The sequence below is a fragment of the Lithobates pipiens genome, unplaced genomic scaffold (genome assembly GCF_037356315.1).
Source record: "Lithobates pipiens isolate NorthernLeopardFrog02 unplaced genomic scaffold, aLitPip1_a1.2 Scaffold_3, whole genome shotgun sequence".
NCBI lineage: Eukaryota > Metazoa > Chordata > Amphibia > Anura > Ranidae > Lithobates > Lithobates pipiens.
Window position 1 is genome coordinate 177,807,282 of NW_027507790.1, and position 243,793 is coordinate 178,051,074.

Below are 243,793 nucleotides of genomic sequence, written 5' to 3' on the forward strand. Positions count from 1 at the left end.
TCCCTGCCCATTATGGTGTCACAGTCCCTGAGGATGGGACATCATCCGGCGGCACCCGGATTCCGATAAGCCCCCCACCCGCAGACCCCGACAACCAATGGCCAGGGTTGTCAGGAAGAGGCCCTTGTCCTCATCAACATGGGGACAAGGTGCTTTGGGGTGGGGGGGCCGCCCGGCCCCCCCTTCCCCAAGGCACCCACCATGTTGAGGGCACACGGCCTGGTACGGCTCAGGGGGGGGGGCGCTCGCTCGTCCCCCCCCTTTCCTGGCCGGCCGGGTAGCGTGCTCGGACAATGGTCTGATGTGGACCTGGGGGGGACCCCCACGCCAATTTTTTCGGTGTTGGGGTTCCCCTTTAAGTCCATACCAGGTGGCGGGGCCAGCGACGTCTCCTTCGCGGGACCCGCCTACCTGGAGATGCGCTCAAAATGAGCGGACTTTCCTCTGCGTGTGTGAGCGAGTCCGTTCATTTCAAAAGTACGGCAGATAGTCCGGCAGACTTAGTACGCCGTATTAGTCCGCTGAAAAAGTGCCATGTGTGGGCAAGTAGCCCGTTCGGAAAGTCCGGCGGACAGTCCGGCGGGAAGACCGCCGGACTAAGTCCGCCGGATAGTCGGCTACGTGTGTACGCGGCATAAGAGTACCTAAACTTTCCTTTCCAACTCTCTGATCCCAAGTTGAAAGACTGTTCAATTGTCTGAGTTTTGCAAATAAAATCCATTCAAGTGGATCTATTGTCAGTCTCAAGTTACTGAACCATCTACCACGGGACATCCCCTAGACGTGCTACAAGGAGAACGGAAGGTAACGGTAAGCCCAAAAATAACCAGCAGCTCCTTCGTGGGTTAGTGCTACAAAAGTATCCTTATTCTGATATGCTAGCTTCCTGAATTCGGCTTTTCTTAGCTATCTTGACCTCTTGCTCCCTTGCAAGGTAAATGTGCAGTGGCAAAGAGGGTGGACTTTAACACCCTCATGACACACATACAGTTATGCTCAAAAGTCTGCATACCTTGGCAGAAAACGTGAAATTTTGGTATTGATATTGAAATAATATGACCAATCGAGCTACAAATGTCTTTTAATTAAGGATAGTAATCATAAGAAGCCCTTTATTATCACATAGTTGTTTGGATTCTTTTTAAATCATAATTATAACAAAAATCACCCAAAATGGCCCTGATCAAAAGTTTCCATCCTCTAGGATGTTTGGCATTGGCACAGACAGACAAGGTGACACACACAGGTTAAAACGGCAATTAAAGGTTCATTTCCCACATCTGTGGCTTTCTAAATTGCAATTAGTGTCTGTGTATAAATAGTCAATGTGTTTGCTCTCACATTGATGTATACTGAGCAGGCTAGATACTGAGCCATGAAGAGCAGAAAAGAACTGTCAAAAGACCTGAGTAACAAGGTAATGGAACTTTAATAAGATGAAAAAGGAAATAAAAAGATATCCAAAGCCTTGAATATGCCAGTCAGTACGGTTCAATCACATATTAAGAAATGGAAAATTCAGGGATCCCTTGATACCAAGCCAAGGTCAGGTATGCCATGAAAGTTTGCAGCCACAACTGGCAGAAGAATTTTTCGGGATACAAAGAAAAACCTACAGGAGAAATGCATGCTGCTCTGGAAAAAGATGGTGTGGTTGTTTCAAGAAGCACAATGTGATGATATTTTAACAAAAATGAGCTTCATGGTTAAGTTGCTAGAAAGAAGCCTTTACTGTGCCAATGCCACAAAAAAGTCAGATTACAATATGGCCGACAACACCTTGACATGCCTGACAGCTTCTGGCACACTGTAATCTGGAGTAACGAGACCAAAATAGAGCTTTATGGTCACAAATATAGGTGTTATTTTTGGAGAGGGGTCAATAAAGCCTATAGCAACAAGAATACCATCCCCACTGTGAAGCATGGTGGTGACTCACTAAGGTTTTGGGGTGTGTGACCTCTAAAGGCACGGGAATCTTGTGAAAATTGATGGAAAGATGAATGCAGCATGTTATCAGAAAATACTGGCAGACCATTTGCATTCTTCTGCACAAAAGCTGCGCATGGGACGCTCTTGGACTTTCCAGCTTGACAATGAACATAAGCACAAGTTGACCCTCCAGTGGTTACAGTAAGGAAAGGTAAAGGTTCTGGAGTGGTCATCACAGTCTCCTGACTTTAATATCATCAAGCCACTCTGGGGAGATGTCTGTGGTTCATGCAAGACAACCACTCTGGGGAGATGTCTGTGGTTAATGCAAGACAACCAGACTATGCATGACCTGGGGGCATTTTGCCAAGACAAATGGGCAGCTATACCAGCTGCAAGAATTTGGAGCCTCATAGACAATTATTGCAAAAGACTCCATGCTGTCATTAATGCTAAAGGTGGCGACACACACTATTAAGAACTAAGGGTATGAAGACTTTTAAACAGGGGTCATTTCATTTGTTTACTTGCTACAATGTTTCTTTTTATGTATAGAATATAAATTGCAGCACTTCTACAATTAATAATGATCAAGTCCAATAGCCCAATAAGGGTGATTAAAAAATCATATAAAAATTTATGGTAAGATAAAAAACACATATGAAAAAATCCTTCAACTGTGGGTGAAAGTGCTGACTTTAACGGATTGTGGTATAATAAATTCACACATATAGAAGAGTCTTTCCAATAATAAAAAAAAACTGGTAGCTCTGATAGAGGGCACAAATCCAAACTGGAGATCGCTACCTTAAACACTACCATTCACAACCTCTTACCAGATAATGCCAACCCCCTATTACAGAGGGTCAAACACGCTTCAAAGATATCCTCAAGCAAGCTCCAAACATGGCTCCTCTCGTCAGGTGTCCCTTCAGTAAGGATTCAATCCCTAGCACCACATCAATAAAGGATCTCCCGTGTACAACTTGGATCCGCAATTAGATTCTCAGTCCTTAGATGTGGTGACTGCATTAGGTTTTCTTTTTTAGGCCTTTGTTCTTTTTATTCTCGCCTGGTGATCGAGCCAGAAACACACCTTCTATCTTGGGGTGGCTACACTCCACTATATTTATAGTATGAGGGAGCAGTGCAGCCACCTTTGGACAGCGTTATTGTCAACCTGTGGAGGAGATACTGGATCAGATCATGAGGAGAGAATATAAAATATAAACAAGAGCCTAAAAAAGAAAACCTAATGCAGTCACCACTAGGGTTGACACATCATCCCTTTAATCCATGACACATATAAATTACACAGGTTCTGAGGCTGATTTAATGCAGATAAGGAACCAAATCAGTTTAATTACCACTTTACTCAGCCACAGAACCTGTGTAATGAATGTGTGTCCTGGATTAAATGGATGATGTGGCAACCCTATTCACCACATGGGGGTGAGGTGGATCCTTTATTGACGTGGTGCTAAGAATTACTGAGAGGACACCAGACGAGGGGAGCCAGGTTTGGAACTCGCTTGAGGAGATCTTTTAAGTGTGTTTGACCCTCCGTAATAGGGGGTCAACATTATCTAGTAAGAGGCTGTGAGTGGTGGTGTTTAAGGTGGTGGTGTTTAAGGTGGCGGCCTCCAGTTTGGATTTGTGCCTTCTATCTGAGCTACCAGTGTTTTTTTATTGGAAAGACTCACCGACAGTTGAAGGACTTTTTCATATGTGTTTTTATCTTACCATAAATATATTATGATTTTTTAATCACCCTTATTGGGCTATTGGATCATTATTAATTGTAGAAGCACTGCAATTTATATTCTATACCAGTAATGGCGAACATTGGCACCCCAGATGTTTTGGAACTACATTTCCCATGATGCTCATGCACTCTTGCAGTGTAGTTGAGCATCATGGGAAATGTAGTTCCAAAACATCTGGGGTGCCAAGGTTCGCCATCACTGTTCTATACTGTTTATGACCAACAAATGTGCTAGCCACTTCCTATTATCTGTTTGTGGTTTAAGCGTGGATATACTCTTAGTTTACATGTTTCTTTTTATGATTGTGCCATTCTGTTATGACTAAGGCCCCTTTCACACTGTCGGACTGTTCGGGTCTGCCTGTCAGTTTTTTCGGCAGACCTGAATGGGTGCTCCACGTTAGCCTATGGAGCGACGGATGTCATCAGTGACATGTCCGCTGACATCCGACCCGGTCCGATCCGCTAAAATCAGACAGATGGCCCTACGCTCGCATCTGTCCCTGGCGGATCGGGTGAGATCGGATGAAAACGGACATGCTGTTCATTTTCGTCCAATCTTTCCATAGCAACCAGCGGCGCTCGACAAGCCCCTTCCCGTTCAGTGAGCAGAGAGGGACCTGTCATCCGCCGGCTCAGCCAAGATCAACAGAGAGATCTCTTGCTGAGCTGGCGGACAGAGGTGGACTCCGTGGCAGCAGATCCACCTCGTGGGAATGAAGCCTTACAGTTATAGTTACAGTTACAGAATATGAATCCCATAAGAAATAAAAGAAATGTGCTTTGCCTGCTCACTCATGTTTTCTTTAAAAATTTTAAATTTTTTACCTATTCTCCAAGGGTATGCAAACTTTTGAAAACTTTATGCATCCATGAATTGCCAAGGTTTTTGTGTTGGGAATTTAATCAGTGCACTCTCCCAGTACAGTGACCAAGCTTTCATGGACAGCTATTGGTCTCCAGCCATGATTGGGGGCCAGGGGGACGGGCTCCTGATCATGAGAAGGAAGTGTCACCAGCACACCAGGATCTCCAAAATTGGGTCCAAAATTTTTATCACATAGTATCAAAAAAAGAAATAGAAGCAAATTTTCGGAGCCACACAGGACATCAGATACAGCCGTGCAGGAACGTGTGCATTGGGAGTATTGCATTGGGGGCTCCTGATCATATGACCACTGTGACAGCCAATCACAGTGGTGACATGATCGGATGTCCATCCCATCCCCCAGATGTAAAGAACAACTAAAAGGGACACCAGGACTGTGCAGAAATGGATTAAGGATGATTCCTCCTAGTTCTTATCTAGGTACTACAGAATGATCAGTCTCTATGTTGTGGAGAATAGGATTGGGGGGAATGTTGACTAGTTTAGCAAAAGAAAACTGTTAGGGCTGACACCACTCCACAAAAATGCCAAATGTTTTTAGCCCACAACAGAAATTGGGAGCTGGGTGCATTTCTGGCAGATCAATACGTATTTTCTTTTTTTCTTTCTTTTTTTTGCACAGTCTTTTAAGTGAAAAAAAAAATTAAAATGCAGTCTCTTCTTAACTTAAATACACTTACCTGCCTGTTCACAATCCCCTGTCTCCTGCAGAATGTACACTGAGCTGCACATAGGCATCATCCTGCAGCAGCACAATCAACACATTCAGATGAACCTGGGGAGAAGATGCTGGCGCTGGCAAAGGACCCAATGGGCATTGGGCCGTTGGAGCATAGGTGAGTATTTGTGCATTTAATTCCATGTTATGGCCTCATTCAAACAAATGAATGAGGGCAGATAGTCTGCTATACTCATATGCAGCTAAATGCCGTATCAGCACTCTGTGCATTGGCTGCATAGAAAGTGAACGATTAGTTGAAGTCGATTTACTGTGAATGCAGTCACAAGCATCATCCCTGGATGTAAACTGTCTGCATTCAGGGCCACTTAAAGTCCCTAATTGCATATAACCACTCAGACAAGCAATTACATGTGAACAGCGGATATTTGTTCCTGAGTTCGTTGGCGAGAAAGGCCTGTTGTGGGTTGGTGTTTCCCCTAGCAACCAGCGCAATTATCCCTTTGCTCAATTACAGAATGACCACTTACCCATGGAATTACCACTGTTTGCTCCTCAGAAAACAGAATGGGATGGGCTGTGTGGTACCTTTTAATCGGTGGCATGTGGTGCAAATGTATAAAAAAAAAGAAGTTTACATATGAAGAATACAAAAAAATTGCTAAAGGAAAACAGGGAAGACTGTTATTAAAGGGTTACATAGCAACTTAAAGGCCCCTTTCACACGGGGCGGACTAGTGATGATCCGCCCCGTGGATATCCGATTGCTCAGTGGGGATCGCCGGAGCGATCTCCACTGAGCAGGCAGAGGACAGGTCCGTCTCTGCACACTGCGCAGGGACAGACCTGTCACAGCTCTCCCCTATGGAAGATCGGGTGACGACGGACCGCAGTGTCTGTCATCACCCGATCCGATGACGGATGGAAAAATAGCTTTTTCCTCCGTCACACTTTTTCGGATCGGAGCAGCTCGGATGTCAGCGGACATGTCACCGCTGACATCCGACGCTCCATAGAGCTCTATGGAGCATCCGTTCGGGTCCGCCTGAAAAACTGACAGGCGGACCTGAACGGATCGTCAGTGTGAAAGGGGCCAAACACTTCTTCAGACTAGCAAATTTACTGGACTTGACATTATGGGCAGATTTATTACAGGTAATTAAGCCTGTAAACAATGCAGGCTTCATTCTCACTTATTATTATTATTAGACCCTCCATAGAGAAAATAAAATGTGGTAACATTTTGTATGTTTATGCTTGTTTTCAGTCTCTCTTTTTGTGTCTGCAGCTAAATTAGCTTTCACAGGTTTAGTGTAACTCTTTTCAGTCAATAAGGGTGACCACATTGTCTTGAAAGTCTCCCTGGAGCCACCCTGACGTGTGCTTTCCCATCTGGGTCTTTATCATTATGTACCCACTCAGGTGCTATGCTTGGGCCTGCAAACACATTGTGCCCGGGGTCATTATTATTTGCCCACACGGTGGCATGTTTAGGGCCCACAAATGCATTGTGGCCAGGTTGATTGTGATTGTGCCTACTTGGGTGCCATATTTAGGGTGTCCATGGGCAGCGTGGTTGCTATTTAATGAATCATGGGACATGTAGTCCCAACACATTGTATCCTTCTACTTGGAGAGTGTCCACTCCCAAACTGGAAGTGTGGATGAAGTGTAGTGGAGAGGGACATGGTGTGGACATCTTTAAATAGAGAAATGTGTTCTGGTATGAAATGAGGGGAAAGACATTTGTGATACAGGTAGTTACATGGGGCTAGAGGCAAGACAGGACAGAGCGTGTAATACTGCTTGAAGCAGCAGCTCCCTATTCATATCCCCTGCTATAATGTGTCAGTGGTCTTTCCCTGGGTCCCAACTGTGCTCCTGTATTACTGCCTGTCGCACGGGCTTCTGCTGGAGAGTACAAATAGCTATTTTATTATGAATAATGCTGGGTGGTCCACGTTGCTGAAGTGTGTGCAGAAGTGACTGTAAAAAGACTGTGCCAGATCAGCTGCACTGGGATGCAACAATAGATAAGAAGGTCAAATCTTTTAAAATATTTAAAAACTATTTAAAAAAAAAAATGCAATTGCTTTTTATAAACTGTTCTTTAACAAACTGAATGATAGTTAATAAAAGTTCATATCTACTGTAAAGCCCTCTTCTTTTAACATTTAAATGTGCCTCTGTTTCAACTCATCTATGCTGGATTTTTTTGTCATAGTAATCCTGATCCATAATATTCACCTCCCTTCATCATTCAAGTAATACTAGGTTGATTTTTTTTATTATTAAAATAAAAAAAAGATGTTATACTTACCTGCTATGTGCAAGGTGAGAGTGGTCCCGAACCTCCTCTTTAGCAGTTCCCCCTTAGCAAGCTGAATACTGTGCAGGCACCCCTGAGTGTGCAGTCCTGAGCCAGGCTGTGTGCGTCCTAAGTGGCTCAGGCATGGCTAACTGGTACGCACAGTGCCAGTTAGCCATGCCCCTGCTACCTCCACACAGGAGTTTTACTAACAGCATATGGCTCCCATTGCCCTCAGTATCTCCTGTGAAACCAGGAAGAGAGAGGCACAATGTTGCAGCTGGGACAGCGCTGCAGCAGTGACAGAAGCGGGTATGTGTTTAGGGATGGGAGTGAGTAAAGACAAGTTTTTTTTACCTTAAGTCAGAGAATGCATTAAAGTGTTACTCAACCCAGAGCCCTGAATTCACTTTATCTGGTCCCCCACAGTACACAGAACATGGAAATTCAATCATTTTAGTAAATATAAACTGCTAAATACCTTTTCTCGTAAGCAATATATAGCAGTCTTGAGACTTCTATCAGTGTCTAGCTAAAGCTTGTAGGAGGAGTTTCCATTCTCCTCTGACCAAGGCTGGTGCTACCACTAGGCAAACTAGGCAGCCACCTAGGGTGCACTGCTGCCTAGAGGCACCCGGCCACTGGTGTTCCTACTCTCTTCTCTCTGCAACAAGCAATTAAGTCTCAGCATCAGCAGGCAGTCGCAGATCCGTTCGCACATAGTGTCAGAGGCGCAGTGGCGGTAGAGGACTGTGTCTGTGTCCCGACTCCCAAATGAATGGAATCAAGCAAACATTCATTAATGGCCACTAGTAGGATACATTTGATGGACAGTGGTGGGCTGCATTTGATGGGTGCTTCATTAAAAAGGTGGGGTATACATGGGCAGGACAAAGGGGTGGAGTCATGGGTGGAGCCAATGGGGGGAATGTGCAAAATGAGGTTTCGCCCTAGGGTGTCAAAAATCCTTGCACCAGCCCTGCCTCTGACTGTCATATGAGGCTACATGACCCTTGACCATCTGTCTGGACAGTTCTGATTGGCCCTTTGCTGACCAGCTGCTGCCATAACCTTGACATCATTTTTTCTGTAGGAGATTCGACAGCTGCTAAAAGTGATGCCGGAGGCGGATTCGCCATGGGATCATTTTTAGGGGTGGCGCGTTTACTGGAGTCATCAGTAAACCCGGAAATGATCCAACCCATCGGATGGATAGGCAGGAAGCCGAGTGAGGGCAAGATGGCCCCTGTAGTGTCACATTTTGCTGCCTATCACAGGATGCTGCGGAAGTGACGTTCCCGCCAGAAATTGCGTACTGCGCATGCGCGATGCGTTCCAAACACTCGCGCCGTGCGTTCCAACATAGTTTCGGCAATACAGTTAAGCGAAACCATCACATAATGTTACGGAAGTGATGTTACACACAACACAAACACTGGGCCATGCGTTACAACACTAATACTCCCCTTGTTACCTAGTAGGTTTTGCATTGCTGGTACTTGTAGTGCCTATCCTGAGACACTGAAAATTGAAGCTCGGGGATAAGGATGAGGACACTGAACATTGAAGCATGTAGCTCAGGATAGGCACTACAAGTACCAGCAATGCAAAACCTACTAGGTAACAAGGGGAGTATTAGTGTTGTAACGCACGGCCCAGTGTTTGTGTTGTGTGTAACATCACTTCCGTAACATTATGTGATGGTTTCGCTTAACTGTATTGCCGAAACTATGTTGGAACGCACGGCGCGAGTGTTTGGAACGCAACGCGCATGCGCAGTACGCAATTTCTGGCGGGAACGTCACTTCCGCAGCATCCTGTGATAGGCAGCAAAATGTGACACTACACCCCCACTCGGCTCTATGCCCTTGGAGGACCGGAGCGACCTCCAATGTCATTTTCAGTCCTCCGACAGATAGATGGGATTTTTTTTATTTTTTTATTATTAAAGTCAAAATGTCTTTTTTTTTTTTCCTTTAACCACTTCAATACAAGGCACTTTCCCCCCTTCCTGCCCAGTCCAATTTTCAGCATTCATCGCTGTCACATTTTAAACGACAATTGCGTGGTCTTGCGACGCTGTACCCAAACAGAATTTTTATCATTTTTTCCCCCCCCACAAATAGAGCTTTCTTTTAGTGGTATTTGATCACCTCTGGAATTTTTATTTTTTGCGCTACAAATAAAAAAGTCCAAAATGTTGAAAAAAATACGTTTTTCTTTGTTTCTGTTAAAAAACGTTGTAAATAAGTATGCTTTCTCCTTCACTGATGGGCACTGATAAGGCAGTACTGATTGGCACTAGTGCTAGAAAATGAATGATGACTAATGATGAGGCCCTTATATGCAGCACTAATGGGCACTGATAGACGATACTGATAAGCAGCACTAATGGGCACTGATAGGCGACACTGATGGGCACTCATACGTGGCACTGGTGGGCACTAATAGGCAGCACTGATCAGGAGGCACTGGCAGGCATAATTGATGGGCACAGAGTGCCATCCTAATGGGCACTGATTGGCACCCCTGGTGGGCTCACCTGGTGGTCCGAAGTGGGCATCCTCCATGGGTCTTCACTGATAATCAATGTGCTGATTATCAGCGCAGACCCCCCTTTCAGGATAGCAGCCAATGGGCTCTCCTCTACTCGTACCTGTCAGTGTGAGAGGAGGAAAAGCTGATAAATGGCTCTCCCTGTTTACACTGTGATCAGCTTATCACATGGTAAAAAGCCTACGTCATAGGCCCTTTACCTAGATCAAAGATACGGTGTGTCAGACTGACACACCTTACCAGCGATCTCCGCGCTGCACGCCCCCGCAGCAGAACGCTAGCGGCTTATCCTGACTGGACGTCATTTGACATCCAGTCAGGATAATACAACCACTTTCCAGGCATCATTTTGTTATATGGCGGGTGGGAAGTGGTTAAAATTAAACGAGAGATCGGGGTCTTTTTGACCCCAGATCTTTGAATAAAGAGTACTTGTCATGTTTATTTATATTACAAGGGATGTTTACATTCCTTGTAATAGGAATAAAAGTGACAAAAAAGTAAAATGAAGGGACAGTGTAAAAATAAAAAATAAAATAAATAAGAATTTTAATAAAAGTGCCCTATGCCTTCATGCTCGCGTCCAGAAGCGAACGCTTAAGTAAGTGGCGCCTGCATGCATAAACGTTGTTCAAACCACACATGTGAGGTATCACCATGATCATTAGAGTGAGAGCAATAATTCTAGCACACTAGACCATCTCTGTAACTCTAAACAGATAACCTGTAAACATTTTTAAAGTATCGCCTATGGAGATTTTTGAGTACTGTAGTGTGTCACCATTCCATGAGCATGCACAATTTTAAAGCATGACATGTTAGCTATCACTTTACTTGGTGTACATCATCTTTCACATTATAAAACATAGGGATAACTTTAGTGTTTTTTTTTTCTTTTATTAAAAAAAAAGTGTATTTTTTCTAAAAAAAAAATTGCAGTGTGACATAAAATATTGCAATCGCATACAATCGCTGTTGTATGCTCTAAGGTCTCTGCTAATATATATATATATATATATATATATATATATATATATATATATATATATATATATATATATAATGTTTGGGGGTTCTAAGTAATTTTCTAGCAAAATGCAAAATATAGTAATTTAAACGTGTAAGATACAGACAAGAACAAGGCTTACACTGCGCTAAAGCTGAGACAACGAGGTCTGGATTGCAGATGCTATCAGAACGAGGCTTGAAACACGCAACGAAAACGAGGCTTGAAACACCCAACGAAAACGAGGCTTGGAAAACTGAAACAGCCAGCGAGAACGAGGCTTGGATTATAAATACAACAAGGCTTGGAACGCGAAAGCAGGCAAAGAAATACACACGTATTGTGATAAAAAAAATAACCAGATAAATAATTTATAAAAATCGGTGGAGAGGAAAGTCAAAGCTAAGGAAAGAAAACAGTAAGTAGTTATTGTCGCGCCTACACGCTGGGCTCCGCCCCCGGGTCACATGGTATGCTGCCTGACCAGGGGGCGTGCCAGGAAGTGGACTAGTAGTAAGTCACATTGAAGAATTACATTGTTGTGTGTCCCCATGTCTGTCATTCTCCTCTATACCCTCTCCTTTCGTCCTTTACTACTGTATATGTGGGTAACCTGTCAGAACACACATTGTATCCAACTGTACACTGTATCTGACCCCATGCTATGTATTGTGTCCCTTCCCTGCTGTGGCGTCCTCCTGTACATTGCTGGCAGTCTGTGCAGCCTCATGGCGTACAGGGTCAGTGTAGTTCTGATGGAATATTACGCCGCACACCAGGCATGAGGCATCTTACCACCCAGTGCATAAAGTAGTACGAAAAGCCAAAAGTTTACCTTTTTTATTTTCGATAGAGTAAAGGGAGAGCTATAACCCGTCAGCTTTTCCCATCTGCGTCCCATTGGAGAGATTTGCCTTCACTTCCCGTCCTATAGCCAAAACAGGAAGTGAGAGGAACTCACCAGAACTAGTATCCCCCATTGGAACATTTCCCTTTATTCCTTTTCTGATGACAACTCGAAATTTGTAATTTTCTTTCACTGTAAATGATAATGGTAAACGGGGTATATCTCTCTAATAGGGGCACAGACAGCAATAAGAACCTGACAGGTGTTCTAATCCCTCTCCACTCTATCCAACAGTAACCACTTTATCCCCGGAAGGATTTACCCCCTAATGACCAGGCCATTGTTTGCAATACAACACTGTGTTGATCTAACTGACAATTGCATGGTCGTGCGATGCTGTACCCAAACAAAATTTAAATTTTTTCCCCCTTTCTTTGTCTTTTTCCCGAGCTTTCTTTTGGTGGTATTTGATCACCTCTGCGGTTTTTATTTTTTTGCGCTATATCCAAAAATGAGTGACAATTTTGAGAAAAGAACTACATTTTTTTACTTTTCGCTATAAAACATTTCCCTCAAAAAATATATATATAAAAAAAAAATTCTTCATCAGTTTAGACCGATATGTATTCTGCTACATATTTTTGGTAAAGAAAAATTCCAATAAGTGTATATTGATTGGTTTGCACAAAAGTTATAGTGTCTAGAAAATAGGGGATAGATTTATGACATTTTTATTTTTTTACTAGTAATGGTGGCGATCAGTGAATTTTAGGGGGATTGCGGTGGACAGATCGGACACCTAACTGCCAGTTTTGACACTTTTTTCAGGAACCAGTGACATTTTTACAGTAATCGGAGCTAAAAATATGCACTGTTATTGTATTAATGACACTGCCAGGTAAGGGGTTAACATCAGGGGCGATCAAGGGATTAAATGTGTTCTTGCAGGTGTTTTCTAACTGTATGGGGGGACTGTGTGACTGGGGAAATACAGATCCATCTTTCCGCATAGCAGAAAGACAGGATCTGTGTGATCTCCCGTCAGAACATAATTTGCCTTGTTTACACAGGCAGATTCCCGTTCTGTCATTGCGGGGAACGATCACGGGGGGGCGCCGGGCATCGAGTCCGCGGGACCCGCTGATTGGCTCCCTCACTGGCCAATGGGAGCGTGCCCACAAAAGTGAGTTCCCGAGCTGACATACACCTACGCCGATTTGTGAGACCGTGCCACATTGCACAGTATAATGATGGCCGCTGGTTGGCAAGACGGTAAAAAAAAAAAAAAAGTGCTGCCTCTTATTTATACTTTAACCAATCGCCATCCGGGGCAATTTTGACATGGTAAAATCTGCATTTTTTTTTTTTTTGCTAGAAAATTATAACACCCGGACATTATATATTTTCATAAAGCAGAGGCTCTAGAAAATAAAATAGCTGCTGTTACAATTTTTTATGTCACACAATATTTGCCCAGCTGTTTATCAAACGCAAATTTTCAGGAAAAAAATACACTTATGCAGAATATTAGTGCACAACAACACAATATAATAGATATCAGACATGTCAAGATTTAAAACTGTGCACACCTGTGAAATAGGGACAAACTACTGTACCTAAAAATCTTCATAGAAGACAATTTAAAAGTCTCTATAGGTTATCAATGTAGGGCTAAACATGAGCTCCAATGCTAGAATTATTGGTGTCTCTCTGACGTTCGAGACAGTACTTAACATGTGTGATGTGATCACGGTTTACATATAAATGTGGGACCTACACACCTCTACACAGGAAAGTATTCTATATATCGTATCTCTATTACATAATACACTGCTTTGTTGTAAGTCTGACCTTGGCTGCTACCCCACATGTGCCTTTTCCTGTCACTGATAACCTTATGGTACTGTAATATGTCATGTAGATTAATGGACTGTTTTTCTATTTTTATACACTTTTATATATTTTTGTAATTAATATCTTTCTTAATAAAATCAGATTGAACATAAACAATAGTCTAGACACCTCTCCTCCAGACCCCAGTGCATGAAAATGGAAAATAGCATACTCACTTTTCCGTAATTTTCCTTTCCTGTCGCATCTTCGTGGCAGCATACGCCTATGGGTTGTGGCTCCGCAACCTGATAGGACCGCGTAGCTATTAAACCCTGAGAGGGTTCCCGCCCCATTATTCTCAGTATATATATATATATACCTCACCTCACCTCAGACGGGTGGGCATCTGTATGCTGCCATGAAGATGCAACAGCAAAGGAAAAGTACAGAAAGGTGAGTATATAATTTTCAGTTTTCCTGTCGCATCATGGCAGCATACATCTATGGGGAATAACTCGCAAATTGGGTGGGTATGAGCAGAAGATACCTTTATTTACAAGGAACAGAGGTATTGGACTGTATAATTGCTCTTCCAAATTCTACCGTGGACAACCTAGCGGAGTCCACTTTATAATGTGAAATACAGTGCCTTGCGAAAGTATTCGGCCCCCTTGAACTTTTCAACCTTTTGCCACATTTCAGGCTTCAAACATAAAGATATAAAATTTTAATTTTTTGTGAAGAATCACCAACAAGTGGGACACAATTGTGAAGTGGAACGAAATCTATTGGATAATTTAAACTTTTTTAGCATATAAAAAACTGAAAAGTGGTGCGTGCAAAATTATTCGGCCCCTTTACTTTCAGTGCAGCAAACTCACTCCACAAGTTCAGCGAGGATCTCTGAATGATCCAATGTTGTCCTAAATGACTGATGGTGATAAATAGAATCCACCTGTGTGTAATCAAGTCTCTGTATAAATGCACCTGCTCTGTGATAGTCTCAGGGTTCTGTTGAAAGCGCAGAGAGCATCATGAAGACCAAGAAACACATCAGGCAGGTCCGTAATACTGTTGTGGAGAAGTTTAAAGCCGGGTTTGAATACAAAAAGATTTCCCAAGCTTTAAACATCCCAAGGAGCACTGTGCAAGCGATCATTTTGAAATGGAAGGAGTATCAGACCACTGTAAATCTACCAAGACCTGGCTGTCCCTCTAAACTTTCAGCTCAGACAAGGAAAAGACTGATCAAAGATGCAGCCAAGAGGCCCATGATCACTCTGGATGAACTGTAGAGAACTACAGCTGAGGTGGGAGAGTCTGTCCATAGGACAACAATCAGTCGTACACTGCACAAATCTGGCCTTTATGGAAGAGTGGCAAGAAAAAAGCCATTTCTCAAAGATATCCATAAAAAGTCTTGTCTAAAGTTTGCCACAAGCCACCTGGGAGACACACCAAACATGTTGAAGAAGGTCCTCTGGTCAGATGAAACCAAAATCGAACTTTTTGCCCACAATGCAAAACGATATGTTTGGCGTAAAAGCAACACAGCTCATCACCCTCAACACACCATCCCCACTGTCAAACATGGTGGTGGCAGCATCATGGTTTGGGCCTGCTTTTCTTCAGCAGGGACAGGAAAGATGGTTAAAATTGAGGGGAAGATGGATGCAGCCAAATACAGGACCATTCTGGATGAAAACCTGTTGGATTCTGCAAAAGACCTGAAACTGGGACGGAGATTTATCTTCCAACAAGACAATGATCCCAAACATACAGCAAAATCTACAAAGGAATGGTTTACAAATAAACGTATCCAGGTGTTAGAATGGCCAAGTCAAAGTCCAGACCTGAATCCAATCGAGAATCTGTGGAAAGAGCTGAAAACTGCTGTTCACAAGCGCTCTCCATCCAACCTCACTGAGCTCAAGCTGTTTTGCAAGGAAGAATGGGCAAGAATTTCAGTCTCTCAATGTGCAAAACTGATAGAGATATACACCAAGCGACTTGCAGCTGTAATCGCAGCAAAATGTGGCTCTACAAAGTATTAACGCAAGGGGGCCGAATAATTTTGCACGCCCCACTTTTAATTTTTTTATTAGTTAAAAAAGTTTCAAAAATCCAATAGATTTCGTTCCACTTCACAATTGTGTCCCACTTGTTGGTGATTCTTCACAAAAAATTAAAATTTTATATCTTTATGTTTGAAGCCTGAAATGTGTCAAAAGGTTGAAAAGTTCAAGGGGGTCGAATACTTTCGCAAGGCACTGTAAAGGTGTTTTTTGAAGACCAGGTGGCTGCTTTGCAATTGGTTTCTGAAGACACCCTGCAGTAGGCTGCCCAGGAGGTCGCCATTGCCCTTGTGGAATGTGCCCTTAAGCCCTCAGGTATTTGAGGGTGGTTAGATGAGTACGTTTTTTTAATGGTCTTCACCAACCATGCTGTGATGGTGCGAGAGGTCGCTGCTTGTCCTCTCCTAAAGCCATGTGGGATGACTAGGAGATTCTCTGTCTTTCTCAGACTACTGGTTGCCGAAAGGTAGGTCAAAATGTTGGTCTTTATATCGAGTGGGTGTGGGTCACCCTGTTCTGTAGAAAGAGTGGGAAGGCATAACTCCTCGTTAAAGTGGAAGGAAGACAACACCCTAGGGATGAAGTGATCCGATGGCTTTAAGACTACCTTGTCTGGGTAGATGGTTAGGTATGGGTCCTTTGCCAGTAGGGCCTGCATCTCTGAGACACTTTTAGCTGATGTAATTGCTATAAGGAAAGTGACTTTGAAAGTTAGATCCCACAGAGAGATGCCCTCCATTGAAAAGAATGGTTCATGGGATAAGGCATCTAGCACTACCGAGAGGTCCCATGTCGGGAAGGAAGGTTTTCTAGATGGCCTTAACTTTAGGCAGGCCTTTTGGAATTGAATGACAGGAGGCTCCTGTGCCCACTTCACTCCTATCATGGCGGACAGTGCTGACACGTGAACCTTCAAGGTACTAGACCCAAGGCCTTTATCTAAGCCCAGCTGGAGAAACTCAAGGATCTGAGCGACTGTTGGAGATGATGGATCCCAGGATTGCTGTTGTGCGACTGAGAGAAACTTTTCCCAGATCCTTTTATAGGTATTGTTGGTGGTGCATTTTCTTGCTTGAAGAAGAGTGTCTACCGCTTTCTGGGAACAACCTTGGACTAAGAACCTAGCCCTTTCAATCTCCAGGCTGTTAGGTGCAGCCTCTCTGGGAATGGGTGAAGGAGTTGTCCCTGCAAGAGTAGATCCACTGTCATCTGGAGCAGCAATGGCTTTGCTGTGTTCAGTTGGAGGAGCGTCATGAACCATGGCCGTCTTGGCCAAAAGGGGAGGACTGCTATCACTGTAGACTCTGACCTCTTGAGTCTGAGTAGAAATCTTGGAATAAGGGGCGTCGGTGGAAAGATGTAGCCCAGACAGAAGTTCCACTCTTGCTGCAAACAGTCTGTGCCCTCCGCCTATGGGAAGGGAACTCTCGCCAGATACCTCTGGCACTTTGTGTTGGTTGGTGTCGCTGCCAGGTCTATATCCCGTATCCTTCAAGTTTTGGTTATGAGGGAAAAGGCTTGGTGGCTTAAGGCCTATTTGTTGTTGGATACAAAATTTCGGCTTAGAGAGTCGGCCAGTTGGTTTTGTACATACAATGCCGTTAGTTCCTACAGGTTTAGCTGTGCCCACTCGAGAACTTGGCAGACTTCCTGCATCATGGAGCGACTCCTGGTGCCTCCTTAATTCTTTATTTATAAGATTTTCCAGAATTTACAAAAAACCACAATTCATATATAAACCATTTCACATAATAAGTACAACATCATTTCTTATACAGATTATCTTCCTATTCCCTCCCCTCCCCCCTTCCCACCCCTCCCTCACTCGATCCTACTCCATGGGACTCCTTTTAACTAGCATTCAATCCTCTTCAGATAGCTTTCAGTTTTACCAAACAATACCCAAAGACGCCATTTATTTTGGTACCTTTCCTCCAAGTTATCCAGTTTGTACATTGACTCTTCTATGATTCGAATCTTTTCTAACCTATCTGCCCACTCCCTCATTGAGGGAGGGTCAGATCTTTTCCATCTAAGCGGTATCAATGATTTAGCAGCATTTAATAAAGAGGGTATCAAGGAATACCCATACTCCTTCTCTCCTTTTTCTATATCATGAAACAAACATGCCCATGGATCCCTCCTAATCCTTTCCCCTGTTATTTCAAAAATAGTTTCTAATACTTTATCCCAAAATATCTGTATCTTAGGGCACAACCACCATATGTGGGCAAAAGACCCCTCCCCCATGCAGCCTCTCCAGCATAGCCGGGGGGTCGCACTACATATTTTATTTCCTTGTTGTGGGGTTATGTACCATCTTGTTAAAAGTTTATATGACATCTCTCGTGTTTGCGAATCTACGGTAACCGAGTAGGTTCGTCTAATTATCCTATTTCTATGGCCATCGTTACCTAAGGACCCGATTTCGTTTTCCCATTTTTCTAGATAGGGGGGGTAATTTTGCTCTATTCTTTCTATTAGAATTTTATAAAATTTTGAGATTCTTTTTTGAAGGCACTGACGGTTCACTAATAGCTTCTCCAACGGTCTAAGTTGTTCCATACCCCGTAGTGGCTGTGGTAAAGACTGAATGAAATAATATAGTTGAAAATATCTCCATTTGTCTAATGGTTTATGTCCCCATTTCCCTATAATTTCTTCATATGTGCACATCCTATTACCTTCCATCACCTCCTGTACTTTAATGTTATCTTTCTTAACCCAACTACTATAATATAAATATTCCTCTTGACCTGGGATAAAGAATTTAGTGTCCAGTAGTGGCATTAGTGGTGAATTGTGTTCCCAGTTATGTCGTTTGTTTATTGTGTCCCATATCTGAAATAAATTTTTTGTGAGTGTGCTTGTGTTAGGGCCTAATTCTCTGTGTTTTGCAGGTATCCATACTATTTCCCCTAAATCCCTTCTACTTAACTTAATTTCTAATTCAGCCCAGTCCTTACCCTTTTTATTATAAATCCAGTCCGGTATTCGAGAGATTGCTATGGCCTCATAATACTTTTGGAGATCCGGCATTGCCAGCCCTCCCCTTTCTTTACTTCTGATCAGGGTATTCCGAGCCACCCTTGCCGCTTTTTTTTTCCATATAAATCTATTAATCAAGATTTTTAATTTATTTAAATAGACCTGTGGTAACACTATTGGGATCATTTGGCATGTATAGGTAAAAATTGGTAAAATAAACATTTTAACTACGTTTATTCTACCTGTCCATGATAGAGCTTTATATTGACACCTTTCCAAATTCTGTTTAATTTTATTTAATAAGGGTATATAATTGGCCTCGAACAGATCACTCACCTCTGCTGTCAGCCTTATTCCCAAATAGACCAATTCCCTCCCACACCATCTGAAGGGGAATTTAGACTGAAGACGGCTCTGCTCTGTTATAGAAATATTCAAATTCAGAATTTCGGATTTAGATGTGTTAACCTTGAAGTTAGAGACCTTCCCATAACTTGATAGTTCTTCCATTATTGCTGGTATGGAAGACCCGGGGTTGGAAATGTAGAGCAAAAGGTCGTCGGCAAACGCCGCGACCTTGAACTCCCTCTCAGCAGCCCTTATCCCAGAAATGTTTGAGTTCATCCTGATGGCCCTCAACAGGGGTTCTAGTGACAGTATAAATAATAATGGGGATAGCGGGCAGCCCTGTCTTGTCCCATTGAATAACTCAAGGGGGCAGGACAGGGCCCCATTTATTCTTATTCTAGCTTTAGGGTGGGTGTAAAGGGCATCTACCCAACCCCTCATACGGTCCCCCACTCCATACCTTTCCAGAACTTCAAACAAGAACCTCCACCCCACTCGGTCAAATGCCTTTTCCGCGTCTATTGACATGAGTACCGCAGGGGTGCCCCGTCTTACCGCTTCTTGGCATAGCATAATGGTCTTTAGTGTGTTATCCCGACCCTCTCTCCCCTCGATAAATCCAACCTGGTCCTGCAATATCCATTCTGGCACATGTGGTCCCAATCTCTCTGCAATAATTTTTGCAAACAATTTAATGTCTGAATTTAATAAAGAAATTGGCCTATAGCTTTCTACTGCCGCCGGGTCCTTTCCCTCTTTTAAGATCAGGACCACATGTGTCAGAAGTGTCTCTTCGCGAAATGCTTGACCCTGCCCCACTGCATTAAAATAGTCGCATAATCTTGGGACTAGCTGTTTTTGGAATTGTTTGTAATAGGAGATCGGGAAACCATCGGGCCCCGGGCACCCTCCTTTAGCTGTATTTTTGATCGCCCTCTCAACCTCCGCCCTTGTTATTGGGGCTTCTAATGCTTCCATTTCTAATTGCCTGGCCCTGGGGATATCTAACTGATTTAAATATTTCTTTATTCCCTCCTCTACTTGATTCTCAACCTTATCCTGTTGCCCGATATTATACAGGCCCTGATAATATGTGAAGAATGTGTTAACAATATCATCTGGCATATTTTGTAAGTCCCCCGCAGCATTTCTTACGTTTGGAATGAAAGTTCTATTTTTCTTTTCCTTCACCCTCCTAGCCAGCCATTTACCTGATTTATTCCCCCATTGGTACCTTTCTCTTCCCAGGATATGATAGATCGATCTCCTATTCTGCTCTAAGCAATCATCTAACTCACGTTTTTTTGTTATTAAATCTTGGGTGTCCCGAAGCCCCCATGGTCTCCCCAACTGTTCCAATCTCTGAATTTCCTCGTATAATAAGGATTTCTTCTTCTCCCTCTCTCTCTTTTTCCCTGCGCCAATCCCTATTAATACGCCTCTTATAACTGCCTTGTGCGCTTCCCATAATACAGGGCTAGATGTTTCCGGTATGTCATTCAGACTAAAGAATTGTATAATCTCCTGCTCAATCCTTTCTGCTGTATCTTTGTCCTGTAATAGAGATTCATTCAGTCTCCAATTCATCCTCGGTCCATGGTCCCCCCCGATCTCCAACTGAATCAGCACAGGAGCATGATCTGAAACAGTTCTTATCTTTATTTCAGCCTTCTTAAGTGCCCTTAAAAATGAATGCTCCAGGAAAATATAATCTATACGGGAAAAGGAACCATGGACCGAGGAGAAACATGTATAATCCCTATCTTTAGGGTGCAGTGTTCTCCAAGTATCATATAATTGGTATGCAGTTAATGCCCTTGAAAACAACCTCAGTTTATGTTCGGATATCCTAGGCCCCACCCCTGTAGTATCTATTTTAGGGTTCAGGCTCCAATTGAAATCACCTGCCAGAATTAATTTCCCTTCTTTAAAATCTTCTATTTTATTCAAAACTTTCTTCACAAATCGACCCGTATTCTTGTTTGGGGCATAGATATTAACAATTGTGCATTTAAAATTATACAGCACACCTTTTAGGCACAGGTAACGACCCTCCGGATCCACCAGTCGCTCTTCTAGGTTAAATCTTATTGTTCTACTGAACCCTATTGCAACCCCTCTCGAAAAGGGGGATGGGGAATCCCCGTAGAACCACACCGGGTAATTGGCCGAATTCAGTCTAACCCCAGAAGTGCATGTTATATGCGTCTCCTGCAAACACACTATATTTGCATCCATATATTGCAGTTCGTCATTTACCCGGAATCTTTTCCTTTTTGAGTTTAAACCCCTTACATTATACGTAACAACATTAAGGACTACCATACCTCTCTACTGGGATAATTCCCCTCCCTATTTTTTTTCCTTTTTTTTTTTTCTTCCTTTCCCTTTCTTCTTTCTTTTTTCTTTTCCTCCTAAGCGTCTAGTGGATCCAGTGGTGCCTGTACCCGCTAGTCCCATGGGAGGACCGAGTGAGAGCCCCAAAAAACAACCAAAAACCCCCCCCCTCCCTTTCCCTCCCTCCCTCCATCTCCCCTCCCAAATCCCCCTTTGTCCTATAACGGAACGTCTCATGAGACTGGGTAGGACACCCCCCTTCCCGTTAAGCCTATGGCATTGGTGGGCCGCTGTTTGTGTTCGCCTCACCCCCATAGTATCCCTGGAGCTTGAACCTTAATCCGCCCAAGACTCCCCTCGCCTACCCTCCCTCCCTCCCCCCAACTCCCCCCCCTCACCCCTCAACTCTCAGTGCAGATTCATCAGTTCAGCTCAATTCCAGTAATCTACTTTCGACTCCCCCTGTTCGGTCGGCCCTGCCCTTTCCTCCCCCGGGTACTATTCCCTTCAGCCCCTAATACATCTTCACTACTCCATTCTATCTGAGGGGCGGGGGTTATACCTAACTGTTCACAAAATTCTGGGAGGTCTTCAGGGTAACGCAGGACTGCAGATCGTCCCTCTTTCTTTCCTATGAGGCATGCAGGAAATCCCCATTGATATGGGATGTCCGCCGCTCTCAATAGTTCAGTAAGTGGTTTTAAACATCTCCTCCTTCCCAATGTCTCACCCGCTAAATCAGGGTAGATCTGCAGTTCCGTGCCCTCATAGACCACCCCAGACTGTGTTCTCCCTCTTCTCATTACCTGCATTTTTTCTACTACATTATGAAATCTCACTATAACGTCTCGAGGTGCTTCTGTTCTAATCCCCCGGGGTGGGGTCATTCTATGTATTCTATCAATTTTCAAAGGGTCTGTGACTTCCTTATCTAATAAAGGGTTAAAAATCTGTTGAGCTATCTCACCCAGAGCGGACCCACCATATGACTCGGGGAGACCTTTTATCCGTATATTCTTTCTCCTACTTCTATTTTCTTGGTCCTCCAGCTTATATCTAATTGTTCTATTTGATTTCCGGAGGGCTGTTATCTGCTCTAGGATTCCCTCCATCTTACTCTCTTGAGTCTCCACTCTGTTTTCTAACTCCTCAACTCTCCCCAATACCAAACCTATATCGCTTCTTATTGTTGCGATATCTGCCCTTAGGGAGATCTCCATTCTTGAGAACATCTCAGAGAGCATCTCCCTGATTTGCGGGGGTTGGAGGGTTTCTCTATGGCTATCCAGAACCATTTCTTCTGTCTCCCTATTAACCACCTCCCCCTCCCCCCGGGGATTATTCTGGTCTATTTCTACATTCTGTAAATTTACCCCGCTTTTTTTTTTAAGCTCGCTTGACTTTATCGTGGGATTTTTTACCCCCCTTCCTTCTTCCCCCTTCTGTCTACTTGGGCCCGGGCGAATAGATTTTTCTGTTCTAGGGCTGTCGGTCCCTTCATCCTCTCTTATACTAGAGTTTGCAGCTAAATATTTTTGGATCCCGACCGGACTTGTAGCCGGGGTGGCTGTCTTGTTAACTTTACTTGTCTTTCCCCTCATTTTGACAGGACTGAAAACCCTCCTCCCTTTATCTAACGCTCACCAGGTATTCCTTTTTACTATCAGCCCCCCTTCCTGCTCTTCCCTCTTACCTCCAACCTAATCTAGTATACCTGCGTCCGTACCACTGAAAATCCCCCAGAGGCCCAAAATCGCCCGCAATGTGATACAATTAAATCGAGAATAACAATATCAACGGCTGCCCAAAAAAAAAAAAAAAAAAAAAAAAAAAAAAAAGAGGGAGGGGGGGATGGGACCTAATTCAGCTGCTTTCCACGCCGTGGATAGATCCTCTATCAAAGTCCATACCGTCTAACGGTATACCGAAAATGTAATAGGCTATACGGTGGGAAGTTGTTGATAGTAATATTATTGCAGCTGTTAAACTGAATTCATCTTACTTTGATAGCAACTTTTCCCACCCAGAAAACAAAAATAATACAAAAAAACAAAAATATGTCCGGTCCTTCAGCTATTAAATGGAGACAATCAAAACAGTCAAAACAGTCACACAGCCAGAAAGGTTTTAAGTGGGTCTTTCTTTGATGAGAAGTTCTCCCACCCCAAAATCGGAAAAAAACGAAAAACATGTATCCAGTCCTTTAACTGTTAAATGGAGGCAAGCTACACGGTCACACAGCCAGAAGAGGTTTTAGATAAGTTTTTCCTGCAAAAGAAACTCTTACGTCAGATAACCAAGCATCGGAATATATCCAACCTCCTTTGTACACCGCAGCACACACTTCATCCTTAGATTATATGCATACAAGTTCAGTTGTAATTTTGTATTCAACTAGAAAAAGGAAGGGGTCTGGCAGCTAAAGCGAGTTTCCATCGGCAAGCTAATTATTTTTCTTCCTTTTATTATGGCTTCCCCTTCTCCTCTCCACTCACATTTCAGTCATTTAACTGTTAAATGGAGGCAAACTACACGGTCACACAGCCAGAAGAGGTTTTAGATAAGTTTTTCCTGCAAAAGAAACTCTTGCGTCAGATAACCAAGCATCGGAGTATATCCCACCTCCTTTGTTCACAGCAGCGCACACTTCATCCTTAGATTATATGCATACAAGTTCAGTTGTAATTTTGTATTCAACTAGAAAAAGGAAGGGGTCTGGCAGCTAAAGCGAGTTTCCATCAGCAAGCAAATTATTTTTCTTCCTTTTATTATGGCTTCCCCTTCTCCTCTCCACTCACATTTATAACAGCGGCATATTTAGAGTATGCAAAGCGACACTGTCCTTCAAAGATAGACCTTAGGTAGCAGTCTTCTTATACCATTAAAGGGAAGGGAGGGGAGATACTCACAGGTAAGCCCGAGCTATAACCAGGGGAACAGGACTCTTCCTATCGGGTATAGTATCTTTGAACCACCTCCAGCTTTGGGCTGCCCCCCTCCCCTTCAGGCCGCTTGTCTTACCGCTGTCCTGTCATCATAGACCGACCGCCAAGCACCGACAAGCGCAGACACAGATCCTTGGATACACGGCTCCTCTCCTGACACCCAATTTCAGATGCAGCTGTCTGCCGATCAGAGGGCCTTCCTCACCGAAGGGTAAGCATCCGTCCGATCCTCCGCCGATTCGCCGAGAGAGAGGTAGCTATCAGCCTGTGCCTAGATCGCGGAGGCCGCCGCGGCGAGGTTCGAATCCGCGCGGCGTTGCTGGAGCTCTCCGAGGGCCAGGGAAGTCACGCCCAGCCCAGCATCAACGAGAGCGTAGCGAGGGGGAGAGAGAGTGGGGATCTCGGGAGATCAGCGTATAGCGGCTCCTACGTCATGACGCCGCCCAGCCAAAGCTTCCGCCAACAGTTCAAGTCTTTGAGTGCTTATTGATCCAGATTCAAAACTCCTGGTGCCTCCTTGCCTGTTGATATAGGCAACTGCCACCCTGTTGTCCAATTTTAACAGGACTTCCTTTCCCCTGAGGAGGGGGCTGAAGGCTAGCAGAGCTTGGAATGCTGCTTTCATCTCCAAAATGTTTGAAACCAAGTTTTGTGTCTTGAACAGCCAACGGCCTTGAACTGCAAAGTGACGGTAGTGGGCCCCCCCAGCCTTCCATGCTGGCGTCCGAAGTTATTACTTCTTGGGGAAGGGGAACTATATGCTTGCATCTATTCAGATTGCTCAATCTGGTCCACCACCAGAGTGATTATTTTACTTCTTTCTGGGTCATGATTGGTTGAGACAGCAAAGTGATGTCTGAAGAGGTCTTGTGTTCCATTGGGCCCATCGGGATGGTTGCTGAGAATGATCTCAATATACTGAGGCACTCTCGCGCCGGAAGTGTGGTGGATGCAAGTAGCTTTTTTGCTTTTTGGATAAAACTGGGAATTTTGTCTTGAGGGAATTCTATTGTATTGAGGTAGGTATCTAATTCCGCCCCCAGGAAGATCATTCTCTGAGTGGACTGTAAGTTGCTTTTCCCCCAGATTATAAGAAAACCTTTGCAGGGTGGTGGCCAGAATAGATCGATGCAGTAGGAGAGAATCTCCGTTGTCCGCAAGCAGGAGGATATCATCCAGGTAATGATGGACTCTTAAGCCTTGCTCCCTCAGTAAGGCTACCATTGGCAACAGGACTTTGGTGAACGTTCTTAGAGCGGTGGAAATCCCGAACGGGAGACTTTGAAATTGGAAATGGTGATGACCTACCGCAAGTGTGAATGGGAATGTGCAGATAGGTGTCCTGTAAATCGATGGAAAGCATCCAATCCCCGATGTTCATGGCCTGAAGAATTGACTGTAGGCTTTCCATCTTGAATGTCTCCACTAGGATTGACTGATTGAGATTTTTTAAATCCAGAACGGGACGCAGATCCCCTGTCTTTTTCTTTACCAAGAATTACGGGGAGTAAAACCCCTTTCTCCTTTGAGATAGTGGAACTTTCACTATGGCATCCTTCTGGATCAGACTTTGAATGTATTCTTTTAGTAGCATCCTACTCTCGAGAGATGCCGGTAGTCTGGTTGTAGAGAATTGGTCTCTTGGTGACCATCTCTTGAATCTCCATTTGTTCCCGAACTGGACAGTAGCTACCGTCCACTGGTCCTTTATTGTTTCCGCCCAGACCTGCTTGTATTTCATGAGCCTGGACCCTACTATAGATGGTTGGGCGGATGCAATTTCAAAAAGACTTTTGGTCCCCTGTGGTGGGGGGTCTTGGATTTTTGGAGCTTGAGGAAAGATGACTGGGGTTTCTTCCAGTTCCTCCTATACTCTTTACCGGGCCTGTAAGATTTAGCCTCCCTGTATTTATCCGGGAGATTTCTCCTAGAGGCAGGTGGCCTTTGTTGTCTGGGCCTTCTGTCTGAAGGGATAAGTCCCGACTTCCCGCCGGTGACTTTGGAAATGGCCGAGTCCAGTTTTTCTCCAAAAAGGTTTGAGGAGGGATCTGCTGACCAGGGTTTCATCCAAAGCATCCTTCTGGCCATCACTAAACTTAGCATTGCTCTTGAGGCAGATTTTATTATATCCATGGAGGCTTCAGCGACAGAGTCACCTGCCAGGCTAAGCTCCTGGAGGGCTGAAATTACCGTATTTATCAGCGTATAACACGCACTTTTCCCCCCTTAAAATCGGGGGAAAGTCGTGGGTGCGTGTTATACGCCGATCCCCACTGTCTGTGAGTCTAAAATACAGAGCATCACCGAAAAATACAGAGCGCCGCCGAAAAATACAGAGCGCCGCCGAAAAATACTGAGCGCCACCGAACAAGACAGAGGCGACTGCTCGGCTCCACTCGTAGTCCCGCCTCCCTGCTGTTTCTGGAGCGAGCGCTGCCGAAAAAGACCGAGCCGACTGTACTGTGTACTCGGCTCGGCTTGCAGTCCACTGTGAGCGGAGCCCAGCCGAATACACAGTACAAACGGCTCAGTCTTTTTTCAGCAGCACTCGCTAGAGAAACAGCAGGGAGGCGGGACTACAAGCGGAGCCGAGCAGTCAGCTCTGTCTTGTTCGGCGGCGCTCGGTCTTTTTCAGCGGCGCTCGCTCGGTCTGTCTCGGCGGCGGGAAATTTAAACATGGGCAAGGCTGCAAACGCTGCTGGGCAAGCTGCAAATGATGCTGGGCAAGCTGCAAATGACACTGGGAAAGCTGCAAATGACACTGATCATTCTGCAATGATGGACAAGGCTGCAGATGCACACTGATAAGGCTGCATTGACGGGCATTTAAATGTAAGGTTTTTTTTCCTTAAACTTCCCTCCTAAAACTTTTTTCCTTAAAATGCCCTTCTAAACTTGGGGTGCGTGTTATACCCCGATAAATACGGTACCTTTTCCTGTTCCACCCCCTCTGTCACCAGCTTTTCAGCATTAGAGGACCAGCTAGAGATAGCCCTTCCCACAGCTGCCAGTGCCACTGCTGGTCTACAAGCACCACCTGCAGACAGGTAGGTTCTTTTGCGATCCAGGTCGATCTTTCTATCTAACACATCTTTAAATGTGACTGCGTCTTCTATTTGGGAGTGTTACGTGCCTAGCGAGGCGCATCAGAGAGGAGTCGATGGCGATGATATTAGTGGGTTGACGTTAGGTTAGCAAAGCTATGTCCACTTAAAGAACCTATTACTGAGACTAGTCTTTTTCTCTGGCTTTTGCCACTCGTCCTTGATCAGATTCTTCAAGTTCGTCAATGAATTAGAAGGTCTCCAGGTCTTTTTTAAGGTTTGGAAAGTATTTCCTCAATTTTTGAGGAGTCTCTTTTTCTTCCACCCAATCAATTTCTTCCATCACTGATCTCACGCATGGTTCAATTAGTGAGAAGTCAAAGCCAGTGGATGTCTCTAAGTCATCATTATCAGATAGGGGATCCGATATTTTTGATGAGGAGAGAGTAGCAGAAGAGGTGCCTTGTACAGGTCTGTTGATTTTGGACCCTGCGATTTGGAGGGATGATTCTCTAGCCGACTCCCTTGTGTCTAGCTCTTTGTCTCTGGTTGCTACATTGAAGCACGTGCCACAGGCTAGCTTGTCTGGAAGCACTGTGGTGCCGCAAATCCAGAATTTGCCAGCCGTGAATAGGATTTTGAACGGTTTCTCCTGCAACTTGAGCAGCTTCTGCCACGATTTGAGTGGCTTTGCCTGTGGCTTGAGCGGCTCCTTCTTGAGGGCTCCCTTCATCTTGAATGTGACAATCTGGAAGATCTGGTAGGTCTGGGCTAGGACAGGCTTTCCTTTTTCCTTTTCTCCATACTTACCAAACATCCCCTCTTAACTATTAGGCTGGTGATGGTCTACTGGGGAAGCGGCCTCCATGGAAGGTGACTGAACCTGACCTAGAACATATAGGTGAATCAGTATGCATATATAGGAAAGGCAGAATGAATCTGAGAAAAAAAGGCTATGAGCTGACCTTGTGGGTGAAGAGAGAGAGGGTGCAGAGTAGCAGACCAGATGATTCAGCAAGTTGCAGACCATTTATCCCTTTGCAGAGCTCAAGGAAGAAACAGAGAAAAAGACAGCATTTTTAAACTTGCTGCCATCGCAATTGACGTCACAGTGGGCAAGATTCCACTGTCCGCGCATGCGCAGAAGCTGTGCACAGAGCGGTGTGGGATTACAGGGCTTAGAGGCACCATAAGAGAAAGAGATTTTTTTTTTCTCCCAAGTGCTCAGAAAGGGAAGGCTGGAGGCCGCTGCAAGCAATAAACCTATTTAAGGTTTGTAAAGCATTTTAACAACATACCCCTGAGACCATCAGAGTGGGGTTCCTTCCGCTTAGCTCGTTTAGAGGCTGTACAGGTAAGGACTTCCACCCAGGAGAGGCTTGAACCTGGCTGGGGCGAGAGCAGTAAGGCATGCATGTTTGGTCCTTGACAGGTGAGGGAAAAAAAGGAGAATACTGGGGCGGGAACCCTCTCGGGGTTTAATAGCTACACAGTCCTATCAGGTTGCGGAGGCGGAACCACAATCCATAGGTGTATGCTGCCATGATACAACAGGAAAAATGGTTTAAGCCCCTCTCATGCAGCCCCCAGTGTTTTAAATATGGTGTAAACACCTCTCCTTCTGCCCCCATTGTCTGAAATATTGTGTGAACACCTCTCCTCCAGCCCCCAGTGCCTAAAAAATGGTGTGGGCACCTCTAATACAGACCCCAGGATCTGAAATACGGTGTAAAGACCTCTCCCCAGCGCCCAGTGCATGAAATATGGTGTAAACATCTCTCCCCAGCCCACAGTTCCTGAAATATGGGGTAAACACCTCACTTCCAGGCCCCAGTGCCTGAAATATGGTGTAAACACCTCAAGCCCCCAGTGCCTGAAACAAAGTCGGCAGCAGGGAATAATGCAATGGCTCATAAGGCCAATAAGTCTACCCTTAATTGTAGTGTTCAGGGGACTACTGGAAGATAATATATAAAATAAATACAATAAATGTATTGATTTCTGAATGACAGGAGTTCCCCTATATGCAGACATCTACAGATTCCAGTCATGCCCGTTTTCCTCTGTGCTCAGCAATAATGCCTGATCTTCTCTTCTAGTGATGCCTGGCCAGTCGCTGTTGCGGGTCCTGTATGCCAGCCTGGCAGTGAGATGTGCTGGGACTGTCCGTTCCTCTCTGACGCTGGCCAATAATCAGAAATATCAGCAGCAGGTGAGATCATTCATAATAAATGTCCACACTGTGAACTCGCCAAGCCAGCAAATATGATGAAATGTCCATCTGCTTTATAGATTTCTCATCTTCATTATGTAACATTTCAGTCCTTCATACTACATTCCCATCATCCCCTACACACCAGCTAAAATATCCATCCCACACTGGCTGCTAAAATGAGAAAGAAGGTGGAGAGCTTGATACAAACTACAGCTATAGTCTGAGAAGTCATATCACCTCCTGGACCCTCCACACCCAGAGTGACTGAGGCACCTCTACTGCATTATGAGTAGAGGAGCGTGGCTAAACCGTGACTAAACCGTGACTTAGAACAAAGATTTTTGTATATTATATTTTAGAAAATACTGTTCATTGTTTGTATTTGCACATATAACAGCTGAAGTGTAGACTGAACAAAAACTGTACAATCTGGTTGCACAATCTCCTTTAGATCTACCATTGACCATGTAGTGTAAAAGGCCTGCTTGATTTAATATGAGTTAAAAGGATCATTGAAGTTTGTCCTCATATTATAAAAGCACTGTAGAATCAGATTGTATGGTGTATGCCCAACTTTATATACTTTTTTTTTTTTAAGGTAAATACAGTATCTTACAAAAGTGAGTACACCCCTTACATTTTTGTAAATATTTTATTATAGCTTTTCATGTGACAACACTGAAGAAATTACACTTTGCTACAATGTAAAGTAGTTAGTGTAAAGCTTGTATAACAGTGTACATTTGCTGTCCTCTCAAACTAACTCAACACACAGCCATTAATGTCTAAATCGCTGGCAACAATAGTGAGGACACCCCTAAGTGAAAATGTCCAAATTGGGCCCAAAGTGTCAATATTTTGTGTGGCCACCATTATTTTTCTTGGGCATGAAGTTCACCAGAGCGTCACAGGTTGCCACTGCAGTCCTCATGCACTCCTCTATGACAACATCATGGAGTTGGTGGATGTTAGAGACCTTGCGCTCCTCCACCTTCTGTTTTTTGGATGCCCCACAGATGCTCAATAGGGTTTAGGTCTGAAGAAATGTTTGGCCGGTCCATCACCTTTACCCTCAGTTTCTTTAACAAGTCTTGGAGGTGTGTTTGGGGTTGTTATCATGTTGGAATACATGGGATCATGCTCTGCTTCGATATGTCACAGTACATGTTAGCTTTAATGGTTCCCTCAATGAACTGTAACTGCCCAGTGCCAGCAGCACTCATGCAGCCCCGGACCATGACACTCCCACCACCATGCTTGAATGTAGGCTAGACACACTTGTCTTTGTACTCCTCACCTGGCTTCCACAAGACACACACTTGATCCCATCTGAACCAAATAAGTTTATCATCAAACCACAGGACATGGTTCCAGTAATCCATGTCCTTAGTCTGCTTGTCTTCAGCAAACTGTTTGCTGGCTTTCTTGTACATTATCTGTAGAAGAGGGTTCCTTCTTGGGCGACAGCCATGCAGACCGATTTGATGCAGTGTGCAGCGTATGGTCTGAGCGCTGACAGGCTGACCTCTCACCCCTGCAACCTCTGCAGCAATGCTAGAAGCACTCGTATGTCTATTTCCCAAAGACAACCTCTGGATATGACAATGAGCGTGTACACTCAACTCAACTACACTCAGCACTAACAAGTCACATGACACCAGGGAGAGATAATGGCTAATTGGGCCCAATTTATACATTTTCACTTAGGGGTGTGTCAAGTTATTTTGAGGGGACAGCAAATTTACACTGTTATATAAGCTGTACACTCACTACATTACATTGTAGCAAAGTGTAATTTCTTCAGTGTTGTCACATGAAAAGATATAATAAAATATTTACAAAAATGTGAGGGGTGTACTCTCTTTTGTGAGATACTGTATGTATTTAAAGTAGGAGACTGCAAAATTAAGGTATATATTTTTTTGGTAAATGTTTGCATAGTGCACACGCTCTGAGTTTTGGAGCCCACAGAGGAGGAATCTTTCCCCTCTCCAATAACCATTTTGCAGTTTCTGCTGTACTCACAGGCAGGGCCATCTTAATAACATCATGGGGAAAGTAATGCTATGGGGCCCCTACAAGTCTGCCCAATTTACGCACCTCACATCTGTACACTTTCAGCCCCCCTCACATGTGTATATATGACACATACACACACATACAAACACAGGCATACACATGTACACACACACACACACACACACACACACACACACACACACACACACACACACACTTTTAGAACAGTCCTTACTTGTTAGGTGGTGTTCCTTGTCCCACTGTTTCTTCTATTTGTCTGGCAGTGCCCAGGGTTGCCCACTCAGTAAGACGGCCCTGCTCACAGGTTCACTTTAAAGTGTCCCTGTCTTCCCTGAGGAGTCATTAAAGAGGAACTGTAGACTGCTCACATGCCTAGTAGTCTGCTCACATTTAGTGCCTCTGCGTTTTTGGAAAGGGTCGGGGACTTTTTTCCCGCAAAATCCAGCATTTTGCAAGTATTAGAATTCAATGGACCCGCATCCAAAATGCAAGTACCGCGTTTTTATCGTGATTTTGACGCGATTTGCGTTTTTAAAATTTTTTTTTTTTACACCGTATATAGCTGGTTGCTAAGGAGAGGGTCGGGAAGCCGAGTCCCCACCCCCTCCTCCTGAACCATACCAGGCCACATGCCCTCAACATGGGCGGATGGGTTCTTTGGGTCAGGGGGGGCTCTGTGCCCCCCACCCCAAAGCACCTTGTCCCCATGTTGATGAGGACAAGGGTCTCTTCCCGACAACCCTTGCCCTGTGGTTGTCGGGGTCTGCGGGCGGGGGGCTTATCGGAATCCCCCAAATCCCGGCCCCCTCCCTATGTGAATGAGTATGGGGTACATCGTACCCCTACCCATTCACCTGGAAAAAAAAGTAGTGTAGTGTAGTGTTAAAAAATACAGTAGACAGTTTTTGACAAGTCTTTTATTAAAAATCTTCTGGGGAGTCTGGGATCTGGGGCCCCCTTGTTAAAGGGGGCTTCCAGATTCCAATAAGTCCCCCGCCCGCAGACCCCGACAACCACCAGGCAAAGGCTGTCAGGAAGAGGCCCGGGTCCCCATCAACATGGAAACAAGGTGCTTTGGGGTGGGGGGCGCAGAGCCCCCCCCTGCCCCAATGCACCCATCCCCCCATGTTGAGGGCATGCGGCCTGGTATGGTTCGGGGGGGGGGGGGGCTCGCTCGTCCCCTCCCTTTCCTGACCTGCCGGGCTGCATGCCTGGATAAGGATTTGGTATGGATGTTGGGGGGACTCCCACGCCATTTTTTTTTAAATGTCGACGTGGGGGTCCCCTCCGAATGCAATTTTTTTTCTCCTTTTTTTTTTTAGCTGGCATTTTTTTTTTACATTCAGCGGGAAGTCAGCTGACTGCTGATGACTCATCGGTTGCTAAGGATGCGGCGGCCGACTTCCCGGCCCTCTCCTTAGGAACCAGCTAGATACAGTTTAAAAAAAGAAAAACGCAAAAAAGAAAAATCGCGATAAAATCATGGTAAAAACACGGCAAGCACCGCAAAAAGCACTGCAGAAACGCTTAGAAGCAACGTGCGTAGATGTGAATCGAGCCTTAATGAATGTTACTATCCCTTAAGCTGGCCATAGACAGTTCAGCAAGTAAGCTTAATGAAAAAAATAAACTTAACAGACCGCATTTGTGTGGATGGAGGAATCCTTCTTCCCAGGAACGGACGCTGTCCGAATATATTAATTGGTGCCTACACCTATCAGTCAAGAAAAGCTTCCAACATTCTTTGATAAAAATAGATAAAACTATTGATATCGAGCAGGGATGGCCACACACGGAACAAAATTTGTCCTATCCATACTGAACTGGGCAAATTTTGATCTGTTTTAGTGGGGTTCAGAAAATGCAGCATCGGCTCAGAGGGCAATGACAAAGGGGAGGATTGACCACACAACTCCCAGCAGGTAGTACTCACGCCTTCCGTTTGTGTAGACATTGTACTGATAGCGAATTCAGGTAACTCATTGTCACACTTTGATGTTTCCTGATTGTTTTCTCTATCTCTCTGGTTAGCGTCCATATTGCGCCAGTGACAGAGTTGGCAGTGATGAGGTGCAGAGAGCACAGAAAGCACAGAGTAATTCGGGCACTATTTTTTCCCGGATCATTGACCATTCCATCCCAGCAGATATCATCTATGAAGATGAACAGGTAACGGAGCGCAGACCATCATGGGAGCCTTGGTAGTATTGCTCCATCCACTGACAGCCTGCTTTTTCTTTTGCAGTGTTTGGCCTTCCGGGATGTGTCCCCCCAGGGTCCTGTGCATTTCCTTGTCATCCCCAGGAAACCAATTGCAAGAATAAGTGAAGTGACAGCGGGTGACACACAGGTAATGCAGAGCCACTGAAGGGGGCCCAGTACTGCCATACCGCCGTCAGATCTGATGGCAGAAATGTCGGCTGGTACACACTGTACACCACACTGCTTTAGGGCATGCCATAGATAATTGCTTATTTATCAAAACTACAGTAACATAAACTACCATGGAACTGTTGCCCTGTTTCCCAGGGAATAAAAGGTGAAGGCTAACTGGTTGAAGTGGGTAATGGTCTAGTTATGCCCCCTGGTTACATTCACCAGCCACGCTGTGTAGTGCTGCAGGAGTAGTGGTCACAGAAATGTGAGCCTAGCAGGAGGCAATTACTGTTCTGTCTTTTCTCCATAGCTCCTGGGTCACTTGCTGGTCACAGCCAGCCACCTGGCACAGAAGGAGGGGCTGACTCAGGGCTACAGGATTGGTGAGTGCTGAATATGACATAAAAACTTCAAATTGGTTCTGAATGCTGGATATGACATGTTATGGGGGGGGGATAATATAATGGAAATTTACCAATATATTGCTATCAAGGCCTTAGTAAGAAGGAGGACCACCTCCAACAGCTCTCAATAAGATTGATGCAGTCATATTAGTGCCAGCTCCTTTAGAGGATTCAGAGACTTTGGTGTTGATTTACTAAAACTGGAGCACACAGAATCTGGTGCAGCTGTGCATGGTAACCATTCAGCTTCTAACTTCAGCTTGTTCAGTTAGGCCTCTATCACATGAAGGATCTGATCAGCTGTACCTGTCAGTTTTTCTGGTGGACCAGACTGTACCCTCCATACCCCTATGGCCTGGCTGGTATAAACAGACTTGTGTCTATTAATGCTCGCCTACCTCCAATCCAATCTGTCACCTTCCGTCCAGGCGGATTGGAGGGCAGTCAGATGTAAACAGACAGCGGAGTTTGTTTACACCCGCCAGTCCATAGAATAGAGTGGGCTTGGTCTGCGTTTGCTCTGCATAAACTGAGCAGACATGGACCTGTCATACACCTGCTCTGACGAGCGTACACATCCCCTGCTGATCATAACAGTCTGCCCCATGGATAAGGGGCCTTAAGCTTTGACATTAAAACAGGGTGGATTTAATTTAAATCATAATTTTTAAAGAGCAACTGTCATCTCTGTCCCGCAGTGGCTCCACCTCTGATCCTCTGTTGACTCACCGACAGTCCCATTCACTTAATGGTGATGTGGCAGTGACACAACAAGGTGAGTGGATGCACGCTAACAGCGCCACCATGACGGATCTAAAATGAAAGGTGTTCTTTAGAACAAAGACTTATTCTTGCTGTTAGTTAGAATCTTTAATATTTGCAAACAAAATAAAGGTTTCCTATTTAGAATAACAAGCTGTCAGGTTAGTAAAACAGCAATATCAGAACCAATTCAATCATACAGTTTGTAATGTACATAGATTTGCACAACAATGGGATAAAGGAATATTCCTGAACTTTGTTTTATCTCATGGTTATTGTGAAATTGTGTAAATGCATCAATGCAGTGCATGCTATCTCAGCTTGCATTCTTTGAATAAGTTTACCAAAAATGTAAATATTTCAGAATATAGTCTCATGCTACATAACTAAGCTCCATTTCATGCCGAATAAACCAAATTATTAATCTATCTTAAATAGAAAACTATCTTTAGATACATTTTTACTATAAAAGCATTTTATTAAGATACATTTCATTAAAAAAATTTAAAAAAAATCTGAGCTAAATAAAAAAAACATCTTGATTAAAAAAAAAAAATCATTGATTTTTAGCCACCCTGCATTAAAACCTAGAAGCTGTTTGGTTACTATGCACAGCTGCACCGGATTTAATGTGCAACAGTTTTAGAAAATCCAAACCCCACGTGCCAGTAAGAGAACAGAGGGGAGCAAAGAGCAGGAGGTGCGGGATGAGCTCTCTGCCTCTTCTGTACACAGGACTTTACATTGCTCTCTGCCCATTGTAGCACAGGAGGATCACTTAGATCGGGCTATGTTGCTGCGTAACGCCTGAGGACTCTGCACGCCACCCAGACTGGAAAAACACTGGTGTAGAGGGGTGAGATTCTCTGAGCTTTGCGTCTTCTTGAACAAAAAAAATGGCTAAGAGGGAAATTCTTTCAAACAGAGACACAGACCGTAATAAAAATGTTACCCTTTTATCAATGCTGGTACGCTTCGTGTTTGGTAAGTAGTGCGATCATTGTATCCCACAATCTTAGCCTCAGCATAGGGAAGGAAAAGCTAACCTGGTAACACACCATGGTCATGTAATGCCATGTATGTATGAGTGTGCACCTAAATCAACCAGCAAACATAGTGCAAAGCCCTCTCCAGCTCCCCAGGTAACTTACTTCACGTGCCCCTTCTTCCCAAGCACGGATGGAACTTGGTGTTAACCACAAAAGTGAACTTTTCATCTTGTTTGTTATTTTTTGTCAGGAAAGAAGTGGCAGCCAATAAAATGTAAATATAAAATTGTCAGTGGTAAGGCACTCATGGCTGGGCAATTCATAGATGCTCCCCAGCACTCTATCCTGATATCTAACACAGTATCCAGACAATAATCTCATTCTAACACTACAATAAAAATGTGGAAATTAAATCCAGGTGGAGGGGCTACCTCTAAGGTGAACTGTCCTTTGTATGTTATTTGCTGTACAAGTACTTTGGCTGAACATTGTTTCAAAAGGACAACAAAAATCTTAACTTTTATATAAAAAGTAGACAGGCTCACTGTCTGGCATCACACTGTGCTGGCAATGTGGGCAGAGTGCAGGGGAACTTTTTTTTTGTATTACTCCTTTTCATTTGTTTTGTCCATACCCTTAATCCCTTTCTCCTTGGCACTATCATAGCTGGAATATGTCTCTTGTTTGTAGACCTTCCACCTGTGTTGTCCTAAGTCTCTGTCCTGCCATTGTGCCTGTCCCACCCTGAATCATGGTCTCACAATCCCTCACTGTCGTTTTCTCTTGCAGTGATCAATGATGGGAAGCAGGGGGCGCAGTCTGTCTATCACCTTCACGTGCATGTAATTGGTGGACGACATATGGGCTGGCCTCCAGGATAATCTCTGCCCAGAGCTGAAGTAGAAGACCAAAAAAAAAAAAAGGGGGCTAATTTCTATACAGATCAACTAAGGTGTATGCAATCAATAAACTACATGCAGCAATTATTATCTGCTTGTTTGTGTTGTGTGCCAGGTGATGTGGACAGGGAACTGTAGATACTGGCTCTGGTTAGAAGATATCAAAATGTTCCATATACTGAAACAATATGAACGTGAGCAGAGTATTTCCTAAAACCTGTACACGTACACAGTGCTTTCAGTCATTGATTTAAGGATGGGGAAGACCACCCCCAAATCCTGCATGAAATCTGTCCTGACTGATTTTCTTATGAAGTCTATACAGCTTTATTCTTTTCAATTTTGGATAGAGAAGCATTAGAACTGTGTCACCATTGAGAAGATTCACCTTTCTATATGTCCTGGTTTACTATTGTCACCAAGACAAAGGGGTCAATTCACTAAGAGATAAATACTGCGTAAATTTTAGAGTTAAAATAACGTTGTATTTATCTCAAAAGTAGTCAATTCACAAAAAAAGGTTATTTCCCAAATGCATTATTCATTTGTTTTGCAATATCTGTCACTTAACCACTTGCTCACTGGGCACTTATACCCCGTTTTTATTTTTTTTACACAAATAGAGCTTTCTTCTGGTGATATTTAATCAACTCTGGGTTTTTTTATTTTTGCTCTATGAACAAAAAACAGAAAATTTTGTAAAAAAAAAAACATTTTCTTCTTTTCTGTGATAACATTTAGAAAATTAGTAATTTTTTTTCAAAAATTTTGGCTAAAATTTATACCGCTACATATCTTTGTTAAAGTAACCAAAATCAGTGTATATTATTTGGTCTGTGTAAGGCTGGGTTCACACTGGTACAACAAATGCCCTGACATTGGTAGCTCATATCACGTCCCTGTGGGAGCCTTCTTAACTGGTCCGACACAAGGCGGTCCGACTTTGAAAATGCTCCTTGCACTACTTTGGTCCGACTTTGATCCTACTTCAGGCCATTCAATATCAAAGTCGGATCGCCGTCTTGACTGATCCGACTTTGGCATGTGACTTGTGCGCTGATAATCTTGAAGGGGAACTCTGCTCCAAAAAAAAAAAAAGCTCCATCGTCTCTTTCAAACTCTTCTCCCCTCGCCGGCTCTTCTGCCTCTTCCGCTGACATCTTCTGCCAGCTCTTCTCCCCCCTCCGGGTCTTCTCCGCTGCCATCTTCTAGCCCTCTCCGGTTCGTTTTCCTCTGTCTTCTGCCTCTGCTGGGTCTTCTCCGCTACCTTATCGCTCTTTTGCTGGGTCCTCTCCGCTGTCTTCCCCCTCTGTTCCTCTTCCAATGTTGACTCAACGCTCTCTCCCACTTTAATGCCGTGTGCGCTGTGTTACTACTTAAATTGGCATGGGGCGGGAATTACATCACCGTGTGACGTCATTCTGATGGGTGGTGACATCATGTGACCCGCCCCTTGCCAATATAAGTAGTGGCACACCGCGCACCCAGCATTAGAGCGGGAGAGAGCGTTGAGTCAACATCGAAAGAAGAACAGAGGGAGAAGACCTGGCAAAAGAGTGAGAAGATAGCGGAGAAGACCCAGCAGAGGCAGAAGACAGTAGACAGAGGGAGAAGAACCAGAGAGGGCTAGAGGACAAGAGCTGCCAGAAGACGTCAGCGAAGGAGGCAGAAGAGCCAGGAAGGGAAGAAGCGATCGGAAGAGACCACGGAGCTGCATTAATAAATTACTTTAAAAATATGTGTAATGTGTTTTATTTTTGACACTTTTTTTTTAGGTGAATGGGTAGGGGCACAATGTACATCATAATCATTCACATAGGGCAGGGGGCCAGGATCTGGGGGCTTCCAGATTCCGATAACCCCCCCCCCCCCCGGCCGCAGACCTTGACAACCAACGGCCAGGGTTCAGAAGGGGGGAGGCGCTTGCTCGTCCCCACCCCCTTTTCTGACCTGCTGGGCTGTGTGCTCGGATAAGGGTCTGGTATGGATTTTGGGGGGTCCCCAATGCCTTTTTTCTCTGCGTGGGGTTTCCCCTGAAAATCCATAACAGACCGAAGGGTCTGGTATACTCTTGGAGGGGAACCCATGCTGTTTTTTTCCATGGAGTTCCCCCTAAAGATTCATACCAAACACAGTGCCTGGTATTGTCGGGGATCAAAGTTGGATCCCTGTTCTTTGAATTTGGTTGACAAGTTGCAGGGCAAAGTCGGATCCAAAGGGGTACGACTGTCGTGTTGTACCAGTGTGAACCCAGGCTGAAGGTTATAGAGTCTACAAGCTATGTTGCCAATCATTGAAAACTGATCACATCTGATGTACTGATGGCCTATCTCATTTCTTGAGACACTAACAAGCCAGGAAAGTACAAATACCCCACAAATGACACATTTTTTTCACGTTGTCATTTTTTCCCACAATTCTTTGCAAAATTAAGATTTTAAAATTTTATTTTTTTCCACAAAATTGTCATATGAACAGGTTATTTCATGCACATGGCATATGCATACCGCAAAATTATATTCTGCTACTCCTCCTGATTATGGCGATACCACATGTGAGACTTTTACACAGCCTGGCACTGTAATGGCACTTTAGAGCGCTCCTGTGGCACTCTGTGGCACTGATGGGGCACTCATTTGCACTGCTGGGCTCTGATGGGGCATTCCTTGGCACTGCACTCCACACTCAAGCAGCCTCACCCTCCTCTTCTCATATGATTAGTGTGAGGAGGAAGAGAACCGGACATGACACCAGTTTGTTGACAGTAATTGGATGGAGCAATCACGTGGTAAAGGGCTGCTGGGATTGGCCGTTTACCCTGATCCTTGCCATACCAGGTCCTGAGAAATCGGTGGTCACGGACATTCCAGGGGGTGAGCGGGAGCGCGATTCTGGGAGAGTGTCATTGTACGGCCACCCAGAGTTATCCAAACGTGCTGTAGCCATTATTCGGCTATGGCCCGGTCGGCAAGTGGTAAATTTTGTATTATTTTGGAAGAGGAAGATAGTTCTGTAAATAAATGCACACAGACATATGAAACAGTGAAAACATTCTAGGGTGCCTCCATTCCCAGAACCAGCTACATCTGGTGAAATGTTACAATTTATTGTCATTCCTGAGCTCAGGGCAGAACATTTCCACACTTAATACATTGTATACTTTTAACTTATTGGCGAGTGCAGAGTTCCCCTCATTCTTATTTTGTACATATCCATAAAATGAACTGCCTACTGTCAGGTGATAAATAATGAACGTGTGTTGTTTTTAGTGAATTGACTTTAATGATTTATCTTTTTTTTTTTTTTTTTTTTGCAGTATTTACCTTACATTCGATATTTAACTTTATTTACAAAAAAATTTTGTCACGCGACCTTCATATTGCATGTAGAATCCTTTAGTGAACTGAAACCAAAGTGAGTAGAAATCCAAAAACTTTGAGCTGTCACCAGAGCAAGAGGTGTTTAAAAATCTTCCAATGTGGACATTATCCGGGAACAACTAAGATGGGAATTCTGTTCAGTTTGAAGATTTTACATTTTTTCTATTGTGTCCCAGGAAGTAAAGGGAAATCTCCCCAGCAGAGCACAAGCATTAAAAAAATAAATTGATTGGGGGTTTTAACCCTTCCTACAATATCTAGAATTAGACAAAAAGTTTGGGATATATAAACACTTTATGAGGACACTTGTGCTGAAATAATAAGGATGCTGGCATTACAGACCAGAAAATACTAGTTGCCTGGCTGTGGTACTGATCCTCTGGCTTCAGTACTTGAGTCACTGAACTGAAAAAAATTTGCAGCTAAGAACCTCTGACCTCACTCTTTCTGATCGTCATGCTTGTTCTGAGTCAGTAAGGCAGCTAGCATCTCCAAATAATCAAGGTTTTGTCCTCCGTTTTATTTCCCTCAAGGTTGTACCCTTAGAAAAGTTCTGGTTGGAGTTGGGCTTTATTGCGTAGATGAAAGCTATATCTTCTAAAGCGGAATGACTCAAATCTTTAATTACATCCATCTTCTTATAATTACTTTTTAATTTTTACTCCACCATGGGGTTGATTTACTAAGACTGGAGGGTGCAAAAGCTGGCGTGGCTGTGCATGGTAACCAATCAACCCCCATGGCAACTTAATAGCTAACTCCATCTTTAAGACCATGTTTAGAAAGTAACATGGTGCCAAAGCCCAACCCCCTTTATAAAAATGGCTTCCCCTCTGACAGCATGCAAGACTTCTTCACTTGCAGTTGCTGGGGCTCCACCCACTAAGCCACATCCTTCATTTAAAGACATCTGTGAATGAATAAACTACAAGTTCTCTCTTCCGCTGCAGCTGATGAACTTTTAGTTCTCAATTGAATACAAGTGCAGTGATTACTGCTGATCCATGGACACTTTCTGTAGCCGCCCAACTCCATATAAAGTGTGGAGGAAGAGTCTGCAATACCAACGAGCCACTGAGTATGGTTATAATTTTTTGCAGGTTCATCCATCAAAAAAAAAATCAATGCTTCTTTTTTTTCCTGCAAATCGTGGACTTAATCTTTTAAGCGAAAGCCTATTGATGACATTTAAACCTTTTCACCGGAGGAATGACCTAGGTTTATCCAAACATCGAAGGTTTTTTGTCAGTTTTCTTTATTTTCTCAAGGTTGTACATATTAAATTCCTCCAGTCTCTTCTCATATACTGTGGGTATAACCCCCCCCGCCTTTAAAATAATCACATTTTGTTGCTTTACAGCCTGAAATGAAGGAAACGGACACAGTTTTTATACTTGGATATACCATATTTGTCTGCATATAACACGCACCTTTACTTTAAGAGAAAATTTTTAGGAAAAAACTATAATTTCGAAATAAAGAACTGTAAAGCAAAATAAGGGTCACAAGGGTCTTGGTAGCCTCACTGGTTCTTTCATTCAGTTTGGAGTGACATTCTGATCCAGGGAGGGTCTGTGTTATACCAAATACCTTCCACTTCTTAATAATAGACTTCACTGTACTTCTAGGCATTAATAAAGCCTTAGATTTTTTATTTTTTTTTGTATCCATCTCTTGGCTTGTGCTAGCCCACAACTTTATTCTGGAGATCTTTTGACAGTGCCTTGTCACCCATAGTTGATTACTTGCTTCAGCTGCACTTCCAGGGACTGAAATGCTCCAGGAAAACTCTTTCCATGCTAAACTAATCAAAATGACCACAGCAGATCACAGTTTGAAGTTAAATGGCTACACTTAATACAGACCTAAGAAGCTGAGCACTTATGTTGAATGCAAAAGCAGCACCTATGCCCTTTCTAGCTTGCATTGTTACCAGAAAAGAAAGACTATGTATGAGTACCACATCATCCTTGGTCAGTTGGGAGCAGCCGGAATTACTGGAATACCTTCTACCCCCCATTCGGCTCAGAAAAAGCAGAAGTAATCTGATAGAAGGAAAGTAAGGATGAGCTCAGGTGTGTTTGCACAGCCAACGTGAAGAGCCCGCCAGGAAGTCAGCACTGCGCTAATCACAGGCAGTGAGACATTGTCCCAATGCATGGCTGCAGAGATTGTGTTCTATACGAACACACCGGAGCTCATCCTTTTAACTTGTAAACACCAAATGTCAGAAATAGGCTTAGTCTTGAAAGGGATAGAAATTCATAACACAGAAAACACTATAAATGTACTTTAAAAATTCACATAAAAAGCAGCAAGAACATGAGTGAATCGTCGCCATCTACTGGTAAAAATGACAACACCTCAATGTGTGCATGAAACTCATACAAATCATCTCCATCTAGTCTAGTGGACTTGCTAAAAAATATCAGATAACCCCAGTCAGCACAATATTAAAGGTTATAAATTATAGCAAATGATAAAAAAAAAAAATGAATTAAAATTATTATTCAGAATCCCCATACTATGGACCTAGAAATCTTCAATGAAACAATTCCAGATTTAAACCCAAAGGGCCTAAAGCTTTTAACATACAGTGCCTTGCGAAAGTATTCGCCCCCCTTGAACTTTTCAACCTTTTGCCACATTTCAGGCTTCAAACATAAAGATATAAAATTTTTATTTTTGTGAAGAATCACCAACAAGTGGGACACAATTGTGAAGTGGAACGAAATCTATTGGATTTTTGAAACTTTTTTTAACTAATAAAAAAATGAAAAGTGGGGCGTGCAAAATTATTTGGCCCCCTTGCGTTAATACTTTGTAGAGCCACCTTTTGCTGCGATTACAGCTGCAAGTCGCTTGGGGTATGTCTCTATCAGTTTTGCACATCGAGAGACTGAAATTCTGAACAGCAGTTTTCAGCTCTTTCCACAGATTCTCGATTGGATTCAGGTCTGGACTTTGACTTGGCCATTCTAACACCTGGATTTGTTTATTTGTGAACCATTCCTTTGTAGATTTTGCTGTATGTTTGGGATCATTGTCTTGTTGGAAGATAAATCTCCGTCCCAGTTTCAGGTCTTTTGCAGACTCCAACAGGTTTTCATCCAGAATGGTCCTGTATTTGGCTGCATCCATCTTCCCCTCAATTTTAACCATCTTTCCTGTCCCTGCTGAAGAAAAGCAGGCCCAAACCATGATGCTGCCACCACCATGTTTGACAGTGGGGATGGTGTGTTGAGGGTGATGAGCTGTGTTGCTTTTACGCCAAACATATCGTTTTGCATTGTGGGCAAAAAGTTCGATTTTGGTTTCATCTGACCAGAGCACCTTCTTCCACATGTTTGGTGTGTCTCCCAGGTGGCTTGTGGCAAACTTTAGACGAGACTTTTTATGGATATCTTTGAGAAATGGCTTTCTTCTTGCCACTCTTCCATAAAGGCCAGATTTGTGCAATGTACGACTGATTGTTGTCCTATGGACAGACTCTCCCACCCCAGCTGTAGTTCTCTGCAGTTCATCCAGAGTGATCATGGGCCTCTTGGTTGCATCTCTGATCAGTCTTCTCCTTGTCTGAGCTGAAAGTTTAGAGGGACGGCAAGGTCTTGGTAGATTTGCAGCGGTCCGATACTCCTTCCATTTCAAAATTATCGCTTGCACAGTGCTCCTTGGGATGTTTAAAGCTTGGGAAATCTTTTTGTATCCAAATCCGGCTTTAAACTTCTCCACAAAAGTATTATGGACCTGCCTGGTGTGTTCCTTGGTCTTCATGATGCTCTCTGCGCTTTCAACAGAACCCTGAGACTATCACAGAGCAGGTGCATTTATACAGAGACTTGATTACACACAGGTGGATTCTATTTATCACCATCAGTCATTTAGGATAACATTGGATCATTCAGAGATCCTCGCTGAACTTCTGGGTTTTTTTTCAGTTTTTTATTTGCTAAAAAAGTTTTAAATATCCAATAGATTTTGTTCCACTTCATAATTGTGTCCCACTTGTTGGTGATTCTTTACAAAAAATTTAAATTTTATATCTTTATGTTTGAAGCCTGAAATGTGGCAAAAGGTTGAAAAGTTCAAGAGGGCCGAATACTTTCGCAAGGCACTGTATAAATCCATTTTGCTGCTTTTTGATTAAGCTCTCTGATTTAATTTGAACCCCTCCACTGACTCCGGTATCTTTTAATACTGCAAGATTGTAAACCTGTAGGATCCCTATTATGTACTTTAAAACAAAACAATACTCGTGGTATGTGACAAATCATGAATGTGAAAAAACATATATATATGGAAAGGACCTGCAGCTGCTGCCCACTGGGTGCTAGAACCTCAAATGTCAATCAAAAATAAATACAGTGCTTGCAGTTGTGATAATATTATGCCATTCCTGTGATAAAAAAAAACTAAAAAACAGTCTCTTGTAAAGCGCTCGGGTGTTCCAGATGGGTTTAAAAGTGCTTCATATAAACATGCTATGCCATGTGCCACACTCCCCTCTTGTATTGTACCCCCACTCACCAGAAACAATGGACCCTCACCTTTGCAGGCTGGGGATCAAACACGCTTAGATCTGGTGTTGGTGGAATAGGACTTTGGGACTCCTCAGCAAGTACTCCAAACATAAAAGGTCTTGGGGGTAACTGGATTATTATATACAGGATTTATATAGCGCCAACAGTTTACACAGAGCTTTACCATATAAAAGGAGACAATACAGTTACAATACAATAAAATACAAGAGGATTAAGAGGGCTCTGCTCAGAAGAGCTTACAATCTAAAAGGTGGGGCAGGTGGTACAAAATGTTGTAACTGGGGAATGAGCTGATGGAAGTGGTAGGAGATTAGTTGGAGACATGATAGGCTTCCCTGAAAAGATGAGTTTTCAGGAATAGCCTGAAGGTAGCGAGTAGGGGATAGCTGGACCAGTGGAGGTAGTGAGTTCCAGAGGATGGGAGAGGCTCTGGAGAAATCCTGGAGATGAGCATGGGAGGAGGAGACGAGAGAGCTTGAGAATAGGAGGTCTTGAGAAGAGCAGAGGTGATTTGGGTGATATTTGGAGACAAGATTGGTGATGTAGCTCGGGGCAGAGTTGTGAATGGCTTTGTATGTTGTGGTTAGTATTTTGAATTTAATTTGCTGGGTGATTGGGAGCCAGTGTAGGGATTGGAGGAGAGGGTGACAGACACTGAGCGGTTGATAAGGTGGATAAGTCTGGCAGCAGCATTCATGATAGACTGAAGAGGGAATAGCCTATGGAGAGGTAAGCCAATGAGAAGGGAGTTGCAATAGTCAAGGCGAGAGATAACAAGGGAGTGAATGAGGAGCTTGGCGGTTTCAATTGTTAAAAAGGGGCGAATTTTAGAGATGTTATGGAGGTGAATTCTACAAACTTTTGACAATGATTGGACTTGGGGCTGAAATGACAAGTCAGAGTCTAGGAATACACAGAGTACCCTGGCGTGAGGGGAGGGCCTGATGGTTGCATGCATTGTTGATTTTGATGGAAAAGTCATGGAGGGGGATATTTATAGCTCAGTTTTAGAGAGATTTAGTTTAAGGAAGTGGTGCGACATCCATGCTGATATGTCAGTAAGTTATTAATGCGAGAGGAGACTGAAGGAGTGAGGCGAGGAGTAGACCGATAGATTTGGGTGTCATCAGCGTATAAGTGGTATTGGAAGCCATGGGAGGTTATCAAGTGACCAAGGGAGGAGCTGTAGCTAGAGAAGAACAGAGCCTTAGGAGAACCCCACAGAAAGGGAAAATGGAGAGGAGGAGACAGAGTTGTAGGTGACACTGAAGGAGCACTGTGATAGATAGGCAGTGAATCAGGCTAGAGCAGAATCTCGGAAGTCAATGGAATGTAGTTTATTGAGAAGGAGCGGGTGGTCAACGGTATCAGAGGCCGCAGAGAGATCAAGTAGTAGGAGTATGGTGTATTGGCTGTTGGTTTTAGCAGTTTAACGTGAGTTTTAGTAAGGCAGTTTCTGTGGAGTGTTGAGAGCGAAAGCCAGACTGTAATGGGTCAAGAAGGTTATTTTCACTGAGGTAAGAGCTAAGACGGTTGTAGACTAAGTGTTCTAGAAGTTTAGAGGTGAATATCCACCAGGCTTGATAAAAACAAATAAAGGGTCATAGTGAAGCACTGCATACAATTACATTTTTTGCACAATCAAAAGTTCCACTTAGAAGATTGCTGGTAAAACAGGCATAGGACAGAGAAAGAACTCTTCCAGGTTCACCACGGCTCGGTGTGTGTTTTACGGAGGGCAGGAATGGCGTCAATGGTTAGGAAACCAGAAATACATCAACGCGTTTCACCCCTCCTTCAGGGACATTTTTGTCTTATGTACTTTGTCTAAAGTGTTTTGACAGAAAATGTTTGGTAAACCTGATCATAATAATATAAATATGCTCCAGTGTGCACTTTGACCATTTCTGTTTGGTGTGTCCATATCACATGGACACCTAATGCAATTTACTTCACCTTATGTATCAAATGTAATACAGTCTATCTCATATTCTTTTTTTTTGTAACTTCTGATATAAATGTCTTTCTTTTTCTCACATCCCCAATGGTTTTACAACACCCTTGGCACATCGCACAGGCAAAGAAACCATTCTAAACAAAGAAGGTTCTCTTGCTCACTATGGGTCCAATACTGATCTTACCACTCTGTCCCTTGGGGTGTAAAAGTGACTACAATAAGGTTTTAAGAAAATTAGGAGATAGGAATACTTACAAGGTTCTAAGAAATAATCCCACTAAATAGTGTAAGAAAGAATTATGCACCCTGGTGAAAAAAGGAGCGAATAAAAGAAGTAGTTTGTGCCCACTACATGTAGGGTTCCCACCTTGTGTGTTTTACCCAAGATTCACAAGGATAGAGAACGCCCCCCTGGATGTCCTATTGTGAATAGAATTGACTCAGTTTGCTCTAGAATGGGTGAATAGATGAGTTTTTACAGCCCATGGAGTTTAACCACTTCAATACCGGCACTTTCCCCCCTTCCTGCCCAGGCCACTTTTCAGCTTTTAGCGTTGTTGCACTTTGAATAGCAATTGTGTGGTCATGTAACACTGTACCCAAACTACATTTTTATCATATTCTTCCCACAAATAGAGCTTTCTTTTGGTAGTATTTGATCCTCTGGGGTTTTTCGCTAAACTAAAAAAAAAAAAAAAAAAAAAAAAAAAAAAAAAAAAAAAAACATTTTCCTTGTTTCTGTTATAAAATTTTGTTTTCTCTTTCATTGATGGGCACTGATGAGTTGGCACCAATAAAGTGGCACTGATATGTAAAATTGATGGGCACCAGACACTAATAGATGGCACTTATAGGCAGCACAAAGGATGAGGTACTGACAGGTTTTATTGATGGGCAATGATTGGCACTGTGATAGGCACTAACAGGCTTTTCTGATGGGGCACTGACTGGCAGATGATGGGCACTGATTGGCATGGTTTGTGGCACATCTGATGGGGCTGTGCTGATAATCAGTGTTCTGATTATCAGCACAGACCCCACCTCTGACAGAAGAAAGCTGTTTACTGGCACTTCCTGGTTCACACTGTAATTTGTCACAGCTGATCACGTGGTAAGGAGCCTCTGTCAGAGGCTCCTTACTACAATGGGGGGTGCAGTGTCTCAGAGGGACACACAGCACCACTGATCCCCACGCCAGCATGTTATCCTGCTGGACGTCAAATGACGCCCAGTCAGGATAACTGAACCACCACCCGCCTTCATTGTGCTATAGGCCGGGCGGGACATGGCCAAGCATCTCCTTACGTTGTTAGGACAAATAAAGATGAGTGATGTGATAATGGCTACTGCCAATGTAGGCTCACCCTATATGATTATCAACCACACACACGCCCTTGAGGCAGTTAGACATTAAAGAAGGCGAGTTATACAGTAGAAAGAAAAGGTATCTTACGACACAACTTGCTTTCTGTTTAAACCAGAATTATTTTGGAAAGAGGATGAATACTATCAGATTTGGGGCATTGCCATGGAAGCATAATTGTCTCCGGTTGTGGTGAATTTATTTAGGGCTAAGTGTTAAGAAGAAATTATATTTACTAATAAACATGCACAGCTTTCACTGCTTAATCAAAAATAAGCAAAATGGATTTATATGATAAAAGACTTTAGCCCTTTTGGGTTTAAATCTGGACTTTGACCTCAATTGTTTCATTTAAGATTTTTCAGCCCATAGTATGAGGATCCTGAATAATAATATTCTTTATTCGTTTTTTTTGATCATTTGTTATAATTTATAACCTTTATTATTTCCCTGGCTGTGGTTATTAGCTGATATTTTTTTCAAAGCCCACTAGCCAGCAATGATTTTTATGAGTTTCATGCACCGACAGGGGTGTTAGTATTAATTTTGACCACTAGACGGCGATGAATCTCTCATGTTCTTGCAGTTTATGTGAATTTTTAAGTTCATTTATAGGGTTTTTTAATTTATGGCGTTTCTAATATATGTGAAACTTGCATTATTTTGGGTATGTTTTCATTTTATATTCAGAGTTATGTAAAGTGATGGACATCAAGGACACTTGCTTTTATTGTTATATATTATTATATATTTTTGTAGGCCACCTCTTTATCATTGGTGTGAAGTGCTTTCTTTGTGATCTCACCATGTAGTCCTATAAGTGTTTATCCTTAATGATTATTGGTGTTTGTTTTGTTTTGTTTTTCCCATTGCTTTCGGCTGTTTCAAATGTTAGTTTGCCTTCTAGTATTACCTTTTAGTATGCCACAAAATAATCACGTATCTATTTTCATGTATTGGACTCTAGTGGTTGGCTTTGGTCTCTGACAAAATGGTCACCCCTGACGAGCATTACCTAATTAATGACCGTGTATATAAAAGGATGCAGAACATCATGCCTGCTTTTCCTACAAGGAAGTCACTGTATCACATTATGAAACACATCAGTGGTGGAGCTACATGACATCATCACGTCCGGAAATCCAAGGTTGGCGATTATGCAGGTGTCTCTCCCACTGATGTCTATCCTTAACGGGGCTATTTGTGGATGTTTTTAAGAGGGAGATTCATCTTGTGCACTGGGTTTCAATGTATATTACTTGTGAGTAGTAAAAAGGGGGAGGATGGAGCGCTGGTAGGAGCTGCTAGTGAACAGTCATAAGGTAGTTAAAAATTAAAATGAGAACAAATATTCAACCTTAAAAATGAAAATGAGAAAAGGGTTTCTTGGTGGCAATTCAGGACAGTTTTAACCGTTCAGACCTATATTAATAAGTACTGGTGTATGTTGGGAGTGGCAGCCGACTCCAGAGAGCAGAAGAGACTCTGTAACATGGGAGAAAGGAGAGGTAGAGCAGCACCGCTCTGAGAGTAGTATGTGAATTAAAACATGGCTTTATTTGTAATTTAACCACTTGCTTACTGGACACTTAAACCCCCCTCCTGCCCAGACCAATTTTCAGCTTTCAGCGCTGATGCACTTTGAATGACAATTGCGCGGCCATACAACACTGTACCCAAATGAAATTTTTATCATTTTTTTTCCCACAAATAGAGATTTCTTTTGGTGGTATTTAATTACAGCTGGGAGTTTTATTTTTTGCTAAACAAACAAAAAAAGATGCAAAAAAAAAAAAATTGCAAACAGGTAATTTTTCTCCTTCATTGAAATTCGCTGATGAGGCGGCACTGGTGGGCACTGATAGGCACAGATAAGGCAGCACTGATATGTGGCACTGGGGTGCAGCACTGTTGTTGAGGCAGATTTTGGGCACTGAGGGGTGGCACTTTTTTATTAGTTAGGTGGCACTGGCAGGTGGGCACTGATAAGCTGGCTGTGATCGGGACTGATGTGCCGATCACGGCCGCTGGTGATCGGCTTTTTTTCTTTTCTCCTCGCGCTGGCAGCGCGAGGAGGAAAAATAGCCAATTACCGGCTCTGTGGTGTCACATGATCAGCTGTCATTGGCAGACAGCTGATCACGTGGTAAGTGGTCAGGATCGACCCCTTGCTCCGATCCGTGATCAGGCGAGTCTCAGACAGGCCGCTCAATAGACGTAGTCCCGGCAAAGCAGGTCCGCGCTGTAGCAGTCATTCGGCTATAGCGCGGATCCCTAGTGGTTAAAAGATGTGCACTCACATTGAGTAGATAAAAACAGGCATATTGGATCTCTGTGGCCATCCTCAGCTAGCCTCTGGTTTTCTTGCTGGGCTGTGGTAAGGAAACAGACCCCGGGTGACTTCCGGTGGAGTCCGTCGCTCCGGGGTGCGCATGTCCCACAGTGAACACGTCAGCAGGTACGCCAGTGGAGAACATGAGCGGCTTGGGAGTGATGGCAGAGCAGCGCTGCTCTACCTTTTTTTCTCTCATTATTTGTAAGTGGATATTTTGAGGCAGAACTTTCAGAAACTCTGTGCCCGAGTTAAGGTCACAGAGACCAGGCTGAGCACAGTGGAGGACGCCATTCCACCCCTGCAGCCATCCTCAGACTGCAAGCAGCAGCAGCTACAACTCCTCACCAAACAAGATGATATGGAGAACAGACTGAGGAGATGTAATTATTCACTTTATAGCACTACAGGAGGGGGCTGAAGGCAAGGAATCAACCATGTTTTTGGAACAACTGCTTATCTCCACCTATGGAAGGGAAGCCTTCTCCTCCATGTTAGCAGTGGAGCAGACACATCAAATGGCAGCCAGACCACCCCCAGACCACCCCCAGCCCCCCCATGGAGCTCCCCCTGCAAATTCATAGTCAAGTTCCTCAATTACAAAGACGAGACACAGCCCTGATAATGTCACGAGAAAAAGGCAATATTCCAGTGGAAAATAAGATGTAATCTTCCCAGATTTCTCAGCAGAGGTATAGCGCTGCCGCCAGAGTTTTATGGAGGTCAAACACAGGCTGCAGAGCCATCATTTCAAGTACTCCATGCTTTTTCCCACCCGCCTTAGAATAGATAGGCCGTGCCGTCTTCTTTGACGAGCCTGAAGAGGTAAACGCCTGGCTGGTATGCCAAGCTGCTCTCGAGAGCTGAATGATAACATTCCAGGTATAATCTACTGATTTTATTTTTTTTTTTATTTTTTTTATTTTTTTTTTATGCTCACAAACTAGCATAGCACTATTCCACATCAGCGTCGCATAGCCACCTTGATTTTTGACGTCCCACGGAACTTACCCTGGTCTAACACCTCTCAGGACGAGGAATACATTATGCCAAACACCACAAGATAACCTAATTGCTATGACCCTGGCTACACACATAGCAGAACACTGGATACCTTATTCATAACAGTCAAGTTAACCCTGTTTACTACCCTTCTGGGGCCTTGTATACTCTCTCAATTCATACTGAATACAGAGGTCCTACAGGTTGCATGCAGTGTAACTTTGCCCCACTCACCACTGGGAGTCACTACCATGTCTGGTGGTGCCGTTTCTGGACCTTAATCATCATTCCCAGCAAAACACAAGAAGCTCATATAACTGGCTACCCAGAGTGGCAGATTTCCTTGAGCCTAAGTAGGCCACAGAGACTTCACCAGCTCTCTATCCCCTTTTCACACTTTGGCTGTTAGTGTGTTTCCTAGTTGGCGCACACACAATAAGATAAGGGATTATGTCTGCACCAGTTGGAAAGTGTACAGGGCAGGGTTGAGGTTAATTCATTTACTATTTTATTGAACTTAAATGTGCATAACAAGTTCCAGATGCCTGTAACACAGCAAGGTCTGTACCTATATGGGTCTTTACTTAAGATAAAACTGTTGACGACATGTTTGAGCCTTAGAAATCTAAGCGATCAGATTACAGGAAAACGATTGGCTGATATGTATGGGTGATGTTCTACTTATGGCATCTCTAAAATTTCTCACTTGGAATGTGAGGCACTTTGCCACCCATGGGTTGGGGGGGCATTTCATTCTGCCCATATGACCTATGCCAGGGGAATTTAACCTCGCTATAATGAAGGGCTAATGTGCATGGCACATCCCCCCTACAATACAGGCAGTATGGCTGGGAGATTTTAACACCACGCTAAATACAGCCCTGGAAAGGCTTCAATTGGCACCATCCAGCACAGGAACAGCTGCAAAAAGTAAAGTTGTCCAAGCTCGTTTCCACCTTTCACTCGACAGACACATGCAGGCATAAATTCCCACGAACACAATCATACTCCTGCTTTTCATCTACTCATAACTCCATGTCCCGATTAGATTTTATACTCTGATGCCACGACTTCTAGAAGCAGCATTTGCCCCAGACTGCTGTAAGACCATAGCCCCTATTGGATTACTTTAAGCATCCCCATCAACAAGCCACCATGTTCTTGGCATTTAAACCCACTCCTCTCACTCCTACCAGAGGATGATGAGCTGGCGAACAAATGGAAACTATATTTTTGCAGCACGGGACTCCTTTAAACTATTTGGCCGCTCAACGCTAATTTCACACATTAATAAAATTAAGGCAGACTCAGCCAGTGCCTTTAATAAGGCAGTGGCAGACCAATCCTCCTCTGAAAGAGATTATGCTACTAACCCAACCCAAGCAAAGGCAGACCTACTTACACTGCAAACTAGAGTAGTAACCCAGCTTCAACTTTAGAAAGCAAGACAAACTATTCGGTAACCCAGCTTCAACTTCAGAAAGCAAGACAAAAACTATTCTTCTCTAAACAAAAAATATTTGACCATGGTGAAAAAGAGGGCAAGCTGCTGGCATACCTAGTACACAGCAAAGATAGGCCCCTCTGATTGTCATCATGCTACGTGGTCCTGACAGTCAACAAATTACAGACCAACATAAAGTGATGTCTATGTTTAGGGACTTCTTCGCTGACTTTTACACAACAGCCCCCATTGAAACAGAACCAATGTCCTTTCTTGAGGGGGTCATCTTTCCTCAATTGACAAGCAACCAGGTAGACCTCTTGGAGGGGCCTCTCACCACAGATGAAATTACGACTGCCATTGCCAGTTTTGTCAGGTCCAAATCCCCAGGTTCTGACAGTCTTCCTTTTGCGTTTTATTCTCAATTCAGTGAGATACTCACCCCCCAAACTACTTGCCTTATACAATCACCTCTGAGTCCTTCGCATTGCCCCCTTTTATGACAGAGGCATCAATAGTCCTTATTCCCAAACCAGGAAAAGACCCGGGCTACCCTGAATTTTACCACCCAGTCTCCTTATTACAAGTTGATATCACTAGCCAAAGTACTCCATTAGACTCAATCAAGGTCATACTATCCCTCATACATGCAGATCAAGCAGGTTTCATGCCCAGCCATAATACCCAATTTAACTTTAGGAAATAATACATGAATTTACAAGACACATGACAATGTAGGGTCACGAGTTGTAGTGACTAGACTCAGCAAATCTTCAGTGAAGTGGAAATATCTCTGTAGATATTTTGGAGGAATATGGATTTGGTCCCAGGTTCAGCTACTTTACCAGGCACCTTCAGCTAAAGTGGTGGTTAATGGGTGGCAGTGTCGAGCGTTTGATCACAGTAGAGGCACGAGACAGGGCTGCCCCCTATCACCATTACATTACGGCCTGGCGGCACAGCCCCTTGCAATATCAATCTGAGCAAACCCATAATTTAAGGGGTTGGGAGTGGAATACCTATTCAAAAAAAAAAAAAAATCAGCATCTATGTGGATGATAGACTGTTGTATTTGGCTGATTGGGGCCCATCTCTTCACACAGCACTCCAGACAATATAACAAGTCCGAATATTCTCTGGATTAAAAATTAAGTGGGACAAGTCCCAAATCCTACCAATAGATAGCTTCCCACCCTTGGAGTCCTAGGCTAGACTACCACTACAACAGGTCAGCATAAAATACCTAGGGCTACATATATCCATATCCCCTGCGGATTACATTTCCCTCAACATTGAACCCCTTTTCTCCCTTATTAAAACTAAAATCCAGATTTGAACCAACCTCCCTCTTAGAATATGGGGATGCATAAATCTAATTAAAATGGTCCTACTGCCAAAAATCCTATACGTTCCATGGCACACCCCGATATACTAACCTCTCCAATACTTTAAATCCCTAGAGGCCCTACTCAAACCTTTTGTCTAGGGAACCAGCAGAAACAAACTAGTATGGGAACTGCTAAAAAAAAAAAAAAAAAAAAGACCCCAACTGATTTTGGAGGCATAGCTCTTCCCCATTTCAATCTATTTTACCTTGCATCACAGTTGTCACAACTATTTCACCTAGATAAGACAGATGGCAAACTATTCATTACTCTACTTTGTCCAAAGTGGGCCCAGCACACCGAGGATTCGATCTACACGATAGCAGAAGGCTCAACCGGGGCAGTTCCAGGGAGAGATAGGCAGAACATATTGTACTACTGTATACCGATTATACACCGAAATCTCCTGGAACGCCTTAAAACACAGGGGCCTGGACCACTCAGGGTATATTTTATTTAAACCACATCCAAGCAGACGGAAAGTTCGTGACCTTTAAACACACTTGGGGAGTGGGAGGGAATGTGGAAACAGATTGTGTCACGTGACGAATCTGTAAAAAATAAATAAATAAAAATTTAAAAAAAAAGTGTTTTTGGAGTGTGAATTCCTCCCCAACTCTAATATTATGGCAATAATTAAGAGCGCAGACTCCCACAAACTCATCTCTGCTTTCTATAGTATGTGCTCCAAACTAGCATATTACCTGAAGCCACGATGGGAGAGAGAGGTACGATTAATGGATGACGAAGAATGGGGCGGAGGCACTGGAGACTTGTAAAGAAGTGTCCCCCAAGCTGTCAGAGTGTCACAGATCTACATTATCCACAGGGCATCTCTCACACCCCTTCTAGTAGCTAGATACAAAACACAGTTAGTCCACAGTATGTTTGATGCACAGACAAGAGACAGGCACAATCTTCCACTTAATTTGGGCATGCCCCAAAATACAAGTCGTGACCTTCCTGCATGACACTATGGGTTCACCCTTAGCACTAGATCTGAAGCAATGCCTTCTGGGAATATTTCTCAACAATAGAAACATTTATGAGACTATTCTTCCGGCTAGTAAAGTCAGAGCAAAAAAAAAAAAATGAACGAGGCTTTCACCCCCTGGAATGGAAGACAGAAGTAAATACCTTACCATTACCAAGAAACACCGTTGGCTGCAGGAATCTGAAACCTGCACATGAAAACTGCAAGATCACTTAAAATAAACATAAAGAGTGTATTATTAAGTATCCTTTATTAAAATGTCTATACCCTTAGAAATGTATCCACATAGCAAGCAACTTGTAATCTAAAATGTACCCACAAGAATATTTACGTATGTAATAGTTACCAAATGCATATGGATGTAAACATGACGTGTATGCACTAATTGATTAATAAAAACTTTTGTTCAACATTAGAAAAAAACATTCCTTAGCCCGTTTTTCTTTAGACACTAAACATTTTTCCACCCAAAGATTTGTCAAAAAAAAATAAATAAAAAAAATAAAAAAAAAGTGTCTAGGGCTGTGTCAAACAACCTACACCACAAAAGGCATCTGTTTTTTTGCAGAGAAGCTCTGCTAACCAGCACTTTACCCACAACATGTGCCTCATTTGAACAGACATTAGAGAAATGCAGAATCGCCTAGCAAATTGAATTCCCCCTAAAGCATCTACATAAGAAACTTCAAGCTTGGGAGGAAATTTCCACATGTTAACTTGGGTTGTACAGCATGTGTTCTGCATATCTGAAGTGATTGACATATTGAAGTGCTTCCACTCACCCAAATTCAACTTAAATTACTAACTTACAAAGCCGTCCACAACTTGACCCCCTCAGCTACATCACTAACCTAGTCTCAAAAAAAACCAACCTACCCATACTCATCCCAAGACCTCCTGCTCTCTAGCTCCCTTGTCACCTCATCCCATGCTCACCTCCAGGACTTCTCCTGAGCCTCTCCTATGGATCTCCCTATTCCAATCTACAACTATCTCCTACTCCGTCAGAGAAGCCTATTCCATTTCTAATTATACTTTTATATTTTCTCCATCAGATCATCCCCCAGAGTTATTACCTTTTGTATCACTTGACACTTCCTTGTAGATTGTAAGCTCTAGCAGGGCCCTCTGTTTTCTCCTGTATTGAATTGTATTTATGGCCGCTCTTATGTTGTAAAGCGCTGCACAAACTGTTGGTGCTATATAAATCCGGTATAATTGCCTTACCTCCATTGCCATAATGGAAGGCTGTGAAGCCAATACAAATAAGTAAAGAGAAGCACTTTAAACTATATGTGGGTTTTAAAATACTGGCACGCACAAACAACTACTTTAAAAACATTTAGAACCCCTGGATTAGATACCTCCAATCTCCTAATGGGTGGGGTGGCACTAGTTCTGGCAGTCTGGGACACAGTGATCAGCTCTTCTCTTTTCTGCCTTCATTTTAATGCTTTTTTGTTTAGTCTTCATACTGATTCACCATGACCACTTTGGCATAGGCTTCTTGGCCTCTTCTAGTCTATGTATGGAAGCAAGGTGTTCTGTCTGGTACTGGAAACTTTTTGGGTTTACAGGTCTTAATTCACCAAGGAAGCGCTCATAAAATAATTTAATCACGTGACACGTTTCTCCAATTATCTCATGAGATGCTGAACATGTCAATACACTATCACCTCAGGAGTTATTTACCTCGCAAACCAAAAACATGGAGGTAAATAACTCAGAAAATAACGTTAAAATCAATTCAAGGGGTCGTGTCCGGAACTCGTCCTGTATGGATGCTTGATACCCGAGCTCTCTCTCTGCCCGTAGCACACCGGCTAAATTGGAGCCTTCTCACGCTACCTACATGGGCAGAAACAGGACGACCCGCTCTAAACCAGCGCGGGGATCGTCCCAACCTCATTGGTGGACCTCCGGGTGTACTTTAAACCGTCCGAAATGCTGCCGGACGGACCTGACAAAATGGCGCCGGATGCTCGTGCATCAGATCCGGGGCCCTTGGCGCAGCTCTCCTCACCTCTGCGGACCCATCATCTACCTCCTGCAATGCAGCGGGACCCGCAGGACCATACGGAGATGCACAGCGTCCCATCCGGAGCGGTGAGTCCCTCCAGCCAGCCACCCCCACATCGCGAGGCCAACACCTCTGCTTTTCCCCGTGGTCCCACCAACAGACCCCCCCCCCCCCCCGACACTGCCTGAGCCACAGGACCACACCGGGATCCCCAGCGTCCCACCCGAAGCGATGAGTCCTCATAGCCAGACTCCTCCACATCATGAGGCTGCCTTACTAGGCCCGACCGCTGCCATCTTGGGACTCCCACAGCACACCCAGGGCTCAGTTATCTCCCACACAGAGCTCCCATCAACAGACCCCCACATCCCAGCATATGCAGCGGGAACAAGCCGGGACAGTGTACGTCTCCACGGGGCCGTCTTGCTGGGCCCCGATGGCTGCCATTTTGGAACACCCACACTCACAGTACACTCAGTGTACAGAGACATTCCTAAGACTGCTGTGGACACTGTCGGACCCCTGCATCCCTGGGGCTGGTCTAGGCTCCCTTGGGTCCTCAGAAGCATCAGAGGACTTTCCAGCCCTCCCAGAACCAGCTTAACCACACCCCCAACCCACCCCCCAACTTTGCCACGGGCGGACCATGGGCCGCAAGGAGAGCCTCCCCCACAGCACCACCCTCGCCTATGCAGCAGAGGACCTCCCAATCCAGGGACCCCCACCACCCCTATCCGCAGGCAGCCTCACCTCCCTCTTACGCACAGATGGCGGGTCCCCCCCCATCACCCCACGGGGTCACGCACAGCAGAATCCCCACTCGAACAGACTCCACTTTGGTCAGAAGCCGGGGACAAGCTACCCCCACACTTGGAAGGGGGAACCCCTCAACCAATGTCTCCACATATCACCTCACCCATATCTTTTTGAGCAACAGAGAACTGCACCACCCCAATCTATTCCGCCTCAATGGCACTCCATCCTGCAGGCGATGCCTACCAAAGATGACTTTATACAGCTTATGGAAGACATGAAATCCACTTGCCGCTCGGAAATTCAGGCCCTCCAGTCAGGCGTCATACACCTAGCTGATAGGGTTGAGATGGCAGAAGAGGAGATTCAAGTAACCAAGCTGGCGGTCCACAGAACCCAACTTCAGATCACCGTTCCCTACTAAGGGACATGCAAAGGCATGTCGAAGACCTGGACAATAGGGGGCGCAGGAACAACATCAGGGTGCGGGGGGTCCTGGAAGCAGAGGGCCCCAAGGATGTAGCAACTAGTCTGCAGACCCTGTTCAACAACCTGCTTGCCAACCCCCCTGCTAAGCCCATTGAAATGGACAGAGCACACCTCGCCCTTCGCCCTAAGGGAGCCGCAGCCAGGCCTAGAGATCTCATCTGCAGACTGAACAAGGATATTATGAAACAGGCCCGCTTAGCCTGCCAAGTGAGTCTGAATGGGGCTCAAATTCAGCTATACCCTGATCTCTCCTGGATCACCCTGCAAAAACGCAGGCTCCTTCAGACACTCCTGCATATACTGCAAGGGGAGAACATCTACCGTTGGGGTTTCCCAGAACAAGGGCTTCAGCAGATAAGTATACCGCTCCTTGCCTATTTACCTCCTCCTGGCCAAGATCCTGTCTCTAAATGTCCACGGCCTGAACTCTAATAGAAAACGACATCTAGCACTGAGGGAGTTTAGACAGTCGGGAGCAGATGTTATTATGGCTCAAGAAACACGTTTTGATAAGGGGGGCTCCTTTGTGTTTGCATCCCAAATATTACCCCCAGATTTACCTTGCATCGGGGACTCAGAAAAAAGCGGGAGTAGCTATACTTGTAAAACAGGGATCCCCTTTACATACTCAGACCACTATAGTGACCCCCACGGCCACTTTGTGATCCTCAGCAGCACGTTCGGATGGAGGTCTGGCATATCCTAACCTTATTAAATATCAGGCGGCTCAACAAAGCAATAGCCTCCTGGTTTACTCAATATTCCTATAACAAGTGGACAGAAATAGAAAAAATTTGGCTTGCCCCAGTAAATCCGAACAACTTCTATGGAACGCAAACACAGAGGTTAAGCCTGAACTAATGCTGTGCCCTGTGACCCTACTTAGGCGACTGTGGTGCAAGCTCTCCCAAAAGCATAAATTGACCTCAGATAAATCACTCCTTACCTCATTTATACGTAACTCCAAGGTGCCAGATAGTCTCACCCTCTGAATGTCCTTGCCGTGGTCTACGCAAAACCTTTTCCACTTTGGGAACCTAGTAGACCCTAGGTCCAGCAACTGCTGTAATTTGCCAAACTACAGACCAAATATGATCTACTACGCCAGGAGTTCTACGGGTATCTCCAGATTCGCCATTATGCCTCATCTATTGCACCTATCCTGCAATTCTCCCCTCTGACCTCCTTTGAGAGCTTGGTTTTAGCGGCTTCACTCAGAAGGGATCTATAGCCGATATATATAAAATATTAAACACACCCCTCAGAGTCCGACTGCAAGCACGCATACATGGTTAAATGGGAGAAGATCCTTGTGGAACAATGGCAAACAATCTGGTTGCAGGCAGCGAAGAGCTCGATTTGTACCCTATACAAATATAACATGTACAAAATCCTGTACTTTTGTTATAAGACCCCAGATGTGCTGCATGCCATCTATCCAACTAGCTCAGATCGCTGCTCGCGGTTTCAGGGGTAGGTGCACCCTCCTACACATATACTGGAACTGTCCGTTGATAGTCCCCTATTGGACTTCGGTCCAACAATTACTGTCTCATCTTGACGGGAGATCAATCCCTTTCTCCCCAAAGTTTTTTATACTGGGCTGGACTGCACTTAAAATACCCATACCCCATAAGAAGCTGGTACGTCATGTCCTCACAGCGGCCCACTGTCTGGTGGCATTAAATTGGAAAAGGCGCTCACCTCCCCTACCAGAGGCCCTCCAGGCCAGAATTAAGGATGTGAAGTTGATGGAAGAAATGACTACCAGAATACAGGATAGATTGGAAGCTCATAATAGGGTCTGGGAGTTGTGGCATCTTCGTGAGGACCCTCCATGAACAGGTGGGATGAACCAGTATGACAATCCCTCTCATTTCTCTTCCTCCTTTTAACGCTAAGAGTTCTCTAGGGACCCCTTTGATCACTAGAGTAAGTTAACCTGCACTGTCAATAACTAATGTGATTTAAAACTAATGTACAACAGATAGCTCTGACACTTTACATTTCTGTATTGCTATGCAATCTTTGTCAGAGTGTGCAAAAAAAGAAAATAAAAAAAAAATTGTCATTTGAAAAAAATAAATAAAAATCTATTCAAAAAATAGAAGCAGGAATTAAATAAGTTAAAATAATTTTTTGCTATAAAGCTCCAAAACATTTTCTTTTTCAGACACCCTAGAGAATAAAATGGTGGTTATTGCATTACTTTGTCACACCATAATTGCAAAGGTCTTACAAATGTAATTTTTTGGGAAAAAAATATGCTTTTTAATTAAAAAAGAAAACTGTAAAGTGAGCCCCAATTTTTTTTTTTTTATATTGTGAAAGAAATGTTAAGCCGAGTAAATTGATACCCAACATGATCAACATGCTTCAAACTTCGTGGAATGGCAACATACTTTGAAACCCATAAATCTCTATAGGCAACATTTAAAAAGTTCTACAGGTTACCACTTTTGAGTTAGAGGAGGACTTTTGCTAGAATTATTGCTCTCACTCCGATACCTCACATGTGTCATTTGAGCACTGTTTACATAAGCGTTCGCAGGGCGCTTGACCTTTTGATTTTATTTTTACATTATTTTTTTTTTAATTGGGATCACATTTATTACTTTTACAAGGAATGTACATCCCATGTAATAGAAGAAAAAAAAAATACATGACAGGACCTCTAATGTGAGATCTGGGGTCAAAGAGACCTTAGACCTCACATTTACACACAAAAAAAATAAAATTAATTGTCCCTTTAAGGCCGTTGGGCAGAAGTGACATTTGACGTAGCTCCGGTCCTCCAAGGGCATAGAGTTGAGTGGGGACCATCATGCCCTCAACCAACTTCCTGCCCATCAGGCCACAGAACCAGATAGTCTCAGCCGCTTCCAACGGCCAGCTGGGATGGGGGCGGGAGGCACCTCTCGTCTCACAAAAGTCGTCCCAGTGGCAGATCACTTTTATGGGCATGAGGACCACTCGCTGTAGAGAAAAATACCTATGGCAGCTATCTGCTGCCATAACAAGGGTTTTTAATGTCAAAGTAGCGATGTATATCCATGGTGGGCGGTCTGGAAGTGGTAAAAAATAGGATTTTTTGTATTCACCGTAAAATCCTTTTCTCTGTAGTTCGACGACAGCTCCTTTCTTAGACTATTGGGTTGTTACGCTACCTTCAGGAGAGGTCTAGACAGAACATGTTAAAACATTATAATAAAACTAGAACTTTCTAGTTCTGCCCAAGGGACGGTCCCTTAAGTAACAACCCCTCAGCCTGCTACTGCAGCCTCAGTACATCAACAAGCAGTAGAACGTAAAAAAAAATAAAAAATAGGAGGGGAGGGTGGTGCGTCAGTCAGTGAACTACAGAAAAAAGGATTTTACGTCAAGTACAAAAAAAAAAAAAAAATCCTATTTTCTCTTACGTTCACCGACTGACAGCTTCTTTCTTAGACCATCGGGACGTCCCCAAGCAGTGCCAAAAAAGCATATAAAAACTTTATCCACAAAAACAACAGTGTGTGGGCATAACCAAGAACTTTTTTTTTTTGTGTGGGTTAAAAAGTGCTCCTCAATCTGGGAGTCACTACCTCCAAACCACCTCAGAACTTGCGATAACAAACGCAAAAGTGCATTTACTTAAAAAGGTACTGTGTTTTTACCAAAAGCCAGGAAAAAAAAAAAAAAAAAAAAAAAAGAAGTACAAACAGGCATCAGGCAATGCACAGAAAATGGGCATACGGTACTGCCTCGGACGCCACCATGAGTCCCAGGACTTGCATGCAGAAGCATAGCGACAACCACCTGCGGTTTATTAGCAGTTTTACCACGGCTCTGCAGTTTGTCTGAAGGGAGAAACTTGCTTCCATGGAGTCCAGCAGTAAGCCTGGGTACTCCAAACGGTGAGTCAACAGCCACCCAAATTCCTGAAAAGTCAGCATGGTGATCGCCACATCCTCCTCGAACTCTGAGGCGGAAGATGCTCTCAGGAGGAGATAGTCTAGGTAACCCACGATCGCAATCCCGCGTTGTCGCAGCAATGCCAAAACATGCCTTGGTAAACTCGGGGGGCTGATGCCAAACCAAAGGGGAGAGCCACAAACTGGTAGTGGGCTTCCCCCAACTGCAAAGCACAGAAATCTGATGCCAAAGTTATATGGGTATGTGCAGGCATGCACCCTGGATGTCCAAAAACGCCAGGGAGTCTCGATGGAGTGCAGAGACTACCAAGTGAACTGATTCCATTCTGAACCTCTCGATTTTTACAAAGTAATTGAGGGCTTTTAGGTTCAAAATTGGACGTACCCCTTCCTTTTTGGGGACAACAGATTTGAGTAGAACCCCTGCAAACGTTCCAACTCCGGAACATGTACTATCACCCTGCGCTTCAGCAGGTCCCTTACCGCCCCCAATAGGGCCTCCTGGCGAGCCGGGAGTATGGGTATGCTGGAGGGGAAGAATCTGTTTTGCGGCCAAGAGAGGAACTCTATCTTGTAGCCTGAGGATATCAGATTGCAGACCCATTGGTCAGACAGCAGAGAGGCCCTTGTCTATGGCGTGGCTCCTTAGCCTTTCTGGCCTGTGGGAGTAGGGTACTCTTACCATCTGTGGCTTTTTTTTAATAATGTCAACTAATGAGGCTCCAAAGAGCCATTCGCCAAGGAAGGGTAGATCCGTCAGGGTTTTTTTTTTTTTTTTTTTCAAAAAGACGTCTGGTCAGACAACCAGCATTTTAGCCAAATCAGGCGCCTCAGCACCACTGCCGACACTGAAGCCCTGGATAAAAGAGGAAGGGTATCCAGGGCTGCATCACAAGACCCCCCGAAGACGGAAGAAGACCCCCAGACGGCGGCGGCAATGACAAGGAAGAAAGCTGGGCTCCTCCTCTAGTAAAAGCTAGCAGAAGATGGAGTCCGGCGAGAATACCCCCTCCAAGACAGAAGACGACCCCAGAAGCTGTCTAATAAAGTATTTTAAAAACTTGTGTTTATTTACAGTTTTACCAGGTGAATGGGTAGGGGTACATGGTGCATGATACTCATTCACATAGGGTGGGGGGCTGGTATCTGGGGGCCCCCTTATTAAAGGGGACTCCCGGATTCCAATAAGCCCCCCACCAGCAGACCCTCCACAACCAACAGCCAGGGTTGTCAGGAAGAGGCCCTCGTCAACATGGGGACAAGGTGCTTTGGGGTGGGGGAGCAGAAGATTGCCCCCCCTTCCCCCAAAGCACCCACCCCCCATGTTGAGGGCACGCGCAGCCTGGTACGGCTCAGGAGGCCGGGGCGGCGGCGCTTGCTCTTCACCACCCCCTTTCCTGACTGGCCGGCGTGCTCGGATAGGGGTCTGGTATGGAATATGGTGGGAACCCCCCCCCCCCCACAGTTTTTCGGCGTAGGGGCTTCCCATTAAAATCCCCACCAGACCTAAGGGCCTGTCATGCCCCTGAAGGCATGCAGGTCTTAGTGAGGCGTCATTGTCGCTCATCTCTCTCTCTCTCTCTCTATACTATAGGAAAATAACATTTTCCTATTGCAGCCAGCGCACGACGGGATCGCGCTGGTTAGAGAAGCCTGTCGCTGTGAACCAGTGCGACAGGATCGTGCTGGAAACACAATATCGGCGGCACCTACTGCATCACGCATAGCTGTGATAAGTGCTCCAACATGCGCTTTATCGTGCATGGACCCGGACGGGGAATCATCCTCACTGTCCAAAACGGTCCTGGTCAGCGCCGCCTGAAACGACAGAACAGGGGTCCCCAGCCTCAGCGGGGCCCGAGTCAGCACCAGAGCTCTCCCTGGAGGACGACCACGCACCGCCTCCATCTTGACACCAAATTAATTAAGGACCGCCAACAAAGTGTTCAGAGGCACTGCACTGTCTGCAGGCGAACCGGTTGGCATTGCCTGGATTTCAGGGGAAGAACCACCAGCTTCTGAAGCCATGCCGACCCTACCCTGTCTGCCACCTGTTGGGGACTTAGGAGGGTGGGACCATCACTGTCCTAACTACTGCTGGCTGAGGGGCTCCTCCCGCAGGACTCACCACCCTGACTGAGTTCTGTGCCATCCAGCTAGGTGTGCCTGTGTCAGCTCCCAGATGCATAAGAGACCAAACCGTGCTGTGCTCTCTGAATAGCGCTGAAGCTGAAAACCGTGTTGAGGCTTCAATAAAATGGCCTCCGAGCATCCAGTATAAAGGATCTAATCACAGGGAAAATGGCCGCAGAACTACAGGAAGATGGAGACAGATGCTGCTCCCTGGTCACACCAAAAATGGCCACCGAGCACTGTATGCAATAAAGAACAGTGAAAAAACAGGCAGAGAAATGGCGGTAAAACAGTTACAGCGATCAGTAGAGACAGCCTCCAGACACCTCAGGGGAGAGACCTACACATTCAGGGCACAGCTATACAGTGCAGTCCCCCCCAGAGAGGCCCCGCCCCCGGGAAGCCCTTTCTATGGCACACACACCGCTCAGCAGCCCATGCACCATCGCCCACAGGGAAGGGGGAGGGAAGATAGGGAGAGAAGAGAGGGAGGTGAAGGACCCCCAACTTGACCTCCCAGGGAATGGCCAGCTGCTTAGCCCAACAGAGACAGGGAGCGCTGTACTTACCAGTCCTGAAGAGCTGGGAGACATTTCATCACAGACCCACTCTCCGATGAGTACACGGTAGGGTTGCCACCTTTTCTTCAAATCAAACCCGAACACTTTAGTGGCGCAAATTTTTTTTTATATTATAAGCGATACATATATTTTGCTATTGAATCATAATCATATGACGTTAATAACAAGAACCCCCCTTTACATCAGGGTCCACAGAGTTCCCTTTTTACATTTGAACTTGCAGAGTTCCCTTTCACTGTAAGAGGAGACTCTGCAGACTCTGATGTAAGGGAGAACTCTGGGGCCTCTAACATAAGGGATGCTCTGGGAAAAATTATCTAAGGGGGAACACAGAACTCTGATGTACGGAGAGGACTCTGATGTGGGGGAACACTGTGGCCTCTGGTGTAAAGGGGAACTCTGATGTAGGGGGTGCTGTGAGAACTCTGATTTAACTTAGTGTACTCATTTAGGGGCAGGAGAGAGAAGGGGGGAGACTTCACTTACAGACAGGGATGGCTGGTGAGCTCACTCACCCCTTGGCAGTCAGCACCTCTCATCCAGATGTATCAGATTGCTGGACTTCAAATTTCCGGCCCCAACTTTACTTTTCTGAGGCACAGCGCCGGGGATTGGAGTGTGGGCAGACACAGAGGGGTGGGGGAAAGAGGTGCAGATCTAGCCCTCTCTCCTCTCCCTTCTGGGAGTGTGTGTGTGTTTGGGGGGGGGGGGGGGGTTGTTAGTGCTGGCTTTGGGCATAGAGAAAATGTGCAAGACACTCAGCTTAGACAACTGCAGCCAGAAACCCTGCTGCAAAATACAGTGACAAAATAGGATTTTTTTAGTCACCGTAAAATCCTTCTCTGTAATTCACCGACCGACAAAGCTCCTCTCTAACAAAAATGGGTTGTCAGCCGTATCACTGGAGATTACTAGGCAAAGCTGTAATACATTTCAGAACTTTTAGTTCTGCCCAGGGGGGCGGTCCCTAGGCTACAACCCCAACAGCACATGGAAAAACCACCACAAAAATCAGGGTATCCTCAACATGAGTGATCACCCAAAATAAAAAAAAAAAAAAAAAAAAAACAGTACTGCGTTTTTCGAAAAACCAGGAAAAATAATATTTAGCATTTTTAATTGCAACTACACGGCCGCCTGCAAAACTTTGCGGCCAAAACAGGCAGCCGCCAATGCACTGACATCTACCCTGTAAAATTTGGTAAACGTGGACAGACGACCAAGTCACCACCTTACACACCTGAACGACAGACGCCTGGTGTTGTAAAGCCCAAGATGTTCCGATTGCCCTCGTGGAGTGGGCTGCGACCGGAAAGGGGGGCACCTGCCCCTTCAAGGTGTAGGCTTGTACTACAATCTGTCTGATCCACCTGGAAATGGTGGCCGACGAGACCGCAATGCCTTTCTTTGGACCAGCCACCGAAACATACAGTGAGTGACTTCTGAAAGGGAGCCGTGGCAGACAAATACACCCTAAGAGCCCGAACCACATCCAGAGTGTGAAGGGCCACCTCCTTAGGATGTTTCGGCTTAGGACACAGATGGCAACACAATGTCCTCATTGATAAGAAAAGCCGAGACTACCTCTGGTAGAAAGGACGGTTGCGAACGCAACACCACCTTATCCTCGTGGATAACCAGATAGGGTGAGTTGCAAGACAAGGCCGCCAGTTCCGAAACCCTCCTGGCCGATGCGATGGCCACAAGAAAGACCACTTTCTGGGAAAGAGTCAACAAGGGAATCTCCCTGATATTTTCAAACGGCTGTTTTTGAAGCGCCGATAACACCAGGTTCAAATCCCAGGGGGTAGCGGTGGACGCACCGGAGGGACTATATGACGAACCCCCTGAACAAAACGTACGAGTGAGATGCCAGGGGTCGCTGAAAAAAAAAAAAAAAAAAAAAAAAACACACAGACAGCCAAAGCTGAAATTTGTCCTTTAATGGTGCTCAATGCCAATTTCTGGTCTACTCCTTGCTGAAGAAACAGCAGGATCCTGGATATGGAAAAGGAGTGCGGATGCCATCCCTTTCTCCTCACATGGAGATATAGGCCTTCCAGGTACGGATGGTATATCTTCAGAGAGGAAGATTTTCATGCTCTCAACATGGTGGGGAGCCCCGATTCCGACAAACCCAGATTCCTCAACACCTGGCTCTCAATAGCCATGCTGTTAAAACCAGCAATGGTAAAGCAGAATGGAGAATCGGACCTTAAACCAGAAGGTCCTCCTGCAACAGCAGTCGCCAGGGAGCGTCTGCCACCAGACGCACCAGATCTGCGTACCAAGGACACTGAGGCCAATCTGGGGCAACCAGTATTACTGGGATCCCCTCGGCTTCCACACTGCGAAGCAGGAGTGGCAACAGTTTTAGTGCAGGAAAGGCGTAGATCAGCTGGTACTGATCCCACGGAGCCACCAGCACGTCTGACGCGTCTGCCCACGGATCTCTTGTCCTGGGCATGAATCTTGGCACCTTCCGATTGAGACGGGAGGCCAGAAGATCCACGTCTGGTGTGTCCCACCTCAGGCACAGTGACCTGAAAACTTCAGATGCAATGCCCATTCTCCTGGGTCCTGCATCTGGTGACTCAAATAGTCCGCCTGGCAGTTTTCCACTCCGGGAGCGTAAATGGCCGACAGGGCCAGTACATGTCGCTCTGCCCACTGAAGTATGTGAGTGACCTCCCAAGCAGTGGCTAAGCTTCTCGTTACCCCTTGATGATTGACGTATGCCACCGCGGTGGCATAGTCTGATTGGATCCTGATCAGATGGCCTTTCAGTTTCATTGATCATGTGGATAGGCACAGCCTGATCGCTCTCAATTCGAGCAGATTAGCAACCTGGATTCTTGCGTCGACCAGAGGCCCTGAGCCGACTGAACCCCAATCACTCTGTTGTGATCACTGTCCACTTCAGAGGTAGGAAAGATTTTCCTGACTAAATCACCGGGGACCTCAACCACCAGATCAGCGAGTCCGACTGACTGGCTCACCTGGATCTGGCGATCCAGGGACAACTGAGATTTGTCCCATTTTGACAAAATCTCCTACTGCAGGACTCTGGTATGGAACCGGGGAAACGGTACCGCCTCGAAGGAGGCCTCCATGAGCCCCAGGACTCGCATGCAAAAGCGACGCGATGACCACTGGCTGTTCATCAGCAATGTACCTGCGGATCTGAGAGTCTGTAGTTTGTCTGAAGGAAGAACACTTGCTTCCAAGGAGTCCAGCAGCAGGCCTAGGTACGCCAGATGCTGGGTCGGCACCAACACAGACTTCTTTATCTCAAGAGAGGAGATAGTCTAGGTATCCCATGATCTCGATTGCACGTTGCCGCAACACCAAAACTGGAGCCAACCTTGGTAAAGACTCGGGAGGCTGATGCCAGGCCAAAAGGGAGAGCCACAAACTGATAGTGGACTTCCCGACTGCAAATCGCAGAAACTTCAGATGCCTCAGGCATATGGGTATGTGCAGGTATGCATCCTGGATGTCTAAAGACGCCAGGAAGTCCCCTTGATGGAGTGCAGTGACTACCGAGTGAACTGATTCCATTTTGAACCTCTGCACTTTTACAAAGTGATTGAGGGCTTTTAGGTCCAAGATTGGACGTACCCCTTCTTTTGGGAACTACAAACATATTTGAGTAGAATCCCTGGAAACGTTCCGAGTCCGGAACCGGTACAACCACCCCGCAACTCAGCAGGTTCCTTACTGCCCCCAAGAGGGCTTCCCGGCGAACCGGGTATGCTGGAGGGGAAGAATCTTTTCTGTGGCCAAGAGAGGAACTCTATCTTGTAGTCGGAGGAAATCAGATCACAAGCCCATCGGTCAGACAGTCGAGAGGACCACCATGGCTGCAAACTCCCGAAGATGGCCCCCCAACCAAAACAAGGGTGGGGGTGACCCTTCATGCGGTAGCACTTTGTCGCAGACTTCCAGTGCCAGGGACGCTTTTGTCCGTCCGTGGCTGTCGTGTCTGGCTGGGGACGCTTTGTTCAAGCTCCGAGCGGACGATAAAGCCGCTTGTGAGCGGAAAAAAAGGGCCCTTGCCTACGGCGTGGCTCCTGAGACTTCCTGGCCTGTGGGAGTAGTGTACTCTTACCACCAGTGGCATTTTTAATAATTTCATCCAAAGCAGCTCCAAAGAGCCAGTCGCCAAGGAAGGGAAGATCCGTCAGGGCTTTTTGGGATGCCTGATCGGCAGACCAGCATTCTAACCAGATTGGGCACCTCAGCACCACAGCCGACACTGAAGCCCTGGATAACGGGAGAGTATCCAGGGACGTGTCACAGACGTACTAAAGGCCTTGCACTAGTTGGTCTGCTAGTTCCACGCAGACGGGAGAAGCCTGTTGCTCTGCCAATTCGTGATGCAAGAGTTTTGCCCACTCAGTGTCTGCGACACTAGTGCAGATACCCGTACTGTTCGCATGGCAGACCCCACAACCGTAAACAAGGAACGAGCCACTGCCTTGGCCTTCCTGTCCGTGGGATCCTAAAATGCAGGAGTCCCTTCTACCAGGATTTAACCTGGATACTAGGGGTCCACGACCAGAGGGGCCAACCACTTTGAGAAGGCTTTCCTCGAAGGAGTAACGCACCGCCATGTTTTTGGGGACCGAAAATGTCCGTTGCGGTCAACCCCATTCCCTGTAAATGAACATGTCAAAATAAGTCAGATACGGGAACACCTTAGGTGAATGTGCTGGCTTCCAGGACCCAAAAGGGACCGGTACATCAGCAGAGGGATCTGCTGGCTCCTGAAACTTCAGGGTATCACACACAGCTGTGATAAGTGCTCCAACAAGCGCTTTGTCGCGCACGGACCCGGACGGGGACTCATCCTCACAGTCCTGGTCAGCGTCATCTGATAGGACAGAGCAGGGGTCACCCAGCTGCAGCAGGGCCCGAGTCTGCATCAGAGCTCTCCCCAGAGGACGGGGGCAGGGGCCTTTTTAATGCACCTTCTCCCACGCACCGCATCCTAGCAACAACGAATTGAGGACAGCCGTCAGGGTGTCCATGGGCACTGCGCAGTCCACAGGTGACCTGGTTGCAATTGCCTGTATTTCGGGGGAAGAAACACCAGTTTCTGAAGCCATGCTGACCCTAGGGCTGAAACAACTAATCGATTAATCGACAACTAATCAATTCTGAAATTAGATTACCATTTTCATAATCGCTTAATCGGCCAGTCACATAATGGGGTTAAAAAAAATTAGCCCATTATAGTACAAAAAGAGCAAATCACTACTGTATATATTAACTTTCACTGTTCTACAGTAAAAAAATGAACCCCTTACAGTAGTATCTGCTTTTTTTCTACTATAAAGGGCTAATTTTAGTTTTTTTAACCCCATTATGTTACTAAACATCTTAGATCTGGTTCATATCTATGCGTTTGTAGTGCATTTCTGCAAAAAGCACTATAAGTTCATTTACATGGTTTCCTATGGGACACGTGCACAACTGAAAGGGTCAGGGACTTTTAACGCAAAATGGTGCTTTATTAGTTCAATATACTTCAATGGAGAAGCTGCAGAAAAGCATGTAATGCGTTTTTGCAGCAATTTGTGTTTGTTTTTTAATCTGCCCAAAAAAATGCAAATTGCAGTAAAATCATGTGCGCAAAAAGCACTGCAGAAACAGATCAAAAGCAAACTGCATATGTGTGTACCGAGCCTTATGCCGACCACATGGATCAATTTTCAGATGAGAATATTCAGACAAAAAATCTTTGTACATTGGCTGAATGATAGAAAACCACATACACTGTCTAAAAATTCCTTTTGACTAAGGCCGCGTACACACGGGCGGATTGTCTGCCCAACTAAGTTCGTCAGACAATCCGACAGACAGTCCGTTCAACTTTTGAATGAACGGACTTGACCACACACGATGAACAGACAGTCCGCTGAATGCTTGCGCGATGACGTATACAGCACGTACGACGGGACTAGAAATACGACGTCCAATACACTGCAATGCAACCTTCGGCCGTGTAAATCCTTTCTGAGCATGCGCCATACTTAGTCCGTCCAACTTGCCTACACACGAGCGGACTGTCCGCTGAAACCAAGTTTGGACGGACAAAACCAAGTTTGGACGGACAAAATTACGGAAATTCCGAAGACTTAGTCCGTCAGACTGTCCGCTGAAGCCCACACACGAGCGGATTGTCCGCTGAAACACGGTTCAGCGGACTAAGTTGGGCAGACAATCCGCCCGTGTGTACGCGGCCTAAGAAGTTTTCCATTTCCAAATTTTACTGTGACTGTGGTTGGAAATGAATGTCAATTTGACCCACTTTTTTTTTTTTTAAAGGTTATTAACCGAAACAATAATCGGCCAACTAATCGTTTATGAAAATAATAGTTGCAGCCCTAGCTGACCCTACCCTGTCTGCCACCTGAAGGGGACTTAGGACAGTGAAAAGTCCCACCCCTCCTGCTACTGCTGACTGGGAGGCTCCTACCTGCCGGACTCACCACCCCGAGGAGTTCTGTGCTGAATGCAAAGCGATGCCTGCAGCCCCCAGTGGCTCCCAAGCACAGAGGTCGGCAGCAGCCGTGGAAATGAGCGCTGAAAACGATCTGTACAGCGTGCTCAGGCTTTAGGAAAATGGCTGCCCGGCGTCCTGTACACAGACAGGAACCACAGGAAGCAAGGCTGTGAAAGCACATGTCATGCTGCTGTTAGAGAACACTGAACAAACGTGCTCAGGCCTCCGGAAAATGTCCGCCAGTGTCCTGAATAGGAAAACTCACAGAAAATGGCCGCTGAAGCCCACATACACAACCTGCTCTGCCCATACCTAAAATGGCCGCCAGACATGGCCATGAGGTGAAAATAAAACACCCCCTGCAGAGTCACAGCTCTGGCCCAACACAGTAAAACCTCACAGGCATCTTTCAGGGACCCCCACACAGGACCCAAGACCATCGCTATCCATTCAGCCCCCCCATGACAGGTGAGAGTCCACAGAGAGCCCCTGCATAGGTTACACACCGCTCAGTAGACATGCAGTGACCCCCCTGGAGGGGGGACAGAGGGAAGATAGGGACAGGGGAGGAGAGTGGGGTGAGGTGGCCCCCGAATCGATCTCCCAGGGAATGCCCAGCTGCTCAGCCCCACCGAAGCAGAGAGCTGTACTTACCAGTCCTGAAGAGCGGGGAGACATTCCATTACAGACCCACTCACTGATTAGTACAGGGTGGCTGTTGGCCTCGGCATACCGTGAGCCAGACATCAGTAGCCCGGTCATATGTATGCCCCGTAGCATAAAAGCTCACGATCACCTCTCGAACTGAGGTATGTCGTAGCCTGCCGAGCCATAGCTGCGACCTGCACATGCTTGATGGCCTGACTGGGGAGACTACAAGGATAAGCGAACCAGCCTGTCACCCAGCCGGCTGTTAATTGAAGATCACATGATCATTCATCTTGCGCAAAAAGCTAAGCTTCTGCATAAAAAAAAATATGGACCTGTGGGCCCGCAGGGTTCCTAGGTGCATCTCCTTCACTAGGCAAAATAAAACAGTCTGCTAGGAAAGGCTGTGGGGGTTGTAGCCTAGGGACTGACCCCTGGGCGGAACTAAAAGTTCTGAAGTGTTGTATTAAAACAATGCCTAGTAATCTCCAGCAATAGGGCTGACAACCCATTTTGTTACAGAGAGGAGCTGTGTCGGTCAGTGAATATAAGAGAAAATATTGCAATGCCCATCATTTTCTAGGGTCTCTGCTATAGATTAAGATGGGGGGGGGGGGTTTGAATTGAGATTTCTTTTAACAAACGTGCAGCTCTAATACATATGCCCCACACACAGACTTTGTGAATTAGTACATTTCTACAGTTTAAACCATTTTACCTCTTAATTAGCACTAGAAAATGCCAGGTGGTTCTAATCCTTCTCCACTGTATATCAGGTCATGAGATAAAATAGTTGATTTCATTAGTAAAATTCCTCACATTCAGATGAAAATTCATGCTTTATTTTAGTAGTATACACACACATAATTAGATATATCTATATCTATCTATATATATCGCTCTATACACATATATACACACACACACACACACACACACAGACACATACACAGTATAGGGAGACATTTGTGCCAAATCCTCAACAGAAATATCCTGCAAATGACAATGCATAGGAGACTTAAAATGTTTAGGGGGCTTTATGACCCCAGCCCAGTGAGACCCTTGTGACTGTGCTTTCTGGAAGAGGCAATTTAAAAATCTCCCCTGTGGCATCAGTGTGGCAACCGGTGCCTTCTAGGGTGTCTACATAAGTATTGTACAAAAGGTTTCTTTTATGATCCCACATGTCCTTTAACCAATTTAGTAATTTCCTCTTTCTGCATTTTAAACTTCTCTACAAGCTACACCTTTTCCTTCTAACTCCCCCTGTGTAATTTATGTTTTTTCTGTCTTCATGCCAGTCATGTGATGCACAGGGTTCTCTTATTCTCCATCTTGTCCCAGTGGTTGGCAGTCCTCAGTGATGGAGAAAGTGGCACAGATGTGACTACATCTGCTCTGTGCCCCATTAAACTACAAGTGCAGGACCCAAGGGTGAACTGTAAAGAAGTACACAAATAGCAATTTAGGAGACATACACAGGTCTTTAGTGTAATACATTTATTTACAGAATAGCAAAAGTACATCACATTTAGTGCAAATGCAACTAATATTAGGATTTATATAATTTGTAAACTTCCCATAAGCCTCTGTAATATAAAGCTTTCAGTTTTAGCACTTCAAAAGGTTTATGACCCAGATACATTGTGGGTAAAATGCACCGTAGAATTCTCCATCTCTGAGAGTTCATATTACAAACTTGCATTCATGGCGATGACCAAAAATGAATGATGTTCAACACTCATCTGCATCTGATTTTTCTGTTCGCAGCGAGTGGCTTTTACATTGCAGAAAAAAATCCAGACATTGTGATCTACTTATGAACACAAAAAAATGGGATGGATGTCCAAACCATCCAATCAAGCTATGGAGGATCAATCCACCCAAAACTGAGGTTACAGCTGTGTTGTACTGACGCAGGTGGGGCAAGCCAAGTCTCTCACACTCTGCTTTGTTAGATCTCTCAGGGGCTCAGGAATGTTGAAGTAAACCAACTAATGGCAAGTAAAAAGGGTTTTCTTACCGCTAGTTTTCATTTCACATTGTGGAGAATGCAGCTTAAATTTGATTGGAAGGAAATGGTGGCAGGGATGCAGCCTGAGAAATTCAAAGAGGCCAGATGGGAATTTTGCCTACCCTTCAGCTTGTGTAAGAGTACTCTGAACATCTACCTTTAAAAAGGGACAGTTTCCCTGAACAATATGGATAAACACCCCCCTGCAATAAAAGGCTGTGAACCCTTCTCCAGGGGGATGTTAAGTCAAACCTCCCATCTTTTCCAGCCTCCGGGAATGGCAAATGCCTTTGTTCCAGTGTCTATTTCAGGGAGCAGTGCAATCAATTTCAGAGGAAGCAAGGGTCACCAACAATGCTTTCAAGAATCTTCAAGTTGATGCAAAAAACCAAAAAAAAAAAAAAAAAAAAAAAAAAAAAACACACACACTTCGAGAGTGCCTATAGCATTACTTTGTTTCAGAAATGAGATGAGGGGTTAGCAATTTCTGAAGCTTTACAAAATAAAAAATATTTTTGGTAGGGATTGGGGCATGGGAACTTGTCAGAGCTCCCCAGACACCTGCAAACGTCCTTACCTAGGGGCACTTGGAACACGTTTATCTAGTTTAGCATGTTAGCGGTCATTTTGATCATTTGCTATTGATGTGGAGAACATGAGTTAACTTTGCAAAGCTCTGGAAAGGCAAGGTGAACACTTGTTCTGTACACCTATATTAATGAGGGCTTGGAAGCCTCCTTCAGCCCCAAGCTTGTTAAAAATATTTTAATGGGAGGGCTGCCCATCACTTGACACAATTAGTGGATTCAGTAGGCTTTGATAAACCTTATTGAAAGCCTGCTAGCAGCTTAATGTGACAACCAGTGCCGCTGCCCCCCCCCCCCCAAAAAAAAAAAAATCAACCTGGGCTACCCCCCCCCCCCCAAAACCAGTGCTGGATGGTTGTGTTATAGGCATCAATAAAGCCAACTGAAGGCTTTCAGAGAGGCAAATAAAAGCTTGCTGTACACATTGCATTTATACGAGCGGAGGCCGTTCAGTACAAAGCCTAAAAAAGTTTTGGGGGGACTGACCCTAAAGCTTTCATCAATAAGGAATCTGGCTGGACTTATAAGCTGGTCCCCTTTTCATTGCTCTAGAAGTCATAAAACAGAACCACCATGTTTAATACAGTTACAGAGAAGAAAAACACTGACGGACCCCATTGGTGGCTTCTGCTTATCTGCTCATTACCATGTAGGCACTTCTCCTGGTCCTGAACAGAGCTCTGTAGTGGTAAGGCAATGCAAGATGTTTATGCGCGTTATTAGGAACGGACAGGTAAAAACAGGTAATAACTATGAAGAATCCATGGATCCCCACAGGAGATAGCTGTAGGTAGTTATTGTCCATTTTGTACACAAAATCTCCAATATATATATATACACAGCAGTATTTTTATATTTGTCCTAGCCTAGCTTATAAAAGTTAACATAACCATTAGGTATGCGACACCAATATATATATATATATACTGTAAATCCTTGTCAACAAAAGCACAAGACAAACAGAACAGAGAAGCCATCCAGGAATCGCACATCCATCCACACTCATTAACAGGTGGGAAATGCAAGGACGACGGCAACAGTAATTACAGTAGTTTTTCTTCTTGGATTAGGTACAGATCTGTATCAAACCAAGTATTCCACAATAACCTGGTCAGAGGAAATTGCCGATTCATTGCCAAAAATTATTTTATTCAACTAAATTGTATAGATTCACAGAGCTGTAAAGTAATTTTAAATATTATCTAAACAGTTTAAAGAGGCTTTCCAAGAACCCGTTAAAATTTTCCACGTAAAGCGCAACTGCAGGCTAACAGCTAAACACATGGATGAAACGCATACATTAAATGGTTTTCCTTGTCTAGGTTTTCTGTTCAGCCAGTTGAACCATTTACTCGTTGCTCAGCCAGACAGGCAACGATACAACTTCCCCTGGACCTGCTTCCAGTGTCCCCTCCGTGCATACGGTGTTGTAAATGGGCAGAAAGGAAGAGCGGTGACCTGGAAAGTTGAATGGAATATTGCAGTGTAACTTGACTGGCCCTACAGTGTGACAAATGTGTATGCCCGAATCACACAACTAGCTGAACCAAATCAAACATTCTCTGGAAGGAAACTATGTTGACATTGTCAACTATATATTTAGCAAGTTACCTGGAGTTTTTTTTTTTTTTTTAACCATAGTGGAAGGCGGTTCAATAACTACAGTCCTCACCTCAAACTTCCAGAGGAAAACTGATGGCTATGTGAAGTCTGAGCTGCTATTTGCATGTCTGATTGCCAAGGAAAGCCCTAGCACTGAACACATATGGAAGAACCCCCCCCCCCCCCCCCCAACAACCAGGACAGCCAATTTCACAGTTCGACTTCACACAACCATTGTCCACCATAGAACTTGCCGGAACAGCATTTGAGTGAAAGAACAATTAACTTTGGAGATAGAAAATAGATAAAGAAGAGGGCAGAACCAAGGAGTAAAACCATGTTCTAGCATCCATTTGCATTCAGCGGCCATGTGATTTCATAACCATCTGCAATGACACTCAGGAGAAAGCTAGTGTTGGGACACATAAGACGAGGAACACTGCAACAGAACAACTTCATCATCCACTTTGCATTACAGCAAGATTGTCATTAAAACAGGATTTCACAATCAAACTCACCTACGAGATGCTTTTTTAGCTCTCCCCTTTAAACAGCCACATCACCCAAAATAGTCATCTCAAATATAGATTTATGCATGTTGGGATTCATATAATATATATTTACATAGACACTTTATATGATAAACATCTTTTTTTGCTAAAAATTTCCAGAAACATTTACATATATGTATTTCCGTTTGATATGAGGAACCTTTTTACTCTAGATCTACTAAATAATAGTTAGACCAGTGATGGCGACCCCTTGGCACCCCAGATGTTTTGGAATTACATTTCCCATGATGCTCATGTACTCTGCAGTGTAGTTGATCATCATGGGAAATGTAGTTCCAAAACATCTGGGGTACCAAGGTTTGCCATCACTGGTGTAGAGGAACACACCAGGGTTTAAAATGGCTGATGAAAATAAATATTGCGATCAACCAGCTAATAAACATAAAATGTCACAATACTAAATGTCAGGTACTTGCATATCAATAGATGTTGGAATGTACTGTTAGGTTCCGTGGCCTTTTCTTACTTTTGATCTATATCTTCATACTAGCAAAGTAACTATACAAAGATTCTGACAACGGATACAATTGCGTTAAAGGAGATATCAAGTAAAATCAGCTTTTTGCAGGGCATGCATTTTAGATCTGCGTACCTCTGATCTCATTCTGGCTTTTGGTTTGTGAGACTCCAGTTCTAGAAAACGCACAAGTTTGTCCATATAGGTGTCAGAAGTGTCATTTTGATGTGGACAAGTATGGTGCATTCTCTGACATACGTCTATAATCAGGAATGTGCTAGCTTTACTGCATTCCGTGTAGCAGACTGGTTTCACTTGAGCTCTCCTTTAACTGTGGACTAAAGTCCATCTTAAAACCCAAATTGAAGTCATACAACTTTTTAGCTCTTTATTCCTGTACCCCTGCTTGTTATATTGTGACCAATTCATACATACCCCAACGTACCCTTTACACTCAGAAAATACAGATTTCTACCTTTCCCTGCAGTGGTTTGTGCTGGCAGAGCAGAGTACCAACCACTCCCCTTCCCTCCACCCCTTTGCAAAAGTGTTCTTATACAGACAGTACTGCAAAGAAGGGGGTCTGTCTAACCAGGTCTGTGTCAATAAATGAGAGCAGTGGGTCACTTCTGGTGCCTATTGGACCACACAATCATGTTTATAATACCCTCTGTAGCTGCTGTAACAAAAGCAAAAAAACAAAAAAAAAAAAAAAAAAAAAAAAAAAGAAGAAGCATGCAAGACTAGAAATTGTCAGTACAATGCCCATCTGTCTGCATATCTATGCCCATGACTTCAATTGGGTTTTAATTCAGTTATTTTTTAGTCACCCTATGCACATTTTAGGTAGCAATACCGACCTTCAGCCAGCCCACTCATTCAGAAAAAGTGCCCGTCCTTTGTGCTATATACCTCAGACAGGGTCACAGGTCCTGAATGAACTGCCTCACATGCACAACATGACCAGCCCCACTGTGTAGAGCAAAAATATACCGTAGAGTCAAACTAAGGGAAGAAAAAAAAATAAAAAAATAAAAAAACAGCTCAAATCACACCACAGCAAAACGCATATCTGATCAACCCATTCACACATTAGAGTGTATGATGTGTGCATACTGAGTGGAAGGAGACATTTTGTTGGACAGGCCAATGTTTTGGACAAAGCAGGAAATCATTTCACCCGCCATCAGTGAATACAGGGAACATTGATGTAATCCACAAAATGGCTTTCTACTCTATTTATGGCTGACAGGTACATTAAGATTGCACATTCTAAAAACTCCACAAGACTGGCATAGCCAGGACGTGGTCCATGTCAAGCAGATTACCATGAGCTCAAGAAATCATCTTGAAATTTCTGGATTAAGTTACAGAACACAATTTTTGCTTTAAAGATATTAACACAACTAAAAATACAAATAGAAATATATAGATTTCTTAGAGAAAAAAAAATAAAGCTTTCTTGGATATTAGAGAACTCCTTCAGACTTTGCAGTCTTCATTGGAGATTCACAAAGAAAGGCAAAGCCATAGATAAGAGCCCTCAGTTATTACAGTGAATTACAGAACCATCACCACAGCTAGCAACAAACTAGCTGAGAGAGAAAAATAAAAATAAAGAAAGCAAAACTCAAAATCCCTCTTCACCTTTCCAAGCACTGTTTTCTAACAACCTTAAAAACGCCCCATGTGTTTAGTTGCACAGCTATTCGCATAAACACAAGACATTATGGCTTTGTTAGGTTTACAGGCCTATGGTATGTAAGCAGTTTCTGGTTGTAGAAATTTAAAGCCTCAGTCCTTAGGAAAATCATTTTCCATGACCCTTCAGAGCAAGCAAGCAAAACAGAAAAGGATAAGAACAGAGGAGACAAACATGTACTTCAGTACGTGGTTATAATTTACATAGAAATTCTGCAAGAAGGCCTAGCAGGAGATGGTTAGTGTTCAGTCTTGTGATACACCCGGCTGTCCTCAGGACAAGGCTTTCATCATGGGGAAAAGGCAAAAGATCCCGGGTTCCATCTTGAGGTCTATTTTACCATCTTGTCCAATGTGGAATGTTCTTACTGCCTCTACTCTTCTCTCTGGAAATAAAAATAAACATGATCGGTGAAAGTTCCAAAAGGATTCTCTCTCCAGTCAACAGAACTTCAAATTAAGGAAGGGGATTGTTATGCTCACAAAACCTAGACAGTGCCTGGTCCTAGTATTTTTCTTCCCTCCCACCAATATGACATCACAAGAGGGGAGTGAAAAGAATGCAAATATGTTCAGCAGAAGAGAAGGAGTCGCTTAAAGTCAAGCTGCACCCAAAAGGTTCCACTTTAAGTCGCCTCCCCCTACCTAATTTGACATGTCTTTTTGGGGGGTGGGTAACCTAGTTTTGACAGGTACCCGCTTCCCACTTCTGTTTAGATCACCTAGGCACCCCAGATGTTTTAGAACTACATTTTGCACTATGCTCATGCACTCTGCAGTGTAGTTGAGCATGAAAATTGTAGTTACAAAACATCTGGGGTGCCAAGGTTCGCCATCACTGGCCAAGCGATCTGAGGGGAAGTTATCTACCCCTCCCTCCTCGAGATCTTCTGGGACACGTCACAGATCCCAGAAGACTGTGGGACCATTCACAAAGCACAGCGTTGCTCGTGCAAGCTGTCACAGCCGGGTGCCTGCATTTAAGCTGCGAGGAAAGTGGCAACATGTGCATTTGTATTAAAAAGGATCCCTCACACGTGGTCAACCACACCAACATACCACTTCACCACTGGGGACAGTCAGGTGGTTTACTTGATATGGTCTGGGAAACCACTCACTGCACAGAGTCATAAGCAGGGGACCACATGCAGTATATTAAAAAAGGTATAGATGTCAAATAAAAAAAAAGATAAGACAAATGAAACAGTGCACTGGAAGTGATGGGGAGACATCAGTGTGTAGCTCCTGACCCACGTTGCTCACGTGTGAAGATTTCCGTTACTTGGTGGAAGACACTTTCTCTGCGCTGATATTCATCACATATTTGGACTTTATTTACATTGATATTTTGGAACATTAGGTTTTAAGCTTGTAATATTCTGTTTTGGAGGCACTGCACTAGTTTTTTAGGCGTCCTGTACATTTACCTACTGCAAGCTGCCTATGCTTTCTGCACTGAAGTCTTATGTTTTCATATACTTACTATTGCTTTGCCCTGCATGGGAAAAAAAAAAAAAAATCACAGGTTTGCTTCCAAGCATTAATCAGTACTGCTCAGTTTCTTTTTGTAATATACACATAAAAGCATTAAGCTTTATGTGAATAAGCCGTTAAGTGTCCATTAACATTTTTAAATCTTAGCTTCTATGTAAAAGGTTGTCATTACACATGTATAGAGGGGGCAGTCATATTAGCTTGTTACACAAAAACATTCCCCACTTCCTGCTTTTCCATGCTATACATTTGTGTTTTTCTTCTCCTTTTCATGTTTCAAGTCCATTAGTATGCCGATTTATTGAAAGCAAAGCATTCCCCTGCATCTGTAATCTCACTTCAACAGCAACGATATTGCAGCATCTAATCCACTTTCCATCTACTGGCCAACCTGCAGTTGTACATTCAACTCCCAAAAATATGAGGTTTTGAGTTTTCTGCCAAACCTTACAGTGCACTCAGTAAGGAAGAAGCACTTTATGCCCCTCTTCCTTCTGGCTGATCAAAATCATCTTTATTAGCTGGATAAAACCAGATTATATTCTCACCTGGCAAATATTAGAAAATAATTGGTTTGCCTGAGGTTTTCTCCTGCACGTACGTTGTAAACCTTTTAAGAAATTTGGGGTATTCGCGCTTGGCCACTGCTCTTAGAACTGATGCAGGGGCCCATCCTCCAGGATTCACTGAAAGAGAAAGGTCAGTAGATTAAACAACCCGGTACTCATATCCTATACAGACATGCCAAGCTTAAGTTTTATTTAGGATCTCAAATATTTACACAATTTATGTGTACTGAGCATTATGCCATTATTCCGCTATTGTTCCTAACAAGGACCTTCATGGCAGGATCACCAGAAAGCTGCAGATTTAGGCATACTGAAAGTGAATTTTGGAAGTACATTGATGGTAAATTCAAGCCGGGCAATTCCGTGTAATGTAAAATCTGAATCTTTATTGGCTACATACAAACACACACTGGTAACAAGTGTACACGTTTCAGCTGTAACAGCCTCCCTCATAGCACATGTTGAAAACATGTTAACTTGCTAAAAATTTAAGGAGATTTAGTTTACATAAATAGCAGGATGGTGATCTTATGAGCAGCTCTAAAGGGAGAATAAGTTCCTTGGGACCAGTTTTATAAATGTGGAAATGCAGCCTTTGGCTCGTGGTTATGCATACCAACCAGTGCCATTGTACTGTGACAGGTTGGCTCTCCTGCACAAAATCGCTGTAGCTGTAAGTCGCAATAGAGGGGGCTTTTGGGACTTTAAATGAGATGCACAGTAATATGCATCTCCATCCCTGTTCAAGTACATAGAAAAAAAGGGGTCGGGATAAAAATCATAATATAGCAATTATAATTCACGGCATTGCCTGAATCCAAACACCATGTACTTACATGGTATTTGGATTCAGGCAATGCCATGGATTATAACTGTTATAATAATGATTTTTATGATTGAGGACAATACTATTGTATATTCTATTCATGTTTTTAACATGTAAATGTTTTTGGATACATGATTGGTTACACTATGTGTCATTATTGCATGTATTGTCTGCCATGTACCTACTCAATCATGGCAAACAAATAAATATTTGTTTATGCTTTACTTTGACTCCTTCGACTAGCTACAATATAGACACCTCATTTAAAGTCCCGACCCCTTTTTTCTATGTACTATAGCTGTAAGTCGGCCCTTTAAACAGCTGTAGCGGGCGCGCTTGAGGCACGATGGTGGACCCGACGCGTGTGGCCGGCGGGCACGAGAGCAAGAATGGGGATGGATGTGTATGCGTGTAAACCTACAAATCCCTATTCGGTCAGGAGAGGTGAGCCAGATCATATGTTCCTACCAGCAGCGATCTGGCTCCTCTAGTCAGTCACATCCCTATACCATTAGAAACACTCATGAGGGAACACATTTAACCCCTTGATTGCACCCTGTTATCCCTTCCCTGTCAGTGACATTTACACAGTAATCAGTGCATTTTTATAGCACTGATCGCTGTATAAAGGTCAAAGGTCTCAAAAGTGTTCAATCTGTCCATCGCAGTCCCGCCGAAAATTGCAGATCGCAGCTATTACTAGTAAAAAAAAAAAAAAAAACGTCAAAATATATTCCCTCTTTTGTAGATGCTATAACTTCTGCGCAAACCAATATACGCTTATTTCAATCTTTTTACGGAAAATATGTAGAATATATTTTGGCCTAAACTGAGGAAGCTTAATTTTTTTATAAATATTTTTGACGGATATTATAGCAAAATGTTAATATTTCTCCCCCCCCCCCCCCCCCCAAAAAAAATTGGCACTCTTTATAGTACAAAAAATAAACCGCAGAGGTGATCAAATACCACCAAAAGAAAGCTCTATTTGCGAGGAAAAAAAAAGACGCAGTGCCGTATCACAAAAAATGGCCTGTCCTTTGAGAAAGTCACGTGACCTGTGACAAAGTGTTGGGAGGAGCCAGTGACATCAGCCTCAGAGTTTCACTACGCCGGGTGTGTAATGAGGAGGAAGCCTGCGAGCATCTCTGATCGCTTTATAAGCGTGCTTTCAGCCCCGCTAAATGTGAGTATCAGTCTATTGCTTTGGGGTATATTGAAATATACAACATTGTGTAATGTGTATTTATGTTTGTGAGCAATTCCCTTAGAAATTACCAGCTGGAACATACCTTTTAAACCAAGGGAGTCTACAATCCCATCGGAGCGGGGATATGTGATTTGGAGATTATCACTGACTGAGTTTTTTTTGATTACTTGAAGGTGGTTTGGGACCATTACTCTTGGGTTGTGAGTGCATATATAATTGGATTTTTTTATTTAATTTTTTTTTTTTTACACGTGTTGTGTAATCAATACACTGTTGGATGAAATTGTTATTTTTAGCTTTTTTTCCCCACATAGTAAGCACAATTGTTGATATACAGTTATATTTCTGGATGCAAAGTATTGGTGTTGTGCGATATTAAGTAGGTTTAAGCGCACCTTCATATAAATTAATCTTTGTACTTTTGTATTACCAGAGCACGCTAAATAGAGGCAGCTGAACTAGATTGTTTCACTACTCATTAGGGTCCATACCAGCGCTTTAGTATCTTTTTCATTAAGGGGGTGTGACGGGAGGGCCCATGGAACGCAGTCTCTCTCTCCATATACACACATACATGCATATACACACATACATATACATGCATATACATATACACACACACACACACACACACATACATACACACACACACATAAACCACTTCCGGTACCCTTTGAAAATATCCCAGTTGAAGTCTTGACGACGTAACGCGTAGGAACCCGGAAGTGACGTTCATATCCGGTCTGCTGCTGTTTGTCAATGTGTATATTCCTACCTCTCTTGTGAGTAGTTTTAAATTTTGTGTTCATCCCTTGCTACCTGGGCGTCCAGAATTATTTTCGCTGTTTTACCTTACAGCGGTGAGGTAATTGCATAGCATTAGCATCATTTGCATGGATCATCACTGAAGGATTGTTGGCCCAGCACGTTGCACTTTTAACCCAGTGTGTTTACCGAATTGCACTATCTGATCTGATTATGTATGGGACACTTTAATGCGATTCACTGCTGTCACTTGGATTGAGATTTTGTTTTATTGTTCACATTATCATCTGTCACTATCTGTTTCATTTTTTACACATTTAATTATTTTTACACTGTTTTGTGTATGAATTCTGGTGTTTGTGGCAAACCTTATGATTTTTTGTGCACATAGTCACCTTGCGATTTATTGCAGCATATCCTATATATATGATGCACATAGTCACCTTCTGATTTATTAATGCATGGTTGCACTTTAAATAATTTTTTTCATTTTTGAATATATTTGCACATTGTTTTTGTCATTATTGTGGCTATTTATTTATTTGGAAATTAGCGCATCACACCCTTATTTTGTTGTTTATATCAGTGAGAGCCAACTCATTTAGTGATTGCTGCTTTCGTCTTCTTCTATTGTCCATAGAGATAGAGATATAGAGATATATAGAGATATATATATATATATATATATATATATATATATATATATATATATATATATATATATATATATACATACATACATATATACACACACACACACACACACACACACACACACACACACATTAAAGAGCTGATCACAGGCCTCCAGAGCTGGGTAGGAGCCGGGCAGTCTACGGTTTGCATTGTTAATTGTAATTAGCTTCTGCTATTGAGAAAGTTTGTGTTTTTATTTATGATAATATTGATTATGTCTCCCGAGCTAAAAGACGGCAAGTCTGCCCTAAGGGGTCATGCCTCTGAGTCACCTAGGTTGTCTAAATGATTGGTAATTGGCTCATGTTAATTAGGTTTCTGGTTACAGTTTGTATTGTCATCCTTGTGTATATATTTGTGTGAGATCTCAAAGAAGGCTATTCCTGATGTACTCCATGACTGGTTTTGTCTGGTTCTTGGGGGTTACTATAGCCAGATCCATTGGACTCGTATTCCAGGACTTAGGAAGCGATAGATTGACAGAAGCACTCAAGTAGAGTGTGGGACATTGTCACAGGGGGCAAAGCCTTCCGGGGCTGAAGTGGTTAAGCATCATATAGTATCCTCAAACTTTAACCACTTACTGACCAGGCCTTTTCTGGAACTTTGCTTACAAGTTTAACCCTTTCATGACTAAAAGTATTTTTGGCATTTGGTGTTTACAAGATAAAATACATATTTTTTGCTAGAAAATTACTTGTAACCCCCAAACATTATATATATTTTTTTTAGCAGAGACTCTAGAGAATAAAACAGCGATTTTTGCAATATTTTATGTCACGCGGTATTTTAAAACGCAATTTTTTGGGAAAAGGGACACTTAAATGAATAAAAAAAAAAAAAAAAAAAAAAAAACGAAACAGTAAATTTAGCCCAATTTTTTTGCATACGGTGAAAGATAATGCTACGCCGAGTAAATAGATACCAAACATGTCACACTTTATAATTGCACGCACTCGTGGATTGACGACAAAGTACGGTACCTAAAAATCTCAATAGGCGACACTTTAAAAAAAATTTTTACGGTTACCAGGTTAGCGTTACAGAGGAGGTCTAGTGCTAGAATTATTGCTCTCGCTCCGACGATCGCAGCGATACCTCACATGTGTGATTTGAACACCGTTTACATATGCGGGCGCGACTTCCGTATGAGTTTTCTTTGCTTCGCGAGCTCGCGGGGACAGCGGGCGCTTTAAAAAAATTTTTTTATTTTATTTTAAAATGACAAAATTGTTTAAAAAAAAAAAATGTATCACTTTTATTGCTGTCACAAGGAATGTAAACATCCCTTGTGACAGTAATAGGTGGTGACAGGTACTCTTTATGGAGGGATCGGGGATCTAAAAAGACCCCCCATCCCTCCTTAACACTTCAATTTATTCAGATTGCCGAAAACTGCGATTCTGAATACCGTATATTTTTTTTAAAACCGACACCATTGGCAGCCGAGTAAACGGGAAGTGACGTCATGACATCGCTTCCGTGTTTACTATTAAGATACTGGAACGAAGCAAATTACGGCTTCATTCCAGTTCCTCCCCAGCAGCTGGAGGCATCGGATGTTGAATCGGTGCGATCGATCGGGAGCACTGGTAACAGCGGCAGGAGGGGGGACGTCCCCTCCCGCTCCTTCGGCATAACAGCCGAGCGGCTTTTAGCCGATTTGGTTGTTATGGCTGGATAGCCAATTGCCCGCTGGAAAAAAACGGTACCAGGATGATGCCTGCAGTTGTGTGGGCATCATCCCGGTATACCCCCCGGAAGCAGAGTACGCAGATCTGCGTACGCTTGGTGGGAAGGGGTTAAAATTAGTATTTTTTGCTAAAGAATTACAACCCCCAAACTTTTTTTTAGCAGAGACCCTAGAGCATAAAATGGCAATATTTTAAGTCACATTGTATTTGCACAGCAGTCTTTCAAACACAATTTTGTTGGAAAAAAATTGAAGTTTTTTTCCAAAAAAGTAAAGTTTGCACAATTGTTTTTTTATAATGTAAAAATAGGATGTTATGTCAAGTAAATAGAAAATCAACATGTAAGGCTTCAAAATTATTCTCACTCCAGCGATACCTCACGTGTGGTTTAAACACCTATTACATATGCAGGCGCGACTAGTGTATGCGTTCGCCTCTGCGCACGAGCACGGAGGGATGAGGCACATTCATGTTTTTTTTTTTTTTTTGATTACTTTTATTCCTATTACAAGGAAAGTAAACATCGCTTGTAATAGAAATAAGCATAAAAAGGTCTTCATTGAGAGATCTGGGGTCAAAAACTCCTGATCTTTTACCTTTAAAAAAACAAACAAAAAAACCCATCATAAAAATCCTGTCGATCTGCCTGAAGATCAGAAGCGTTGTTGGAGGTCACTCTTGTCCTCTAAGGGCATAGAACCAAGTGTCACCTCTCGCCCCCCCCGTAGTGAATCCGCTTGCTAGGATCACTTAGATACCAAATCGCCCACAGAAAAAAAAAAAAAATACCAGGGTTATGACTGCTAGCTGCTGCCATAATCCCAATACTAAAACATCAAAGTAATGACATAGTGAGAGAAAAGTATTTGATCCCCTGCTGATTTTGTACATTTGCCCACTGACAAAAATGATCAGTCTATAATTTTAATGGTAGGTTTATTTTAACAGTGAGAGACAAAATCCAAACAAATGCATTTCAAAAAAGTTAAAATAGATTGGCATTTTAAAATTAAAGTATTTGATCTATCAGCAAGATTTCTGGCACACAGGTGTCTATACAGGCAACTAGCTGAGATTAGGAGCACAGTTAAAAAGGGAGTGCTCCTAATCTCACCTTGTTACCCGTATAAAAGACACCTGTCCACAGGAGCAATCAGATTCCAATCTCTCCACCATGGCTAAGACCAAAGAGCTGTCCTCGGATGTCAGTGACATGATAGTAACTCAGGCCAGCCTTGTGTAGGTCTACAAAGTCCATATCCAAGAAGCTCGTGAGAGGGCGACAAAAGTTGGTATGATTTTTCGCGAATGGAACAAAATAGCTGTCAATCTCCCTCAGTCTGGGGCTCCATGCAAGATCTCGCCTCGCAGAGTTTCAATGATCATGAGACAAGTGAGGAACAAGCCCAGTACTACACAGGAGATGCTGGTCAATGATTCTAAGGCAGCTGGGACCATAGTCACCAAGAAAACAATTGTTAACATACTACGTCATGAAGGACTGAAACCCTGCAGCGCCTGCAAGGTCCTTCTGCTCAAAAAAGTACATGTACGGGACCGTCTGAAGTTTGCTAATGAACACCTGAATGATTCAGAGGAGAACTGAGTGACAGTGTTGTGGTCAGATGAGATCAACATTGAGCTCTTTGGCATCAACTCAACTCGCCATGTTTGGAGGAAAAATGCTGCTTATGACCCCAAGAATACCATCCCCACCGTCAAACATGGAGGTGGAAACATTATGCTTTGGGATGTTTTTCTTCTAATGGGACAGGACAACTTCACTGCAAAGACAATGGACAGGGCCATGGATCATGGACCATAAAATCTTGGTCGAGAACCTCCTTCTCAGCCAGGGTAATGAAAATGGGTGGTGGATAGGTACTCCAGCATGACAATCCAAAACACACGTCAAAGGCAATGAAGGAGTGGCTCAAAAAGAATCACGTTAAGGTCCTGGACAGGCCTAGCAAATCTCTAGACCTTAATCCCATAGAAAATGTGGAGGGAGCTGAAGGTTCGAGCTACCAAACGCCAGCCTAGAAACCTTAATGATTGAGAGGCTCTGCAAAGAGGAGTGGGACAAAATCCCTCCCGAGAAGTGTGCAAACCTGGTGGCCAATTACAAGAAATATCTGACCCGATTACCAACAAAGGTTTTGCTACCACGTAGTAAGTCATATTTTGCGAAGGGGGTCACATACTTATTTCACGCAATAGAATGTCAAACTTTTTGAAATGCGCATTTCTGGATATTTTTGTTATTCTCTCTCTTAAAATAAACCTACCATTAAAATTCTAGACTGATCATTTTTTGTCAGTGGGCAAATGTACAAAATCAGCAGGGGATCAAATACTTTTTCCCCTTAAAGTGTGTGAAAAAATACATACATATTCAGACCCCCTTAAATTTTTCACTCTGTTATATTGCAGTTATTTGCTAAAATCATTTAAGTTATTTTCCCTCAATGCACACAGCACCCCATATTGACAGAAAAAGACAGAATTGTTGGTTGACATGTTTGCAGATTAAAAAAGAAAAACTGAAATATCACATGGTGTTAAGTATTCAGACCCTTTGCTCAGTCATGATCTAATACAGTCATGAGTCTTTGGAAAAGCAGCAACAAGTTTTTCACACCTAGATTTGGGGATCCTCTACCAGCCAATCTGACAGAACTGGAGAGGATCTGCAAGGAGGAACGTAAATCATTGGTGGACAGCCATTTTCAGGTCTCTCCAGAGATGCTCAATTTGGTTTAAGTCAGGGCTCTGGCTGGGCCAATCAAGAACAGTCACAGAATTGTTGTGAAGCCACTCAGTTATTTCAGCTGTGTGCTTGGGGTCATTGTCTTGTTGAAAGGTAAACCTTCAGCCCAGTCTGAGGTCCTGAGCACTCTGGAGGTGGTTTTCATCCACGATATCCCTGTGCTTGCCCACATTCATCTTTCCCTCGATTGCAATTAGTTGTCCTGTTCCTGTAGCTGAAAAACACCCCCACAGCATGATGCTGCCACCACCATGCTTCACTGTTGGGATTGTATTTGACAGGTGATGAGCAGTGCCTGGTTTTCTCCACACAACACTTAGAACTTTTTGGCCTTAATTTTATCTTGGTCTCAGACCAAAGAATCTTATTTCTCACTATCTTGAAGTCCTTCAGGTGTTTTTTTTTTTTTTTTTTTAGAAAACTCCATGTGGGCTCTCATGTGTCTTGCACTGAGGAGAGGCTTCCGTCGGACCACTCTGCCATAAAGCCCCGACTGGTGGAGGGCTGCAGTGATGGTTGACTTTCTACAACTTTCTCCCATCTCCCGACTGCATCTCTGGAGCTCAGCCACAGTGATTTGTTTTTTTCTTTACCTCTCACCAATGCTCAACTTCCCCAATAGCTCAGTTTAGCCAGACAGCCAGCTCTAGGAAGGGTTCTGGTTATTCCAAACATCTTCCATTTAAGAACACGTGATGGCGCTCCCTGCATGTTGGGCCTCTCTAATTGGCTAGGCTGTGGAAAAGTCCCACACATGTGGCATCATAATACTCAGGAGTAGCAGAATTTATTTTGGGGTGTCATCTGTGGTATACACTTGCCATGTGAGAGAAATAACCTATTACAATGACAATTTTTTTTTTTTTTTTTTTTCACAAAATTCTTTGTAAAATACATTTTTTTTTTTTTTCCACACAAAAATGTATTTTACAAAGAATTTTGTGAAAAAAAAAAATGACATCAAAAAGCTCACCATACAGAGGACCTTTCTCCCAAACGCCTGGTCTTGCGCTGAGATAAGGTCCAATCTGTAATGCTTCATAAACGTCGAGTAGCTTGACCAAGTTGCTGCTCGACAAATTTGTTCTGGTGTTGCTCCAGCTCGCTCTGCCCATGAGGTCGATAGTGCCCGTGTGGAGTGAGCCATGGGGGAAAAAGGAAATTCTATTTTCATTCCTTTGTAGGCTTCTACAATAGCTTGTTTGATCCACCTTGCAATTGTATTTTTTGAAGCTTGTGACCCCAATTTTTTACCCGCATGTAAAACAAATAATGCATCTGATTTTTTAATGTTTTTGACATCTCCAGATATTGTAAGACACAGGCTCTCACATCCAGTTGGTTAAACTCTACCTCCTTAGGATTAGTGGGAGACCCACAGAACGAAGGCAAAACAATTTCCTGTGTTCTATGGAACTTTGTCACTACTTTGGGTAAAAACCCAGGGTCCATGCGCAACACCAGCCTATCTTCAAAAATTTGTAAAAACGGCTCTTTCACCGAAAGTGCCTGAAGCTCGCTAATGCGTCTGGCTGTGGAAATAGCCACTAGGAACACAGTTTTAAGCGTGATCCATTTCAAGGAAGGTTCTTCTTCCAGAGACTTTTTTACCCATCCCTGTAACACAATTGACAGGTCCCATTTGGGTAAAATTTTGAAAGGAACAGGTTTAATCCTGGTCAATCCCTTAAAGAACCTGCTAACTAGCAGGTCTACCACCAGAGGTTGATCCAAAAAAACAGACAGGGCCGCAATTTGTACCTTTAAGGTACTAATGGCCAGTCCCTTATCCACACCGTCTTGTAAAAACTCCAAGACTGTCGGGATACTTAGACACCTTTTTAGTGTCCAACCATGAACAAAAAACTTTCCAGTATTTAACATAAATTGCTTGAGTTACCTTCTTTCTACTAGAAAGAAGTGTTTTAATTACCCTATCCGAGAGTCCCTTAGACCTCAAGAGACTCTTCAGACGCCAGGCCGATAACTTTAGGGTCTGCAGTTCTGGTAACAGAACTGGACCCTGGGACAGCAGATCCTCTCTCTCGGGCAGTATGAGGGGAGGCTCGTCTGTCAGGCCCAGCAGCATCGAGAACCATGGTCTCGTCGGCCAATACAGAACCACTAGTATCAATGTGGTCCGTTCCTGCAAAAATTTCCTCAGGACTAGAGGAATTAGCTTGAATGGGGGGGGGGAAGGCGTAGCAAATGTGAAATGCCCAGCTTTGTGCCAAAGCGTCTATCCCTTTTGCCCCTGCCTCCCTCTCTAGGGAGAAGTATACTGGGACCTGGGTGTTCGCTTTTCTGGCGAACAAGTCCACTTCCGGAAGACCCCATTTGCGCACTAACAGCTGGAAAATCTCCCTGTTTAGTGACCATTCTGATTCGTACACCCGGTGTCGACTCAGAAAGTCTGCCAGGTGATTGTCCACCCCCTTTAGATGGACCGCTGAAACCGATTTTAGGTTTTCTTCTGCCCAATGCATGATCGTACTTGTTAGCTCGATCAAGGACGGGCATCTTGTTCCTCCCTGCTTGTTTAGGTAGGAAACCGCCACTATACTGTCCGAGAGGACCTGTACATGGTGGTCCTTCAGATCCCTGGCAAACGCCCTTAAGGCTTCCCAGATTGCCTGCAACTCCCTCCAATTGGCCGACCTCTGGGACTGTGTCTTCCCCAGCATCCTTGGGCTACTTTCGACCCCAAGTGGGCCCCCCAGCCCCAAGCACTGGCATCCGTGGTGATGCGAACAGACACTGGAGGAGACCACCATAGACCCCGTACTAGGTTCTCCTCTCTCTTCCACCACCAAAGAGACCTTTTGGTCTTTGAGGATAGACGGATAGTCCTGTCCAGGGACTCGTGTCCCGTCCCAACTGCTCAGAATATTGGCCTGGAGACACCTGAAATGAGCTCTTGCCCAAGGAACTGCAGGGATTGTTGCCACTAATAGGCCCAACCCTGCCATATCTGACCGGATGGAAATTGTCCGATTGGACTTCAAGAGGGTTACCATCTCTTTCACCTTTTCCACTTTTTCCCCTGTGAGGAAGACTTTCTGTGACACTGAATCCACCAGAAAACCTAGATACTGTATGGCCTGTGTTGGTATAAGGTGCGACTTTTCTTCGTTTATCAACCACCCCAGCCTTTTTAGGCAAGAGATAGCTACCCTCAGATCTCCCTGCAGTTGGAGCTTTGAGGGGGCGAAGAATAAAAGGTTGTCCAAGTACGGTATGACAGCGATCCCTTTCAGCCTTAGGGGAGCCAATGCTTCTGCCAGGACCTTGGTGAATATCCTGGGGGAAGAAGACAGACCGAATGGCAGAGCCCTGAATTGGAGGTATCGAATCTGACTTCCCCAAAGAATCGCTATCCTCAAATACTTTTGAGAGTCTTCTCGAATCGGGATGTGTAGATACGCGTCCCTTAGATCGAGAGAGGCCATGAAACAATTTGGAGGGAGTACTGATCTCACTGTAAAAATTGTTTCCATCCGGAATTTCTTGTAAGTTACCCACTTGTTCAGTAACTTCAGATTCAAAATCAACCGGAATTTGCCTGACGGTTTCCTTACTACAAACACGTGCGAATAGAAACCGTGATTTATTTCCTGTGGCGGGACTGGCACTAGAACCCTCTGATCTATTAAATCGCCAATTTGCGACAGCAAGGCTGTCGCTTTCTGGGGGTCTTTGGGAGGCTTGGTCAGACACATCCTTGCAGGTGGGATGTGTTTGAACTGTATTTTGTAACCCTCCCTGATGATCCTCAGAATAAAAGAATTTGGGGTAGCGTTTTCCCACTGTGGGAGGAACTGGCCCAGTCTCCCCCCCCACAGGAACCGAGTCACTGGGATTTCGTGTTTTTTTTAGAAGAGGAAAAGAGATTGCTTTTCTGTTTTCCTCCCATCCACTGTTTCTTAGGGGTTGACTCCTTAGAGGTCTGTCCTTGTGACTGTCCCTGCCTTTGAGGACGAAAGAAGCGTTTACCTGTAGTCTTTTTAGATTTGACAGGAAATGCCTTCTTGTCCGCAGTACGGTCCAGGACTTTCTCAAGGTCCTGCCCGAACAAAAGGTCTCCCTCAAAGGGGATGCCACATAACCTCACTTTTGAGGCTGAGTCTCCTGACCAAGACTTCAGCCAAAGTGCCCTGCGAGATGAATTTACGAGGGCAGCGGTCCTGGCTGACAATTTAACAGACTCCGCAGAGGCATCTGCTATATAACCCGCTGCTTTATGTAGCATAGGAAGGGAATCCAGAATTTCCTTTCTGGAGGTACCCCCTTCCAAATGGCCTTGTAATTGTTCCAGCCATACCTCCAAGTTGCGAGCCACTATTGTCGTGGCCATTGCAGGTTTTAAGTTATTCATGGTTACTTCCCATGACCTCTTCAATAGTACCTCCATCCTTTTATCCATGGGTTCCTTAAGAACACCCATGTCCTCAAAGGCGAGGTCTGTTGACTTTGCACACTGGGAAAAAGCTGCGTCTACCTTGGGCACTTTATTCCAAACACAAGAGGGGTCCTCGCTGAAGGGGAATCTCTGCTTCATGCTTTTAGGGAAAAATAACTTTTTCTCTGGTTCCTCCCACTCTTTTTTGATTGAATCTATCAGTGTGCTATGAACCGGAAAGACCCTAACTGAATCTGTTTTTAGGGTCAGATACATTCGGTCATGCAAGGACAGGGAGACTGGCTCCTCTCTAATTTTGAGCATCTCATAAATTTCCCCCAGTAAGGCATCAACCTCCTCGAGTGAGCCTGTATCTGGGAGAGCTTGACCCTTGAACAGGAACATCTCTGGATGATGCCGCCTCACTTAGGCCATCCAGAGAATCAAGTTCCTCCTCCTGATTCGTCACCTTCCACTGGGGTGGAAGCAGAGGGAACTGCGGCTGGTTTTGGGGTTTCAAGGTTCGCTAACATTGCTTTGATGGACTCCATTTCTTTCTGTACTCCAGAAATCAAATCCTTACAAGCTCCCGTAGCTTCCTTATAGACCAATTTGTCTATGCATGGTTTACAAAGAGGCTTAGACCATCCTTTTAATTTACTCATACATGAAGGACATCTCTTCTTCCCCCCTGACCTCTGGTTCTTTGGGCAGAGCCTAAGGCAGGAGAAGGAGAGAAGAAGGAAGGGGAAAAACAAACAAGCTAACGTCAGCGAAACCTTAGCAAAATAAGATGCCTTCACCAAACACCTATGTGCACCCCACCAACCGCTAACAGGATTAGCAAGACTCTTTAGTCTGGATCCTGTTCGAGAGAGGGAGGGAGGAAAAATACACCTGGACCATTTCAGAATGCCTTTGCATTGATTAGTCCATTACTGCCCCCCCCTCTCTCCCAGCCCTGTAGGTACAAGACACCTCTGTGTTTGCCTACCTGAGCTGGTTCGGCTCCACTGCCACTCTCCAATGCATCCATATTTGATCGGAATCACGCCTAACCGCCTGGAGGCATTTCCCTTCGTAAGCGATGCAGCACGAACGCTTTGTGGCCGCGGCTTTTTAAAATAGCCGCCAAGGTCCCGAACGTCCACGCTCGCCGCGCGACCCGGAACCGGTAGTGGATTGCCGGAAGTCCTCTATCCTCCTCCTGCGTTCCACAGGCCGGAACTCGATGCCTGTGCCCGCCCCCCACCTGACTTCGCGCCCAATTTTGAACCTATTGTCAGGTGGGGAAACGACAGCCTTCCCCGGGCTTCAGAAGGAGAACGCCGGTTCGTAGCTGCTGTCAACCCGACCGGAGGACTTCAGATGTCTGTTACCAACAGGTACCCAGAACTCCTTCCCCGTCTCTTATGGGCTATCCCACCGTCAGGGGAAGGAGAGCTCCTGATCCAGCCTCCTCCTCCGGTGGAGGAAACACAAAGACTGAAGGGGAAGGGACGGAGACCGCCCTTTAAAGATCTGGTTGGTGTTTCCTGCCTCTGGAGGTGGAGCCTATCTCTCTAGTGCTGTCCTGGACAGACGACTAGAGAAAAATGCGTTTTTCTAAATTTTCTGTCCTTTTTAATTCATAGCGCAAAAAATAAAAACCGCAGAGGTGATCAAATACCCCCAAAAGAAAGCTCTATTTGTGGGGAAAAAAAAAAAAGACAAAATTATTTGGGTACAGTGTTGCATGACTGAGTAATTGTCATTCAAAGTGTGAGAGCACTGAAAGCTGAAAATTGGTCTGAGCAGGAGGGGTGTTTAAGTGCCCAGTAGGCAAGTGTTAATAAATCTGCAAAAAAAGTCAACAATTCTGTGCATTTCTGTCAACGTGGGGTGCTGTGTGTACATTGAGGAAAAAAAATGAACTTAAATGATTTTAGCAAATGGCTGCAATATAAAAAAGTGAAAAATTACACATACATACTATACATAATATATACATACACACTGGTTAAGATGTTAAAACACAATGACAAGGAAAGCCACCCATCAAGCTTTATACAATTTTGGAGTGCCAGGGGTTGTAAATGTCACAGCATTTAGAACTGACTGTCCTCATCAGCAAGCTTTGATTACATTGTGAAGTGCTTTAACACAAGAAAAGTGTCTTACCATTGGCAACATATGTAATTTTGCATTGAATGTTGTCTCTACCGATTTCTTTGTTGCCTTCTGGTGGACTGACTAGTGTTTGACAGATCATGGCAATGTTGATTTTGGCACGGACACACCTGTTGAGCTAAAACAGAAAACGCATATGTAACCAATTGGTGAATAAGCGACCCATTCACTAAAAAATATTCTGAGAGGTGATAGAAGGGGGGTTCTCAAGTCTATAACTTAAGATATGCAAAAGGGCAACTTCATATTTTTGCTTCAGATGGACACAATACACAGCAACATACACTGGAGTACTCAGTAATGCATATGTTGCAGTGGTGAGGGCAGAGCTGGACCCCACATGGAGCTGGACCCCAAACTGCAGTGCTATAGGTTAGAGCAGGGGAAGGCAACCTTTGAGGGGTGGAGATCTACTTTAACATGAGAGATCAAATATCACCAGGGTTCAGTGCCTATTTTTTAAAAGAATTTAACTAGCAAGGCCTAACTAAATAGTAGAGCAGGGAATGGCATCCAATGGGCAGCAGACCATGTCAGTTTTTACAACTCGTTTAAATATTTCAAAATTTGGGGGGCTTTGGTGAAATATTAGGGGTCTAAACAGACCCCCGATGCCTCATTGACAGATTCCCCAGTCCCTTTACTCTGCAGCCTCAGCTGCACTGGACAGTGAATGAATGCTGTGCATGTTCCCAGTTACTGTGAGGTGTGTCCCTTTCCCCTAATCAGGGCCTAGAGCTCTCCTCCCCAAGAGCTGCCATATCAGACGTCAGATCCCCGCCTCTTGCTTTGCAGAGCGATGCTGTGTAAAATGCGTTTTAGGATACAGTGCTGCAGATACACAGGTACAACTTATGTCGGGTTTTTTGTTTCAAATCCATCACCTGAGACTTCACTGGAATACATGTAAGGATTTTCAGACACTTCAAGCTTTGAGTTGGAGGGGAAGGTAAAGAATATCTCAGTTTTTTACTGTTATCTAGGTCACTGATGAGATTAAAGTGATTGTAAAATCAATCACCTTATAAAACAGCCCATTGAGTTTAAAAGTGAAACAAAGAAGGTAAAAAACATACATAGAATAAATAAATATATACACACACACACACACACACACACACTTTCTCTCTCCCCCCCCTTTTTTTGTAAGTTATCACATTCCCTTCTGCTCTTTATTCTCAGCTGCATAAGAGCTGGGGGGAGGAGAAGCAACAGTACACAGTTTCTCAGTGAATGGTTGTGCAGGGGAAGCATGTCAGGAACAGTCTGATCATTGAAGAGCAGGCACACCTAGAGATATGACCACGATGTGCTCTTCTGCTTAGTGTGGTCAGCTTTTAATAGGAAAGTAGAGCAACTGGCAGGATTTCACATAAATTAAGCAATACAAAGAGAACAGGATACTTTCTCATACAAATACATGGTACAGCAGGAACATATCAGAAATATGAAGCGCTGGGGGGTAACAAACGCTTTAACTCACTCTATAGGCCGTTGACCACTTTTACAAGAAAATAGGGGAAAATCTAAATGTCAGAGTCCTCACCAGATTAGGAAAAGAAAAAAATCTTCTGATGGGGTTGTAACGATATCACGTCCGGGACAAGAAATGTAACTAGTTGTCATGTTGTGTGGAACGCAGCCATGACAGCATGGCTACCTTGTAACATTACAGAAGAATCTGAACTCCCTCCTCCCTGTCTTAGGAATCCAAAGCTTTTACATTTTCAAAAGGAAAGAAAGGTTATCCCAGCAGAGGAAGCAGAACCAGGCTAGGTCAATAAACAAGGCTCAAGTTGCCTGGCAAGATAATCAGGCCTGTCATAAAACTGTCACCCTCTCCATTCAGAGAACCAACAGATACCTGTCGTAAATACCTCAAACCACAGAGTGCAGACAGATTAGTATACTTTTGAAACTTCAACATCTTTTATAACTTCCAAAGTAAACATAGCACGGCCATAATATGGACATATTTAGTTTTCTCAGATAATTTCTAACATTTCAAGTCCAGACACCCCTACGTCAGGTCATATGGGAAGCCACTGGGACCCTTACTCCTCCTAGGAAACCCTGAAATGGGAAACCTGCCATGTGTGTACTTGTTTTGAACCAAATCATGCTGATCACTAAAATGGATATCTTCTGTCTATAAACAGAGAGGCAGAGATATGAATATGTATCACAAAGTTTACCTGGGACATGGTCATGAGTGTATACACCTCCCAGCAACCAACCCCTAAACAAGATGACCAGACGATTGGTCACTGGTCACTGTCAACACCCCCTTTGATTTGACAGAAAAGAGGAGAGGCCAAGACAATGGTCAGTTCTCCTTTTACCATCCAAGCAGGAACATCTGCCAAGTTTGAGAACAGATCACCTTTGCTCATCGATCAAACTCTGATCAACCCTCGGACATTAATTGCAAGTATTCTTCCTTCCCAATTCTACCTTATTTCTTTGTGGCTGTATATTGTCTTTATTTTTTGAAACATCCTTTTTCTGTAAATGTTTTATTCGCACCAACCTGGACCTTTTCATAATAAATCCTTATGTTGAAAAGTGTTAACCTTGTCTTTAAAACTCTTGATGCAAATTATAAACAAACCTGTCTCTAAAAAAGGTGCTACTGTGGTAGAGTAAGGCACTGAGCAGACCTGTCTGTGGTAGCAGTGTGTGTTGCAGGCGCTTATTCTAAAATGATAATAATTGGTATTGCTAAAGTTACGAGTCCCCCCCCCCCCCCCCCCCCCCTCCCCGGCTCTGTCTTTTAAAACGGGGGTGGTGGCAGTTAAAGGGTTAATTGTGTAATTAGCCCAGTGACAATCACTCTCAGGCTGCCCGCACCTAGATTGTGGTCCCGCAAGTTGGAAAATCTTTGTGCTGGGTGCAGCTGAGTGTGGAATTCTTACGTGACAGCGTGGTGTGAGGTTGGCCGGTCCTTCAGTTAGCGAGGAGGGCAGTGATCCGACACCCGCGTTCGTCACAGGGGTCACTTGTTCTGATAAGGAGACTCTTATTTTGTAGCGATTCTCTTCCTTCCGGTTAAGTCTATGGAACAGAAGTGGCAGCAATTCTCCCTTGCCCCCTAAGGGGTGGGGAGGGCACTTCATTTTCTTTTGCTGTAGTTTATCAAATTACAGGTCTCCTCCCCATCCTGTAACTGGACTGTAAAAGGGAGACGCTGTTGACTTGCATGCACTTCCTGCTGCTTCTCCATTCCCCTCATTGTGCTCAGCTATACAAGCGGCTCATACCAAGCCAAACCAGTTTACATTTACTATCCTTGTGCAAGAGGAAAGGATCCCAGCTACTCACGACCAGCCCAGGTGATCAATAAGGAGCTGCTTCAGCCTACATGTCTTCAGCACACCACACACCTTTAGGCATTTGGCCCTTCCCACTGGGGCTTAGGCAGGCCATAGGCAATTCGAAAACCAAAAAGTTCTGTTGATGGAAAAACGAAAGCGGTACAAACGATTGTACCATCATTGGTTTCATTTTTCAAAACAAAATCCAGTATGTTGGATCAGGTACGTTTGATTACAACACAAAAATAGTGCGTCACAGCTGCCACACTAGTGATACGAACGACCAAAAATTTCCGTTTTTTACGCGTCTATGGCCTGCTTTAGCCAAGGAGATTTTTGTTTACATTTACTAGCCCTCTGGATTGGAATTGGGATAAGCCAGGACCCCATGCTCTTGGACACAGGGATATAATGTCAACTCTAATTTTGCGGCACCTAATTGAGTGGCAATGAAAGCTACAGATAGGTTAAAAGATTTTCCAACAAAAAGGCACAATTTTTGACTTTTCAGATATTTACCAAAACACATTCAACTTATAGTTATATAATGGATATGGGCAGAAAGTGCACACTTAGGTTTAATCTAAGGGCAAGGACATCCAAATCAGGAGGAAGGGTTTAGGAATTACAGCTTTTTTTTTCTTTTTTTCACGGGACTAAAAGTAATTAGATTATTGAAGCAAAAAGCTGTTTCATGGCCAGGTATGGGCTACTCATTATTTCTTCATCAATTAAGCAGGTAAAAGGTCTGGAGTGGATTCTAAGTGTGGTATTTCCATTTGGAATCTATTGCTGTGAACCTACATCATGCGTTCAAAGGAGCTGTCCATGCAAGTGAAACAGGCCATTGTAAGGCTTCAAAAATTAAAACAAATCCATCAGAGATAGCAGCAACATTAGGAGTGGACAAATCAACAGTTTGGTACATTCTTAGGAAATAAGAACACACTGGTGAGCTTAGCCATATAAAAAGGCCTGGATGTCCACAGAACACAACAGTGGTGGATGATCTCAGGTTGCTCCAAAGAAAAACCCATTCACTACATCCAGACAAGTAAAGGACACCCTCCAGGTGGTGAGTATATTGTCAAAATCTAGAATCAAGAGAAGACTCCATGAGAGCAAATACAGAGGGTTCATCATAAGGTGCAAACCATTCATAAGCCTTTAGAATAGAAAAGCCAGATTAGACTGTCAAAAAAATAAATAAAAAAAAATGAAAAGACTAGTTCATTCTTTGGACTGATGAAACTAAGATTAATCTGTACCAGAACGACAGGGGAAAGTGAAAAAAATTCTGCAGTGTTTAGAGATATACTGTCAGCACAGATTCAGCCAAATGCAGCAAAGTTGATTGGACGGCACTTCACAGTACAGATGGACAATGATCCAAAACACACTTCAAAAGCAATCAAGGAGCTTTAGAAGGAAAAGTGGAATATTCTGCAATGGCCAAGTCAATCACCTGATCTCAACCCAATGGAGCATGCATTTCACTTGCTGAAGGCAAAACTTAAGGCAGAAAGACCCACAGAGAACTGAAGACAGCTGCAATTAGAGCTTGGCAAAGCATCAGATAGGAGGAAACCCAGTTGTTGGTAATGTCCATGGCTTCCTGAGTTCAGGCAGTCATCGCCAATAAAGGACTCAATAAAATATTAAAAATGAACATTTTGATTATATTCGAGTCCCAGAAAATAGGGGGGCTGTATAAAAATAGTTGCAGTTCCAAAACATTTGTACTTCATATTTATGTTCAACCCCTTGAATTAAAGTTAAAAAAGTCTTCACTTCAAATTCATTGGGATGGTTTCGTTTTAAATTTTATTCTGGTGCCATACAGAGCCAATAGTATGAAAAGTGTGTTTGTCCAAATATATATGACCTAACTGTATGCAACAGGTCACAGTAATGTACTTGCACAGATAAATGCAGCTCTGTAACCACTTAATGTATTTTCTAAATGCAAGTAACATCTTTTATATCTTTCTGGAGTTCAGCCTGAACTATTCCCCTACTATTCACTACTCAATATAAAACTATTATAAAAAATGTTTTGGTTTTAGAGGCATTTTAATGATACTTGTCATTGTCTGAATATGTAAGAGATCCTTTGCGCTTATGTGCTTTTGTGTGTTTTCCATAGTGGATCTAGGATCCAACTTTATTAAGAGAAAAAAAAAAATTGAGGACGACGAAGACCTCCCATAGACGTCTTCTTAGCCACCAGTATACTCACCGGAGCATTGTCATGGTCTACAGAGAAATTGCACACAATCCAAGTATCCGTTTCATTCTCACTAGCAGCTGGAATCATTCTGATAGCAGATAAATACAAGACGTCCCGCTGGGAAGCCGGCCACACCCTCTGCAATCACAAGCAGTGATTAATTGGGAGAAGGTAAGTAGGCATTAGAGAGCAAAGTGTACAGTGCAATCATACCTTGTGCGTCTGATAGACGATGATTGAGTTGGGAGATAATTTTTCAACCACATGGAAGTTTTCAATAGTAGCTGTTGAAAAATATAAACAATGTGAATATTTGCATAAAAACTAAGGGGGGGGAACTCTCACCGAAAATGGCTACTTACTTTCCCAGTCATTGCGCACTTCAACATTCCAGAAGTGTTGGCAGACTTCGTGCCCGGTAACACCTTTCACAGAATGGGTGGCCTTTAATGGGTCAAGGACTATACCATTCTCTTCCACTTCTCTTCTATAAACCTATGGCCAAGTTGATATAGATCATAAAATGTAAGACAAAGGGCTTCAGATCAGGCTATTTTTATGGTTACAGATTTCTATACTAGAGAATGTCCATGACAAGCAGGTCATCAGTGACAATGCACCAAGCTAAGGAAATGAAAACCACCTAATAAAAGTATCCTTCTATAGTTGCCTATATGCATTTACAGATAATCTTATTTTAATCCAATGTAATACAATGCTTTTTCTCCCCTGAAACAATCTCTCTTCAGAGTTGAGATAAAACAACTTTTTTTTAAACTGGATTAATAAGTATATTTTCTCCTAATCCTTGAGCATAAAGCATGAATATTTATAAAACCGTGTAAAATGCATATATTACCTTCATTTCTCCTTCTTCTACAACAAGCTGCCAGTTGGCATCTCCACCCACATCTTGTAGTGAATACGTTAGGTGGTTTTGAACCATCTCTTCCACCTGCAAAATACAGTCAAGAGGAATTAAGATACAAACCAAGACAATTTTTTATTTAAATTGAGGGCGGTAAGTACTGAACTACGTTCAGGTCATTTGACTCGAAGTCCTCTCCCCTAACATTTTATCCCTGGGGAGAACAGGATAAGATTAGGAGAAAATAAGGGTACCCGGGACAGAAAGGCGAACAAAAATAAACACATTACAGTGGTTCTAACACCGACACCAAACCTAGGGGTCAGCTCCTCAGTCGTTATCGTGTTGCCCACCTACTTAACCTGCAGTAGCACCGACATCTTTAAACATTCCTACCGGGAACCAATGCCACTCATTCCCGTTTCTGCAATTGTATGCTTGGGTCATTACTAACCCCCCAGCTCTTCCTGTTCACTAACTACTAAAGCTCCAAGATCTGGGGCAAGTGGTCTGCAGTGTAGGCTCATCTCGTGCTCCGGCTAGAACTTATGAGCAATGGCTTCTACCATCTGTGGCTGTTGCTTTCACAAGCCTGACATTTCACATCCAGCCAGAGAAATTCTCCTCCAACGCTGTCAATGGCCTTTCCCTTAGGGCCCTTTCACACAGGCTGTCCAATCAGGTCCACCGGTCAATTTTTCAGGCGGACCTGATTGGACCCTTCAGTCTCCCCTGTAGAGTGGCGGATGTCAACGGCAGCATGTCTGCTGACCTTAGATTATACATTATCCCAAAGAAGCGATTTCTCTTCCCTTTTATGGCTAAATGCTACCCTATCCCATTCTTATAAATTACCAGAGCCTATCGCATGGACTAAGTAAAATGTCAAACTACCTTCTCAGGTGATTATTGATCAGAAAAAGTCCCTTTTCTATACACTTGCTCAACTTTTAGCTTGCCTGGATCTCACTTCAATATCTTCAGCTTTCTCATGCCCAGTTTCTACAAGATAATTTAATGGTAGCACAATCCACATTAGAATCAGTGCTTAGGTCTGAATGCATGGAGACATCCACCTCAAGGTTGTATGCTCATGTTAATCTAGTTTGCCCATTGCCATTGGAGGGTCTTAGAGATAAGTGGGTGCGAAACATACCAGATCTGGACATGGAAGATTGGAGAAGGAGTGTGGGATTTTCCCTTGCAATCTTTGCTGTCAGAGACCATATGATCCAATTTAAATTGGCACAGAGCTCATCTTACACCATCCAGACTCTGGAAGATAAATCCTGAGTGCTCTTCTGAGCGTTGGTGTGGAACGGTTCAGGGGGATTTCTCACATAACTATACATGGACATGTCCAAAAGACATCTTTTGGGAAGAAGTGGTAGATTTGGTAAATTCTATTACCTCTGCTCCCTTGCTGGTTTTAATGTCTGCTAGGTCTGGTGGAGGCCATTCTTCCTACCATGTCAGAGCGAGTGTTTGCTAATGTTACATTTTATGCGAGAAAAGCTATTGCTTTGCATTGGCAGAAACCTTCACATATATACACACACACACACACACACATATATATAAAAATATATAAAAAAAACGGACAGGCGTTGTGTGTCTCTGCTCTGCAGAGTGAGCAGAGATGGACCTGTCATCCGCCTGCTTAGCAGGGATCAGAGGAACAAACCCCCTCTGAGCAAGCAGATTCCATCCCGTGGAGGTGCGTGTGTGAAAGGGGCCTAAGGATACTCTTTACACTCCACTGGGGGGGGGGGGGGGTTGTTTGGGACATGGAGTTATTGGTGGTGTGAGCAAGTATGCTTTGTGGTCTGACACCCATGCACTACTAATCTGCCCCATCATGTGTTGCTGTCATGAACAAGAATTTTCAGCTTGGCTGAATGTCCCTATTCCTGTAAACTATATAGTGGAACTGCTTATCTTCAGAAATGGTAGTTGGGATTATTAGTCTGAAAACTCCAATAGTCACCTTCTAAAAAAATAAATAAAACACACACTTTAGAACTTCCCCTGCATGGCCTGGTAAACCCTCTGTTGAATAAATTGCAAAATGTTCACATCCTTAGATTCTACTGTAATGGAAAACATTGCAAACATACGTAAATATTATATGATCTGTTGGTAATGCATTTCTTAGCAGGTTATGTTATTTTCAATTACAGCGACATGCAAATGTGTTTATGTCATTAAATATGTTGAATTTAATATGTGGTCCTTTGGAAACAGCCTCATTTGAGATCCTCTATAGCTATCAAGTCATATACCACTTTTAACCCTTTATTTTTTAACCCTATAAAAAGGTTTTTTGGACAGTTAGAGGTTCCCCATCAATTCCTGTCCCTCTCCAGGACAGCAGTAAAAACCTGGACTATAAACCTTCCTCTCCCAATCAAAATAAAATAGTATTGGTTGGAGTTAGACTTTAAGGCCTCATGCACACTGGACGTTAAAACGTTATAAAAATGCCAGTAGCTTTGCAGTGTTTTATTTCAAGTTAGTGCTATAGCATTTTTTTCAGCGTTAGCGTTTTTAGCTTTCTTAAAAACAAAAAAGATTTTTCTTGAATGGATCAAAACACTGGTGACCTGCGTTTGAGTGTTTATCTGCGTTTTTACAGCTGAAAAACTCCTCAGAACCCAATAGTTTTGGGGGGTTTTTCCAGCCAAAAAACATTTGACGACAGCCTATGTGTGCATGGACGCATAGGATAACATGCTGGAGAGTCAGTGTAGGGAAAAAAAAAGTCTGAAGCCAAAAACATCCCATGTGCATGAGGCCTAAACAAAAAACAAACAGCGAAACAAACACATATGGTTAAGATGTGACTAGAGAACATTTGTTTTTAGGTCTAACAGGAGCCAGGATTAGTGGTTCATGTCAAACCTAATTTCTATTGGCCTATTCACATTAGAAGCTCTGTGGTAAAGCCTTTAATCTAAAGAAAAAAAAAAAAAAAAAAAAAAAAAAAAGTTTGTCTTGCTTCTCTGCATTCTCTTACATTAAAGACAAATGCTAGGCAGCAATAAAAGAATTGTAATGGAAGAACATATTTCTTGTATTTCTAGGTGATACTCAACGCACATACCCGTGTCTACACCTACCAGTTCTGCTTGTGATGACCATTGCTGACACTGACCCCTCCCCACCCACGCTTTTTTTTTTTTTTTTTTTATATCATGTAGTACAGTAAACTTATAGTAAATGCAGTAAGGAGCCGGCCACATTCCAGCACTGAGAGCAGAGGAAGTATGACACTTTCTAACATAACTTTCAATGATATTACTACACGCAGTTATACTAATGCTGGCCATACACTATGGGGGGGCTAGGCCAAAATTCCATCATATTTGCCAGTTGGTTTGTTTTTTGGCCAGTTAATGGGCACAAATCGAAAATCATTGGGACGTTTGAGACGAAAAAACGGATAGGTTTGGAAATTTTTCTGCTGAACAATAAATTGAAAGTTTAATGTGTTTTAGTATTCGCTCTTGTGGCCAAACGTTCATTTTTCAAAAATGGGTTTGGCAGATTTTTTCGTAGTGTATGGCCAGCATAAGTCTCTACAATTGCTACAAAGTATCCATCGAGTTTATAACACAAACCACGGCATACCCAGTGTGAACAAAGCAAATAATTTTAGTAACAATTATCCTCGCATGAGCAATTAACACTTATTACTGTTAGAACAGGACACAACAGTCTTTCAGTTAGTCTGTAATTTTAGTTTTAGATGCAATTTAATTTTACAGCATTCAGAAAAACAAAACAAAAAATAAAAACATACACAAAAGGTCTGTCTGGTTATAACAAGAATGGACTAAAAAGAACAAAGTCAGAAAGCACACAGTCTCATTTATGCAATATCACAGTACCTGGCACTCAAATCTGTGTTCACTGGAAATACTGATTAAATCAGTTGGAGAGGAATAACAGTGGGACTGTCAGACGGCAAAAAACAAAAACAACAAAACAAGTGAAAATAAGCAAAAATGCAGAAGAGAGAAGGGTAAGTCACTGCACAACAAAGATGAGAATTCCCATTTGTATTTGCCAAAAGGAAATCTCTCTAGCAGGTTATGCGAGCTCTTCATAAGGTCATGTCACAAACTGCCTAGAAAGCTCAGCTGGACACGTACACCGATTAGCCTTAACATTATGGCCACCCACCTAATACCAAGTCCCACTTTTTGCCATCAAAACAGCCCTGACCCATTGTGGCATGGATACCACTAGACCTCTAAAGGTATGCTGTAATATTTGGCACCAAGCCATCAGTAGCAGATCCTTAAAGTCCTGTAGCTACAGTAGCGCTTCTATTTGATTGGACTACAAGAGCCAGCCTTGGCTCCCCACATGCATCAATGAGCCTTAGTCGCCCATTGCCCTGTTGGTTTTTCTTTATCTACTTGAAAGGTCTCAATTACGATCCAAACTGGGCACCCCAAAAGTGTTGCGAGAAGACAGGGCAGCCATGTGTTCAAAATTCCTAAGTCAGCCGTGCCATTTTGTAACAAGAAGACACAAGAGCAGTTTACACAATCCTAGGAACGAATCTTATACAATTAAACTTTTAGCTTTATTCCAAACACCCTTATCAGTTCAATAGGATTAGCAGACTAACAATACACATCTCAGTCTCATAACCATCATAAAACTTTCCAGCTGTCTGGTTTGAGTAACTAGAATTTTAACAGACATTCTTCTGTGCCAAGACCCCTTTCACATTGTACAGCCCTGGGCGTCAGCAGTAAAGCCGCGCTATTTTTAGCTGCACTATTCGGCCGCTAGCGGTTTTAACCCCCAAAGCGGCCAAAAAGGGTTTAAATCCACCCGCAAAATGCCACCACATTGGCGGTATGACAACTTTATTTCAATGGGCAGGAGCAGTGAGTTGACTGCGCCAAAGAAGCTGCTGGCAGGACTTTGACACCCTGCCAGCGCAACACTCCAGTGTGAAAGCCCTGGGGCTTTCACACTGGAGTGAATGGAGGAGCTGTTTTAGGCAGGTTTGTTGGTGCCATTTTTAACGCTGTAGCGCCTGCAAAACACCCCAGTGTGAAAGGAGGGGTCTAATAGTAAAAGATTTATCACCTGTCCTGAATAGCTCAGCTGGTTGAACAGTCAAATACACATTTGCAGCTGGCTGTCATTAGCAAAGAATCCAAATTTTGAGAGCCCTTTCATACCGAGTCGCTTTACAGGCACTACAGCGCCAAGGCTATTTTCACACCGAGGTGCTTTACAGGCATTACAGCTAAAAAATAGCGCTTGTAAAAATGCTTTCACACTGGAGTGGTGCACTTACAGGACAGTAAAAAAAAAAGTCCAACAAGCCACATCTTTGCTGCGCTGTAGGAACAGTGTATACACCACTCCTAAAGCTCCCCTGCCCACTGAAAAAAAAAAAAAAATTAAAAAAATTAAAAAAAGGGGGCAGCGGCGCTTTTAACCCCTTTTTCAGCCGCTAGTGGGGGTTAAAACTGTCCAGCTAGCGGCCGAATAGCACCTCTAAGACGACGGTAAAGCAGCGCTAAAAAAACAAACAAAAAACCCCCCAAAAACGCTGCTTTACCGCCAACGCTCGCCCCAGTGTGAAAGGGCTCTAATGTACTTAACTTCTGAGCTAACAGTCCTACAACCAGAACAAGGACATAGTTAACAGTTTAAGGCAATTAGCAGCATTATAAGCCCAAACACCTCTCCTAGGTGAAATGGCCAAGCAATATCCATCATACTTAGTATTAAACAGTAATTTCATGAACACACACTGACAACTCCATCGACCAATCCTCAGACTCATTTGTGAGATTGTCTGTACCCTCAAGGACCAGAAAAGAGGGGCTGCATCAGCGGTCTAGAGTTATCCTTCTACCATCAAAGAAGGAACATCAACAAAGACTTACGAGACACTGCGATCGTTGTTGCGGTGCGTCAATCTGACACATCGCAACTCCGATCTAGGTAGAGCGTTTCTGACAGACTCTCTACCATGTGATCAGCCGTGTCCAATCATGGCTAATCACGATGTAAACAGGAAGAGCCATTGATCAGCCTTTCCTCACTCGCTTCTGTCAGACGCGAGTAAAGGAGAGCTGATCGGCTGCTCCTGACGGAGGGGGTTCTGCGCTGATTGAGGATGCCCACACTAGAAACCCAGGGACACCACCAGGGATGTTACCACCAGGTATGCCACCCTAGACCACCAGTGATAGCAATCAGTGCCCACAATGGTCATCACTGATTAACATCCATCCGTGACACCTATCCGTGAAAAAACAAAAAAAAACACACACTTATTTACGAAGCTTTGTAACAAAAAAAAAACAAATTTTGAAAAAAAAATTTGTTTGTTTAATAAAAATCCCAGAGGTGATCAAATACCACCAAAAGCAAGCTCTATTTGTAGGAATAAAATTATAAAAATTAAGATTGGGTACAGTGTTGTGTGACCACGCAATTGCCAAAGTGGGACAGCACTGAAAGCTGAAAATTGGTCTGGGCAGGAAGATGTACAAGTGCTCTGTATTGGCGTGGTTAAGTAGTAGTTGAAGTCGGGGCTCTAAAATCGTACTACTTTAAAAAACGTACCCGGTGTGATGGCAGGCTTCTACTTGTCTTGCAATACAAATAGCAACTATCGCCCTTTTATCCAGCTAAAATGTATACCGTATTTATCGGGGTATAACACGCACCCCAAGTTCAGGAGGGCATTTTAAGGAAAAAAAGTTTTAGGAGGGAAGTTTAAGGGAAAAAAAAAAACCTTACATTTAAATGCCCGTCAATGCAGCCTTAGTGTGCATCTGCAGCCTTAGTGTGCATCTGCAGCCTTAGTGTGCATCTGCAGCCTTAGTGTGCATCTGCAGCCTTGTCCATAATTGCAGAATGATCAGTGTAATTTGCAGCTTGCCAGTGTCATTTCCAGCTCACCCAGCGCCGTTTGCAGCCTTGCCCATGTTTAAATATCCCGCCGCCGAGACAGACCGAGCGGCGCCGAAAAAGACAGAGCCGTCTGCTCGGCTCCGCTCGTAGTCCCGCCTCCCTGCTGTTTCTGGAGCGAGCGTTGCCGAAAAAGACCGAGCCGACTCTACTGTGTATTCGGCTTGGCTTGCAGTCCCGCCCAGTACACAGTAGAGTCGGCTCGGTCTTTATCGGCAGCGCTCGCTCCAGAAACAGCAGGGAGGCGGGACTACGAGCGGAGCCGAGCAGACGGCTGTCTTTTTCGGCGCCACTCGGTCTTTTAGCCTCACAGACAGTGGGGATCGGCGTATAACACGCACCCACGACTTTCCCCCGATTTTAAGGGGGGAAAAAGTGCGTGTTATACGCCAATACAGTAATTTTGCAAGAAAGAAAAAAAAACACGCAGACCAAGTTAACTGCAATCTAAAGTTTTACTGTAGTCTAATTTTTAAACCCTTTTAATATCTGTTTTATGATTGGTTCTTTTTAAAAATATTGTTTGCATCTTTATTTTCAAAGATTTACAAAATCATTAATATGGTCTCTAAAGCACTAATGCATAATTTAGAGAAACCCTGTCTTTGAAGAGCACTACTATATGGCAAATCTCTGGATATACCCGTCTGTGGTGACAGTGTGTTTTACTTTTATATTAAGTCATATTTGTCATCGCCAATTGTTAGTGTGATTGTTTGATATTTTAGGATTAAAAGATCTGGCGGCAACGATTGACATGGGGTATAAAGGGTTATCTGCATAGTTAACCATAACCAGCTACAATTGCTTATTTGGCTGGCACTTATATCATGGTCCCGCAAGCTGGAAAATCTGCAGGGTGAGGTTGAGCGTCATTGTTGTGCATCAGTGACAGTGCGGTGCGAGATTGCTCAACCATTTGGCAAGGGGGCTAGAGTACAATGCCACATCCATCACACTGACCACTGCAGACCAGAAACATCCCACAAGAGCTGCAATTTTGGAGTTGGTCTGACCCAGACGTCTAGGCATTACAATTTGGTCCTTGTCAAATTCACTCAAATCTGTAAGCTTGGTCATTTTTTCTGCTTTCAACACCTCAACTTCAGAAGCAACATGTTCATTTGCTGCCAAATATATCCTCACCCACTTTCAGGCGCCATTGTAATGGATGTTCACTTTATCCCTTAGTGGTCATAGGGTCATGGCCAATTGGTGTATAGCAAGATTATGATTGCTCAATTAAACAGTTTTTCTGGTACCTTCAAAATTTACATACTTTAAAGTAAATCTTAAAAAAGCAGACCTTAAAAATCTGTATGGAGAAAAGTCAGTCTGTATGTATTCGCATCTCCATACTCTGACTTTAAGGGTCCTTTCACACGGGCTTGTCCGCTTGTTCAGTGGGGGATTGATCCACTGATCTCCACTGTGCTGAGACCGATCAGAGCTTCGCCCCGCTCTATGTGGAAATTGGATGAAAACGGACCACCTGTCCGGTTTCGACTGATGAAAAACAGGGTCACCATGCGTCTGGATATCACGTACAGGACAGCAGCGGATGTCAGTGGACATGTCACTGCTGGCATCTGCCACTCCATAAGATTGGGGCTCTGATCAGGTCCGCCTGAAAAATTGACAGGCGGACCTGATCGGGAAGCTTGTGTGAAAGGGGCCTTATGGCCCATGTTAGCAGGCTGTTCAAGTCAGAACTGGTAATGGGAATGCAAAAGTGGTTTGATGTAGATTAGAAGAAGAGCAAGTCAAATACACCAGTCAATGAATGTTGAATGATCCCAGCATCTAAAAACTAAGGTTAAATGCAAATTTCATCCACCTGGAAGCAAAATTTTCCCCATCAACACAGGCCAAAAAACCTACAGGACTGACACTGATTTGGGGATGCAGCTGATTTAGGTTATGGATAGCAGGTAATCAGAACTTTCACAACATATTAGATAGTCAGTGTACTTGTATGTGGATTTTACACAAAACTGAAAATCTATTTGTTAATAACCTCTGAAATATATGGTCTCAGTACATCATAACTCTTTATAGCGCAATTCCTACCTGCCCAGGGAATGTTCCCTTACCACAGGTGTTACTACATATCATTACTGCTGCCAAGAAAACAGTACTGGTGATGTATATCCTTAGTAACATTAGCAGATGCAGGTTCAATATGCAACCTGGTAAACCTTTAAACAATTTTTTTCTTTTATTGGCCCAACTAAAATAAATTATCCTTATGACCAGAATGAATATTTTTTGTTTTTAAATATTTTCCATGGTTTATGCTTCTGATGAGCGGCTATGGGGCCGCGAAACGCGTCAAGCCTTACATTTTACTACCATGGACCAACTTATATTCTCTACGGTTTTATTCAGGTCTATATTCATTCAGTATATGAATTATGCTTATTCCTTTATTTTTTATTTTCATTTATTGTATTTTTTTCCCCTCGTTTCATTTTTTGCTATATTTAGTTTTGTTTTTAAATTTATTTGTGTTTGTAAAAATGTATCCATTGTCTGTTCTACAACGGTTTCAATGATTTAAGACTACTATGTAACTTATGTTGTAAATGATTAAATGCTTTTGGAGGTTATATACCTATTTAGTTGTACGTTAGATTATACAACATGAATAAACAGTATTTCCCATTCACTTGACTTTCTTTTGTGCTGCTGTGTGCCTCATATAAAGTCCCACCACTTCTCAATTTTAATCCTTAGTAACATTATCAGCAGTATAAAATATGATAAATATTAATGGTTAACCAAAGTAACAGACTTACTGTTCTGGCATATCGATGGTTTCCCATGCCCGTAAATGCGTCACTTGCTGGCATAGGGGAAGATAAATGTGTCCGACTCTTCTCTGACTGAGACTGAAGGGAAAAAAAAAAAAAAAAAAAAAAAAAAAAAAAAAAAACTCAGTATTGGTAAAGAAGTTTTTTTTTTTTTTTTTTTTTTATGTATATTAAAAAGTGTAACACATAACTGGGCAAACCTGGCCACTCCAAATGTTTTTACACAAATTGGCATTTAATAGTAGAATGCAGATTATATAAAGAAGAAATGCTAAACCAAAAGCAGTCAGTAAACTTTTTTGGACTGTGCTGCAGCAGGACCAGTGTACTGCACACCCCCGCTACCTGCAGCCGAGGGCAAGGCTCGGTTCACACTGCCGCAACATGGGATCTGACTTGAGACCCCAAGTCGCATGACATGTGAAATCCCATGTTAGTCAATGAGCTGTCTTAATTAGCACTATGGACAGCGCTCTGACTTTAGAAACGGTTCCTTTACTACTTCAAGGTGACTATCAGACTTGTGCCCATAGACTTTATTGGAAGTCGCCTCCAAATCTGACCCTCATCTATATCGATGCGACTTAAAAGCGGACAATTCAGTCATTAACTGAAAGTCACTTCAAAGTTGCATCAAGTCACATGAAAGTAGTACTTAAGTCGCCAGCAATTCTTCAGGAAGCCAGTTGGCAAAGTCACACAAAGTCACTTGAGTTTCAGGGCACAGTAGTGTGAACTGAGCCTGAGGGCATTTATTTGCTTTAAATTCCCATTATTAATGTGATTGAAAAAAAAAAAAAAAAAATATAGGAGTTCATCAGAAGAAGCTGAGAAGAAAGTCAGCTCTGCCCAGGTACATAAAACCTAAAGTGGATGATAGTGGAGGGTTCACTGCTAGATGCATACAAATTAAAAGAAGAATTATATCCAAAACCTAAGTGTGCAATATGTTGCAGCTTACCAAGCTTAAAATGTGGTGGCCGCATTATTTATGTTTTAGGCTTTTCCCCCCCGTTTCCACCTGGTGATCTGGCAAGTAGCACACCTCCCGCATTAGTGCACCACTGTGAATGAATGATCACATTTGGACATCAGCCATTGTCAGTCTGGGAGAAGGGAGTGTCAGCTGTACTAGCAGATTTAAATACACCAAGGAATTGAACTCAAAGTCCATCTAATCCTGTATAAGTAGCTACATCAATTTTTTCATGGAAAGATAAAAATTTTACTTAAAAAATAAAAGCTAATCATAGTAAGCAACCCTGCCAACGTTAAATAGTTTGTAACTGCAAAAGAGCTTGTTCTTTTGATAAACAGACTTACTGGTTGGATCACCAGATGAAAAAATGGAAAAAAAGCCTAAAAAAGAAAAAAAACAAATGCAGCCATCCCATCTAAATATTGGAAAGCTGCAATAAAAAGTATTTTTGGTTTAATATTTCTGTGTGTATAAAATGGCCAAATTTTCATTTCACAAGATGAGCTCACAGGACCTAGCCTTAGTAACTTGTACCTTTGACACAGACCAGTAAAGCTCTGTGGGTGAATAACATGCCTAAATTGGGTCAAGCAACCTGCTAAATGTAAACACATCTGCACACAGTGACAGATTTGCAGAACTATTAGACCTTTTACCTAAGACACTGGATATTATTTGTTTAAAACAGAAAATAACTGCTTTAGACAGTACTCTAACCCCACAGCAAGCAGCTCTTCCCTGTTAAAAGGACATGCCATTAACCACTTTCAGACCGGACCATTTTGCTGGTAAATGACCAGAGGTCTTTTTACAATTTGGCACTGCGCTGCTTTAACTGGTAATTGCGCGGTAATGCAATGTTGTACCCAAACAAAATTTGCGTCCTTTTCTTCCCACAAATAGAGCTTTCTTTTGATGGTATTTGATTGCCTCTGCGATTTTTATTTTTTGCGATATAAACGTAAAAAGACCGAAAATTTTGAAAAAAAATGATATTTTCTACTTTTTGTTATTAGAAAAAGCCAATAAACTCAATTTTAGTCATACATTTAGGCCAAAATGTATTCAGCCACATGTCTTTGGTAAAAAAAAAAAGTCAATAATTGTATATTTATTGGTTTGCGCAAAAGTTGTCACATCTACAAACTAAGGTACGTTTTCTGGAATTTACGCAGCTTTTAGTTTACGACTGCCTATCTCATTTCTTGAGGTGCTAAAATGGCAGGGCAGTACAAAACCCCCCCAAATGACCCCATTTTGGAAAGTAGACACCCTAAGGAAATTGATAAGTGGCATGTTGAGCCCATTGAATATTTTATTTTTTTGCCTCAAGCGATTGAATAATGACAAAAAAAAATTTTTTTTTTTTTTTTTTTACACAAAGTTGTCACTAAATGATATATTGCTCACACATGCTATGGGCATATGTGAAATGACACCCCAAAATAAATTCTGCTGCTTCTCCCGAGTACGGGGATACCACATATGTGGGACTTTTTGGGAGCCTAGCCGCGTACGGGGCCCCGAAAACCAAGAACCGCCTTCAGGTTTTCTAAGGGCGTAAATATTTGACTTCACTCCTCACTACCTATTACAGTTTTGAAGGCCATAAAATGCCAAGATGGCACAAAACCCCCACAAATGACCCCATTTTAGAAAGTAGACACCCCAAGCTATTTGCTGAGAGGCATGTTGAGTCCATGGAATATTTTATATTTTGCCACAAGTTGCGGGAAAATTACAAACTTTTTTTTTTTTTTTTCACAAAGTTGTCACTAAATGATATATTGCTCACGCATGCCATGGGCATATGTGAAATGACACCCCAAAATAAATTCTGCTGCTTCTCCTGAGTACGGGGATACCACATATGTGGGACTTTTTGGGAGCCTAGCCGCGTACGGGGCCCCGAAAACCAAGCACCGCCTTCAGGCTTTCTAAGGGCGTTACAGTTTTGAAGGCCATAAAATGCCAAGATGGCACAAACCCCCCCCCCCCCCAAATGACCCCATTTTGCAAAGTAGACACCCCTAAATTTAGGGGTACACTAGTGAGACTAGGTAATAAATGGCGGGTGCCCTGAAACTATAAAAAAATAACTAACCAACCAGCGTCACCTGTAACAGTTATATGGTGATCACTGGTGAAAGGGTTAACTAGGGGGCAATCAGGGGGCTTTATGCGGTAGTATATGGGGGTCCCTGGCGCTATAAAAAGCTGCGGCAAACCTAAATACCTACCTGCCTAACTAGCGTCACCTGTGACACTAATACAGCGATCAGAAAAACGATCGCTTATTAGGCTGGGTTCACACTGGAGCGATGCGGGAACGCCACGAATCCGCGGCGGGTTCCCGCATCACATGCCTCCCGGCGGCAGTTCACACTGCCCTATGCGAACTGCTGGGAGTGTCAGTGAAATGTTAATGACACCCCCAGATCAGTTCGCATATCGCAGTGCGATCTGCAAACTCGGATCGCATGGTGTGAACACCCATGCGATCCGATTCTGCTGCGGACCAAAAAAAGGGTCCCGTGCGAGTTTGCGGCGGGTGCGACACGAATTCAGCCATACTATCTGTATTGCTGAACTCGAATCGCACAGAGATCGGATGTGATTTGCACTGCAGTGCGAATCACATCCGTTCTCATAAACCGCTGCAATGTGAACCCAGCCTTAGTGACACTGGCGACGGGGGGTGATCACGGGGTTAAACCTTTATTGGGGGGGTTAGGGGGGGTACCTTAGAACTAAAGGGGGCTAACCCTAACTGCCCTAACAGTTATTACAGTCACAAATGACACCCGCCGGGTGATCAGGGGGTTAAACCTTTATTAGGTAATAAATGGCGGGTGCCCTGAAACTATAAAAAAATAACTAACCAACCAGCATCACCTGTAACAGTTATATGGTGATCACTGGTGAAAGGGTTAACTAGGGGGCAATCAGGGGGCTTTATGCGGTAGTATATGGGGGTCCCTGGCGCTATAAAAAGCTGCGGCGAACCTAAATACCTACCTGCCTAACTAGCGTCACCTGTGACACTAATACAGCGATCAGAAAAACGATCGCTTATTAGGCTGGGTTCACACTGGAGCGATGCGGGAACGCCACGAATCCGCGGCGGGTTCCCGCATCGCATGCCTCCCGGCGGCAGTTCACACTGCCCTATGCGAACTGCTGGGAGTGTCAGTGAAATGTTAATGACACCCCCAGATCAGTTCGCATATCGCAGTGCGATCTGCAAACTCGGATCGCATGGTGTGAACACCCATGCGATCCGATTCTGCTGCGGGCCAAAAAAAGGGTCCTGTGCGAATTTGCGGCGGGTGCGATGCGAATTCAGCCATACTATCTGTATGGCTGAACTCGAATCGCACAGAGATCGGATGTGATTTGCACTGCAGTGCGGTGCGAATCACATTCGTTCTCATAAACCGCTGCAATGTGAACCCAGCCTTAGTGACACTGGCGACGGGGGGTGATCACAGGGTTAAACCTTTATTGGGGGGGTTAGGGGGGTACATTAGAACTAAAGGGGGCTAACCCTAACTGCCCTAACAGTTATTACAGTCACAAATGACACCAATGCAAAAAAAAAAAAAAAAAAATGACATTGGTGTCACTGTGACTGGGGGGCAGGGGTAATTGGGGGGGTGATCGGGGGGGTGTGAGTGTGCCTGGCATGTTCTACTGTGTAGTGTCGTGTTGGTGCAACTCACCGATCCTCTCTCCTCGGTGTCGGAACGAAAAATACAGACACGGAGGAGAGAATACATCACTTCCTCTCCTGTGTTTACATTACAGGAGAGGAAGTGATGTCACGGAGCATTTTCATTCGTCGGGAGCGATCGCGAGGGGGTGGCCATGAATGAATGGCCGTCCCCTCGTCCGGGATCGCTCCCGAACGAATACCGACCGCCGCAGGCACCGGGCGGGGGCCCGATCGGGCCCCCGACCCGCGGACAGGCAAGGACGTACATGTAAGCCCTTATGCCTGCCCGTGCCATTCTGTCGACGTACATCGTCGTGCGGCGGTCGGCAAGTGGTTAAAGCCCATGTTAAAATTACACCAACTATACACAATTTAAAAAAGGATAACACCCATCAATTGGACATCATTAATTTCAGAGCGCAATCAACCTCAGGTTGATGGAGCATTTTACGGTTTCAAATATCACATATAATGCAATCCTATGTATTGCCCACAAGGTGGCAACAACCAACCGATAATAAACATTTCTAAAAAACACAACTTTTCCTCTGCCATTTGGCGATTCCAATTTTACAAAGTAATCTTTAAAACTGACATACTTTCTAAAAATACTGATTAGCATTAAAGTTCAACAACTTTTCAGGTGAAATCAGCCACTGGGAAGTATTTGTGTACTGCGGTTGCCATTTAAAGCGTTTCAGGGAGGAGGAGGAGAAGTGGCTTTCAGGCTTTATTGAAATCTATACAGGTTGACTGGTGCTTTTAACTCCTACCACACCAATCATCCCTTACTGCCCAGGTATCAGATTAGGCATCAGGGCATTTGCACAAGTACAAGTACTCGTGCAAATACTCGGTATCGGAATCGATACTAGTATCGGTGTAACCCTAAATACTACTTTTTTTTATTGAAGCTTTACGTAATGTATGGTACTGGAATGAAAGGATTTGGTTGTCCATACAATTAAAACCAACTTTTATTACAAATCTTTAATAAACAAAAAATCAAATACACAGAGGGAAGCAGAACAGTAAATACATTTCTCACTTAGCTATGAATGAGTGCTGGATAAGAGTGAAGCACTTTAGGATGTTCCGGTTCCCTCTGTGTATTTGATAGCATGGTTTTATTGAAGATTCACAATAAAGGTGATTTTAGTTGGGAGGCCGACCGAATTCCCTTTCCAGTGAAGACAGCTTTGAGCTGGGCCAGCACCTAATTAGTGTGATAGCAATGGGGTATTTAGTGGACCTGCCTGAGCAGTGTTCTCTTCAGATTAGGTAATGTATGACACCTTGTATATATGGCTCCTGAACAATTGTCTAATTCCATCAAAAGGATAGGCAATCAGCCAACAGCACATTCTCTCTAGTACCTCGCTTTACACCATTTCAGCATATGAAGGTGTGGTCACTTACCAACAATAAAATAAAAAGCAAACTCTTTGCACTTTTCCTGTATTGTGAAAGTGCAGTTAGTTTTAGCTTTTACTTCAAGTGTGTATTTGTTATCACTTTATCGGTCTTCACGCTGCATCAAAAGACAATTTAGGTCTTTACCTGCTCAATTTTGTCTTGCCGGTCCAAAGCAGCCTCAACAGCATCAAAGAACTCTTCCTCGTTGATGAGACTGTTAGGTCCCTCCTGTCAAAGCAAGACATTGTTAATTTCTGTGTATTAAACACAAACAAAAAACTGAACGTATAACTTATTCCACCTGCAGACATTGCAGTTTTCTTCTGTTTAACAACTGCTAAAGCAGATCAACAAAAGATTAAGAATTTTAGAAAGATTAAGTTACTTCTATACAGATTACATACCACAAGTCAAAAAAAAAAAAAAAAAACTGCAATGAAAGTATGACCTACAAGACAATGCTTTTGTTTGAATTTTTGTTTTTACTAGTAATCGTGGCAATCATGCTTTGCCTGACTCCATGAAAGACGTGGTCATTCCCAAACCAGGTAAGGACCTACTACAAACCTGACTTCTAGGCCTAGATCACTACTCAATTCGGAGGTTATGCTGCTGGCCAGAGCTTTGGCTAACCGCCTGGCGGTGGTGGTCTCCAGACTGGTACATGTGGATCAGTCGGGCTTCATTCCAGCCAAGTCTACAGCCTTGAACATTCCGCTCCCAGTTGATAACCCAGGGAACTTTGCCATTTTCCTCCCGCGACGCTGTCAAAGCCTTTCAACAGTGTTGAGTGGTGGTACTTGTGAGTGGTGCTGCGCAAATTTGGGCTAGGTTCCAGATTTATATCCTGGTTACTTTATAATAAACCTTGGGCACAAATTAAAATAAATGGCTCCCTATCAGAGTCATTTCACTTACACAGAGGTACTAGGCAGGGGTGCCCTTTGCCACCCCTGCTTTTTGCCCAGGCCGTAGAGCCACTGGCAGCTATGATTAGAGCCTTACCCTCCATCATTGGATTTAAGCAAGGCCCTAGAATATAAAATTTCACTCTATGTGGATGATGCTTTATAGTAATGGCAGAGATGAGCGACTTATAATGGGGCTGTGAAAGTGTGGTGGACAATCTGACACGGACTGACTAACTGCCAACTCCAGGGACACAAACACAGTGATCAGTGCTATTACTATACTGTCACTGTACTGACACTGGCTATAAATTATTGTCCTGGACCCACTGACCAGCTTGTGCTCCAGCAAATGACAGTCAGCGTGCATATGCACGAGTGGACCTGGAAGAAAACAGCGACTTGCAGGTACAAGATTGTGCCTGTACGGGCAGGCCTGCTGCAGTAAATGTACTGCGGTGGGTCAGCAAGCAGTTAAAATGAAAAGTTCTGCCAAAAGCAACAGGTATTTTTTGCACTTCACCTACAGATAGAAAGGGGCAGTATTACTATATGGTCTGTAGGAGTGAGCGGGAAAAAGCTTATGGACCATGTAGGAAAACACAAAGGTGAGTACAAAAAAATAAAGTGACAGAGGTCAGGAGATGGGCTGCAGGTGACAGCAGTAGATACAGTGCAATGGAGCTGCAAATGATATGGTGTGGAGTGTGAAGCTTAAGGAAATCGCCTGCTTAAACCAAAATGTGGCTGCACTGGCATGCGACTGCTGCAGAACCTCCCGCTTATCTGGGAGGAAACAAAGAACGGAAAGAAACTTTTTTGTAAAGGAACGCACAGGGAGGAAGATGTTATTGTAGCATATGCAGAACTTAGCAGTCAGTAGTATGAAGTGTCACAAAATGCAACCTATTATGAAGTTCTTTCCTACCTAAATTTTTCTCAGAAAAAATATGACGTCATTTTGCAGCAATCACTGGGATTGGTTGCAAATAGCCTACATATCAGTCGGGACAATGCAGAATTCCCCTGCGGTCACCATGCTCCTTTCTTGGTTTTGCGCCATGTGGTTTTAAAGCCTTCCCACTGTGGTTAAGTAGAATTGATGGGGAATTGAACTCTCAAAGACATCAATTAGGCTCCACCCACCTTCAATTAAGCCAATAGATGGGCCCTAAGATCAGCAGCAGAACTCCTGTTGTAATGTAATGCTAAAGTGGTTGTAAAGGCAGAACATTCATCTGAATGCATTCTATCCATTAACCACTTAAGGACTGGGCCCCTTTCAGAATCTGTTTACAAGTCAACACTTTTTTGCTCGAAAAATTACTTCGAACCCCCAAACATAAAAAAAATTTTTTAACACCCTAGAGAATAAAAAAAAAAGAAATTCTGATTGTTATTTTTACACAAAAAATAAATAAAAAGAATTTGAGTCACTTTTATTCCTATTACAAGGAACGTAAACATACCTTGTAATAGAAAAAAAAAAAAAAAAGCATGACAGGTTTTCATAAATATGAGATCAGGGGTCAAAAAGTCCTCAGATCTCATATTTGGACTTAAATGCAATAAAAAAAATATTCATTTGAAAAAAAAAAAAAAAAAAAAAAAAAAAGTGCCTTTAAGAGGTATGGGCGGAAGTGACATTTTGACGTTGCTTCCGCCCTGCTATGGTATGGGGACGGGTCGTCTCCATACCAAGGAAGTGACGGGACTTTTCCCTAATGTCCTGCAAGCACAAAGCCTGAGTGAAAAGTCACAAAGGAATGAATGGGAGATGGGTTTCAGGTGCTTAGAGGCCATTTCCAGTGCTATAGCGCCTGAAAACTGCCCCATTGTTAAAGGGGGTCTTAGAATCTGTAACCCAATGGCTCAGTAACGTAAATTGTAAAGCTGCGCTTAATCTTAAATACAATCCCCTGGCTTATAAAATTATTTCTTAAATATCAACTATACAAAAACTATGATACATATAATCTTTTTTTAAAGTGCAAAATGTCCAAGTGCAGTCCTCAATACTAAAATCAAAAGTGCAATGGTGCAACAGAATGTGCAATACACTTGTGCAGTGCAGCTTTTCAATTTACTTTACTGATTTTATGGTGACAGTATAGGCACCATTAAAGCAGCAGCTATCCCATAAAATGTGGAGTTATTTTTGATATACACTTGGAACCTGATGGATGTCAGAGCTCAGTTCCCCTTCAGGTCCTCTTATTTTCAGCTGAAAGCAGACAGAAGTAGGCAGATGTTAGGACAGTGGGAGACGCAGAAAAGAGCATCGTGACTGCTGGGGACACAAAAAAGGTGAACCATTAGAGCGGGTCAGGCCTGGGCTGTTGACAAACAGAAAAAAAAGCAAAAAGGGCAAACAGGAGCTGGAAGTTAAGCTGGTAAGGAAGGTTGTGGATATGGGAATTTGCAGCAATCAACACAGACAGCTGATGAGGAATGAGGCTGGGTTCACACTATTGTGAATTAGATGCGTATTTTTCTGCATCCAAGTCGCATAGCCGGAGATTGTGACTGGCTTTCTATGGAGTTAGTGCATACATCTCCGCAGTGGCTCGGGTGCAAATTGCACAGGAGCCATGTGTGTCTTTTGGTCCGCTTCAGCTCAAAATTTGGGCTGAAATCAGACCCAATGTGAATGGAAACGCACCAGACTCCTGCTGTGAGCCACTGCGTCTTATGTAAACCCAGCCTGAAAGAGGAGATGGCAGGGGACACAGCAAGTAAAGCAGCATTTGAATAGCAGGCAGGGAGAAGAGAGATAATAGAGAGTAGTATTCTGCAGGGCAAGGGTGAAAAAAGCGGACAAGGAGAGGCTCAATCAGGGAAAGAGGGAGAGAAGTTTGTTCAGACTGCTGGGGTTCACAACCAGGACAAGTGTGCTCTTACTGCAGGTGGCAGATGTGGGGGGGGGGGGGTTAAGTAACAGACATTCTAAAGTGGGTGAAGTTAGAATGAGAAGAGAAACATAAGGATAGGTGAGCAGGCAAACAAGGAGCAGCAAAGCGCATTGAATTTGCACTACTAAGTAGTGTTCAGGAGGACGTAACATTGCCAATTTCCAGGTGCAAAGGGCAGCTGCAGGCTTAGTTTAAGGGTGTAAAAATGCACCTCCTCACCATTTGATTGCAGTACAAAGGAACGTCAACACAAATTGGGTAAAAAGTTGTGTTTCAGTAACCTAAAATAGTGACTGCAAGAAAAATGCTGCAAACACTTTGACTAATGTGGACGAATGTATTTGAATGGTTTGGGAAACTGGTAAAATGAGTATTTACTCACTGAAGCCTAGGTGTGCTTGAGACAAACAGATGGAAGGGGCAGATGGATATGGGTCTATGGCAAGCAACATCAGGAAAAGCAAGTTATACATTTTCACAGCATCACTCAGATACTACTGCTTGCATTAAAGGTCAACATACTTCATAGTCTGGTCCTCCAAAATGGGCTTTCTTCTTTAGTTCAGTCATGGCATTCCTATATGCTTCTTCCACACGTCTCCTTTTTTCAACCTCCTACAAAAGGATAGAAATTTTATTTCTACGTAACAATCCCTTGTTCATGTGTGTGTACTACTATCCAACTATGATGTGGTATTCACTAAAGGAACATATTTTAGACTAAATATAGTGGATATTTTAACAAATCACACTTTAACATAAGGCCTGATGGTATTAGCTTCAAGGAGCGTGTGCTCTCGTCTTTTATTCATACTCCATTAAGGGTGTTCTAGCTGGGCTGATTTACTTCTACCTGGAAATCAGTAAGTTAAACCGATAAAAAGGCTGGTGGGTCAGTGGCTATGTCCCTCTATCTGATAAAAACCATTGGCTGAACCGGAGGAAACTCCACAATATACACTAAAGCCCAGTCAAATCTGTGCCAATAATGTTGCAGACCCACTTAAAAACACAGGGTTTAAATAACTATCACTGAAACGTGTTGAAAAGCTTGTGAAAAGGCCAACACCAAAATATGATGCCTGGAAATGCAGCATTTTAAACTAGCTGATGCCAAGATAGGCAGTGGGTCAGCCCGATATCCAAAACCCAGAAGACACACCTTGTCCAGCCGTTTTTGCCAGCTGTCCTCCCGCTTAACCATAAGGTCAATGCAATGTGATAGTGTGGCCAGAATTCCTGCTGTAGTAGCTTTGAAAGTGATGGCTTCTCCTTTAAAATCAATGCCATTAATCCCCTTGGGAGTCACATGTGGGAACACTGAAAGGAAAAAAAAACAAAAAAACAATTGTACTTCGAAGAATTAGACAACTTTAACATTTCTTTGGTAACAAGTATTGGGTACAATAAAAATACCCAATTTTGGAACATTACTGGCTTTACAGAGGTATGTTCAATAATATTATAAGTCAATATCCAGGACAGATCAGGACCACCATTTCACAACTCCGTACAACCTCTATCAATGCAGCAGATCTCCTATACAATGTCCTGAGCATTCCAAGTTAGAAAGGCTACCTCTAACATTCTGCTAATGCAAAAGGGAAGCAGGCAGCAGTGCATACAGATATTGCTGGTGCAATTTGTGTTGGGAGAGATAGTAAAGTGCATAAACACAAAAACAGGATGTTTAAAACGGCTTACCTGTAAAATCCTTTTCTTTGATGTACATCAGGGGACACAGAGCCATAGTAGTTACTATGTGGGTTATAGGGCCACTGAAAGGTGATGGACACTGGCACACCCTAAAGCAAGAAGTGTACTCCCTATATAACCCCTCCCACTACTGGGAGACCTCAGTTTTGTAGCCAAGCAATACAAGCGTATACCAAGAAGAGAGGTACCTCTGTGTCCCCTGATGTAGAACAAAGAAAAAAGGAGTTTACAGATAAGCAGTTTTAAAAATTCTGTTTTCATACATCAGAGGACACACAGCCATAGTAGTTACTATGTGGGATGTCCCATAGCAATGGCAACTGAAAGGAGGGAGACAACAAAAAAGGAGGCCAGAGGACTCATACTGCAGTCTGCAGAACACTGCACCCAAAGGCAAAATCCTCATGACCTTCAACATCGATTTGATAAAATCTGGTGAAGGTATGAACTGAAGACCAAGTTGCAGTCTTACAGATCTGAGCCAAAGAGGCCTGATGCTGCACCGCCCAAGAGGCACTAATTGCCCTGGTTGAGTGTGCTTTAACATGAAAAAGGAGGAACTTTCTTCTTTAAGCCGTAAGCTTGAACAATCACTTGACAAATCCATTTGGAAATAGTAATAGTAGATTTTGATGCTGCCTGTCCCCTTTTTGGACCTTCTGGCCTTAAAATAGACCGATCGCTCTTACTACATCAAGGGAATGTAGTGCCTTTTCTTCCCTAGATAGAGGCTCTGGGAAGAAAGGAGGAATAATATCTTGGTTTAAATGAAAACCTGTTACCACTTTTTGTAGGAATTCAGGATGAGGATGTAAAACCACCTTATCCTTATGCATGATCAAATATGGCTCTTTACAAGAAAGAGCCGCTAGTTCGATATTCTTCTAGCAGAAGAAATGGCAACCAGAAAGTTTATCTCTGGTCAGAAGAACCAAGGGAATTTCTTGTAAAGGCTCACATGGCTAATTCTGCAAAGCCGATGACACCAAATTTAAATCCCAAGGATTTAGAGGTGCCTTAATCAGTGTTACCCCCTGAACAAAGCTATGCACTGGAGAGTGGGAAGCAAGAGGCTGTTAAAAATATATATTCAATTCTAATCCCATTTGCAGGAAATCCAGGATCCTCCCTATGACATACTTCATGGAGTGCCAACCCCTGGATCCACACCAAGAAACATATGCCTTCCAGACTATAGTAAATTATTCTGGAGGCCAGCTTCCTGGCATTAATCAAGGTAGACCCTACCGAAGGAGACAACCCACAAAACTTTAGAATATGGTTCTCAATAACCAAACCGTAAAATTTGGCGTCTGTAAGGTAGGATGGAATACCGGACCTTGTGCGAGAAGGCCTGGCCAAAATAGCAGAGTCCAAGGGCCTCCTACTGTCATCTTTATGATCTCAGCAAACCAAGCTCTTCTGGGCCACCAGAATTACCTCCTTTCGTTCCTGCTTAAACATGCGGAGAAGACGCGAAGTAGCAAAACTGGAGGAAACGCATAGATCAGTGAAAACGGATCCCATGGAAAGACTAATGTGTCTGTTCCGCATGCTGGCGGATCCCTCGTTCGACTGTTTTTGAATCTGGATGCCAACAGGTCCACGTCCTTAATACCCCATTTCTGACATATCGATAGGAAGATGTTGGGGTGAAGAGACCATTCCCCCGGAAATAATTGTTGGAGACTCAAGTAGTCCGCCAGCCAATTCTCTATTTCTGGAATGCATATTGCCCAAGCTAGAAGAGGATTCATCTCTTTTTGGGCTGCACAACTTCTTGATTCTTGGACTTCGTGATTGATGTAAGCCACAGCCGTGGCATTGTCAGACTGAATCCTGACAGGACAATCCTGTAGACTGACCGTCCAAGACTCTAGGGCAGATGTACTGCCCAAATCTCCAAAATGTTGATAGGCAAGGTCCTCTCTAATTTAGACCATCTCCCTTGGACAGAAAATCCAAGGCCTGAATCTTTTTGTTCCAGACCAACAGGATGGTGCTTTGAAGCAGTGTTGAGTGAAACTGCTCTTAAGGGACAGCCTGGAAGGAGGCCACCATTTTCTCCCCCAACAATCTCATGCACAGCCGAATGGAAGGATTTTTATTTGCTTTGATAAGTTGATTTAGTCCTATAATGGAACCGATTCTTGTCTGGAGTAAGAATACCTTCTTCTGTATGGTATCTATGACCAGCCCCAAGTATTGTAATCTCCTTGATGGTTTTAGGGAGGATTTTTCTAGATCGAGTATCCAACCTAGAGATTCCAGATAGTTTACAGCTGTGATCAGGTTTAGACCTGAGAATGAATGATCTATTAAAAATAGATAGTCTAAATGGGCTAGGGCTGTAATGCCTTGAGCCCTTAATATGGCTAAAGGAGGTGCCAGAATCTTTGAAAACACCTGTGGTGCTGTGGCTAGACCGAATGGTAGGGCCGCAAACTGAAAATGATTTTCTATTTTGAAGCGCAGAAATTTCTGGTGAGCGGGAAATATTGGCACATGGAGCTATGCATCTTTGATATCGTTTGAAGCCAAAAACTCCCCTCCTTGCAGGATGGAAACTGATCGGACTGACTCCATGTGAAAGGATCGGATGTCTAAATGCAGATTCAGATATTTGAAATCTTGAATGGGTCTTACCTCTCCATTTGGTTTTAAAACTGAAAAGGTTTGAATAAAAAGCTGTGCCCTGTTCCTCTAAGGGAACCTTTGATATCACCAAGTGGGATAATAGATGACCCAGAGCTAGAAAGTGATACTTTCTCTGAATCCCTGGGAACATTTGACCTTAGAAAACGAGGAGACAAACTCTCGGAACTCTAGTTTGTAACCAAGAGAAACTGAAGAAGCCACCCATCTGACTTGATATTGTTCCTGCCAGATTTTTGGGAATTGCAGGAGCTCCCCCCCCCCATCTGAGCGAGCAGGGGCTCCCCTTCATAAGGAGGCTTTAGCATTCTGCTTTGTGGGCTTTCTGCCCCAAGATCTCTTCTGACCCTGGTGCTGCCCTTGGGGTCTTCCCCTTGAACCTGGCGGTTGAGACTGCCTAGAGGCTGATGCCCCTGGCACAGGTGAGGTAGCACACTTAAAGGAGAAACGTTTGAACTTTACTGTTAAAAGCTTTTTCCCCATTAGAGATCCTTTGGATGCATTTATCCAGATAGTCTCCAAATAGCCATTCACCATAAAAGGGGTTTCCTGGTTAAGAGCTTTTTACACGTTTCTTCAGCTGACCAATTTTTCAGGCACAGAACTCTGAGAATGCACTAGTCCAAGCATAAGCTGTGAAGCTTGAATGATAGAAGCTTTCATAGAATCTACAGTGCGTCTGACACCAGCCCATTGCTGGGCCTGCTGATCAGGCAACATTTTAAGTATCTCCACAAACTGTTCCTTAATGGACTGAGATACACCAATTGCCGCAAGAACTCATTGTGCTACTGAACTTGCTAAAGACATATTGCTTTTAGAAAGAAGTTGCAACTTTTTATCTGTTGGATCCTGTAACATTAGCGCATTCTCCACCGGACATGCAAGACTCTTGTTCACTGAGGCGATTGCATCAATTGCTGGAACCCCCCCCCCCCATTTCTTATAGAAATCCTCTTGCATAGGATAAAGTGTGGAGAATATTTTAGGAGGAAAATATTGTTTATCCGGGTGATTCAGAATACATAAGTTTTTTTTAGCCACGAATGAATAGGAAAAGCATCCCCAGATGGGGGAGGGTTTAATTAACCAAATTAGGAGGTGGGTTTCTCAAGAGCCTGCGCTGCAGGCAGCAAAAATGTTGAACGAACCATTTAGTAAGAGTGCACAAGCAACCTGTCTTGTGATGCTACTCCTATATTAGGATCCTTGGAAGAGGATATACAAGTATCTTCTAAATCTTTGGGAAGATCTACCTGATCCCCTGCACCTCAATAAGAGGGTCCTAAGCACTAGATGGGGATCTGCTACGTTTGGCCCCACTATGGAGAGATCATAGCATCAATCTTTTCCAAAATGACAAATGGTAGGAGAAAAAACCTCTTGTGTGATATATACAGGGACTGAACTGTCAAGTGCAGCTGCAACAGTCTCCCTGATGGCTCAATCTGACCGGCTGCATCACTCTGAGGATGACATTCTTTTGGAAATGGATTTAGTTTGTTGTAAAACCACTGATCCTTTAGAACCCTTAGAGGAGTTCCTGGTCTCTTTACCACCAATATCCTGCAGCAGGGGTTAAAAACTACCACCGAGTGGGCACGTGGTTTGTCTTTTTTAAAAAAAAATGCCTTTGGCATATAAGCCCCCTGAAGAGGAAGATTACAACATTGGGGGTGCAGGAGGAGAACCAGTCCCCCCTTTTTACCGGAGGAGAGGAGAAATTAAGGCTTCTGACACGGCGCTGTTTCCAGCATCAGGCGGTGAGCGCTCAATACAGCCCCCAGTGGTGACACATAGGCATGACAACATTATAACTCAAAAGGAGAAATTCATACGAAAATCTCCACTTAGCTTTCCTCGCTTCAGGGTTATCTGAGATAAACCTAATCTTCACCCTTCACGATGGGCTCTGAAACCTTCAGGAACAGGGGAACCTAGAGGTTAACCACAATCCTGGACCTGCAACAGCACCCTGCCAGTAAAACTTTATGGCCCTACTACCATATAGTACTGGATCCCAGGGTCCAGCTCTCCAAAAAGAGAAGCATTCACAAGCAAAACCTTGTTTCTTCGGACACGAGGCCCGGGTACCATTCCTTTAGCCCATGAAAGGACACACTGAACAGATCCAGTCAGCATGGCTAGCCCCAGCAAGGATTGCTTCCAGTGGAGCTCAGCACATCTTTACTTGTGACCAACACCTTAGACACTGGCTCAAAAAACTGACTCCCAGTAGTGGGAGGGGTTAAATAGGGAGTACAATTCTTGCCTTAGGGCGTGCCAGTGTCCATCACCCATCAGTGGCCCTATAACCCACATAGTAACTATGGCTCTGTGTCCCCTGATGTATGAAAAGAAAAACTCACTCACCACATACTGCAGTCCTACACAGAAAAGTTACAGCTGGCCAAAGCTGAATGTAATTCCTTCTGAACTGGATGAGATTCGAACTGTGTATGGGCAGGCTGAATGTACCAAGTTGATCAATTGACTTGGGTACAAACAGCCTGACTGATTTACATGCGATTATCGCTAGAAACGACTACAGCTGTTGGGGATAATTACAGTCTTCTCCCATCACGGGGCAGCTTCACCGCTCGAATGATTCGAATCTCAGCTGGTTAAACAGGAACCCTTTGAGGGTAGACTGAATGTATGAAGTTGATTAATCAACTTGGGTACAGCCAGCCTGCCGGAGTTACAGCCACTAGAGCCACTTGCAATAATCACTGACCCAGCAGAAGGGATTCCCCTGTCAGCACAGTCTGTATCGATGGTGGAATTACGCAGGAAAGCAATTTTCACCCTCTATGGCCTGCCTAAGACAATCTTTAAAATGACAGCAGTGCACTAGGGCAGCCACTTGGCACAAGACCCAGGAAAGAGAGCGATCATTGTAGTTGCGTTCACTAATGATTCTCTGCTTGCACAGAGGTCCCGCAGGTATGAAAAATGTATATTCACATTGGTCCAAGCTGGACAAATGTAACTATGCAATAAAAACCATACCTGGTGTTTGAAGCAGTAGTATTTCAGAATGGAATCCCTGTATTTTAAAAATGTTTACAAAGAGCTTTGTGTATCAGACATCCAGGAAAGGAAGGGAGCCAATTACAAGAGCAATTAAAGGATCAAGGGGACGATGAATACTATATAACACTGGAGTCGATTTACTAAAGGCAAACGGCTGTTCACTTTAAGGGATTATTTATTTTTTTTTTTTTAAACTTTGTACAATGTAAATAAGGTGAAGCGCTGTTGACTTCCATCACCCAATCACATGCTAGCAAAAATTCAGTTTTTAAAATTTTCCTAACACGATTGGGTATTCTTTGCAAAGTGCATTTTACTACATTTGCTATGTGAAAAGAAAATTCTTGCAAAGTCCATTTGCCTTTAGTAAATCAGACCCACCAACACTGAAAACTAGTTGGGGGGGGGGGGGGGAATAACTTTCAGCAGTTACATAAACTCATAATTGGCTGCACATGAAAAGAAAAGTAACAAACATCACTACAATACTAGTAGGGCAGTATCTTTCAACAATGCAAACAATCCAAAATGTACTTTACCAAGCTATTTAGATACTGGATCTCAAATCATGATGTATGCAAAGGTGAATGCCAAACAGCAGAAACAAATCGGTTACAAAAAGCTATAGAAGAGACAACTTACATTTTTCTCTAGTGCCGTTACTCGTGTGATTGTACTCCCCCTCTGCGTGGTTCTGCAGAAAGTCTTCTTCATCATCTTCAACCACTATACAAGCAGAAGTGAATTAGTGTGTAGATTGTCATTTCAGGTGCACAGCAGTGATAGAGTAAACTGTATACAGGACAATAGCATGGAAACAAACATGTCGTTCTGCTCCAGTTATTAACTTGTCACCAATCCTGTTTCAGATCACAAACAGCCCTTGTGTGAGGCTAGCACTGCCAGGAAGACAAAGTGATCTGGAGATATTACACTCCCTCACTGACCAATCCAAACCGCCTCCAAAGAAAATACAACTTCTGTTGTAATCTCATGTATTCTTAAAGGTCGGCTGCACACAAGCAGATGTCTCACAAACAGTGGTGGGAGATTCAAACCAAACACCAAGAACAATATTAACAGCATTTAAAAGGGGGCTATAAAGGCTCCAGGTTTTTCATCTTAATGTATTCTATGCAGTAGGGTGAAAAATCTTTGCTGCAGCTGCACCCAGAGCACCTCCTTTCTTACCCAAACCCATCTGTTCCAGGGATGTGCATGAGCCCAGCAGGCCCACACGCTGTCTATGTCTCGGTCATTGGATAGATTAATAGCAGCAGGAGTCAATGGCTCACGCGCTGCTATCAAATCCAGTGACATGGGGGCAGGGCTGAGTCCCTCTGTCTATGTCAATGGACAGCAGCAGCAGAACTCGGGAACACGCCCACGCGAGTGCCCCCAGTGAAAGCGGCTGTCCATGGGGGAACCCGATGAAAGGAGGAGCCAAGAACGCTGCAGGGGCACTCCAGAAGAATAGGATTAGGGCTGCTCTGTGCAAAATCCTTGCACAGAGAAGGTAAGAATAACATGTTTGTTTTTTATTCAAACCTTTACAATCACTTTAAGCAGTTGTAAAGCTCAAATATGAACAAAGCATTTCCCTCTACTGTGTACTTGTTTCAATCCAGAGTACCAAGTGTCATTCCTGTATGCTGCTTCCTTCCGCTGCCACCAGCGTGAGTCACTTGTGACAAGTTTCTCTGACAGGGGAGGGAGCACCAGTTAATTGACAAACGCAAGATCTGTTCCTGGATGAAGGGGCGTGTGTCCCTTCCCTCCAACCAGCTCCCAGAGCTCTCCTCACTGAGCTCTACAGTGTGCAACTTCGGCTCCATGCCCCCATTTTCTGACATCTGAGACAAGCTTTATAAATGGACTTTGAATGGCTGTAGAGGAGAATACTGTAGGAACAACTTGCTGTGTGTAGGAAGATAGGTGATACAGATTAAACCAGAGGGTAGTCACTTCACTGGGATTTATGTAACAGTTTTCAACCACTTTGCCTCAAAAGCAACCCCCTGCAATGCCAGCTTTACCACATCTGGAAATCTGCTCCTTTATGTGCAGGATTAGTAAAGCTCCTGCTGTACTTCCAGACCACCAAGAGCTGCAGGTCTCATAAAACCCAGTGTAGTGGAGGTCTCTAGCTTCCTCAAAACCAGGCTTAGTTTTGCAATAGCCAAGAAAGGAAAGGCAGGAGAGCAAGTCTACAAGACCTACAGAGCTTACACCTGAACAGCCCATACTAATACTGGCATGTAAAGTAGCAAATGAGGGGGGGGGGGGGGGCGGCATTAAATTACTAGTAAGGCAAGATTTTTGTGCTCGTATTTGAGGTTTACATACTTGCATCTGCTTCCCAATTCCGGATACAATAAAATCAGGTATAAGTGTGGAGCATGTGTGAAAATGCTGCAGGAAGATTGCAGAGCGTTGCACCAAGATCTGTGTGCAATAATATGGCTAAGTTCACGACCCGCGAGCTGCTGTGAAAAAAATAGGCGCGGTCTTTATGTGCCCCATCGACCTGTGCAGTTCAACACAGATGGTGTACGAGTCCTCAAGGTGGAACATTTGATGACAAAATCTTTATTGTATAGATACACAAATAAAAGCATATACAGCACAGCAAGCTCCAGGAAATAACACATTTAAAACGTGTTTCATGCAGCTAATAGCACTTGATTACAGCAATGATTGTGTTCTGATAAAGCAATGTTATCTGTGTGAAACACGTTAACATTTTTATCTCCTAGTGCTCGCTGTACTGTATATGCTTTTATTTGTTGATCACTACAAGAATTTGGTATTCTTCAGGAGTGTGCAGCCACTCATCCATTTTTCCCTGTTGATTTCAGAGGCAAGCCAAAAATTGGGCACCTCAGCTTTGGAAGCAACATTAGACTTGCAGCACTCACACCTTGAGTGGCGTTACCTCATAATTGGATCATCCTCATCATAGTGCATCCCTGCCAACAAACTTGACAATTATATTCAGCATGAAGTTCAATAATAATGGCCAGAAATTTAGACCGTGAAATTTTTAGTGGCTAGTGGAGAAATGGCCCTAAATTGGTGATCAGTATAGTGCTCCATTATATTTGTGGGCAGTGGAGGAATGCACCATGCATTCAGACGACTACAAAAAGAACACTGGGGTCAGCGGATATTTTTAACAAACAGGTAAATGTATAGGCAGTTGGCCCCATGCTGGCTGTGCTGAGTGATGTCAACTGTCTACCCCAAACTATGCAGGAACCTTGAAGCTGGATTAATCAGCCATTGCTTATTGCCAATAAACCCACAGCAAGCACTGGAGGAATCCTAAGTTTCTGCGGAACCTTGGTTGAGAAACGCTGACCAACAATCGCACATGCATGAATCAGTCACCTGCTTACAAATAGGGTGGGGCCTTGTAGTGCAGTAGAGCCGCACACCGATTAAATGCTACTTGACATTTCACCTACACTGAGCAGTATGCAGTTACATGAGGACTCAAAAATGCATGACTTATAGTACCTTGTACATGTTTGTTGTGAAGAGAAAGCCCAAATTACTTTTCTACAATAAAGGAACAGAGTTTTGAAGCATTGCTTTTTCGTCTTTACAACCTAATTTAATCTACAGCTTAATGAATTACCTTTATCCCGCTCAAGCTCATCTTTACAGTCTGCATCAGCACATGCATCAAAATACTTCTGCAACGTGTCAACCTGCCTGCATAGAATGTCACGGAAAGTCTCCATTTCAGCAAGTTTCTCACGTAGACTGTGCCCTTTCTGGAAAGGAAAATCGGTATATGTAAAAGTTCCTCAGATAACACTTCGACAAGTCAAGTTCAGACAGTGTTTATCTGCTCTATTAAAAAACGGAACTACTCCAGGCAAAAGTAACGGCCCTCCATTTGGCCCATATATGTATTCACTAAAAAGTTATTAAAAACTTAACTTCATGTTAATTTTTTTTCCCTTACATACTACCACCACTAATACTCACCATATGATAGTATAATGGATGGTCTGATAGTGTGTCTGAAAAAATGACAGGCAGACCCAAATCGGTTCGTCCGTGTGAAAGGCGCCTTTTTACAGCAATGTGTTGCACTGATTAAAATAAATGTATATGCCTTTATTTAAATATACTAGCAAGATAAAATATTTATATTTACTTTCTAGCTCCCTTGTTACCTCCTCCCATGCTTGCCTTCAAGACTTCTCCAGAGACTCTCCCATCCTCTGGGACTCCCTGCCCCAGTCTGTCCGATCAGCCCCTACCCTGTCCAGCTTTAGGAGTTCCCTGAAAACTCATTTATTCAGGGAAGCCTATCCCGCACCCACCTAACTGTCCCTGAGCCACCCCCATCAAATCATTCTCTGCAGCCATTACCTTTTGTACCATCACCCCCTCCCTTTAGAATGCAAGCGCTACGAGCAGGGCCCTCCTGTACCTTTTGTATTGTACTGCAATTGTGTTGTCCCCCCCCTATACATTGTAAAGCGCTGCGTAAACTGTTGGCTATATATATATATATATATATATATATATATATATATATATATATATATATATATATATATATATATATATATATATATATATATATATATATACAATATGGCAGCTACAACTAAGTACATCCAAAGGACTGACCTTGAATGATGATGTAGATGTGGCTGAATAACTGCTTGCACCAGACACGAGGGAGACCATCGAGCCATGCCGTCGTAGACTAGTCTCTGATCCATAACCAGATTCAGACTGAAAAAAATAAATAAATTACATGTGAATCAAAGCAGCACACAGACCATTAAGATTTGAACAAAAAAAAAAAAAACAAAAAAAAAACAAACGTAAAAAAGGATACCATTCAAGTCAAATGAATGCTTGCAGTAACTTATGGGAAGATGTACAGGAAAAACGCTAACACCTCCATGACCAGGGGACATCTTGTACCTGTATCAGAGTGATTTTTGTAAAAGGATGTCACCCTTTCCTCAGGTGTTGACGCTCAGAAACAATGCAGTGTTATTTCTTTCTAAAAAACTAAAATAACTCCTGACAGTAATTGGCACCAAATAGGACTTGGGTAACATTTCTGTCAGGTGTTTACAAGCCGGGGTATGTATATTTGACTCAGTCCCCAATATCAGCTGCAAAAAAACAAAAAAAAGTCAAGATGTGTAAAAAGCAAGGCTTTATACCAGGGATATGCAATTAGCGGACCTCCAGCTGTTTCAGAACTACAAGTCCCATCATGCCTCTGCCTTTGGGAGTCATGCTTGTGGCTTTCAGAGTCTTGCTATGCCTCATGGGACTTTTAGTTCTGCAACAGCTGGAGGTCCGCTGATTGCATATCCCTGCTTTATACCATTCAGCTCCAACTTTTATATGTTGTAACACAGACCATAATGGGAACGCGGATTGCCACTTTAAACAAGCTGCTAGGCGGCTTCAGCACTTCTTGAAGCTTGCTGAAAACCTGCTAGCAGCTTGCTTACAGTGGCAATCGGCACTCCCGTTAGGATTGTGTTCAACATTTACAAACTTGCTAAAAGCTCTGCAAATGCCTTGTCAACGATTCCCGTTTACACTGCTCTTATGTAAGCAGAACCCCAAGTCAAACAGGCCATACAGCAAACTTTTCTTGTTAGATTTTCTTTAGCTTTCCCTTCATGTAGTATGACCTCATGTTTCTGGGGAATCTACAGGAAAATTGTACAATGTATGGCCAGCCATTTAAAATTTACAAAAACAAAAATATATGTTACACTTTGCTGCTCTGTGCAGTGGTTTTACACAGAATGGCCCAGATCATCCTCTTCTCAGGTTCCCTGCCAACACTTGTGGCTCTGCGCTCCCCCCCCCCCGCCCCCCCACCATATTTCACGTTCCCACCATATTAGTTAAGCCACTTGCTTTGGGGCACTCACGCATGCTCAACTGTGGGTCCAAAACGCAGATTATGTCTCAGCCCACCCCCTGCTCCCACAATGGCTCCAGCTGCTGCTCTCATGCACATCGCTGGATCGAGATCTGGCTCAGGAAGTTACAAGTGGGTGCCAGGGGGGCTACACTAAAGCTTTTTTTTTTTTTTTTTTTTTTTTTTTAAACCTGAGCCCTGGTTCACACTTCTACAAGGAAATGGTGCAAGAACCATTTCCAAGTCAGAGCGACTTGAGTCAACGATTAGAATGGTTCCATTGCCGTTCATTGGGTGCAATTTGTCATGCGAGTTTGAACTCAAGTCACATGAAACGCTGCACCCCATGAATGGCATTGGAACCGTTATAATTGATGCAACTCAAGTTGCTCCAACTTAGAAAAAGGTTCCCGCACTACTTTTGGTACAACTTCAACACAACTTGCATTGGCTTCTGTTAAAGACATATGCAAGTTACGATGAAGTCATGCAGGAATGTCAGAAATAAAATTGCATGTGAACTGGGGACAATGCAGAGACTGCGATAAAGTAAAAACCTTCAGAGCCACTAAGTAGAATTGCATATTTCATTTGACTTTGTCCAGCTTTGGCCTAAAGTTTCTAAACCGTGTTTCCATCACATAACTTAGCAGTCGCTGGGTGTGCACTAATGGGCTATAGTAGCATTCACTACATACAGTAAAGCAGTGATGTGCGTTTAATTTCAGCAGCAGACAGGTATTCACCTGTACAGCTGCCAAAATTAAACAGTCAGGCTGAATGATTCTCTTCCATTCAGGAGAAGCCTTGTATTTTTAATCAATGCATACAAAGCTTCCTCTGATTGGCCAAGGTGGAGGGCCAGGCAACGTTATAATTTCCACATGGGCCAATCAGAGAAAGCCTTGTTATAGCATTAAGGGGACCTGTTAACGTTACCCCATATTACACCAAGAAGCAAAGTCAGCCTCCTTGTAGTAGAGGAGAATAGGTTATCGTGATTTACATTTAGCATCATGGACAATGCAAACGGCATTTTCAGAACAATCACATTTACGTAAATCCAACCTACACAAGCCAATTACAAGCAGCACATTATAAAAACCTCAGAAATACTACAGTAACATCCAGTTTTACACAGATGCCATTTTAGTAACTGGAATTACGTTTTTCCTATAAGAAAAGAAACTGTTCAAGAAAACATTTATTCTGAACATCAATGTCAACTTAGATGTCAGACTAGTAAAAAGGAACTAGTGTCATTACAGCAACATACAGGTATCTGGATGGCATACTTAGTCTCTTTCCATCCATGGATATTAGTTGCAGTCCTGCAATCTAACATGCAAGCCACAGATTTTACTGCTGCACTTATGGTTTGTAAGGCACATCATTAGTAATTCTCTGCAGAAAAAGCACTCAGAAATATGAGGATCAATAAAGAAAAAACTGCCAGCACAAACTGCTCTATGACTTAACTCCAGCAATGCCATAAACCAAAGCAAGTATGATCACCTAGAACTGGCCATCTAATCCCACTGTCCGCCTGATGTGGAAGAGCTACAAATCCCAGCATGACAGCAGCTGTCTGGGCATGCTGATATTTGTAGTTTGTGAACAGCTGGATAGCAACACGATGCACAAACTTGATCTAGGGTGACCAGAAAGAGCTACTAGTACAGAGCTGAGCCAGTACAGTCTAGCAGTTACCTGGCCACTGCCTAATGCCTATGGCACAGACAGTGTGCAGAAAGATCAGTACAGTCCTGCAAATGTCGCTCTAAAACCTGCTGCACTGCGTCACCTTCTCCAGCACTTTAGACATCCGAGGGGCTTCCATATTACTGCTTCCTCTTTCCAATAGTGATGTCGTCAGATGAAGGAGATGAGATGATGTTCATAAGCCCTGCCTAGCCAATTATGCTGCTCGCCAGGAAAAGAGGACTGGCCTGGCTGACATGATATCCGAGGGCACAACAGAGACATGCAGGACTCTTAGCTATCTGAATTGGGTCGATAATTCTGAACAAAGACTCATGGGAAAATGCTTCTGTGCAAACATTTATGGCATTGCTGCACAGAGACAAATCACTACATGCACTATATAGGAAAAATCCTAGGGGAAAGGACTATTAAATGCAACATCATTCACACATAAGCCTTTCATGAATCTTTAGCATTACAGAGAATGTTGGATCTCTGTGCTGCCTATCCCACCGAGATCTGTAGTCACAAGTGCTGAACGAGGCTCTTTTACAAGTCCATTTAAAAGCCAGTACATGGAGGAAACAACAAAAAACAACACTCATAAAGTGAAAGAATACAGTACAACGTAGATTTCCAGGACAGTTTCCACTTTCTTTTCAGACAGTCAGAGGTTATGTGCTACATACATTTCACAAAGAAAATGTACCAATTTACTTTGATTTAGCCAATTGTTTTACAAATTTGTTCCTACAATCAAAATAAATGCTTCAGCAATCAATGCTAGCAATATACCATGTCATCTACAAAATTGTGTGAGTTACATATAGTCAATATATTCTAAACAATAAAGGCTGCATGAACTTTTCATTATGTCTGAGGCGCAGACAGGAAAGTTAGCCGCACGCTTTACATTCTCTCATTTAGACTTTAAGCCTACGTCCATATTGAAGGCGGGTTTGAAATTGTGCACATTCAGCCGAACTTGCATGATTTCAAACCTGCATTTCATTGTGAGATCGGGGACTTTGCCAGACATCTGTGCGGGTTCATGCACAGATTAAAGAGGAAGTAAACCCTAATGGGTTTACTTCCTCTTTCATTCCCTGCAAAAGTAAAGCATAATAAAGCTTCATGGTGGGCTCCTGTCTCGAGGACCTTCAAGGATTGGGTACCTTTTTGTGTTTAGGGTCCACTCCCTTGGACCTGTACAACATCCTGCAGGAATGCCTTAGCGCTGTGTTCAGGATTCCACTTTGCAGGGTCCAGGGCACATTACAAGCAAAACCTTGCAGGATCTTGAGTCTTTGCGAGGCTCGGGTACCATTTATCTAAGCATATAGAGCCCATGTCAAATGGATCCAATCGGTCAATCCCTTGATTCATTTAATAACGGTTTGTGGGACTAGAGACCTGGAGCTCAGAGAGCTCAAACAGTGCCATCCACCTTGCAGACACTGGTTAAAAAAAAAAAAAAAAACCTAAGTCTGTATGGGAGGGATTATATATGGGATCACTTCCTGTCTGAAGACCTTTGGTCTACCAGTGTCCATTCACCTGATGATGAAGTAGAAACCCAGTAAGTAATGGATAGCCCGTATCCCATAATGTATGAAAAAATAAGATTTTTAAAACAGCTTACCCGTAAAACCGTTTTCTTGGAGTACATCATAGGACACAGTCTCAAGTAATTACTTGGTGGGTTATAGGCCTACCTTCAGGTGTTGACACACCGGTATAACCAATACAGGACGTTGACTCCTATATAACCCCTCCTCCTTCCATGAGCACTCAGTTTTTGTAGCCAAGCAATATACTCTCACCCCATAAAACAGAGTGTCCTATGATGTACTGCAAGAAAAGGATTTTACAGGTAAGCCGTTTTAAAAATCCTATTTTCTTTATCGTACATCATAGGACACAGTCTCAAGTAATTACTTGGAGGGGTGTCCCATAGCAATGCTACTTGAAGGGAGGGAGACAACCCGTAGGGTAACCCCCAGACCTGAGGACTTGTACTGCTGCCTGCAGCACACTGTGCCTGAAGGAGATATCCTCATTCCATCTTACATGCACTTGATAAAATTTTGCAAAATGTACGTACTGAAGACCAAGTCACGGCCTTGCAGATCTGAGACATGGAGGCCTGGTGATGCACTGCCCAAGAAGCACCAACCGCTCTGGTGGAGTGCGCCTTAACTTGAAAAGGGGGGAATCTTTCCCTTTAAATCATAAGTTTGAATTATAACTTGCCAAATGCACTTAGCGACAGTGGATTTTGATGCTGCATGTCCCTTCTTAGGACCCTCTGGCAGAAGAAATAAGACATTAGTCTTATGAATTGGAGCAGTTTTCTTAAATACATTTTCACTGCTCTCACTACATCAAGACCGTGTAGTGACCTTTCTTCCTTGGAACAAGGTCTTGGGAAAAACCCTGGGAGGACAATATCTTCATTCAGATGAAAGCCCAAAACCACTTTAGGCAAAAAAAATGGACAAGGGCGTAACACCACTCTGTCCTCATGAATAATCAAATATGACTCCTTACAAGAAAGAGCAGCCAATTCTGAAATCCTCCTTGCTGAGGATATAGCAAACGAAAATCAGCTTCCTAGTCAGAAGGACTAAGGGAACATGCTGCAACGGTTCAAATGACTGTTTTTGTAACACTGACAAAACTAAATTTAAGTCCCAAGGGCTTAAGAGCGATTTAACTGGCGGATTAATCCACAGCACTCCTTTCATGAAACCCTGGACTAAAGAATGCATGGCAAGCAGTCTCTGAAATAAAAATTGATAAGGCTGAGACTTGGCCCTTAATAGTACTCAGGGCCAACTTAATCTCTACGCTTAACTGTAGGAAGGTAAGAATTCTGCCTATGATGATATATATCCGGAGGGTACCAACCCTTGGACTCACACCAGGAAACATAAGCTTTTCAGGCTCTATAATATGTAGCTCTAGAAGCTGGCTTCCTAGCATTAAATCAAAGTAGAGATAACGGACCTGGAAAGCCCACGTTTATTCAGAATGGTCTCAATAGACAAGCTGTTAAATTTAGCGTTCGTAAAGTAGGATGGAATATCGGCCCCTGAGTTAGCAGGTGGGAAGAGCCCTGGACCCTCCACTGCCCTCCTTACAATCTCTGCGTACCATGACCTTCTGGGCCATGCTGGTGCTACCAGTATTCCCAATTTTCTTTCCAGCTTGATCCTGCAAAGAACTTGAGGTAGCAACTGAATTAGGGAAACGTGCATAGATCTGTAAAAACTGATCATACGGGGTCACCAATGCATCTCTTCCGTATGCGAGTGGGACCTCTGTCCTGGATGCAAAGTTGACTAGCTTAGTGTTGAATCTGGATGCTAGAAGGTATACGTCCGGAGTCCCACATCTTTGGCAAACAGCCTGAAACACCTTGTGAAGAGACCATTCTTCTGGGAATAACTGCCGGCGACTTAGATGGTCCACCTGCCAATTCTCTACTCCCGGAATGAAAACTGCCGATAGGCATGGGACATTCTCTTCTGTCCAAGTTAGAATCTGGTTCACCTCTCTGAGCTGAAAGACTCTTGGTGACCCCTTGGTGATTGATATATACCACAGCCGTGGCATTGTCGGACTGGATCCTGCCAGGACAAATCTAAACTGGAGGTCCAGGTTTCTAGAGCCAGATACAATGCCGGAATCTCTAGTATGTCGATGGGCAAGGCTCCTACTCCCCAGCCTGAAAGGCTGGCATCTGTCGTTACTACCTTCCAGATAATTGATCTGAAGGACTTTCCCTTCAGCAGGATCCAAGATAGTAACCACCAACTGAGGTTTTGGGACACTCATGGGGACAGCCACATTGGCAAGTCCAAAGCTTGAATCGTTTTGTTCCAAGCAGACAGAATACTGCTTTCAGTTTCAAATGGAATTGAGCAAAGGGAACTGCTTCGAATGAAGCTACCATCTTCCCTAACAACCTCATGCAAAGGCGAATTGAAGGATTTCTCTTCGACCTGATCATCCTCACCAGCTCCTGTATGGAGCTGATCCTTGCAGGAGGCAAGAACACCCCTTATCTGGGCTGTGTCTATGATCAGGCCATGATACTCCAGCCTTCTTAGTGGCTTTAAGGAGGATTTCTTTAGGTTGAGAATCCAACCCAAACCTTCCAGGTAACTGCTTGTGATGGCTACACCTTGCTTCAAGCAAGCCACTGACTGATCTATTAATCGATCGTCTAAGTAAGCCAAGACAGTTATGCCCTGTGCCCTTAACCTGACTAGAGGTGGGGCTAATACCTTAGTGAATACCCGAGGTGCTGTAGCAAGCCCGAAGGGCAAGGCTATTAACTGAAAATGCTTCTGTTCTACTTTGAACCGCAGAAACCTCTGGTGAGGAGGAAATATATGGACAAGCAGCTATGCATCTCTGAGGTTGATGGATGCCACAAGTTTTTGTCCTTTCAGGATAGAAACGACTGACTTGATTGACTCCATGCAAATGGAGCGGATTTTCAGGAACCGATTTAGATTACATAGATATAGACTTAGTACGATATCCCCATTTGGCTTTGGCACCGTAATTACGTTTGAGTAAAACCTCAAACCTTGCTCTTGTTTGGGAATCTGTCTGATCACCCCTTGAGCCAATAATCGGTCTAATGCTTGCAACAGGGATTGCCTTTTCCCTGGATCCTTGGGAACGTTTGATCTCAGAAAACGAGATGGTGGAAACTCTCAAAGCTCTAGCTTGTATCCTAGAGACACTGTGGAGAGAGTCCATTTGCCCTGAATCTCCCTTTGCCAGACTTCTGAGTACATCAGAAGTCTTCCCCCCAACCTTGGTGAGGGGAGATGCCTCTTCATAAGGAGGTCTTGTATTCTGCTTTGCAGACTTGTAGCCCCAGGTCTTCCTTGATGCCTGGTCTGATGGGAGAGGCCGAACAGTTTAAATGAAAGACGCTTATATTTTCTTTTGACTGACAAGAGTACTATTTCCGCTGGAAATTGAATGTATTTATCCAAACTATCGTCAAATAATCTTTCTCCCCTAAAGGGGAAACTTGTTAAAGGGTTTTTCAGCTGAGACACCTTGTAAGAACCTTCTAACTAAAGGGTCCTTCGCATATGTAGAAGTACCAACTCAAGGCGTGATACCTGGTGAATAGAATCCTTCATAGCATCTACAGCAAAGCATAATGCTTTAGGTAGCTCGGCCAGTTCCTGTGCTTGTTGTGCAGGGAGCTCATCAGAGAATCTGTGAACTTGTCCTTTAGGCTGGGTTCACACTGGAGCGATGCGGGAACGCTACGAATCCGCTGCGTTTTCCCGCATCGCATGCCTCCTGTCGGCAGTTCACACTGCCCCATGCGGACTGCTGGGATTGTCAGTGAAACCTTAATGACAGCCCCAGATCAGCTTGCATATCGCAGTGCGATCTGCAAACTCGGACAGGAATCGGATCGCATGGTGTGAACACCCATGCGATCCGATTCTGCTGCGGACCAAAAAAAGGGTCCCGTGCGAGTTTGCAGTGGGTGTGATGCAAATTCAGCCATACTATCTGTATGGCTGAACTTGCATCGCACAGAGATCGGATGTGATTTGCACTGCGGTGCGAATCACATCCGGTTCTCGCTGCCGCAGCGGTGTGAACCCAGCCTTAAGTACTGACAGATGCCTATAGCTGCAATTGCAGGCTGAGCAACTGTACCTGCTAAGAAAAAAAGGATTTTAACAGACCTTCCAACTTCTTATCTGTTGGATCTTTAACCACTTCAATACAGGGCACTTTCGCCCCCTTCCTTCCCAGCCCAATTTTCAGCTTTCATCGCTCTAGCGCTTTCAGTAACAATTGCGCAGTCATGCTACACTGTACCCAAATGAAATTTTTATCATTTTGTTCGCACAAATAGAGCTTTATTTTGGTGGTATTTATTCACGACTCCATTTTTTATTTTTTGCGATATAAGCGCAAAAAAAGCGGAAATTTGGAAAAAAAACAATTTTCTTTTTTCTATTTTAAAAGAAATCCAATAAAATCTAATTTTGTCATAAATTTAAGCTAAAATGTATTCTGCTACATGTTTTTGGTAAAAAAAAAAATTCTGTTAAGTGTATAATAATTGGTTTGTGTGATCACGGACATATGTACGCAAATGATCATGCACATATGTGTGCAGGTGATCACGTATATATGTGTGCAGATAATCATTGAACATGTGATTTTAGTGGGACATATGTGGGGGACATGTTTTTATTATTAGGGACATGTGTATTTATTATTTGGGGACATGTATGTTTTGGGGACATGTGTGGGGACATTGTGTTTATACTGTGTGGTGATTTGTGTTTACACTAGACTGGTGATCAGTGAGTAAAAAGCTGTAAAAAACATTTCATACTCACTGATCATCCGCCGGCTGCAGCGATCTGCTCTCCTCTCCTCAGCGATGACTTCTGTGTGAGGAGAGGAGGAGCCGATTGCCTAGCAACCGGCTGTTTGTTTACATCACATGACGGCCGTGATTGGACACGGCCGTCATGTGATCAGGAGGACCAATCACAGAGCCCTCCTGCCGATCTGAGATGCGCCGTGTCTGGGTGACACGGGCGCATCGGGATCGCGCCGCTGCGCGGGCACGCGATCCCGCTCCTTCTGATGGACGTTCCTGAACGTCCTATCAGAAGTAGACGGCTCCCACCCGGCCGCATATGTGCATTGGCCGGGTGGGAAGTGGTTAAGCATAAGCGCATTGTCCACTGGGTTAAAAAAAAAAAAATATATATATATATATATATATATATATATATATATATATATATATATATATATATATATATATATATATATATATATATATATATATATATATATATATATATATAATTTTAACATTGCAAATCGCAACGTCAACTGCTGGAACTTAGGACCATAGGATAGAGCTTTGCGAATCTCTTTGGAAGGGACAAAATGCTTATCTGGATGATCCCATTCGGTATAAATAAGCTTTTTTAGTAATGTGTGGACAGGAAACACATGAAAAGGCTGTAAAGGCTTCAAAGAACCCAAGGAAGAGACCGGCCCTTCAGCTAACTCCGTTAGGGGTAGCATGCAAGTAGAGTGAACCATCTTTGCAAGCCTCTGTACTTCAGATTGTGAAGTAGGGATCTTTGGGAACTTCAAGTATTGTTTCCTCCGCAGAGAAATATCGCATGTCTTTCCTCCTGATCATCTGAGGGCAATACCCCATCCTGTCCCCATAATTCTCTTGCACCCTCCACTGACTGTAAAGAGTCTGAGGTGGGGGAGGGGGATCCAGGACACTTCCTATACACTGGATGGAGGATGCGATTAAAGCCTCTAATCTTCCTTCTAAGCCTTGCAAGGCAGAGGAAAATGCAACTTCAGTCATCTCTACAGGGGCTGAAGTTTGTGAAGCAGTAGCACCACCGCTAGCTTCCAATGACTCACCCTGGCTTGCCATGTCTGATCTCTCCGAAGAGGAAGAGAGTATAGAGGCATAACTGGGATTCCCAGTGCCGGGTGGGGGACACCTTAGGTACCTTTACGATAGGTCTGGAAGACATAGTGCAAAGCACAAGCAGAGGTACACAAAAACATGTCAGGGGGCGTGGCTGGAGTTGCGCTGGCTGAGGCCACATTCATCTACATACTAATGCACAGGGTTGATGAGTGGCGCCTTTTCATTCCGTTTCCTCCATCACACACACCAATGAAACCTACATATATAAAAACACTTAGTGGGGGGGGGGGGGGAAGCACTGCAAACCTACAGGGAATTAAACACAGTAAAAGGAATGACAGTTGTGATGCTACACAAATAAGCATATTCTATTAGATCTCTGAATTATTCATATAGATCAGTGGTCTACCACCGACAAGCACTTTGTTATCTCGCTCCACATATTACCCATTCTAATCTGATCAAAACAAAATTGTACCATTATCCGTATAAAGCATTTGTACTAATAAAATGACTATCAGTATATATATAGTCCGAAGAATAAATGCACATTGTGATACAAATTAAACCTTTCCCCGTTAACCGTATCTACTTGATTGGCTTTCCATGATCCTCTGTTTTTTCTCTGCAAATTAGTCACATAGAAAATGAAGGCTCATAAAGTTATGAAAATTCTCAAACAGAATACAACTTCAGAAGTGATGTAATAAATTTTGTATTGCAATGTATTCTTCAGCTTCTGAGCATGCGTGGTCTTCCAATTTTTTTCCAGACAACTGCTGTACTGATTAAACAAAAATCATACAAATCTGGTAATTTTGCATGAATGGTCATGATCGGCTCTCAAAAGCTGTGTACTGATCAGATTGGATGATCGCTTAGAAAGTGGCATTATACGTCAGATTGTCTCATTGAGAGTACTAGGCATGAGGGCTAGACAGACATACAAAAGTTTGGCAGGAAAAACAGATCAAATAAAAAATGATCATCTGTACTTGGCCTGGTGTGCAGTAAATGGAAAAAAAAAAAACAAAAAAAACAAACGCGACTAGTAAAAAGGTTTGTAATCACCGATATCCAACTATAAAAACGTAGTGCCACCTGCTGAAACAAAATGGTGCCCTTCCAAACATTGCCATCCATTAGCATGTAGTGAATTTCTCCTCTTGGTGAAATAGCTTCAGCTTGGTCTCTCCCCCCTTGGAAGAACCCACAATGTTTTGCACAGCAGGGGCTTAATCATACAGGCCTCTGTGTATAAGTTCCTGCTCGGCAAAACAGGTTTGAGGGCGTTATCCGATGGGTAGGGGGATCCACCTGAATGTTTTTTTTTTGTTTTGTTTTTTTTAATAAGAAGAATTCACTACATGCTGTGGCAGTGTGCAGATAAGCAAATATTGTGGCCAGTCGGGATAACAGATTCAAATAGTATCAAATATAAATTTGGTTTCCAGTCTAAGGCTGGATTCACACCTATGCAGTTTTAGTGCTTTTTGCAGATTTGGACTACAGTACATTTACCATGGTTTCCTATGGAACACCTTCTGTAGTGCAAATCTAGGAAATGCAAAAAGCACTAAAAATGCATAGGTGTGAATCCAGCCTAATAAGTAGTTCCAAGTTATGTTTGTGCCCATTGCTGCTAATTGTTTTTTGTAGAATAATGGCATAGACAAACAGCAAATTAAAAAGGAGACATGTTTTTATTCCTTCTCCTTTCATCTTCTCTCTCATTTCTATCTTTTAAGAAGGGGAAAAAAAAAAAAAAAGAAGATGTAGTGTCCTCATTGATTCCTTGAAGTGTATGTATATTCAGCAATCACTTGCTGGTTAGACATTTTTTATGCTATGTAACCGATGCTATGTACTTGTTACAGTGCAGGGACTAAAGTATTAAAAAGTCAGAAATGATCAGGGAAGCAAGATTTATAGGTGGTGAGAAATGGCGGCCCCCATATTGCTCAGTGTAGGTTTCTTTTAAACTGTAATCTGCATTAAACAGTCCACACTTACAAAAACGTGTACATGTTACTTCTAGATTCAGTTATAGTATATAGATTTCATGTTAAATGATGAACTATGTATTATCTGATCACCCAAAGCAATTAAAGTAGAACTAAAAAGGCAAAAAACATTATTTTCCCTATTTTAGTAAAGGAGGGTTATAAACCCCTGTTTTTTTTTTTTTTTTTTTTAACATCTGTGACGCATCTGGTAGATTTCCCTTTACTTCCTATGCCAGAGCCAAAACAGGGAGTGGAAATCCCTTCAAAGTGAGAGAATCCCTGGTCGTTACCAAACTAGTGTTCACATTGGAAGATTTCCTTTCTATTCTGGTTCTGATGACAACACAAAAAATGGACATAAACATTTCTTATAGACTGAAAAGGGATTTACAGAAATCAGATTTACATTACCAATTCCTTTTTAGGGAGAAATTTTTTTTTATAGAACCATAAAAAAAAGAAAAAAGAAAAAGTGAAATGTGAGACAAAACTCCAGAAATGAGCCATTTACATCAGTCGCTGTACCACAAAAAGGAGCTTAAAAATTTCCCTGCAGTAGTTATGCACAGAGAAGGTACACAGCATCTGCTACGTTCAGGGTAAAAGCCAATCAACCTAGCAGTGGGTTTTTGGATTGATGAGAAAGCTAAACTCTTGGAGGAAAACAAATTAGGTACAAACTGCATGCAGTCGCTTGGCAAACAATGGCCAGAGCCTAGAGACAACTGTACCTCAATTTTGCCAAGGTTCAGCAAAGGCTAATGAGGATCACGGTCCATGGGAAGCGTACTTCCATCCTTGAAGGCTCCCATGCCAAATTCCTAAAGGTTTGCAACCCCTGGATTCCCTAAGACTCACCTGAACATAGCCTGATGAATTTGGTCATTGCCACAACATAACCCAGCCACCGGCCCAAGTCCTGCAAGCAGCATCTTAAGGGTGGCTTGGAAGTGCTATAAATAGCGCTCCAAAAGATCCCTACCCATTCAAAAATGAATAAGCAGCGCCTTAAAAGCATTTTGAAAGTGATGCAAAAACTGGACCTTAAAAAAAACCAAAAAAAAAAAAAAAAAGAAGAAGAAAGAAAAAGTCCAGCTAGCGCCCGAAAAGGGCCGCAAAAACTACCGGCTCTTTAGCGGCACTACAGTGTAATAGGGGAGAGAACTGTATCATTTTTCATTTAAAGCCCAACTCTGGGATAGGAAACCCCTTGCAGTGGCATAAACAGACAAGGATATATCACTTTGATATTGCTGCATTACATGCTTGATCAGGGTCAATGACTTCTAAATTTTAAAAGCTAGAGACTGCCAGACAACTTGAATTTACAGAAGCGTCAGCAATAGTAGCTACATTTTTGCCTCAGCACGGTTTTACTGTAATTACCTGAAAGATAAAAAAAAAAAAAAAAAAAAAAAAAAAAAAAAAGAAAAGTAAACCCGCAATTCTAAAGCATTTTACTTCCATTAACAAGTATTTCCACAATGTGAAACTACTGAGTAATGGCATATAAGAGATAGCTTTTAAGTTAAAGCCAATTACATTTACTAGGAATGCAGTTAATGACATAGTATTTGCCAGCATTAAATTATTCACACAATGACCACAAACTGACCTACTACTGTACTACATTCTGCGCTACAGAATTTTTTATAAACCCTGAATTTTCAGAGCATGGGAGTGTTTCTTACAACATACCAAAGTCCTAGCAGAAGAGACAAAACACACTCATCTGAATAAAAATATTTAAAATCAAAATTAACGACTTCCAACTCATGGGCTCTCCAGAATTAAACTACTTATGCCAGAGACACCCTGGCTAGACCTTAACAAAAAGAAAAATCTAATTCATGTAAAGTATTAAAAAAGTGATTATTATTATTATTATTATTATTATTATTATTATTACCATCCCCCCCCCCCCCTCACACACAGGAGGTAGAATAAAATAGATTTCTTTTTTTAATTTTCACTTTAATACACTAAGGAGAGAGTGTCAAGCGAATGGAAAATATGTATACTTGGAAGACAAATCAATGTGAAAAATGACAGGCCTAGCAAAAACAGGGATGTAGCTATTGTACAAAATTAGAACGCATCTGACATTTATGATGTTGAATCAGCAGAGAAGATATGAACCTTAGATAAACCTGTATAGCAAATCAATTAAAAGCAGATTAATAATGTATATTTCCATTTAACACAAAAGAATATCCTGCACCGCACATAATCAAGCACTAGATGGTGCTAGTAAGCAAGCAGTCCTAGAAATTGAAGGTTACTATTGGTCAAAGACCAAAGGTAACACTTCCAAGTCTGTAAATACTAGCTACACAGTGATGGGACAAGCAAATTAGTTACTACCTACATTGCAAGGTGAACATTTTAGGTCAAATATGAACTAGAAGTCGTCATGCACAGTGGACATTTTTACTTGGTCCCCTTTCCTCCAGGGAACAGTGTTCTGACAGAGGAAAAAAAATAAATAAAAAATGTTTGATGCTTGTAAACATGTGTAATGCATTTAGGAGCATCAAGTGCTTGGGCAAGAATTCATTTTATTCGCCAGAATTTATTCTGGCCACTGAAATTAATGCACAAGTGCTAAACACACCTAGAATTAAAATCGCATTTACACGAGAAATGATTTCTCTGCCAAAACGCCACTGCTCCCGGACACACTAGCAGTGATTTTTTTTTCTTTTTTCCTGCCTCTAAATACCTGTGTACATGGACACATAGGCAAACAAGCAGAGGTGTTTAGAGGTAGAAAGGGTTTAGAGCAGGGGTCTCAAACTGGCGGCCCTCCAGCTGTTGCGAAACTACAATTCCCATCATGCTTCTGCCTATGAGAGTCATGTTTGTAACTGCCAGCCTTGCAATGCCTCATGGGACTTGTAGTTTAGCAACAGCTGGAGGGCGGCCTGTTTGAGACCCCTGGTTTAGAGGTAGAAAGGGGGGGGGGGGCGCATGGGCCCCCCCCTTGCCCAAGGCACCCCCCATATTCAGGGCACGCGGCCTGGTACGGCTCAGGAGGTGGGGGGGGCGCTCACTAGTCCCCACCCCCTTTCCTGGCCGGCCAGCGTGCTTGGATAAGAGTCTGGTATGGATCTGGGGGGGGGGGGACGCCCCTTTTTCGGCGTAGGGGGTTCCCCTTAAAATCCATACCAGGGCCTGTTATGCTCTCGGAGGGGGAACCCACGCCAAATTTTTTTAAATAAATTTGGCGTGGAGTTTTCTTTTGAGAGCTCATTCTCTGATTGGCCACGGCAAACGTCGCCTAGCCTGGGGCGACTTAAAGTCGTGTTGCAAGTTGCCCCAAGTCGTGTTGAAGTCGTGTCCAAGTTGCCTCCAAAAGTCATGTTGAAAGTCGTGTTGCCCCTGTGTGAAGCGGCTCGAAGGACCCTCCGTTTGGCAGGCTCTGAGTGGACAGATGACAGGTCAGTCTCCACTCACTGAGCAGAGAGACAGTCCCACTCTCCTCTATGGGAACATCAGGTGAAATGGGACCGCCTGTCTGTTTTCATTCGATCCGCCACATAGATGGCAAAATGGGACCATCTGCCTGGATTTTGTGGATCGCATAGCAGCTGTCAGCGAACACACATCCCCTGACATCTGCCAATGCATAGAGGAGACTGCAAGGTCCGATCAGGTACACCCGACAGGCAGACCTGATAAAACAGCACTTGTGAAAGGGGCAGTTCAGCAGCAGCAAACATCCAGTGTGAATGAGGCATAAACTGTACTGGAATGTATAAATGTAGTCCCCAACACTGCGAAGTCAACTCTATCCAACTAACCGAATGAGGTGAAAAAGCTGCTAGAGCTGAAGTGAACACAATGCACAGAAAAGTAAAACAAAGAGTGAAGCAATCTGCACAATTTCCTAAAGTGATAAAATCTAAAGTTCAAGTGAATGCAATAAAGTCCAATAAAGTGAAGTGTCAACAAAAGTCCAAGCAAGTGAAGATAAAAGGTGCTCTTCTAAAAAGTGATAACAGGTTCTTCTTAACATCTAAAACTTCAAAGCCGAATGCTCACAGAGCACTTACCTCCATAAAGGAGTATAGGAAGCCTTGAAAGTATCCTGTAGTGGGGGGTACCCTGATGAAGTCATGTGCCGCAACAAAAACGGAAGTGACGTAAATAGTGTTTTATTCCAATCGCCTGCTATTTTTTGCATTTATGTAAAGATTCACTTGGTATTTGCATAAATTGATGTGTTTTACATACTACACTATGGGAGGTTATCTTTCCTTTAATGGCTGGAAGCGGAGTGACACTTAATGGTACGCTGCTCCTTCAGACCTTACTAAGTGGGGCGGCACAGTGGTGTAGTGGTTAGCACTCTCACCTAGCAGTAAAAAGGGTTGCTGGTTCGAATGCCAACCACGACTCTACCTGCCTGGAGTTTGCATGTCCTCTGTGCCTGCGTGGGTTTCCTCTGGGTACTCCGGTTTCCTCCCACACTCCAAAGACATGCTGGTAGGTTAATTGGCTTCTGGCCAAAATTAGCCCTAGTATATGTATGGGGACTTTGGATTCTGGGCTCCTTGAGGGTAGGGACCAATGTGAGTGTGCAATGTACAGGGATAGGGGTAGACACCTCACTCAGGTTGAACTGGATGGACTCGTGTCTTTATTCAACCTTACTAACTATGAAACTATGAAACTAAGTGTAGCGAGACTACAACCTGGTTGGATATTACTAGCACCCGGAAAACATCTCCCGGTACAGTCATCAACTGGGAGGACCTATCGCGGTGCACCAACCCCCACTACAGGATACTTTCAAGGTTTCCTATACTCCTAATGGAGGTAAAGCGCTCTGAGCATTCAGCTTTTGCAAAGCTTTATATGTTAAGAACCACCCGTTATCACTTTTTAGAAGAGCACCTTTATCTTCACTTGTCTGGACATTTTGTTGGCATTTCACTTTGTTGGACTTTATAATTGCGTTCACTGGAACTTGAAATTTTATCACTTTAGGAAATTGCACAGATCCCTTCCCTCTTTATATTCCCTCTGTACCAGATTTATTACTTTTAAAAAACTACTGTACAGCAGTTTGGCCCTCTAAAATCACAAGCTCTTCAAGGAGCACACACACTGTCCATGCACCAATCACAGTTAATATTAACAGGTTACCAAGTTTCAATAATAGAGATCAGTTGGATTTCCAATAACATTCCAATGCCAAGGGCTCAGATGGCAGATTAGTGCCACCCTCCATGCAGAGCCACTGGTAGATGCCTGTGCATCCACTTCAGAATTTTGTGCAGACAGCCCAAAGAAGTGGATACACATGCAGCGCTGGCATAGACACATCTAACAACGTTTGGATCTGTATTCAAATCTGTGCCCCCGCTCCCATGTCTGTAGTGAACGACCCTTACAGAACAGATAATGCAGAAGAATGTTTTTAAGTAGAATTCCAGGTTTCAATGCACTTTAACAAGTTAGCCAAAATGAAACATCTACAGTACTAAATAACGGGTTTGCTGTGTGTGCTGTAATTGACTGTAGCAGCATTAGCTACATGCTGCAAGTGGCACAGTTTTCTGGTCACAGTACAGCGACTTCCTATCTGCTGCCAGAAAACAAAAAGACAGGCTTAGTTCTCTGCCAATCAATACAAGGCTTCCTCTGACTGGCCAAAGTAGAAATCCTGACATGCACCTGCCTCTCCATTTCGGCCAGTCAGCGGAAGCCTTGTTTTCACTAATCTTGCAAGGCTTCTCCTGAACAGCAAGGCAGTCTGCTGCCAGAAGTCACTCATAGTACTGCTTACCGTATGCAGCTTATGCTACTACCATCAACTACAGCACACCCAGCGACTGCATCATTTAGTAATGCAAATAGATCCTTTGGCCCAAACTATTTAAAACCTGGAACTTTACTTTAAGTCCTAAAGAGAATGACCCAGCAGCATTACTACTTTAGTTCCCACGCGCTTACACATATGGCATATTATATTTGCCAGAGGTTTACTGCACAGGTGGGCAACCACTTAGGTTTGCGGCCGAGTTATTCCCAACTCCTCCACACCGTGAAGGCTTCACGGTGTGGAGTACCCTTACCATGCATACAAGCACATATATTGAGACATTGGACAACTACCCGATTACTGTATATTAAAACCAGGGCTTGACAATTTTGCTTAGAAGCTAGCTGAAAGAGTTAGGAGCCAGTTTTTTTAAATCCTCTGCCCAGTGCCCAGAACTGCATGTCCGAGGCATCAGGCAATAATTGCTCATGCCTGATGCCAAGCAAAAAAAAGTGGGCACCAATGACCACCAATAGGCAGCACTGACAGGTGGCACTCACAGGCAGAATTGAGATGGCACTGACCGATGACACCGATAGACAGCACTGACAGGTGGCACACCTCCTCTACAAGGGCGGTAAAGGAACGGATGACTGATCATGCCTGCCACCTCAATTCCAGCTGTAAAACTGGGAAGATGTCGGAAGTCGGCGGGCAGTAACAGCGCGCCACACTCATCACAGCACCGCCCCCTGCAGTAAGGGGGTTAATGATGTATACAGATGGGGGGTAGTAAGTAGCAATGAAGCTGGGGGTGCAGTAAGGGGGTTAATGTTGTATACAGATTGGGGGTGTAATAAGTAGTAGTGAAACTGGGGGTACAGTAAAGGGTTAATACTGCTGGAGATTGTCGGGCTATCGCCCCCTGTCCCCGGAGGGAAGGCAGCCATGCTCGGTGTGTAACAAACATCAGCGGAAGAGCGAGACGGGGTGTCCGGACTGAACACACAGATAACCCTCGGGTCTCTTGGTCAGCTCGCCTCCCTGCTATGTACATGCGTATGCCATGTATGTATGGCTATTCTACGCCATGTAACCCATACAGCCCGCCCACGGAAGTTCCCCAGCGATCCGTCCCCAGAGAGGCCAGCAGTGGTCAGTCATAGAAGGGAGCTGTACTGCGTGTTCCCGGACACTCCTCCTCAGCCCACTTGTAAAACTGGGAAGATGAGGTCGGAGGTCAGCGGACAGCAAGAGCACGCCACGCTAATCACAGCACCGCCCACCAGAGAAGGGCACTTCTTCGCAGAAAGGAGCGCGTATCCCACTCCAGCAACCGGCAGCCTAAATTTTGGCCAGCCTGACCCAAGTCCATGCACCCACGGGGGGAGGCACTTTGCAGGAATCCAGACCGCTGCTGCGGTGTAGCCCAGGCACCAGGATGCAATTTTCAGTTGCCATTGCGACCAGGCGCCTGGGTTTTGTCGAGCCCCGATTAAAAACAGCCGACAACACTTCTTAAAAAGTGGCGTTAAACCTCCTGCAATACTGCGCCCCCCAGCCCCCATTTTTCTTACCTGTACCCTCTTATTCTCGCGTCGGGGGGACAAGCACACCAGCAGAAGCCGTTGTCTCGGGTCCTGGTTGGAAGGATTAAAAGTAGCGCAGCCATTGGCTCTTGCTGCTGTCAATCAAATCCAATGACGCCAGGGCTGAATCCTGCTTTCTGTATGAATAGACAAAAGCAGGACTCAGGAGAGCGCTTCTGACAGGGCACTCGAGAAGGGGAGGAGCTATTAGCGCCACTGAGGGACCCCAGAAGAGGAGGCCAACTGATGCTTTACAACCCCTTTATTATATATAGCCAATGCAAAAAGGTGTGAATATATTTGTAGTCGGTTATAAAGTTGTCATTAGCTGGCTATCATCTACAGTTGTGCTCAAAAGTTTGCATACCCTGGCAGAAATTTTGGCATCAATATTGAAAAGATAACTGATCATGCCAAAAACTGGTCTTTAAGGATAGCAATCACATGAAGCCATTTTTTTGGATCCTTTTTAAATCAAAACAGAAATCACCTAAATGGCCCTGATAAAAAGTTTTCACACCCTGGAATGTTTGGCCTTGGTAAAGACACAGAAGGTGGCAAATGGCAATTTAAGCTTCATTTCCCACATTTGTGGTATTTTAAATCACAATTAGGGTCTGTGTATAAATATAGTCAATGAATGTGTTAGCTCTCACATGGATGCACTAAGCCAGCTAGACACTAAACCACGAGGAGGTAGAGACCAGTCAAAAGACCTGTATAACAAGGTAACAAAACTTTACAAATATGGAAAAAGGATATAAAAAAAGATATCTAATGTGAGAGCTAACAAACTCATTGACTATTTATACACAGACACCAATTGTGATATGCGTGTGTTCCCCTCCCTCCTGCAGTCTTCTGGGACACAGACAGGTCAGGTCCCTCCACTTTAAGGACAAACCTACAGAACCCATCTTGTTTGTAACCCATGCAATCACTATGCCTCTATTCTTCACAACTGTTCAAATGCAAAACCACCCAGCCAAAGAGTGCATTGTTCTTAGGCATTCATTGAACCATGTGATCTGTGACAGAACGACAGAGCCACGTACCACCACAGCAAATTCAAAAATAAATAGAAGCCTGTAGGGGGCTGTACCATGCTATTCAGGAGGGGGGTATTTCTGCAGAATATGACCACATTCTAGGTTACACCCTAAATATAGGTGTAACATGAAACAATGTCAGAAAAGTGGAATTACTTGTTATCAAGTGAGCAGATTGAAACTTGCTTTGTGGGAAGCAGCAAAAGCATAAACCATAATCTGTAGCAGAGCTGCTCTATGTATTGAAAAAATATGGCTGCCGTCATTTAGATACACAATTATAAAATATAGCTAAAGGTTTTTTTTTTTGTTTGTTTAGAAAAACAGTAACATTTAAGGCTCCTTTCACACTTGTGTGACCTGAAAGTCGTGCGATTTTGATGTGATTTGAAGCAATGCCTGTGTAATCTTAAAATCTATGACCTGAAGTTGGATCAAATTAGTGCAGTGACTACTTTTAAGTCGTTTGGACTTAAATTCCCACAGATATGAATGGTAATCATGGGGTATAACTTGCCATTAGACTCTATAGTCCCAAGACAATGATTAAACACATGAATATACACACTCATAAGTTAACGTACCCTGGCAGAATGTATGATTTATTGGCCATTTTTCAGAGAATATGAAATGAAACACACAAACATTAATGGTTAGTGTTTGGCTGAAGCCATTACCAAACTGTGTTTACTCTTTAAAATCTTAACAGAAACTACCCAAAATGACCCCGATCAAAGGTTTACATACCCCTTGTGATTTTGGTCTGATAACATGCACACAAGATGACACAAAGAGGTTTGAAAGGCTATTAAAAAGGGTAATCATCCTCACCCGAGATCTGCATTTGTGGATTCTGCGTCATGGGGAAAGCAAAAAGAATTGTCAAAAGATCTGCATGAAAAGGTAGATGAACTGTATAAAACAGGAAAGGGATAAAAAGATATCCAAGGAATTGAGAATGGCAATCAGCAGTGTTCAAACTCTAATCAAGACGTGGAAAATGAGGGGTTCTGTTGAAACCAAACCACGGTCAGGTAGATCAACTGAAATTTCAGCCACAACTGCTAGGAAAAATTGTTCAGGATGCAAAAGAAAACTCCACAAATAACTTCAGGTAAGATATAGGAGTCTATGAAAACATGTGATGTGGATTTTTCAAGATGCACAATAAGGAGACACTTAAAAGATGGGCTGCATAGTCGAGTCGTCAGAAGCCATTACGATGCAAATGCCATAAGCCATCCCGCTTGCAATACGGCAAACAGCACAGAGACAAGCCTCAAACCTTCTGGCAGTCATTTGGCATGAAGAGACCAAAATAGAGCTTTTAGGCCACAACCATAAATGCTACATTTGGAGAGGAGACAACAATGCCTACGAGTAAAAAGGTGCAGAGGTGGATCGCTGATGTTTTGGGGGATGTGTGAGCTACTAAGGCAAAGGAAATGTGGTCAAAATTGTTGGCAAGATGAATGCAGTATGTCATCACAAAATATTGGAGGAACATTTGCATTCATCAGCCAGGAAGCTGCGCATGGGGAAGCACTTGGACATTGCAACATGACAATGATCCAAAACACAAGGCCAAGTCGATCTGTCATACAGAAGAATAAAGTGAAGGTTCTGCAGTGACCATCTCAGTCTCCTGACCTCAATATCATTGAGCCACTGTGGGGAGATCTCAAACATGCAGTTCATGTAAGACAGCCCAAGAATTTACAGGAACTGGAGGCTTTTTGCCAAGAATGGGTAGCTTTACCATCTGAGAAGATAAAGAGCCTCATTCACAAATAACACAAAATACTTCAAGCTGTGATTGATGTTAAAGGGGGCAATACACTGTATTAAGAACTGGGGTATGTAAACTTTGCCTGGGGTCATTTGGGTAGTTTGTTGCCGTTACGATAAAAAAAAAAAAAAAAAAAAAAAAAAACAACAGTCAGTTGATTAATACATGGCACCTGCATTTTGCAAAATGCAATAGTAAGTTGCTTTCGCACAGGTATTTCAAAAGAGACCAACTGAAATCTGTTGTAAATACTTCACTGAATTCCACTTTTTTTTATATGTACTCAAGAGCCTGCTTTTTATGTGCCAACCAAGCTTTTACAAAGCCTTGTGCATAGCATAGTAACCAAACCCACTTGCTTATTTGTGGGTGGTCTTGTGTGCATTTCAGACACATGGAACATATCATTCTATTATCTCACTTCCAGCCAATCACATTTCTCAAAATGTCTCACTGTTAATGCAAGGATCAGCGATGTTTAGACACATGCTTTTCATTTAAAAGACTATGCAGAAGACAATCCTTCATATAGAGCAGACTCCACAATGCAAGTCAGAAATGGGCCACATTGCTGTGGATTTTACACCTTAACCTCCATGCTTAGAATCAAACCTTCAGTTATTCTAAGTCTAAAATTTTGTGACCTTATTCAATATAGTGTCATTTTAATGGGTGATATTACAAGGGGGAGGCAGGGGTAATGGGAATTTTTAAACCTCATTACCATTCCTTCTTTTTAGAATGCCTATCACTGTACATGTTAGATACTAGCTTTTAGCAAGGGGCAATTAGAAGTTGTAATTGTCACGATAAGGAAGTGGTCCCCAAACTGCAGCCCGTAGCCTAGGTGAAGCCCCTGGTCTTTATCCGGCTGTTGGGGCACCATGCCTCCCACTAATACTAACGATGGGGGCCACTGTGCCTCCCACTAATACCAATGATGGAGGCACTATGCTGCCCAGTGAAACCAATGATGGAGGGCACTATTCCTTCTATTGACCACAGGCAATATAAAAAAAATTGTTTCTCCCACTGACCACCAAGCTTTGTTTAATTCCTCTGATGTCGTAACACTTAACTCCCACTGGCCACAATCTGGCCCCATAAAGTCTGAAGGACAGTAAACTGGCCCTTTGTTTAGAAAGTTTAGTGACCCCCTGCTATAAAAAAAGGCAAGTATGGATGCTGTCTGTCATCGAGAGCTCTTCAGCCAGCCAATCTGAACATTTGATGGATTATATGGACATATCCTGTCTGCATGCTAACTCCTACCATGTGTGCACATTGCATGGAAACAGTGCTGTCCTGGCTCTCTACTCCGGGGCAGCTACAATCAGCTCTGCAGTAGCCAGGTGGGGGGGGGGGGGGGGGGGGGAAAAAGCATGGCAAAAATAGCCCTAGGAGGATTCCATCGTCTACAATTTCTTACCCGATAAAAAAAAAAAAATTCAGTTCTCAGGGAAACCTTACTAAAAAAACATGTCATCAGGCGTTAGTGGGAATAATTGCCCCTTACATTGGTGGCATTGGTCCTGGAACTATGTAGGCAATATGAAGTAGGATATTATATCAACACTCTGCTCAAGGAACCCCTAGAAACCTCTAGTGTTCCACAGAACATCGAAAATGGCTTTGAGTGATCCTATGTGCATTAACTGGTGAAAAAGGCCAGGGATGTACAGTGTGGGGGGGGGGGGGGGGGGGGGGGGAACAACACACACCATTTGATTCTCTGCTGATTTTGTACGTTTGCCCCAGTGAGCAAAAATATCCAGGAAAAACACATTTCAAAAAAGTTCAAAATGTATTTGCATTTTAAATGAGTGAAGCTAGTATTTAAAATGTCCCATAAATCAGCAAGATTTATGACTCCCGGTTGTCTTCTATACAGGGAACAAGCTGAGATGAGCTGCTATGAGGAGCATTCTTAAGCCCATGTTCACACTGAGCTGCGGGAATGAAGCCATGTGAGTTCAGCTAATCTGACTCCTGCATGTCAGTCCCGATTTTGGGCGCGATTTCAGACACATCTGGGCAAATTTCTGCCCAGATGTCAATGTAAATTGCAGCCCAGAATCACAAAGTAGCACAGAAACTACTTTTTGAAATCTGTGCAGTGCCATAGCACCGATTAGGATGGTGCCTAGATGCATACGCTATTCTTTTTTATCTTTTGATACACCCTTATATTTCACATTCACACCCATTTTCACTTTTCACAATTATTATTTTTGTCCCATTCACTTGATATCACACACCCAACTCCACTCACATCTGATTTTATGTACACTAAGTACCCGTTCACACTACCGCGACTTGTCAGGCAACTTGGAAGCCTGACAAGTCGCGATCCGTTCTGTACTATGGAACCGTTCTAATAGGAGCGGCAATCTATCGATGGGTGGACACCCCCGCTACCCCCTCCGGGCCCTAAAGATACTAATATATATTCCTTTACGGGTAATGATCTTGATTTCTTGCCCTTACCTTTATTGTTTTTCACTAATTTCACTCATTATATCTGGTTTTCATCACACTTATGGGGTATTTTCTCCTATAGTCCCCCTCTTTTTCATTTCCTCATTCACATCTTTGGTTTCATTATGGTTCACTTATACACTGGTCATTACGGGGTTGTTTTTCTCCCTTTGGTATGTGTTCACAAATTCCTATAGGTTCACTTCACAGTTCTCTCAGGATGTGCTATTCAATGTTTCATATCACTCTTCACGCATGGGTAGCCTCACTAATGTGGTTTTACCCATTGCTCACACTAATCTTTACCCGTGGGTAGTCATAGCCATGTGGCCTTTTCTATTTCACGAGCACATCTATTTCCTCCCAACCATATTGGTTTATCTTTGATGGTTGAGATGAATTCTACACCATTTGTCACTCGAAAAATGTCTTGAGGCAAGTTTACAAATCAATAAATGTCAACAGAAATATCTTTACACAGATATCGGCCATTACTGGGATTAATACCTCTCCCAGCTGCCGGGGGAGACTTCCCTCGGTCAGCTGAACTATCTTGGGGGCTTAGGCGCGATGGTAAGACCTTGAATGTAATTTCAAACAAATGTTCCCTTTTATCTGATTGTACTTTATTATGTTGTCGTATATTCAATTGTTATAGATATATAGATATATTTTAGATGTTAGTATTTCCTGAGGAAGCTGAAAAGCGAAACTAGTCGAAATACTTCACCTTCTATACCAGCCCCTGATTATTTGTAATGATTTTATGTTTGAGGAAACAATTATATAAAAATATTAAATCAATTTATTTAATATTTTTATATAATTGTTTCCTCAATGTGCACCGTAATAGTCTCTCTCTGCTCTCTTCCCTTTGTTGACATCTCTGGTTGGGGACCAGATTTTTCAAAAAATTTACTCTACATACCGATTAGGATGGTGGCATTGATGGCAAATGCCACCGATTTGTCATGTCAAATTGCATGTCAAAACACTCCAGTGTGAACCAGGGTGAAAGGGAGTGCTCCTAATTTCAGCTTGTTATCTGTATATATGAGACAGCTGCCCACAGCAGTAATCAGATTCCAATCTCTGCACCATGGCCAAGACCAAGGAGACGTCAAAGAATGTCAGGGACAAAAATTGTAAACCAGGGGTCTTGAAACTTAAGACCTCCAGTTTTTCAGTAACTACAACTCCCATCACCCCTAGACATGCCTGTGAATGTCGAAGTTTTACAATGCCTCATGGGACACAGTTAGGCAACAGCTGGAGGGCCGTAGTTTGAAGAGCCCTGTTGTAGACCTACACAAGCTTGGAAAGGGATACAAGCAGCTTGGCGAGAGGGTGACAACAGTCGGTGCGATTATTCACAAATGTCTGAAAACACAATAACGGTCGGTCTCCCTTGGTCTGGAGCTCCAGGCAAGATCTCATTTTGAGATTCAATGATCATGGGAACAGTGAGAAATCCTGAATGTTGTGTATGACCTCCCCAAGAACACCATCCCCCCACCGTCAAACATTGAGGTGGAAAAGTTATGCATTGGGGGTGTTTTTCTGCTAAGGGGAAAGGACAAAATGCCTCCTGACATGTGTGCAAACTTGGTGGCTAACTACAACAAACATTTGACCGCCGATTGCAAGCAATGGTTTTGCCACCAAGTACCAACTCATGTTTTGCGAAGGGGTCAAATACTAATATTTCACTCATTAGAATGCAAATCAACATAACATTTTTGAAATTAGTTTTTCTGGATCTCACTGTAACAATAAACCAATTCAAATTATATATACTGAATTTCTTTAGTCAGTGAGCAAACATACAAAAAACAGCAGGGGGATAAAACACTGTCCAACCTCAGAGTATGACATTCAGAGGCAGTCTGCTATATAGATATGCTGCCTGTAGTGGGGCCGACCACTGCACCTGACCCTCCAAGGCACACCAAACTGCTGGGCGAGATGCACTTCACCCAGACAGTCCTGTGTGCAAGGGGCCTTGCCTTAGAGTGCAAACCATGCAATTGCACTACAAGCATAGTGTAACATTCCACCACATGTCAAATGCCAAGAGGCTTCATGACTCAGCCCTAGAAGTCACTTGCTAGCTGGTTTGTTCATTAGCACTTGATTATTACAGACAGGCTTTCTTGTAAAAGGGAAGTCAGTCAACATCAGATGCTCAGGAGGAAAGCTGATTAACAGCTACGTCAGATGGAAAAATGACGCACAAGCAGGCATAAGACTGCTAATACAAGAGATGAAAAAAATTTGGGTGTCAGTTTCCAAGTTTCTCCATTTCACAAAGGAAAAAAACTAATTTTCCAGCAATCCCTTCAAACCTGTAAAGCAGCATCATGACTCCAAATTTGATGGCTTTATTATTGCATGAAAATATATAAAAATTAAAAAAAAAACACCCCACACAAATAATTGGAAACAATCTTTTTAAAATAACACTTTAGTATACAAAATTGCAAAGTAAGAGGAAAACATTTGGTTCTGTTAATTTTGAACATTGTTACAGCAAAATTAAAAAATTACCAGAAAATCTTTAAACCATGAAAAACATACATGCTAAATGTTTGCACAATCTAACCAGGTAAATGTATTTAAATTCCATGAAAGCTGGGCCATCACTGGGTAAAGCCAACACATGGCAAATAATGTAGAGGTAGTCTACTTGGCAAATCTAATGTGCATCAAGTGCAGCCCCCACTATGTTCAGCATACTGCACAACTACCATGTTTTCTGTAAATTAACCGACACACACAGGGTTGTGGGCCATAAAAGTGTGGCCCCAAAAAGGAAAGGTGTTGGATGGTGCTGGCCATGATTCAACCTAAAGATGAGCAGGGACGGACTTTGAAACAGGAAGTCTATGGGGACAGCACCAGGGATAAGGACGGGTACTGCAGCAAAAGACTTCCTATGCATTATTTAAAAAGTGCCAGGCTGCATTTAAAAAAAAAAAAAAAAAAAAAAAAAAAAAAAAAGAGAAAGAGGGGGACTTTTACCCCATTGTGTAAAACTCCTCAATAAAACCAAACACACCAAAAGGGCACAGATGGACAGACACGCATCCCAATGATAACATGATTGCCAATCTAATATTGAGTGGGTCACCCTTTCGCCACCAAAATTGCTCTGACCCGTGCAGGCATGGACCTCACTAGAGCCACTCTAATGATAGCTGTGCTATCTGGTGTCAAACTATCAGTAACAGATTCTTTAAGGCCTGCAAGTTGTGAAGTGGGGTCTACATGGATCAGACTTCTAGCACTTCCCACAGATGCTCATTTGGCTTGCGACCTGGAGAATTTAGGGCAACACCTCAAAGACATTTTCCATTGCTCCGTGATCCAGTTCTTATGCTCATGCGCCCTTTAAAGCTCTTTTGGCTCTGGACACAGGTCAGCATGGGCACCCTGACCAATCTGTGGCTGAGCAGGCCCATACAACAAAAACTGTGAAGCACTGTGTTGACTGACAATTTTTGATCAGAACATTAACTTTTTCAGCAATCTGAGCTACAGTAGCTCTTATACTGCATAAGACTACACAGGCCAGCCCTTCACTCCCCATGTTCACCAACCAGCCTTAGCCCATGACCCTGTCACCATTTTCTCTTCCCTGGACCACTTGATAGGTCCATCCCACAAGAGCTGCAGTTCTGGAGCTGCTCTGACCAAGTCGTCTAGCCATTAAAATGTGGTACTTGTCAATGTTGCTCAAATCCTTACACTGAGCCATTAACGCTTTTTTGAATCATTTTTAGTAAAGATTTTAAAAAGGATATAGTCTATAACTTTATGGAGATAAAGTGGTAGTCCGTGCAAAATCGAAAGTCCCTGCATCCATAGACACCAGGGATCTAACACTAACCTCTCTATCCCTGTAAAGAAAAGAGTATATAACACATACCTTTTTCTAAGCTGATCTGACCCGCTCCAACCCAATCTCCAGCACCAGTAGCTCTGCAGAGGACACGGACGACAATGGCTGTGAAATGAATGGGTGGGGGATGTCACGCATAGAGCTACTATGGGGCTTCTGTTGTCCTCAGTCTCCTCTGCACTTGCCTACACAGAGAAGCCATGGCTGACAGCCCAGCGTGGGATACTGTTAAAAACGGGTCAGAATGGCTTCCAAAAAAAGGTATGTATACTCGTTCTTTACAGGGACAGAGAGGTTGACGTTAGATCCCTGGTGTCTATAGATGTAGGGATCTTAGATTTTAGACTTGCACTTTAAGATTAGTGTAATCCTAGTTACAAACCAGTATCCATTTTTAATGCTATCCCCTTCAGGGACATAGTGTTCACTTCCTGCCTAATATACCCCAACGTAGAGCTGCACAATTAATCGTTAAAAAAAAAACGCCATCTCGATTCACCCGCCCTTACGATATCTTCCACTGAGAGTAGGCGATTCTTTCATATAAAGAAGTGGAGAGATTATCTGCCATACATACATAAATAATCAGAGACCCTAGGGAACAAAATGGCAATTGCTGCAATATTTTATGTCGCACTGTATTTGCCCAGCAGTCTTTCAAATGCAACTTCAAAAAAAATATATAAATAATAAAAAAAAAAAAAAAAAAAAAAAAAACACCAGTAAAGTTAGCATAATTTTTTGGGGGTTTTAATGTGAAAGATGAGGATATGCCGTGAGAATCGCGATCTATCTTCTAAGCAAAAAAAATTGTGATTCTCATTTTAGCCAGAATCGTGCAGCTCTACCCCAACCAAATTCAAATGTCATTGTAAGGAGATAATAATGGTTCTTAACATTACATGTTTATGATCCGAATGAGAATAGATATAGCTCCATTCCAGAGATCGATCCCAGATAAATAGATTCTGGTAGAATATGAACATAGGACCATATAAGTGACCAGTCCAACGAGGGATGGTTGCCAGCCATCACCCTCTGCCCCTCAAAAATCTGTATGTAGCCTTCCAGCAGTAAAAGTTAAGTCTTTATGTCTGAAAATCACAACATGAACACAGAAAACACTAAAGCATGTGTACAATGAGCAATCATTGCCATCTCATACAGTCACGCTGCAAATATGACTAACAGGAAGATAAACCGTGTCACTAAGCACACAGAACAACCTCAGAGCTCATGTCCATGCAAGAACAGGATTAGACCAAGCGGTTGCAGTATTTATATCCTTTCCTGCTCATATTTTGACAAAACATTACTCACAGAATTAGGACAACTGGAAAGATCTGATTAATAAACCAGGAATGTTGCTGATTCACTTGCATGGGGGTTCCCTCACATTAGAAGGTTAATCAGCACAAGAGTGATTCCCACAGGATGCAAAGGAATGTAAAATCCCCTTTCTCATGAGGTTTCTATTAAAGAACATGTAGCAACGTTTAAGAGCAACAATAAAGTGTAATTGCACTTTGGCAGTCAAATTTGGATAACATCTACTTTATAAAAATGGTACAAGTGCCCATCGCAATAAATACTTAATGACTGGTTTTCTTTTTAAGTGCTTTTTAGTTGCCCAAAATCCTTACATGCTTCCCATGCTTTGTACAGTATAGGAGGGGCTGTCGAGCAATGTTGAACCAGGGGTGGTCCATCAATTAAGGGCACCACCCACCCTCTATGAATAATGTTTAGATTCATGCATTGAATGCATCTATCCATGCCGGCCGCCGCCACACCCTATTCAGGCATCTGTCCCCTTTTCAGACCCCGGGAGCCTGAATTACAGTGGCGGGGGTGTATTTTTGAAGCACCCGATTAGAGCCATAGACTAATAGGCTTCAAAAATGGTGACCTCGGAGAGCAAATCATTGCACTCAGAGTCCACCCAGGTGTGTTAGAAAAGCAAATTAATATTTGCTTTTCTAAAACTGAACCACCTCTTCCCAAATCAGGATGCGCAGGTCTGTTAACCATCACCCGACTGAAAGGACAGGCAGTGCTATTGGATGCCTATCAGGAGGAGAGGGAGGAGACATGAGGACACCGCTCACCGCTGTCTGACCCACTGCAAGGTCACGCAGCTCACTGCCATCACCCGCTACCAAGATAAGCAAGAGCCAGTCAGACGGCATGCGGGCACAGCGGCAGCAATTTTTATTTTTTGGCAGAATTTTGGTTTGCGTCCCCCAAAAGAAATTTGGAGCACCAGCTGACACTGTTTAACATAATTAACCCAGTCTATATTCTTCATTACCAGCAGTAAACTATATGTGGACACGTCCTAATAAAGGGTTAAAAATGTGAAAAAGCCCTCCCTGCATTGTATGCTTATGAGAGATGGCATGGGGACAAACACTTGACACTCCAGAAAACGTTAAAATCAGCCATGGCAACCCTTTTCTACTAAGATTTTTTTTTTTTTTTTTTTTTTTTTTTAACATGCTTTGTGAAAGTTGAATTCCAAAGCAGATTCATTTATTAAAATTTTTTTTTTAAAAAATTAAAAATAAAAACCCCACATTGCAGGAACCGTATGTATTCATGAAAAATGATCTTGCAGTTTAAGTATAACTAAAGCCAAAACTTTTTGGATAGTGGATACAGTGGTGCGTGGAGTGGAAAATGCTTGTCAGTCTTTATTGCTGTCTGTGCCCAGTTAAGGAGATTCACCCTCCATTTGTTTCTTTGAAAGTAAAAAGGAAATCTCAAATTTTGGGTTTTCCATAGAAAAGAGGGGAAATCTTCCAATTGTTACACTAGTTCTGGTGACCTGGGGGAATGCTGTATACCACCTGATGCCATCCTCCTCTCTAAGCATCATTCCTATCCACAGCCATATACCCAGAGCCCAGTTTTAAAGTGACCCCGATCACTTGCATGCAATAACTGCCCAAAGAGCGAATATTCTTACCTTTATGGCAGTGCGTGTCTAGAAACACCTTTGCTACCCTCTGGCTGCTGCAAATATTGGGCCAGTTGAATGGGTAAACTACACGTTTCCCCCCCATCTGGCTCGTAAGTACCTATATTAACATACACACTATAGGAGGAACCATATAATTCAGTGGAGGGGGGTAGATACTCCACAAACTGCAAGTGCAGCATACTTGTAGCTGCCAAGGAGCAGCAAGGCAGCGGTGGCTCCCACTAGCAAGGCAAGTATTTCCCCCCTCTTTACAGATACAGTAGGTTATTAGATACAAATAACCCTGTGCTGGCACAGTGTCACTTTTAGCAGCAGCCATTTCAGTTTTTCTAGGCTATTTTAAGAAGGCCTAATGTAAAGGGGAAACAAGATCCCTATTCATCCACAGCCCTACATATGCTTAGTTCTGCACCGCTGTAAATGGACCAGGGGGATAACCGATCACTGGCCAACCATTTCTAAACTGCACAATAACCGTCTGTAGATGTAGGAATCCTGCCAAGGCATTTCTGCTACATACCAATGCATCTGTCTGGATCTGCACACAAGTAGTCTCAGCAACAGTGACTAACGAGGGATTAAGTTTAGTGTCTGTAGCAGATTTAGACAGATTAAAAGAGATTATGGACTTAAATTGACTCGACGTAAACTGAATGATCAAAATCCGGAACATCAGTTTCCACAAATTAGAGGACTTTTACCAAAACCCCAAAATAGCCTGCATTAAAACATGTGAGGGTAGTATGGGAGCTTTCCCAAATCATACTACTGCAAACCAACTAAGTGCCTCCCATGATTTTTAGCTGGGCCCCATGAAAAAACCTACTGGGGTGGAAGTGAACACCACACCTGCAATGTAATTCAGGCAGTCTCTCTTTCTGGAATGGCAGAAGTTGCACAAGTCTACTCGGGCCTTGAGGCTAGTGCTCCAAGACCGCTTTCACACTGCCATGCCCATAGCGTTGGCGGTAAAACGCCTCTAGTTTTAGTGGCGCTTTACCGCCAGATTTGCAGTGCATTTTGCCCACTAGCGGGGCACTTTTACCCCGTTAGGGTTAAATGCGCTTGCAATAGCAGCATTTTGCCGGCGGTATTGCAGCGCTGCCCCAGTGATTTCGATGGGGAGCAATGCGCTATTTCTAACAATATAGCGCCTGCAAAACGCCCTCGATGTGAAAGGGGCGTAAAAGCAGAGGGTGACCGTGACCTACAGAGCACAAGTTTAGCACGCTAGGTTTCTAAGGAAACATTTAAAAATACCAGCATGCAAATTTGAAATCTCTATTATACATTGCAGGACAGAGCCAACCTATTCCTTACTCAGGGGTTATGCGCCACCTACAGGTGATTGGACAGGAAGTAAACCCCTATAAAAATTCTCTAGGAGGAAGTACTCTTTTTCACTCGACTACAGCTCTGCACAAGCTCTACCACATGCTCATGGTACATTAAACTCAAGGACCAACACAAAAAAGTGGCAAGAGAAACCTCAAATTTGTATTAATGCATGGATTACCTACAGCGTAGCCCACCTTCCTGTCGCTGATCCCCGGACAACAAATCCGATGTGTGCAGCAGCTCTGCTCATCTCCAGTTTTCGTAATATTAAACCTATTTTGACACAGCTATAAGGAAACTAGATTTGGGGGGGGGGGGGGCAGCCTATTTTCCCAGGGTTATCAGATAAAATGAAATCTCTGGTTGCTGTAGGTGACAGCTGCTTTTCCCTCGAACACAAATAAACCAACTGTTGCAGCCAACATTTCACCCAAGACAATAACATATGTATATGGTGCCTACTGGAAGAGTGTGACATAATACTTTGCATTTATCAATGGTTGAGCACAGCAACATCAACAAGCAGATCAGTAGTCTATTGATCGATGACAGAATTCTGTGCTCTGTGTGGTGCAGGATGACACTGCAGATCAATACTGCTTGTGTGTTTGGATAACTACAAATTAAGGACATGGAGAAAAGTATCAAAACAACCAGAAGATGCACATCCAAAAAAGGTCAACTCCGGGAGTACTTGATTGAGCTAAAAACTATGCAAGTGAATTTTGCACACAGTGATGAATCCTACATAAGTTAGGCCTGGTTCACACGAGTGTGATTTCAGATGCGACTGGAGTTGCACACAATTGCATGACAATGGAATTCCTCTATGATGCCAGTTCACAACAGCATGGCACATTTTTTGGGAAAAGGGTCTGGTGCACTTTAGTGTGATCGCAATGTGATGTGTGTTCATAGACTTCAACGGAAATGCACACACAAAAAAAAAAAAATAAGATAGTATGTACATGCATTTGTGCAGACCATCTCGGGAGAAAGGGAGATGAAAAAATTGGAGGAAGAAGAATCTTGGGTGCATAGGTCATTTTTGTGCACTGCAACTTTGGGACTACAAGTCCCAAGATGCAGGAGTGGGCAGCAAAGTTGGCAGGGAACATGCCAACAGGAAACACCACCAGTCATAAACGCCAAGTATTTTGATGCTTAAGATGCCCAGATCAAGTTTAGAAGCCCTGGAATGTGTCCATTACCATGAGAATTACGCCAAGACTTTTTTGCCAATTCTCCGCTGCAAGGACAATTAAAGTGGTTGTAAAGTCAGGTTTTATTTTTTAAATTCATGCATTCTATGAAGATAAAAAGGCCTTGTTTGCAGTAACCCCCCTAATACTTACCTGAGTCAATCTCGATCCAGAATATTGTAAGAAAGTCTATGCTGCCCCAGGACACTCTCCCAGCATTGGCCGAGACAACAGACTCCAGCTGCTGTCAAAGTCAGTGTGCCAATAGGAGATAGAGGGGGGCAGGGCCAAAACGGACACAGAGTGGTGGCTCAGCTCAGGTGCACCCATAGCAAGCACTTGACAGGAGGGGGGCTAGGTGCTCCTGTGAGGCACCCAAGAAAAAAAAAAAAAAAAAGATCTAGGCAAGACCATTACACAGCAGGCAAGTGTAACAGGTTTAAGAGAAAAAAAAAAAAAAAAAAAAAACCCCACACACAAAAACTATCATCCCCAATGCATTTTACATTTGAACCTATAAAAAGTACTGTGGTTTTAAGGGGGTGTTGAAAAATAGATGCAGGCAAATGTAAGGTTTCCATACATGCATATCTGAGCTTTAATGCACGTTAACCATGCACCATAAAATGGATTTAAAAAAATAAATAAAATAAAATAGAAAATCTTAACAAGAATCTAAGCGCCTGACAGTTTTTTTTTTTTTTTTTTTAAATGATCTAAAATGCAGCATATTGTATACAATGAGCCTGTACGCACATAAACAAGCCCTGTGTATTCTTGAGAGAAATATGTTAATCAAAGTTGCTCAAACATGCTTAATAAATATGGAGTAGAAATGCAGATTTTCTAGCCATTAAAAAGGACAGCAGCCAGCCAATTATCCAGATACAGAATGACCCAGTAAACGTGGGTAAAAGTCTATGACTGTTGATAAGCTTAAGCATGCCCCCAATATTTCTCTACGAATCCTATTGTGCTCATCAGACTAAATCATTTCTTTAATAAGAATGGTTTATTCTCATCTCACTAATCACCGCCAGACTATCCGGCTCATCCAGTTTGCAAAGCTTTGGGAAGGGAGCCAAAAGAATGCTCTTTTTACACATGGATTTACACCATGCTCATAAATAGAAAGCAGCATGAAAGCACAACGATCTAAATATGTTTCCAGGAAGAAAGTCGGCAATTGTTCTGTCAAACATCTTGTACTCAATGCGTGTCAATTCACTGGCATCTCAGCATGCAAAGAGCCCTTGTCTGCAGCCTTTTATGCTTGGCAACTGGTATCATTAATAAACCAAAAAAGGTGGCTCTCCTCCTGCGTTAACACTACATTAGCCACAAAATAAATATCAACTAGAGAACGGCATGTTAACCATTGCCAGCTGGTTAAAGGGCTCTGTCATGACTGCAGAACTAGAATGTTGAAGAAATCCGGACACCAACTTAAAAAAAAAAAAAAAAAAAAAAAAAAGGGGGGGGGGGGGGGGTGAAGTATATTAAAAGCTTGCCTGCAGTGTATTCACTTTCTTTAAATTATTTTTATTCACTTTCGTGACACTGGACTCACTAGAAAATCAACTCCAAGAACAGCACCACCTCTCCTCCCATGTCATAGCACTCGGTGTGTCTTACGATTCTCTGTGCTGACCCAGCTCCACCGACACCCCTCCTTACACAACCCTTTATGTAGTCGTTAGGAAAGTAGTCAAGGTGGCTTCTTTCCCAGGGAGGTGATGTTAGTTACTAGACTATTGCATGCAAGTTAATTGCTCTAAAGTGGATATCTCCAAATGCACCTTTACTTGAGGACTTCATGCAGGTGATCACTACCCTCCCTGACTGATAAGGTGGACCACATACAGGCCCATGTGGAATTAATTTGCAAGGATTTGGATTCCTTCCATGGCCAGGTGACTGATGTGGATCAGAGTGTCTCTCAGACCGAAGACATGGTACGTGACCATGAGACTGATCTACATCCTCTGAAAGCTAAGGTTAAGGCATTGGAGGCTTGGGCTGAAATTGCCAAAAACTAACAGGAGAAATAATCTATGCATTTTGGGCCTCCGAGGGGGCTAAGGGTGCTGGATACTACTATCTTTTCTGAGTCTACTACAACAGCCACATCCTGCGGCTCGCTTTTCTCCATTTTTCTGTCCTCTACATCCCCCCAACTCTGGGTACTAGACAGGGCTGTTTGCATTGGCAATGGAACCCCTGGCAGTGCTCATTAGGCCTGCTCCATCGCTGTAGGCAGATGACTCTCCTGTTCCTGAAAGACATCTCTCTCCGGCCCTTCAAATAGATGTTTTTGTATCTTTTTCGGGCATCAATGTTAACTGAGACGTGTCACTCCTATTCCCATTACACACCCCAAAGCCACCCAGACTAGTACTTTATTGACCTGAACTACTGAACTTAAATATTTAAATGTGATAAGGGCCCCCTTGTCATTTTGAGCTGAACCCCTTGCCATTGCTTCGGACCTTCTCTCCCTCTTACTCCAGGGGGTAGAGTGAACCTTGTTAAAGTGGTTGTAAACCCTTACAAACCACTTTGACCTAAAAAAGGTAAGCCTAGATTAAGGCTTACCTGTAGGTCCAAGAAATCTCCTAAACCTATACGGTTTAGGAGACATTTACCTGAAGACAGCCACCGCTGTCTACGGCGCGCACTGGGTAAGCCGCAGATCGCGGCGATATGCTGCGAGCGGCGGCTCCCGTGCGCATGCGCGGGAGTGACGTCATTGCAGCGAGACCCACCAAGAAAATGGACGCTCATAACTACAGGGGACAGCGGTGACTTTGCTGGCTCCTCGGTCAGGTAAGTGACACATAAGGTAATACTATGTGATGCATAGTAGTCCATTATGATTTACCTTTGCGGGAAATCAAAGAGGAAGTAAACCCATCAGGGTTTACTTCCTCTTTAAGATGGTATATTTATCAAAGTTACTTTAGCTCTTCTGTAGCTCCCCCTCTGGTGCAACCAGCTTCCTTCTTTAACTGCAGGAGATTATATCATAATGTGTGTGGAATGGGAGGCCTCCATGTTTGGCCATCTCTACTATACAGCTCCCTCTCACCCAGGGGGGCCTGTTGCTACCCAACTTTCAGGCTAATTTCTGGGCAGCGGTCCTGGTAATGGTGAAATGATGGTTCTCCCAACCTAAAGATAACCCCATGGTTACTCTGCAAAATCCCACCACGGAATTACAGATTTGATGCGTACCACTATTCTGGTGTGGCACAGGGCGAGGGCCCATTATAGCTTTCCAGAGATGTCCCCCCCAACATACCCCCCTATGGAGTAATCCAAATCTCCCACATCTGAATAGTGTTCCTGAACTGCAGGTTTCGGCAAAAAGAGGGATAGTGAATCTTAAACGTGTTTCAGGTGGGAAATTGTGCCCTTTCCCCAACCTCAACGATGGCGTTTACCACATTACCACAGTGGATGTTGTTCAGCTACTGCCAACTCCGTTACACATTTCATAAACCGTTCCCATCCTTTTACCCTAGAATTGGACCCTGTTGAAGGATTGCTTATTGCTAAAGGTAATAGACAAAACCTCCATCTTGACTGTACTTCTGCCTATCCATAGCCCCTACTAATTAAAAGCCTTTGAGAAGTGGAAGGTAGACATCCTTGGCTTAACGGAGGCTTGGAAGGGATATTGGTCTAGCTGAGACCATATTAGTCACAAGAGGACAGTTTCCTACAAGTTCTTGCACAGGGCCTACTTCACCCCAAAAAGATTGACCATTAGTAACCAGGTGGCCCCGGTATCCTGTCCCAGATGTGGTACGCAGACTGCTTTTCTCCATATGGTCTGGTTCTGTCCAAGCCTTGATGCCTTTTGGTCAGAGATTCTTACTGATCTCAATAGGATTACCTCTCTAATCCTCGAGTCGGATCCCAGGTTTACGTTGCTTAATGTTTTTGGCACCGACGTTAACTTAGTATATCAGCCCTTAAGTTAAGCCACTTTTTATGCACATAGATATTTTTACATTGGAAAGATGCTGTACCACCCACTGTATCTACTTGGTGCCATTGTAAACTCTGTTTTGCCACTGTATAGAATCACTTAACTGTAATTGCTCTAACAAATTCAATAAAATCTGGTCAGGATGGATAGATGCTTGGGGCTCTGGGAAAAACGTTGCTCTAGGTCACAAAGCTGTGCCTTGATAAGTTTACTCATATGTGTTCTAGAGCTGCCACAACGAGTAGACATAATCGATTATGTCGACGTGCGTGAAAGGAGTCGATGCGTCACACAGTGAGAGTTGCAGGTCCACACCCCCACCTCAGCTTTCAGCACGGTGCTTCTCTCATCCTGCTGCGTATCTCCCGCTCTCTTCCGTGCTGCCGTGCCTCTCTTCTCCCCCTCCGTGCTGCCATCCCCTCTGTGCATCTGTCCCCTTCTCTCTTCTCCCCCTCCGTGCTGCCGCCCCTCTTGGTATCTCAGGATGGAGAGCGGAGGTAGGAGCCGGTAAACGCTTAGGTTTTCTGAATGGACAGTCAGTGACCACTGACTGTCCATTCACAAACATTGTAACCTCCTGTGATTACGATGTCTCAGTTAATGAATGGAGAGAAGCCGCTGTCTTTCCATTCATTATCAGTGCAGCAAAGGCTACAGAGAAAGGGGCTGGGGAATCTGTCCCCAGTCCCTTTCCCTGTCTCAAATGGGACATGTCAGAGGTCTGTCAAGAACCCTGATATCTCACCATAGCCCCAACAGGGCCGATAAAAAAAAAAAAAAAAAAAAAAAAGTTCCCACACACCCTCGAGGCCCCTTAAAGCATTGTAAAAAAATAAAATTATAAACATTCATGAACTTCTGAACAGAAAAAAAAAAGCTAATATAAAATAGAATAATATCTATATTCTATAGCTTAATTTTCCAAAAAATAAGTACATAAAAAAAAATAAAAGTGCAAGATAAAAGATTATACCTAGTACATACATATATTATATACAAGTATGTAGTTATATTCTTTTATATGCATGTACTAGTTATATTCTTTTATCTTACTTTTATGTACTTTTTTGTAAAGTTATCCAAAGGATTAATTAGCTAAAAAAAAAAAAAAAAAAAAAAAAAACTCACTTGATTAAGTAAAAAAATATAAATAGAAATAACCATTATAGTCGATGACTAATCGAAAAAATAAAGCGATAGATTAGTCGACTGACAAAATAATAGTTAGTTGCAGCTCTAATATGTTCCTTTGTCTCTTAGGCTGGGTTCACACCGCTGCGGGGGGAGAACCGGATGTGATTCGCACAGCAAATCACATCCGATCTCCGTAGCGCTGCGAGTTCAGCCATACAGATAGTATGGCTGAACTCGCAGCGGTCCCGCAGCAAACTCGCACGGGACCCTTTTTTGGGTCCGCAACGGAATCGGATCGCATGGGGGTTCACACCATGCGATCCGATTCCTGTGCGAGTCGGCAGATCGCACTGCGATATGCCGACGGATCTGGGGGTGTCATTAACATAACATTGACACCCCCAGCCGTCCGCATAGGGCAGTGTGAACTGCCGGCGGGAGGTATGCGATGCGGGAAAACGCCGCGGATTCGCGGCGTTCCCGCATCGCAGCAATGTGAACCTAGCCTAATACCCATATAGAGTTTGTAATTGATCTCATCACTTGGGGAACTTTTTTTTAGCTTAGATAAGCAACAAAAGGGTCTTCAACATTACAGAACAAGCCCAGGTTAAGTTGTCTACCAGCCACCCTGGTGAATGAGCAGAGGAAACTATTCACTGAATAGGAAGCCAATTCCAGAAGTTAAAACTAAATGCATCCAGTAAAAACCACTGGCTCTCTTGCAATGTCTTTAACACCAGTAGCTGACAACAGGAGATAAAAGGATCATCTCTAAAGGCCTGCAACACAAGGTTCTGTTTTATGCAGCTTTCGCCATCATCCAATGAACACAGAGGCCACAGATATACATAGCCTTAAAGAACACTTACAAAATGAATGGAGGCATTACAAAAGGCATCTATTGTGCTTACCAAGAAAAAAAAAAAATCGATTAAACGCAAGAATGGCCTGCATGCAAAATCATTTCCAAACTGTTCAATTTATTTTTAATGAAACACAACAGGACTTCAGGAGGGAGATGCAAGTTTCTTGGTCATATGATTTCTAAATACTACACATGTAAAACATCCATGGTGGAGATAGCAAGAGACCCTAAATGAAAGGACATTACAGAAATTTCTTCACAGCTTTGTTAAAAGGAAATATGAGCACACCGGCCGAGTATTTCAATTTAATTCAATAAAATGAAAAATTGATACATTTTTGCTGGTCATGCGTTATGAAACATTGGCAATCTTGCTTTTTTGGGTCACTCATCTGGGTGTGATGTGTCATGTGAATTCAGAGGCAGAGTCACCGAAAGTAGTAAGCCCCCAAGTTACAAATTTCCTGAAGCGTTTAATAGTCAGCTGCTCTCATGCACATAGCTGAAGCGAGATCTTGATCAGGTAATCGAGATATTGATCATACTCTAACACTTACTGACTGGAGAAAATCATTTCTAAACAGTTCAGACGCTGGCATCCTGGAAATGGGAGGTCACTAGCCACCAACAAAGAAATGATTAGCAAGTGGCTGAGCCAAGCATTGTCACATGAAAAAGGGGAGATGAATGCCTCTGCTCAGCTTTCAAAGCATCAGTACTTGTATATAAATCCTAAAGTTGTTGCTAAGGCTCAAGGTTTTTTTTTACCTTCCTGCCCTCAGCAACCACCCACCCCCCCCCCCCCCATACAAACCTGATCCCCATCAAGATCCAGTGATATGCACGCGAGCCTCACCTCCTACACATTGACTGAGACGGCAGCCATTGGTTCGCGCTACTGTCAATCACAAGCAGTGAAGCCAATGAAGAGAGAGCAGAGGCAGGGCCAAGCCGTACTCCTTGTGTGAATGGACAAAGCAGCAGGAGTGCCCATAGCAAGGTGACTTATGGTAGCACCAGGCAGGAGGGAGGGGCTAGGAGCACTAGCATTAAACAGCAGGTAGGTATGGCATACTTGTTAACAAAAACACAAGCCTTTAAGTGCTGGTTCACACTGTGGCAGCTTCAGAGTCATTCAACTCTGAAGCTGCCCATCACAGCTCCTTGCAAATGACTTCTTTAACAGAAGTCAATGCAAGCCACTACAAAGGCACCCCCCCCCCCCCCCCCAAGTAGAATAGGAACCTTTTTCTAAGTCAGAGACACTTGAGTCGCTCTGATTAGAAAGGTTCCATTGCATTGCATGGAGCGAGACTTGTCAGTCGGCCAAGTCGCCTTAGTGTGAACCAGGAATAAGGAGCAACTGGTCAAAAGAAGAAACTAAATACAAGTTGTCTGTTCTCACACAGAACAGGTGTAAAGTCACATTCAGTTTACAGAAAGAATTTTCTTCTTAGGTTAACGCACCTTAGACATATTCCTCAGCTGTACATCAAGGCGGAAACACAAAAGAAATTAAAAAGTTTTACCTTGTGTTGTTCAATGGAATCTATCCAGCGCCGTCTGTGATCTGGATCCTGCGCACGCAGGTACCAGACGCTGTCATTAACACTGATATCAAAACGGCATTCATCAAATTCATGTGGCTGAAAAAACAAAATTTGACCTCATTAAATTTTATATTATATCTGCAAGCAACTTTATGCAGGAACATAAAAATGTTTATAGTTGTAAAATAAATGGTTACATACATTTTATGACACACACACTGTCACATTGCTCTCGCTACAAAACTCAAAGCACTTGGAAATTGTTTATTCCTCAAATTTATAGTCCACATCAGATCTCTAATAAACTTGTATGGTACATTTGAGTATACTATACCATCTCTTGAATTTTAACCATGTTTAGAACTAAAGAAAGAAAAATTATATATACACACAAATAAAAATGGCTGTTTATGTCATTAAAGCAGAGCCACGCTTTAAGGAAATAAACAGCACTTGTCTATTCAACCATTGTCCCGATATTGCATTGTGTACAACGTAATCATATGTCGTTAAAATCTTCATAGTTAAGGGGGTGTTAAAAACGTCCCATGAGCCATTTTGACGCGTTTGTCAAAATCAATGGGCTGTCTTATGCATGTAAAAGGGAAAAAAAAAAAAAAAAAAAAAAAAAAAAAAAAAAAAGTAATTAAGGCTGGGTTCACATCTCCGACAGATGCGGCTTGCAGCAGGTGTGTAGAGCGTCCCTGTTCTCAGTTTGAGCGATGAATCGGGGACGAATTCTTGGCTGAACTTGGCCCTGAAACGGACAGACGCACAGGACCCCTGTGCAATCTGCTATGGAGAAATGTAAAGGAGGGAGGGAGGGAGGGAGGAGGTAGGAGGGCTCCCACTATGCTAGGTGTGAATGGGGTATAAAATGTGAAGTCAGTGCGTTTACACGCTCCCATTCCCCGAGTTGGATTACAAGAACTTTGACAGCTGAATGGCTCATGTACTTGTATAAAGCTAGCAATCAGATTGTACCATCTGTAAAATTTCCTTAGGATTGTTCAGCTGGATCCCCCCCCCCCCCCATTCCATAGTTTTGCTAAATCTATTCAGTTCGTGTCCAATCAGGCAGGCCCTTGCGCTACATAATTGATAAAAAAAAAAAAGAATAAGGCGATTACAGGCATACCCCACTTTTAAGTACACAATGGGGTTTATTTACTAAAGCTGGAAAGTGCAAAATCAGGCTCACTTCTGCATAGAAACCAATCAGCTTCCAGGTTTTATTACCAAAGCTTAATTGAACAAGCTGGGGTTAGAAGCTCATTGGTTACTATGCAGAAGCGAGCCTGATTTTGCACTTTTTAGCTTTAATAAACCAACCCCATTGTGTATTTAAAAGTGAGGTATGCCTGTATATGATTAGTTTGAACATTTGACAAAAAAAAAAAAAAAAAAAAAAAAGGAGACATCCTATTCTGTGATGCACTAAGGTTGTGCATGATGGTATAGGAAGTTTCCTGGATGGTCACATACTACAGAAGTCAGGGCTCAGTGATTTTTGAATTTAACAGGGAGATGCAGATTCAGCCCAGGTACACACTTGCGTGAACACAGACATCGCATATATTAATTGGCACCCACCCTGTGGTGCCAATCGCATGCAATGTCTGTGGAATGCAAGTTTAGCTATACAGTTGAATGGCTGAACTCACACGAAAATAGTGTAGGGACTTTTTCCCTGCAGTAGAATCGGATCGTATGGGTGTTCTCACCCATGTGATACGATCCCTGTGCGAGTTAACAGTTCACACTGCGATCTGAACTGATCAGCGGGTGTCATTAACATCGTATTGACACCTGCAGCGGTTGGGATGGCAGTGTGAACTGCCTGCAGGAGATGCGATGCGAGAACCGGCGCTGCAATCACGCATCGCATATGTAAACCTAGGCTCAAAGCCACCAGAATAGATAAGTGAAAGATAAGCACATCGGGTTCGTTTGGGCAGAAGAGACATTAGAAGCTTTTATTATGAAAAGTGAAATTCTGCCTGAAAAAAAAAAAAAAAAAAAAGTAAAGTAAGGGATACAGTGCTCATGATTATCAAATAGTTGATATATTGAGAGATTATATAAAACATACACAAAAAGCTCCCAAGTTCAAAGTCCAGCAAGATTTTAATTTCTACATTCCTTTAACCTCTACTTGCACCCACAGTACACAATCCAAGGCTGAAATTAACAAAGCGTGAAAGACTGAATTCTGTTTACAACACTGGCACAATGCCCTTCTTTTGAAGTCACAATGAGGGCATGGTGTCAAGCTATCGAAGGCTTGTTATCCATTACATTCATGGGTACAAAACAATAGCAGTGCTTTTCCAAGTGGCTCATACAAACCATTAAACAAACTAAGAAATCTCCACCTAGCTTTAGGAAAATCAAAAAAAGGTATACTTATGGTTACAATTTTAGCCAGTAGAGCAGAAGAAGAAAAAAAATAAAAAATAAAAAATAAAATAAAAAAATAAAAAACACAAAACCACACCATTCTGTGAAAATTGAACCTATGGACTTGAAAATAAGCCCAAACCCAAAGTAAACATACATATGATAAATTATAGGGGAAAAAAAAAAAAAAAAAGAGCAGAGAGAAACATGAGTATATACAAGAAAAGTGCCAAAACAAGCCACACCGGGATGGGGGGGGACAACAAATGCACACAATTTTGTAAAACCAAAAAAACACCCCCACGCATTACGCCGAGTAAATCAATACCAAATATGGCACGCTTTAAAATAGCGCTGCTTGTGGCATGGCACCAAACAAGGGCGATACTGTGAACATTTCACAGGTTTCCAGTTTAGAGGTCTAGTGCTAGAATTCTTGCTCTCACTAGATCGTTCATGGGAATACCTCACGTGTGGTGAAAACCGTTTACATATGCGGGCACGACCTACGCAAGTGCTCACTTCTGCGTGCGAGCACGAGGTAAAAACCTTGCCACTACTAGCTCTGAAAGTAGTAAAAAAAACACCCGAACCCCATATAAGGCTACTGTTACACTGATGCTCCTGTGGCTTGCCTGCGCTTTACCATAAATATCTTGGAAGTGCACCAAACCACCTACATTGTTGCCTGCAAGGGCCACAGAGGGCTCCAAGGGCCACAGGTTGAGCACCCGTTTTACACAATTGGGTAATTAAACTCAATCTTAGGTGAAGAGTCTCACCTTTTTTGTAAATCAACTTCACGGTCTACAAATTAAAATTACTAGACGAAAAAGTTAGTCACAAGCAGGAATTACACTATACACGAGGGGCCTCCTGAAAGTTCTCAAAAGTGTCTGATGTGAATGAAGTATTTTATTTATTTTTTTTGTTCATAGAAAAATTAGTGCGTTTGGGCAGACTGTATTGCATACACTTCCTTATGATGCAGTTTGGCCCTAGCCATCCTTCATTTATTTTAACTAACATGTGCACTCAGGCTGCTGTGTGTGGCGGTTGTGGGTGTCATTTAATCCGGAAGCTGCAATGCGCATTGTGGGCTCCCCCTATCCTGACACGGAATGGGTAGGTGCACCATCACAGCCCATCATCGTAATGTATTGTGCACCAGACGCGTGGCGCTGCCCTGCCCCTGACAATTACACCTGCGAGCACTGTGAGAGTTAATTTGTGCCAATCGCCCGATGATATCGGTGCACCATAGTTTGTCAGGTTGGAAAAAAAAAAAAAAAAAAAACACGACAAGTCCATCCAGTTCAACCACAAAAAAATAAATAAATTTATAACACACACACACACACACAATCCCATATACCCAATTCTGTACCCACAGTTGATCCAGAGGAAGGCAAAAAATCCCAGCAGAGCATGATCCAAATTGCTAAAGCAGGGGGGGGGGGGGGGGCTGGATTCCTTCCTGATGCCCCGAGAGGCAATCGGATTTTCCCCAGATAAACTTTACCTATAAAATGTTAGTACCCAGTCATATTATGTACACTTAGGAAATAATCCAGGCCCTTCTTAAAGCAATCCACTGAGCTGGCCATAATCACCTCTGCAGGGAGTCTATTCCACATTTTCACAGCTCTTACTGTGAAGAAACCTTTCCATATTTGGAGATGAAATCTCTTTTCCTCTAGATGTAAAGAGTGCCCCCTTGTCCTCTTGGTTGACTGTAAAGTGAATAACTCGACACCAAATTCACTATATGGACCCCTTATATATTTGTACATGTTGATCATATCCCCCCTTAATCTCCTCTTATCAAGGGTGAATGAATTCAGTTCCTCTAATCTTTCCTCATAGCTGAGCTCCTCCATGCCTATCAGTTTGGTTGCCCTTCTCTGAACTCTCTAGTTGCCCGATATCCTTTTTGAGAACTGGTGCCCAAAACTGAACTGCATATTCCAGATGAGGTCTTACTAATGATTTGAACAGGGGCAAAATGATATCTCTCTCTCTCTCTCTCTGGAGTACATACCTCTCTTAATACAAGAAAGGACTTTGCTCGCTTTGGAAACCGCAGCTTGGCATTGCATGCTATTGAGCTTATTATCTACCAAAACCCCCAGATCCTTCTCCACTATGCATTCCCCCAGTTGTACTCTCGCTAGCACGTATGATGCTCTGCACGGTTGCATGAAGTTGGTTGTGTGCTGCAGTGTCAGCCGTGTGGGATCATTCCAAGGTGGTTCTCTCAGTTCTATGATTAATTTCCTACACTGAACATTGGTAACACATTGGACCTCAGTCTATATCATAGAATGAGGCAATTTGTGTTTTCAACAGTCACTCCCACAGGTTTGCTTTGATTTCACTTTGTTTTGTATCTGGGCGATTCAATTACTTAAACTTCCCCACTCATGATCCAGTTATCCCTGCAGCTGTACTCTTAATAAGCCACTGTTGAACAATTATCAATGCCCCATGTTTTGCCTGGGCCATCTTGTACAATACCGATTTACACAACTTATTCTTCACAGAGGCCCCTATTGACTGATCCCACTCATCTACTCAACCACTCAACCACTATCACCAATTTATACTCACCCCATTTGCGGTCTTGCGTTTGCTGGGAGCTGTGGCGGCACAACAGCAGATGTTGGCCAAGACCATCTCTGGGTGATTAACGATCTTCAATGTCATATCATTATACAGACACCCTGTAATTAACACGCCTTAGGGGGATTTTTCATATCCTTGGCATTTATCAGTATTGCCCAGTTTTTTGGGTTTTAATATAAAGTTTTATTTTTTTATCATAGATACATTTTCACGTGCTTCACTCCTGAAGATAGGCTATGAAATGCGTTGAGCTACAGACGCAATGTGCTTCTCTATGCCCATTCCAACCCCTATATTATCCATTTCGCATACAGGCCAATTCTGACATTTCTCTCCATGTAAAATTCATAATTTTTTTTTTGCTAGAAAGTTAAATAGAAACACACACACATACACACACACACACACACACACATATATATATGCGCATGTTTTTTTTTTTTAGCAAAGACCCTAGAGAATACAATGGCAGTCGTTGCAACTTTGTATCTCGCATGGTATTTGCGCAGCAATTTTTCGAACACTTTTTCCAGGAAAAAAAAAAAAAAGTTTCATGCTAAAAATAAAATAAAGTTAAGTTAGCCCAATTTTTTGCATAATGTGAAAGAGTAAGATACCGAGTAAATAGATACCCAACATGCCACACTTCAAAATTGCACACGCTCGTGAAATGGCGCCAAACTTTTTTTTACTGGTTACATTGTTAAATTTTTAAATTGTTTTGGGTTCCAGAGGAGGTCTAGGGCTAGAATTATAGCTCTCACTCTAACATTTGCGGCGATACCTCACATGTGTGGTTTGAACACCGTTATATGTGGGTGGGACTTACGCAAGCGTTTGCTTCTGCGTACGAACTCACGGGGACAGGGGCGCTTTAAATTTTTGGTTTTTATTGTTCATTTTATTTTTTATTTTTGACACTTTAAGAAAAAAAAATTTGATTACTTTTATTCCTATTACAAGGAATGTAAACATCCCTTGTAATATGAATATGGCATGATCAGACCTATTTGCAGTGAGATACGGGGTCAAAGACCCCATATCTCACCTCTAGGCTGGGAAGCCTAAAATAAAAAATAAAATAAAAAGATCCTGGCTTCCCAGCCAAAACTGCGCCATTAATTTGAATGCAGAGGCCAGTCGTGACGTCATAACATCGCGCCCGGCCTCCGAATGATCATAGACACTCCGGTGACAATCTGGTCCGCCGGAAATCTCTATGGTATCATCTGGGGGCCGGCGGATCTTGTGACCGACTCACCGATGGAAGTGGCGAGTCAGTACAAGCACCGGAGGGTGGCGGGAGGGGACGCCCGTAAGAACAATCAAGCGGCAGAACAGCCGCTATAATCATTCTTATGGTGCAGGGAATCGCCGGCTGAAAAATGCCGATATATGTGGCCTCAGGCATCATTCAGATATTACACCACAAAGCCCACAACGTCATATGACGTCGTATGGGCGCCAAGTGGTTATACTAGATAATTAGTTCCATGGTAGTCTGTTTATTCCTCATGGGGTGATGAATGAATATTTATTATATGATAGGGATCCATGAGGCCCCACAACTGGGATATATTATAATACATAATCTCAGATTATATTGGCTAAATTGTATTTTGTATATGTTTAATCGTACGCATGGTTCAATTTTGTATCATTACCATGTATGAATCAAATTGCATTCTGATGTATTTTACCATAATACACCCTGGTTATGTACAATTATCAGTTTTACTCACAGCGACGGGGATCGAGGTATTCAACCTTACCAGGCCATTTCCTCATTTAAAGTCCCACATTTAAAAAAATAAAAAAAAATAAAAACCTGAAGGTTTATACAATTTAATGACCAAAAGTAGTCACAGCATCACCGATATCACTGGCGAAACGAACACCAGACAGTTCTGTTTTCAGTTTTTCAAATAGGTGGCAATCTGATGGTGCGAGATCTGGTAAATATGGTGGATGGGTAACCAGAGTAAAACCACGGGAATGGGTGGCAGCCATCACCATAGCAGATCTGTGTGGAGGTGCATTGTCCTGATGAAATCAGACTCCCTTCCAAAAAGAACACAACACATCTTTTCACTTTAATGGTATCGTGCAAATGAGTTAATCAAGGTTGCATAGTAATGCCCGGTGGTAGTCTGTCCCGAGGGTAAAAGTATGAGCAGAACACCTTCGGAGTCGCAGAAGATAGTCACCACCACTTTACCCACTTATGTAACACGGAGCATTCTTTGGCATAGGATGAAGAGCTGCGTTTCCACCATTTCAATTGCAATTTGCTCTCTGGATCTGACCCATTGGGAAGAAACCTTGTGCATATCAAGATTTTGAGTCAAGATGAGCTGAACTGGTTTTTAATATGCCGGTTACCTTAGCAATTGCCCAGAAGTAAACTCTGATCTGTCATTACCTGATCGTGTACATCGTTAATGCTTTCTGCTGTGGTCACATTTGCAGGTCTGCAAGTGCACCCCTCAAAATTGCAATCCTTGGATGCATGCAGGAGTTAGACCTTTCCAAGAATTCGATGACCACATATCTTCATGCTCTCCATTTTCAACTTGACAATAGAGATTGCCAACTGTTTGCAAGGAGCACACAAAAATCATATACAACATGCCATCCTCAGCGCCAAACATCTAGAACAGCAGCTTGGTGCGGTGGTACATTTTCACGTCTGTGTAGTCAATCCTTTCACATCAGGCCTTGAACTTTTGGGATGCACCTCATATCCCAGAGTGCTGTAAGGTATACTTTTAAGTCGATAATTCCGGTTAGCTAGCCTTTTGAAAAGGCATAAAGAATTCCAGGTATGGATATTTTTAGACAGTTACATTGCTCCAGTTTGGACCAATATAACTGCATACAACACATCTGTGTGATCCCACCACAAGGGAAAAACGCTGTAATAGACAGTGCTACTGCAGTAATCTTCACTTGCTTCCGCTTTAAGACCTCCTATGGCTCTTTTTTGTGAAAGAACTTTTGGGGAGGAGGGGTGGCAGGTACCTGAATTTGACAAGTACCTGCTCCCACTTCCGTTCTGGTCGCTTAGGCTATCAGAAGCAAAAGCTCTCCTTCCTGAAATCTTCTGGGACAGTCTAGAAGACTTTGGGGCCAGTCACAGACCACTGCACCACTTACACATGTGCAGTGGGCACCCCGCTGTGAAGCCACAAGCTGTTGCATCCGGGTGCCCATTGTAGAGACCACTGTGCTGCAGAGGGGGAACACAGCTGCGGTGATCACACTGCTGGACTGTGGGACAGACAAATGGCTGTTTAACACTTTTTGTAGCTGCTGACTTAAATGACTGGAATTCCGCTTTAACTATGTAAAAATATCCATGCTTATAATTAAAGGCTACTTCCACACTGGGGCCACGGTAGCACGAAAGCGCCGCTCGTTTTATTAGCTTTTTAATCCCAGCTAGCAGCCGAAGGGGTAAAACCCGCTCATGTTGCAGCAGTTCCGAAGCACTGCCCATTCATTTCAATGGGCAGGGCGTTTTGGAAGCTCTGTATACAGCGCTCCCAAACTGCTTAAAGATGCTGCTTGCAGGACTTTCTAAAATTTCTTGCAAGCACACTGCCCCAGTGTGACAGCACTAGGGGTTTCACATTTGGGCAGCATGGGGAGGCAGGTTTTCAGATGGTATTTCCAGCGCTAAAACTGAAAAGACCAGTGGGAAAGGAGCCTAAAATAAAACAAACTATACAATTTTTTTTAGGCATGATGGGACTTGTAGTTTTGAAACAGCTGGAGGTCTGCTAATTGCATATCCCTGCTCTACATAAAGATGTCCTAGGCTATAAGAACATTGCAAGGACCCTGAAACTGAGCTGCAGCATGGTGGCCAAGACCATACAGCAGTTTAACAGGACAGGTTCCACTCAGAACAGGCCTTGTCTTGGTTGACCAAAGAAGTTGGGTGCACATGCTCAGCATTATATCCAGAGGTAATCTCTGGGAAATGGATGCATGAGTGCTGGCACCATTGCTGCAGAGGTTGAAGGGGCGGGGGTCAGCCTGTCAGCCTGTCAGTGCTCAGACCATATGCCGCACACTGAATCAAATTGGTCTGCATGGCTGTCGTCCCAGAAGGAAGAGACTCTTTTAAAGATGAAGCACAAGAAAGCCTGCAGTTTGCTGAAGACAAGCAGACTAAGGACATGGGATTACTGGAACCATGTCCTGTGGTCTGAGGAGACCAAGATAAACTTATTTGGTTCAGATGGTGTCAAGCATGTGTGGTGGCAACCAGGCGAGGAGTACAAAGACAAGTGTCTCTACAGTCAAGCATGGTGGTGGGAGTGTCATGGTTTGGGGCTGCAGGATTGCTGCCAGCACTGGGGAGCTACAGTTCGAGGGAACCATGAATGCCAACACGTACTGTGACATACTGAAGTCGAGAATGACCTCTCTCTTTGGAGACCGGGCCACAGGGCAGTATTCCAACATAACCACTGCCTTGCTAAAAAAGCCGAGGGTAAAAGGTGATGGACTGTCAAGCATGTCTACAGACCTAAACCCTATTGAGAATTGATCCTCAAACGCAAGGTTTCCAACATCCACCAGCTCTGTGTTGTCATCATGGAGGAGTGGAAGAGGACTCCAGTGGCAAACAAGCTCTGGTGAACTCCATGCCCAAGAGGGTTATGACAGGGCTGGAAAATGATGGCCATGCAAAATATTGACACGCATGCGCCGTAAACATCAGTGCCCATCTCTTCTGCAAATATCTCCCAAACCGTGGAGGTTTAGAAGAAATTTCAAGCACCTACATGTAAGCCTTAATCTAGGCAATGTTTACAACCACTTTAATAGCTGTGTGTTGTCTTTTGAGGGGGGACATCAAATTTACACTGTACACTCACTACTTTGCTACAATGTAAAGTGTCATTAATTCAGTGTTGTCACATGAAAAAAACAACATTTAGGGCTGAAACTAATTGATTAATTGACAACGAATAGATTATGAAATTAAATAGAGTAATCGCCCAGTAAAAACCCCCGCCCCCACACAAACACTAAGATGAGCCCTTTATAGTACAAAAAGCAAATTGCTACTGTAAATATTACTTTCATAGTTCTAAAAAAATGAACTCCTTACAATAGTGATCATCTGCTTTGTTTGTACTATAAAGGGCTAATTTTAGTTTTTAACCCCATTATATTACTAAACGCCTTAAACCTGGTTCACACCTACGTGTTTTTTTGGTGCTTTAAGCAGAAACGCACTACAAATTCACTTATACGATTTCCTATGGGACACGTTCACATCTATGCTTTTTTCAGCTGCTGCATATTTGGAAAGGGTCGGGGTTTTTTTTTTGTTTTTGTTTTTTTTAATGCAAAGACTGCTTTTTTAGTTAAATATATTTCAGTGGAGAAGCTGTAGAAAAGTACTCAATTTGTTTTTACAACAATGTTTTTTTTAACCACTTCAATACCGGACACTTAAACACCTTCCTGCCCAGACCAATTTTGAGCTTTCAGCGCTGTCGCACTTTGAATGACAATTGCGCGGTCATGCTACACTACCCAAATGAAATTTTTATCATTTTTTTCCCCACAAATAGAGCTTTTTGGTGGTATTTGATCACCTCTGCGGTTTTTATTTTTTGCGCTACAAATAAAAAAAATACCGAAAATTTTGAAAAAAAATATATGTTTTTTTTGTTTGTTTCAAAACTTTGTAAATAAGTACGTTTTCTCCTACACGGGGCGGCACCGGTGGGGCGGCACAGGTGGGCACTCATAGGCGGCATTGTGTTATACTGTACTAATGGATGCCAATCAGTGATGCCCATTGTGGGCACTGACTGGCATCCCTGGTGGTCTAGGGAGGATTAACTTTTGCTGGGCATCTCTGGTGGCGTCCCTGGTGGTCCAGTGTGGGCATCCTCGGGGGGGGGGGGCTGTGCTGATAATCAGCACAGACCCCCCCGTCAGAGGAGCAGCCGATCGGCTCTCCTCTACTCGCGTCTCACAGACGCGAGCAGCCGATCGGCTCTCCTCTACTCGCGTCTCACAGACGCAAGTGAGGAAAAGCCGACCACCGGCTCTTCCCATTTACACTGATCAGCCGTGATTGGACACGGCTGATCACGTGGTAAAGAATCTCCATCGGAGACTCTTTACCGAGATCGTAGTTACTGGGTGTCAGATTGACACCCCGCAACAACGATCGCCGCGATGTGCTCCCCCGAGGGCGCGCAGTGGCTCATAATCCTGATCACGTCATATGACGTCCGATCAGGATTATGCAACCACTTTGCCACCGTCAATTGTCTATAGGGCGGGCGGCAAGTGGTTAACCTGCCCAACAACAAATTGGGCAAAGACAAAAAAAGCTAGTTGCAGAGGGGAAAAAAAAAAAAAAAGAAAGAAAAAGCACTGCAGAAACAGATCAAAATTAATTTTTATTTTTATTTTTTGAAGGAAGACATTGTTTTTTAATCAAAAAAAAATTTGATCTGAGTAGGATATTAATCAGATTCACCCACTAATACTATATACAGTATATCTCTCCTCCAATAGTATATACAGCATCTCTTCTGTTATTCTGAAAGTGGATTAGATATTTTGCTCCCTAACCATATATAGTTGTTTATTTAGATTTATCAATGCATATATAGATATTTAAGAATTGTTTTTTTAAACTTACCATATTAACTAAATTATACACATTTAAGGTTATTAACCGAATAAATCGCCCAACTAATCGATTATAAAAATCATCATTAGTTGCAGCCCTACAAAAATGTGAGGGATGTACTCACTTTTTTGAGATCCTGCATATGTATACACACACCAGCATGCAGCTCTGCACGTTGATGCAAGATCTTAAACATTTTTTGCTGTCTAGGCTGAGGGAGAAATGTGTGATGTAACCTGGGCCATAGATATGCATCCTGGAAAGGCTATGTCACCAGTTTGTTCCTTTGCCTTTGAATGATTTGCGCTGTCACATGTTCCAGGAGGCAGACCTAGTGATCCAGGGAGTGTTCCAGGAAGTAAAAGGGAGATGGATTCATCTGCCCTTAGCGAAAAAAGCCATTAGAAGAATAAAAACAAAAGCTAAAAGATGTCGAGAACAAAAAGCCTGCATTTATCTGCAGTTAGTGATCTGTAGACTTCTATTACTAAACAACTCTAAAAAAGGGTTTTTTAATATGAAGGTGAAGTTCCTCTTTAAGTAGCTACTGCAGCATTCAATGAAATGTTACACTCCATAGAAGACTAGAAGATCTCCTGGAAACAGTGCCATGTAAGCATTTTCCACCCACTGAAATGTCTTACATTTACATAGTGCCGACAGACATTCAAAATTTCACCAACTCAAACACAGGATACTAAAAAACGGACAAGCTGGTCTACTTGTGTTACCTTCCACTAAGGGAAAAAAAAAAAAAAAAAAAAAAAAAAGTAGCCAACACTCCGAATTGTGGAACTAAACATTGTAGCCCGTTTGGTTAGAAGAATTGAACAGTTCAGGCCGGGATAGCTGAAGAGACAACCTTGTTTTAATTTCCTGAGCAAATTCAGAAAACTAGCAAAAATTCTGCAGTCCTATTTAGGTTAAGGACAAGTTAAAGCTTGTTGTAAAAGCTTCTGAAAGTCTAAACAGAGCTCTATAGGTTGCCTTTGTGTGCACCTGGAAATACAAATACATACAATTTCACAACAATACAACGAGCACACGGCATCTCCTGGATCCCAAAAGATCCCAAAGCTCAGTCCCAAAACTAGTTATGGCACGGGGCTCCACTAACCCCCCTGCAGTGCAGCCGACTCTCCCCCTCCACCTGGCTCAGCTGCAGGGGGATCTGTTCCAATAGCTGCATCCAGCGATTCCTTCCCCCCACGCTCCAATCTCCACGCTTAAACCCCCCCTCCCCCCGGTTTCTTTTCCTCTCACTGGCTGTAGCCACTCCAGGGAGAGTCACGCAGAGAGATTGATTCTAGTTGTACCCTTCCCTCGCCCCGATTAACCCCTGCACTTATTTACACCCTCCAGTTGCGTGAACATTTGAGTGCAGCATTTCTCTTGCCCATGTGCAAGACGCCCTCCGAGGCACATATGGTTGCTGTAATCTTACAGAATTGGCCCTAGTATATGAATATGACCTTAGATTTTAAGCTCCATGAAGGCAGGGACTGATGTGAATGTACAACATATGTAAAAGCTGTGTAAATTGTCGGCGCTATACAAGTACCCATCATAAATAGTGATGCCCAATTTGCTTTGGATCCATAAAAAGGCATCCATTACAAACAAGTAGATGTACATGTGCTTTGCTTCCATCCGTCACTGTTTATTCTTGAGGAAGGCACATGCAATACACAGCACATGGGTACAAAGTCTGCTGAGCTGCTCTGTGCGACCCGATAGCTTCATTCATCATGAGTTGAGCAGAGCATGTGAAATACGTGCCAATGTTCCTGAAAACAGCAGGTGATGGTCAGATTCTGCCCGACACCACTCACCCACTTCAAGTGCTTTGGGCACTGAATGTGTGGACAGACAATACAAAAGAGACACCTGATCCTTCATAGGTTTATTTCTTAGGCATTTTAATGAAACCTGTAATGACAAATGTGGGCCTCCATTACAAACCACTTTTCAGACGATTTTAGCTGCCTGGCTGTCTCTGGATATAACCAAATTTGCATTGTTGTTCCAAGTCAAGCTGTTAAGCCATTAACTATGCAGTGACAGCCAGGCAATTAGCATTTATAGAAGCAGGAACAGCAAAAGCAGCCAACCCCACTCTCCCCCAAAAAAATAAAAATAAAATTAAAAAAAATGATTCCACCATGCTCTTTCAATTGTTAAGCAGAACTGTTCGTTTACTTACAAGGGCCAGAGCAGCGAAACCATATTGTTAAATGAGAGGATGCCATGTCAGTAAAATAAAGTTGACTTTTCGGCAGAGTAGATAAGGGTAAAAACCCATGCACTTTTTTGGGGGCGAGTGTTCTGTGGGGCAATTTCCCTTCAATTCCTGTCCTGAAAATGCAACAGGAAAAGAAAATGTCTCCAAAGTGAGGGGGAATGCTCTTAGAGGTCACAAAAGCAGGTGTAGCCACTGGAAGATTGCTAGGGTTCCCCAACTTTCTCCTGAATTTCTGGTTAGTTTGCCATCTCCCATCATTCTTAGCGACACAATATGTGGACTACAGCAGAGTCTTTGCCACCCTCAGATCATCACGGTCTTGTGCAGGGGTCTCAAAAAAAAAAAAAAAATAAATAAAATAAAACCAACAACTTTCCACTTCGAGGGCCACATTGTGCATATTTCACATATTCACGGGCCAAAAAAAATAAAAATAATATTTGACAGGCTGAAGGCAATAGAGCTTGACGGCACGCCTGTAACCTAATGTACAGGAGCTAAACTTCCAGTGTGCACAATGTCTTACATCCTTGTTACTGTCACATATACCCGTCTATACATTTGGATGCATATTTGTGTCCTCATCAGTGGCCCCTCCACATTTGCGTCCCCCAGAGACACAGGCTGTAAAACTGCTAGAGCTGATTTAACTGAATATGGCCTGCACTGTTGTACAAAAGGTCTGGTAAATTAGAATCACTGACCTATAAAATCGTAGTAACAAGATGCAGCACCATCTATGACTACAGCCACCACTACTCTTGCTGCCCATTAGCCTGTGAAAATGTCTTCATTTAAAAACATTAGTCCAGCCTCACCTGTTTCCGCCCTTGGGCTACATGAGGTGGCAATCACAGCAGCAGGGCGCACACAACATCCACAGGGCCAGTTTCATCTAGACGAGTTACTATAGGAGCCTGCACCCTCTACACTCCAAATACCTGAGAAAACTGCAGCTAATAGTATACTGAAAGTTGTGTTGTCATCTGTACGTGAATGCAGGGTTACTTCTCACAAAGTAGAACAGACATTGTGCTGCTTTCATTTTGCTAGGTAATCTGTGCTAGATTATCCAGAAGCAGTGAGGATTATATAGAAGGGGAGCTCAGACCAGTGTTTTATGCTGTGTAATCTGGACTGCCAACACATGTCACACACAGCAAATTGTTTAAGATCTTCTACTATCCACTTAGGTAAAAAGTGGTACATTTGTTTAGATTGTTGGAGTGTCAAAGTAGTTAAATCAGAAAGTTTTTTCTTATTTTAATGCATTAAAGATAAAAACCTGTTACAGCAGTCCTCTCGAATACTTACCTGAGCCCCATCTCTGCAGGGATGTCCACAAGTGCCTTGGCTGTCCAGGACTCTGATTGGCTGAGACACAGCAGCAGTGACACGGGCTCCCACTGCTGTCAAAGTCAACCAGGAGAGAGGAGGGTGGGGCCGAACCGGGGCTTAGTGTCTGAATGGACACAGGAAGCAGCTTACTGTAGGGGGAACTCAGCAGCAAGTATGACTTTTTCCTCTAAAAATACAGACTTTACAATCACTTTAAAGTGGTTTTGTACCTAAATTTTTTTTCTTCTTATTTAAAGCACATGCTAACATACTTACAGTAATGAACACTTAAATAAAATATTATTCAGTACTTACCTTATATTTCTGATGTTTGTGCTGACTTCCGGGCTGTCCTCCCGTGGGAGTAGGCGTGGTTATTGGCCTTGCAATGGTCCCTGGGAAATTTCTAAGCTATTTCCCAAGAATTCATGGGGGACATAGTAATGCCGAAATCTCGTGAGATTTCGGAAGGAGGACGCCGGTCACATGACGAGGGCGTGTCCGAAATTGCCATGTTCAAAGTGGGCAGGCAGCTGTATCTGCCATTACCACTATAGCCATCAGTGAGCATGCGCGAGATGGAGCGGTGGATGCTGGGAGCCCAGCGTCATCGCATATAGGAAGTAAATGCCTGTGGGCTTCAGACGCCCACAGTAAAAATGGAAACCGCCGGACTGCTTTTTTAAAAGTTATTCAAAGCAAAAAAAAAAAAAAAAATAGTCACACCGGGGGTCAAAAACACGCCGATCGTGAATGCTAAGTCACAGTAGGAATCGCCCACCAGTGACACAGGTAAGAAAAAACAAAACCGCAGCGGAATCCCGCAGGGTATACACATGCCGAAAGTCGGCCGGTACAGCAGGAACCAGTAACATACACAAATCCGTAATATTGTTGTACTCCTTGACATCTTTATTAACCACTACAGCCCCGGACCAATAAACACCTTAAGGACCAGAGGTCTTTTTTCAATTTCGCACTGCGCTGCTTTAACTGGTAATTGCGCGGTCATGCAATATTGCACCCAAACGAAATTTGCGTCCTTTTCTTCCCACAAAGAGCTTTTTGATGGTATTTGATTGCCTCTGCGATTATTATTTTTTGCGATATAAATGGAAAAAGAGCGAAAATTAAAAAAATAAAGATTTTTTTTGTTATAAGAAAAATCGAATAAACTAAATTTTAGTCATACATTGAGGGCAACATTTATTCAGCCACGTCTTTAGTAAAAAAAAAAAAGTCAATAAGCGTATATTTTTTGGTTTGCGCAAAAGTTATAGCGTCTACAAACTAGAGTACATTTTCTGGAATTTACACAGCTTTTAATTTATGACTGACCATCTCATTTCTTGAGGTGCTAAAATGGCAGGGCAGTACAAACACCCCCCAAATGACCCCATTTTGGAAAGTAGACACCCCAAGGAAATTGCTGATGGGTATGTTGAGCCCATTGAATATTTAATTTTTTTGTCCTAAGGGATTGAATAATGACAAAAAAAAAAAAAATGCCATGGTTATAATGTGGAATTGCACCCCAAAATATATTCCGCTACTTCTCCCGAGTATGGGGATACCACATGTGTGGGGCTTTTTGGGAGTCTAGTTGCGCACGGCACCCCGAAAACCAATCACCACCTTCAGGATTTCTAAGGGTGCAAATTTTTGATTTCACTCCTCACTACCCATCACAGTTTCGAAGCCCATAAAATGCCAAAATAGCACAAAACCCCCCAAAATTACCCCATTTTGGAAAGAAGACACCCCAAGCCATTTACTGAGAGGCATGTTGAGTCCATGGAATATTTTATATTTTGCCACAAGTTGCAGGAACATTACAAACTTTTTTTTTTTTGCACAAAGTTGTCACTAAATGATATATTGCTCACACATGCTATGGGCATATGTGAAATGACACCCCAAAATACATTCTGCTGCTTCTCCTGAGTACAGGGATACCACATGTGTGGGACTTTTTGGGAGCCTAGCCACGTACGGGACCCCGAAAACCAAGCACTGCCTTCCGGATTTAAATATAAAATGCTACCAAAAAAACTGTTAGCGATCGTAGGGATCAGGCCTGACTCTGCGATCGCTGCAGTTATGTGTTTAGTGTTTTGTAAGTGACAGTGATCGATCGATACTGCACTTGGATGGGCTGGGCAGAGGGGCAAAACGCAGGTGCTAGCAGGTATCTGGGCTGATCCCGCTAACAATGCGTTTTTTTGGAACCCGTAACTGCTGGGGACGCTAGTATAGATCTGATCAGATACTGATCTGTTCAGATTCTATACCACTACGGGAGGTGTATGCTTTGCGCGTGGGTGTTAGCGGTACTGGCACTAACCTAGCGCTGCCTGGGGCGACGCAGACCCTGACCCTAAAACCTAATTGATATCACCCGCCGGGTGATCAGGGGGTTAAACCTTTATTGGTTAATAAATGGTGGGTGCCCTGATGCTATAAAAAGCAAACTAACCAGAGTCACCCGTAACACTTATACGGTGATCAGTGGTGAAAGGGTTAACTAGGGGCAATCAGGGGGTTCAAATTTTTATTAGGTAGTATATGGGGGGTCCCTGGCGCTATATAAAAACCTGACGGGGAACCTAAATAACTAACTGGCTAACCAGCGTCACCAGTGACACTTATACTGTGATCGCTGGTGAAAGGGTTAACTAGGGGCAATCAGGGGGTTAAAACCATTATTGGGTAGTATATCGGGGTACCTAGCGCTATAAAAACCTGGCGGTGAACCTAAAAAAATAACTAGCTACCTAGCGACACTGATGCAGCGATCAGAAAAATTATCGCTTAGTGACACTGGCAAAAGGGGGGGAAATGGTTAACTCTAGGGGCAATCAGCGGGTTAAATCTTTATTGGGGGGTGATAGGGGGCTACCCTGGACCCAACACTAACTGCCCTGACAGTTTTTACTTTTACAACTGACACTGAATGCATTGATCAGTAAAGAAATGATCAATGCAATCAGTGACACTGACTGGGGGGGGGGGAATGGGGGGGTTTGTGTACCTATGTGTACCCATGTGTCAGTGTAGTGTTTTGGTGCACTTACTTTTAGTCTTCTCCTCGTAGTCCGGTCAAAAAGACCGCCCCGAGGAGAATGACATCACTTCCTCCTTCCTGTGTAAACAATACACAGTGGGATGAAATTCGTCATTGGCCAGGAGCGATCGAGAGGGGGTGGCCAGAAACCAACGGCCATCCCCTCATCACGGATCGCTCCTGGAGGGAAACGGACCGCCGTATCCAGCGGGAGGGGGACCGATCGGACCCCCCCACCCGCTGGAAGGCAGGCACGTACATGTACGTGCTTGTGCCATTGTAATGACGTACATTGGCAATACGGCGGTCCTCAAGTGGTTAAAGCATTATCACATCACATATACAACAGGAGTAAAAAAAATAAGAAGAAGCAGGGGTAACACGCTCTGTGCCGACTCAAATCATAATAGAATATACATACATGCACACACACAGATGCTCATTGCCTTGCCGTTCAGCAGGAACCAGCTTGACTTGCTATGTGTACTTCTCACCGTTCTACGGAAGCTGGTCATTAAACCAGTCATGTATGGTTAAATAATTAGTCTCAGGTGATACAAGGATTAAACAAAAACTTTCCTACATAAATTGAACAGACTTGGGAGACAAGACTGCAGAGAGCTTGCCTGAGTATTCAGAAATCAGGGCAGGGAGCTGAATTTATATTCAGTGAGCATAGCCAAGAGTTGATTGGAATGAACCCCCCCCCCCCCCCCCCCACTGTGTTGTAAGTCTGTGAAAAAATAAAAATAAATGTATCCGAGTTTTACAAGGATAAACAGGACATACGGCTGCAGCTAAACAGGTACAACTTATACAGAAGGGTTTAATCTGTGTGCCTCCTCATGCAGGGGGAGTCCCATTCATGTCAACTGGACATTCGCTGCTCCCAAGTTGACATACGCACACACACTATATTATATACAGTGGTGTGAAAAAGTGTTTGCCCCCTTCCTCATTTCCTGTTCCTTTGCATGTTTGTCACACTTAAGTGTTTCGGAACATCAAACCAATTTAAACAATAGTCAAGGACAACACAAGTAAACACAAAATGCAATTTGTAAAATGAAGGTGTTTATTATTAAGGCTAGGTTCACACTATTGCGATGCGGGAACGCCGCGAATCCGCGGCGTTTTCCCGCATCGCATACCTCCCGCCGGCAGTTCACACTGCCCTATGCGGACGGCTGGGGGTGTCAATGTTATGTTAATGACACCCCCAGATCCGTCGGCAGATCGCACTGCGATATGCCGACTCGCACAGGAATCGGATCGCATGGTGTGAACCCCATGCGATCCGATTCCGTTGCGGACCCAAAAAAGGGTCCTGTGCGAGTTTGCTGCGGGACAGCTGCGAGTTCAGCCATACTATCTGTATGGCTGAACTCGCAGTGCTACGGAGATCGGATGTAATTTGCTGTGCAAATCACATCCGGATCTCCCCCCGCAGCAGTGTGAACCCAGCCTAAAGGTGAAAAAAAAACCAAACCATCATGGCCCTGTGTGAAAAAGTGATTGCCCCCCTTGTTAAAACATACTATAACTGTGGTTGTCCACACCTGAGTTCAATTTCTATAGCCACACCCAGGCCTGATTATTGCCACACCTGTTCACAATCAAGGCATCACTTAAATAGGAGCTGCTTGACACAGTAAGGTCCACCAGAAGATCGTTAAAAGCTACACATCATGCCGAGACCCAAAGAAATTCAGGAACAATTCAGAAAGAAAGTAATTGAGATCTATCAGTCTGCAAAGGGTTATAAAGCCATTTCCAAAGCTTTGGGAATCCAGCGAACCACAGTGAGAGCCATTATCCACAAATGGCGAAGACATAGAACAGTGGTGAACCTTCCCAGGAGTGGCCGGCCGCCCAAAATTACCCCAAGAGCGCAGCGACGACTCATCCAAGAGGTCACAAAAGACCCCACAACAACGTCCAAGGAACTGCAGGCCTCACTTGCCTCAGTTAAGGTCAGCGTTCATGCCTCCACCATCAGGAAAAGACTGGGCAAAAATGGCCTGCATGGCAGAGTTCCAAGGAGAAAACCACTGCTGAGCAAAAAGAACATCAAAGCTCGTCTCAATTTCTCCACAACACATCTTGATGATCCCCAAGACTTTTGGGACAACATTCTGTGGACCGATGAGACAAAAGTGGAACTCTTTGGAAGGTGTGTGTCCAAGTATATCTGGCGTAGAAGGAACACTGCATTTCATAAAAAGAACATTATACCAACAGTAAAAATATGGTGGTGGTAGTGTGATGGTCTGGGGCTGTTTTGCTGCTTCAGGACCTGGAAGACTTGCCGTGATAAAAGGAACTATGAATTCTGCTGTCTACCAAGAGATCCTGAAGGAGAATGTCCGACCATCTGTTCGTGTACTCAAGCTGAAACGAACTTGGGTTCTGCAGCAGGACAATGATCCTAAACACACCAGCAAGTCCACCACCGAATGGCTGAAGAAAAACAAAATGAAGACTTTGGAGTGGCCTAGCCAAAGTCCTGACCTGAATCCTATTGAGATGTTGTGGTATGACCTTAAAAAGGCCGTTCATGCTCGAAAACCCTCTAATGTAACTGAATTAGGACAATTCTGCAAAGATGAGTGGGCCAAAATTCCTCCAGGACGCTGTAAAAGCCTCATTGCACGTTATCACAAACGCTTGGTTGCAGTTGTTGCTGCTAAGGGTGGCCCAACCAGTTATTAGGTTTAGGGGGCAATCACTTTTTCACACAGGGCCATGATGGTTTGGATTTTTTTTCACCTTTAATAACACCTTCATTTACAAATTGCATTTTGTGTTTACTTGTGTTGTCCTTGACTATTGTTTAAATTGGTTTGATGTTCCGAAACACTTAAGTGTGACAAACATGCAAAGGAACAGGAAATGAGGAAGGGGGAAAACACTTTTTCACACCACTGTGTATAAAATCTCCACACACACACACACACACACACACACACAAATCCCCCCCCCCCCCCCCAAAGTCCCAACATGAAAATTTGATTAAACTTTTAACTGGAAGATGAAGCCAAATATTAACATGAGCAAAAAAAAAAAAAAATCATGGAAAAATGCAACATTTCTGCACATTAGGTATTTCGCACCCAGGCACCACCAAGACATATACACAGCAATCATCTGGAGCCATCAAGTAAGGGGCTCTGCAATTCTGCTTTGGATAAGGCATTCCAAGAACGCAACTGGTCTATTTCATAAGCATTAGTTAACTGGCAGACAAGAGCAAAGAAAAGGATAACTTGAGTTAAAACACACACACACGGAAAAAGCATTTGATCCCATGCTGATTTTGTACATTTGCCCACTGACAAAAATGATCAGTCTATAAAATTTTAATGGTAGGGTTTTTTTTTTTTTTTTAAACAGCGAGAGAGAACAAAAAGGGAGAATTGTCTCACTCTTTGCAGATCCTCTCAAAGTCATTAAAGGTTTCTAGGCTGACATTTGGTAAACCTTCAACTTCACATAATTTTCTATTTGAGACTGACTAGGCCACGCCAGACCTTAATGCGATTAAGCCACGCCTCTGTTGCCTTGTCCGTGTGTTTTGTGTCCTTGTCATGCTGGAATACACATCAACGACCCATTGTCAACACCCTGACTGAGGGAAAAAGAGGTTCTTACTCAATATTTCACAGAACATGGCCCATCCATCATCCCTTTGATGGGGTCAAGTGGTCCTATCCCCTTAGCAGAAAAACACCCTCAAAGCATAATGTTTCCATCTCCTCCAAACATGACAAGTTGATGCCAAAGAGCTCAATTTTGGTCTCATCTGACCACAACACTGTCACCCAGTTCTGCTCTGAATTATTCAGATGCACATCAGCAAACTTCAGACAGGCCTGTATATGTGCTTACTTGAACAGAGGGACTCTGCGGGAGCTGTAGGATTTCGGTCCTTCACAGGGTAGTGTTACCAATTGTTTTCTTGGTGACTATGGTCCCAGCTGCCTTGAGATCATAGACCAGATTCTACTGTGTAATTCTGGGCCGATTCCTCAGGTTTTCATGATCACTGAAACTCCTCGAGTTGAGATGTTGCATGGAGCCTCAGACCGAGGGAGATTTAGAGTCATTTTGGGTTTCTTCAAATTTGCAAATAATCGCACCAATTGTTGTCACCCTCTCACCAAGCTGCTTGGCGATGGTCTTGTAGCTCTTTTAAGCTTGTGTAGGTCTACAATCTTGTCTGACATCCTTTTACAGTTCTTTGGTCTTAGCATGGGGGAGAGATTGGAATCGGATTACTTCTGTTGACAGGTGTCTTGCACAGGTAACAAGCTGAGATTCGGAGCACTCCCTTTATGAGAATGCTCCTAATCCCAGCTTGTTAACTGTATAGAAGACACCTGGGAGCAAGAAATCTTGTGGATAGGGGGATCAAATACTTATTTCACTCCAAGGCTTTAGATATACCATGGAACACAAAGACAGTTATCAAGTGGAGAAAATATGGCACAACAGTGACATTACAAAAGAACAATACCTCCCTCCAAATATGAGGAAAAGACGAGAAGAAAACTGGTCAAGGAGGCTGCCAAAAGGGGCCGACAGCAACATTAAAAAGGAGCTGCAGGAATATCTGGCGAGTACTGGCTGTGTAGTACATGTGACAACAATCTCCCATATTCTTCATATGTCTGAGCAATGGGGTAGAGTGGCAAGACTGAAGCCTTTTAAGAAAAAAAAAATCCCTGCTAAATTTTTCAAAAACACATCTGAAGTCTCCCAAAAGCATGTGGGAAAATATGGTATGTCCGATTAAACCAAGGTTGAACTTTTTTGCCTGTAATTTCAAAAGCTAGGTTTGGAGCTAAAACAATACACAGCACCAAAAGACCACCATATCCACTGTGAAGCATGGTGGTGGAAGCATGCTTTGGGGTCGTTTCTCTTCAGCTGGAACTAGGGCCTTAGTCGAGGTAGGAGGGAATTATGACCAGCTCCAAACAGTCAATACTGGTACAAAACCTTCAGGCTTCTGCTAGAAAGCTGAACATGAATGGGACCCAAAACATACACCCAATTTAAAGACATGGCTTCCCCAGAAGAAGATTCAAGTTTTGGAATGGCCCAGCCAGAGACCAGACCTGAATCTGATTGAAAATTTGGTGTGATCACAGGAGATGCTCTCGTAATCTTACAGATTTGGAATGTTTTTTGCACAGAATGGGTAAATATTGCCAAGTGAAGATGTGCCATGATGATAGACTCATACCCAAAAAGACTGGAGCGCTGTAATAAAATCAAAAAAAAAAAAAAAAAAAAAAAAAGTGCTTCAAAGGACCCCTTTCACACCACACTGCCCCATAGCGTGGGCGGTAAAACGCCATTTTTACCAGCGTTTTACCGCCGGATTTGCAGCGCATTTCGGCCGCTAGCGGGGCACTTTTACCCCCGCTAGCAGCTGAGAAAGAGTTAAAACCTCCTGCGATATGCTGCAATAGCAGTGGAGGAGCGGTAAAAACACCACTCCAAAGAAGCTGCTGGCAGAACTTTTCCCTGACGTTCTGCCAGCTCACCGCTGTAGTGTGAAAGCCCTCGGTGCAGTTTTAGGGCAGATTGCAGGCGCCATTTCTAACGCTAAAGCGCCTGCAAAACTCCCTGTTGTGAAAGCGGTCTTGGTGTAAGGGTGTGCACTTAAAATAAAAAGCTAAGATGGCTGCCAGGGACCCCAGGAGGAGGAGTGTGGCCACTCTGCAATACCAATGCACAGAGCAGGTACAGATAACATGTTATATTTTAATAGAAAAAATAAATAAAAATATTTGACTTAACACTTTAAGCAAACATTGTCCACTGCTCAACTAGTCTATACAAAAAAAAAAAAAAAAAAAAAAAAAAAAAAAAAAAAAAGGTAAATATGAGGCTTTAGCACTACTTTAGGGCTTTCCTTTATAGGCAGGATGTATTTGCCAGTTTGGCAACTTTTTTTAACCAGCAAATTTTGTATTAATGGCAAAAGGTTTCAATTTTGCACTACAGGGGCACTTAATGTCAGTGTTCTAACGGAAACAGGTTGTTTTAATTCACTCTTCATTAGCAATTTTTAGCACAGTAAAAACAAACACGGAAACCGACTATATATGGGATTTTTGTCAAACAACCCAATGCTGAAAGGATTAGGTGACACCCTGATTCAATGACAAGGCTTGTAGACTAAACACATTACAACTTTCATAGTGTTTTACAGCCTTTAAATTATAGTTGGTGAGGATAATTTGGTTTGTGACTAATGTCCTCAACTGCAAAAACATAAATGACTGAAAGCATCCAATTCTGCAAGAAATGAATATTTTACACTGGCTGGTTATGCGTTTCAGCACATGATAACAATTATGGAATTAAAATGCTTCCAGGAAGGACAGGCAGTACGACTTCCACAATGCGTGCCCGGATGTGAACCAGGACTCAATGAATGTACGCCCTTTGCTCATTTAAAGGGCACCATGTAGTTTGATGTTCTGACCAAGAGAGCTTTAGAAAATCCTAAGATAAAGCCAATAACACTCTGTAAATGCAAAGTATTTCACAAGAGAATTCAAATCCTTATGGTTCTTATCTTGGTTATGCAAGAGCAAAGCCAGATGTGATCAAAGTCAGCTGGCCCTCATGTGACATGCACACCACTTTGCAAAGAATGATTTTATTAAATAAATCTGAAGGGTCAAGTGTTCTCTTACACTGGGACATTCTTCTGCAAAAAGCTACTTTAGGAGCTTATTTACAGATATAAACACTTGGCTGTAACAGAGCACTACATACAACTTGAAAGCAGGTGCTTTTAGTCAATCGCACCCTTTAAAAGAATCCCTACAATTTGAGTCTCATCACCTGTAATAAATTAGGTCTTAGGCATCATGTACACTGCTGCTGGTAAACTGATGTTTAGGAGCAGTTGGGTGTTTTTTTCTTCCAGCTGCCCCTGAACTCTGTGTCATCTTATCAGTACATGTACACAGGGTCGTTTATAGCCAATTGAGCTTAGAAGCTTTTAATTTGCGTTCAGAAAAAGCATTCACGACGGGTGTTCAGGGGCATTTAAAATGCCAAACACCTGTAAAAACTTGTAAAATGCAGCAACTCGCGTTTAGCCACGTTTTGTTTACAGGGGTTATTCATTTTTGACAAAAAAAATAAATATTCTTTCTAAACGCAAAAACACCCCTGAACGCAGCATGTAAACGTGGCAAAATAAACGTTTAAACGTTGGTTACCATCTGTCAAGTTAAATCGTTCAGAAGAGGTTGTAGAACGTCCCGTGTACATTTTGTGCAGTCAGTTGGATCATCTATAAATTGTTCTAGTGCTAGATATTCTCCATAATTCCCCCAATTTGGATTAGCCAACAATGGTTCAAGAGAATTGAATCCTTATTTCGGGACTTCATTTGGAAGAAAGGCTTGCAAACATTTCAGCTTCCCACCAGGAGGGGAGGAGTGGCTACTCCGCACTCGAGATTATATTTTATATCAACTCAACTCCAGCATATGGTAGGGGGTGGGATCCTGGGGAGCGAGTCCTCCAGCAATAGAATGGCGATCGAAGGAGCAACCCATAACCTTCTAGTTGAGGTATTTGAGGTTAACTCTTTCACCATTGACTTAATGAGCAAAGTGTGGCAGGTAACAAAATCGCTGATGGGAAATAATCGGTGTGACTGCGTATACCCCGCAGTGGTACAATAAGAACTTAGATGTAAGAAATAGCAAACCTAGAAAGACCTCGAGAATGGGAAATCCAGGGAATTAGAAGGTTGACCCAATTATACGATGGCAATCTTATGAAGTCATTTAAAGTCCTCAGACAAAAAAATGTAACATCTCAAGAAGGGCTCTCTTTAAAATACTTACAGATTAGGCATGGAATCCAGGCTCAATTCAAGTCTAACTATCGAAGGAAGAAAACCCCTCTACTTCAGGAAATAATCGAACATAGGTCAGGGAAAGGCTTGATCTCTAAAATATACGCCAAGCTGGGATATAATAATCTAAGTGGTTATTGAATTGTCCCAGGTAGGTAGGCGGGGCGTTGCCTAGACATGGCGGAGTAGAGATGTAACACTGAAGAGCTCCCGGCCTCGTATCACTTTTACCGGTCTTACTACTGCTTGAGCCCGGCATGTCACCGACTAAACGGCACAGGACAAGAGCCGCCACTCGGGGGAGCCCTGCCGCCAAGAGTCCCGGAGAGATTAGCCGTTTCTTTAGGAGAGCGCAGGATACGAGCTCCGAGGCATCAGCTTCAGCCTCAGCTGCGCGGGGGGTCTCAGGTGGAAACATGCAGGGGGACCGGCATCAAGAGGACTACCCTAGTACTCAAGTCTCTCAATCCGGCGATCATCCATACAGTGACAGGATGTCGGCAGGAAACCCCACTACCGCAGCGGACGTAGACAAAAGATATTAGGGTTCTCCTGCAGGCGCTGCCTACAAGGACGGATATAGAGGCACTGATCCTTCGCCTCGAGGAAACACATCGTAGGGATATCCAGGATGTGAGAGGTGAGGTGTCTAGTCTGGCAGAGCGCGTGCACACAGGAGAAGCCTCAGTCTCCTCCCTGGAGGGCCGAGTGCTAGCCCTGGAGCAAGCGAGGGATCAATACCGTGACACTGCGGTTAGTTTACAACTCCGTATGGAAGATCTTGAGGACCGGAGCAGTCGGTCTAATGTGCGGCTCCGCGGCATCCCAGAGTCCTCTGCTGCAGAAAACCTGGGGGAAGTAGTGACAAGAATTTTTTGTATCATAGCGGCTGACCCTGGGATGTCCTTTGAGCTTGACAGAGTTCACAGAACTCGGGGACCGAGAATGGCAGACCGAACGAGGCCACGAGATGTTATATGTCGCTTCCACCGCTATGCTCAGAAAGAACTTATACTGCGGCGTGCCTGGGAGCATGGCGAGGTGGAGCTGGAGGGCGCACGGATCCCGATCTTACCAGACCTCTCCAGGGCTACATTGAAGCGCAGGGCACTGCTTCGCCCCCTGCTTGATATAGAAAAACAGCATGGTTATACCTATCGGTGGGGTTACCCCGTCAGTTACGTTTCGGAAAGTCATCTTTATTCACGCTCCAGGTGCCATCGGATCTTCCAGCTCTTTTTCAGTTTCTGGCTGTGGAACCAGTTATGATCCCGGATTGGCTGCAATCCCTACCTCGTCCGATTGGCAAGTCTGGCGCCTTCCCACTGCAAGATTCTCTTCCCCGTGGTCACCAACAACCAGGAGGGAGACAGCGTTCAGTTTCTAAGGACGTCCACCGTGAGTAACTTGGGGGCCGCTTAACCTCCCCTCTTTTTGCCAGACATAATTGTTTGCCCCTTACCTGCTCTACCCCCACTTAGCTGGTTAATAGGACTAAGGTGTTTTTTTTTTGTGGCCCCCACTTCCCCTGTGTAGACTATACCTTTTAATAAGTTAGTGGGGACGGCATGTGCATATGGCCAGTTTTATACAAGCTTCTGCGGCTGTGGCTTCCCACGGCTGGATGCCGGAGTCCCCTTGGGGGTTACCTCCAAGTGTCTGTGCGGTAATAGGCGGTAACATGCCTCTCACTCAAACTTTGTTTGGTTTATGAAGCAGGAGGACTACTGTTAGACTGAACCTGGGACATTTGGGTGACTTGGGGATTGCCCTGCGTTGCCCTTTTGATAGACATGGCCGTTTGCCCTTTTCCCTGCTCGGCTTCGTCTAATGAGGTACCATATAGATGTACTCTACCCCTCGCTCTCCTCTTACAGACTTTGTCATCCACAGATTGCTGGGAAGCATGTGAGTCAATCCTGTTTAATGCATGTTTGTGCGACTGGGCATCCTATTGTTTAATGCCGGGCCCCCTTTGGGGGTTATATCGGAGGGTCTGGGTGGTACCATACTTCCCTCTGAACACTTTATACTGACTTTCGACCATGTGGCAGGAGGAACATTGTTAGACTGTGACCCAGGATTGTTATCCTGGGGTTTATTTATGATGCTTTTGGACCACTAGTGAGAAGTAACTTATATTCACTGAGGCTTGTTTGTCATTATGGAAGTGTTAGAGGAATGTAAATTGTAATGTATTAGCTTTTCTCCATGGTGACTAGATATCCTTCCTTCCCTCCATTCCCTTTTCCTTTCCCTCCATTCCTTTCCCCCTTTACTTCATTCCTCTTTTCCTTTTTTTTGCCTTTTCCCTTTCCGCTCTTTCCTTTATACCTTATCCTTTCCTTCCCTCCCCTTTCACTCTTCACCCATTATCTAACCTATCCCTTCCTTTCCATTATCATTACCCCCTTTTTTTTTTGTTGCCATTTTTCCTTTCCCCCCCCTTTCTTGAGGGGGGGGGGGGGGGGGGGGGGAGTTGGAGAGACATTATACATAGGGAGTAATAGAGGTATGTTTTAGGTTCTCTTTTGGGTATATGGGGCATGGTGGTTTGGAGGGGGGGGGGGGGGTAATTGTTACTTGGTGGTGACCCAGCTGTTCCCTCAGGTGTGCCTATATCTTAGGGCGGGCCGGGGGACTCCTCGGAGCTGCTGAGTTTAAGTTTTTTTTAGATATTATATTGTATTATTTTGATTAGGTTTGTGATTTACTGTTGGATTTTACATCTGCATGCCGTTATAAAATGATGTAACTTTACAAGGCCGGGAGTGGGGGAGACAGGTCGGGGGAATCTTCTCTCCAATCCTGTCTGCCAAAACACCCCAAATAGGACAACGCTTTAAATCCAGCATAAGGCTGGTATGCGTTCTAGCAATTTTTTGCTACTATAGTGTCTATTCCGTGCTATTAGTGCAGAATTTTTTCCCTTTTTTTTGTTTGGGTAGCTCCCTTCGTAAATTCTAAAGCAAGATGACAGACCGTATTAAGTTCACCAGTTTTAATGTTAAGGGGCTGAATACCCCTGAAAAGCGGCATATCCTCCAGCGAGACTTGAAGAATTCTTGTACTGACGTGGCATTTATTCAAGAAAACGAGTATTCCTTTCCTTAGGTCAAGTTTTTTTCCTCATGTCTACCATTCCACTAACCCCATTGCTAAGACAAAGGGCATCTCTATTATGATCTCTAGCAAGCTACCCTGGGTATTTCAGGAATCCCGGGTGGACCCTGAAGGTCGCTTTCTTTTTCTTAAGGGCCATATAGGGGGATTGTTATTTACCCTTGCTACGATATATGCCCCAAATGCTCATCAAGATGTGTTTCTTAGAGCTACTTTTGAGCTTTTGAGAGATTTTCGGGAGGGTCAGCTGATTGTAGGAGGGGGACTTTAATATTCCTGTCACCCTCGGTTGATACTTCTACCTCAAGTTCCTCGGTCCCTGTTTCGGCAAGGAAGAAGATAACCCAGTGCTTCTTGCGTGACCAACTGGTTGATGTGTGGCGGCTGCAACATACAGGGGAAAGGGACTATTCCTTTTATTCTTCCCCTAATAAATCTTACTCAAGGATAGATTTTTTTTTTAATCCCTCATGACCATCTGCATCTGGTGGAATCTTCATCCATTGGCTCTATTGGAAACAAAGCTCCCCTCCCTCCATCGCTCATTGGGTCAGGAAAGTAGAAGAAATTAAAAAAAGATGGAGGACTTGATCCTTACAGCACAAAATAAACAGGAGATCTTTAAACTTGGGACGGTTGGAATGTCTTCATATTCTCGCTGGAGGGATGCCACCTGCTTTCATCTTCGTGCTCAGGATTGGCCTAATGGGGCCCTTAGGGCAGTGGCTGCCATCATGACTTAGTTTTTTTTTTCCTTTCTCTTCTTTCTCTCTCCCTCTCTCTCTCTCTCTCTCCCCTTCTCCCTTCTGTTACTTGTTCTTTTTTGAAAAATGTGGAAAAGTGGGACAAACTGCCCCCTTGTTGTATATGGGGATGGCTGGTGCCGGGGGGGTAAGGGGTTCACATGAACCTGAACCCTGGCACGGCATTCTCATTCGATCTCACCAGGATATGACTGGTGTACGACAGTCTGATAATTGCACTCTTTAATTGTACTGAATTTTGGCTCTCTGGATTGTTTTGTACTTTGTCATTGTATGTTGATTTTTTTTTCTTTTCTGGGGGACTGTTTCTCCCTGTTTGGAGTCGAATAAAGATTATATTGGAAATAATAATCTAAGTGGAAAGGGACCCGATAAGAGTAGAAGATGGACCAGAGACTTAGGGGCAATAACGCAGGAACAATGGGGGAAGATTCTAGCACAAGGGAGAATGGTCTCAATATCCCCCTCACAAAGAGTGCCCCATTTAGATTTTATGTATAGAGTTTTACACTCAAAGAATGTGTAAATTTGGAGTGATACCTAAAGATGAATGCCCTAAGTGGAGCACCAGGGGATTTGCTACATATGGTATGGAAATGCCCAAAACAGTTTAGATACTGGGTGGAAATAGTTGAGAGGATAAATAGAACCTTTGGTAGTATATTGAAGCCAGAGGCAAAGCTTTGTCTTCTGGGAAGTTTCAAGGAGGGCAGGATTCAAACCCCAATAAAAATAGTGTTAAGAGGTCTATACCAGGCTTGGCGATTAATAGCGTTAAACTGGCAGTCTAAAATACCCCCCCACTCGGTAGAATGGATTCAAGTCATTAGCTCTGTGATCTGGTGTGAGGGTGTGGTATATGAAGCAAAATAACTTAGAAATTTGAGGGCCTATGGAGCTGTTGGCTGAATGAGATGGGCTGTTCGTTGTGGGGGATGTCGGAGGGGTAGCTTGCTACCGCCCCATTAACTCCTGGTACGTTGATGCGGGGAGGGGCTGAGGGAGAGGAAGGAACCTCTCCCCCCCCCCCCTTCTAGGAACTAGTGGGCTGCATATTTGGGTATATCAGACGGACGAGTTGAGGATTCCCGCACCCCCACAGCTTCACCAACGCTCTGTTCCATCTCTCCCATCCAGTGGAGTAGAAATGCGACTGGGGAAAAATTGATAGAGATATATATATATATATATATATATATATATATATATATATATATATATATATATATATATATATATATATATATATATATATATATATATATATATATATATATATATATATATATATATATATAATAATAATAGTGGTCATTGAAGGGATGCCGGTCCTCTTCCAATCTTTGAACCTCCAGCTTTGCTTTGGGACTTCAGGCAGAACAGAAGTACAGTCAGGTCCATAAATATTGGACAGCAACACAACTCTAATCTTTTGGTACATACATACACACAATAGATTTGAAATGAAACGAACAAGATGTGATTTAACTGCAGACTTTCAGCTTTAATTTGAGGGTATTTAAAAAAAGTGAATGGTTTAAGAATTACAGTTTTATATGTGCCTCCCACTTTTTAAAGGGACCAAAAGTAATGGGACAATTGGCTGTTACATGGCCAGGTGTGTTATTCCTTCATTATCCTATTTAGGAGTAGATAAAAGGTCCAGAGTTAAATGTCAAGGGTGCCATTTGCATTGGAATCTGTTGCTGTCAACTCTCAATACGAGAGCCAAAGAGCTGTCACTATCAGTGAAGCAAGCCATCATTAGACTTTAACCACTTCAGCCTCGGACCAATAAATACCTTAAGGACCAGAGGTCTTTTTGCAATTTCGCACTGCGCTGCTTTAACTGGTAATTGCGCGGTCATGCAATATTGCACCCAAACGAAATTTGCGTCCTTTTCTTCCCACAAATAGAGCTTTCTTTTGATGGCATTTGATTGCCTCTGCGATTTTTTTTTTTTTGCGATATAAATGGAAAAAGAGCGAAAATTTTGAAAAAAAAAAAGATATTTTCTTCTTTTTGTTATAAGAAAAATCGAATAAACTAAATTTTAGTCATACATTGAGGGCAAAATTTATTCAGCCACATGTCTTTAGTAAAAAAAATGTCAATAAGCGAATATTTTTTGGTTTGCGCAAAAGTTATAGCGTCTACAAACTAGAGTACATTTTCTGGAATTTACACAGCTTTTAATTTATGACTGCCGATCTCATTTCTTGAGGTGCTAAAATGGCAGGGCAGTACAAATCCCCCCCAAATGACCCCATTTTGGAAAGTAGACACCCCAAGGAAATTGCTGATGGGTATGTTGAGCCCATTGAATATTTATTTTTTTTGTCCTAAGGGATTGAATAATGACAAAAAAAAAATTTTTTTTACAAAAAGTTGTCACTAAATGATATATTGCTCACACATGCCATGGTTATATGTGGAATTGCACCCCAAAATACATTCTGCTGCTTCTCCCGAGTACGGGGATACCACATGTGTGGGACTTTTTGGGAGTCTAGTCGCGCACGGCACCCCGAAAACCAATCACCACCTTCAGGATTTCTAAGGGTGCAAATTTTTGATTTAACTCCTCACTACCTATCACAGTTTCGAAGGCCATAAAATGCCAAAATAGCACAAAACCCCCCCAAATGACCCCATTTTGGAAAGTAGACACCCCAAGCTATTTACTGAGAGGCATGTTGAGTCCATGGAATATTTTATATTTTGCCAAAAGTTGCGGGAATATTACAAACTTTTTTTTTTTTGCACAAAGTTGTCACTAAATGATATATTGCTCACACATGCTATGGGCAGAAGTCAAATTACACCCCAAAATAAATTCTGCTGCTTCTCCCGAGTACGGGGATACCACATGTGGGGGACTTTTTGGGAGCCTAGCCACGTACGGGACCCCGAAAACCAAGCACTGCCTTCCGGATTTGAATATAAAATGCTATAAAAAACAAACTAACCAGAGTCACCCGTAACACTTATACGGTGATCAGTGGTGAAAGGGTTAACTAGGGGCAATCAGGTGGTTCAAATTTTTATTAGGTAGTATATGGGGGTCCCTGGCGCTATATAAAAACCTGACGGGGAACCTAAATAACTAACTGGCTAACCAGCGTCACCAGTGACACTTATACTGTGATCGCTGGTGAAAGGGGGTGAAAGGGTTAACTAGCAGCAATCAGGGGGTTAAAACCATTATTGGGTAGTATATCGGGGTACCTAGCGCTATAAAAACCTGGCGGTGAACCTAAAAAAATAACTAGCTACCTAGCGACTGTAGCGACACTAATGCAGCGATCAGAAAAACGATCGCTTAGTGACACTGGCAAAAGGGGGTGAAAGGGTTAACTAGCGGCAATCAGGGGGTTAAAAACATTATTGGGTAGTATATCGGGGTACCTAGCGATATAAAAACCTGGCGGTGAACCTAAAAAAATAACTAGCTACCTAGCGACACATGCAGCGATCAGAAAAATGATCGCTTAGTGACACTGGCAAAAGGGGGTGAAAGGGTTAACTCTAGGGGCAATCAGGGGGTTAAATCTTTATTGGGGGGTGATAGGGGGCTACCCTGGACCTAACACTAACTGTCCTGACAGTTTTTACTGTCACAACTGACACTGAATGCATTGATCAGTAAAGAAATGATCAATGCAATCAGTGACACTGTGACTGGGGGGGGAGGGGGGGCGGGGGGCGATCGGGGGGGGGGGGGGGAATCGGGGGGGGGTTTGTGTGCCTGTGTGTACCTACATGTCAGTGTAGTGTTGGTGCACACTTACTTTTACTGTTCTCCTCGTAGTCCGGTCAAAAAGACCGCCCCGAGGAGAATGACATCACTTCCTCCTTCCTGTGTAAACAATACACAGGGGAGGAAGCTTCTCATTGGCCAGGAGCGATCCAGAGGGGGTGGCCGAAAACCAACGGCCATCCCCTCATCACGGAGCGCTCCTGGACCGAATCGGACCGCCGTATCCAGCGGGAGGGGGTCCGATCGGACCCCCCACCCGCTGGAAGGCAATCACGTAGATGTACGTGATTATGCCTGCCTGTGCCATTGTGCTGACGTACAATGGCAATACGGCGGTCCTCAAGTGGTTAATTAAAAAAAAAAAAAAAAAAAAAAAAAAAAAAAAAAAAAAAAAACACACCACTAAAACCCATCAGAGAGATAGCAAAAACCATTAGGTGTGGCCAAATCAACTGTTTGTAACATCCTTAAAAGAGAAAGAACACACCGATGAGCTCAACATCAAAAAGACCACGGAAAACTGGTGGATGACCCAAGAATTTTCCCTGGTGAAGAAAACACCCTTCACAACAGTTGGCCAGATCAAGAACACTCTCCAGGAGGTAGGTGTATGTGTGTCAAAGTAAACAATCAAGAGAAGACTTCAACACAAGATGTAAACCATGGGTGACCCTCAAAAATAGGAAGGCCAGATTAGAATTTGCAAAAAAAAAAAAAAAAAAAAAAAAAAAAAAAAAGGCCTTCACAGTTCTGGAACATCCTATGGACAGGTGAGACCAAGATCAAACTTATACCAGAGTGATGGGCAGAGAAGAGTATGGAGAAGGAAAGGAACTGCTCATGATCCAAAACATACCACCTTATCAGTGAAGCATGGTTGTGGTAGTGTCATGGCATGTATGGCTGCCAATGGAACTGGGTCTCTTGTATTTATTGATGTGACTGCTGACAAAAGCAGCAGGATGAATTCTGAAGTGTTTCAGCAATATTATCTGCTCACATTCAGCAAAATGCTTCATCAGAACTCATTGGATGGCGCTTCATAATGCAGATGGACAATGACCCGAAGCCTTCTGCAAAAGCAAGCAAAGTTTTTAAGGGAAAGCAGTGGAATGTTATGCAATGGCCAAGTCAATCACCTGAACCGAATCTGATTGAGCATGCATTTCACTTGAAGACGGAAAACTGAAGGGAAAACTGAAGGGAAAACTGAAGGGAAAACTGAAGGGAAAACTGAAGGGAAAACTGAAGGGAAAACTGAAGGGAAAACTGAAGGGAAAACTGAAGGGAAAACTGAAGGGAAAACGCCCCAAGAACAAGCAGGAACTGAAGACAGTTGCAGTAGAGGCCGGACAGAGCATCACCAGGGATGAAACCCATCATCTGGTGATGTCCATGCGTTCCAGACTCCAGGCTGTAAATTGACTGCAAAGAATTTGCAACCAAATATTAAAAAAGTCAAAGTTTGATGGATCTTTGTTAAATCGGTCCCATTACTTTCCGTCCCTTAAAAAGTGGGAGGCACATATACAAACTGTTGTAATTCCTACACCGTTGACCCGATTTGGACATAAATACCCTCAAATTAAAGCTGGAAGTCTGCAGTTAAAGCACATCTTGTTAGTTTCAAATCCATTGTGGTGGTGTATAGAGCCAAAGTGATTAGAATTGTGTCGATGTCTCAATATTTATGGACCTATATAGAGCAGATATTCTTGCATGGCTCACAGCTTAAAGTGATGTGCAGGCTACAGTTGCTTCCGGAAAAATAGGGTGGCATTTACTAAAACTGGTCCACACAGAATATGGTGAGGTTGTGTATAGTAACTAATCAGCCTCTAACTACAGCTTGTTCAAGTAATCTGACAATGAAACCTGGAAGCCGACTGGTTACTATTCACAGCTGCACCAGATTCCGTGCTCACCAGTTTCAGTTAATTTCCCCATAGCATCACCCTTAAAATGACTGAAATGGAAATCTGGTGACAAAATGCATGCGAATACAGCCAGCTGTGCTTACTGCAGAACAGTAGTACAGATGGTCCGACATTACACTGCTTTTAACAGGAACTGTGAATAAGGGAGAGAATCATGTGCGAGATCAGACTCTTCCAATCATAGATCATGGTACATGCAGTCTATTCAATGGAAGACCTTGCATCATGGGCAGAGGAGGCTTGTTCCCATTGGACCATCTGTACTGCTGTTCTGCAGTGGGAGTACACCTGGCCACTTTGACGTTTACAGTATTTTGTCACTAAACTGCTATTGTAGCATGGTCATTATCACGTTACATTAAGCTTTGGGCCAAGCAAGGATATCTGACTAATGGCCTTCTACCAAATTATTCTGCTCTTCTGGATACGGAACTCCAATCCATTCCCCTACACACACTTGCAAGCAAGTCCTCTCCTATGCTGAAATAGTACTAATGTCTCTGCAAACTTGCATCTCCACAATAAAATATCCCTCTAAGCTTCAGCAGCCATCTTTAGCACACAGTCAATTTCTTTCAGAACGACCACAATCATCCATCAAACACCTCCTCCTGATCTATATGGTCTCACACCCATATGCTTTTTCCATGACTCCTTTTGTTCCATAAAACTTAAAAGAACACATCCCCCTGGACGTGCATGATCAAGCAACCAATCCATACATTGCACAGCAAGTCTCCAGCACCCAGGGGCCAGCAAGCATATCTCAAAGGGATCCTGAGGATTTGTTCTATAGTTTAATTTTATAGTTTGTAGCACAGTAAAGCCTTCCCAAAACAGTATTTACAAATCATTCCATCACATATCCCAAAAATAAGATTCCTTATTTTAAAGACAATGGGAAGAGCCAAAATCAATACTTTACACCCCATTAGCTAGATGTACATCTAGAAGTGCCGTTACCCCTTTATGAAGGATTACCTCAATATCAACTTGCGCGATTACAACTGATCCAAAACACGGCGGCAAGGCTGATAACAGGAAAAAAAAAAACCCTGGGAATCCATCTCTCCTTCGCTGAGGAGCTTACATTGGCTAACCGTAAATAAATATATATATATATAAAATTTTAATATCGGATCACGTTCAAGACCCTTTGCCTCACCCACAAATGCTCCGCAATATCCAATGAAGAAAAATCAATTACACACCAAACCGCAGTCGATCAGCCAACAAAAAAAACTCCTCCTCGTGCCCAAAGCCCGGTATAAATCCAAGGGGGAATCGGAGATGCGCTGTCCAAGGGCCTCGGCTATGGAATGCTCTACCAATCAACATTGGGGGGGGGAAATAAAAAATTAAGACCTTCCTCTTTTAGCAGATGACCAAAGTTCGCCACAGCGCCTAGAGGCGATTCAGTTCGCATTGTGCGCTATACAAGTATTTTTTTCATCCAGTGTTGTCCTTCTGCGATTCCACAGGATGCAGGAGGTGGCCGTCTCTTCTGGGTATTTTGCAGTTCTCCTTCCAATGAATCCCTGCCAAGCTCACCCTTCATCACCCACCGCATCGTTCCACTTGCAGCCTCCTGGAGTATGCATCAGGAACGTTCCAGGAGGCTGCATGCATTGGACACATTTTTACCTAGGCAAGAATTGAGGTGGGGGCTTCTAAACTTGAAAATGTATTTAATAATGTGGGCATGTTTAGGGGGGGGGTTCAGTAGTGCTTCGTGTGACCAAATGAAGCTGGGGGGGGGGGGGGGGGGGGGAACACACCCAGTTCAAAAAATTTGGCAGGTTCAGTGGGGGGCCAGCCGAATTTAAATCCATGTATGCAATAGCTGGTTTTACAAACTTCAGTTCCCCACCCCCCCAAATATAGCCGCCAGCATTGAGCAGTGTATTTTCATGGCGAGGAAGGCTCCCTGCTGTCAAAATGCAATAGCACAATCGGGAGCGATTCCACATCAAGTATGTCGATGGGGGAAATCTGGTATTTTTTTTATGCTCAATCTGATGGTTGAAAGCATGACCAACATTCAAAGAAACTCATATGGCACATTTAAGAGCAGGTGCAACAAAAAAAAAAAAAAATTGTTAAATGGCCCCCAGGGCTTATAAACAGTCTTCTCGCTTTAAACTTGCCCCTACCCTGTCCACCTTTGGGAGATGCCTGAAAACTCATTTATTCAGGGAAGCCTATCCCACACCCACCTAACAACTGTCCCCGAGCCACCCCCACCAAATCATTCTCTGCAGTTATTACCTTTTGTACCAACAACCCCTCCCTTTAGAATGTAAGCTCTGTGAGCAGGGCCCTCATGTACCTTTTGTATTGTACTGCAATTGTGTTGTCCCCCCCTTATACATTGTAAAGCGCTGCGTAAACTGTTCGCGCTATATAAAGTGTGAAATATAATAAATAATAATAAGTGTGTAAACTACAGTAGTTTTCTATAACAAGGTCCGCTTCTAAAGTCAGATTTATAGAACAAAAACAGAAAACATAAATGGAAAAAATACCCCCATAAAAATTAGAACTCTACGTTCAGGATATGGTGCCATGCAGAGACATCCCTGAATAAAATGAATGGGTTAGCCTCTTGTTTGAACATGCAGAGAGAAACACCTACTGAATAACACGCCAAGAAATATCACAAAACCCATACTTCTTGGAAATTTGGCACAGGGAGGTAGGAGGAAACCAGCACTTGATTTGGGTGTATGGGTGGGTGATTATTATTAATTGATATGTCAGTAAACTAGTGGTGAATACGAGCAGAACAAAGACCCCAGACAAAGACCGGCAACAGCTGCTACAAACAAGCACCGACTTATTAACATCATTTAGAAGTCGTTATTGAGATTTGAGTTAAACAGAATTTCCATATAGTTGTCTGCTAAAAGCAACAAAGAACACCGTTAATGACTGCTTCTTTATGAACTTCCAGAAGTACCACCCAAGCAAATAATTTACACATTAAGGCTTAGGAGTAAAGTGGCGTACACACTACGGAGATAAAAAAAAATAAAAAACGAACTTTTGTCTGATTCTTCGATGTTTCACAGCAGGTCAGAACCAATGAAAGAAAGGTCGTACAAACATTCTTTTAGAATATTCTTGTACGACAGAGGCCTATTTTGTTATTGATCATGTGCAGTCTCTAAAAAGTTTGTGATGTCCCCGTTTGAGAATTTTGGAGTCGGCCCCTTCTGGAATTTTTCCTAGGAAAATTCCAGAATTGGCCGTCAAAAGTTGTGTACAAACTAGACGAAAATTCTGTGCGATTTTCTTAGTGCCTTAAAGGAGAAAAGTCTAGCCTGAGGTTTTTTTAGCTGCACTTCTCTGGGTTACAGGACTGCAATTCGCTTTGCACTCCTGTGACCAGTTTTCACCAGAGAGCGGTCTGAAGTCCGCTCTCCGCTGATGTCACTGCCATCAGTCGAGGTAGCGCGTCATCCAGACTTTCCAAGTCTGGATCCGCCAGCTGCCTTAATTGATGGCAGTCTCAGCCTGAAAAAAGGAAGGCAGAACAATATTTTGGTTTAGATGAAAACCTGAGAGACCACCTTCGGTAGAAAACTAGGATGAGGGCGTAACACCACTCTATCCTTGTGCATTATCAGATACGGTTTTTTACAACAGAGGGCCGCTAATTCTGATACTCTTCTGGCAGAAGAAATGGCCACCAGAACTAAGGGAATTTGATGCATCGGTTAAAAAGGCTGCTTCTGTAAAGCTGACAAAGCCAAATTCATATCCCAGGGGTTCAGAGGCGCCCTAACTGGAGGATAAAAAAGGCACGTTACCCCTTGTATAAAGCTTTGGACCAAAGAATGTGAAGCAAGTGGACGTTGAAACAGAACCAATAAGGCCGAGACTTGGCCCTTGATGGTACTGAAGGCCAGTTTCATCTTTAACCCATTTTGCAGAATTTCAAGGATTCTGCCTATGACATTTTCTGGGGTGCCAACCCCTGGATACACACCAAGAGACATACGCTTTCCAGACTGTGATAAATCATTCTGGAAGCTGGCTTTCTTGCATTAATCAAGGTAGACATCACAGGGCCCAAAAGCCCACGATTCAGAATGTGAGTTTCAAGCGCCAAACCGTTAAATTTAGCGTTTGTAAGGTAGGATGCTGGTCCCTGGGATAGCAGGTCTGGACAGGACGGTAGGATCCAAGGAGAGCCTACCGCCATCTTGACTATTTCTGCATACCAAGCTCTTCTGGGCCATGCTGACTTCTTTTCTTGCCTGATCCTGCAAAGAAGTATTGGCAGTAGCAGAATAGGAGGGAATGCATAAATCAGAGGGAACTGATGCCACGGAGTTAGCAATGCATCTGTCCCGCATGCAAGAGGATCCCTCGTTCTTGACAAAGTGGTCAACCTTGTTGTTGAACCTGGACGCAAAGAGATCTATATCCTGACTCACGCAACCTGCCCAACTACAAATAGGCCAAAAAAAAAACAAGTCACAGCAAAACCATGTGCACAAAAATCAAAACCACAAACGCATAGCAAAAAACACTGCAGAGACAGATCAAAAGCAAACTGCATACCGAGCCTTATGCTGGCCACACTGATCAATTTTCAGACTAAAAATCTTTGTGCATTCGAACAAACGTTCTTAAAATGAATGGAAATGGAAATATCTCCTCTAACCATATATACAGTGTATCTCTTCTGTCTGTTCTCAGAGTGGATTCGAGATTTTGCTCTCTAACCATATAGTTGGTTATTTACATTTACCACTGCATAGAGATATTTACAGCGGGGTTCCACCCTAAAGTTGAACTTCCGCTCATTGGAACCCTCCGGTGTCACAATTGGCACCTTTCATGGGGAGGGGGTGCAGATACCCGTCTAAGACCGGCATTTGCACCGACTTCCGGGCATAGAGTCTATGCCTCCTTCCTATCCCAGCGCGCCGTCTGCTGGGAGACACACGGGTCCCAGAGACAGTGCGGACCATTCCTATTGCGCTGCGAGACTCACGCATGCGCAGTAGGGAACCGGGATGTGAAGCCGCACCACTTCACTTTCTGATTCCCTCACCTAGAATGGCGGCGGCATCCGAGAGACGATCGATCGGCCTCGGTTGCAGACATCGCTGGATCCTGGGACAGGTGAGTGTCCATTTATTTTAAAAGTCAGCAGCTGCAGTATTTGTAGCTGTTGGCTTGATTTTTTACAGTGAAAATTGCTTTTTTTTTTAATGTTACATATTAACTAAATTATACACCACTTTTTTGTTTAAGGTTATTAACCAACTTAATCGGAATAAAAAAAAAAAAAAAAAAAAAAAAAAAAATCAGCCAACTAATCGATTATGAAAATCGTTAGTTGCAGCCCTAATATAAGCCATGGGTAAGGCCCTCTCGGTCTTGGACCATCTCCCTTGGTCGACTGTTCCAGGACTGCACCCCCCCCCCCCCCAACCCTAAAGACTGGCATCTATTACCACTGTCCAGGTAACAAGGATTTTCCTTTCTGCAGATTTTCAGGTATCAACCACCAGCTGAGGCTCCAACGCGTTGTAGGGGACAGATGCATCGGAAAATCTAATGCCTGAACCTTCTTGTTCCAGGCTGATAGGATACGGTTTTGCAGCAGCCTTGAATGAAATGGAGCGTAGGGAGGAAGCCACCATCTTCCAACAACCTCATACAAAGACGAATAAGGACCCTTCTTTGCCCTGACTACCTGAATCAGTTCTCTTATAGGACTGATCTTTACTTGGGGTAGGAATACCCTCTGCTGGGCTGTATATGACCAGACCCAAATACTCTAAGGCCGCGTACACACGGGCGGACTGTTCGCCCAACTTTGTTCGTCAAACAATCCGACAAACAGTCCGCTCAAAATTTGCATGAACGGACTTGACCACACACGATGAACGAACAGTCCGCTGAAAGCGTGCGCAATGACGTGAACGGCACGTACGACGGGACTAGAAAAACGACGTCCTATACACTGCAATGCAACCTTCGGCCGTGTAAACCCTGAGTATGCGCGATACTTAGTCCGTCCAACTTGCCTACACACGAGCGGACTGTCCCGCTGAAACCAAGTGTGGGACGGACAAAACCAAGTTTCAGCGGACTGTCTTACGGAAATTCCGAAAAACTTTGTTCGTCAGACTGTCCGCTGAAACTGTCCGCTGAAGCCCACACACGAGCGGACTGTCCGCTGAAACACTGTTCAGCGGACAAAGTTGGGCGAACAGTCCGCCCGTGTGTACGCGGCCTAAGTCTTCTTATTGGTTTTAAATAAGACCTCTAAGTTGGGGACCCAACCTAGGCATTCCAGGTAGTTGATTGTGGCGACCAAATTTTGGTCCAGGCGGGCTACTGACTGGTCTATCAGAACAAGTTGTCTAGGTATGCCATTGTTTTACCTTAAGCCCTTAATCTGACCAGAGGAGGGGCCAAGATCTTTGTAAACACCTGAGGTGCAGTAGCTAGCCCAAAAGGCAGAGCTACAAACAAAGTGGCGTTTTTCTACTTCAAAATGCAGGAATTTTTGATGAGCAGGGAAAGATAGGTACATGCAGGTACGAATCCTTGATGTCTATTGACGCCAGATGTTCTCCTTGCAGGATGGATACTACCGATCGGATCTATTCCCAATGCGAAAGGACCGTATCTTTAGAAATCTTTGAGCTCTAGAATGGGTCTGACATCTCCATTTGGCTTTGGTACCGGGAAAAGGTTTGAATAAAACCCCATTCCCAGCTCTTGCATGGGAACTACCATGATAACTTTTGGCAACAATAGTCGCTCCAACGCTAGAAGGAGAGCCTTTCTCTGGGTACGTTTGATCTGAGGAAACGAGGAGGAGAAGGGGATTCTAGTTTGTAACCTAGAGTTATTGTGGAGACCACCCATTTGTCCCAAAATTCCTCCTGCCTGAGCCCTGAGAACTTTAGTAGTCTTCCCCCCACTCGAGTGATCGGGGGTGCCCCTTCATAAGGAGGTCTTAGCGTTTTGTCTTGAAGACCCTCTCCCCCAGGACTTTGTCCCTGGGGATGACCGAGTTTTAACCTGTGAGCCTGATTGAGTAGATTGTCGTGAGTGTCTGGAGGCCGATGACCCTGGCACTGGAGAAAGCGCCCGTTTAACCACTTTCAGACCGGACCAATTTGCTGGTCAAAGACCAGACCACTTTTTGCGATTCGGCACTGCGTCGCTTTAACTGACAATTGCGCGGTCGTGCGACGTGGCTCCCCAAACAAAATTAACGTCCTTTTTTTCCCACAAATAGAGCTCTCTTTTGGTGGTATTTGATCACCCCTGCGGTTTTTATTTTTTGCGCTATAAACAAAAATAGAGCGATAATTTTGAAAAAAACACATTATTTTTTACTTTTTGTAATAAATATCCCCCAAAAATATATAAACAAACATTTTTTTCCCTCAGTTTAGGCCGATACGTATTCTTCTACATATTTTTGGTAAAAAAAAAAAAAAAAAAAAAAAAAAAAAAAAAAAAAAAATCGCAATAAGCGATTATTGATTGGTTTGCGCAAAAGTTATAGCGTTTACAAAATAGGGATAGTTTTATAGCATTTTTATTAATAATTTTTTATTATTTTTTTTTTTTTTTTTACTAGTAATGGCGGCGATCTGCGATTTTTATTGTGACTGCGACATTGTGGGGGACCCATCGGACATTTTTGACACATTTTTGGGACCATTGTCATTTATACAGTAATCACTGCTATATAAATGCAGTGATTCCTGTGTAAATGACACTGGCAGTGAAAGGGTTAACCAGTGGGTGGCAGTGTAGGGGTTAAGTGTTCCTAGGGTGTGTTACTAACTGTGGGGGGGTTGGGCTGTCATTTAGTGTACACTGATCTCTGCTCCAATCACATGGAGCAGAGATCAGCGTCACTACTTGCTAGGCAGAATGGAAAAATGTTGTTTATACAGCATTTCCTCCATTCGGCCGCTCCGTGAGACGATCGCGGGGATGCCCGCGGCGATCGAGTCCGCGGGTCCCGCGACCGGACTCACGGGGGTCCCGACCAGCACGGGAGCGCACCGCCGGCGGCGCGCTCCCGATGGCACGGCGGCAACGAATATTGGACGTACATGTACGCCAATATGCCTGCCCGTGCCATTCTGTCGACGTACATCTTGCGCTGGTTGGGAAGTGGTTAAAGGAGGGACGTTTACTCCTTTTCTTGACTGATAAAAGGGCGCTTTTCCCACTAGAGATCCTTTGGATATAATTGTCTAAATCCTCTCCAAACAGTTTTGCACCACGAAAGGGAAATCCCGCCAGAAGTTTCTTACACGGCGATTTGGCTGACCAATTTTTCAGCCATAAGATTCTACACATGTGTACCAATCCAAGCGTAAGGTGAGAGGTCTGAAGGATAGAATCTCTCCGATAGCATCAACAGCAAAACACAAAGCCGCTGGTAGGTTAGGTAACCCCAGGGCTTGCTGTTCAAGTAAAGCTTTAAGCACCTGTTTAACATGGTCTCTCAAAATATTGACAGACTCTAATTGCTGCCACTGCAGGTTGAGCTACTGAACCTGCCAAGGAGAAAACTTAATAGGAATTCAATTTTCTTATCAGTTGGATCCCTAAGCATCTGAGCGTTGTCAACAGGACAAGTCAGGCTTTTGTTTACGGAGGAAATGGCGGTGTCAACTGCCGGTGTTGTGGCAGATAGTGTCCTGCCATCATATAGCAACCGCCCCGTACTGCGCAGAAAATCTCCGAAGCTGAACAGCGCCTGCGCCGTGAGTGGAGGTGGTAGCCCCACCATCCAAGCGGACATAAGGTTTGGAAAATTAGAGGGCCCCTCGTCCTCCCAGAATTCCGCTCTGGGGCGCGCACTCTAGAGCATCCGTGACCGCCGTGTCCTGTGGTCTGTGCTCATCGCGGCCGTTTACCACATGATAGCTCCGTCAAATGACAGAGTGATCACTTGTAAACAAACCGGCGTCATGTTATGATGCCGGTTCCTCCCTCCCCCTCTCTGTACCGATCGGTACAGCGGAGAGGGAAGAGATCGGTGTCAGCAGCGCTGTGGGCTGAATTTTCTGCAGAGCCCACATCGCTGCTCACCGAAATGTAACCCCTCAATTCCCCGCCAATACTCTGCAGTACCCTGCCATAAATAGCCATACCCGGAGATACCCAGCCATAGACACCCCCCCTCCCTCCGGTGCTTCTACCGACTCGCCAATACGATCAAAGCCAGAATCTTTTTTATTTTTTTATTTTTTTTGTTTTTATTTCAGGCTTCCCAGCTTAGAGGTGAGATGTGGGGTCTTATTGACCCCATATCCCACTGTAAAGAGGACCTTTCATGCTATATTCCTATTACAAGGGACGTTTACATTCCTTGTAATAGGAATAAAAGTGATCAAAAAATTTATTTTTGGGAAAAAAAAAAAAAAAAAGTCAAACTAAAATAAAGTAAAATGAACAATAAGAATTTTTTTTTAAAGCGCCCCTGTCTCCATGTGCCCGCATGCAGAAGCGAACGCATACGCAAGTCCCGACCACATATGAAAATGGTGTTCAAACCACACGTGAGGCATCGCTGCGAACGTTAGAGCGAGAGCAATAATTCTAGCCCTAGACCTTCTCTAACTCCAAACATGTAACCAGTAAAAAAAAAAAAAATAATTTAAAGCGTCGCCTATGAGGATTTTTAAGTAGCGACGTTTGGCGCCATTCCACGAGCGTGTGCAATTTTGAAGTGACATGTTAGGTATCTATTTACTCGGCGCAACTTCATCTTTCACATTATGCAAAAATTGGGCTAACTTTACTGTTTTGTGCTAATAAAAGCATTCGAAAAATTGCTGCGCAAATACTGTGCGAGATAAAAAGTTGCAACGACCACCATTGTATTCTCCGGGGTGTTTGCTAAAAAAACATATACAACGTTTTGGGATTCTATGTAATTTTCAAGCAAATAAATGATTTTTACATGTAGGAGAGAAATGTCAGAATTGGCCTGGGTGCTCCAGAACGCCTGATGGTGCTCCCTGCATGTTGGGCCTCTGCATGTGGCCACACTGTAAAAGTCTCATGCATGTGGTATCGCCGTACTCAGAAGTAATAGCAGAATGTGTTTTGGGGTGTAATTTGTGGTATGCATATGCTGTGTGTAAGAAATAAACTGATATGACAATTTTTTTTTTTTTTTTTTTCACAAAAAGTCCCAGGGTCCAGCTCTCTAAAAAGTGAAGAGTTACAGGTAAATCCTTGTTTCTTCAGGACACGAGGCCAAAGTACCATCCAAATTGGTCTGGAAAAGACACTTTGAATGGATCCACTTGCATAGCTGGCCCCAGTAAGGAAGACACTGGCGGGAAAAAAAAAAAAAAAAAAAAAAAAAAACACACAACACACAGGTACCTCAAAGTAGGGGGAGGGGGTTATATGGGGGATTGAACTTACTGTCTAGGGTGTGCCAGTGTCCAAATCACCTAGTGATACCCTATAACCCATCAGTAATTACTGAGTCTCTGTGTCCCATGATGTACGAGAAAGAAAACCACTTTTAAGAGACAACATTGGGGAAAAAAAAAAAAAAAAAAAAATTTACTAAAAAAAAAAAGCCATAGAAACCATATATTGTTACATAGTTAGTCAGGTTGAAGACAGACACAAGTCCATCTAGTTCAACCACAAAAGAAATAAATATACATACATAATCACATACACAAAATTCTATACCCACAGTTGATCCAGAGGAAGGCAAAAACCCCAGCAGAGCATGATCCAATTTGCTAAAGCAGGGGGAAATAAAAAAAATCCCTTCCTGGTCCCCCGAGAGGCAATCGGATTTTCCCCAGATCAACTTTACCTATAAAATGTTAGTACCCAGTTATATTATGTACACTTATAATATTTCACGGCAGGAGCCATTGCTGCCCCCAACAAGAGTAACAGAGCTTACCACCAACACCTAAGGCCCAGTTTTTCTGCAGAGTATATATAGACTGCTGTTCAGAGTATATAGTGCCTGGTTCCCTTTAATATCCATACCAGAGCTAAAGGGCCTGGTATGGAGGGGGAGAGGGGGAGAGGGGGAGAGGGGGGAGAGGGGGAGAGGGGGGAGAGGGGGAGGGACACACACAATTTTAAATGACTTTTGCTTTAGAAATTATAATTTTGCTGTGGCACTGTTATAAAAACATAAGAAAGATGTGCTACTTTACAGGCATACTAAGGACAGAACAAACACCCCATTGATGAAGAAATTAGAGTTTACATTTTTATATTGGATATGCTTTGCAGCAGAGTAAAGCTTTTTTTTTTCCAAAATTGTCTATTTTTGCTCTATAAACAAAAGAAAAAACTAAAACCGCAGAGGTAAATACCACCAAAAGAAAGCTCTATTTGTGGGAAATAAAAAAATAAATTGTATACATTTTATTTGGGTACATTGTCACATGACTGCGCAATTGTCAGTTAAAATATCACAGTGCCATATAAACCATATATGTATTATGGTTCTGACTTCTCCAAGCAAATGAGAAATTAAACCCGTTTGCCACTCGTGGACTCTGCAATTGTACATTCCGATAACCCTCATCGCCCTTTGTACTAACTCACTGATTCACAGCAACACTTATAACAGTAATAGATTACAGACCTGAACAGGATACAGCCAAGATATTAATATTTTTTGTCTACATGTCCCCTGGCACCAGAGAAAAAAAAAACCTGCACTCTGCTCAGGGCAATGCAACAGATTTGCATTAACAACCCTAAACGCCGCATACACTTACCTTTTGTTAGCACCTCCGTTGCTTTGTTCAGCTCTGGGAACAGAAGTAAATACCCAGTGCAACTGGGTATGCCAAAACTGATAGCCTTGTCCAAGGCAAGACTTGGAGGGGACTGAAGGCTAGCCTCTAGCCTACTGGACTATGGGCCCTGGCATTTGAGAGAGCTACAAGCATTTAGAAAGATGTTCTGTTATGTAGTGCAAAAGGCCATCATTAAAAAGGCCATGATGGTCTCTGTCAGCTTCAAACTCGTAGCCGATATTAGCAAGCCACCTGTCTGGGGCCCGTTGTCATAATGTGTTTATTGTAAGTAGGTCTCCTGCTATTGTTTGAAGGTGATGCGTTTAGGATATGTACTGCACTGAAAAGTTAAGTGACCACAAGCCTGACCTGTAGGGAGATCCTGATTGATGAAAGCATCGTCTAGGTGGGAATTGCCATTCACCCATTTCTGTCTGGGTGGGCATTGAGTCATCTAGGTAATGCTTATAGTATATGCCCGTCCTAATCATTCTTACAGTAATATTATCAGGAGGGGGGGTGTCGTCCTGTGGTGTATATATTGGATGAGTGTGTTCAATAAACATGTTCCAGCTCTGCGGCCAAATGAGTCCTGCCTAGTTCTTGGTTCCAATATGTGACTATAATAGCCTATATCCATCTCCAGACTGAAGGAAGCGGTACATGACGGAAACACTCAGATTGTAGGACCTTCCGTTACAGCAACATGTGACTCGTATGCACTGAGCCGAACACTGTTACAGGGAAGACCATACAGTGCCTTGCGAAAGTATTCAGCCCCCTTGAACTTTTCAACCTTTTGCCACATTTCAGGCTTCAAACATAAAGATATAAAATTTTAATTTTTTGTGAAGAATCACCAACAAGCGGGACATAATTCTGAAGTGGAATGAAATTATTGGATTTTTGAAACTTTTTTAACTAATAAAAAAAAATGAAAAGTGGAGCATGCAAAATTAAAAATTAGCTGCAAGTTGCTTGGGGTATGTCTCTATCAGTTTTGCACATCGAGAGAATGAAATTTTTGCCCATTCTTCCTTGCAAAACAGCTCGAGCTCAGTGAGGTTGGATGGAGAGCGTTTGTGAACAGCAGTTTTCAGCTCTTTCCACAGATTCTCAATTGGATTCAGGTCTGGACTTTGACTTGGCCATTCTAACACCTGGATACGTTTATTTGTAAACCATTCCTTTGTAGATTTTGCTGTACGTTTGGGATCATTGTCTTGTTGGAAGATAAATCTCTGTCCCAGTTTCAGGTCTTTTGCAGACTCCCAACAGGTTTTCATCCAGAATGGTCCTGTATTTGGCTGCATCCATCTTCCCCTCAATTTTAACCATCTTCCCTGTCCCTGCTGAAGAAAAGCAGGCCCAAATCATGATGCTGCCACCACCATGTTTGACAGTGGGGATGGTGTGTTGAGGGTGATGAGCTGTGTTGCTTTTACGCCAAACATATCAATTTGCATTATGGGCAAAAAGTTAGATTTTGGTTTCATCTGACCAGAGCACCTTCTTCCACATGTTTGGTGTGTCTCCCAGGTGGCTTGTGGCAAACTTTAGATGAGATTTTTTTATGGATATATTTGAGAAATGGCTTTCTTCTTGCCACTCTTCCATAAAGGCCAGATTTGTGCAGTGTACGACTGATTGTTGTCCTATGGACAGACTCCCACCTCAGCTGTAATTCTCTGCAGTTCATCCAGAGTGATCATGGGCCTCTTGGCTGCATCTCTGATCAGTCTTCTCCTTGTCTGAGCTGAAAGTTTAGAGGGACGGCCAGGTCTGGGTAGATTTGCAGTGGTCTGATACTCCTTCCATTTCAAAATGATCACTTGCACAGTGCTCCTTGGGATGTTTAAAGCTTGGGAAATCTTTTTGTATCCAAATCCGGCTTTAAAATTCTCCACAACAGTTTCACTGACCTGCCTGGTGTGTTCCTTGGTCTTCATGATGCTCTCTGCACTTTCAACAGAACCCTGAGACTATCACAGAGCAGGTGTATTTATACAGAGACTTGATTACACACTGGTGGATTCTATTTATCACCATCAGTCATTTAGGACAACATTGGATCATTCAGAGATCCTCGCTGAACTTCTGGAGTGAGTTTGCTGCACTGAAAGTAAAGGGGCCGAATAATTTTGCACGCACCACTTTTCAGTTTTTTATTTGCTAAAAAAGTTTAAAAAATTATCCAATAGATTTCGTTCCACTTCACAATTGTGTCCCACTTGTTGGTGATTCTTCACAAAAAATAAAATTTTTATATCTTTATGTTTGTAGCCTGAAATGTGGCAAAAGGTTGAAAAGTTAAAGGGGGCCGAATACTTTCGCAAGGCACTGTAACCCTGCATCTGGCCAAAGAGAAGCTTTGCTTTCACTACTGCCAGCTGATCAGAGCAGTGAGCCAATGGAAGCCAAGAACATAGGCTTTTATAGGTCTGCATTAGAGGAAACCGGTTGCTTTACCCTGTGGCAAGGCAGAGAGTTTTACTTAGTAATCCTTCCTGACCAAATTGAAGTTGACAAGGACTGGCAGTTTACTTTCCATCGTGGGATACTTTGTCTGCACTCCAAGGCTGCATTTAAACCTGGGCATTTTGAATCACAGGTAGAATCACTGCAATATCAAAACACTTTGTGGTCTGTCCTGGAACAAGTCTAGATCTAAGGAGTTCTTCATTGCTATGCAACTTCCATTTGTTGCATACTTGTTCCAGGTCTATGGCTCAAAAGCCCAGACACCAGGCAAAGCCAGGTTTTTGTTTTTTTAAAAGGGCAGAAATGGCAAAACTCATGTGTCTCATGACAGGTGTAATTTAAAACCTGAATGCTAGATGGATAATCCAATCATCGGCTGAATCCAACCATTTAGTTTACAAGTAGGATGGCCATAAACCATAATCTGATCGGCTGCTATGGGAACTTGCACGCAACAGGCCCTTGCATCAAAATAAAGCCTCTGTTATTTGGCTTCTCTCATTGCAGACTCGACTACTGACATGTGAGTGCAAATAAGACAAAATTAAAGTGGTTGTAAACCTCAGATATGAAAATGAACAAATCATATCCCTCTGTAGTGTGTCCTTGTTTCAATTAAGAACAATAGTGTAATTTCTCTGCTATCAGCATGAATCTGACAAGTTTTTCTGACACCAAGAGAAATAGAAAAATTAAATAAAAATATTGATGAGGAGGGACCTCCAGCACACAGCCTGATGTACAGCCTCCGTTCTTTCCCCATGTTCTCTGAAGGGGAGTTTGTCCCTTCTCTAAATCAGCTTTCACATAGAAAAGTGACAGCAGAAAAAGGTCATTTACCACTGGCTTCAAACATGCTTGCAACAAATATAGATCTATACTTCGACCAAAAAAAACCTGGTTCCGCAGAGTGCAATTTCAGCTCTCCGACAAAAAAAAAAGTTAGTATTTAATTATGGCTATGAGGGGGTCATAACCCCTCTAACTGATACAGTTATTGAAAAGGAGAAATCCAGCCTGAGCTCGTTTGCCTGGGCTTCTCCTATGGGTCACAGGAGTGCAACTCGTTTTGTGATCCATTTTAAGCAGAGAGGGATGAAGTCTGTTCTCTGCTGACATCACAGGAATCAATCCAGGCACAGCGTCATCACAATAATAAAGTCCAGATCCGCCAGGTGCCTGGAGTAATACCCATCGGCTGCTCCCCGTCACTCCACAATTCAATGTGCGCACACACGCACACACACACACCCTCTTTTAAAGCAAACCAGTGCTCAAAAGATTTATATACACTACCATTGCTCATCTTATGTTCTGAAAGTTTTTCTAACACACCGATTAAAAGGGTCACATGTCAAAATCTGATGTAAGGATTTTCAAGGGCTACAAGTCCGATTTACTATAATGTACTGCAAACCCAGCCTCCTTTTGTATGCTGCAGCTACTCCCAAATATCTGGTGAACCTGCAAGGTTTTTTTCGTTTTCAGACTTTCCTACTGTGTGTAAAAAAAACAGTGTTATGCTTTGAAAACAGACAGTCCTGAATAACAGGGTCAACAACAAGGGGGGGGGGGGGGGGGGAAATCACAACCCCCCCCCCCTTTAAGATTGTGGTAGACATAAAATGTGCCGTTACTATGCACATTAATATGATATGTGGCTACATGCACTTTATTCCTACCAAAGAACCCCTATTAAATAAATATTTAGAATAGTTGATCTAACAGGTCACATATGCAGAAAAAACAAACTCTAGCGAAGGTCAAGACAATATATTAAAAGACAAGTAGACTGATCATGGTAAAATGTTGTTGGGAAACTGCTATTGCAGGTCTTTAACAGAGGCAACAAAGTTCAACAGTTCATTTAAGGAACAATTACAGATTAGGGAAGGGGAAAAAAAAAAAAAAAAAAAAAAAAAACACACACCACACACAACCCTTTAAATGCTGTACATACCGGTAATAGTTGGATTGATCTTTGACGTGATTTAAATAATGTCCAATACAAAAAGTTAAAGTTTTGACCGATATAAATTCTTATTGTTTGATAAAAACACTTATCCAACAGTGACTTAATGAAATTGATAGCTAAAAGGATTATTTTATCAATCAAAATTCATTTAATTGAATTTACTATGCAGAAGGGCAGTTGCTCAGCGTTGAACCCAAAGTTTGCTGCTATCACTGTAGCAGAAACGTCAGCGATTTTCAGCTTCCACATGTCATCACTCCAGGATGAAGTATGCATATCTTCATCAGTTCAAGCTGGATAAATGCAACTATGGAATACAATTCATTGCTAAAAGCTTAAGCCCTACCTAGGGAGTAAATATTCAGAAAATTATAATTTTTTTAGGCCATTTTTATGATGCATTTAAAGCTGTTGACTTAGATACTAAGGCCTTGCTTTTTGTTTATAATGAGATTAGATTTGCCTGCTCAGCGCAGTGGTTTTGCACAGAGCTTCCTCTTCTTGGGTCTCACTGGCGCTCCTAGCCCCTCTCTTCTGCTGAGCACCCCCACAGCAAGCTGCATCTGAGCCAATGCATTGTGTCCATTCCAGAAAGGTTTTGAAGAAAATAGTAAAAAGGAGGAAGCTACTTGAGCCAACATGTATACTACAGTGTATCTGACATACATCATCATCATTTGTCAGGGACCCAGGGCAGGCGAGCATAGAAGATTCTGGATTCTAGAATCTCATACTGGCGTGTTTCAGGGGTCTTCATGTGGGTAATGGAGTGCAATGAGTAGCCAATATTATGAATGTTACCCTATATACAGTATTTAAAATCTAAAAGCTATTTTCTCGTTGTGTGCAGGAAACCCCCCCCCCCCCCAACCACTTGACAGAAAAGGCTCCAACTGTGCTGATGGAAGAATTGAGCAATTTTTAAGGGGTTGAAGGAAGGAAAATTGCATAATGTACAGCCTTGCCTTAGTGTGGCAAGTTGAATTACAAACAAAACCCTAGTAAATGCCTACCTAGAGGAGAAATTACACACTGGAAGATTAGGATAAGTAAAGCTTACCGTGATAACAGCTTTGCTGAGACAGATGGATCCCCTGCAGCCATATTCAGTCTCATCTTCCGACTTATAATAGCTTAAGGTGTTGTTTTTCAGGACAACCCATCGATCCTGCCAGCCATGGATATAGTTCGTCCACTAGAAAACAAATGAAATTAAATATTTTGTGAGAGCAGCACAAGACACAATATACACTATACTGCCATGCATTCATATAAATCACAATGAGCCTGGCAACCGAAGATTTAAAAGGACTGGCCATACAAAACTGAGGATTCAGTAGATGCTGGAGAGAGACATCTGGCCAATTTAAAAAGTAAACCTCCAAACACTAAAGTCCACTTTACATCACTAATCATCCACTGTTATGAATTTAAAGTGGTTCTAAAAAGGCAGGGTTTTTTTACCTTATGTGCTGGTTCACACAGGGGTGGCTTCAAAGTCATCCGACTTTAAAGTCACGCTGCACAGCTTGCAAAACGACTTCCGTATAGAAGTCGATGCAAGCTGCTCCAAAGTCGCCCCAAAGTAGCAGAGGAACCTTTTTCTAAGTAGGAGCGACTTGAGTCGCTTCTATTAGAAAAGTTCCATTGCGATGCATGAAGCGCGACCTGTCAGGCAGCGAACTCGCCTAAGAGGTCGCCCCTGTGTGAACCGGCACCAACGCATTCTCTGCAATAAAAAGTTAATGAACCTCTGTCTATGGACACAGGTAGCGCTACTGAGGATTGAGCCAGCAGGTGTGCTGCAACAGGAAGCAGCTTCTTAAGGAAACATACAAAGAAGAGGAGCCAGGAATGCTGGCATGGTGCCAGAGATGAGGATGCTCGGGGGCTACAAAACCATTGCACAGAGCTGGTAAATATTGCATTATAATAAATACACTTTAAATATAAAAGACCACACAAACTTTTTCTTCTTTGCTTACACTTCTATATACCCTTTTCTTTTAACTCGATTCTCAGTCCACCCACCCCGTGCTTCCATGCTCATCTAGGCAAGAATGTCAAACTCTGCTGGTGTGCAGCCAGACGATCACAGCAGGTTTTTTTTTGGCAAACTTTATTGAAATGTCACACAGACATTTCATAAAGTTCTGATGGCTGACATGAGGTTCTTCATGTTGTGAGCCAACCCTACATTTTTCAAGTGGATCAAACCAGCTTTTTCCTTGAATACATGCAGGGGCTGTCAGCTCTGTATAAACTGTACATAGCATTAGCTACAAATGTGTTGTGTTCCAGCAGTGGTACAAGACTTCCCATCCCTGAAACAAAATCAAGTCCAGCGCTGCTCAGCCACTCAAAAGGAAGCCTTGTATTTTATGATACATGGTAGGCAGATGACATCACAATCGCTGATTCGGTCAGCCATCACAGCCTGTCCAACAGACTGTTTTAAGGTACCTAGAAAGATGGGGGAAAATACTACAGGTACTTTGTCCCACCAGAAACAAAATGTAGGAAAAAAAAAAAAAAAAAAGTATAACTTTTCTAAATGAAATAATGATGAAAATGTTCCTAATAGTATTACATCAACTTCTCTAGTTCTTAAAAAAAAAAAAAAAAAAAAAAAAAAAAAAGCAGTCCACATCAATTTTCAGATTGGGAGAGGACAAGTTCACCAAAAGTGCAATTACTAAATCTTATGCTCTACAGCAAAGAATGGGTCGCACTATAGAAAACAAAAAGCATCAGCACTATTTTGTGAGCAAATTGCTCTATTTCTGCATTATGTAAAAACGACCACAACAGCAACCAGAATACTGTAGTATTAAAACAAAAATTCAATAAATTACAAAAATAGAAAATCAGCCAAAAACCACTGCAAAAAAAAAAAAAAAAAAAAAAAATTATGGAGACCACCTACTGTAGATCTAATTTACAGCTTTTTTAGTCAAGTGTCAGTTAAAACACATTGGAAGAAGTCCAGGAAGGAAATGACAGCTTCCTGGTGATCCTCAATTGTAAAATAAGTTCTACTACTCTAGAGCAAACATTACCTAACCCACAACCACTCATCACTGCTTTCAACCACAATGACTGTATATACGCTGAAATCAAGCAGTAGATGAAAGAAAACTTAAAAGTGGTAAACAGTTTCCTTACAGTCTACTATGTAAATGGTCATATTAAAAGATCCGAATTATCAGGGCACTACCTAGCTGTACAAGCCGAATCTCAAACCTCACATTTGTGGATTGGCTATCAACGTCCATACAGGGAACTTTCACCCCTGTGCTGCCCAGGCCAATTATCAGCTCTCAGCACTGTTACACTTTGAATGACAGTTGTGCAGTCATGCAACACTGAACCCAACTTTTTATAAAAAAAATTCCACCAAAAATCTGAATTTTTGTGGGATTTAAAGTGGTTGTAAACCCCCCCCCCCTCTTTTTTTTTAAAAAAAACTTTATGCTACAGGTAAGCCTATATTAAGGCTAACCAGGATATCTCCTAAACCAGTGATGGCGAACCTTGGCACCCCAGGTGTTTTGGCACTACATTTCCCATGATGCTCGGCTACACTGCAGAGTGAATGAGCATCATGGGAAATGTAGTTCCAAAACATCTGGAGGGCCAAGGTTCGCCACTGTCCTAAACCTACATGGTTTATGAGATATCCCCCCTGCAAGAGCCAATGACATTGGCAGATGCGCACTAGAGCAAACTGAGGCAATAGCACTTACGTACTGCTGCATCAGTCTGCATGCTGTTACCGGCATTTCCCTCACACATGCGCGGGAGTGACATCATCACGGCTCCGGCCAATGACAGCACCGGAGCCGCGATACCCGGAAGTAACTCAGGACGGCTTCTGAGGTAAGTAATACATTATGAGCTAGTATGCTATGCATAACAGCACATTATGCTTTTGTCTTGCAAGTTGCCTTTTTGGGGTTCCTTTAAAGTATTTACAGAGGGTTTACTTCCTCTTTAAATAACTACTGGGTTTTTTTTTTTTTTTTTTTTTAGCAAAAAAATTTAATATAATGTTTTAGTTTGTTAGAAAAAAAAAAAAAAAAAAAAAAAAAGTTTAAGTTCGTAAGTTCTCTTGTTCACCTATACGTGCTGAAGAGGCTGCACTGATGAGGAATCACTAATATGCAGCATTGATGATCAGTACAGGTCTCCCCTTTGAGAAAAGGCCACTGATCGACTCCTCACACTCATTGTAAAGGCCCATACACACGATCAGACTTTTTGACAAACATGTAAATAAGCTGTTTTAAGGCAACATCCGACCGTGTGTCCATCGGACAAACTTTTTTGGTTTTCATCGGACTTGTTGGCTGTGCGAACAGACAAACTTTCCAGCAACAAAAGTCTGATGGAGCAAAGTCCGATCGTGTGTATAGAAAACCCATAGGTTTTTTTTTTTTTTTTTACAAAGTACAAACAGGCATGCTCAGAACCAATGCAAAAGATCAGACAACAATACAGAAGTTGGTCAAAGGTGGTGCTAAAGAGCAGAAAAACCACGTGATTTGGTGAAAGTTGGCTGAAAAAGTCCTGCTGTGTGTATGCAATACAAGTTCACGGCCGACACCCTTTGTACAAAAAAAATCCATGGAAAAGTTTGTACAAAGTCCAATCGTATGTATGAGGCTTAAGAGGAAAGCCAAAAACTGGCTTTCCTTGTTTACATATGATCAGCCATGATTGGACACAACTGATCACATGGGTAAAGAGCCTTGTCATTGGCTCTTAACAGAGATGGGGATGCGTTGTGTCTCAGGGACACAGCATGCCATCAATCACCCGCAAAGGTGCACTGAGAGTGGGGCATAATCACAGAAGAAAGCCACCCCACCGCTGTCATCTTTCTATACAAGTGACATTAAACCAAGACTATGAAAAACTCATTACATGCCATGTAACAGCGTCTACATACTCACAAAGCCACTAAAAGATTTGTTGTGCAGAGACATACCTGGTTGGGTCCTGTCTTCAGTGACCTCCTGTGACTCAAAGCTTTTTTTTTTATTCACCTAAAGCTGCCGTCACATGGTGCTCCAGCCTCAATTTCTCTCTACATCAGAGAAGTCCCTCTTTGGGTGTCCATCTCACTGCCTTAATATGTATGCTTCCTTTTGGCTGTCCAGTGATGGGGTCCTCAGAATCCACAGGAGAAGTGATGCCATTGCAAAAGCACTTTAGGGGACTTGCAGTGAAAAAAAACAAAAAAAAAAAACACATCTACAGCGTTGAACAGCCCCGGCGCTGGCAATGAAACCAGAATGCAGACTTCAGTTATACCTTGCTTGCCGTCTGTCCTGCAAGCAGCTGTTAAATCATAAATCTAGGATTTGCTTACTTGTACCAGGTCAGAAGCTCAAAAAGCACAAAAATAAGCATTTCCCGAAGGAGCAACCAGCAATGGCTGCCAATATATCTCCCAGTACAGAGAATTAAAGACGACATTGCAGAAAATGGAAAGTTCACATTACAATATAAGGGACGAGTCCCAATAGCAGCTTTCAGCATAAAAACATTTGTACATATAAATTATCTTCTGTACTACAGGGGACAATGGCTAGCCACATTTCAAAAGGAAGCCATGCATCTGAAATATGAAGGTGCAGCATAGTGGGGGTAGTAACTACTCCTGAGATTGGCGATATTCAGCATTCCAGGGGATCTGCTGGATAGAGAACGAGGCCACCCTCACCTAGGTGCTACAGGCAGAAGTTAGGGAAAATAATTTTTTTTAAAGTAAGGCTGGCAACACAATTTTCCTTAAGGCTGCTTTCACACTGGGGCAGTATTCAGGCGTTACAGCGCTAAAAATAGCGCCTGTGTAACGCCTGAAAAAAACCGGCCCCTTTAACTCCAGTGTGAAAGCCGGAGGGCTTTCACACTGGAGCGATGCGCTGGCAGGACGGTGAAAAAAGTCCTGCTAGCCGCATCTTTGCAGCGGTGAAGGAGCGGTGTATTCACTGGTCCTAAACCGCTCCTACCCATTGAAATCAATGGGACACCGCGGCAATACCGCCGGGCGGGTTTAACCCCTTTTCGGCCGCTAGCGGGGGTTAAAACCACCCCGCTAGCGCCCGCACACCGCCGCTAAAACGATGGTAAAGCGCCGCTAAAAATAGCGGCACTTTACCGCCGACGCCGCTCCCGCTGCGGTGTGAAAGCAGCCTTAGGATCTACCAAAGCTTATATGGAAGTCAATCTGTATGTAATCAGGCAGGCGATTGCACTACATACCGTAGGTGAAGATAAATCTAAATAAAATAAAAAAATTGTATATATGTATGGCCAGCTTAAAAGCTTCTTTGTGATGAGGGAGGGGACCCAGAGATTAGACTGACTTTGCATTTTTACTGCCTGCTTTCCTAAGAAAGTGATTTGTTTTTTTTCCCCCTCTATTCGAAACAATCACAGGATCATTTCTTGAGCTACAGCCAACAGCCTCCGATCAATTACTATCACAGAGTAAATGGTAGATGAAGGCAAATTAAGGGTTGGTCTTGTCACATTTTTTCATTAGCCGGGTTAAATGACGCATTTAGGGCTTGTTCACACCAGAGGCATTGCAGCTATGCTGGCATCATTTTACAAATCAGCCCCAATACAGACAAGGCAAAATGTGTTGCTGTGGTGTGCAGCAGACAAAAAATAAAGTACAAAATTACAGGCAGTAATTTTTTTTTTTTTTTTTTTTTTTAACATAACTCATGACATTTTAATCACGTTCTGCGGGGGGGGGGGGGTTGAGAATTCACACACACCACACAATGAGGTGATCCAACACCGCCATGCGTCTCCCAGCACACACACACACACAAAATGACTAAAAGTGCATTTAATCGCCACACAATTTGAAGGGCCCTTTGCTTACATGCTGTCCCAGCACTGAACTGCATTCAGGAGGCCGCTATTCATAAATGGATACACATCAGCTGTACAGACTCATCCGCACAGCCAAGTTCCACAAGTACGAGGGGATGCATGCATCCAGGACATGTCCATTCACCAACACTAAATGAGGGTTTCCAGCATGCAGCTCGACACTAGGACAGAAAAGTAAACAAAAAAGGTAACTTCACACTGTAAAGGGCTGAATCACATTTGAATAAGCCCCAAAAGGCATAAAGGAAAAAAAAAAAAAAAAAAATCTTTAAAACAAAAAGTTCTATAAACAAACTAAACGCTGCAGAAAGAACATTCATTTTACAAATCCTGAAATGCACTTTGTATCTGGATCTAGACATTTTCAAGAAGCGTTCTGCAGAGTCTCCAACATTACAGACACACCCAAATGGACTTGAGAAATTCCAAAGGCTACTACTGGGACATCTGATGACTTCCAACTGTAAGAAGGGAGGATGGGCAGGACAGCAAGTCTCCGATCATCCCCGATCTACCAGAAGGATGGATATTAGACTAGGAAGGAACTACAAGGAACAAGAGAAAGAAATGTATTTATCCGACATTAAAGAGCAACAAACCATGTTGCATGGAGAGTCATTGCTCCATAAACAAAAGATCAAGCAAGGTTTAAATTATCGTGTTTTCTTACAGACTACGACCTAATAAATACAAAACGTCACAATCCATACTCATCTCTCATTTGCCTGGCGTTTGAAAGGTGGTGGTGGGGGGGGGGGGGGAGTAATTTGTTGGCAGTGGATGATGGATAGGTTCCCCCCCCCACCGCCCCCCAAACAAACCACCCGGAGGGCTGATTGAAAAAGTGAACGGACTCCCCATCCACACAAAGTGAGGTGGACAGAGGGATCCTCCCCACTGAAACATTGGGGTTGATTTACTGAAACTGGAGTACGCAAAATCTGGTGCAGCTGTGCATGGTAATGGTAGCCAATCAGCTTCTAACTTGAGTATTGTTTAATTAGGCTTTCCAAAAAAAAAAAAAATAATAAAAAAAAAAAAAAAAAAAGGGGGGGGGGGGGCAGCTGATTCTATGCAGAGCAGCACCATATTTTACACTCCCCGGTTTTAATAAATAAACCCCCGTGTATTCGGAACGCTCCACTGCCAGAATACACCGATAAGTGGCTGCAGATGCTGATCAAGAAAAGTTTTCAAACATGCCGTTTGAAAGAAGGCAATCGTTAGATCGAATTTAATCAAGGGGAGAGACCACAAAAAAACCATCCGGAACCTGCTGAACCAGACAAATGTCTACAGCCAGCCTTACACCACGTCTGAACGAGCTCAAAAAGGCAGAGATAAAAAAAAAATATATATATATATATATATATATATATATATATATATATATATATATATATATATATATATATATATATATATATATATATATATATATATATATATATATATATATATATATATATATATATATATATCTCAAGGTATCCAAGTTCCAGGAGTCTACTAATGTACAGAACATTTGAGGTCCTGATCACACAGGATACCTTGTCCTGCACACAGGCAAAATGTGCATAGAAGATAAAAAAAAATCATTTGCGGAAGCGATTAACAAAAGGTTGGATTTTTTTTTTTTTTTTTTTTAACTAAAAACAAGTCATACTTGCATGCTCTGTACAATGGTTTTGCACAGCTTAGCCCCAATCCTCTTCTGGGGTCCCCTACAAGCGTTCCTGACTCCTTCTGCGATTGCCCCAATAGCAAACCGCTTGCTATGGAGGCACTCGTGTGTGTGCTCACTCCCGGGTCCCGCTTTGTGTATTCATAAGACAAAATGTGGCTCAGCCCAGGCCCCACTCACTCCTCACTGACAACAGAAGCAAATGGCTCCCGATGCTGTATCTAAACCAGTGAGGAATGAGAGAGCCAAGAAAGCCTCAGGCACATCTCTGAATCAAGCTCAGGTAAAGGAACAAAAAAAAAAAGTCTGGAATTTGGTGCACTCCAATATCTTTATTGGGGGGGAAAAAAAAAATAAATAAAAAAAAAAAACAACCCTGACATCACAGACATAGCAGAAGCAATTAAAGGCAATGCGTTTCGAGCCAAATACAGCACGGAGTTTTTCCATATTCTTAAAACAGTTGTGCAGCACCCTCAAACCATACTGGCAGCAGAGAGGCTCCAAGCTTGTTCTAAATTTCAGGCTCAGGTTTGTATTTAGGGGTGGCTGTGAGGGAAACTGCATGTTAAGGGTTATTTTTTTTACCTTGCTGCATAGAATGCAGCGAGGCAATAAACCTTCTCCCTTTACAACCACTTCAAAAAAGATTGGCACCAATTTCTATATGCACACTGAATTAGGATTATACATGAAAAAATGTTGCATGACAATTCATTCATACTGTCACCACTCTGGTGGTGTATTTTTTATTTTTTTTAAACAACAATTTCAACTTGGGGTCCTTTCACACGGGGCGGATCAGTGCTGATCCGCCCCGTGGATATCCGCTTACTCAGCGGGGATCACCGGAGCGATCTCCGCTGAGCAGGAAGATGACAGACGTCTCTGCACACTGCACAGAGATGGACCTGTCACAGCGCCGCTCTCCCCTATTGGAGATCAGGTGACGACGGACTTCAGTGTCTGTCGTCATACAATGGAAAAAGCCTTTTCCTCCATCACACTTTTTCGGATCGGGTCGGATGTGAGCGGACTTGTCACCGCTGACATCCGATGCTCCATAGACCTCTATGGAGCATCCGTTCAGGTCCGCCTGAAAAACTGACAAGCGGACCTGAACGGATCCTCCGTGTGAAAAGGGGCCTTAGAGTTGATAAAAGCTCTTGATTTTTTTGGTGCAAACCATCACGGCAGCGGTTGCACATCACTTAACGTGATGCAGCTGGTACAACACATCAAATGTATGCAATGGCGTTGTTGGTGGTTCTATTTTATTAGCACCCTTCCACACTGATGCATTTAAAATGATGGTATGCTTTTTTTTGTAAAAACATGCTTTTTTGCTGCCTTTTACGGTTGGCCAAATCCCAGCATGCATCTGTGAAACGTGAACCTGCGAATCAAAAGGCCCAACAGAAATTCAACTGTTGCGTTTCTGATGTGTTTTTTTGATTTTCCAAGTTTTAGTATTGTTATAAATAATTTTGTCTACAACAGCTTGTCGGGAGCCTTTGAGATTTTTTTTCCCCACCACCACTAAAAGACCCAAAAGCCACCTTGCACATCTACAAAATAAGCACAGGACTGCCAGTGCAGTATAATGCATGCAGACCCACTTCTGGAAACAAACTGACCCTTTAAAATAATTTCACAAAAAAGGTGAACTACAAAATTTCCTGGCCCCACTCCCAACCCAATGATCATGATACCCCTTGTCACCAGTGTACGGGGCACCATACACAATCCCAGAGTAACAATCATTATGCTTACAATGGCAAATGTTCATTGGTTAGCATGATCACAATGACCAAAAAAGTGCATCCAAGACAGCTTCTTCCCCCAAGAAGAAAGCAGCACTTCAATGGTCAGCACCATCATGCTGTGCAATACAAGCATCATGAGTCAGGTATTGTGTACAAACCGCTACATCCACAGCATGGCCACCATGTGTGGTGAGATTTCGAAGAGTGGCCAGGTTATAGGGAGTTGGCTCACCTATTTTTTGTAAAAAGGTGAACTGAAGCATTAAATAGTTTCTGCATACATAGATATAAGAAGTCGGTAGAAGGGAAAAAAAAAAAAAAAAAAAAAAAAAAAAACACCTGCAGCTCTAAATAAAGTTGAATAATGCCCTTTTGTACAGGTGTAGACCATTTACATACCCCTTATGAATCCAGACTAGAAAACTTCCAGGACGTTGCTGAGAGGCCTAGCCGTTACTGTTCACCTTCACAGAAGTAAGCTCTCCAACCCGATATCAGAGGCAATGCATCAGGGGAGAGAGAGCATGAGAGAGGGTTTGAATCGGAGCGCTCACTCCTGAGATAGTCAAGATAAAAAGAAACAGCTGGGGGCTTCTCTTAGCAACATCCTAGGAGTTTTTCAGTCAAGCTTCATGAGGTATGTAAATGGTCTACATTACATGGGTCAAACAAGGCCTGCAGGCTGAATGCGGCTCACCAGGCCTGGTCATGTGGCCCTCCCACCCAGTTTTGGAGCCGGTTTGTGACAGAACTCCATACTGCCACCTCCAGATCCCACCCACCACTCTACAGTCCCTTTTAAACACAGAAGCTGCTCCCCCAAACTCTGAACCCCGTACCCAGCCCCCCCCCCCCCCCCCCGCATAGCAGTAGGTGGATTTACATAGTCTTCTAGACACAACCAGCCCTTTGAGAAAAAGCATACTGCTGATGTGGCCTGCAATAAATTGGAGTTTGACACCCGTGGTCTACACCTATAGTAAGGGCATTAGTCACCCATGAGCAAAGCTGCAGTCTGTTTATCTACAGACACCCCTTATCTGCATAAGCAATTTTTTGATTAAAGTTTAACTAACCTTTTAAAGCATTGTTCCAGCCGCTGGTTCCAAAAGTCAACAGCTACACACACTGTAGCTGACTTAATAGGGACACTTACCTGTCCAGGGAGCCCGCGATGTTGGCCTCCCGAGGCCGTTCTGTCCATCGGATTGGGTGCAGACGCCACCATTCTAACTAAGGGAAACCGGCAGTGGAGCCTTCACGTTTCCTACTGCACATGCGCAAGTCACGTTTCCTACTGCACGTGTGTACCCTGGGGCCACGGCAAGCTAGGATGGAAGTACATTATGTACTTCATTTAAAAAAAAAAGGTTAAAAAAAATTGTTATCCAAAAATGAGGGGTGGCCTTTCCTTTAAGAGCAAGTTGTAAAAGTGGGTGAAACTCTGCACACACACACTCCCAATCTGAATGCACAAACTCCTTCACAGCTACCAACAACTATGCAGTGTTAAGGCCTACCTGGATAGTTTAGGTAGGTCCTCATACATCGTTCTGGTAAATAAAGTTGGTTGTATGCCGAGACTGTACATCTTACGGCTGATTTGCACCAGGATCACATTCCTGTGCGCTGCATTCTGGGAGTCCATTTCATTGAATGGGCTGCAAAAAACACACCGGACTGAAAAACGCATGCGATTTGGTGCCCGCAAACAAACTGCATTTGTGATCTACATTTGGGTTGTCAAAAACTACACACTGGTACCCACTTGCAGATCACAAGGGCAGTGCATACACCTGGACTGAGAGAAAAAACACAAGGAACACACCTTTCCAGGACTGTTGTGGGGTTAAACGGCCCTTAGGATAGGCCCACATATGCACCCACTTTATTAGTTACACTTGGCTAGTACTGGGTTGGACTCCCTTTTGCCTTCAGAACAGCCTTTATTCTTCGTGGAATAGATTCTACAAGGTGTTGGAAACATTCCTCAGATTTTGGTCCATAGTGACATGATGGCATCACAAAGTTGCTGCAGATTTGTCAGCTGCAGATCCATGATGCGAATCTCCCATACCACATCATCGCAAAGATTCTCTATTGGATTGAGATCTGGTGGCTGTGGAGGCCATTGGAGTGCAGTGACCTCACTGTTGTGTTCATGAAACCAGTGGTGAGATTTGATCTTTGTGACATGGTGCATTATCCTGCTGGAAGGAGCCGTCAGAAAATGTGTACACTGCAGTCATAAAAGGGATGGACATGGTCAAATAATACTCAGGTAGGTCTTGGTGTTTAAACAATGCTCAATTGGTACGAAGGGGCCCAAAAATATCCCCCACATCATTACACCACCGGCCTGAACCATTGATCCAAGACAGGATGGATTCATGCTTTCATGTTTACACCAAATTCTGACCCCATTTGAATGTCACAGCTGAAATTGAAACAGACTGAGCACCGTATTTCCAATCTAATATTGGTGAGCCTGTGCAAACTGTAGCCTCAGTTTCTTAGCTGACAGGAGTAGCACCTGGTGTGGTCGTCTGCTGCTGTAGCCCATCTGCTTTACTCTGGGTTCACAGTAGTGCTATGCGGGAACCAGCATGATTCCAGTGCTGGTTCCCACATCGTTCCTCTCCCGCAGGCAGTTCACACTGCCTTGTGCGAACCACTGTGGGTGTCATTAACAAAGTCAATGACACCACCCACTTTAGTTCACAGATGGCAGTGCGAACTGTGGACTCGCACAGGAATCTGATTGCATAGGTGATTACACCCATGTGATCCAATTCTAGTGCGGGGAAAACTAAGTACCTGCACTATTTTCTGTGCGAATCCAATGCAAGTTCAGCCATACAGCTGTATAGCTGAACTGTCACTGCTCAGACATTGCATTTGATCGGCACCTGCGAATCACATGCGATCTGAGATCGCAGCAGCGTGAACCCAGGCTCTAGTTTTAATGTGTTCTGCGTGTTCAGAGATGATATTCTGCATACCTTGGTTGTAATGAGTGGTTATTTGAGGTCCTGTTGCCTATCATCTGGAACCAGTCTGTCCATTCTCCTCTGACAAACATGGCATTTTCCTCCACACACCTGTCGCTCACTGGATATTTTCTCTTTTTCGGACCATTCTCTGTAAACCTTAGCGATGGTTGTGCATGAAAATCCCAGCACATCAGTTTTTTGAAATACTCAAACCAGCCCATCCAGCACCAACAACTATGCCACATTCAAAGTCACTTAAATGCCCTTTCTTCCTCATTCTGATGCTCAATTTAAACTTTAGCAAGTCGTCTTCACCGCATTTAGATGTCTAAAGGCATTGAGGTGCTGCCATGTGATTGTCTGATTAGCAGTTTGTGTTACCAAGCAAACAGATGAAGCTACTAAATTGGGGGGGGGGGGGGGGGGGAGAGAGAGAGAGATTATATATATATATATATATATATATATATATATATATATATATATATATATATCCCCCCCCCCCCAACAGTTTACGCAGCGCTTTACAGCATGAGGTCAGACAACACACTTTAATAGGAGTCAGAGGGTCCTGCTATACACATTGAGACCCCTTTCACACTGAGGCACCTGAAAAGCTCCCGAAAAACGATTTCAATTAAAATCAACTAATACTTTCACACTGGAGCAATGCGCTGGCAGGGAGGTGAAAAAAATAAAGTAAAAAAAAAAACCCTTCCCCATTGAAATTAATGGAAAGCTCCTGAAAAGCTCCTCGGTGTGAAGGGGCCTTACAGAAGGCGCTTTAAATGGGCTGTTGTAACCATGAGAAACACAGGAAAGAAATCCCCGAAGAAAAATGGGGCATGGACCCACTTGATACAGCAATAATGCAAAAAACACACACGGGTGCCAATGCATAGGGGTGCCATTAAGGATAAATGGTGCAATTGCTAAAGAGCAACGCATTTCTGCACAGGTTGGGACCACATACATTCCTGACCTGAACCCAGACCGACCATACACTATACAATCAGATTGACCAATCCCCACCCTAAGCTCTATAGGGGAATGGTGTGATATGAATGGACTCAGGTTGTATGGCCAGCCGTACTCTCCATAGAAGTGATGAGGAGGTGTAGTAGAGGAAGCCCCCCGATGACACACCCGGGATGTCACCAGTTGCCCACCTGAAGAAAAGTGGCCGGTCACTCCGCCCCCCCAGAAATCACATGACCCCCCGCTCTCACCTTGGAGAGGACTCCGCAGAGCTCCACGGGCGGCCCGGACTCGGTCTCCAGGTCTTCCTCTGAGCCCGAGGAGTTCCAGCTCTGGTTATCCGACATGAGCGGGAGCCCGAGACTCCGCCGGACGCCTCCAGACACGACGTGACGCGCTGCCTTCCCCGAGAGTCCGGGCTGCTGCTGCTGGCCACTGATCGGAGCCCACCCCACTCGTGATGAGAGACCCGGATGTAAATAAACAGACGGCGGATCGCAGCGACCAACTGTCCAACTCAAACAGCCGCCATCTTCCTTCATCGACGTCACAGTCCTGACTGAAGGCGTGGAAGCCAGGCTGTCATCTTTGGACAGAACCACGCCCATCCCCTCTGGCCCACCCTCTGTCAAGTTGAATTATAGTAAGGTGTGCCTCAAGGGGCGCCGCCCACACGTGGGCACGTCGGCGCTCCCTCTAGTGAAAAGGAATGCTGGCGGCCATGTTGAAGACTGGCATGGTGCCCGGAATGGGACTTTTACACCTGAAGAGTTATAGTCTGATTTTTTAGCTGCCAGCACGCATACCTCCCAACATTTTCAGATGGGAAGAGATGGGAATGAGAGATATCTACTAAAAAATGTATGTAGGCATAGGGCACGCCCTCTGCCACACCCCCTTAA

General features: G+C 43.3%; 2 protein-coding genes across 5 annotated transcripts; one reads left to right on the plus strand and one right to left on the minus strand.

The window, feature by feature from the left end:
• The first annotated feature begins 11,534 nt into the window (after positions 1-11,534).
• LOC143940800 (putative HIT-like protein Synpcc7942_1390) lies at positions 11,535-37,324 on the plus strand. Of its 3 annotated transcripts, none has more exons than XM_077462545.1 (6): positions 11,535-11,553; positions 29,652-29,764; positions 33,839-33,976; positions 34,053-34,157; positions 34,494-34,566; positions 37,128-37,324. In XM_077462545.1, coding segments are annotated over exons 1-6 (522 nt in total). In that variant the 5' UTR covers positions 11,535-11,552; the 3' UTR covers positions 37,220-37,324. The 3 variants fall into 3 exon arrangements, with proteins under 3 accessions (XP_077318671.1, XP_077318668.1, XP_077318670.1); XM_077462542.1 differs by lacking the exon at positions 11,535-11,553 and adding an exon at positions 11,562-11,648; XM_077462544.1 differs by lacking the exon at positions 11,535-11,553 and adding an exon at positions 11,585-11,645.
• A 41,954-nt stretch (positions 37,325-79,278) lies between these two features.
• CERT1 (ceramide transporter 1) lies at positions 79,279-243,467 on the minus strand. 2 transcript variants are annotated; one of them, XM_077462546.1, is made up of 18 exons: positions 243,143-243,467; positions 229,616-229,750; positions 176,460-176,576; positions 134,376-134,483; positions 133,366-133,504; positions 130,368-130,451; positions 123,481-123,638; positions 122,841-122,933; positions 118,643-118,726; positions 112,374-112,466; positions 106,512-106,577; positions 102,613-102,708; positions 102,116-102,248; positions 101,967-102,037; positions 101,763-101,891; positions 96,201-96,327; positions 81,660-81,797; positions 79,279-80,003 (listed from the first exon to the last, which is right to left on the minus strand). In XM_077462546.1, the coding sequence occupies exons 1-17, from the start codon at positions 243,431-243,433 to the stop codon at positions 81,670-81,672; spliced, it is 2,052 nt and encodes a 683-aa protein (XP_077318672.1). In that variant the 5' UTR covers positions 243,434-243,467; the 3' UTR covers positions 79,279-80,003; positions 81,660-81,669. The 2 variants fall into 2 exon arrangements, with proteins under 2 accessions (XP_077318672.1, XP_077318673.1); XM_077462547.1 differs by lacking the exon at positions 106,512-106,577 and having other exon boundaries at positions 243,143-243,466.
• Between the last annotated feature and the right edge of the window lie 326 nt (positions 243,468-243,793).

Excerpts from the sequence above, each read along its gene's own strand:
- LOC143940800 (XM_077462542.1), top strand. The coding sequence starts at position 11,603 with ATGGTATGCTGCCTGACCAGGGGGCGTGCCAGGAAGTGGACTAGTA. Across the intron at positions 34,158-34,493 it reads TGACAGCGGGTGACACACAG|CTCCTGGGTCACTTGCTGGT; the intron begins GTAATGCAGAGC and ends TTTTCTCCATAG. Across the intron at positions 34,567-37,127 it reads GACTCAGGGCTACAGGATTG|TGATCAATGATGGGAAGCAG; the intron begins GTGAGTGCTGAA and ends TTTCTCTTGCAG.
- CERT1 (XM_077462546.1), bottom strand. The coding sequence starts at position 243,433 with ATGAAGGAAGATGGCGGCTGTTTGAGTTGGACAGTTGGTCGCTGCGAT. Across the intron at positions 134,484-176,459 it reads ATTCCATTGAACAACACAAG|TCTGAATCTGGTTATGGATC; the intron begins GTAAAACTTTTT and ends TATTTTTTTCAG. Across the intron at positions 81,798-96,200 it reads AATTACATATGTTGCCAATG|TGAATCCTGGAGGATGGGCC; the intron begins GTAAGACACTTT and ends TTTCTCTTTCAG.